The sequence below is a fragment of the Agelaius tricolor genome, unplaced genomic scaffold, assembly GCF_023055355.1.
Source record: "Agelaius tricolor isolate 1412-34295 unplaced genomic scaffold, bAgeTri1.0.p SCAF_10, whole genome shotgun sequence".
Lineage (NCBI taxonomy): Eukaryota > Metazoa > Chordata > Aves > Passeriformes > Icteridae > Agelaius > Agelaius tricolor.
The window spans coordinates 9,843,140-10,130,045 of NW_027269270.1; the positions used below are offsets into that span (position 1 = coordinate 9,843,140).

At 42.8% G+C, this 286,906-nt stretch overlaps 7 protein-coding genes across 27 annotated transcripts; 4 read left to right on the forward strand and 3 right to left on the reverse strand.

Annotated features, from left to right (window-relative positions):
* Nucleotides 1-17,606: 17,606 nt before the first annotated feature.
* WDR12 (WD repeat domain 12) lies at nucleotides 17,607-25,585 on the reverse strand. The gene is made up of 13 exons (XM_071434689.1): nucleotides 25,395-25,585; nucleotides 25,219-25,313; nucleotides 24,110-24,204; nucleotides 23,371-23,477; nucleotides 22,441-22,556; nucleotides 21,942-22,096; nucleotides 21,238-21,283; nucleotides 20,963-21,048; nucleotides 20,656-20,796; nucleotides 20,439-20,544; nucleotides 19,382-19,514; nucleotides 18,795-18,867; nucleotides 17,607-18,069 (listed from the first exon to the last, which is right to left on the reverse strand). Exons 1-13 carry the CDS (start codon nucleotides 25,433-25,435, stop codon nucleotides 17,992-17,994), a joined length of 1,272 nt encoding a protein of 423 aa, XP_071290790.1. The 5' UTR covers nucleotides 25,436-25,585; the 3' UTR covers nucleotides 17,607-17,991.
* A 36-nt stretch (nucleotides 25,586-25,621) lies between these two features.
* CARF (calcium responsive transcription factor) lies at nucleotides 25,622-56,564 on the forward strand. Of its 15 annotated transcripts, none has more exons than XM_071434676.1 (19): nucleotides 25,622-25,817; nucleotides 29,372-29,493; nucleotides 31,015-31,254; nucleotides 32,251-32,371; nucleotides 34,570-34,699; nucleotides 35,078-35,162; nucleotides 39,056-39,245; nucleotides 41,434-41,554; nucleotides 42,437-42,580; nucleotides 43,021-43,254; nucleotides 43,649-43,811; nucleotides 44,793-44,868; nucleotides 46,417-46,547; nucleotides 47,552-47,915; nucleotides 48,392-49,097; nucleotides 52,702-52,833; nucleotides 53,447-53,489; nucleotides 55,382-55,435; nucleotides 56,418-56,564. In XM_071434676.1, the coding sequence occupies exons 3-15, from the start codon at nucleotides 31,072-31,074 to the stop codon at nucleotides 48,508-48,510; spliced, it is 2,061 nt and encodes a 686-aa protein (XP_071290777.1). In that variant the 5' UTR covers nucleotides 25,622-25,817; nucleotides 29,372-29,493; nucleotides 31,015-31,071; the 3' UTR covers nucleotides 48,511-49,097; nucleotides 52,702-52,833; nucleotides 53,447-53,489; nucleotides 55,382-55,435; nucleotides 56,418-56,564. The 15 variants fall into 15 exon arrangements, with proteins under 15 accessions (XP_071290777.1, XP_071290787.1, XP_071290775.1 ...); XM_071434674.1 differs by lacking the exon at nucleotides 25,622-25,817 and adding an exon at nucleotides 25,878-28,512; XM_071434675.1 differs by lacking the exon at nucleotides 25,622-25,817 and adding an exon at nucleotides 25,878-26,234.
* Nucleotides 56,565-71,891: 15,327 nt separating this feature from the next.
* On the forward strand, nucleotides 71,892-194,887 carry PLEKHM3 (pleckstrin homology domain containing M3). Of its 5 annotated transcripts, none has more exons than XM_071434696.1 (9): nucleotides 72,185-72,374; nucleotides 80,777-81,630; nucleotides 88,528-89,463; nucleotides 101,452-101,597; nucleotides 106,252-106,445; nucleotides 117,905-117,968; nucleotides 135,104-135,261; nucleotides 164,470-164,650; nucleotides 193,124-194,887. In XM_071434696.1, exons 2-8 carry the CDS (start codon nucleotides 80,976-80,978, stop codon nucleotides 164,645-164,647), a joined length of 2,331 nt encoding a protein of 776 aa, XP_071290797.1. In that variant the 5' UTR covers nucleotides 72,185-72,374; nucleotides 80,777-80,975; the 3' UTR covers nucleotides 164,648-164,650; nucleotides 193,124-194,887. The 5 variants fall into 5 exon arrangements, 4 of the variants coding, with proteins under 4 accessions (XP_071290796.1, XP_071290797.1, XP_071290793.1 ...); XR_011680352.1 differs by lacking the exon at nucleotides 193,124-194,887 and adding an exon at nucleotides 152,378-152,506 and having other exon boundaries at nucleotides 72,188-72,374; nucleotides 164,470-164,576; XM_071434692.1 differs by lacking the exons at nucleotides 164,470-164,650; nucleotides 193,124-194,887 and adding exons at nucleotides 78,498-78,724; nucleotides 145,153-151,582 and having other exon boundaries at nucleotides 72,192-72,374.
* FZD5 (frizzled class receptor 5) lies at nucleotides 164,697-171,682 on the forward strand. Its single transcript, XM_071434690.1, is given in 2 exon segments — nucleotides 164,697-167,309; nucleotides 167,311-171,682. Coding segments are annotated over 2 exon segments (2,487 nt in total). The 5' UTR covers nucleotides 164,697-166,478; the 3' UTR covers nucleotides 168,967-171,682.
* Nucleotides 174,846-212,275, reverse strand: CCNYL1 (cyclin Y like 1). Its single transcript, XM_071434699.1, has 10 exons — nucleotides 211,882-212,275; nucleotides 199,229-199,303; nucleotides 196,943-196,977; nucleotides 195,231-195,331; nucleotides 190,211-190,246; nucleotides 189,466-189,517; nucleotides 185,879-185,998; nucleotides 183,916-184,082; nucleotides 179,374-179,536; nucleotides 174,846-176,589 (listed from the first exon to the last, which is right to left on the reverse strand). The coding sequence occupies exons 1-10, from the start codon at nucleotides 212,123-212,125 to the stop codon at nucleotides 176,473-176,475; spliced, it is 1,110 nt and encodes a 369-aa protein (XP_071290800.1). The 5' UTR covers nucleotides 212,126-212,275; the 3' UTR covers nucleotides 174,846-176,472.
* Nucleotides 212,276-221,614: 9,339 nt separating this feature from the next.
* On the forward strand, nucleotides 221,615-225,310 carry METTL21A (methyltransferase 21A, HSPA lysine). Of its 2 annotated transcripts, none has more exons than XM_071434701.1 (3): nucleotides 221,615-222,499; nucleotides 223,687-223,798; nucleotides 224,704-224,841. In XM_071434701.1, the coding sequence occupies exons 1-3, from the start codon at nucleotides 222,353-222,355 to the stop codon at nucleotides 224,739-224,741; spliced, it is 297 nt and encodes a 98-aa protein (XP_071290802.1). In that variant the 5' UTR covers nucleotides 221,615-222,352; the 3' UTR covers nucleotides 224,742-224,841. The 2 variants fall into 2 exon arrangements, with proteins under 2 accessions (XP_071290802.1, XP_071290801.1); XM_071434700.1 differs by having other exon boundaries at nucleotides 221,643-222,499; nucleotides 224,831-225,310.
* A 3,962-nt stretch (nucleotides 225,311-229,272) lies between these two features.
* On the reverse strand, nucleotides 229,273-269,349 carry CREB1 (cAMP responsive element binding protein 1). Of its 2 annotated transcripts, XM_071434697.1 has the most exons (8): nucleotides 268,967-269,344; nucleotides 250,180-250,301; nucleotides 246,677-246,823; nucleotides 244,741-244,841; nucleotides 241,812-241,954; nucleotides 240,222-240,404; nucleotides 238,647-238,797; nucleotides 229,273-235,779 (listed from the first exon to the last, which is right to left on the reverse strand). In XM_071434697.1, the coding sequence occupies exons 2-8, from the start codon at nucleotides 250,291-250,293 to the stop codon at nucleotides 235,635-235,637; spliced, it is 984 nt and encodes a 327-aa protein (XP_071290798.1). In that variant the 5' UTR covers nucleotides 250,294-250,301; nucleotides 268,967-269,344; the 3' UTR covers nucleotides 229,273-235,634. The 2 variants fall into 2 exon arrangements, with proteins under 2 accessions (XP_071290798.1, XP_071290799.1); XM_071434698.1 differs by lacking the exon at nucleotides 250,180-250,301 and having other exon boundaries at nucleotides 268,967-269,349.
* Nucleotides 269,350-286,906: the final 17,557 nt, after the last annotated feature.

The following is a 286,906-nucleotide window of genomic DNA, read 5'->3' on the forward strand; positions in this document are numbered from 1 at the left end:
TGTGGCCAATAGCAATTTCACACTGTGGTGACATTGCTTGTAGTAAAGAAAAGATTCAGTAGTAGATTAAAACCTCATTACTGCAAGCAAAGTAGAACACTGTTCATTAATTCCTACACTTATGAACATGGGGATGTAACTGCTGTGATTAAGAAACTTTGCACAGTTTGTTGTGGATGCCTTTTCGAACTACAGATGTGTAGCTGACTGCTGTAAACATTAACTTCACTGTTGATGGAAATGGCTGTTAGGGAGGTTTCTGTTTTCTCCCAGTGAGTGTCCACTGCAAGTAGCAGAACAGTGAGCACTGCCAGAATTAATCTGGCTCTGTGTGTCAGGCAGGCAGCAGGTAAGAGTGTGTTCTCTTTGCCCTTCATCTTTCCAAATCTCTGAAGTTAATTACAAATTAGAACTTGACCTACAACATCTTGTACTGGACAAATTAACAAAGAAGGTACATCCTGGCCTAGCCCAAATCTTTTGTGTGGCTTTTGCAAGATTTTAGTTATTTCTGAAAAATATTTTTTTATGTACAGGATTCATAAAAGCACTGCTCAGCTGCAAGATGTAGTCAGGTGCTGTGTAGAATAGATGAAGAGCTACAGCAGAATTTGGTTTATGATTTGCAGTTTTGCAAAATTGCCTGGATTTGCTGTAGTGAATACAGTTAACATCAGCTGGGACACCACAAACTAGGCTGAGCAGTCAGATAATTATGACTTACTTCTCTCTTGAGATGAAGTTTTTGTTTCTATTTCCTGTTTAAATAGAGCAGTTTGGTCTAGGGTTGTTCTGGGGGATTTTTTTAGACATTCTCAACCTTTTGTGAATTGTAGATATTTAATTCCTCATTAAGAGGTTGTTCTATAGCATGTTCCTGGAGTTTCGATGGAACAATTTCTTTTCCTCACACAGAAAATGATCTTTTTGTCATGATTTTTGATTCAAGTTGTAAGCAACGTCTTCAGCCCATAAAGTTATCTTGAGGTTGCGGGGAGATGTTTGCTAAGTTCCAAAAATTTCTTGCAACAGGACTGCAGGGAGCTGTCCTTGCTCCAAGAGTAGGATGGATGGCAGCATTCTCCTGCAGGTGTGTGACAGCTGCCATCCCAAATCACCCAAATCCATCCGCACAGTAAGGCAAACCCACGGGAAGCAGCAGGTCCCAGAGCTCAGGAGTCAGAGGTTGATTCTGATCTTATGCTGTGACCTCTGGGCAGCATCACAGGCAACCACTTAAGGAGCATCATTTCACAAATGTGTGTTCAGTTACTTTGCTTGTTTAAAGCTGTATTACTTACATATCTGTTCTTTTCTTCCACAGCCCTTCCAGTGGCTCCATATATCTCTTTTTAGAGCCACAACCCCAGTCAAAACAGCTTTTAAACCCCACTGCTGTGCAGTCAGAAATGACAGGATCAGAAAGGCAAGAGCAGCATAAACTAAAAAAAAATCTTCAAACTCTGTCCTGCAGTGAAATTTTCCATGGTCTTGGCCTTACTGGAACCCATAGAGAGTTGATGCTGGTTTTGGTGCTGCAAGAAGTTAATTGCAAGTTAAGGCAATCATGGGCAAATTCATGAAAGGGCTGCATCCTGGCCTAGTCTGCATGGTTGTTTCATGTGTTTCTTTGGCAATATAAAGATTTCAACCGTGCCTTCTTTTTGGCATACTGCATCTGTAGTCTAACAGCAGGAGAAACAATGCAGAATCTGTGCTCAGTCTCACCTTTGTTGCCAAAGAAGGTCCTGTGAAACTGCAGGCAGCAGAACCATTCCAAAGCTTTCAAAGTGCCCAGAGAAGCTGTGGATGCCCCATCCCTGGAAGTCAGATTGGATGGGTCTTTGAGCAGCCTTGTCTCATGAAAAGTGTCCCTGCCCACTGCAGGGGGATTGGAACAAGATGATCTTTAAGGTCCCTTCCAACCAAAGCTGTTACATGATTCTATGAAAAACCAAAGTTCATGGCTTTCTGAGGGTTGGGATATTATACCATCGTCACATCCACTTTTATGTCCCAAATACAGTTCTGCTGTCTCAGGTGTGAGTTGTAAGCATGCGATTTCCTTGAAGATAGAACAATTAAAAAGAATCCTTGGTATGCCCTGGAGTATTTTCCTGGAACTACTATTTGCCTCATAACCCCAGGGATTTTATTTTTAGATGGCCATGGGATAAAAAATAATTAGCTAGATCTAGTTCCCCCCCTTTTTATCCTCTTTGATGCATCACAAATCAAATCTTATGTGCATTGAACAATACCAGCTTAATAGGCTTTCAAACAGCTCCAAAATGTCCCAAACCCAAGGTGTTAGAGACTGATTTTTCTCTTAAAACTCATAGTAGGATCCTTTTAATGCTGTTGTTCTTGGAACTTAAATGTTTACCATCACAGGAGATGATGGTATGTGTCTGTAGCAGGATATTAAACCCTTTTGTAATAGTGAAATGAAATGAGTCTGTTTTAAAGACCACTGTAATAAAATACTGTCAATATCTGCTCACAGGATAACTGTCTAAACATTAAGCAGTTCACTGAATATCCAGTGGCATCTGGATTTGAAAGGAGATCCAGATCTGCAAAATTACTGAACTATGTTAATACAGTTATGATACTATTCTAGACAGCTAGAAGATAAGATAATGTTTGTTGTTAAATACAATAAGACATTTTAAATAATAAAATATTTTAATTGACCTCAGGATATATCTGTAGATAAACAGAAACTAACTGAAGTATGTTCTTGTCTCAACAAACTAGAAGTGCTGGCCTAACTTGAATTGATTGGTCCATGCAATGAAGTGGTAGACTGAGTACTTCACACACTGAATGCAACTCAAAGAATGTTTCAGATCACCTAGATTTGAGATCCTAATCAAGTACAAACTTGGTGTTTCTTACAAAAAGTATTTCATAATCCAATAGGATGCAATCTGCTTGAACGTTTTCTCCATCCTTCAGCCTGAGTTCCATTACTGAGACTGGATGCAGCCAGTGTCAAATACTGCTTGATAGGAATGTTTATGTTACTTTTTTTTCCCCTTCTCTTACTGGAACATTTTCTGGCAGTAGTGGGCTTAAAGCATGCAAAGTAAAGAACAAATTCTCTCCCTGAGCCAAGAGTGTGGTACTGCTGGCCAAGATTGTAGTGTAGTACTTGCACTGGGAAGTGCCAAATGTGGCTGACCTCTCAAAGAGAGAAAAATGAGTTTGTGGGAGCCTAAAAGATCCATAGGACAAGAAGTCATATGTTGATTCATTTTTCTATTGCAAATTCAAATGTTATCACTTTTGCTAAAAACTTTTTGGGAAGTAGTGGATTGGATGTCAACTACAAGATTAAGATGCTGTAGAATATGAGCTATTGGATTCAGTACAAGGCACAGGCTACCCTGTGGTGACTCAGTTATTATAAATTAGTACTTGTTCTAGTACAAATTAGTACTAGAGAATTAGTACTAATTCTAGTACTAATTAAGCTGCTCAAAATTGAGCAGCTTAAGGAAATAATGCTCCAGTAGATATTCTTAACTGCATCAGCTGTTATACCTTTCTGAATTTATTGTAGTGCTGAACACTACATACTTTACATTATAAAACATGTTTTACAAGACCTATGATTATTGTAAGAAGTAGAGATGGTGGTTCTTACTTTTTTGGAGGGCTGAATTACTGATACAGATTTGAGGAACACTAGAACTGTATTTATTGCATACAAGACCATTGCACCTAAATTCTAAAATGAAATATTTTTTTAGTGGATTTACTGAAAAGTCTACAAGAATTCAGTTTAATCTGCTCAGTCCAAGTCTATTTCTGATTCTTATTTTCTTTGTCTGGCAAAAGCAACTTGGCTGAGTATTTTAAAATGTATATTTGGAGAGTCTGCATTCAAACTACGAAATTCTAAATCCAATGCTTAATGTATTTTCACTTTTCTGGCTGATCTCTTCAATGCTCAAAGAATCAGGATTTAGTAAGGCAATCCAGATTCCCAGAATATTAACCAGATATATAGAGAATTGGCTAATTGTCTTCTTTCCATTTTGTAGTTGCCAAAACACAACAGAATTTTACTTCCTTCAGTTTTCTAGTTGTCTTCTCTCTTGCAAAACTTAGCAGTGTGTGAAGTAGGACAGTGGGATGTAATGTCTTTATGTGTAAACTTATCCAGATAACTATCATAACCTACTTTCAAGATGAAAAATTAATTTCTATAAGTAGTGAAGTTTTCATTTGGTTGCTGTAGACTTCAACTGGCATTTCTTAAATGAGTGCATGTTCTCATTTGAAAGTCCAGGGTCTGCAGAAATTTTTTCATGCTTTGGAGTAACTGATTCTTCAGGTGGCATAAAAGTTCGTTGGCCACTATACGAGGGCAGAGCAAAGCTTTTCCTCTCTGTAGATGTGTTGGGACTTCTGAAGCTGTAGCTGGGTTGATTGATCCTAACATGCATGTGGCTAATGTATTAATGAGCCAGCTGTTCCTCTCTTTTTCAGATTATCATGCACGTGTCTCTGACTGGGAAGCATTTGAAAATGTGTACTGCTGTCTTAGGCTGGGTGACTCCTGGTCTTTCAGGCTGAAACACTCCCTCCTCCTTTTCCTCTTGCAGAGCTTTGTGTGGAAAATATTAATGTTGCTGTTACCATGTTTCAGTACAGAATGGTTGGGTTTTTCAAATCATCTCAGCTAGAAGAAAGGAATGATGGTTGATACAGAATCACAGAATAAGCTGAGTTGGAAGGGACCACAAGGATCACTGAGTTCAACTCCTGGCCCTGCACAGCACCATCCCCAAGAGTCACACCCTGTGCCTGAGAGCATTGTCCAAATGCTTCCTGAGCTCTGTCAGGCTTGGTGCTGGCACCACTTGCCTGGGGAGCCCATTCCAGTGCCCAAACACCTTCTGGGTGAAGAATCTTTTTCTAATATCCAATCTAAAACCTCCCCTGACCCAACTTGAGGCCATTCCCTCTGCTCCTGTCTCTGGTCACTACAGTGCCTGCCCCTCCTCTTCCCCTCACAGGAAGTTGTGACTGCAGTGAGGTCTCTCCTCAGCCTCCTCTTGTCCAGCTGAACAGGCCAAACCACTGATGCTTCTGCAGGTACTTCCAGGGGCTGTCTAGATCAGCCCTAGGGTGTATATTTGGGCTGATCTCATGGAAAAGCTGTTCCACCTACCCTCTCTTCTGAAGAAATGTCAAAAAATAGTTTTGAGTAGAGGTGTTATAGGCAATTTTCTTGGTGGTTTTTTTTTTTAACCATTTTCTAGGCTCAAATCTGAGAATCATCAGTCTTGCTTATCTGCACATTTTCTTCATTGAACTTCTGTATTCTGAACTTCTGGAATAACTTCTAAAATAAAAGTAGGCCTGAGATTTTTCAGCTCTTTTTCATTTTTTTCAATACTGCCAGAAGGACTGAAAATTAAAGCCAGGAGGCCAGAAGAAATTCTCAGATATGTAGGCATGGGTGGGTCAGCTCCATCATAATTTGTTAAATAATTATATGAAAGTTAGATGACAAAGTATTTGGAGTAGTATTGTTTAAAGGTTACATCATTCTTGCAAAAATTGGGTGTTGTATTTCAGAAAGTTCCTTTAAAAAGGATAAAGAGTCATTTGACTTTGAGTCTCCATTGTTTGTAATATCCTCTTTCAGCATGAAAATATTTTCCGTTCCCATCAGTTTTGTCTTTTTTTTTTTTTAATTTGGCAAACATGAATATTTTTCCTGAACTGCGAGTAGAATGAAAAATTGTTATTTTTGTTGGCTTGCAGGCATTGCAGCTTCCCCTCCAATAAGACTGGCAGATTTATTTTTAGAGTTCTTGTCCCAGTACATCTTACACAGTTATTTAATGAAAATGGATTAGACAAGCCTAAAGGAATAGGTTTAGTTTGGGCCTTGCTTGCAAGATTTGAGGGTGAGCTGCATGTGACAGAGAATGGGTTCTTTCTGTCTGTGAATATGCAGTAACTTTTACTCCATGGTTACTCAGCTATCTTCTCAGTGCTCTTGGCTGTCTCCATCTCCCTCTAATCCAGCTCCAAAGGGACTACTTCTGACATTCCAAACTGCTGAGCAGCTTTCCGACAGCTGCTATTGAAATCTGAATCAAAACAAAACTGTTTGGTTTGCCTTCTTCCCAAAGGGGGATCAGGTGAAAATGGAGCCAAGTTCTTGTGTGTGCCAACTCTAGCCCAGTGCTGCATCACCAGTGCTGGAGTGGTCAGCTCTGATGTGCTTCAAGGACAGACTGAGAGCTGGGGTTGCACTTAGAGAGGACAAACAAGGAGTTCTAAGGGCTGGAGATGTGAGCCCTGTGTACAGAGGGACTGCTTGGCCCTGTGGGTGAGTGGCCCAAGATAAAGAGCAATCATTTGTGACCCCATTACCATGGTCCTGGACCTCTAAACTCTACCATGCAATCTGCAGGAAAACTATCTTAGGTGTTTCAAGGGTTTAATAATCTAAGTGTTAACTTTCCTCTTCCTGGTAATTCAGTTAGCTGGGTAAAATATTAGACACACTGTAAAATGTGTGTTCAGAACATGAAAAAGAAATAACATGAAAGGCTGCAAGTAGAAGAAGATTAGAAATTAGTCTTTTTTTAGTTGAGGGCTTTTTTTTGAGAATTCTGGGAAGCAGCTATTTCCTTTCTAATGAAACATGTACAGAATGTTTATGATTCTTCTAGAGTGTAGTTTATTTTTTGTGCTTGTTGCTTACTGATATTTCTGGAAATGTCATCTTTCTCCTCTCTACATTCGTCACTGGGGTTGCTTAAGGCAGACTTCTCTAATGGCTAGGAAAAAATCTTTCTTGAGAAAGAAAGAACACAATGACCTCTTGTTCCATCTCTCAAATTTATTGATTCTTCCAGTGCACAATGTGTAATGATGATGTTCTCTCAAGTTTCTGCTTGTAAAAATAGTTTCAATAATGTGTTTAGAAACTGTTACAGAAATTCTGGTTGTACTTCATAACACTGGGACTGTTTGTATTTCCTCAGGAAGATGATGATATGCCAAAATTTTGGTCACACTTAAGAAGATTCCATTTTCTAACTTACAATGCTGTACAGCCATGTACTAATTTCATCTGATTTCTTAATTCCATAAAAATATTTTTATAGCTGGAATTTTAATAAACAATATGGCCAGCAAGATTTAAAAGAGGAAAAAGTGAGGGTGAAGGAGAATAAATGTTCTGCTTTTCTGTATACCTTGGCAAATGACCATGGGGAATGACTTTGGGTGTGCTGAATTCATCAGTTTCCTTTTCTGAAACTTCCTATCTGTAAGAAAGCCTCTCTTAGTATAAGAGAAATTTGCCTGCTAGCAACAGAATGATACAGATGAGAATCCACAGGCTGTTCAAGGCTTTGGACATGAGCTCAATCAGTTCACAGAATTACAGGTGAAGAATTCATTGAACTAGTTTCAAGCTGGCTGCTATTTGCATTTTGTTTAACTGTCTGGTTCTACTGTATGTACATCTCAAACAGTTGGCTTCCTATTTGATTAACTTTTTAGAAAAGCTTCATCCCAAGCTTGAAAAATACAATCCAATCTTATAGCCACTTCTTCATAAGGCTTCAAATATTCTAAAATTGAAAAACTCACTACTGAGAATGCAGTTCTCATGTCCAGGCACTTTTGCAGGTAGTTTTTGGGTTAGAAGGATAATTGGAATATTCAGGGGTGAATGAGCACAGAAACTATTTGCTTGGAAGAAGACAAGGAATTAGGGCTTAACCTTTCCCTGTGTTGCTTCCCAGAAGGCTCTGCAGAATTCTTCCTATTTTATTGTTTTAGTTGAAAAAAAAATTAAATTTTGAAGTTACATTTGCTCTCTTTAATTGAAAAAGATGAGTAAACTGCAAGACTGCAGTTCAGGAGAGGTCATTCCTGCAGGCAGGCAGACAAAGGCATCAGGTCCATACCTACCATGGGAAGATGCACACTCAAATCATGGAGAATTGGCAAGGGCAGGTGAGCAGAAGGGGTCTGGATAGAGCAGATACCTGATAGACTGACAGGAAATGTGACAACAGGTACAGTGTCTGCCTTAAAGCAGGTTCACCTCCCAGCCTGTGCCCCTGCAGCTTTTCAAACTCAGATTTGGTAGCCCTTCCTTCCATCTGCATCTAAACCTGTGGAAAGTGGAACATGCAAAGGCAAAAGAAGATCAGTCTATGACTCTTACTCTAGAGTATACTACCTGCAACTGTTTCTGATTAGAGAATCTGTGCATTTAAAACAACTGAGAATAAATCCCAGTCCTACAGATTTCTATTGTTATGAGGTTTTTTGTGCTTATGTGATGTAATCATGTCTATTGTGCAGACATTGACCAGCTATTGGAGAAAAATGTATAAACACTGGATAGTAATTATAACCTCTTCAATTCCTGAAAGTGAAAACTGAGGACTGAAGGTAATCTCTTATAGTAACCTAGCAGTAGATGTGCTTAGTTCCATTTTCTTTTGCAGAATCTTGACTCTGGGGATTGGGACACACAGGCCATGCAGTGCAAGGTTTGTTACACTAATCACAGTATTTATAGTTCTCAAAGGTCTGTACCAGTTTTTCCACTCAGACCCCTTTGCCCCTGTTCCCGTAGCAACACAATCTTTTTGGTTACCAAGTCCCTGTTACATCTTCCACACTTAACTGTGCACTTTGCATATAATTACACTGTCATCCTGGAGGAGAGTGTTTCAGGCAGAAAAGAAAGAAGTTCCCCTTCTCCCTTTTGTTTGCTCAGAAAAAGCACTTAAAGAGTAACTGGAGGGACAGAAGATGGAGAGGTTTTGGGAAGGCAGTTGTCTAAATGAGTACAAAGTCATTGCAAGGTTTCTTTTATGGTGACTTGTTCATGGTGGTAAGCACATTCTTCAGTTTTAATAACAAATATAGAGAACAACAGGAGGTTATTTTCCAGCTGTGGAGGGGATTTGTTTAGTTTTATTTTGTTTGCTGAGCTCATTTTTGAGATACAATAAATACCTCAGTATGTATTTCAGCTAATGATGACGTGTCTTTTCATCCAGATTGACTTACATTGCAATCTGCCTGAGACATTGATAAGAGCTCTAACTTATTTTCTTCCTCAGATATGGCTATAAAATAAGTAATTGAAAAATAAAATGTGTGGCAATTCCAATTTATTAACAATTTTTATCATGAGAGCTCTGAGGGTGGCAGAACCAGCCCATTGTTCCAAACTGCTGAGGTGCATAAAACAACCTTCAGATTTTGACAGCATTTGCAGTCAGATGTAGGGTACCTGGGAGTGGGGGAAGAGTGAAATAAAAAAAAAAAGTCACTACTGTACATGTCAGACTTCATACAGAACAATGGTGACATGATAGGCATTGGGAAGAAAAAAAATTGTTTAAGGGATATATAGGCATGCTACAAAGGAAGATAAATGTAAATATTTTACCATGTTATTAAACATGGTAGGGTGTGCTGGGTTTCTACTCAAATGTCTCTAACTGAATGCAGGAAATAAGATGTTTCCAGTAATGTTTCCAGGAACTTTATAAGGTAAATTTTCTGTTCTTTTTCTTGCAACTTATGGAAACTTATAAAAAAAATTATAATATCTAAATAGATTTATATGTAAGTTATAGTGTATATCTAAATAATTCCCAAAATAACAAAAATGCAAAAAGTTAAAAATAAATGAGAAAGCACTTGTGTATATGATTTTATGTGTATATTGTTAAGCATTTTAGATAATTTTGATTAACATTTTTGAAATGCTCATTGAAAACAGCAGTTTAAAAGGCTCTGCAGTTGTAATGTAATTCTAAATATTCGTTTCCAACCCATTTCCCATAAATGTTTTTAAAATATCTGTAAAATATTGATTTTACTATCCCAAATTGGTTTTGGTGGTAATTTTTCTTTAAGGCTTAAGAGGTAAAGGTGCAATGGAGGGGGAATTTCTTTTCCACTATCTTTCCACGTTAGTTGTCATTTTACACTGTATGATTTATAAAGAATAGCACATGAGCAATTGCATATTATTATGCTGGAATTTAATTTTTTAATTGGAAAGACACAAAGTCTTTTTTAATTCATAATTACTGATTTTCAGTATAATGTGCTATTGAAGTTTTCAAGCATTATAAAATTATTTCTTCATTACAATTACAGCTTTGGTAATAGTCCCTGCAAAGTATAATTAGATTGAATATTTAACAGAGGACTTTTTATTCTTTTAGTTGTGAAAATGCAGCATAAATGTATTTTTTAATGAAATCCCAAATCTAATCTCTGTGGTCAATCCCAAGCAGTGACTCCCTCAGGAGACCATAAATGTTTTAATGTGCCCTGATGTTATATATTGTATAAATATATATCTAGGGAGAGATAGAGATTGTATATCCCTACTGTTACACATTCAGTACTTATTTAAAAAACAAGAAGGCTAAAAAGAAGGAGAAAAGAAGGAATAATCTGAAACTAGGAGAAGCTTTTTGATGTGTATTGTACCATAAAGTCCCCATCAGTATTCTACTGCTCAGTAGTAGATATCTGTACAGGCCATTTAAATGGAAGAACATTAAAAAAAATAACACTTTTTAGAAGGAAATTGTTGATTTATTATTTTGTGGACATAATCAGTTCAGGTAGAAAATTTGAAATATAGAAGCATTCTTTTATCTCATAGCAATTAAGCTTCTTAGCAACATGAAGAACAGAAACAAGAGTGGAAGTTAGTTACTGATGGGTGCTGAGTGCTACTTGTAGGCAGTTTATGAAGTGCAACCAAGACAAAAGAGAAGAGGGATGATCCAAGCTCCTTGTGCCTTTCACCAAGAGTAAGTCTGAGCACAGGCAGGAGGGAGGATTAGCTCCTGGAGAGGGGTGGTGGCTTCAGCCACAGGTGTGCAGAGGGCTGACTGCGGGCAGTGGTCCCTCCCAGGGCCCTGCTGCCGGTGCAGGGCTGGCGTCAGCAGCCAGGGCTGCCTCAGAGCATCAGCTGTGCTTCCTTGGAACTCAGCCCTGCTCTTCTGTGCTCAGGAGTTCCTCTCAGGATGGGGGTGAACTAACAGCACAGGCACTCAGAGTAAATGTCACTGACAAAAAGGTGTGACAACGGTAAATACAGCCTACTGCCCTGGCCCTGCTGTCACAAGGGACTCAGATATGTGGGTAGGACGAGAAATATGGTGACATGGCATTGGGAGCCCAGGGTGTCTGCTATATTGGAGTGCTAGCCTAAAGGTCTATTTAAAAAGAGGAAGTTTTTACCTTCTTGATCCTGTGAGGAATAAGGAACTAGATACTTGGCTTATAAACCAGGGAGTGCATAGCAAAATAAGAGTAAGTGGCAAGATACTGCTACAGAGGGAAACGAAAAAAGTTTGTTTCTCTCCAACTTTTTGAAAATAGCTCTACAAACTGTTGTATCACAAATTATAAAAAATAAATATAGAAGGATGGCAGGAAATGGCAAAAGCTATACTTGAGCTAGCTAAGCAAAATCATTACCTCCAAATATGTTGGCCAAGATATAAGAGATTACGATTCAGACATCTCAAAAGTGAAAATATTTTTCAGTTGCTGCACTATACTGCAGCAGCCTGAGAAAGTATTAGAAGTAGAGATTTCTTTCATTAAGACAGACTTCTCTGGTATGTGGTATAATATTCTCAACAATGATCTGGTCAGATTTGTCTCATAATCCTCTGTTTACATGTAGCAAGCAATCCCTATGGATACTGCAGAGGTTCAGAGTGGTGTGTGGTGGGATGGTGCCCAGCTTGGGAATTGTTCTCCTGGCAAAAGTCATGGCTGCTTTTTAACAGGACCATTTGGACTTGCACCTTTAAGTTACAGCAGCCTAGAGACTGAAAAGCTGAAATAGGGGAACTGCAGTCTCCTCATCTCCTCATCTTTGGTGAGTTCATGCTGGAGTCTGTGGCACCAGTACTGTACTAAACAGCTGTTGTTTTGATTCCTCTGTTTAAATAGATTGGATTAGAAGGAGAGAAAAGCCATCATCTCCTCCCCCTCACCATTCTGTCCAAAGCTTAGTTACTATGAGGACAAATCTTATTTATTTCCTGTCAGAAAAGCCTTCACTGACATGGAGTATTTGATTTTTTGGAGATTGGTTTGACTCAGTTTTCAGCTACATTAAGATACAAGATCTAATTATTGTAAATTGCACACAGGTAGGCTGCATGTAAGCTTCTCTGAAAATCTGTATTAATGCCATTGATTTGGGTAGGCTTCACTGTATTAACTGACATGCTCTGAATTAGAGCAGGTTAGCTGAAACCAGGATCTGTTCAAATTTGTGCTGTTTAGATCTAGGAAACACTTTGTTTAGCACTGTAGCAGCAGGAGATAAGTACTGTGTTCTGAGAAACAGCAGAGAGTATCCTCTGAAGGTCTCTGTATACTCTTAAACCTAAAGGCAAAACATTATGATTGTTAAATCCATTATTCTTTCATATCCTTATTTTCATGTTGATGTAAGATGGAAACAAGATCCATCTTGTTTTGTGTAACATCAAAAGTAGTCTTGATTTCTACTCTAAGTATTAAAAACCTACTGCCAGCAAATTCTAACAGCTCATCCTATGCTCAGAATCCACCAAAATAACAACCCATCTGAGACCTGAGCGATAAGATCTCTCCAGTGGAACTCAGGGAAATTCTATCAAATTTTGACCTTTTTGGGTTTTTTTAGGATCAAAAAGTTTTTGCAGATTTGCACAATGTTTTCACACTTGGGCTAAAGTTTATGCAACACCTGAGAAGAAAAGAATGGGAGAGAGATGGAAATTTGTGCTCTTTAAATTAGAAAATGAATTAGTGGCTTTTAACAGGGGACATTAGAAAACAAGTTTGTTGTCAATCCCAAGCATCATAGCATGAACAACACCTCCCACTAATGCACAGCCATGCCACACCTTTCAGACTTTGGCTGTGTTTTGAGCAGATGGCTCTGGGTGTCCACATCCACTGCTCAATCAGCTGTGTGCTTAAGGTTTGGAATGACACAAACAAGGAATTTATGTCACCAGGTAGCCTTCAATGCTACAAGTATTTTAAAAAATGAGAGTGTAGCTTATTTGGTGGTGTCACCCTCCTGATCCCCCAACAAGCCCATATGACAAAGATTTGTCAGCCTGGCTGCCAGACTCTGCAGTACCACTTTGGTTACTGAAGCAAACTCAAACGTGCTAAGCTGTTCCACCAAATGTGTGTGCAGGGATGTGTGCACAGGTATGGTGGTGACACCACTGAGAGGGGAAAATAGCTTAAGATTGCCTTCCTCTCTGGTGCTGAACTGCTTCAGAAAACAACAATGTCATTCTAACACTTGATACCATTTTTTGGGTTTTTCAAATGATACAGGCAACTGAGGGTGCCCTATTGAAAGTAACTAGTACTGGTTATTGGCTGGGAGAATGAGCCATTCTCATGTGTTCATATTCCAACTATCAATTCATACTGCCTCTCCTCATGGTCCATAGGTTTATCACTACTTTGGCATCCAGCTCTGCATCAGATGTTACCACATAATCATCTTCATTCTTTGGTGAATAAATCAATTTCCAATATTTCTTCTGTGCTTTGTCAGCTATTTATTTTGACCTGTCTTGGTTTGTGCATGTGTGTATAACAGACTTGAATAGTTTTCAAGAACTGGGATAGAGAGAGAGTTAAAGGAGAGGAATGAATTCACTGAGCATTTCCTGAAGGCTCTTCCAAGGGATTTCAGCTGTCTTTCACATGCAGTTTAGAACAGCTGTGGACTGACTGAAGATCAGTACTTCCCTATTCTAAATTTATAGACCATAGACAGTAGGAAGTGTGATGGGGGAACTTTTGGGTAAGCAATATAGATTGAGATGTTTTGCTAAAACTGGCTTATCATGTTTCTCCATACAGCTTTTTGTGAGTTCTGGTTTGCATTCAGAGGTAATTTCAAGCATTTAAAGAAATTTCTTTGTGTAAATTATACCTTATAGGCTGAAAGTATAAGTAGTAATCACAGAGCATTTATTTCAATGTTTATTTAGTTGCACTGTGTTTTTCTACTGAGATCCCCTGTTGGTCACAGGCTGCTAGCTATCCAATGGAGTAGATTGCACAGACATGGAAAATCAACATTTTGAAGTTTCAAGTATGAATGCTAAAATTGCTACAGAAATTTACATTTTTGTGGTTTGAGTTGTTTCCAGCATTCCCTACAGTACATGTCTTGGTTTGGATTGCTTGATAGACTCATCCAGACTGAGCAGCTGTCTTTCCTAGACCAGACTTAGCCAACTTCTCACTGGCAGCTGAAAAGCCACTTATTTAATGCAATTTACAGGGCAATTTAAATTGGTTTTCATGACAACTAATTTCATCCCAAGTTCTGCCTGTAATTTGAGATCTCTGCCAGTGAGCTTACATCAAACAAAATTGGTGATTCAAACTTGATGGGACTTTTTTTGGCATATAAATTTCAATGTAAGCTACTACAATTTGTTGTTAGCCAATGAAGTATCTATGCAGGTCACTTCATAAATACAGTTTATGGATTAACACCCTGCTTCTCAAATTCAAGCAGGGTGTTCATCCATAAACTGCATTTACCCCTGGACTGGGGTGTGTCAGGGCCAGCTTGGCAGCCCCATTCTGACAGAGAGTAGAAATCTAAAGTGTGTTTACCTAGTTCTCATTAAGTTTTATTCTGATAAAACCTTTTGCCTTCTCCACAGTACGGGAAAAGAGCACATGCTGAAATTTCAGAGAGGTCATGGAACAGATCAGCCTAAATCTGCTGCTTGTTTGGGACTTTTGTTTGTTGTTTGGAGGGGTTGTTTGCTTTTTTAAGAATCATGTTTATCATCACATAATTTTGGAGATAATTTGTACCCTTTGTTAATTCAGTAATGAGAAAACCTTTAAAAATTCTGCAATTCTTCAAGTTCTATCCACATTTAATAAGACTTAAACTAACATAGGAGTGTAACAAAACTGTATTTTCCCTTTAGGGAATTTGTACATGTGCCTATCTCGTGCTTTCTGTTGCAGAAATGTCAGAAAATTCAGAAGATAACCTCACATCTTGGAAGTTTTCATTGGAAGTGTATTCGTGTATCTTTGTGCTTCCTTCCAGTCTCAGTGAAACACTTTTGTTTAAATTGCAGAAGTCACTTTAAGCATATGTGGTTAGATCTGTTTCCTAAGGTATGCATGCTAAAATCTAGAGGAGTATGTTGAGTTTATCCTGGAAATTTATCAGCCTGTACAAAACCAATCAAAACTTCAGTAAGTTTATCTTCACTAAGGACAAACCTCACCCCAGGCTCTGGACTGTAGGTTGAAAGGGACAGGCAGAGCAGTGCTGGCTGGAGATCTGCACTGCTGGCCCAGACTCCTGTGTCTACATTATCCACACACACACATTCAGGTTGTGTGTCACTGGAATATTTACTTTAATGTTTCCTTCCCCCTTCCCTTGTTTTTAATTCAATCTTGCAGTTGAGAGAAGACAGATTAAAAAAACCAAATGCCAACAAGAGAGAAAAAGCAGTGCTCTGCCAGGGCTGGCTGTAGGGAAGGGATGGCAGCCATCCAGAAGCAAAGACAAAATTCTCAAAGCAAGAAGAAAGCTGAAAGAACCAGCTGGGTAAAAGGAAACACATGAAGAGAAAATGCAAATGTGACACTATGCCAGAGACCAAGCAGGTGAAACCTTGCCTTGAGCTAATGCATGGTGGTGTTTGAACTGTGTTTAGAGGCAGCACACGTGTGCTGGTGGACATTTTATGGCAGGTGTCAGTGCAGAATGGAAAGATAGAAATAGAACAATGTGTATTGCACAGCCTCTCAAAAACAAACCAACCCCCACCTCCTATTGATAAAAAACAAACGTAGGTCAATCTTGCAGTAGCTGATTATTGTCTTTATTCCCCTCCCTTGTAGAATCACTTTTATATTTAAGCAAAATTGGCAGTTAGTACATAAAAATTCCTTATGGTTTTGTATTATGCTATTAGGGCACTAGGAATGTGCAGAAATGGTTTTTAGAGGAGGAAAGAATTATTTTTTGTGAGTAGAATCACCATCAGCACCTTGACTCTGGATTACCATGTTTTTGACTCAGTTCTTCTGCAGTTTTAAAATCAACTCATGTTGATCACTGTAATTTCACATGATTATTTTAAATGGAAGGACTGCATGTTCAAAAGGGAACTCTTATTAAAACATTTTATTTAAGATTACAGGTTATTGAAAGAACTGTCTGCCAAATGTAAAATGTCTTGGTTTCAGGATAATTTATGGACAGTGGTAATACAGATATATTCCAAAAATACATTGTACTCACACTGGTATCACTTCATGTTAATATGGTTTACTTAGTTCCTTCTTTGGCTGTTCTTTTGCCACAGTACTTTTCCAGACAAGAGGAGAGTATAACAATGCTCCTGCTTTTCATTCTGGTCTATCAAAACCTGCCTTTTTAGATACATTCTGTGTACTTTTCTACAGGTAACAGTAGATCTGATGGATTCACTGAAACTAAAACAACTGATGCCACAGGGTTTGTTTGAGTCTAAATAATACTAGTCTAAGAGAAGCTGACACTTCAGGTAACATGATCTTTTTTAAAAAGTGTTTTGTAAATCTTTTTGGGAAGGCAAGAAAACCATATTAGGCTTATTTACCTTGCTTTAATGAGTCTTTAGACATAGGCATATAAGTTGTCAGTTGCAGTACTTCACTTGCAGAGCAAAGGGATCAGAGATCCTTCCCCTGTCCTTTGCCATTTTCACCAGTTTTGCTCTTTGTTATTTCTTAAAACTCCTTACTGAGAACTATATATGAAGTATATATATAGTTTATATATAATGAGATATATATATATATATATGTCTATATTATAAACCCGGAAGTCAGAGTTCCCATTCTTCAAAGAAAAAATATTAATTTAAGCATTTAACTTGTTAGTGCTGTACAGGTGTTACACTGATTGAAAGCCAAGGCACTGGTGAGGATATTCAAGTGAGGTCTGCACACAGTTTAACAGTGTGCTGCTTGAACATCACATGTATGTGATCTAACAAAGTGCAGCAAAGCTTTTGCATTTGAATGCTGAACTCAAAGCAAGACCACCAGCAGAGAAATTGAGCATGTTTGAATAGTGCTTATCCTCTACCAACCTAAAAGCTATTGCACCTTTTTGCATCTGTTCTTTGTAAGAACCAAGTCCTTCTACTTCTGCCTTCTCTGTGTGACCCACCATTGTTTCTACACATCCTTAGGTCCAAGACACCACATTAGTGGTACTGCAGCACAAGTACTGTGGTGCAAGGCTGGCATTCTTATAATCTACAACCCTAATTTATGAGCCACTAAAATATGGAATACTTCATCTGCCAATGAATCTGTCAAGTTCCTGTATATCATCATATAAATGTATGCTATTTATACTGCACACATACCAAGTCTTCATCCTAGAAAGAAGCCTGGGTTCTTAATTAAGGACTAAATCATAAGAACTGCCAACAGCCACACTGAGAGGAGAGCTGAAATCTCAGTTTTATCTGAAATGACACATTAAACCAATGAACTGTTGATAAAAGCTTTATTTTTTTTTTTCTAAAGCAGGTAAACTCAAAAAATAATTTAGTCATTGAGTAGTTTTTCTGTAAGTATCAGTGAACAGTTTACTTCTTTTTAAAAGGGCTATACAAATAGTAATTTAAAAGATGTTAATTCAAAGCCATCCAAAAGGGAGGAAATGACCTTTGCTTTGTTTCACATGAATCCCATTTGGGCTTTGCTATTTTTCTGTGACAAATACGGATATAGGTTAGCAATACAAAACCAGGAACAGCTCTCTGAGCAACAAACTCCTCCCTTCTTCAGAAGTTGGTTGTGTAGAGATGCTAATAGAGAGCAGCTGCAAAAAAAAATCTTTGTTTTTAAAAAAAGTCTTCTGGCTGTTGACCTTCATGCCCCAACATCAGAGGCTGTAGCTGGGTATCTGTAGCAATACAGTTTGTTGTCTGCTCCTCCACTCAGCAACAACTGATGAGAGAAGGAAACTGGGAATTAATATCAGAACTATGCAAAATAAGTACATAGAAGTTAAGGACTCAATTTTTCTTTCCTTTATAAAAAGCAGCAGTGAATAATGAACTGTTAATGCATGACTAAATCCCAGAATCAGAGTGCAGAAGCAACTTTGTCTCTTACTCTCCTCTTAAAATTAGAAGTGAAACTTGTGTAGGAAAGCTGCTAAAGCTTTTCCTGACTTTTATAATGAACAGGAGCCACATTGAGAATTTTGAACATTCACAGAATGGGGGTTTTTGGTAATTTTAAATATGTGAGTACCTCTGCAGTAGCAGAACAGCTTGCTCTAGAGGATGATACAGTTTCCCCTTCTACATATACTGACTGCCACACCCCAGCTTTACTTCATGCTCAAGTCCCCATGGCAGGAGGCTACCTTGGAACAAGTGTTCTCTGAGTAAGGTGCAGTGCTGTTCTCATCTCTCCTTGTCTGGAATATCACTACAACGCTCCAGTTAAAGCCACAGAGCTCCTGCTCCCACCCTTCCCCTTTGCAGAGTGTAGGGACATGCTGCAGTGCCTGGGACATCACCACCCAGACATCAAACACAGCACAACTACAGCTGCCTGTTCTCTTGCAACTTTAAGCATAAGGAGGTAACAGCCCCTGAGTGCTCTTAGCTCTCTTCTTAAACATCATGCATATAAATCAAGTAACTTGCTCCTCAGATTCTTACCCCTGCTTCTGCCCAGTCCACACACAAAACCTTGTCTTCATGAGCAGCCAAGTCGTACAGAGGAGCTTTGCAACTGGTGAGAAACAGGTTTGAAGTTATGTGAGCAATTACAGACAACAACTGGTCCCAGGGAGAAATGCTATCCCAATGCTATCAAACAGATGTGATCAAGCAGTTATAAACACTGAGAGAGAGTACAGACATTGACCATCTGGAATGCTTCCTCTGCTTTCCCCAGAGCCAATCACATCAGTATTATTTTCTCCTACATCCCCAAAGAGGAAAGCAACAACATTTTTCATCTGCTTGCGAACAACTTTGAGACTGAAATTCAATCACTTGTTGGGAAGAATTTCTTATAGCTTCCTTCTTGCATGTGTAGATGCTGCTCAACAGCATATGCTTTCCAGCCCTGTGGTAAACTACATGTATTTTTCTTCCTTTTATTATATGGTTGATTTCCAAAACGGTTTTCACAAATGCCACAGGTGTTTCCACTGACTGACTGCTTTTGCTATTTCATGAGGGGTAGCTCACCCTGTAAGCTTATGTGCCTTTGCACAGCAACAAACACAGGTTTATTTTACCTCCTTGTGTCCCAAAGCTTCACAATGTTGTCCAGAGAACCAGAGATCAGCTGGTGCTCGTGGGTAGGTGACCACTTCACAGATGTCACCCAGCCTGTGTGAGAAGTCAGAGACAGGAGAACCAAGGAGCCATCTGAATAGAAAGAGGAAAAAATACAGACATCAGCAGATGCTGAAACCAGCACTTTGAAGATGTATACAAAATCCAGTGCAATTGCAGTTCAAGTTAAGTGAACTCTAAATAAAATGAACAAAAATGTAAGCCACAGAAGTTCTGGGGAAGAAAGCAAACCAAGCCAAACAAAAAAGAAACCAACCTGAAACCACTCAAAATGTATTTTCTTGTCACTAAACTTCCTTTTCAAAGATTTTTTTTTAAGCAAACAAAAAAATTACTTTTATTAACAATACGTAATATGCTGGTGAACTTCGGATTAGCTTTACAGAAGTCAAACAAGTAAATATTATTTACTATTTGTGGCTTTCCCTGTTCATCACCTGAACAGAGCCTACAAAAAGAGATGTGTTCAAGGCCAGTCTGGGTGGGGGTCTGAGCAACCTCCTCTGGTGGAAGGAGCCCCTGCCCAGGGCAGGAGCATTGGAACTATCTATCTAACTATCTTTAAGGCCCCTTCCAACTCAGACCATTCTATGAAATGTGTCTATGAAAATAAATCTGATAGGCTCAGCCATAATATCTGTAATTTCATCTGTTTATGAAATATGGTACCATGTCCAAGTGACTACTGTTTTACTTTAATGGTCATCAGACCAGCCTCAGTCTGAACCTTACCAAAAAAAAATCCATTCTGCAACTGCACAGTTGAACATTCATTAGTAAGTTTAAAAAAAAAAGAATAATTTCTAAATTCTTAGCTAAGACATTAAAACAAGCCTTGCACCAGAATACAGAAAATAGATGTAAGCTTTGTATTTAATAGAAGCCCCCAAAGGGCTGGTTTCAAGCAGAGGGACCAGAAGAGTTTGTGAGATGTCTCTTGACAGGACAAAGTTCTGATCCTGAAGAACATCTTTGAGACCATTGTGTTTAGCTCACCCTTGCTGCGAGGATCCCACAGTCTGATATGTCTGTCAGTGCTCCCTGATGCAAGGCGGCGACACAGGGGTGAGTAGGAGACAGAATTAAACACTTTGTTTCCTGTCTGTCAGGAAAGAAAATAGTAACTAAGACAGGAGCTACTATTTTACACAGCTTTTTCTTTTTCTCTGAGCTGGACTCAGCTGAATCTACAAATAGAGTATAATGATCTCACCAAAGTTGATTTGAGATCTCCAGTCTCAGCATCCCAGAGTTTAATGGTGTGGTCCCACGATGCGCTGCAAATTTCTTCAGCATCTGTCCACAGCACAGAGGAAATGGCTTCTGTGTGGCCAGAGAGGGTTGCCAGGGGAGTCTAGAATTTAATGGGGACAGATTTGAGTAAGTTATCAAACAAATAAAAGAGTCTGATCATCCTGACACATACCAGCAGTTTTAAAGTCACCTTTAGCAAAGAGAAATTATTTGTTGTGGCTATGCTTCTAAAGAAAAATCCTGGACAAACCCAGAGCTCATCTTACCCTTGTTAGTCCAAGCTGTTCTGTTTTCTGCTTTTTCCGTGGTCTGTTAGCTGCTTCTTCCATTTCATCCTCTTCATCTGTAGGTACTGGGACAGAAGACAGGCAGACTTGAGCTACAGATTTTTGAATTCCATCTCCATGTAAGTAATTAAGCAAATCCCCATATTTATGGTGCCTTCAACCACCATGCAGCTGATAACAAGATCTGAAACTGTGTAATTACCCATACCAGTAACTCACATAATGATGTATAACCTTACAAACTTACATCTTACCTGCAGACCAGATCTTCAACATCTTATCCCAGGATCCACTGCAGAACTGTATGAACAGAAACATTTTGTTAAATGTTGATCCAGATAGACCTTGGAAGAGAGACCTGCTTGAAAAATGGGTTATAACACACAAATAACAGTGCTGGGCTCCTAAAATCCCCCCCCTCCCAGATGTCTGGCATACATCAAATTATTCTTTTTACTTCCTTTGTAGGAAAAATATCTACAAAATGCCTATTTCCTTCAGCACCAAAAAGTTTGACTTTAAACTGTCTGATATTGAGTCAAGCTGGGAGCAATGACTCCACCTTTGGTGGGAGTGCTCATAACTGTTGAATTTCTGGGTGAAGGGAAAGAACCTCTTTATCACCTGCTTTTTCCAAGAACTCTGGAATATTTTTTTCCTACAAATATTTAGGTCAAATTTGAAAATACTTTGTTATAGCATACAATTCTCAGGCATTTAAAGTAAAATGCACTTTAAATTTTCACTTGTTTTCTAAACTAAATGATTTTGTGATTCTATGGATTAGCACTGATGTGACACTCTTAATCCTCAATAACCACCACTTATAATAAGACTGGAAAATTATCACTGTGTCATAAAATCATGATGAATACCCATGCAAGGACAAAACCAGGATTTCTGAGGTACAGGCTGCTAAACCACAAAACACAAAGATTTCTTTCCAGAAGTCACTCACTTTGGTTCTTGTGCAATCAACAGCCACGGACTCGACACTGCCAGCGTGTCCCCTGCAGCAGTGAAGGGCTTTCACTTTGTTTTTCTCCACGTTCCACTCCCAGAGCAGGATAGTTTGGTCCATGGAAGCACTGAGTAACAGGCATAATAAACTATCTGAGGAAGAAAAAAGTTACACTCATGCCCAGCTCAGCTTTCCAAAGTTTTTATAAATAATTATTCTGATCCTAGAGGAAATAGCAGATAGACAGAAACTTACATGTGCTTCAGTTTACATCATGTTGCCCTGCATGTACAGTTACTATAACTACACATACACCATATTTGTTAATGGAGACTGCAGGGTGGATACACAACAACCATCTTACAGTGAATTTCTTACACCACTGACAGAGATTGAAATAATTACATTTAGATAATTAAATATTCATAGTTAAGGAATGCTAACATTCCCCCCCAGTAAATCAAACTACTACTATTCCCCTGCTATATATACTGACCTTGCTTCACCCACGCCACGTCCTTCACTACTTCTGTGTGCCCAGCTATTGTGGCGATGGATTTTCCTTCCACAGACCAGATCCGAGCAGTCTGGTCGTAGCAGCCAGTTAATATCCTACAGGTACAGCATTGGAAACATCTTTGTCTTTAAGACCAACAAATGTTTTAATGAAATAAAGCCTCAACCAGAAACTTGGCAAAACTATTAGCGGAGTAACTGGTTTAAAAGAAATAGCTTGAAAGAGGAAAAAATAGCTTTTTGCTACAGAGCAAAGCTTCATTAAAGCCTTGCAACTGGGGAGCCAAGAGTACAGGCTAGAAAGACGAGCACTGAGAGTACTGCATGTTCTGGTTGGTGGGACTTAAGATCCCTTCTATAATTTACATAATTCAAAACTCAATTTGTTAGTTTTAGTATGTTGCCAGGGGTTCTCAAAGCATTTTCAAATCTCTACTTAATATATGAACATTACCTAGTTGATTGGGAAATAAATGTGAAAATACAGTAGAAAAATTATGCCTCTTTGGCTTTTTTTCAGGAAAATCTCTGCAGAAAGGTAGGCAATTCTATTTGTTGCTGATGGGTGTCATGTTGGAAGTCAAGGATTTAAGCAAAAAAGAGTAATGAGGAAAACTTGTTTTCCTTTAAGAAAAAGGATACTAAACAGCATTTGTTCATTTGTATAAGCAATATCTCAAGTTCAGTGTCTCTAGCTGTCTTCTACCTGTGTTAAAGTCACTGTTGTGACAGCATAACAAGTGAACTGCTTACAAAAGCAAGTAGCTGACTGACTTGAAAGGTTAAAAAAATAAAGCAAAGAGGGGAAAAAAACCCACCCAAGGGATTATTAAAGAGAAATTACTCTATTTGATACCAGGGAGGAACATGAATAAGCAAGACAAAACTTAGAACTGGCTTAGTGTGGTACCATTCTTCAGTGGCTTGAACAGAACTGATCCAGTCATCATGGAAGATGCATTCTTCTGGCTGAGGGGCCATGTATTTCTCCACATACTCTATTTCCACCACTTCTTCCTGAGCTCACAGACAAAACAGTTATTTAGCGATGTAGCGTGGTTTTGGTTTTTTTAGTCACTAACAGTAAAATTTAACTGTAGTGTCGCACAAATGTACAAGTTTATTGAGCAAAGGTCGTGGTATCCAAGTTCTTTGCCACATCAGTAAAACAAAAGTATTTAGAAAAAAAGTGTGAATTACATTGCTTTCCATCTTTTTATCAAATTACTATTAATACCAAGCTGGAAGCAAAAGCAAGTGATTTCAGTCGTCTTACATTCCTCTTCTTCTATATTTACTAATACAAAACTGGTGTCTAAAACACTGCAACATTTTCTAGAGGTAATATTAAATATCCCCATTATCTCCCACCATAAGAGACAAAAATGTATTAATGATGAACTGAATAAGAGAAGAATTTCCCCTTTGAACTGTACACAGACAACAGATTGGATAACATTCCTTGCACTGTAGTCTCTAATCACTGCAGTTCATAATGAATTTAAAAATATAGGGAATTCTCCTGGGAAAGAAATGAAACTGAGCAAGGAAATCTACCCAGCCAACAGTGTAATATCTAAATCAGATTGAAGCAAACTGGCTAAACATGTTCTACTGCCCAAGAAGGAGAGACATTGAGTATGACTTACTGTGGAAATGTTTTCCATTTCCATGTGTGTGACCAGTGGCAACCGCAAGAACTGGCCATTGATAAGGAAGTCAAATTCCACATACTTGTGATCCTCTGAAACAAATAGGGAAAATCGGTGTTCAGGTGTCACTATTTATTTGTCACTGTCAAGAATGGCCTAATGTTGTGAATGGTTCAGGAAATGGAGCCAGGAAGAGTTTAAAAAAGACCCAAACATAAACAACCCCCAAAACAAATGACAACAAGAACAAAAACCCCAACCAATTAGTTTCTTCTCCCAGTTTTAAGTGGGCAGCCCATTACTTCCACAGGATTATTTAAGAGGAAGGAAAATTTGCTGTTGGGATTCAAAGAGTTGTTTGCCTCTTATTGTATTTTCTCTGTAGCTCTGTGTAATCAAAACCCAGCGGTGCTTCCTGACTGTTCTTTAGGGATCTTGCCATTCTCATTACCACCAGCCAGAGCCCTGTATTTGTGGCAACAGTAGGAAAATCCTAAGAACTTTTGGTTCGTATTTCTCCCTTTGTAAGGGCCTAAGTGACAAAGGCTCTGCATTTTGGCAGAAGCACTGCACTGTGGACCAGTTTTCTGTTCAGAACTGTTTGCAATGTCACGGGTTGAAAGCAACTTGCAAAAGGTTCAAGAAGCAGGGTATAATACCACTGACCCAGTTTCTTATAGAAAATGGGATTTTTCCAACAACATCGGACATCTGGCTTTCCCAGATCTGCTTTCAAGTCAGTCGGCCCATTTCAGCACCGACAGAATAGCTGAGTTTTCTTAAAGGCTGTTATAAAAACGAAACCTCTGGTTTCATTAGTTCTTGTGCCAGGTTTGGGGCAACACTTCCGTTCCCATCTGCTGCGGCAGCCTGGCCTGTGGCGCCACACAGCATTCCAGCCTTTGGTCCATCTCTCTGGGAATGCCCAGCAGCGCCGGTACCGCAGCGTTTCAGATCAGGTTCCAGGAGCGCCTCACCGCAGGCAGCCAGGCCAAGGCAGCGGGGCAGGACCGGCTGTGGCTGTGACAGCCCGCGCGGCGCCGGGCCCGGCCTGGGGATACGGGGCACGCCGGGCTCCGAGGGGCCGCCCCGGCCGCGGGACCTACCGTGCGCTGCGGCCAGCAGCTTGTTGATGAGGTGGCTGAGGTCGGTGGTCTCGGAGGTCGCGGGCACCGAGAAGGGCACATCCTCCACGGCGAACCTGCGGGCACAGCGCTCCGTTACCGCCTCCGCGTCACTCGCTCCCTAACCCACCCCCGGCCCGGCAGGGGAGGCCGCTCACCTGCGGTTCTCGGTGCGGAACCGCGCCGTGAGCTGCGCCATGGCCGCCGCTGTCGCCGACACCGGCACCGAGCACGTGTCGCGGCGCGCCCCGGCCGAGCCCCCCGCGGGACCGCGCACCGCCCGCGTGCCACGCGCCCGCCGCGCTCCCGAGAGGCCGCGCGCCTTCCCGGCGCCCCCCGCGCGCCCCCGCCCCGCTCCGCGCTGAGGGCGGGCGCGCGTGCGCGGAGCGGAGCGGAGGCGCGCATGGCGGCGGGGCTGCGGGAGCCGAGCCCAGGTGGAGTAACGCGGCTCCGGCATCTCCCCCCGGGCCGCCTCGACGGGGCCCCGGCCGGAGCTTCCCGCCGCCCGCGCCGCGGGGCTGTGGTGCCGAGGGGTGCGACGGGTGCGGGCTGAGGCGCCCTCCGCCCTCCTCAGGGCTGGGGTGCGTTCCGGGGTCCCTTGCAGGTGCGGGAGCGGCTCCTGGGCCGCTCCTGAGGGCGGCCCCCCGGGCTGTGCTCGGGCTGTGCTCGGGCTGTCCTCGGACTGTACCGGGCTGTGTTCGGGCTGTGTCCGGGCTTTGCCGGGCTGTGCTCGGGCTGTCCTCGGACTGTGCCGGGCTGTGCTCGGGCTGTGTCCGGGCTTTGCCGGGCTGTACTCGGGCTGTATCCGGGCTTTACCGGACTGTGCCGGGCTGTGCCCGGGCCGGGCAGTGCCCCCTGTGCCGCCCGGGGTCGCTGGAGTGGTGGTCTCTGCTCGGAGTCACTCGGGTTGTGTTTCTCTGCATGTCAAGCGGCACACCCACAATAAAGTGCCTACTAGAAGTAATAAACCCAACGCGCGGTGGACTTAAAAAGAAGCTGTAAGTGAGTTTGGTGTTCTGGGAGAAGGCTGATTGTGTGAGGACATGCTGTGTGCTTGCGCTGTTTATAAATTTTTTCCCCCTACCTTTTTGACAGTTGTTCGTGGCCTCTGGGGAAGAGCCGGGGTTTCCCTGAGTGGTGACTCGGTGTTAGAGGGGGCGGGTGTTGGGTGTTTGCTGTTTCGTGAGACTCGGAAATCTCGTCTATTTCTTAAGCATACTTCACAGACCTAGCGTTGTTTGTCAGCGAAATTGACACACGGTCATTTTCCAGTTTTGGCGTTGTCTACCAAAAACTGACTTGAGAAATCTTTTATGTGTGAGTCCCTAGATCTTCTCTGTATTCTTAACAGCATCTGCCTCCTCTTCCGTGATAGAGATAATGCTAAATCTCAAACCTGGTACAAGTTGACAAAGCTACTTGTAATTCCTTTACTGGGGAGGACCACTATGTCCTGATTTCCTCCCTGATATGTTTTGCTGTAATTCACGCCCTTGTGAATTTGTGCTACTGTGAATGGTTGTAGAGAAATGCCCTCAGAGGGAGCTTTTTCAGACAGTGAGTTTTGATTGCTGTAAGCTATGCAGTTATCCAAAGTCTTCTTATAATCTTGCAGAAAACTCAAAAGAGATTGATGGTGAAGCATTGAATTGTATGTATCTTCTGTTAAGTATAACCAACACCCTGCATACAGCGCTCATGGTGGTTATCATGTTTGCCTGTGGTAGCAGTTTCTGTGGCTGCTTGCTGTCTTTGTAGAGGTGAACCTGGGACAACAATGGCCACAGATTTCTCTTTACTTGAGAAAAGTGCTTCCCAAATGGAAGCAGGGTGAAGGAAATAGACCTGTGGCATTAAAATACACTACATTAACCCATGTGTTGGAAATGGCCCTGGAATGCTGGACTCGGGAAGCAGCCTATTAAGTGTTGGGGTTGGAATTGTGTTAATGCTGAAGCAGAGGCACAGAGAACTGCCTGTGTGCTTTGAGGATGCAGCTCTTGTTCCCACTGTACACTAACATTAACTTTCCACATTTCTCCTTCAGCCAGCTGTTAAACGTGTGATGCCCTGGTGTTACAGTGGGAATTTTTGTGGCACTCACTTAATGTTTATGAAATGATACTTACATGCTATTTACACATTGCTGACAAAATATCCATAGACTTATACTTATGTATACATAAATATACAGGATTTAACTCTCCTGTTTGGGGAATTGGTCAGCAATATTTTTACAACCATAAGATCTATTAACTGTGCATGTACTTGTACACCTCAGTAGAAGCATATTTCTTTAAGAAAAAAAATGATCAGACAAATCATGGGGCAAAATTGTACCACAGGGATTATTTTAAACCCAAATATAAAATATATGGGCTGCTGGATGAATATCACTGTGTATTTACCTTACTGCTGGATTTTTTCCCCTGAGCTTTGTTATTAACTATTGTTAGCTACAGGATGTTGGGCTGCTGGGGTCATTGGTCTGTCCCCATAGAGCTGTCCTTGTGTTCTGTTGTTGGGTTCCAGCATGCTCAGAGTCCGTGTTATCAGTGTCTGGAACAAACTCAGTTTATCTCAAAGAACTAAATGTGCTGCTTTTGCAAAACTGCTGTCTCTTCTTTACATCTTTGAACTGAGAGGAAATGGTTGAGTGATGATGGAATCTAGCTTTCTGGGGGTTTTTTTTCCATTTGCTGCTAAGATGCTTCAGACATTTTAACTGAAACATCTTATAATTGTTCTCAGATCCAAAGCTCAAAAATATTTGGTAAACATGAGGTAACTTCATTTGGAACTTGGTCTAGAGTGTCATCACTTGAAAATTGAATGGAAAAATAAATCTGCTTTAGATTAAAGTATTAATATATTGAGCATATGAGCTGCTTAACTTCTCAATGTTGTTTGTATCAGCAGGATGCTTTATTCAGCTTCAAAAGCCAAGGAGATGTGGATTTACTTTGCCTTTGTGTCCTTTATACCTTTGCAAAGCAGAATAAATCTGTGCTTTAAGAGTTGTACAGTTCTTTTGAAGTTACTCTCTAGCCTGTTACAGTCTCCTTGCAAAAGCTGTAAACAGTTGAAATACCAGAGCCAAGAAGGTCCATCTTGAGGAATTTGCTTGCGTGGTGTGGTGAAGAAGATACAGCTGGTAGGAGTCATGTGCTAATATAATGCAGCCTGTCTTTAAAATAAAATACTGAAGGGAAAAATCGTGACCACCCTTCCCCCTCCTTCACCCCAAACTACAGGAGTTTTCTTCTGTTCATTTGGGTATGTTGTGTGTGTAGTCTTATATATGTAAACTCTTGTTAGGCAGGGGCCAAGTTAATTGTCATTTTGTCCTGCTGCTTGTGAACGTTTGGGATTGGCTGCTGCTTTGAAGGGTGTGCTGTGTGCATGAGAGCATTGTCCTGTGGATGTGGCAATTCACTGTCCAGTATTATCTGTCTGTTTGAAGGTTTGCAATGGGCAGCTGAGTATCTTGAAGATTCCTTTGGGATAGGAGGTAGATTTCTGAACTGCTGGGAACTCTGTCTTTTTGTCTTTCACCACGTGATTAATGCCAAATTTTGTTTGACATGTCTGGTGGTTTTTTCTGCCCAAAGCATACCACTGTAGACTAACAATAGTAATTTTTTTTCTTTTATATGCTGTCTTATAAGCCTTTAAAACCAATTGATTTACTTCAAGATGTCTGCATGACAGAGTTGCATAATGCAAATTCTGTCTGGTGATTATGGAAGAAGATGACTAATGTATTTATAAAGCACTGCTGGCATGTGCTTAAATATCAAGTGTTCTCTGGATGTGTGTGGTTGTTAGTTCAGTGCTTTTGGACATATTCAGATGAAAATCGTGGGAGGGGGTATGTGTGTTTTGTATCTGTGTATGCAATGACAAATCAAGCAAATTGTCTCATATAAAAGCCTAAGCTCTACTCCTGGAGCAACACACTGGAATTTTTCTGCAGTGAGTAATAATGTGATAAGGAGGCAAGGATTTCTGGAGAACTTGGCTGTTATCTTGCAACAGCATTAGAATTTGTAACACTAAGTTTGTAAAACCTGAAGACAACACCTGCGGCAATCTCCTGGCAGAAGGCTAAAATGAACTTCTATAACCTTTTCAGGTCACCTTGTAATGGAAGAGAGTGGAGCTGACCATGATATTGCTATGGAAGGATCTAATGATTTGTTCATAGGCAGCTGTTATGCTACAGGAGAGTCAGAAACAAATGATCAGATTTTTCAGGTGAGGTTTGAATGCTTTGTCCTTGTAGATGCTTCCTTTACATCCACTCTGATGAGTTTAAAATATGCTATTTCATCAATGCAGGGTTTTTTCTTGCCCTTAGAGTAAGACATCGTGTCTTTTAAGAATGTGCATCCTTCTGTTGGATTTCTGTGCCATTCAGTTTAGAACTGATGAATATCCAGATGTTACCTGTAATGACAACCTTCAGTCATTATGTTCTGCTATGGTGCTGAAGAAATGCATGTTTTATTTTGTTAACTCTTTAAAAAAGAATGCTTTATGACATGCGTTGGAGTAGGAGCGGTTCAGAACAGGTGAAAATGAGGTAGCATTGCTTAGTGACCAAATGTGACAAATAAAGAGTCCAGGGACACAGGAAACCTTTGTATGTATTGAGGGAGAGGAGTCTTTCATGTATTTTTTATTAGATATTGCCAGATCTTCTTATTTGGGGAGATTTCTGTGCATGAATCCTCTTCTGCAGAATGTTTTTCTGACATGAAATGTCATTCAGGTAGTGATTTATTTGTGTGCTTATTGTCTCTGCACAATGGCTTTAACACAACAGGTGCCACTTGTTTGGTGCTGCTTTTCTGGTGTAGTTCACCGTAGACAGTTTCACACAGAAGATTTATACCTGCAGAACTTTTGATGGGGCTATTTAGATCAAATCTGACTTTAGATAAAATTTAGAAACACTTTTCCTCATTCTTTGATTTGTAGTGTATTAATTTTTGTTGCAAAAACATCAGAGTTGTTTGTGCAGTTGCTGCAAGAGATAGAACAAATTGCAGCCCTTCTTGCATTAGCCAAATGACACCTTGACATGTTATTGTCACAAGGACTGCCTATTTTTCCATTATTTTTACATGCTTAATGTCTGCGTTGCCAGAGTTTCCACAAGACAAGTATTTGTGCCTATGCTCTTTAATTTAATGAAAATGGCATGTACTCTAAGACTTTGGTTCTACAAACTTGATGAAGATAACACTCTATTTTTAAAGATTTTGCAACTCTGATTCTTGACCTTATGCTGTACAATTCCTGGCCTTGAATCGGAGGTTGTGTTGCTTATGTTTCTTCTGTGGTAAAGACTTTTAAAAATGTGAGATTTTTTCTTCATAGCTAAATGCATCTATGGAAAGGCCAAGTGGAATAGTATCTGGGATTTCTTCCGAAGTCAAATCAAGTTGGTGAATATTTTACAGTTTTGTTTTTGGTATAAGTCTTCTCAGTTTCTGGGCAGATTTGAGGTGTTTTAAAGTGATACATGGTTTTGGGGAGCAGATTTTGAGCAAAAGGGATTTTCTTTTGTCTTAGTAGAGAGACTTTGTTCTAGGAAGCAGGAATAAGAATAATTTTCAGCATGGAAGTAGAAAACAAAAGTAGAACTGGTAATGTTAGCCTCTTGATCAAGAAGGACAAGAGCTCCTCTGAGTATACACTATAGCACTATAGCACACTGGTTTTAAATGTTCTTTTCTCTTTCTTGTTTTGTTTTTTTTTTTTTCTTCTTAGAAGTTGCTGCTCAAAGTACATTTTACTGTTTTTCCTCTGTGAAAGCAACTAACGTGCATGGATTCCAGGGATCTATTGTTTGGCCAGAGCGACTCTCCCCCAGCCCTGCCCATCACAGTCCCCGTCTCGGGCAGTCCTCCCCAGGCACGGTCCCGCTCTGCCGAGGAATTGCATGGGGCAGAGCAGCCCAGGCAGCCCCTGTGTGAGCTGCAGCCCCTGGGAGGGCCCAGTGCACCCATGGTGAGTGTGTCTGCAGGCAGGCCTGGGGCTGTGTTCACACAGCAGGGAGCTCGCTGAAGAACTCTCTTACTGCTGGTTTGTTGTAGCAACAGCTGATTCAGACTTTATATCTAGCAACAAGGTGGAACTTTTCAGTGCTACAGTTCATGGTCCAGTTGCCCTTCTTCAGGTAGGCAAATCCTGTCTGCAGCCAGTACTAATTTTAAACTGATGTCTTTTGTCAGTATCGAGCCTGGATGCTGCAGTGTGACAAGATCTTGTATTTCTACTGCTGCTGCTTTCTCTATATCCCCTGGATAAATCTCTGGTTTTTGGGGGGAATCAGAACATTAGCAGTAAGCTAAGTCATTATGTTTCACCTTTTCCCTGCCCTCAATTAATTTTCTTAAAATGTTGCTTCATAATTTGTAATACCTATTTTGTAAAAAAGGTAACTCTCTCACCCAGAGTCCTGTGTAATTATGTCCTGTGTAAATATACCATGAGGAGTTGTTCAAGCTTTTCAGAATCCCAGGTGATTTAATTTGTATTGTTTTTTTAAACCCTGGGACTTTTCTTCTCTCTGCTTTTACATGAAATGCTGCCCATAGAGGTCAGTTTCTTAGAAGTAAAGCTCACAGTTTTTATGTTACTATTAGTTCTGCTAGTCCATGAATGGAGTTACAGTGAATCCAACTATGAATGGCTTTCAGGTGTTTGTGTGTAATAAGAGTTGTCACTTTCAAATAAATGTGTAATTCATTGTAGAATCAGGTAAAGTACCCTTTTTGGTTTTGTTTTTTTTTTCTTTAATTAAAGGCCTATTTTAAAAGGCGAAAGTAATTTTAAGAAATTGACGATCAAGAGACAGTTTTCTTATTATGTAAAGTCAAGTAAATATACAGTCCCTAACTCTAAGCAAAATATTTCCTGTTCTGGTAAAAATCAAACCCAGTCATGCTACATGATCACCATACAAACTGGAGCCATTCATCCCTCTGTGTGACTGCCTTACAGATGATTGTTGCCAGCCAGTCAGAAAATGGGCAGGTGCTGCATGTCATTCCTTCTGCCCAGCCAGGAGTGACCCAAGTGATTATTCCTCCAGGTCAGCTTCTGGATGTGACCAGCACACAGGGTGAGTTTAACCTGTGGGACTTGAGGGTTTGTGCTCCTGTGACTAAGCTCATCCTCCATGCTCTTTTTTAAGCACCTCGTTTCCTTTCCTTAGTTATAAGCAAAATGCACCCTGAACCTGCTTTCTGATTGTGAATCTGGTGCCTCCCACACCACATTTTCTGTTGGGCAAAAACATAATGAAAGCTTATGAGAGCTACTATGCTCCCTTTCTGAAGGGTACATTATGGGTAGATTGACATATCAAGCACAGAGTTGTTTCTTGCTTTATTTAGCTTTAATAAGGATATTTGTGCCACCAGCTGTACTGTTGGCTTCAAATTTTCAGTATTTGTTTACTTCATTGCGAGTGAAGTAGTTAATTCCTGTACCGCAGACTGGCCAGAAGAACATTAAATCTTCTGTTCCAGACATCACTGGTGATGATGCATCTTCTGAGAAGCCAGGAATGAATCATTTAGGTAGAAATTCAGTTCCCAGTCAAGGAAAATAAGATGTAACTTTCCATTCATTGGGATGTGTTAGTTGTCACATTTTAAACATGTGCTGAGATACACTGGAAGCCAAATTTTCAGGTTTTCTCTAGAAAATGGACATACTGAAATCTGAAAGCATTGATTATTGATCTGCAATCCTTGCTGGATGGCAAAACACTGTGTACTAAGTTGCTTTCACAGAGTGAGACTGAGAACGAGGTGGTCACATTTTGTTAAACTGTCAAATTTTTTTAAACTGTTTTTTCCTTCTCTCTATAAAGTTCTCAAGATTTGAGCACTGGTTAAGTGTTCCAGTGGAATGATAGCTCAGAATAAGAATAGAGTCCTGGTGCTGGGTGGATAGAAGAAAGATTTGGGATTCAAGTAGTGATCTAGCTCTTTTCACTTAGGGTTGCAATATGTTTTCCTGACCTTGCATTGAAAGACTTGTTCCTCCCCTAATGCTCAACCTTCCCTCTCTCTCCAGCTCTTTCAGGGGTAAAACCAGGTTTGATTACAGCAGTCTTTCTCTACTTTGAAGCTGACTGGGAGCCTTTAGTTACAAAATAATTGCTGCTACTCTTTGTAAGCACTAAGTTGAAATACTAAATAGTAGTTTTGCATTTCCATTTTTCATTCAACATGAGGCTCAGTGTTGTAGTATTTGAATACATGTTCTACAACATGTATTCATGGGGTTTTTTTTGTTTGTTTGTTTGTTTTTCCTAGAGACTGACTGTGTAAAAGACTTTGTAGTGATCTGGTCTTTAAAAGACAGTTGGGAAGACTTGCCAGCAGTTTAGTGTGGAGGTAAAAGAGAAAGGAGAGTGGCCTGTCAGCTCCTGAGTTTCACCTGTCTGCACATGGTGGTAATGCACAGAATGGTGCAGACTTCAGAGTAGCCTGTAGTGTCTTAAGGGCACATCTCTGCAGGAGGAACCAGTGCTTTGAGCCAGAGTGGTGTTAATCCAAGTGCACACTTAGGAATCTTCTTATGGAGCTTTGTGTGGATCCATTTCTGTACTGTGTCAATAGCTTACCACTCTCTCTGGATGAGGGAAAGAAGCTTTCATAACTGAAGGGCAAAAATCCCTTGTCTAAAGAGACCTCATGTGTTTATGTTGAGACCAAAATATTGAACGTCTCCTTTCACAGTTTTCCATTATTATGTTTTTGTTTAACTGTACACACAGGCTTCAATCTAAAAGCAATTTTTGGCTTGTGGATTGCTCCCCATTACCAAGAAAGGCTAAAACATTTGTTCTAAGAGCATGTCAGATTCAATTACAAGAGGCCCGTTTTTCTTGTTTAAGTGTTCTTTTCTAAGTAAAAAGCAGTGTCATTACCTCAGTTTTTCTTGTTTTAAAAGCAACCAGTATGTGACTTGCAGCTGAACAAAATACTTGTGCAATCCTATATGGATTCCTGAAAGCAGAGTAATTTGCAAATTGCTCTGATTATTTGCCTTGTTGTGGAAGGATTCATAAGCAGTAGCACAATTACCAAAGTCCTTAAATATAAGCAGCCTTATCAAGTATATCTTCATATGTGTGCCAGGAGTTTGAGCACTGATTCACAACTACTAAACTACTTTATCATCTATAAAACTTCTTTGCTACATCAAAAGGCTTGCTTTAACAGCACACAAAGTTTGATCATAGCTTGTTTTTCCCCATTCTACATTCAGTTATTAACCAGGAAGCTGCTTTTTTTTTTGGTAAAGATATTGCAGAAGAGAAGTGTGGTGATGGGAACCTGCAGACTGTGGTGGTGGCTTCCATAGCAGACAGTGCAAGCAGTTACATTCTACATCCACAGGCATCTCTCACTGTATCAAAAAAACCAACCACCAGGTAGGTCAGGGGTTAAAGGATGAGCAATCACTCTGATCCACTGTTAGCACTGCCTTTTTTCCTTGCAGTTTGTTTTTGCAATGGTTATCATAAAATTACCATGGAAAAGAGGTTATGAACACACAGTGTACTGAATGTTTGGAGGACTTGAATGTAGAAACCAGCGGGTTTTTAAAATACTTTTATTCACTGTAAATTATTTTAACAATGAAATAGAATATGAAAACCACAGGTTTTTAAGGCATGTTGATACAATATCCATAGTTTGACCATATGCTCTAGGGTTATACATAATACACTGATTTGATCTTACCTGTAGTTTAGACTAAGTTGTTGCTTTTCTGAATGTCTGTATAGACTTCTATTATTTTTTTTCAGGGCAGTGGAAGATTCTTTTCCCATCCCTCTTCAGCCACTGCCACTAAATACGCCTGCATGGGCACGCCGTCTCAGGAACTGTGAGGTGGGCCACAAAGAATTCTGACTTAATGTTTTATCGTCTACCTCTGAGACAGTGTTCCTGTTCCTTGAAAGGAATAATTTATTGTTGTAGAAGTGTTCAAGCTTCTTGCTATATAGCACTGGTACTGCTAGCACAGTTAAACACATAAAATGCTGTGAAATCCCTCTCTATTTGGAGAATTTTAGAATAACTGACTATCAACTGCTCCTGAAGTAAAAGAAGTGCTGCTGAAAACCTGATACCTTGTAGTGCTGGGAAGAGCCGTTGTGTGCCATGTTAGGGTTTGCTGTTGAACAACAGTGCAAACTTTGCTGACTTCTGCAACTGTTCATGTGGTTTGTGTTATCACATGGAAATAAAAATCCATGTGATTGGCCAGTGTCAAGTCTGAGACTTAATGCACCCTAATATCAATATTTCACTAAGGATTCCTATTTTAGATATTAGTGCTGATTTTTATTTCTTGTCACAGCAAGTTAGGCTGCTTGTGCTTGTTTCCTCTTTTGTTAAAAAATACTGTGTCTTTATGTTCTGTGGTGGCTTTTGACTTAAACAGAACTCTTCCTTTTTTGCATATTGTTAAATGTTTGCAGACCTGTCCTGATGATTAGGATGCTATCAGCAGCTAGAATGCATCATAGGTCCCTTAACAGGAAGGGAGGGGAGGTGGGAAGTTTCTTGAGAGATCAGCTACCCCTTCCTCCTGCTGCCAGACTCTTCCTGACAGATGTTTATTTTACTTTCTCTTAATACTTTTTAAAAGGAAAGCTTATACTCCATAGCTGCCTAATCTCTTTAGATATCTGTACAATTTTTTTTCTATTGACTTGGCCACTGATAAATAGAAGTTGCAGTTTGAGGGACCTAGAAATTGAATTTATTTCTGTATCTGCTTAGAAACAATTTCAAAATTAAATATATTCATCTATTCCTTTTGTATTATGTCATTTATTTAATACAGGTGGTACTGTCCACTCTTATGTCCACATAAATGTTAAGAAGTCAGAAAATTCTTAGCATGAATTCTTCCATGGTGGAGATACCATTTTTATAGAATCAGTTGCTTAAATCAGTTGGCCAGTTAGTTCATAAAGTTCACTGTGTTTTTAGCACTATGTGGTAGATTCTTTCCTGTATGTGGCTTATCTGAATTATTTATTATTGGTATCATAGCATCAGAGGACTTAGGATCTGCTTTGTCTCTCTATTACAAGAAACTTCACCTGCCGTGTTTAAAATTCACAGTGACATTTATAGAAAAGTTCTTATTTTTAAAGAAAAGGAAATAGAAATAGTGTCTATTTGAATATGTTCTGAGGACACAAACATCTCCCTCTGCTGTTCAACAGAACTGTTGGCTGTATGCATTAATCCTCCCTGATCCACCAGAGAGTGCTGGGATGTATCGTGCCTTTTTTTGGGCACATACTAGAGACGCTGGGATTTTGAGGTGTCAATTATCTTTCAGATGTCAAAATGTTTTGTTACTAGTAACAGAATTGAAGGATCTTACTGAAATTTGGAGATCCAGTTTGGCGAGATGCTGATAAATATGTCAGCTCACAACTCCACTCTTTGAGTTGTCTGCCAGAATTGAAAGAAGCTTAAAACAGCATTGCAGTCTCTGTGACTCACACAAGGTGAAGCCACTGCATTGCAAAGGCCAGTGGCTCCTTTGGCAGTTGGGATTGTGGCCCAACACAGAGCAGTAAAAGCCTTGAAATGTTCACCTTACACTTGCTGTGTCTGGACTGCAAAGTGCCTCTGGTACCCTGCTGCTGTGAGTTTCCTCAAGGAAAGCTGCAGTCTTGGTTTGTGTACTTTAGGGTTAGCTTTTATGTACTTTGCTGAGGCAAGGCCACGGGAGAAAGATGCAATCACTCAATTTTTTGGCTTGAACCGTGGAGTTAAAGGGCTGAAGAGCATGTGATTACTTCAAGGTAATTACATTGTTGCAGAGTTAATTTAAACAGTTTCTTTTAATAACTTTTATTTAGTTTTCAGTGGTCTGATCAGAATGCATTTCCTGCATGTATCAGCCTACTGAAATAAAATGTAATTTAAAACTGCATTAATTAACTATACAAAATTTAGTTAATTTATTTGTCTGAAGAAGTTAGTCTTGTTTGTCCATTTTTTTGCTATTTGTCAAGCCTGTAGAAAGCAGGGATCTTACGTGCTGTGTGGTTTTCTTCTTGTCCTCCTCCTCCTCTTCCACCAGTTTAGGGAAAATGATCTAACTTGGGCAGAAACCAGAATAGGAGAGAGTACCTTAACTGTTTTTGCTACTTTTCTGGCACAGTGGTTTGTCAGTGTTCTCATCTCTCTAGAATAAAGTCAGTGACCTATTTTTAGTGACAGGTATAAGGTATGGAAAAAAAACCCAGCTGGTTTTGCAGCATTTATTATGTGCAATGGTGCTGTAATCCCTCTTCTGAAAGGCAACATCCCAGACTTCTGGAAAGAAAGAAGTTCTGGTACTTCTCAGGCTGCTTTGCTTCTCCTGAATTTTTCAGATCAAGTTTTGTTCAGAAGTTATTATTGTTTATAACTTCTAGCTAAACAATTGCCACTGTCTCTTGCTCCCACAGCCGTGTGAGTGCAGCCTGTGCAGACGTGGTCAGCTGCTGCAGCAGTGCCTGCAGAGCAGTGACTCTGAGGTGTGAGCAGCTCGTGTGCCAGTGCCTCACACCCAGTGCACACACAATCCTCCGTGTCTGCCCTTGCACCAGCAGCAGCACTGTGCTGGCCCAGTTCATTCACAAGATCTTCATTGGTTCATTGTTGACTTTAGGTCTCGCTAACCACAGACATTCTGTTTTTCTTAGATGAGCATGAGGCAGGTTTTAAGCAGTTGTTGCTAAGGTATCTGTTGATAACCTTGGAGAGACACTGTTGCTCTTTTGCTGTCAGTATTATTTAAACACCTAACTGTTCTGTCAGCGAAGGTGGCAAAACAAATCTATCAGACCTTAGTACTCATTCACCACGTGTTTGTCCCACAGTTACACTTTAAGACTGAGCTGGCAAACTACTCTGGCTGTTACAGTTGCTTGGCCAGCCTGACCCTCAGCTGCATATGAACACAAGCAAGTGTTGCATTCTGAGTTTGGATGAAAAGTTCTTTGTTCCAGTAATTTTGTTGCTTGTTGGCTGTGGCCTTTGCAGACCAGCATCGAACCAACTGCGATAGAACTGAGTAGCTGGAGTAGGAACTACTGAGTAGCTGGATAACTTCTTTGAGTCAAGTTAGGTGCAATTTTTGTGGAGTTGCCCTGACATTAGCAGAGTTAATGAAACAATCATCGGTTTGCACATGGCAAATCTGGTATAGTAAGTTTCTGTGTAATGCTGAGAATCAAGAGTGCCTCGAAGGTTGGGAGGGATGTTGTGTAAGACATTAATTTCAGAGTTAGTGCACTAAGTAGGTGAGACAGTTACTGGTGGAATGGGCAGGTGCAGTTGTGTTGCAGTAGATGCAGAGACAATTATTAGTGATTCAGAGCTCCTCTATGGCAGTCAAGTGAAAGACTTCATCTAATACTAATTTGTCTAGTCAGTGACTGCAACAGAAGTGTGTGTTGGTGGTAAACTGCAGGAGTGAAGTTGTCCTCTGGAAATCAGAGTTGACAGTGACTGTAACCTTTTCAGGGGCTCTTGGTGTTCTCAGGGTCTTGAATGACTGACAAACTCCTGACCTCAGTGGGGATTGCTCTTCTGTTAGATCCCACGATAAATCTCTTTATGAGGATACTACTGTGGGGACAAAAAACATGGAGTGCCAAAAATCTGGGCCTATGTTCTCACCTGCCGGAGTCCCTGAGTGTTTTCACGTGTAGTGTGAGCAGTCAGCTGGGTGAATAATGCTGTCATTTCCCGTCCTTTCCACGCAGAGAATTGGGGACTCGTACCGCGGCTATTGCGTGAGCGAGGCAGAGTTAGAGAGCGTCCTGGCGCTCCACAAGCAGCAGACACAGAGCGTGTGGGGCACGCGCCAGTCTCCGAGCCCCGCCAAACCCGCCACACGCTTGATGTGGAAATCCCAGTATGTCCCATATGATGGGATCCCCTTTGTCAATGCAGGTAACTAACTTTTGTTTTAATAAATACTTGCAAAATTTCAACATCAGCTCCCAGCTGGCCACAAAGAAAAATCTTTATGTTGCTCCCTAGTTCTAATAAGGTCAAGACACAAACATAAAAAAAGGAACAGCTTGCACACTGCTGTGAGAGTCTGAAGGAGCTTGTTTCCTTTTTTATGTTTTGCTGTGATTATTTCCTTTTGTCCTTTAGAGATTAGCTAAGTACCATTTCATTAGGGTTCTTGTGATGAGGTCTTTAGGGAGAGGTCTCATTTGCTGTATTAGGACCTGAAAGTTCTTGTAAGGGTAAGAGCTTGTTCGATTATTCTTGCCTAACTTGAAGATCTTTAGAAGAGTTTGTTGCACAGGAGTCAATAAACTATTTAAATTGCAAACATTAAAGTAATAAATAAATAAATTCGAAACACCAACCAAACAAGCAAGATAAACATCAACAGACCTCAGCAGAGAGACTTTTGGCGTTTGGGGTTCTTTTTGAAATGTTCATGCAGACTTCACAGCTTGATAATTACATATTTAGCTCATGCAGTACATATGTGAAATTGCCAAGAGTGTAATTTGGATATAAACTGAACGGGCTTGACTTGCTACATTGAGAAAATGAGTGAGAGGAATGTAAGTTATGTTTGGGGTTTTTTCTTCTTTTTTTCCCTGAAAGTTACTGAAAAAGGGAAATGTTAGCACCAGTTTTAAAGCTTCAGCCATAAACTGTGAGATTAAAGAAAACTAAGAATAAAATCAAAGCAACTTACCCTTTTTTTTCCCCCAACATGCATATGAGACATCTTTAGTTTCATCTAGATCATTTGGTATCATATGGAAACACATTATGTTGCTTTTATATAATACTTCAGAAGTTTCTGGGTATATCACTTGTGGCATAGGCAGCTCCTTGCCTGCAAACTTGAATACACAAAGTATAAATAAAAGATAACTAAACATGATGTGGAAGAAATTTGGAAGATGCTCCTTTCTTGACCACTTTAATGCTTGCTTGTCAATCCCTTTTTGTTAGAGGTCTGACTGGAAGAAGTCACTTAATTTGAGTTTAGAGCAAAGCAATATTTGTTTGAGCTTGTCTGGTTTTGTATGGGTGTGCTGTGCTGAAACTGTTATTTAGCAGTTAAGATTTCTTAACTGCAAGGCTGAGCTTTTATGGAACAGGAGGGTCTGAAGTGTTGATTTAAGCCAAGAGGCTGGAAATGTCTGCTGATCTTGTCTCATGGTTTGACCCCAGCTGGAAATCACTACAGAGCCACTCACTCATTCCCCCAGTGGGATGGGGAGAGAATTGAAAAGGTAAAATTGAGAAAACTCATGGGCTGAGATAGGAACTGTTTAAAAGGTAAAGGAAAATCCACGCACACAGGCAAAGCAAAATAAGGAATTCATTCACAACTTCCCATCCCCAGGACAGATTTGTAATGGTTACTTGGGAAGACAAACACTCTAACTTTGAATGCTCCCCCTTCCCCCTGCTTCCCTATATGCTGCACATGATGCCATATGACATGGAATATGACTTTGGTCGTTTTGGGTCAGCTGTCCCAGCTGTGTCCTGTCCCAGTTTCTTGTGTCCCTCAGCCTCCTCATTGGTGGGATGGAGTGGGGTGAGAGGCAGAAAAGACCTTGACTCTGTGTAAGCCCTGCTCTGCAGTAACTAAACACCCCTGTGTTATCAGCACTGTTTCCAGCACAAATCCAAAACACAGCTTCACACTGGCTGCTGTGAAGAAAGTTAACTCTATCCCATCCAAAACCATCACACCTTTGATTTCAGCAGGGGATTTTCTCTGTTGTTTTGGGCGTTCTGCTTTTTATGTTTATTACCAGTATTGTGCTCCTTTGGTAGCTTACAAGACTTCTGATCTTGTAAAGTATTGGTGCTCACCAGGGCAAAGTCCAATATTTTGCCCTCACATATGTTAAGGAGTGCTGTGAGGTATAATAAGTTTGAGAAATGGTTTAAAGTGCTCTGTGTTCTTACATGCTGAGAGAGAGGCATTTGCATTGTATTTGCTTACTATACCTGAGGGTTCTGCCTTCTGAAGAATCTGAAGGGCAAGCAGAAATGACTGCTTCAGAACCTTTATCTCTTCTGTAGTTAGTATTTTACTGTAATGAATGAAGTGGTTGCTTGAACAGAGCGCATTACTTTCTGTTTCCAGGAAGCAGAGCCATTGTAATGGAGTGCCAATATGGGCCAAGGAGGAAAGGATTTCAGCCCAAAAAAGCTGGTGAGCAGGAAAGCACCTCTAGCCAGCTGTACAAAGCCACTTGTCCAGCAAGGTAAGAATTATATATAAAGCTGTAAGAGTGACTGAGCATTCTAGGAAAGCATTCTTTCTGTGAGCCATGACAGAGCACTGGTTTGGGATGGTAGCTGATACTCACAGTAGCTCTTTTGCTTTATTTCCTTGATAATTTGAGGTTGATACTCATTTAGAAGTAAGGAGGAAATGCTGTCCTGTCTGACTGAATAAGGCTGAAATTTGATAGGTTCTCTGAATGCAAAGTAGCAGTACATCACTCTATGAAGTACATTATCTACCTGAGCATTCACAAGTTATTGTGGTAATTCTTTTTGCTTCTAAAACTTTGTCATGTTATTTGTTGTTTCTTCTTCAGGCTTTTAATTGCACTGATATCAGTCAATCATCCTAATTTAGCACGTGTCCTGTGTGCTGAAGGAGTTACAGTTCTTCCTGTACACTGGGGATTTTCTCCTTCTTCAACACTAATGGTTTTTTTCCTCACCCTTGAGCATTCTCCTGGGTGCTTGTTCAGTTTTTACTGAGCTAAGAGCGTGCTTGATGATAGTTGCAGCTAGGTCTGTATGTGCTTAATTCTGCATGGCTGGGTGAACTGCAGCCTGTTCACAATTGGTGTTGTGCTTTTACTATAGTGAGGGACGAGGGCTTTTGTTGAGGACTAAAATCACTCTGGCTGAGTGGCTTCCAGACCAGACCAGAAGTGTGTCTGTCTGCATCCATATCTATTAATGTAGCCTTAAGAATTTTGCAGTTCTTTTAGAGGCTCCTCACACCTGACATCACTCTGCTTGAATTTTTTCTATATTAATGCCTGATATGAAGTAAGTGGAATTTTTGCCTTTCCCTTCCCAAGGACAAAGTATACTGATGGAGAATTTTTTTTATTCCTCCTTGGAAGGATCTATATTAAAAAGGTCCAAAAGTTTCCAGAATACAGGGTTCCTACTGACCCTAAAATTGACAAGAAAATCATAAGAATGGAGCAGGAGAAAGCATTCAACATGCTGAAGAAGAACTTGATAGATGCTGGTGGTGTCCTCAGGTGAAACTTCCACTTTTTTCTTTATTTTCACAGATGAAGCAGAAAAGAGCAGTATTTTACTTGATTTTTTTTTTTTTTACTGAGTCACTTGTTAATAGTAAAAAAATCTACAATGTCAGTAAGACTTCTGTGGCAGTGAAGTATTAATTTGGTAAATGTAATTAATTTGGTAAAGCACTAAGCTATGGAACTTCAGCAGGTGTTTTGATATTGCAGGGTATTAGTAGAAATAGTTGTGTTGTTTTAGGGTTGATCTCGTTTGTTTTGCATTGAAAGGTGTGAGAGGGCCCTGAGTTCTGCAAGATGTCATCTTGCTCAGGGGCTGTAAAAACTTGTCACACTGACTAGGTTGTTGGTAGTCCTCAGACTCTTCCCCCCAAGACACTGATTTATTGCCTTTGTTTGAGAATTGTGTGTATAACCTCTCTCCTTCTTGCTAGGTGGTATGTACAGTTACCTACTCAGCAAGCGCACCAATATCATGAGATGGAAACTTCCTGCCTCCCTCCATCACCATCCCATCTTTCTATGTCTTCTCCTGAGGAGGAGGAGGAGGTCATTAGGGATGAGAACAGTACTCTGCCTTCTCGACTTCATCCTCAAGTGGCAGACAAGATCCGAGAACTGGTGTCTCAGGGAGTAGAGCAGGTCTATGCAGTGAGGAAGCAGCTAAGGTACAGAACTGTGTGCAGTGCTCAGTCCATAGTGCTATATCTGCTTTTGTATTTGATTAATTTGCTTTGCAGCTAAAGAGCAATGCTGGTGCATTACTAAATCTAATTTCCAGATGTCATAAGTCTGTTTTTCCCAGCTTTTGATATCTTTTCATATCATTGTAGATAGCCTCCTGTAAGAGCTGCTGTACTCTTTAAAGTTCCTTGAATAAATGGGGGTTTTAAATTCCAAATTCTGTAGCCAATGCACAAAGAACTGTCTCAGTAGATCATCTAGCTTGCTTTTGTCTTGTCATTGCAACAAGGGGAGGGAGAAGGTAGCAGGGTCTCTTAACAGCAGGAAGTAGTGGAATATATATAAGTATGGTAATAAATGTCCTTTAACATATGACAGAAAGTATGTGGAAAGAGAATTGTTCACACCTGATGAAGTGCCGGAAAGACATAACCTGTCCTTCTTCCCCACTGTGAATGACATCAAGAATCACATTCATGAAGTGCAGAAGTCCCTCAGGAATGGAGAGATGGTGTATAATTCAGAAAGTATCCCAGCAACGGTATGTTGGCCTTTGTGTATCTTTTTGATTTTTGGAGTTAAATACTGGAAATCTTCATTTTTACCACTTAGCTGTATTTCATCCAAAATTTTCTGTGACTTTATATTTCCAGCAGCAATATTGTCAGTGGAATTCGTGGCTGAGTAAGACTGGATTAAATGTGAATAAAATCTTCTGACCTTATTCAGTATTTATCTTGTCAGCAGTAGATTGCTGTTAGTTGGTTGACAAACTACACAATATTAGCACTTCTTGATGACTGCGTGAACTGGAAGCCATTGGTGTAGAAAAATTGACATGTGGCATAAAATTTTATTCATGGCTTTGTCACTGTCTATGTTTTGAAGAAGTTACTACTACTTTTCAGTAGCTGAAAAGATGGGGATGAAGTGTGTCTCAGGTGCTGTCTAAATTAGGACTTCATAAACATTTTGAATATGTTAATAGTAATAAATGCACTTTATAGTAAGTGCAGTGAGGTTGGAGTTGAATCTTCTGAATGCTCAGTAACTCTTAAATCTTGTTCCTTAATTTTCTTCCACGTATTGAGTAATAAAGGGTAGACAGTGATCCTAGTTTTCCCAGTTATGAGACTAACTGCTAAGAAATGGCTGATTTAAAATGAGCTTTGACAAACAGTACTGTTAAATCATGCTGTGTCATCAGTCTTTTCCCTCTCCCTACACTGGTGTAGCCCAGGTGAGTGAGTGTGCTTGTTAGCCAAATGGTTTGACTATTCTATATTTTAAATTCTATTAAACTGTTATGAGCAGATAAAGCAGATAATCTTCCTGATACAAAGTGCATGTTTAAAAATCTTCTACAGTATTTTTTTTTGTGAATCAAGAGGTCCTAAAATGCATAATTATAAAGAAATAAGAAAATGTAGTTTTAGACACTATATTCTTATCAGTCCTGTATTGAGCCTGTGTTCTTGTAGACAAGCTTGCACCCTGAGAGCTGAGTTCTTTTTCCTTTCAGCTGCAGTGGACCACAGACAGTGGGAATGTCCTCGCAGAAACAGTGACGGTTGCGTTTGCCTCGGCACCTTCAGATGGTAGGACTGCACGTATAACCTGTGTCTCCAAATGTCTTTTATTAGCTGTGTCACCCAAGTTCATTTTCCTTCCCAGGAGGTTGCTCTTATGTCCTGTCACTCAGGTCAACTTAAGAAGCATTATTTTGCCATAACTTTTTTGGTTTACTTCTTTTTTTTTATTTGACTGCATGTGTGGAAAAATAGGTGTAGTCATGATGGTGTTGGCAGAAGTATTAAAATTATAAATTTGGCTTTTATTTAGCATCTTCAAGCAAACAAAAAATGTAGTGAACTTTTATATTAACTGTATATATATTTGTTTTCATTTCAACATATATATATGTATACATATATGTTTTAATATACGTATTTATTTTAATTTCAACTTGTGCCAAATGGGGACAACTGTACACTTAAGAAATCAGGCAGTAACAGAACTTGTTTGTGCAGAACTCCCTAATTCCATGTGATACAATTTTCTTTGTAGCAAGTAGAGATTTGAACTATTACCTTTTTTCCCAGGGGTGTCACTGTAGAATACAACCTAGGGAGAGAACTGCTATCTCTTCTTGCATGTGAACATTCACGTATGCATATGGGGTCTCTGTATAGTATTCAAAAGAGTCTAAATATTTGAAGTACTTGTGTTCAAGAAGATTTATAGGTTTGTATGTGTCTTCTGGTCAGTTGTGATTGTTAAGAGTCTGCAGATCATTATATATGTTGAAAAATCTACCTCCACTCAGACTGCTGGAAATTTTTCCTGTGATTTTCTGATAGAAAATGTTTTGCAATTGACTATTTTCAATTTTTTTGCATTCACCAGACTAATCTGCATTCCATGGCAAGTTCTTCTGTTACCTCCATAACAGTGGAACTGAGAAATAAGAAGCTAAGCACTGTCTGCCTGTGTCTGCATAAAGCTTAACCAAAATGTTCTGGGTGGCTCAAACAGGAAATGGAATGATCTCATGAGAAGTTTTCTTGCAGAAATTGTTATAAGCGAATCTCAGTTTTTGCAAAGCTTCAGGAAATTAAGTGCATCATTCTTGCATTAAATAGACTTTAGATGATATTGCATAGAAGTTATGCTAATTTCACAAAGATGGGAAGGGAGTGGTGAGACATGGAAAATTTCCTGTGTAGATTTTTATTTTGAAAGAAATCCCTTTCTTTTGATACCTGTGGATTTTTTTTAAGCCCTTACTCAAGTATAGATATTGTCAAATTATTTGCTACTTTGCTAGAAATGTTTCAGCTTTTATGTTATGACTACAAACTCAAAGCACAGTATAGGGTGCAATTACTTTGCTCTCAAGAAGAGATTTATTGGTGCCTCTGGTTTTTGCTCTGTACAGATACATATAAATTTCCTGCAGTATTGTCTTTTTGTCATACCCAGTCTTCTTTCTTTAGCATCCAAGTTCTGCAAAGAGAACAGCATATATATATGTATATATCTGTATTGAGATTGAAGGGAGTTTGTTTGGTTCACAGGGGAGGCTTTTATTAGACAGGAAGAAGAGATTTGTCATAACTGTCCGCTTCCTCACTTTGGCACCACAGGGAGCTCAGGAGTGGAGTCAGTCATCACCAAAGCAGAATCCAGCCAGAGCGGGGAGTCCTTGATACCAGAAACGGCTCAGCTGCTGTCTTCACTCTCCTCACTTCAGCCCAAGATATTTGCACAGCTTCAGGTACAGTCAGGTCATTTACAGAACATCAAATGTGCTGTGCTGGAGGTGCTGGAGGCGAGCTGAGAACAGCACATTCCCTCTCAGTGGATCCCAAACGTAGCTGAGTAACAAGACTTGGAAGTCGCTGTCAGCTCTTCCTCTGGTTGCTCTTGCATGTCACATTTAGCATATAGCTGTGGTGCAAGGGATCCCACTACCATCTTTTGACACTTTGAAGTTAGGGTCTCTTGTGAAGGCAAAACCAAGAGGATAAAAGCAGTGGGTTTCTACCTCAAACCAAGTACCTGTTCATTTTCCACACGGTCCAGTCATCTCATAATGAAAAAGCTGCAAAACTGCAGGGAGATAAGACAGGCTTGTTTATTCCTTTTAAATCCTTCTCCAGCCTCTTAAGAAAATATCTTAAAATCCTGAAACTGCTCCTAGCTCAGAGCTGTAAACTTGAAGGTTGAAAGGCTGGAGAGGGAGGGATAAGAATGTCATGCTAAAAGAGCTTCTTCAAAAGCTCATCTCCCTTCAAAGCTGGCTCTCTTATCTCTCTTCCTTAACTACTTTGAAAATCTGCCTTCCTATTTCCTGAACCCCAATGAAATGTGTGATCTTTTCCCTAGAAATACAGTCTGTAGAAAGATTCCTTTCTGCTTGCTGTTTCTTCTCTTTCTGAGGACAGCCTGACTCCATCTCATATCATTTTATTTAAAGCAGTGTGCTTAGCTTGTAGTACCCACCTCTTGTGGGAATGGGCAGTACTGGGGAATGACCTGAAACTGAACATCAATCCAAAATTAGAACTTTATGGTCAGAAGCAATCTTCTACATGCTGCTGGATTCCATTGTCCAAATTGTTTTCAAGTACATTTTGAGCCTAGAGTTACTGGGATTGAGTGTTGAGAAGAGTTAATGAGTAGGAAGTCGGAAGCCACCTAGACAATACATGCTGTTAAATGCAAACTCCTTCTGCTGTAAATACTGCTAGGTTGATACTTCTGCCTTCTCTTCCACAGGGATTACAGCTGCAGTCAGCATTTACCTCGACAAACGGATCAACAGCCCTGCTAGCTGTAAATAACCATTCCCCTCCCAGCCCTGCAGCCCTCCTGGATTCCCTGGGGGGTGCAATAGGCAGCCATTCTCTAGCACTGGGTCAGGGGCACAGTCTGCAAGGTGCTGGCCTGACACAGGACAGTGCTGCTGTGCCTGCTTTTGGGACTCTGCCTGCCTCTGATCAGAGTCTGCTTGCCATGGGCCAGCTGGTACCAGCTGAAGGGGTGGATGACTCCAGAAGCCTGGAAGGAGGAGTGCAGCAGATTCTCTTGGGAGATGTGCAGACTATCCCAGTACGGATTGTGGACAGCCAGCCAGCACTTAGTAAGTTGTCATTTTCTCAACAATATGTCAATATCAGAATAGAGAAAATACAGTGGATTTTGTTCTGCATGTCTTGAAGAAAGGAGACAAATGTGTTGATAGTGGGGAACTCCAAGGCAGACTTCTTTCAGACAATTCTAACTAGTTTTTTTATTTTTCTGTGGGAAAGGGGAAAGATGTTTTTTGTGAAAGGGATTTTATATCTCCAAACATTTTATTTTTTTTTTTATAAATTGGTTTAAATATTGTTACTTGAGGGGAGCCTTACTGGAGCAAGTTCATGTCATCTTGCAATGCTTTAGAGCAAGGTAGGTGACATAACTGGCTATCAAGCTAAAAAGCAGTAAGCTTCATATATGCCTTAACTATTAGCTTGAGTTCCTGAAATATTTTTCTTTTAAATGCACAGTTATTGGGGCTGAAGCATTGTCAATAGAGTTTGAACTTCAGTGTTTGATTTTTGTTTTGTTTTTAAGCTGAAGAAAATACGGAGGGTGTTGTTACTTGTGAGAGCCAAGTTAAACAAGAACCAAGAGAGAAAGCATTGTCTATGGAAACAGATAAAATCAGAGACTGCCACAGTTCCTCACCATAGTTCTTCACCTTCACCTGTGAAGCCTGGAAGGATTTTCAAATTGGAGAACTCTAAATGTCTTGGAAGGAAAGGCAGGTGCTCTCAAAGTACTGCCATTCTTTTTTAAGTTCTATATGACATTCAGAATAAGCATATTTTAGAGTACTTCTGACAGAAAGCTGCTTTGGTTGGACTGATGGGGCTCACTGCCAACTCCAGGTCATTCCGTTGCCCCGTGGAACACCACCTCTCTCTTCTGTTTCAAGTTTTGAGTAATTTGGATTCTATCCAAATGGCCCATTTTGTTCATTGTTTCTGAAGGTCTTCCACAATTTAATTCCTTAGCTTTAGAATGTGGATCACAATGCTGGGTTCACATTTTCTGTTTGAGACCCTTGACTTTTATTGTACTACAGAGACCATAGAATCTGTCAGCTCCAAGATCACAGAATCCAACAGCAAAGTGGATCAGTATGGCAATGGTTTTGTGACAAAAGGAAGGTCCAGGATGCTAAACTTCAAAGTGATAAAGGACATGGATGCTTAAGAAAATGCAACTTTGACCTGATCATAATGTTAACGGTGTGAAGATCAAGGAGAGGAGAAAGGTGAGGTTTCCAGGTGAATGTAAGGTTGTATGATAAAGAAAAGTGTGTGAATTGTAACAGTGAATGTTTTTGACTTGACACCTTTGAACTTAAGTTCTGGCTTTATAATGAGGTTCATTGATGCATGCAGCCTTCCTTTGCAGTAGTATTGTAATTGCAGTTGGTCATAACAACTAAATGTAGGAGTCTCATGGAAAATGATGGATGCTGCCATTTCAGCTTATCTACCTCTTGCTTTGTGCACTTGAAGCTATCAGCTCAGACAAATGTGATTTAAGCTGCTGTTGTTTGGTATGTAGGGCTTGTGGATACATTCCTAACAAAGAGAAGCCCAAGAAAACAAAGGAAGCAATCAAAGCAATATGTCCAAGTATGCTGTCACCACAACATTCAGAAAATAAACTAATCTTTTTCAAAAGTGACATATTCTAAGACTTATGTGGTCCATACAATTAAAATAATTACCAGGAATCTTTAGGAAATCGAATGTGATAAAAATTAAAGTTTAGTAATATTTGAGGTAAAGCCATAGTAAGTGACAAGCACTGAGCTGTGTAATGTGTGACAGACATTTAGAAAAAAAATCACACCTACAAATAACTTGAAATCAATTTAAAGCTGTAAATGAAGTGAAACTGATAATAACATAGATATCAAGTTAAGCAATTGCATTGTTTGCTTCAGATGTTGAATTCCTAGAGCAACATTCAGAGTAGTTTCTATACAGGAATAGGAGCCTTTCTGTTATTAGTTCCTGCTAAGTAGTTGAGAGCTTGATCATAAAATTGATCATAAAATAGGAGTTTTTTTCTGCATGCTGTGGAAGAATCCAGTGTGAGGACTTCTTTCTTTTTCAGACTTGAAAACAAGCAAACAAATAACCCCAGGGAAATTTATTAGTTCATTTATGTAGAGAAGAAAGTGTTGTGAATATTATATGAATCAAAATATTAACATTTTAAAATTGTTACTTTACCTTACATTCAAGTATTCACAAACATCTTCTAAACAGTGGCAATTTAAAATTATTTTTTCATTTTATTTTGAGTATTTCAAGCTAAAACTTTCAAAAGCCTCACATTGAACTTGAGTTCCAAATGCCTTTATGTGCAAAATCTGTTAAATGCTATATCTTAGCCTTAACATATATTAACATCTCTGAGGTTAACTAACATTATAAACATTATTTGTTTATAGCTAATGTTTCTGGGTTAGGTCCCATTAGAATTTTCCAACAGGATTATGCTCTTATTAAATAAGAGCCAGTATTTTATCATGCAAGTGCATTAAAAAAATCTCCATTTTTTTCAGAGCCTCTAATATTTATTATCTACACTGACTTGTTTTATAGTATGCTTTACTCATTCCTGGCTAGGTAAAATCCCACAAGATTTGCCTGTGGCATTTATTTATTTGGTTGACGTTTTTAATCTTGCCTTATTTGTTTGTTGGTTGTTTTTCTGGTAGGTTGTTTTGGTAATTGTCAAAATATCTCCCAGATGGATGTTGTCTGCTGCAATGTCAGCTCTGGAGGACTCAGTCAGCAGTCCCTTTCTCTTTTCCAGCTCAAAAACTGCATACCAGAATGGGTACCTCCTTCCATGCTGCTGTGTTCAATAATCCCATCATGGCCAGCTTTTCTTTAAGTTTAAACTATTGCATTCCAACCTATATTCTCTTTCCCCTATATTGCTTTTTTTTTTTTTTTGAGAATTTTTCCTCATTGTTGAGAATCCTTCTTTTCTAAAGAATAAATTACAGCTAAAGATTACCAGCAAGAGGTTATTTCAGTTTTAGTTCTCTTCAAAGCAGACAATACATTTGTGATTGGAGCAAAAGCTTAAGGAAAGTCAAGTTATATTTCCATCAGTTCTTGCTTAGTTCCCTCATTAACAGTTCTGGTTTTTGCACAGTTCTTTCCACCATGAGGTACAGTCTCCTCCTGTGCTGCACAGTATTTCTGATGGTATTTCTGGTTCTGACCTAGTGCTCACAGCTGAAGAAAACCATCTTGAATGGCAGGTTCTGAAATTATTTTGTATTCTACCCTGATTTGCATGGTACTCTCAAAACAATAGAAGAAAAAGTTGGAAGAATTTTAAAGAAGCAATAAAGAATTAGTTGTTTTTAAAAGCTGGGGATTAGACTTGCAATTCTGTTATTATTCTGTTTATTGGAAAATTTATTTTAAATTATTCTTGAGTCAATACATTTTTGTCTTCAGTTTTCTTCATTTTCACAGAATTTCAATTCTTTGTCTTCCAGATACATATTTCAGTTTATTACTGTCGCTTATTTTCATTTAATCATTCTTTTTCAAAGTGTGTTTTACACTTGTTTTGTGCGTGTTGCTGAAGGAGGAATATGAACTCACCCCCATGTCCAGTCTCTATATTTGATTTAATGCCTTTGTTCACTGATATCCACCTATATTTTACAGAGAAGACTCTTATGTATCTGAAAAAAATGAGAAGTAAATGCTGCCATGTTCAGTGGTTAAAGTTGTTGAATTAGAGTACTCAAGGCTGATTTTTCAGAGTAATCTATGTAGCTCGATGCAAAGTACTTGGTTATTACTTTGTGTTGGAATTGCAGATGTTTACTTTTTCTTGTGGTTGTTGTGTGCAAGCACTTATTTTGAAAATCTAGAATTCCTGACCTTCAACAGTACTGTAAATGAACAACTGATTCTCCAGTTATCCTTGGTTATCCTATCCACTTATCCTATCCAGTTATTGTTGTTGGTTGTCTGTAAGAGTGATTGGTTGCTTTACAAGAAGAGATGTGCTTCTGTATGTGCATGGAAAGATAGCCTTTTGGTAAAATGTAGAGAAGGTGTAAAAAGGTACACATCTATAGCTCTCATTCAAGACTGGAGGCCTCTTGGATGGAAACCAATACTGGTAATGAGTGCTTTTTGTGGTACAAAATTATTTGTATAGTCCACAAAATTTAGAGCCACAAATGTCTGTGTATATATGTGTATGTATATATTTTTTTATAGTAACTTAATGTATAATATTCCTATTCAAATGTAAACTACTTGTTCTTTTAAAGTACTGGTCTACTTTGTGGCTATGGGGGCTCGTGGGGAGAAATGCAAGAGCTCTTTCAGCGCAGTGGATTTTAAGGATGATGGAGAACAAGTAAGACAGCTTCAGGGAGAAGCTTCAGGTGGAAGGACTTCTTCAGGTGGAAGAAGTTCCTGAAAAGCAAGGATCCTGCTGGGAGGGCTGATAGGGGCTGTGCCTGGGGGGTTTTGGTGTTGAGAGCCCAAGGGCTCGATGCAGTTCCTGAGTCTATCCATATGCCAGTAGTGGATAGTGTGAGTTACTGGTAGGAATTTAAAGGTATGAAGAGAAGGGAAGCCTGCCCTGCCCTTAAAAACAGAAAAGTTGCTTGAGTTTTGGTGAGCACCAGAGGCCGATAAATGACTCCCCATAGCCTGAGGTGCCCATTCTTAGCTTCTGATATGAAGAAGAAACTCCTCTTGAAGCTTCAGCCCAGGGCTGTAGACTCTCTTTCTTTACCTGTTACCAAGGAAAACAAATCTTTTCTTTCCAACTGAATTAACCTGCTGCTTTTCTCATCCCACTGACTGCAGCTCAATATCTGCCCAAATGTCTCCTTCTTCACACTTATTAAGGCTTCCACAGAAACCCCATGCCCTCAGGCCCTCCAATTCTCAGTGTTTCACTGTTGGACTGTGGAAGGAGCTGCTGAGTCCATTGCACAGGTAAACGCTGGTGAGCTTTGCCCCATCAGTTTTTCTCCCTCCTTCCCCACGATCATAAGTACATATGTTCTTTTAAATTGCATTAAGGTTTTTTACTTGCCTGCTTAGGGATTTATCATCATTACTGGGATGAGTATGAAGGAGCCCCATTTCACAGATCATTTACATTCACAGCAACTGAAAAGATTTGATAAAACAAGGAGGAAAGGATGCTTTCTGCCAGCTGTTAGGGCTGGCCTCTTTCATACCACTTGAATTCCTGATTCTGGCTGTGGATAGTAGATGCCTGTTAAGTTGTCTGTCTGTTGGCAAATGTGCAATTTTCTCCCTTAAACCTATTCAAGCAGATAGGTTCTCAGATGTTTAGGTAGGAAGATTCTGTTCCATTAGGGATAGAAAGTGTGATACAGCTGAGGATGGTGGTAGGAAAAGTTACTTCTCTTTATGGGTCTCTGATAAGAAAATCATCTTTGATCTGCCTTGCCTTTCTGAACAAAGCTCTCGTAGGAATAGACTTCAGAGCCTATCCCATTAGTAACAATTATCTTCTCCCCAAAACCTCATTAATGAATGAAGCAAGCCTTGTGTAAAACAGGTGGTGTTAATTTTTTAGGTCAGAAGCTATCCAGCTGGCCTATCCAACAACAGCAGCTAAGGTATGATCCAGGGGGGAAAGGAGGGAAGAGCAAATAACAGGAGTGTGTGTGCATGTGTTTGGTTTTTTTTTTTCCAATATAAGCTCTTACATCTTAGTATCCCATTCCATTTCTGATGCACATGACAAATGAAATGTTTATTTTCTGAAGGGATTTGAAGTCTTTTCTGGAGAGTCTTCAAAGGAGTGATGATAAATAGTACTGCTGTATCATACAAACTATTGGTACATGTTTATCAACTAGGACCCCGTCCTGTTCTTGTACAGAAGGGGTTTTAAAAGCTTGGAAAGCTTTACAAGGAGTGTCCTCATCCTAAGGAGTCTTCCCTGGACAGGAAAATAGGAGCTGTGGGAGTAATTCTCATCAGTAGTCTGTTAGCCTCTGATAGATAGAAGACACCTTGCATGTATATGATAGCCCCTCACACAAGTTACCTTTGGATAATTAGTGGTTTTAAAATACATATGTATACATAAATAGATGTATATACCTCAAAATAAAATGGAGATATGACTATAGATGTTTGCACATAGTTCTTGAATACCATTTTAATTATTTTAATTATTTAATTATAAACCACTTATCTGTGGTAAAATGATGCAGATATTTTAGGGCACACGTAGTCAGATCTTTAACTTAGGTAATTGGAATTCATGTTTTTACTACAACCATCCTTCACTCTCTGCAGCGTGGCTCAGTTGGTCATTTGGCATGTACTGGCTTCTGTTAATGACATTCTGCCTGTTTAAACAAGAGCATGCTGTTCGAAGCAAATTAAATTTCTCACTCTTCCTGATCTTTTTTCTAACAGGGATTGATATGGCTCATCATGAAAATCTGTTTGTAGTATAGTGCTTTCACAAGAGTTGATTTCTGGGTCCTCACTAGGAAGGAACTAGAGGGCAAAAGCTTACATACTATTGGATCTGCCATTTGGACATTTGTCTAATTTGTCTGGATTTCTACAGCAGGACGGTGTCAATACAGCATAAACTGCCACTAAAATACTGTAAACATTTCAACACTCTCCCTTGGTCAAGTGTTGACAGTTCAGTGGCTCCAGGAAGGATCATAGGAATAGATCCTTCTATTCTTGGGGAATAGAAGGCTCTTTGGAGAACAGTTTCTGTCTGTAGATACTATTTAAAACATAATTGGGTGTGGTATTCAAATGGCAGTAGGAGAGCCAGAAACAGAGGTGTGCGTTGGCAGATCAGTAAGAGAGGGAGTTCAGTGCCAGTGTCCTTGTGCCAGACTGACATTCTCTGTGCTAGTCCTGAAAGCAGCCTGGACAAACAGAGACAAACAGTGATTGTCTCTGTGCTGACATAGCTGTTCTTTCTGCTTGCCCACTCGAGAAGTTCTACAAGCCTTCAAGGAACAAGGAGAGCATGAAGGTGTGTAAGATCTTGTGAGAGGACCTGCAGGAATGAAACAGAGGAGATTAAAGTTTGATGATATGACTTCTATGTAATGCACTTTCTTTGATAGGAGGAAGAAGATTATCCAATAGAGAATTAAAGTAAATCTTCCTTTTCAAAATATTAGTATTATTGCTGACTCTCTCTGGTCTGCTCAACAAAATGCCTAGTGTTTTGACAGATTTCAATGTTTTTATGAGTGTGTCCTAAAATGTTAATGAATACTCATTCATACATTGCCATCTTTGCATGTCATACTGAAACTGTAGGCCAGTGGCACCTCCTTGATCTTTTTATTGTCTCTGTGCATTTTATTAAAGTAAATGAAAGCTTGTTTTATAAAGAAACAGCAGAGAGCTTTTATCCAGAGTCCTTCCAGATATATACTTTTTACAGAGTAAGCTTTAACTTAATAATGTTGTATTTTTCCTAAAATAACCAAAGCCTTTTCACTTTTTCTTTTTTATCCAGAACATGAAGCATTCCAAACTACCCCTCAAAACCGCCATGCTCAGAGCCTGAAAGGTTTGGCACTTTTCTTCCTCTGTAGGTGATCTTCCATCTGTGCTGTGCTCAGTGTCTTGCATCTAATATCAGAATCCATAGTTAAGACCTGTCCCATCACATGAGGGCACTTTTTCATTTGCATGATCTACCTGGTCATGTGACAGCATGTCAGTAACACTATCTGCAAACCACCTTTTGTTGATCAACATCCGTCACATCAGTTCTAGATATGACAAATTTTCTTTGTGCATGGAATTTGCATTGGTTTAGTGATACCAGTGGTGTCAAAAATAGTCAAGTCTCATGAACTGAGAGCCTTCTGTTGTGAGTTTGATCTTAATCTGAGCTAGGGACAAATTCTGAGGCTATGCCCCTTTGTTCTGCAGTGCTTGTTGAGCAGAAGAAAAATCTTCCAGCTCCATCTCTTGAAGGATGGCTCATGGAATTCTGCTTTCCAGCTTAAGGGAAGATGAAGTCTCTGTGTATGAAAACTTGGTGGAAAATGCACAGAGAGTTGGGAGTGTCTAGAACAGTCACCCTCAAGTGTCCTTAATTTAGGAATAGGAGCTGGTAGAAGGAATAAACAACTAAAGAATATAATGGTGAACATAGGCATTCTTGCTCTTTACATAGCATTGCCCTTACACAATACTTTTTCTTAAATATGTTCCTTGACAAACACTGGTCAGCAGTGAGAAGAAAACAAATTTCAATTTCTCCCCACAGCCAGCTTACAGTTTAACAGTACTTCTGCAAATTAATCATAAGTTGGGCCTAAAAATCTATCATAGATCTAAGTTCAGTTTTGCTTTATCAGGTCACTGTTAAGTTAAGTTTATGTAACTTTTTTGCATAGCTGTTTCTTTTAAAGCTAAAATTAAATGTGAGAGAGAACTGGAAATTTTGTTTCTAACAGAGAACACTTCAGTTGTCAGAAGTGTGCAGGTGTTTCCCCCTTGTCTTCCACTTTTATCTCTTAGTTCATTTGCTGTTTTCTCAGGATCACTTACCTCTGAGAGTACTCCAGATAACTTTCAAGAGAACAGAAGAGGAAGACAAGTTTGCAAAAAACTGCTTGCAGGAGATAGAAAGCTCTCAAAGTTACAGCTGAAGATTGCAATTTCTTATGGCTGAAATGGCTCACTTTAGATGGTAAAAGTTTTTTTAATATACTGCTTTTTAATTGTTGACTTTTTTACCATTTATGCTCTGAACTCACATCTAATAAAAGCTAGAATGGTAATTGTGTATTTTGCTTTTATCTTCAGTGTGCTGGTTTTCTTCTGAATGCAAACTGGTCTGATAACTCCATGGTTTTGGCTGTTGACAAAGCTGTTATCACACCTGAGGTGTTCTGTACGTGGAAGGAGATGGAGGAAGTGGGAACCTGCTTGATCTGACTTCTACTGAGAACAGATGATCTGTGGAAAGAGAGCTTTACCGGTTTAAAATCAATATCCTCACAATAATTTCTTGGCTGCACAGGTTTTTCATGTCAGGTGCTAGTGCATCTCTAACTTTGCACATAATACAAGCCATAAAATTACCTCTCACTGGCCTAGCCATATTTTTTGTTGTCTCCTACCACTGTACTCATTGCTTTTTGGGAGTGGGAAAATAGTTTTAACATGTTCTGATTTTCTACTTTTCTGCCTTTCTCCTGTTGCCTCTTTCTCATACTCAGAGCAGCACAGAAACAAATTTCTCATTTAAAAAAATTCTCAGTCCTCAGTTTCCCATGTTTTGGGGTTTCCTTTTTGCTTTATTGTGCTGGAGTTTGATTTCTTACATGATTGAAATGTAAGATGCTATTGCATTTTGCTTAAGGAATGGGAAATACTGGGGTGAGCTCCACTGCCCCATTCACTCCAGAGGTCCTCAGAGGAAGCACCTGCCACAGGTTCTGCTCTTGCACCTGCATCTCCACACAGGTCAGCACAAATGCAGAGCTGTGCCGATGACAGCAGTGTCTTGCACTTTGTGCATCAGCACCTTATCAGTACAAAAGTATTGCTGTGAGTCCAGATCAGTCTGTGGGTCTGCCCCACTGTGTCCCACAAATGACTCTTTGGGCACATCTTGAAAGAGAGCACAGGAGATGGCCAGGAAGTTCTTAATGTTCAACTTTGAGTTTGTGCTTCTGTGTTGAGTTCAGGTGCCCTGGTGTGGGTGGCCCTGTGCAGGACACAGCTGGTTCCAGGCAGCTCTGCAATGGACACAGGATGCAGCTGAGCATATCAGTGAAGCTGAGCCACCTCTGGGGAGGGGTCTGCAAGAAAGGGAAAATGCTGCATGACAGAGAGGAGTGAGGAAGAAGGTGAAACAGTCCTCTCAGCACCAAGGTCAGAGAAGAAGGAGAGGGAGGAATTGCTTCAGGTGCCAGAGCAGGTGTGTTCCCTGCAGACCACAGAGGATCACATGCCAGAGCAGGTGCAGATTTTTCTGAAGGAACTGCAGTCCATGGAGAGGAGCCATGCCAGAACAAGTTTCTGCTGAAGGACTGCAGCCTGTGGAGAGGACCGTGATGGAGCAACAGAAAGGAGCTGTTACAGACTGACTGCAATGCCCATATTCCTCTTTGCCTTGTGCTGCCTTGGACGAGGGGAGACAGAGAAGCTGGGGGTTCAAAGTGTGAAGTTGAGTCTGAGGAAAGAGGGCAAAAATGTGCTGGTTTAATTTGCTTTTGTTTCTCAGTGCTTTAATCCATTTTAATTGGCAATAAATTAAATTAGCTTTCCTCATATTGATTCAAATATTGAAATTTACATCTGGATGCAAGTCACGGTGGAAAATCCTGATGTCTGTTTGATAACGGCAAGTCAGTATTGCCTTTAATTTTTTATTTTTAAGAACTCATTTTGTGTGAAAGAAGTAGTGTACCTTGTCTGAATCAGGAATTGCATTTCTGGATGTATTCTGGTTAGGCCTTTCAAGTTCAGCATACTCACTTCACTAGAGTAGATCTCAGGTGGAGAATTAACTCAGGAACATGTCTAATCCCTTACATTTCAGCTGGAAAACAATACCAGACATATTTTTACAGGTTTGAGCATGGGAGAGTCATTCTGAGGAGAGGATGCTGCAGCAGTAGATTCTACTTTATATACTTTGGTAAAGCTGTCCTTACAGATGCTAAGGTTGTGGTATTTTCTCAGTGTTATGTCTAGCAGTGCTTCAGAATGGGGCAAAGTTTGTGGTGAGTGGCATCTTTGGTGAAAGTGCTGTTAACTTTGGGAAAAGAAATAAGCAGAGTTTGGCAATGAGATTTATATTCTTGTACTTTCCAGAGATTATTTTCCTGATTAAGAAGGGAACTTCCTTTAGAGGGTAAGTTTTATATGTAAGTTCTTACACCACCTTTGGAAAATACCTGGCACTGGACACCAAGGGTACCTAGACAGGGTACTAGGTGACATGGCACACTTACTGGTTTATAATGGGGGCACTGGAATATAAAATTGATGGATAGCTTCCTAACATTAGCTAAATTAATATTTTCTTTTCATTTTCTCTCTTCACATTTCACTATAAAGGGAAGAATCTCTGTTAAAGGGAACATGGTAAATTTTTAGTTGTCCATAAAACTGTTTATGAACAGTTGGATGAAAAAGACTTCTTTGATAATGAATTAGATGAGCTTCAGAAAGAATTGTACTTTCACTGTAACTTCAAGTATTTTCTTCCAATTGTATCACTCATTATTGATTATTGTCTTACTGTTTATTTGCTGTATAATTTATTTGTTAAGCTTTTCTGGCCATGTCAGGGCCATAGAAGTAATACATATGGCAATTCTCTTTTCTTTTTAAGTTTTATGAAAGGGAAAGGAATTTTTCATTTTTTATTTAGCCACCAGCTGCTCTGGAAAAGTCCATGATTATCCATGTTTCATAGCTACCAAAAATAGTTTGAGCTGAAGTATTCCATAAACTTGAGATTTTTCCTTAGATCAGGCAAAGTGAATTTAACATGTTAAAAAAAAAAAAAAAAAGACTATGCTGGAACCAAATCTAGCATCTTCAGGAGCTATGACCTAGGGTTCATCAGTTGCAATTGTAAAAAGATTGATGTTTTCATAGTGAAATGTTTTTATTCATCTAGTTTAATGTATGAACAAAAGTTTCTCCATTCCTCTTATTTCAGACTTCTGAACTCCTTTGCAAAATGAGAGATTGCTAGTGAGATTAGCTAATAACTGCAAAAATGGAAAAAAAATCACTGGGGACAGGTGCTAACAAGATGTACCATAAAGTCAGCCAGCATAATTAACATTAGTAAGGTAAGAAGTTTCAGAGATTAACTACAGCCTAATACTTTTGGTGGTACACTGATGTTTATTTTGATCTTGCAAACAAAAATAATGTTTATGAGTCATTGCAGAAAGAACTGGGAAATAAAGCACTTTCTAAAATGCAAGTCTGTGGTGGTTTTGGTTTCTGTTGGCTTTGTCAGGCTTTTATTTGGTGTTCGTTCCTTTGTGTATCCATTGTAGGGTCTGTTTTATCTGATCTCATATGTAGAGTAAGTTAAAATAAGTTAATAGTTAATACTTAGAGCATAAGACACAAGTACTTCATGGCAAGATATGATATTTCATATATTTTCTAACAAATAGTAGAAGTTGCATATTCTTGATAATTATCAGGAGACATTTGAGAGAGACTTCACATGCTGTACTTGCTCTTTTTGTCTGTGTTTCAGAATTGATGAGCTCCCATTTCTTTGAGAGTTGTCAGGAGTTTTTAGCAATGAAATTACTATTTTGAAATGAACTGTAGATTCCTGACTGCAGTTTAAATGGTTTCAAGTAAGGAAACCAGGTTTGTATTTAATTTTGAATGCCCAGAATTTCCATTTTCTTTCCAAAAAGAAGAGACTCTGGAGCCACCTCTGCACGCAGAAAAACACTACTTTTTGGGCATAATGTTACAAAGCTCAACAGGTTTCCAGAAAAGTTTGACTGGCATCATAGCCAAGGATAGCATGGTGTAAGGCAGTGATGCTGCCTGCTCTGAGATGCCTGGAGTACTTTGTGTTCATTATTCAGTGTCTTGCTGCTGACATACCAGTGAGATGATAAAAAGATGAGTCCATGATAAATGTTTTGTTTAAACCCAGAAACAGAGACAACACCTGGCATATTTAAAATTTTTACACAGGTGAGTGTCTTGAGTTTTTTAAAGAGTGAAAAATTGTACTAATATCTTCTGTCAGCCAGTGTCCAGCATTGCTTTGTTCTGCAGACAGGTGGAGAAGGAGGGGTTGCAGTGGGGTGGCCCATGCAATCAGACAGGAGGTCTATGAGGTGGTGCATGTAAGAATGTAACACATCAGCAAAAGTAGCACTGAAGGGAGAGGCAGTGCCAAAGTTCTAAATGTAGATGAGCTCTAAGCAATTACCAGCATCATTAGGCACCACTTCTGGAGTATCAGCACTGGCAGATATGTGGTTATCTCAGCCTGGCCTGACCTGGTTTTCCACATCAGCTGATTGCCCTGCACTTCACCCTTTGAGTCTTTTTCCCCCTGCTCTGGCAGTAGGGGGGTATGGCAGAGGCTGCAGTGTCCCTGCTTAGCACAATGCTCTTCTTCTCCTAAGAAAAGGCACAACACATGTTCTGTGTGTGGGTCACTGGGACTCTCTGGCCACAACATGAGTGCATGAAGTTAAAGCATCTCAGACTGTATGAAGGGAGAAGGAGAGGCTCCTGGACTTCCAGTGCTACTTATTCTGCAACTTGCAACCTTGAATGAAGTCTGTGATCATCCCAGCAAGACTGGACCAGTTTGGATTTAACACAGAGAAAGATCCTTCTTGCATAAGCATCTTCAAAACTGAAGCCTCATAGGGAGTTTAATTAGGTGCTTGATCTTTCTGGAATATTGGTAGCAGTGATAGACATGTGATGTAAATGAAAGACAAAACTTAAATGTCAAAGACAGGACTGTAGGGGGATAGAATATAAGAAAATAACGATAGTGTAGAAAGTAATCTTACCCCTAAGGAGTTGCAGCTGGGCCAATCAGCAAAGATTAGGAACAGGCCTGACTTTAACAGGCCACAGCTGTAAGCAGTGAGAAGAAGAGTGCTATAAAAGAGTGGGGTGGGTGGTTGAGAAGGGAACTGGAGTCAGTTGGCTGCTTTGTGAAGAAGAAAGAGTCAGTGCTCTGAAAGCTGCCCATGAGAAACACCAAGAAGGTATGGAACTTTTGTGATAAGGAGACAACAGTATGGAACTTTTGTGATAAGGAGATGACAGTATGGAACTTTTGTGATAAGGAGATGACAACACAGGACAGCAGACACTGGTGCAGAATCACTGGGAATGTCAGAAATAACTGAAATCCGCGATACCTGCCTGGACTAGAGTTGTGGCTTTCTTCTGAGCATGGGAGAAGGAGCTCTCTAAACTACTGAGCACTGGTATAAAGGTTGGTGTTACTTCTATGTACTAGTTTGGCTTGCAGTTTTCACTAGCAACTGTGTGTAGCAGCAAATCCATTTGACCTTTTCTATCTTGTTAGGAGTTTTGTCTCACTCTGACATTCTTTGCTCTCTCTGTGTTTTGAGAGAATTGCAGTGCCATAGAGAGAGGCTTCCTGTGCCCCAGGCACAACAGAAATACTGTAGTCAGTGGAGCAGAGGTACAGGCTTTAGCATGTTTGTGCTTGTCACCGCCACAACCACTCCCAAATGCAACCAAAGAAGATGTTGGCTACATGGCTTCTTCTTTCCCTGGCTCTGGGAAAGGAAACTTGCCAACACTCCAGAAGATTTAAACCGTAGCCCAAAGATGCCTTTCTCACTCACATGATTTACTCAAGTGACACCATTTAGGTACTCCTGGGGAAGGGGCGCTCTAACACCACTGAAACAATCTTGTTTTGCTCCCAAATGCTATAAATTGGAAGGAAAGACTAGAGAAGCTCTAAATGGCCAACTGGAATATTGTGGTCTGAGGTACTCTAAAGGATAATTTCACCTGCTTATTATTCAGGTTCATTCTGTTTTCTCTTTTTATTTCTTTTCTGGTGACAATGCTCATCTAAACAATGAGCACAGCTTCAAGACCAGAATCATCATCTTTATATATTGGTCTCCTGTGAAAGCTAATAACCAGAGCGGGCTTCCACAATTTCTACCTGTATTTCAGGGATTAGGATGTAAACTAAGATCCTGCCTTTTCCTGTCCTTGGGAGTGTGTTTGCCTCATCATTCTTAGGGTGACAAATTTACCTATGTGCACATAGCTAGCTTAAAGAATTTTGGTTTGGGTGGGGTTTTTTTTTGTTTTGGTTTTGTTTGTTGGTTTTGGGTTTTTGTTGTTGTTTTTTTGTCCAAAAAAGAAGAAAAGAGTCAGATGTCTTTCATCTTACTGATATTTCCTTATATTTGCTCTCTGTTCCTTTAGGATTACAAAGGTACCAACTGTATTAATCCTTTTTGATGCTAGAGGGAGCTCATGGCTTGAGCAGTCAGAATGAATCATGATACCTTGCACAATTCTTGAGGAAACACAGATGGAAAGTAAAGTGCTGTTGATGACTATAATGCACCTTTTTCCATCACTGGCAAAATTAGAAGGGCTGAATGTATCTGCTTAGGAAATTACACATGGCTTTCAGAGACACTTAGATGTTGAAATGCTGTAGCTGCAATTTCTTCTATATCTGAGCACCTCCCAGTTGTGACTGGATTTATCTTCCCAACTTCCTCTGAGGAAATAAGTTCTTTCTGTCTCTCTCTTGTATCCCTATGAATACACAGGACCTGTAACACCAGGAGCACTTATGTTACTGTGTGTATATATATATACACACACAGTAGTAGTCCAAGTAGAATTCTCTAAAGCACCCAAGGAGGAGACTTGAAACCACAGGGTAACATCGTGAAACATACTGACTGGCTCTTTTGCCATCTCCTGGTTGTTCTTCATTAGCGATCTGTCACTGTAACAGTGCAGTTGACAGCACATTAGCAACCAGAATTTGGGGTCTTTAGAGGCTGAAATGCGACCATACTTGAACTGGCCTAGCTTAAATATATTAGCTGATTACCATAATCAGAACAAATTTTAATTTACGTCATCCATTTCATCATTCAGAATTCTTGACATGTGGACGGACCTCCAATCCTAGTGAGCACCACCTCTCATCTGTTTAGTTATATTTCAGCTAATCCTTAATCCTTCAGCAGAAGCTCAGCTGTCACTGTAATGCTCGGTGAGGTTACTTTAAGTGTCAGGGCAACAGCAAAAGGACAATCATACTGCTCCAGTGCCTGAGGCAAAGCAGGCTTGCTTGCAGTGCAGAGCTTTGCGAGCCGGGCTTGGCGTTTGTGCTGGGGCAGCTCTGCCCGGGAGAGGGCAGTGATGCCTGGCCACGGGCTCCGGCAGAGTAGCCGTGGTGGGCAAAATGTAATACATTGGATAGGAAGGTCCGTATAGACAGGTGGATGTTAGATATGACACAAAATAATCACTCAAATGCAAGTCACAGGATTTCAGTGGCATATTACTGCCAGAAACCAGCTGTCCTGCTGGATATAGATCCTGTTATAAAGAAGCCAGAAAAAGGGGGCTCTTGCAAAGGGCTGAAGATGGGAAGGCATTACAGTGGCATTGACTTCATAGATACCTATGCATAAGTACTACAGTTTTGATTTGCAGCTCAGTCTGATTTGTGGAATAGAAGATACTTCAGCCTCTTCAGGGTATACTCAGATACAGGGTGCCTAAGCTTTTCTCCTTGGTGTCTTGTGACACAGTTGTCTAAAGCTTGATTGTTTGGGCTTTACTTTTACAGGATGCAGTAAATACCAAAAGCTGTTACTCTCTTTTAGGTGACACTGTAGAGACTCCTCTGCCCAAGGCAAACTTATGTTCCTTTATCACCTAAGAGGTTAATCTGCATGAACACCAATACATCATTTTTATTTATTTGGATTCCCTGTTAATTCTATCAGCCTTTTCCCCTTCTTTTTATTTGTGCCCTAGCTTTAAAAGTTAAAATGGAAAAGGCTGAGAATATTATAACACACACTGTTGAGGCTGGCCGTATTCTTGGATGTACTTTGAACATGAGTACCATGATGCATAGATGGAGTAAAAAAGGATTTTAGGTCCCAGGATAGTATTTGTATAGCAGTTGTAGCTATGGGAAAATTATACCTGTGGGCCACATTTATGGTCTTGAGAGCTCTGGCCCTTATACCAGAAAGAAAAAGAGCCCTGAGGCTGCTCTAACTTCCATGGAACTGCAGCTCACCTGAAAGGCTAAAACATCAACCAGAGTTCCCTGCTCTGCTATTTGCTAATTAAATTAGCATTAAGATGGAGAGTCACTGTAGAGAAGTACAGAGGCAGACATTGAAGGTCTGGCTGTAACTTCATAGGAGAAAATAAAAGCAACTTGCTAGCAGCAGCAATTACAAGTGGTTAGTTGTTGTAGACTTTTTTTTTTAAGGTAGAGTCAATAGATTATGTTTGTGAAAGCTTTGGCATCTCAGACTTCTTCTAGATGGAAACTGGATCAGGGCTCTCTATCCAAACCTTTTCAGGGAGATTGGGGTGGAACTTATTGCTGTAAAATATCTGTTCACTCATCTTACTGCAGCTTCAATATTTCCTTCCCACAGCATTTGCACCCCAGCAAGGAGCTCACATAGGCTGTATCCACATTGAATGCAAGCAGTGTCTTGTGAGACATCCCTGAACTGGCTGGAGGCTCCACAGGGTTGTGCTGCCATGTGGAGGGACTGGCCCAGGCTCTGGGTGCAGGATGGCTGCTCACAGGGCCCCACAGATAGGTGAGTGAAGTGTTGCACAGAGAGCACTGAGGTGTCAGTGTTCCTCCCAGTCCCGAAGCTGGCAGGATTGGTGCTGGATAGGGGAATCTCTGCACTGAGCTGCCTCCCATGGTACAGATATTCCTCTCTCCTGTCATGTAAAGACCTCACAGGGTGAGTGAGCAATGTCCTGTCACCAGAATAAGGTCAGTGCCTATGATGGGGAAGCTGAGGAAACCATGGACTGGACCAAAACATGCCACAAAAGGCCAAGACAAGGAGAGAGTTGGGCTTGGAGCAAAGGTAGGCAGGGAGAGTTCATAGGCAGGTAGAGAAGAGCAGAAGACATGTCAGGAAATGAAAGTACTGAACATTCAGCTGCATCCCTTAAGGCTGCCTACACCTCCATAAGATGGGGAGGTTAAACATGGTGCAGGGATACAGAAGCCACTCCTAGTCAGGACAGGAGTTCAAGAAAACTAGATTTCTCAGTCCCTATCAGTGTAGAGTTTAAGTGTTCTCAAATATACCCTTGCAGCAGCATTTCCCTTTCTGGACAGGGAGATGGAGATGTGGAGACTAAAACAGCTTGCTTAAACTCACACAGGAAGCCCATGGCATACCAGAGGAATAAAGGAAGAAAGTCATCACCCTAATGTGGCATTCCTGCCTGTAAACCTTTCTAAATGGAGCTGCATGGACAGGCAAAAATGTCACACAGTCACTAGTGTCCCCCCTATTCTAATGGACCCTGATCTACCAGGCTGCTGAGTGGGTGCTTCTCTGTGCCATTCCTGTTACCAGGAGAATGGCCTGCAGGAATGAAAAGGAGGCGCAGGAAGCACCAGTTGAGGGCATTAGAGGGACAGGTTTTTGCTAAACTGGCAGAACGAGACCTATTTAGTAGAGAAAGAAGAGCTCTAAGGATACAAAGACAAAGCAGGGAAGTTGCATTGAACAAAACCAGGATGGCACTTGCAGAGATTAATAGCTGCTTCCTGTCCCATATAATATGTCTTCTCCTTGCAAACATACACAAAAGATTTTCTGGAAATGCATACTTTACTCCTCCTTACTCCAGTCCAGTTTCCCCTGGGTTTCAAGATGAAGGTGCAATTGAATAAATGGCTCAAGCTACCTTAAATAAGATCAAATACAGTTCGAGGCACAATCCAAAAGTGCACAGACTATGAAGGCCTTTTCATTGTTTTAGTAGGATTCAGATCAGATCCCAATTAGATAGTTTATTTAAAGTGTAACAAGATAACAGCAGTAGAGTGAAGTAGAACAACCTGGAGGAATCCACCTGCACTCATTGTCTGTTAGCTTCAAGTGCTAGTAAAGTTCATAATAATAATAAAAATAAATAAACAAAGGGGGAGGGTGGTGAGAGAAGATCTCTATACCAAACTATAGGTGTTAATGAGCGAGTCTAAACAGAACTGGGTTGATGATATCTGATGCAGTCATTCCCTGCTCACTGCAGGAGCTAGGCCTTGAGGAGAATAAGCTGGATAAAGACTTGCAGACAAGATGGTGGCTCTTAGACCGGAGCTTTGCTTCCAAGACCTTACTTGCTGAGTTTCTGTCTCTTTTGTACCTAATGCCTCACCTTCAGCTGTCCTAGTGTGTCTGAAGTTCCAAGAAATAGATCCACCAGTCTCTCATTGCCCATCCTATCTCTGTCACTGGGCGATAGGATACTGTGAGCTCTCCTCCTTTCAGCCTGCTATGCACAAGCTGCTCACTGAGCTTTCTGTCATGAGGGGTCTCAGGACTCCCCCTTCTCATGACAGATCTCTGCTTGACCATCTCTCCCTTGCATGCTGCAATTACTTGTTTTATGGTATCCATATCTTCTAAGTCATAAATCTACTTTTTTTTCCCCACCTTTCTGGCAATTTCCCCTTGCTTTGGATGTCAATGAGATTTCAATTCCTCCTCCTGAGTCACTGCTTTTTATTCAAATATTGTCTTCATTTGCAACAAAGCTGGCAGTATTATCTGCTAGTGCCAAAGAAGGAGGACTTTTAAAGACACTTATAAAGCAAAACCATGCCAGAGGCCAGGTGCTGTGCTACTACTAATCATTACTTTATGCATGTTTAATCATTATTAAGAAGGAGAAAAAAAAATAGAAACTGATTAACATAAAGAAGGAAATTCTGAAAACAAGATGGATTTTCTGTATGAGGAGGATGATCCTGAAGTGTGATTCAAGAGGGTGAAGGAATACCAGTGATCTTGATATGCTGCAGTAGGACTTTAGAGAAAGAACTGTATCGACTTCCTAGCTCTGCCATGGCAAGAATGACCTCAGGTATTATTTAATTTCACTGAGGCTTAGCTCTCTGTGTGTAAAGGGTGATTGTTCTTTCTTTGACTTGCAAGATTGTTCTGAGACGTTTTTATCCCACAGAGATGGTGTTCAGAGGAGCACCTTGGAGAAGTTTCTTTTGTTAGAAGAGATGCAATTACTGGTGAAATGTTGAAAAGGCAAAAATCATGAAAATTTCAAAACTACCAAGCCCTGAGGAAACAAGGGTAAACTCCTTTGTGGAGGCCGTTTCTTCAAACCAGTCAGGTGGTTTAAGTGAGGAGTCTGTCTCCACATATCTTTCTTCCTCTGTTTGTGATAAACCTTTAGCACCAGGATATTTGCCTAAGTGGAGAGGACTGGGTGGGTGCCTGTGCAGAGAATTTTGTTATTCCATACCTCAGCTGAATGAAATAATTTATCATAACAAAAGAGGCTCAGCAGTGAGGTTCCCAAGACTGCTGCCCTGCACATGTACAGGCACAAAGGCACTGCTTTGTCTCTGCAGTCCATGGACTGGTTGTGCAGTACAACCATCTACTTGAAGGTGAGATACAGTAGCACAGTGTCCATTGCTTGGCTTCAGCAAAAGACCTTTCCAAGTGCTGGGGGAACAATTTCCTTTTATTGTTCTTGAGATTCCTCATTGGCTAAAAATGGTTCTCGAAATTCTCAGCCTTGTATCTACACCATCCTGGAACAGGCTGTATCGTTCAATACTCATATCTGTGTGTACCATTTCAGTTCTCTCTTTCAGTGCTGTCTTTTGCAGACACCTCCTGAGACCCCTTGGCCCCATTTCACTGTTTTAGTGACCAGCATACATCTGACCCTGTAATATTGCAAATTGCCTCAAAAACTGGCTGGCCCCTTACAGCTGGTGGTTGAAGATGGGGGCAGTTCAGGAGCCCTCTGAAGAATTTCAGCTGCATGCTCCTGAAAGTGGCTCTGAAGAGTGTCGGGATAGAGGTTCACGCCTGCTTTTGCCTCCATCCATCTCTTCATCACCAGAGAACTGCTCACAGCCACAAGGTAGGAGACATGGGCCCATGCTAAATCCCAGCCTGCCTTCTCTGGCAGGGTGGGAAGGGGAGGCTGCTCCAGTCGTGCCTTCCCAGCAGCATCTCCCAGTCGCAGCTGCTGGATAATGGACAGCAGCCCCAGGTTTTGCTGCGGGAACTTAATCTGCACTGTCGTCCCTCATTACTGCCACTCAGTGCCGTCGTGTCCAGCCATGAAGGGTCACGAGATGACATGAGAGAGGTCGGGCAGGGGGTGTACAAAAGGGTCTGGCAAGCATCGGGAAATATGGAAAGGCTAAAAAGAGAACAGCTACCCAAACGATGCTCCAAGCGGCTCGGTAGGGATGGGGCTGAACGCGGCCGGGTTCACACTAAGTTTTCCCGAAGGTCACTCTGCAATATGGTAACTCCCAGCCCGGCTGTCAGTGCCCATAAAGGCAGCTCTCCTCACAGGGCGGGGGTGGGGAAGGGAAGGAGGTTTGTTTAGAAGCATTAGTGCACCCCTCCCCCGGCCCCATTAGTGGCCCTTATTAAACCAACACAGACAAAGAGCAAAGATGCCCTCGTTAATGGAGAGTCTTCGATAATTACTCTGCTCTGCCGCTTCTTTTGGGGCCTGAATAGCCTTTGAATAATGTTTCTTTTGCTGTGGTTGCAGACAATACCCTCGCAGACTGCTTTAAGCGGTGCCAATCCCATTAGCAGAAGAATAGCAGAGCTTTCTGGTTGTGTGGGTGTGTGTGCTCACGGGAGGACAGCGGGCTCGCAGTGGGAACAGACTACGCTGCCCACTGCCTTGCTCTTCTCTCCTGCCCTCCAGGGCCCAAGGAGGCAAAGCCAGGCAGGTGCTGGGCCAAACTCCCTCTCTGAAACCATCCCCCTGTTTAATCTCCCCGTGCCAGGGGCTTGTGAGAGCCGTGCTGCTACTCACTGCAGGAGCGCAGAGACGGGCATGGCTGCTCACCAGGAGGGAAGCGAAGGGCTGGGAGGCAGAAACCCCGCAGGACTGGGGTGCTTCCAGCCTTTCCTCGTGTTCCCCAGGCACAGCTCTCCTCGCGCCCACACAAAATTCCTAAGGGGATGGAGGCCCAAGAGCCCCCAAAATCAGAATCAGGTAGAGCAGCTGCTTCACTATAGAGAGGAGATGAGACACTCATCCTTCTGCATGCAGTTGATTACAGAGCATGAAAATGGCTGTACCACCCAATTTTGGGAGGGTTAATTTTGTGCTGCACACCCCAAGCAGGAAGCTAATTAGCGTGTTCAATGGGTAGCTATCAGCCAAACTTGGAAGAGTTGGGATAATTCTACCTGAGCCTTTCTCTTTGATCTCCCCTCTGCATGATAAGTGAAAATAGTGTATAGCCGGGCTGGCTGTGGTGTTTAATTTAATCATCTGATGATATTTATTTTCACAAACACGAACTCAAGCAACAATTATCAGAAAGGCTTCATCTTGTGCTGAACGCTCCAGTTAATGGCCTTTCTGTGAGGAAATAGCTTCTATGTAGGGAGTCAGTAATTAAAACGTGTGAAAAAAGGCCACTTTTTCAGAGGCAGTGGAAGACTGGTGGGTCTAATGCTCAGCTGGTATGAGCTGTCAAGTCGGTCAATGGCCACAATAAATGGGCATCGCTCCTTCCACATTATGCCAGCAAAGGATGCACCCAGAGGGTTGTTGAGACTTTCCCAGTTTGAGAAGGAGGTTTGGATTCTTGTGAGCAGGAGCCAAATTTAGGAATGCATGGTGCAATGATCTGGTCTTTGTACGATGATTCTGGAGTATTCCTGGAAGATGTTCAGATTGAAGGAGCAAACTTGGTCCTGCAAACTGTCCCACAAGGAGAGCAGCTGTTTCCAGTATTGCTAAGGAGAGACATTTTTTTTCCCTCTTTCAACACAGTGTTGAAACTAAGGAAAAAATTACATTTGACACATTCCAAGTATCAGGAAGATGAGTTCCTCTATGTCTTTGTCATATGGAAAAACAGTGTACAATTTTTTTACTCATACAGGTAACCACCATATGGCTCCATGCACAGTTCAGTGTTGGGCCATGTGCTGATGGTTGGTGAGCAATGAAGACACAGCTGGAAGTCAAGCTGTGAGGAAGGTTCTGATAGATAGCTACCACTTTGTCTTTAACCAGTATATCTTACTGGAAACAGCTTGTGATTTCATGTTGAGGGACAATTATATGCTTAAAAATGAAAATTGCGAAATCTGAAGCTTGTATTCTGAAAGATATATATAGTAATAACAACAACAAAAATTTTTCAAAGGTTCCCATTTCTTCAGAACTGAGAGTGTTTTTCTGCAGCTTTGAAAGATAGTGTTGATATTTGGGGTTTTTTTCCTCTCTCCATTGGCACACAGACTGCAGGGAGAAAAATATCTACTAGAGAAATCAACTAGAGGGATCAGAAGCAAGAAAGAGAGGTTTTTTACAGTGCACATTGGCTGCTTTTTTCCCCTGACAGCTGTGTCCCCCCTGGGTAATGGACCAGCATGCCCTGTGCACACTCTGGTTGGGTCTGAAAGGAAATGTTTAGTTTGTAACTGGAAGAGAGGGAAAGTTCTGGAACGCTGTCAGATACAGGAGTTCTAGAGAGTCTCTTTCCTTCTGAGGAGCTCAAGAGATAAATGTTTAAGTACCATTTGACAAAAGGCTGGATAGTGATAAATAACATGGCAGGTACAGCTGAATTGGAATAAAAAAAAATCAATCCTTGACTGTTACCCAGTGAAGAAGCCATTCATCTTTGGGAGCAGGACTTGGAATGCATGGTGGTCTAGTAATATGTTATTTTTGGAGGCCAAGATTAAATAATTTTCAGCCAGATAACTGGTATTTTATGTGTAAAAGGCTCTCATTTATCCTTGCTGTCACTGAAGTGAGATAACCCATTCAAGTACTACTTAGTTAATTGTGCCAGTTGGGTTTTGCAGTATACACTAAATGGTTATGTGTGAGGAGATGAAAAACTACTGGTGGAAGCTGACCTAACTCCTGCCTTTTGCTGTGGATTGTGAATCTGCTTGATGGATTCAGTTCAGCACCACTTCAGCACTAACCTGGTCTCTGCTGCTCAGCACAGCACCACTGAGTCCCCAGTGGCACAGCCAGTGAGACACCACCCACTCCTGAGCCCAGACCTGTGCATGGTGCTGGTGAGAGGTGGTCTGTGTACACGGGACATCAAAATTCAGGTGCATCCCTCATCCAGACGTGGCTATTTCTTGCCGTGAGGTTATTTTTACAGACCAGTACTGCCGGGTGGGTTGCCATGCTACCTGAAACAAGCCATTTGTAATTGTCTTGAAAGTCTTTGTTTTCCTTGGGAACAGGTTCTGCTGGAGATCCTTTTGCTGCCCTGCGGCGATATGGATTCGTGCACCAGCTGCTCCTGCAGCCTTCGCGCCTAGGTGAGCGAGCCCGCCCTTGGGACTGCTAAAATCCCGTTAGGATTTTGCGTTTCCCATCTCTCCTGAAGCCAAGTGCAGCTCCCTGAGAACCTCGGCTGCTTTAAACTTGGAAAGGTGGAGCTTTACCCTGGGTGTTTATACAGGAAATCTGTGGTTTTCCTAGTGCTGGGTTTTAAGGGAAGTGAGACTGGTGGGTTGCCGGGGCGGGCGGCCGCGGTCGGCGCTCCGCGGGCGCGGCGCTGGCGGCGGCAGGAACCTTGGTGCGCGGAGCCGTTTCCCGCGGCGGCCGGGACGGCTTTGCGGCAGGACGCGGCGGCGGGAGGGGCGGCCGGGCAGGGCCAGCGCGGGCCCCTCCCGGAGCGCGGGCCCCTCCCGGAGCGCGGGCACGGCGCGGCCCGGCCGCAGGTAAATAAACCCTCCCTTCGGGCCGCGGGCGGGGCGGGGCCCCAGGGGGCTGCGAGGCTCCCCGGCCCCTCCGGGCGGGCGGCCGGGCCGGGCTTCCCGCAGCCTTGGCCGTGCTGCCTGCCCGCCCGAGCGTGCGGGGCTGTGTGCGAGGGCCCGGGCGCGGCCGCGTTCGCATTTCTAGCACAAACCCGGCTGTAGTCATGTGCTCCTCTGGAAGGACGTGTTCCCCTGTGCATAAAAAGGCCCCCTGCTTTCGTTTTCCTCACCCGGCTCACGGTCTCATCAGGAATTGGGGTGCTCCTCGAGTCAGACTCCAGTATGTGTAGGCACAGGGTGCTGACATCCCTCTCTGTTTTAATAGCCCAGAGTGTGACATAATGCCGTGGTCTTACCTTGCAGTAAAATTGCTTCCTTTAAGGAGCAGGCACCCAGACACAGCCAGTGGAGTTACACCTTGTGGGATCAAATAGGCCTGACAGGAGTCTGTGTTATGTGGGAATGAACGTGTGCTAGCTGGAGTAGCAGCAGGAATGCTGGGGTCACTGCAGCCTGGGGTGAGGTGAGGGAAGAAACTCGGGTGTATGTTTGTGTAGGGCATCATGGCTTGCTCCTGATCTGTTCTGCAAATATGCACAAATGATCCTCATCCTGCAAAGTGGTACAGACAAACCTCACTTTCGGCACTGCATACCCTACTGACTACAAAAAGTCACAGTAGGAGTAAGAAAGCATCTGAGTCTTAGTTGGTCCAATGCCCATACACTTTAAGCAACAGTAATTTTCACCTTGCCACTTTTATGTCTTATTCATTCAAAATTAATGAATTCATTTTGGGACTTAAATCAGAAATCTAATGTGAAGCAGAGCACTGTACAGTGGAATGAAAGTTCTTGTCAGTCTGTAGTAGCTAGATACATTGTTCCTGCAGGACCTGATCAGACAGAAGCAGGTTATTGCTAGCGTTTCAGTATCTTCAGATGCCTCGAGGTTTCTACAGGGCTTCTGCCAAGATTTTCTGTAATGAAGATGTAGTTCAGTTTGGAGAAGAGCAAGCACTTATGCTGGGGAGTCACACAGCTCTGTAGTGGTGCCAGTGGTTACAGCCATCCCTCAGGGTTGGCTGCTGTGACAGGGCTGCCAGGACCTGAGCATTTGGGTTGCTGTGGTAGGTTGCCGAACTTCAGCATTATTTGGATCAGTGCTTCTTCTCCTGCCAATTTAGGTGACAAAACACTGTGGTCCTGGCTGTTTGAAAAACAAGAGAAGAGCTTAGACTGAGGTCTGAAAAGAGGCTGTGATTAAGTGCTGTATTTCCCTCAATGACAGCATGCAACTGCTAACAGTTACAGGAAATCCAGGTCTCTCTGTAGAATGGCTTGTCCTGTCCCAGCTGATTCTTTGGGTGCCACAGCTGGAGAGAGGAGTTAGCTCCAGCTGCAGATCAGGGCTACTCAGAAAGCTGTACAGTACAGATTTGCATGTCAGGTGTGTTTCCTTACACCTGTGCTGGGATCTCAGGGAAGAAATGGTCTTTTGTGTCCTTGTGGAAATGGTGTGTTTCTTATCTTCTTTTGGGCCTCTGGGGCAATGCAAGCTGTTATTCACAGCTATGTTTTTTACCTCTGTTCACAGCTCAACAAGGGCAAATTGAAAATGTCTTAATTTCTGAAATTTAAAAAAAAAAAAGTCAAGCATTTAAGGACTGTCTTTCCTCTTCTGCCTAGTCCTAGAAAATGTGGAGTGAGGAGATACCTGTAAAATTTCAGTTTGCATTAAGTAGAAATGTTTGGGTTTTTTTTAAAAAGAAAAGTGTTATTTCACCTGACAAAGTTGCTCCACATCCTATCAGGAGCCAAGCTGCTCCATAGAGGCAGATACAATTAGAAATATTAGACTGAGTCACATTTGTTGTTTCCTGCTTGTCTGTTTCCTCTTGTACTGGAGGAGCTTGTATCACCCCCCTTGGATACCCTGTTCCCTGACAATTTCTGGACTCTGTGCTGAATTCAGGAGGTGACAGGGTGTTTTGTGGTGTCTCTGTGCCTGGCAGAACAGGCAGTGTTCTTGTAGACAGGGACAGTATGTAAAATCCAAGTGACACAACTTTAAACAAAACTGGAATTTGAGCACAGAAATCATTCAGTCCTTTGGGTTGTTATTTGAGGCTACAGGTGTGTTTGGGACCACAGATCCACATCTAGGGCCAAGTCACTGCACTGCTGTGTTCTTTTTGTCCCTGTGGATTTTGCAAGGTCAGGCAGTCACCAGGCAGAGGGTTGGTCTGGGCTTCAGTCTGATGTGACCTAAGAAAGTGCCCACGTGCTGATGGGTTTGGCTGGCTGCAGCCTGGGCTGTGTGTCACCACCAGCTGCTCCCCTGTGGCCAGTCTGCTTGGCTTTTTGTTCCCTCCCTTGTTAAAGTCCTTTATCCTTCATCCCAGTCCAGCTGCTGAGGTTTTTAATAGTTATTCATCCCCAGGAAGTGACACAGCCCTTCATTACTTGGTGGTGCTCCCCAACCAGGAGGGATGTGTGTCAGATGGCTGCAAGGCAAACAGTGAGTGATAAAGATCTTGGGAGAGCTGTCCAGCAGTCAGTTTCAGGAAAAGAAATCCTTCTGGTGGTCTGTCTTCCTCCACTCCTAGGTGCTCCTCAGCCTCTGGCCCCAGTTTGTTCTGGTGCAGGCTGTTGTGCTCTTTGCAGCTTAGTATTTCTTGGGTTTTGATCAGTGTTTCCCAATGACAGTTAAAATTTAAGATAGTGTATACTGTCAGCACTGTTTTTTGTGCATTGCTGTGTGCTCATCACTGGGTGAGCTGTTCTGGAGCTGTGGTGTGTTGGTTCTCCACACGGGGAGGATGCCTGGGGAGCTTCCTTGTTAAAGGATGAGATCAGCAGCTGGGAAAAATCTGTGCTGCACAGAGCCAGACTCATGTGCCCTTGCTAAGGGTCTGCTTCCCTTCACAGAACGTGGCATTCTTCTCACTTCTTTCTTCAGTTCAAGTTTTCACAGTTTTTTTTTGTTTTGTTTTGTTTTCTGTAGAGTAGAAGAGATCACAGCTTCTTTTAGCTTGACTGTAATTAGGCCCCAGGTTAATTGCAGCTGTTCCTGCTGTTTGCCTCTCCCTGTGTCTAGCAGACAGGATGTGGGAGCTCTTCTTCATTGATAAATGTTGGCAGTTAATTTCATCCTTAAGGATAATGAGACTGGCAAACAGGTGGGTTTGCAACATGCAAATGGTTACGTTTACATTCAGGTACCCTCTGCTGACCCTATAGCCAAGCATTCCTGACCAGGGTGTCTTTCTGCAGTTTTTGTGCGTTTTTCCTGAGTATTGCCAGTTACTTTGTGCAGGAATATCAGTCAAAAGATATTTCTGTGAGACGTTTTAAAGTTGGGATATTCTGAAAAATTCAAGTAATGCATTTCTCAGTTTGTCTGTTGGGGAAAGAGGCCTCTAGAGAGAGGCTTTAAAAATGTGATCTAAAGACAATTGCCCAGGTGATGTTGAACCAACCATTGACTGTTATATGGCAACTTTTGAAATTGTGGTTCCCTGTATATGAAAAGTTTCTTGTTTTCTGTTCTTTGTGAAGCACTGTAAATTTCCTCCAGTCATTGAAATGTTGAATCTAACAAGCTTGTCTCACTTGCTCTGTCTCACTTGATGTACATGGCAGTACATCATCTGGGGTTTAGGAATCACTTGGGAAAGGCTTGCCTTGTGCCACAGGAACAAAATACAGCTAGGATCTAAGGGAATGTGATAGTTTGCACAGGGACAGTGTCCCAGCTGATGCTCACTCTCTATAGTTGTCCCTTGTGAAATTCTTCCTTATCAGTTGCCTCTCCAGGATGGGTGTGACAGACAAGCAGGAGTGCAGCCTTCAATTGCTGCTCAGAGAGCTGGCCACTGCACTGCCTGGGGCTCATAACCACTCGGAGGGGCAGTGTCTTGAACCAGGACTCTTGCAGGACTCTTCAGCTCCTTTGCAAGCACTTTGTGCCAGTGATGGGCAGAACTGCGTAGGCAATGCTAAAAGCTGTGTGTGTGACGGTCACCTGTGCATCCTTGTTCTCTATTCTGTCCACTCAGGTCTGCCCACCTGACAAATACAGCTCAGCTTCTTAACTATTAGGTAGCTCCTAAGTCATCAGCTTCATAGCTTCTTTCAGGGATTCTGCACAGCAGAGCCTGGTTTTCAAGGACTATCATTGACCTAAGTGTGCCCTGTTTAGATTCAGGGCAATACTTGTCTGATGTGAGCTACAGAGCAGGTCAGAAATCCTTGAAGTAGCAAAACTTGTAGGTTGTGATTGTTTGAAGTACCACTGGAAGACATTGAGGTCACAGTGTGAGGTTCTCAGACTGACAGGTAGAAAAGCTCAGTAGGTACTTAGCTGTGCCAGCCCCAGTGGATTGCATTCAGAGGCACTGCATCAGCCTCTTCTTCAGATGTGTTCAGACCAGATTTGTCTGAAAAACACATAGCCCATGAACTGGACTGTAGTGGTCCAGGCCTACAGCATAACAGAAATAAAACTCCTTAGGCTGCTTGAATTTGCTCTGCTATCCAATTGTTACTCAGCTGAAAGAATCTCTGTTTTCCTTCTTGGCCTTGGAGTTTCAGCCCACAGTTGTAATGCAGTGTGAGAAAAGCAGAGCTGGTTCCTACAGAAGGTTCCAGTGTGTTGGGAAGGGGATAGGGCAAGCTCCCCAGTGCCTGAGGCACTCCTGCTCTCTTTGCATACTGGTAGCTTGTAGAACTCCTCTTGTGCTCTTGAGATAAAATTCTCAGAAACCCTGATCTTTGCTAGGAATCTGAGCTCAAGAGTCATTAAGGATCAATGAGACTTGAGGGACTTTTAATATTACCTGTCTTTGGCTACCTTTTACTGAGAGCTCCTGTAGTTTATGCATTTCCTTATGAACATCATTGATAGTTCCTTTTTGATTCTCTCTCCAAATACCAGAGGAAAGGGGAAGTCTATTTATCTGTTGTGTATCACTTGTTGTATTAAGCATCTCTGTTATCTGGAAGAGAGGTAGGAAGTTCTCTGAGCACCAAAACCAACAAGATTGCTTATCAAATTGTGTGAAGTCTCCTGTTGTTCCTTTCTGCTTTTCCCCTCTGCTTCACAGCATTTTCAGTGCTTTTTAAATTTTGCCATGCAACGCTTGGGTATTTTCCATAACCCACGAGGATCCAGAAAACGTATCAGGAAGTGAAATGGTCTCTTCCAGTGTATGTTCCTTGGCATTTGTCATTCATGACTTTTCTCTGTGTCAGACTGTGCTGTCACTCAAGTTAAGCCCATGTGGCTTCTCCAAGGGAGGTAATCTTTAGTAAATTGAACTTCAGTGTCTCATGTGCTATGACCAGTAATCCTTGCTGTTTACCTCAGCCATGTGAGTGATGGGGCCACTACAAACTTGTGATAGTAAAGACTTCTCGTGTTGTAAGTGCACATTAATTATGTGACTGCTGCATGTTCATGCTGGGCAGATATACAGAAAATTGTTTTTCAGCTGCTGCAATCTGTGTCCAGCAGTTTTTGCTGAGTACAATGCAGCATGTTCCTTAATCCTTTTTTCACTAAGACCAGTTCCCAGGGGCCTGGATGAACACAAATCCAAACTTACGGCTGTCCATAGCTTCATCAATCTATAATAGTTTGGGCTGATGCTTCGTTCTTTCTCTCATATTCATTGCCTGAGACTGAATGTCTTTGGAAAATTTAAGGTGTTTCAAGAAACAGTACATAAAGCCATACATTTTATAGTAACTTAAAAGGAGCTTAACTTATCCTATTGTTTGCCTTTTTTTACCCTTCCCATGAAGGAAGTGATTTTCACTGCTTCCCTCCTGGAGGAGATTGTGATGAAGCTGTTTACTGCTGTGTCAGAGTTTCCTTTTATTTGGGACCAAATCCATGCAGGCATCTCAATTAAATTTTTGTTGAGTGCTGCTGTCAGAAAGTGCCAATTTTTTGCATTTATGGAGGATATGTAATTGCAGGATCCCAGTGCTAGTGGGAATTACTGGCACAACTCTTTTGGTGGTGTAGGGGGGGGATGAGCCTGCCACCACTGATGTCACCTTTCACATCTTTATTGAGCAGGGCAAACAGACTAGTTGGGAAGGTATGAATGCTGCAGTTTATGGACTATGTGATAGAGGGGTCTGTCATCTTCTCATGACCATGTGATTCAGCATCCTCCTGGCTGTGAGGTCAGTTTGTAGCTTGGCATCACCACACTTGGCTGGCTGGCAGCTCCAGTCTCCCAGGATCCAGAGAAACGTTCAGCTGCTTGAAGCCTCCAGCATTTAAAAATGAACTTGTTAAACGTAAGTGTCAATTTTTAACCCTTGCTTTCCACCTTTCCTAGGGACTTAAAGAACAAACCAACGTTGTTCTGCTGTCACTAGAATGCTGCAGTGGCATGTCACAAGCCCTTGTGGAGTGATTGCCACTCCAGTTGCATGAGGGAGTGCAAGGCTGCATCCTCTGCCAATCCCCCATGAGGCAGCATCTTTGAATGGACCAGGCTGTAGCCTTCACTGCAGGCCTGCGGTTATGTTGATGCTAGTTTTGTTCAAGTGAATGCTTCTTGCAGTTTGCAACTTCAAAATACCATTGTTGCTGTAAAAATATGCTACAGAAAGGTGTAGAATAAGTGGACAGGTTGCACCACCTATGTCCCTTAGGCTGTTCCTTGAGCTCCCAAGCTCTGTGGTACCAGGAAGCAGAACACTGTTCTGGGACTGCTGGCAGGACTGAGCTTCAAGAGTAAACTCAGTGCTGCATTAAGCTGACAATGCAGATGTGCCCAGGATGACTTAATTTCTTACTGCTGTCAACTGGCACAGTTACACAGCTTTGCAAAGAGTCTGCTCCCAGACTGTTCTGATTTGAAATAACTCCAGGTCTGTTTTGTTCAGCACTCTGGTTGTAGTTTTGTCTCTATCTTCGGTGTCTTACTCTGTGTTCACATAATCGAAGCTGTTCCTACCCTGATTGACTATGAGACTAGCAAAGTGAATCCTTGCAAAGAGTTAAGGGGAGAAAGATCTCAGTGTAAAGTCTTGATGTTCCAGAGTTGTGTATGTGATTAGTTATTGCCTTTGAAAATTACTTAGTTGGAGTGTCTTTGTGGACATCATAGTCTGAACTGCAGATTCACTGGGAGGGAGGGTGAGCTGCTGCTTTTGAGCACAGCTGTGTCATGGCTGGCTACAACTGAAGCAGGGGTGGGAGGAAGCCACTGGGGGATTGTGGAGGAGACTGGTTTATGCTACAGAATTGTGCCCCCTCCTTTTGGGATTGGCCACCATCCTCCCTCCGGCTTGCTATAGTAAAGGGTGCTAATTTAAGCAGCTTTCCTAACAGAAGTTAGGCTAAAAGACTGTTCTGGATTTAAAAAAACCCCACCTAAAATATAAGTATTATCTGGTTTTGATGCTGTTTAGTGGATGTTTTTTCCTGCTAAGCATAAATCTTCATGGGTCCTGGTAGCACTTCAGCAGCATTTACAAGCTAATGAGCTGCTAATTATCGGCCCAGCCCAGCTAATTAGTTTTGTTAAGAGTGTAATAGAGGTAGAGCTCTGAGCTAATGCAGCTTTGCTGCTTCTGGGACTTGAGCTGATGTGTTCAAAACTCTGACTTTCAGCTGTTCTGCATGTACAGGCTCTAGGTACTGTGATTTGTCTTAGGAGACTTGAGGGCTGTTCTCCTGCCAGCACAAATGCCCAGTCTCCAGGTCCCAAGAACTCACAGACATTTGCCAGGTTACCCCAATTTAAACATACCTACTGTGCTTTTCCCTTCAGCATTGCAGCACTGTGGATGGAGCTGCAAGACAGCAGCAGACTTGCTTTATTTGGCAAATGTCACAGTTCTGTTCATGCAGATGGGTAGGCAAGGTAGCTGCTGTAAAACTCATGTTGGTCTCCATAAAATTGTGAGTTCAAGCAATCTTGGACAAAAAGGCAAACTATTTGGGGCTGGTTGGCCTATGTTATGACCTTGTACTTTATCAACTTAGAAAGGGAGGGAAAGGGCAAGGCCTAAGAGAAACTCTATGAAGCATTCCTTAGGTGGCTACCTCTCAATGCAGCTTTCTAAAGCTTGGTTAATAAATGGTATTGCTTTGGTTTCCCATCATCTGGTGTCCCATCCTGCTCTCTGCAGCTTTCAGTTCAAAAAGTGATCATGCACAGAGTTCATACAGAGTGAACAACAGAAATACAAAGAGTTTCTTCATACGCAGTGATTTTGGTGCCAATTGAAGGAGAAAGTTAAATGAAGGGGATTATGACTGTGAAAGGGGTGATGTGATTAAACATATTTACCTGGGAATAGACTCTTCCTGATGTGATGTTTTGCTTTTCTTTACAGGTACTCTGCATCCCTATGAGCTGTTTTCATACAGCCATAGCCCACTTGGTCAGTGGGTGTTAGGTCTTCCCTCTGAAGATAAATTGAGTTGGTTACTTCCTACCACTATGGGTTGGAGTTGGTGACTGTGTTTGCCCACCACGTCCAAGTTAATGGTGTGCCAAGGATAGATGTGAAGCAGGTTTTTAGGTCCATATTGATGTGGTATCTTCTTAACGCATCGCGCCGCCTTGAGCCCACAGCAGCACAGGATATGGAGGCTCTTGAAGTGGATGACATTAGCCCTGCCTTGGAAGTGACTGAAGACTTTTTCAATAGTTTTGATACTAAGCTTGAAAAGATTGTGCAGCCCTCTGAGGTGTATGGTGTACAGGAGGTCCCGGAACTGGTTGGGCATGAGGTATTTGATCAGATAACAGAGAGCAGGGAACTGAGGAACGTCGCCTCCTTAGCCAAAAGCAGCCTCATCTGGGATCACTGCAAAAATGGCCTCTTGGAAACCAAAGCTCAGACAGTGTTCCCTGCCAAAGACCAGTGCATGGTGCAGAGGGGAACAGCTGCTGACAACCTTGCTTGGGCAGGGGAAGGGGACGCCACTTTTAATATCTTCAAGATCTGCCAGCGGCGGAGGGATAGGCCTCGCTCAGTGAATGACATCCTGGTGCAGAATGAGGAAGCCTCCATGTTCAAACCAGGTCACAACAGGTCACGCTCTGATATCAGCCATGTGAACTGGAGAGTGGTCTTCACAGGCACCTCCCTGCAGCAGCCACCTGCACCTGGTCAGGACAATAACTGTGCTCTGCTTTCCTACCTGGCACTAACCAATGGAGAGGATATCCAAGGAAACACAGGTTTGTGCTGGTGCTTTGTTTGTGTTTGTATGAGGAGTTTCCTATCTGATTTTAATATTTGTCTTGAAAGAGGAGCTGCATGTTAAAAAACACAAAAAACCTACTCAAAATTCAGCTGTAAGGTAACTCTTAAGAGAAATTAGTATGGCTCTTTTGTCTTTGATGTAACTCTGTGTGCTTGCCTAAGGATAATTTTTTAAACTTATCTTGATTCCTGTTCTTTTTATAGTTTAAATATCTAAAGTTGTTTTACTTTTTGCTTCTGTCCTATTCAGTTTGACTCAGGACAAAATTATTTATTTGCTATGTATTTCTGATCATTTCCTTGAATGATTTCCCAAACTTAAAAAAAGCTTTGAATGTTAAAGCTATTGGGAGAATGGCAAATCCAAACAAAAGCAGTTTTGATAAAGTGAAAGAGCAGCCATTAAAAAGAGGGTGTACAGCGCTTTACTGTAAGGCCCAAGATCTCTGCTCTCTTTCTTTAAATAATGCTGAATTTTCAGTCCATAAGCAAGTAACAGAAGCTAAAGCACTCAATTTGTCAATATTAAGGCGTTCCTGCCAGCGTAGTGTGGGGCACAGGAGGCGTTGTTATCAGATTGAGGCAGGCATCTCCAGTGAGCCATATGAAGCGGTGTTTCAGCAAGTGGTATTCTTCCTTTTCCCAAGCTGCACTGCACTGAAGAGGTGCTCAGGGCTTTGGAAACACTGACCCAGTGTCTCCATCTCCATGATTTATTTTGTAGATGCCAGCAATGGGCCAGGCACTTACAGAAAGGAACAGCAGCTAGTGCCACAAAGATTTTTGTAATCTAAATAAAGGTAGGGCTTAACTAAAAATCAAGGGGTTGTCAAAGGGTGCTTGTATGCACATGGTGGCTTGACTCCAGTTAGGAATAGGTGGCCTGTTTAGGGTTAAAACAAACTTTTTCTGTTGGGTTTTCCAGGTAAGTCAGCTATACTAGAACATGGAAAGCAGGTGCCTAAATGTTTGTGTGTGGGGAGAAGTGTGTGTATAAGTATATATAACATGTAAGTATGTTTAAGTGTATATATAAAGTGTATATATAGGTAAAAACATGTAGGTTATTGTGTTATAGTGTGACATATTTGCTGTAGCCCAAAGAAGGGTGTTCTTGGTTGACAGAGGCAAGTGCACCTGCTGTTACTTTTGTCTAGGGAGATACATTGCTTCTTGTAGAGTGGAGTTCCTGTTCTGTATCTTTCTGTGGAAAGGATGCAGAATAGAAATGCACTCTCAAGTCTGGAGACAGAGCTCTTCGTTTTTGTCAGCTGTATCCTGGGCATCTCCTGGGTCTGATGTGTAACAACCTCATATGCTCACAGAAATTCCATTAAAATGGAGCCATTGAAGGTCTGTACATGTCCCTGAGAGTGTTTTAAGCTTAATCTGTGATTCTGTGATATGAAATTCCCATGGACCCACTTCTCAAGGTAGTCAGTGCTCGCTGTGTGCCCTCCCAGAGCTTTCTCTATGGCATGTTGGAAGGCCAGGGGTACCTTTTTTGAGGAAAGAGAGCTTCTGTGCTCTGAAAATATCCTTTTTTAACGTGTTTCCTTTACCTGTTCTGTTCAGCAGCTGTGCAGGTTTTACAAGGTAGCTGTGCTATTTCTTCCCTCTGTGTTTACAAGAGAGCCTCACCAAGAGTTGCTGCTACTGTGAGCTGACCTGAAAAGAGAAGTGCAAAAGTAAGAAAGTAGGTTTTACAGACATGTGTCTGTGGCTACTAATTATTCTTCAGAAAAGACTGAAGAATGTATTTAGAGATTGGATAAAACCTGCTGCAGTTGTTGAAGGGGTCATAGTGGTTGCATCCTTAGAAGACATCCCTTTTCAGAGTTTTAATCCAAATTAAATGAATGCTGTGAGATACTGAGAGGACCTTCAGCAACTCCTGTCAGTCCTCACTGCTGTAAAGGACTTCCCTCTGGAGCCTGCAGAGGTCTCCCAGTCCTCCAAAGCTGTCCCAGTTACTGCATATGTGAACTCTTCACTGTTTCTTTTTTCCTTACTGTTGTAGTGTACCCATTACTGTGGGCTTCTCTCTTCCTACTTCTTGCTCTTTTATAGAATCATAGAATCATTTAGGTTAGGAAAAACCTTTAAGATTATCTCCTCCAGCTGTTAACCCAGCACTGCTGATTCTACCACTAAACCATAATACAAATGAAATGACACTGAATCCTTTCCATGTGCTGAGAAGAGAAAGAAAAGGACCTGAAAAGAAGCTGTGCCTTTTGGGGCAATATGTTTGGCCTGCTGGTGAAAGAACTCAAGTGCTAGAAATAAACCTATGGGGTACAAGCAGGAAGGAGAGCTAGCAAAGACAGAAGTTGTGAGTAAATTCAAGGCAGGCTCTTGTATTTCTGGGCGTGTGGCCTGGCAGACAAAGAGAGAATACTGCTTCTGTAATATACAGTGAAGCAAGGCTTGGATTTTTAAAACACAGTGTTTTAAACACAGCATGGCTTGATGGCCATGTGGGTGTTATTCAAACACTGCCACTCCTGGCAGTGTGGGTGCTACAGTACTTTTTCCAGGTAGCTGTTTTGTTTGCCTGCTGTGCCTGTGAGCTTGGAGAACTCTAGAGCTGTCACTGTGTTGAGCACCTGCACACTGACAAACTGAAGGATATATATCTGCAGACCCAGGTGGGAAAACAGGTGGGAGGAAAAGACTCTATTTTTAAGTAGGAAGATAGTGAACATTGTGGATCTGAGGCACAGTTTGTCCCTGATCTAGCAAATCCCACCAAGAAGGTGACTAGCCCAACCCAATTTGAGAGCATTTTAGGTCCCAACCATGTTTTGTAAAAATGTTCAGTTTTTAAAAATCCGAGGGGAAAACTACTGGCAAAAACTCTGAAACTTACACTCATCACTTACTAAGCATTAGAGAATTCAGAGAGGAGTGCCCCCTCAAGAGTGCCCCCTCAAACTCCTCACGAACTGGGCATCTCTGCTCCTGCTCTTTTCCAAGTTGCTTGGAATGACTGTTGTCAGAAATGCTTCAGTGGTGGAAAAACGGAGTAGGCTTTCCTGCCATGCCAACTGAGATGCAAGTACAGTTAGTTGTTCTGGAGTGTGCATCTTCTGGACATGCTGATACAACATTTGGTCTCTCTATCCGGGGTACTGGTTGCACCAGCTGCCCCAAGTGTGGCCAGTGGTAGGTGGGTGCTAGGCTGGCCTGGTTTCAGTGCAATGTGCACGGTTCCTATCTGGGATAAGGGGGCATTTCCCAATGGAGAGGAGAGATGCTGAGGAAGATATTACTCTGTCCCAGCTGCTGAGACTCTCTTTGTTTTTCTCTGCCTTCTTCCACCTCTTTCCTTGAAATTATAACTCCAAATAGCTTAGATGTGAGCCATTTACTGTGATTATTTCCTTTTTTTTACTCTTCAATTTACTCTGCCTGTCTCCATAAGGAGGAAAAGAGATGCAGTTTCTGTTTGGAAGGTGGATAGAGAGATGGTACCATTTGCTCTCTGAGTAAAAAGGTATTATCTGGCACAGTGCATGTGGAAGAGATAAAGGAGCAGAGCTGTGAGATGTGTGTGTATGTTCAGCATATGAATTCAACCTGTCTCTGCCAGCATCTATTGCCCTGACCTCAACAATACGAGGCATTTGAATGTTAATCAAGGTGGCTGCTGGTTCTGTCCCAGTTTGAGCAGAGCCATTGGAGCCGATTTCACAGAGCTTGAAGGGAAGGAGTGGGGTGAAGGAGGGAGAGGGGGGTGCCTCTGTGAAAGACAGGGAGAGATAGCCTTTCTCTAACTCAACAAAAGATAAGCAAACCTGTGTGTGGATGGAGGAGGGGTGGCTGGGGGAAGGTTATGAGTTGTCTTATTATGGGAGAAGCTTGAACAGTCATCTGTACTTGATGGAAGCGAGAGATTGCAGTTGGAGCTGCAGAAGCGCTGCCTCCCTGATTGGATTAATAGAAAGGGAAGATGACTCTAGAATGGCTGTCCATTATCTGCACTACAAAGGGATTAGTGTGGGTTTCAGAGAAATTAATGGCTTTTGAGTTAGTGCAGAAATACTAATGAATGTCAGGGCCAGAGATGTACGATGAACAAAATTGGTTCTCTTTCAGTGTGTCCATGTGTGTGCACATCTATCCATTTGGGCTATCAAAGTGTGCTTTTTCTCTACCATTTTGGGTTATAGATTAGGCTTTCAGTTTTCATATTTAGCTGAAATACCCTCGAGTAGTTTATTGATATGCAAGGTATAGTTATACTGACCTTTTTAGACCTAGTGCCAAAATAGCCGTTTTTGAAATAGTTGTTATGGTTTTTGCCATATCTGCAGGAAATCTCTCTAGATGAAGTCCTTTGAGCATGGAGCTAAATGCAGGCTCTGTTCTGAGTATGTGGGTAAATGGGGAAGCTGAGGCTGGGCTGTCAAGGTGAAACCCAAGTGCCTCTTTTTTGTTAGGGTGGCTGCAAGGTAGCATCCTTCCCCTATTTTTAACCCCCATGAGATTTCCATACCAACATTAAGTATATCAAACAATTCATTTTCATGTATGTTCATTAAGTTTAACTGGAGCTTGTCTGCTTAATCCTTATAAATCCTTAAAAGCTGGTCTTTGCTGAAGAACTGGCAAAAGCTTTTACACTGCTGCTATTCTGAGTCTTTGTCTTGCCCATAGAAGAAACTGAGAATTAGCTTGCAGCCAAAGGGAGGAGCATCTTCTTAGAATGAAGGGTACAGCCCAAGGTTGCCCCAGTTGGTATCAGAAGCCCCTGGACAGTAAGTTCCTCAAATACTCATGAGTCCCTGACTCTCCTTGTGCTCTAGGAGGACAGACAGACTCACCCCTTATCGAGCAGTCTGGCCAGCAATCTTGTCCATATTAGCTGGGATGCCCAGTACAGATGGGGATGTAGTTTCTATACAGGCCTGGTTTTGTTTCTAAGCTTCATCCAGTCCAGATGTTTCTGTTCTCTTAGCTCTGTGTTGCAGGCATCCTCAGTATACTCAGAGATGATGTCTAAAGCTTGTTAAGAGTGTGGCCTGTTAACATAAGTGTAACTGGTTAAGCTGAGATGCTGAAAATGTTTTATGCCTCCAGCTATCCCTGTTTCAAAGACTGTAAAGGTTGTCAACCCCAGGCTGGAAATATTGAGTAGACCAGCTCTTGTATTGCTGTGGTCTGTAATGCTGTGTTAAAGTCAATTGATGCTGATTTTGTTGTGACCTAATTTGCTGGGCAGTGGATGAGGAGCTGTTTCCAGGTGGCTACCTTGCTCCTGTGCCAGGAATAGCACAATTAGAGGCAGAAACCTTAACTTGTGTCTGCTAATTCTGTCACTGTTAGTCAGTCAAGACTCAGCACAGGTACCCTTAATGGAAGGGTGAAGTAGAACTCAAATGGGAGTTTATTCCTCAGGCCTGCGTTGTTTTGGGGTGCCAAGTGTTACAGTTGGTATTACAGTGTAGCAGTGAATGCCTCTGAATTTATACCGGGACCAACAAAAATTGCCTAGAGCCACATGCCTAGCCCAAGGTGAAAATATGAATCTTGCCTGTGGTGGCTGAAGTGGTGCAAATCAGATTGGAACAAATTTTGTATGGAAACCTTTTTTTAAAACTCAGAAATGCTTTAGATAATTGATTTTAAATTTGCATCACTTTAGTGCTTGGAGTGATTTGTGCATGGCTGGTGTTCTGTGGATGAAGAAGATTCCCCTTCACTTTGCCTTGGGCTGGGGTTTGTGATCTGCTCCAAAGCACCTGAAGTGCTGAGATGCTCAGATGTGTGTGTTTGAATCCTTCTGGGCAGCCTCTTACTTTTCATTTTTGGTCATATCTGCTACTCCTGAACCTGAGTTTCATAAATCAGCAAAACTCTGGAGTAAACAGAGCTGCACAGAATGTTCTGGTCCCAGGTCATGCTGGACTGTGGTAGGAAACTGCTGTGTTGGGCACAGGTCTGCATTCACTGGGTCAGGGCAGGTGTCAGGTGCTGTAAGTAGGGCTGGCAGCAGGGATGTTCCAGCAGCCCCTCCTCAGGACACAGCTGAGCCCACAGGTGGGGCCTCTTTGGCTGAACACATCCCAGGAAGGGACAGCACTGGCAGCTGTGTCAAGAGCAGCTGAGGGTCAGAGGATGAGAATGTGCTCCAGCCCCTGGGGAGAACGTGGTGGAGCAGGATCTCCCTGCAGGCCAATGTAGGACGCCATGCTGGAGAATGTGGAGATTTCCTGAAGGAACTGTAGCCACAGAGAGCTCATGCAGGGGTACATTTAACCTGAAGGACTGAAGCCCCTGGAGAGGACCATGCAGGAGCAGGGGCAAGGTGTGAGAAGGAAGGAGCAGCAGAGAGGAGCTGACAAGATGCCACTATGCCTTTTGCCTCTGAGCTGCTTAAGATGAGGGAGGCAGAGGTGGTGTGTGTGAAAACATGAAGGAGCAGGAAAGAGAGGGTAAGGGGTTTTTAATTTGAATGTGTTTTTCACTGTCAAAATCTTATTTTAGCTGGCAATAGATTACTTGATAGTATTGTCCACTTTTAGACTAAGTTCTGGGAGACCTGCAGTGTTTTGTTGCTCTCCCATTGTCGTCCTGGATAATTGCTTTCTCAGGAAAATTGCTCTGTTTTTCTGTTGCTCTGCTTCTGTGTTCCTTTTTGTAAGGTGTTTTGATACCTCTGGGTAAAAAAGTGCTGTATTCTTGGTGGCTCAAAAGTAGAGTTAGTACTTGTGTTTAATAATTATAACCTATTACATGAAGATTCTCTCTGTGATCCTATCTTCAGATATGCCATGTATGGGTAGGAGAGATGTAGAAGCCAGAATAATGTAGTACTTTGAGACAATTAAAAAAATAATTGTAATATTCTATTTTTTTTCCTCCAGAACACAAGACAATGTTCTCAAATCTTCTGAAGAAGGGATACTTGGAAGTCAGAAGAGACAATGACAGCTACTGGCAAACCTGTTACGCTGAACTCTCTCAGTACAAACTGTACCTGTATTGCTTGGACAGCAGCGGCAACCAGACTCTTCCCACCGTGTATCCACTCATGCGTTTTCAAAGAGTGGCTGTTACTGGTGGCATGGAAACCAAGGTGGTGGACACTGTCCTGTCAGACAGCTCACAGCTACAGCTGAAGGCAGAGTCCTCCTGGGAGACTTTGGACTGGGGACAGAAACTTTGGGAAGCGGTGCATGCTTCTGGGCCTGCTTTTACAAGACAGCAGGAGAAACTGGAGAATGTGCCAAAGCCTGAAAATAACAGTGACCTTTCTCAAACTAATGGAGTGTTAGAGAAGCCTATGGAACTCTTCCTGTCCATGAATTTGACTGAAAACACTAAAGAGTACCAAAATATTCTGAAATCAGGGACTCTTTACAGACTAACTGTCCAGAATAACTGGAAGGCATTTACTTTTGTCTTGAACAGGTCTTATCTCATGGCATTCCAGCCTGGTAGGCTTGATGAAGATCCCCTGCTGAGCTACAATGTGGATGTTTGCCTGTCAGTGCAGACAGATACTCAGGATGGCTGTGACTCTTGCTTTCAGGTCATTTTTCCCCAGGATGTGCTGCGCCTGCGCGCAGAGACGCGGCAGCGGGCCCAGGAGTGGATGGAGGCGCTGAAAGCAGCAGCCAATGCTACCCGAAGTTTGACTCAGAACCCACAGGTCATGCTCAGGAACAAGCCTGGAGATCGGCCCTTTGGGAATGACCTCAGAAAGAGCAAGAGGCAGTCTGTGACCACCAGCTTCCTGAGCATCCTGACCACACTGTCTCTGGAGAGAGGGCTCACAGTTCAGAGCTTCAAGTGTGCAGGTGAGCGGCCAGGTTGCAGCATCTGCACCTACATCCCCTCTACAGGAAAAGAAAATCACTGGAAAGAGCATGTGTGTACAGCTGTTCCCCGCCTCTCACTGTGGCTGTAGTTAGCCTTTCTCTCTGTCAGCTGTGGAGGAAAGCCTATGGGATATTCAGAGATTCATCTGCTTTTGATCATCAGTGCTGAAACATTAGATCTTGCACATACACCACTATATGGGCCAGGGCTGCCTTGCAGGGTGGCTGAGCTGTTTTCTTGATTCAGGACACTGTAAAGGTGGTGCAGAATCAAAGGGGTCTGAATTTGTTGTCTGACTCTAGTCCTATAGGGAAGATCATGGTTTTATCCAGTTTGGGAAGGAAATGAAAATAGAGAGAACATGTCTGAATGTAGTACATTGTCATTTTACTCTAGTAAGGGCACCTGTTTGGAGCAAATTTGGGCACCTTATGCCTAAACTATGGTCTCTGACTTGCTTTTGTTACACTCACTTAGAAATTGTCAGCTCAAGCAGAAGCAGCTCTTTTGGAGACTTTTTCTCTTGTATTATGGGAGCTGTGATGGCCCTGCCTCCTCTCCATGCTTCTTTGGGGTGTGGCTCTTATGTTGCTCTGGAACATGATGACTCTAGGGAGTATCTGTTTGGGCCCAGGACCTGCTGGCTGCCCTGAATCCCTTTCAGGGGAGACCTGGGCCCTAGAAGTACTGGACTGTCCTCAAAATTGTCTGCGGGTGCAGTTGGTTTGTCCTTCTCTGGTAGCCACCTGCAGGTCATGTTCTGCTCATTCCTCCACAGTGCATGGCATCCACCTGGCAGCTGGAGCATCATGGAGGTTGGCATCATTGCAGTTAATGATTTGGTTGCTTAATCTTCTGACTGAGGTTCAGGAGAGTTACAAGTGAATATTTTCAATTACCTGCTCTAAAATAGGATCAGGTGCTGGGATGGCAACAAAATGCGTGTCTCCAGTGTGAAACAGGTTTTAGTCTTGCTTTATGTAGTATGGGAGCAGATGTTTCTCTGGGAAAGGGTGGATTCCCTCTCCCAAACATGGGGCGATTAATATCCACTCATTCGTGTATTCCCCACAAAAATGAGGTGCTCAGACCAGGGTTGCATGGTGTCTTTTCCTGATGCACCTGAGGCGTTCCCAATACTCTTGTGGTCTCCTTTTAGTCTACCAAATTGAACAAATGTTCTTGTGCAGAGAAGCTCTTCTTGAGTTGTTGTGGGTCTGTGGGAAGCCGGTCACTGGGATTCTGTGTTCCCGAGGATGGGGATTCACTGCACTTTCTGCAGGAGCGACTCCTTTGCCATTCCTGAGACCCTTAGGGCCGTCTGGAGCTTGGAGCTGTTACCATGGTGCAGAGAAAGAAATCATTTTAGTTATAACTGGGAGAAACTGGGGAAGCTTGTTTGGCTCAGAAAAGTTTGTGCAGAGGAGGCACAGGGCAAGCTGAGCGTGTCTCGCTGTTCCTGCTCCCTGCAGGCAGTTGTGCCGTTCAGCATGGGCTGCTGTTTAACCTGAGGGGCCTGCTGTTGGTAATTACGGCTTGCCGGCATTGAGAGCGGTTTTCCCCTGGGCTGCTGGGAGGGGTAAAGCTTGGGGAAAGATGAGGAGGGGGGAGGAAGAAAAGTTTTGCTGTGAATTCTTCAGCCATTTAGTGCAAATTCCTGTAATTACCGTCTTTGTGTCCTGTCCCAATGGCACATAATACAGCAGAAGCCTTTCCTAATTGAGACCTTACAGGAGGTACAAATCCCTCCTTTGTTCAGCCTGACAAATTAGTGCCAGAAAGTGGCAAGGTCCGAGTGGGAATCAAAGGCAGGCAACACAAAGATGGAACTTACGGCTACAGTAATAACCCTCTCTAGTCCTGCGGGGGTGGGAGGGAAGGAAAAGTAATGACCAATGAAAAATGAAGGGTTTTTTTGTTATAAATTCCCTTGACATGACAGCACCTCAGGGCTGCTTTATTTATTTAGGAAAAGCGATTAAATAGTAATACAACAGGGCAGACCATTGTCTCTCGAGCTACCCCCCTTCCTACAGACCCCTGCTGCCTTGGCTAATTGATTGACAATGAACCTCTGATAAAGAAGGTTGCTGGGAGGACCTGATGGGGACAGGCTTTTAAAATTTATTTTCTCTTTGCAGTCTTTGTGGGGTTCCCCTCCGTGGTTTTGGTTTGGTTGTGTTTCTTTTTTTTTTTTTTTTTTTTTTTTTTTTTCCTGTTTGACATGCTCTTGGCATCCCCCTTTCCTTTTCTCCCTCAGTAAAAGCTTTTTAAGGAATTGGTCCCAGACAAACAGCTGATATTCACAAGCAGGTAGGGAGGAATGTGGATGTCTGTGCCTCGCCATTGACAGGTTTATCTTGGAGTCTGGCTAGCACTTTTCAACTTGTGATATAAGCCAGGGCAGTGGTGTCAGATGTAGTCATGGGGCAGGGAGGACAAAGTGTTCATACCCTGGAGTCAGAAGGGCAGTTGGAAAAAAGTTGTCTTTTGCTTGATCAGCAGACACAAAAGCTTTTCTCCACATTTCTAACTTCGTTTGACTGCAGAGGGCAGGGCATTACTTGTAATTTGAAAATAATGAATGAACAGACCACTGATTAGCAGTGGAGAGGCAGGGAGTTTATAAACCCTTTTAATTTTGTGGCCATTGTTTATATTTTTGGCCTAGAGAAAAGCTTCTAGGGAAAGGTAGGCGGTTCTCCTGGAGGTCTGTAAGGAGCAAATATCCCCAGGTGCCCTTCACTATCGTTATTTCTTTGTCACCTTTCTATAGATGGGAAAGACAGATGGCCTTTGCCCTTGCCTCCTGTTTTTGCATAGCTCCTGTTCTTTTGATGGCTCTCTTCTGTTTCACCTTTTGTTTTCTTTCCCCCTGTCCTTTATTAAAACAGACATTTTTTCCAGAGAAGTCAATTATGTCTGCCAGGAGCTCTGTTACTTAGACAGCAAGTCCTAATGGATGTGGGAATTTCTGCCTTCAGGAAAATGTGCTCTGCACGCTTTCATTTGTCTGTGTGGCTTTCCTTGCTCCTCTTCTAGGGTGCCTTCTGTCTTTTCCTCCCTGCTTCTCCATGTCTTCTCGCTTGCCAAAACGATAAGTACTGCTATTAGGGCTTGAATGACTTGGCTGGCTGAGCTCATCGCTAGGTGCAGAGAAGCCAGGGTTAGTAAATGTGCTATTTCCTGAGCTTGCAGCCCTGTCAAATGAAGCAGCAGGTGGAGAGCTGTTGTCTTTCAGGGAATCATTCTGCACCGAGTGCTGTGATCCTGTGTGTAGCTGGGGGACAGCCCAGTGCAGCATGCACGGGTCATGCAACCTCTGCTCTCTCTCAGTCCCTGTTGCAGTAAAAATAAAATTCCTTTTTTCCCACCCTTAGTGAAAAGAAAGTATTTCCAAATAGATTGCAAGCCAGCAAGTGTAATTTAAAAACAAAACAAAATAGTCACGTGCAATGTCAACTTTGTTCAACTTCTCAAAAAGCCTTACAGTTGAAACTTCTCGAATACAGATAGTTGAGAAGCATCCTTGAATTTAGCAAATACTGAGTGAGCCAACACTTATTTTGTAGCATGTCACTGAAATAAAAATGCTAGAGGATAAACCTAGAAAATGCAGCACAAAAATAAAATATCATAAGGTCCTTTGGAAGGTTTTTAGCACTCCTGCCACATTTTAGTTCTGAATAACCATTGTTCTCACCTGTCCAGGGTTTTTAGGCTTTTAGGATTGTGCTTTTTCTAAGTGCTGTATTTGTTTTGTGCTTGGTTTCATTTCAATTGATCTCTTTCTTCCAAGGCTTCAGCAGCTTTTTACCTTCCCTGTATTTGAGACTCTGTAAAATCCCCTAGGAATGTTTTGCACTGTAAAGGTTTTATTGTTTAGGTATCTTCACTTTAGGCTTTAGTCTTCTAGTCTTGTATGTGACTTTCAGGCCCTATTTCTATTCATTTAAAAGTAAAACTTCCACTGCTAGCAGTGGGATTTCTAAACCAGCTGAGCAGAAAAATACATGGTCTAAGTTAGTATTTGGAAAATGTACCATGTTTAAACAAGGTCACTGACTTGTAGGGGGAGGAGTGGGGGGAGTGTTTCCAAACAAGGGCGACTGGAATTTGTGTAGCAGGGAGCACTTTATTTGCAGTGGACCTACATGTTTCAAAACACGAGTTTGCTGGGCCACAGTGCTTTGCTGTATGACAGCTCATTTTGGACAAAGATTGGAAGATATCACATACTTGGGTTGATTAAACCTGTTTATCAGTGATCAGTTATTGTCACAGAGGCCATTTAATCTTCATTGATAAGATGAGTTCCTCAGTGCAGTTCTAGGATAGCATGACTAGAGGAAGTGACAGTGAAAACTGTCAGCTTTGCCTGGTAGAAGTTGGGTCCTTCACCCTCCTGGGATTTGGCTGGCACCTCCACAGAGTGAGGTGGAAAAAGTGATTTTCTTCTTCATGGGATTTGGTTTGGAGTTGGCCTGCTGCTGCCTGGAGTGCAGTTTAGGTAAGTACTTGATCAGTTCAATGCCTGTTCTTCGCCCTCATGTGCACTTTGCAATCAACTGGTGTTTAACTGACTTCTTTGTCTCAGCCCTGCAAGAGGAACTGCTCATACAACTGTTTGGGCTGATTAATCTACATATTCCCCCTGGCAGCCTTGAAGGGTACCTTTCCTGCCTCTGTGGGGATAGGTGGCCCCATTGCTCTAATGTGTCCCTGTCAACAACTCTGCAGGCTTTCAGTACGTGCTAATTTATTGTACTATTGTGAGCTCACTTCTGCTGGGTGTGAACGTGTCTCTACTGTAAGCATAGGCTCTTCTTGGCTGTGCCTTGTTTCTTCCTGGCTTGTGGGTGCTAGGTATGAGTTCCGCTACCCCCAAAGAACTCTTGGTTGTCTGGGGACCTTTTTGGTCCACTTGTTGTATGAAACTAGTCTTGAGGGATCTTCTGGCATAGAGTTCAAAGAAAATAATCCCCAAACCAGGCAATCTAAATGTCCAAGTCTCACCTTTGTTGAGATGGAAAAAAGCTACATCTGGACAAAAGGAAGTATTTTTCAGACCTGAAAACTCCCAACACTTATACATCATCCCCATATTCCCCACAGTTCTTTGTTGGAGAACTCAGAGTTTCTTCATGAATTGTGTACAAGAGAGAGCTTTATTTGTTGGGCTAGCATTTTTTAAATTAGTTAAGCCAGCTTTTGCTACTAAAGACCTTTCCTTCCCAGAAAAGGGACAGGCATCTGCACAACACCTTCTCTGCAGTTGCAGTTTATACCAGGTTCCTGAATTGGTTTGGGCCACGGCTGTTAATTTAGTTTCATAAGAAAGCAAAGATTATGTTCCAATGCTGTTTGCTCAGTTTTACTCTTGCTCCATAAAATTGGGATCTACCTGGCTGTTCTAAGAAAAATTTAACAGAGGAGAAGAGGCAGCAGAGATGTGTGCATCTTGGAGGTGTCACAGAAGCCAGCATTACAGGGAGCCCCTCCTAATGCTGCTGTGGGAAAAAAAATCCTGTGAAGTGCACTCTGCATTGTTTGTCATCAGAACATCCTTGCAGATGTGCAGCCCTGAGGGACAAACACTGAAGGAAAATGGCTGCTTTAGGGTCGGTCCACTGCTGCAAAACTGAGGCATTTGTGTGTGTGTTGGCAAGGCTGTCCCTCTTCTGTCACATGCCAAAGCAGTGTATTATTGCAAAACTATTGCATATGGATCAAATCAGGGGCAACATAAAAAAAATTATAGAACAAACCAAAGGCCACCTGCTAGGAAGGGTTTAGATTATAAGTCTGACCTTCTGCAACATCTATAATCTCTGACATGTACCTATGCTGTGTAAAACTGGATAGTTCATGTGCCCAATGCAGTGCTGTGGTAGTGGTGAGTGACCAAGAAGTAATTCAGCCAAATAGCATTGGTAAAAGTATGTAACCACACTTCCTGCACAGTTGTTCCTTCTGTTAAAAGGAGATACAAAACCAGTTGTGTATTCAAACAGAAACAGAGCTGGTTATTCCTAGGTATGCTAATGCTGTATCAAATAAATGAAACTTGGCAAACCAGGTAGCCTTCAGTGTAAGTCAAGGAGTGAGCAGTGCAGGGGTAAGTGGTCTTCAAACTAACTGCAGAGCAGAAATGAAAACTGGGTTAAGTAGAGACTCATGTTGCTAACCTCTTGCTGACCTGGCTGAGAGTGTTGGCAGCAGTGTTTGTTCTGATCACACAAATGGCTGGCCTGCTCTTTGCCCCGTTCTCTGGTCTGCCTTCTCAGTATGTAGAACCAAGTATGAATGTAATTGACTCTATAAGTGGGAATGCCATTATTATTTATGCTTACATTATCTCCTCACTTCTAGCTGGCAGGCAGGCTTCAAGAGCTGGCCCAGAGAGTGTATTCAGTTCCCATTCCTGACCCAAGAGCTGGTGAATTACTGAATCCTACCAATAAGCCATTTCATGGTAGATCCCATTTCCTTCTGTCAGGGAGCACTTCAGAGTCTCAGCAAAGCACCAGATACTGCAGGGAATAATCCTGTAAGGGTATGGGGAAAAGAATACCAGATTAGTTTGAGGTGTATGGTGTTACTCCTCAGCACTGTTGTCCTGCGAACACAGGGAAAGATTTGAAAATGTGAAATAGGAGAATGCAAACTGTCCATGCGCTAAAAGGGTCACAAACAACAGCTTATGTGTAAAGTATGTCTTCAAAGCTGTTTGTAATTTGCTTAGAGCATATTCTCTGGGAAGAATGTAACTTTGCCACCTCTTAGAATTTGACACAAAAGGTAAAAGAACCTATCTTCTGATGAAACTCAAGTGGGGAAATCCAAGCACATAAAAAACTAGTTTCCAAATGTATAGTTTTGTTGCTTGTCATTTGACACAGCTAGGATTTTAGTTCTCGTTTAGTGATGAAATGTTAGTCTTGACTTATATATGTGAAATGCAAGCTTGCTTTGACTTTTAAGTTTTGGGGTTATATTTGCAGGCTTTACTATTGGTTTTACTGGGAAGGCAGACTTTAGCTGTGTTATGTGCAGCATACCTGTATGCTGTCTTCTACAAAGGACATGTACGATACAGGCATGCAGAATGTTGTTTATGCACCCATATGTGCTATCACCTGACTTGTTTCCAATGTGGGAGTTTTTTCTTGATTGTTCATCTTCACAGAGAAAGTCACAGATCTGTGCATTCAGCATGACTGATGTAAAGGGTTTTGGTCACTTCACCTACCCCTAGGCATCTAAATATTGGATGTCTGCACCAATCCAATCTTTGCTGATTGCAGAAAGTCTGGGTGTCTAGGAAATAATTCCTCTCATATGCTTTGGAGAGCTGCTCTGAAGCTGGGTGCCTGTGAGACATCTCCAGTAGGGTGGGATGGGTCACTGTCTGGAGTCACAGCCCAGAGCCATCAAGCCTGCACTGGTAGGCTGTCAGCTGAGCTGGAATGTGTAAGACAAGAAGACAGGCCTTGTACCTTCAAATGGTGCTAAGGAAGATGGAAGGTCTGTTATTTTAGCATTTAGTCCTGAGCTATAGCTGATAGCCAAGGTTTCGATTGACTTGGAACAGTTGGACCATCCTTTGGATGTGTGAACCTTTCCTTATTTCTGGAGAAGCTGATCTAGTTTATAATTCAAGTGGGATGTGTACAGTGCTGACATGATAGGAGTTTTCTATGTTGTTTAGGTAATTATAACTTGATAGGGTCAAACCAACATGGTTTCAACACCGATTTTTTTTTTTTTTTAACTTTAATCTGTTACAGTTTTATTGTCTTTTTTTAAAGTTCATAAGAAGCTCACAGAAAATGTAAGCAAGGTGAGTAGTATCAGACTTTGCTTGGAGGTTTATAAGTTTTAATTATTTAGTTGAAATAAAATTGCTCTGGAAAGTAATGATGGGGAAAGGACAAAATGTAATGCAAACCTGGGTAGGTATAAGAGAGAACTGAGTTGGATTGTTAGTGTATCTTCCTTGTGAATTTGAGTGTTCCCATGGTGGACTGAATTGGAATAGATGCACAGGAATAAAGGTAAGCAACTGAAGTAATTCTCACCTTATTTCTGTTGGTGCTGAGCTGATAGAGCAATGTTGTATGTCTGATCTAACACTGCAAATTTGTTGCTGTGCTCCTTCTGCTTAGTCTGCTTTATGCCTTTATCAAGCTGAAAGCCTTTTGAAGTCTGTGGATCATTTTCTTTTCTTTGTATTGTATGTTGTTTCTAAATGAATTAGCTTCTAAGCTAATCTGTCACAGATTTAATTATAGCACACAATCACAAGGGACTTGCTTTTTCCTGTTACCAAGCAAGGGACTTTATTGAATAAGGAAAACAGTTGTGTACTTGATTCTGATTTGGTCTTTCACTTTCTCTGTTTCACTGTGGAGCTGCTCCAGTCTTTTCTTGCTAAAAGATTAAAGAGAAAGGTATCTGGATAAAAAGGATAGTTGTGTGTGTCTTCCTTGACCACAAGAGTATGCAGCAACCTGAAAGTGGTAGTTTCCATGCTTCAGAGAAGAGGAATTGTATTCAGAGGTCTTGGATTCCTCCTCCATGCTAGTCTACCACCTTAAGTCAAGGAGAGAGTTTTGTTACAACTTTTTAACCTCACCTTCTGTACTGTTTTCTTCCTGAAGGCTTCGCACTTGGACATGAGCCTCTTGATGTTGATACTCCTGCTCTGCTCACAGACATGTTGAGAGAGATTCATCAGTGCCCAAGAGCACTTTCTTGCTGCTATTTTTTCTAACCCCTATTTTCTTTCCTTGATTCCAAGGCTGTTTTGTTGTATTTTCCATGATGAAAGGTTTGGGATGATTCCTTCCCTCTCTTTGCTAGCAGTATACCTTACAGCTACACTTCTTTCCTCTGTAGCTTGCTCTATAACATTCTTTAGGGAGGGATGATCTCTTTGCATTAGGCTCGGGGTTTGCCAGACCTTTGTACAGATGTCATATAGATAATATTCTGTGTAGCATTAGGAATAGGTGAAAGAGATTTGGTGAAAGTTCTGCTGCTTTTTTCTCCCATCCCCTGCATGGTGCTTTCTCTAGTTATGTAGGCAATTAAATGTTTTCTCTGCAAACATGGTCCCTTCCCAAACCCTAAACTGTCTGTTGAATTGTGTTACCCATCTCGGAGGTGGTCAGCTACATCTGATTGTCCTGCTGGGAGAGCTGCTCAGGAGTTTCAAGCCAGGAATCGGTACTAGCTTTGCTTCTGGTAAACATCATGGCAAGTTGATGTACCTGAATGCCCAGGTGCAAGATTAAGCCAATGGCTATTCCTTCTTCCTCTTCTTTGTCTCTCATTCTTGATCTATTTTTTTCCATCTTAAAAAAAAAAACAAAGCATAAGTGGTCTATGCCACAGAAATATGTTTGTCACACTACACCACTTTGAACTGCATAACATCAAAGAAAATCAGTGCTTTGATAACTTGATTTGAAAGGGTTGTAGAAATAGCCATCATTATGAATCACAACAGAGAGGAATGGAAAATATGGTGATTTTCAAACAGCAGAGCTTGGAAAGTAGGGGAAGATGTAAAGTGGATGCCAGTGCCACATCATCTAACAAACCCCAGCTACACAACTGTTATGTAGCTTTGCAGAGCATATTTTCTTGAGGATATGAAGAGGAATGAAAAATACTAGGTGTAAAGAGGAAAATGTGGGCGCAGGAAAGGGTTGTAACAAGGGAGAAAGCAATGTGTACTGCTTGGGTAGAAATTTCTTCCACTTCCTCCTCTTCATAAAACCACCCTTTCTGAAGATGAAGGGCATCCAAGATTGCTTGCTGAGACTCTCCTCACCCTGAGAGGAGACTTCAGTTCTTAGGGGTTGGATATAGGGAAGAGGAGAGAAGACCCCCAGCGTTTCTGTGCTTTGTCGCTCCTTTCCTGAGAAAACTCTCTCCATGGACTGGAATGAGTTTCTGGCTCTAGGAGGCTGCAAGAAATTAGACCTTAAAGTGATTTTCTCAACTGCAAATGTTTTAATCTAGAATTTTGGCAGTTCAAATTGGACTTTTGCTTATTCTTACCTTCAGTCTAACAGACAGGAGTTAGGGCATTAAGACAAGGTAGCAGCCAGTGGAATGCATGGTGCTAGTTAGATGAAATCAGTATGTCCTGTCCCATCCTCATCCCCAGACTTGTAAGTCTTGGGTAGTGTGGAATGTTTAGAAGGTTTCAGTGACATTGACTTGAGAGACTATTTGCATTCAGACACAGCTTTTATCACTAGAACTCATTAATACTTATGCTCTGGTCTTATCTTATGAAGAGTAAAGGAGAAGATATGAACATAATTATCTCTTTTATCAACTGACCAGTTCATATGTTTACTTCTTCCAAGAGGGCAGGGGAAGAAGGAGATTGAAACAGGACGTGTCTCATACTGATTTACTTGGTAGTGTGTATTGCAGAGAATCAGTGGCCAAATGGCTCTGGAGTGTGAGAGAGGCAGAAATGAGGCAATTGTGTTGGTTAGGTTATTCTAATGATTTTTTTTAGAGCAGGGGGGACATGGTGACATCATTTGATGTGGGAAAGGAGGAGCTCAGTTTATGCCTAGAATAGCTGACCTGCAATCTTTTCTCAAATCAATGTAACTTCTACTGAGAGAAAAGATGCTTTCAGCTGGAGAAGTCACATAATTACACTAAATGAAATTAATTATATTGACAAAAGCAATCGGTCAGTTGACTTCTATTTGAAAAACTCTTGTTTAACCAATGCTTTTGCAGTAAAAGTGATGTAGAAAGATTCTGCTACTCAGTATTTCTAACCAGCTGCAGCAGAAACCATCTGAGCATACAGCATGTGCCAGAGTGGAGCTCTGGTGCTCTGGCTGAAACTGTAAATATCATGTGGGGACACTGGCATTTGAAGGACAAGCAGAAATTCTGTCTGAGCTGTGTCTAGAGGTGTTGTTAACAACCACAGACATCTTGATGTACCTTACCCAAACATTTTTAGCCTCACTTCCTGAGCAGATTGTTTAATGTGACTATGCTGTCTGTCTTCAGCCATCCACTCTAGTATCATATGAACCTTTTGGCTCATTTTAGTCACCATTGAAAGACAGAAGTGTCAAGTACGTTGAGTTTTTGGGTTTTGTGAAAACAGGTGGTCAGATGAAGGAGATGTCTGCATTAGTTCTTTCCAACCAAAGCAGCAGCTTTTGAATACATTGTTTTTCCCCAGGGGCTCCACGCAAGAGGGCATGGAAAGAGGCAAGGGATCTAGCTGTGAAAAAAGTGTCAGGCAGACCTCAGACCTTGTAAGACACAGAGTAATGCAATTGTAAGGAAATAAACCCTGCTGGGAACTGAGCTGTGTCACTACTGCTAGTCAAGAACTACTCATTCTCAGTGTGACTGCTGCTCAGTTATTATTCATGATCTGACTGGTTTGCCTTGGCTGTGCTAATTCTGTGGCTGAATCTTACCTGCCAAGTCAGCATCCCTTCTGGCTGTCAGCAGGAGCTGGCTTGCACCCCTGCAGGCAGGCAGTGCTGGCCCATTCTCTTGTGGGGAAAATGGGAGCTCTCTGGAGCAAGCATACAGTAGAATGTGGCCTGTCTAAGCTTCAGGCCATGGTTTTCAGATGGCCATGGCTTTTGAATGCCCAGTGTCTCACAAGCAAGTCTTCTGCCTTTGTTTCTTGACAAGTGCTAGGTATCTTTTGACTGCTGTTTGAACTCTTTGTCACAGATGCCCAAGTTAGTGTGTGCTTTTTCAGTGCTAGTCCAAGAATACTGATACTTATTTCTCGATTTTTTTTTTTTTTTATGGAGTGAGAAATGTCTCTAGGGTGCAATAAATAAAATATTAAAAGGATCTCAAATGGAGGAATACTTTTCTGACTCCATCTTGAAGGTGTATGTCTGGCTTGGTGTACAAACCCAGACTTTTGATCCTCTTTTTTTCTCTAGGCTGTCAGCGCTCCATAGGTTTGTCCAATGGGAAGGCCAAGGTGTGCAGCTACAGTGGATGGTATTACTGCAGCACCTGCCATGTGGATGACAACTTCCTTATCCCCGCACGGCTGGTTCATAACTGGGACACTTCCAAATACAAGGTAATCTCCCTGCAGGTGGAGTGCTAGCAAGTGAACTGCATTGCTGATGGAAACACAACAGCCTGAAGGCTGCAGGCACTGACTGCTAATACTGTTTCCTTTCTCCCTGTTGACAAAATGAGCCTCACTCTCTCAACAAGACATGTTTTCATCACAGTTTCCTTGGCCAGATCTAAGCCATGCTCCTCCTTCCTGGTGGCATCTTTTTCATCATTGCTTATCTGGCTGTTCAAGGGACAGGTAGCACACAACAGCAGCTCTAATTCTTGCAGTTATTGGAGCCTTGAGGAGTACCTGTTTCATGACCACCAGGTACTAAAGATTGGCACTGCTTACTGAATCCACTAAATTGTGGAAATACCTATAGGAAACTGGCTTACCAAATGCAATGTTTGTGAGGCCCAGTATGTCCTGTCTCTTGGTATGAGCATTTTGAGGACACTAGAAGGACATTGCTGCAGCACTTGATTGAACCAAATAGATGAAAGTAACACAACAAGAAAATTCTGCAGTTATTCACTTGCCACACAAGAGCTTTTCTAAAACTTTTATAATCTGCTATTTGTTGCTGCCTCCGTGGCTGGTTGCTAGATAGGGGCACTGATTACATGCCTCAAAGCATTATACCAGCAAACACAGTAACAGTGTTGTTTTGCCATCTCAGGCAGTATATGCTGAAAGAATAACAAACACATAAGGAATCCAGACCATGCTAGAGCTTCAGACCTAGCAGCCACTGTTAGGAGAGGCTGTTTGATGTTTTGTGTCTGCAAATATTATTATTATTATTATGTGCTATTTGAAAAGGAAAAAAATAACCAGTAAATGCCCTATTAGGGGAAAAGCAGGTCTCTTGAAGAAAATTTGTCATATGGGGAGATTATTAAAAGGTAGCCAGAGCTTGCTATCATGAAAATTATAGTCTTGCTCTGTGAAATGCAAGATTCTTCAAAGTTGCAAAGCTCCAAGGTGTGGAGACAAAAAGCCCTCCTATGCCTAGAAGTTAGGAATATTTAAAAGTTCTTTTTTTGGATGCTTTTACCAAGGACTAAACTTGCTACCACATGTTAGTATAAGCAGACCTGATATGGGGCTAGTGGATGGTAAGGCAAAGGCCTCGTATCAAGCTGTCAGTAATACTGCCAAGAAAATTAGCTGGGTTTTTTTCTAAACCTGCAGCATAAAAACTATGCTCTAACCTGTTTCCTGTGGTAGAGGCATCTGAGGCACCAAAAGAAGCAGGACTTTAAAGCTTAAGCATTCATTGAAAACTTAATCTATTGTCATCTCACTGTAGTAGTGAGAAATTTTGTTTTGCACTTTTTGTAGACAGAACAGGTATGAGATGTCTTGGGAACACAAGCAAATTCTGTGCAGCGGCTTTACCTGTCTTTGTGTGAAAGTGCTCAGAGAGGTGAATTTAAGAAAGGAACACAACCCCTGAGGTAGGGGAAAACAACATCATCCCCAACTATTAGAGCAGGAGCGAAGGCAGGGAGGGAAGGTGAAGATAAGCACACTGCCCTGCCCTTTGTAGGTAGCACAGCACTGCCTGAAAGTGGAACTTCTGCAGAGGGGGACGTGCTCCTGGCTGTACTTCAGGCTGCACACCCCAAAGAGGTCCTGCAGGAAATAAGCACATACCACGTTTGATGGTTAGGACTGAGAGAGGGCTCCAGGATTCAGAAGCTTCTTTGTTTTACACAGTCTGAAATGTCTGTCAGTCCACCAAATTGGAAGCAAAATTGAATGAAGAGTTTGCAAACCTACATTTCTTTCCACTGCCACCTATTCCCCACCTCCTCAGGTGTTTTGGGATCTGTCCTGTTTCTGGTAAAGCAAGCATCAAAAAGTACTGTAGGACATGAGCTTTTACAGTGGAACTGTACATGGTTCTCTTTTTATGTTACATAAGCTCAGCAGCTGTAAAATAAGCTGTGGCATCAATTTAGTTTGGAAATTGAGAGGTTCTTGTCTGGTTTTGGCAAGACAGGTCATGAAAATCAGAAAGAATGAACCTCTCTAGAGCTGTCTCTTCCCAATACCCAGGATCCTGAAAAACAACAATGCACTTAACATCTGGTAGCACATGGGTAGGAAAAGAGAAATATCTTGGCTGCAGTAGAAGCTCTTTGAAAGGACTTGGCAGTTAGACATGTTTCTTCTGTCAAACCAAAGCTGCAGCTCAGTGCCCAGGTTTGCTTTTTTCCCCATGTCTCCTACTGTTTTCATATTTGTATTTTTCATGTGTTTGTGTGAAGGCAAAAGAAAAGAGGCAGTTTTGTGAACACTCTTTCTTCCTTTTGCTTAGGCCAAGTGTTTTCCCTGTTTGCATGCAAAGCCCATTAAATATTGCAGTTTTTTCAGGTGGCTTTCAGCCTGCACAAAACGCCAGACAAACACAGTAGGAAATTAACTCCCTGTGCCAGAAGGTTTCAGGAGAAACTGACTTAAAGTAAATTGAATTTTGAACTGTAAGTTTGCAGTCTTTAGAAAGGAAAGGTCTGGAAATGTTAGCGTCCATCCTTTTATGACATTTAAAGCTGAAAGCCTGTTGCACTTTGCATCTTCTCACTTCTCGCTGATTTAATAGGATTGTTTTACTGCCCAGTAAAACTGGGGGACTGTGAGTATGCTAGGATGTATACTAAAGTATTGAATTACTGTGACTGCCCAACCCTTCCTGTTTCAAGACTGTGTTTCAGCCTCTTGTAACATTGCTATGTTTGGCAATGTGAGTTACTGTTTTACAAGATATGTGTGCCTGTGTCAGCCGTGCAGAGTGGACTGACACCTATCTGTCAGCCAATGATGCTGGGCAGAGCTGCCTTTCCTGCAATCAGCACTCCATGGGTGCATTTTATTGGCAAGAAGAGGGGAAGGTTTGCTTTGCCCTTCTCTCCTTAAATGCTGCATTCAGACCATGCAGCACCACAGTAGTGCTTGGTCACCATAGTGCAGGCATGTGGCAGAGTCACTCTGGGGACCTCAGTTGTGGCATCTCTTTGTTTCTATGCTCCTGATGCTTCAGGAGAGATGCCCAACGTGGGGTTCAGGTGTGCACAGGTGTGAGTGCAGTATTTGGACAGGAACCACCCCCCAGTTCCCAAGACAGCAGGGCAGGTGGGTGAGGAGCCCATCACTTTGACAGAGGCTTAAAGCAAGGAGATAGACAAAGACAGAACTGAGCACCTGATCCTCCTGGTGGGAGGAGCTGGTCACTGTGCCAGGCATTCACACACCTCCTCAGGAATCATGGAATATGTCCTTTAATTTGCTCATTGGTGGAAGAGGACTAATAATTACATAGATAGGGAAGTTGCCAAGGGATTGCTGAGATATTGTAGTCAGATAGTTATTGATTGTAAAAGCAGATTGTTTAACTGCAGTTTTTTAATGCACTGCAATAAGCATAATAAAATATCAGTGTTGCTAGGGTTAAAAAGCTTGATAAGTTTGGAGTTTATAGAATTTTGTTCTACAAAATCTGAGGTGCTTTTGTTGTAACATTAGCTCTGATTCCACTCAGATGTCACAGTTCTTTGTACATGCAGGATATTAAAAAAAAAAGAAATTAGTGGGGTGCTTAATGTAAATAGGTGGGATATTTAATACAGCTTCAGGACCTGGGAAACGTGTGGAGTTATGGTCTGCTATATTTAAAATGGCACATCTTGTTATCTGTGTAGTTGTTGGTGGAAGGCTGGCCTTGGCATATTTCTTAGATTTGTATTAAATGTTGTGAAAAGGTTACATCTGGGGCTTGCTTCCCCTGTCAGTAGCTAGTTACTGGTGCTGGTTTTGGAAGTGGTGCTATTTATAAGGATGTGTATTGTTCTTACCTACAGCCCCAGAAGGGAAATAACTTCCTAAATCTCAAGAGGCTGTAGCATGTGTGCCCTTTCTACTTTTGTTAGCCTAACTCATCCCTCCCTTGTCTCAGTGTAAACATTGACTTAGAGGTCCAGGAGGACTAATTGAATAGTGGAACCAGTAATATTTCTGTAGCAGAGTTTCAGGTGATTTGCAGCTCATTTCATGTAATCCTATCTTCTCTTTTCCAGCTGTGATAAAATGCAGAAATCAGGAATGAGAGGGAATTTGGCCTTTTCACTTAAGGAACAAGAGTCCCTTCATTTATCGAGATTACAGTAGCTTTTTGCAGGTGGAGATAAAACAGGGCACTATCATGAAAAATACATGAAAAACTTTTTGCAGATGGAACTTTGGGAGTAATACCAGTAAGATTCAGTTTTATTTATCTGTATTTTAAAAAGCACAACAACTTGCCTTTTGCCAAAAAGAAAGCAGCGAACAAACAGAAAAATATTACCAGGGAAGAAACTGGTTGTTCAGATTTTACACTTTAAAAAAATCTAGTAAGCTATGTTACTGTGCAGCAAAAGCATATGTGACTGCAGATATCACTGTACTTTGGGTAAGTAGCTATCTCATACATTCAGTTTTGAAGGGCTTGAAGAAGTTTGACTTGGCTATAAGCAGAGAGAGTTGGATCTCTCTCAACTCTGTCTCCATTTTTAATTGGTAACAGACTAAGTTTTTAGATGCATAGAATAGCTGACACATCACAGAGGGGGAAATGTGCTTAAAAAGAGTTTGGAAAAAAGCCTAACTAAACTGCTTTATTTTTTAGGTGTCAAAGCAAGCCAAAGAGTTCCTGGAATATGTTTATGAGGAGCCATTAATTGATATCCAGCAGGAAAATCCCATGTTGTACAATCATGCTGAACCTCTGGCAACTGTTGTCCGCCTGAGACAGCAGCTGAAATCCCTGCGAGCCTACTTGTTTAGCTGCAGGGCAGCAGTGGCTGAGGATCTGCGGAGAAGGTAAGAGCCACAGCCAGCCTGCAGCACAGGGATGCCATGTTCCTTGGCATGTTGTCTCTCCTGCTGCCTGTTTTGTTTTCCCTTGCACTCTGGTTCTGAAGGCATTACCCATTTAGAAAGGTGTTGTGCTATATCTGACTTCCCTGGGAAGCTGGGTTATCCTCTGCCAAAGAAAGTGATGTTTTAGGGTCTGAATATCTGAAGTTGTTCTTGACAGCTATTAGCCCTGGGGCATCACACATTGTGGTGAGCATCTTTTGCTCCTCCTCAGACTTTCTGGCTGTGTGTGAGTATTTTCAGTCAGATCTGCTAACTCATGCCCCCTGCCATGGCATCACAGTGAGGTAATCACTACTGGTATCTTTGAAATCTTTGTCACATTGTGACAAAGCATGAGGGGGGCCAGAGTCTTTCCAGCACCTCTGCTCTCCTCTGTGGTATGACCTTGCCAAAGGCAGAGGTCAGATGCAGTCCCCTAGCACCTGACCCAGCACATGATTTATGCTGGTCTCTTGCTCAGCCACTATCCATGAGATGGCTGCACTGAATGTTTTGTTTATTGGCAAATACATGGTCACAGCAAGCAAAAGGTGTTTCATATTGAGTTTGCTGTGGTGAAAACAGGAGTTTTATAAAAGGTGAACTTCATTTTAGACTTCATCTTAGTCCATTCAGCTGCTACTGCATTTTTCTAACAAGGTAAAAATGAATAATTTTCTTAAAACTGTCAAGCCACTGTTGTGGTCTTAAAAAGGCCACAAGTAGTTCTTGGTGTGGATCTCCAAAAGAAATGTGTCTGCCCGTGCCATACTGTGAAGTGAGTGGCTCCTGGGCACATGCAGCTGACCTGATGGATCTGTAAGCATTTTGTACCCCAGTTTTTAAGACAAGACTTCAAGTAGGAAAGCCACTGCTTTGAAATGGTAAGCTGCCAAAGGGCAAGGAAGAAGATGACATCAGTGACTGTGTTTTGAACACGGTGTTCTAGGGACCTGAATTCTTTGGAAGGGAGAGGAGACTGAACTAGTGTCTTTATCCCAGGTAAGGAGAGCTGGGCTGCTTTTGGATACATAACCTGTGTCATTGCTTTGATGAACTACCTAGAACAAGTAGGAGAAGAATACAGCAACAGGTTTATGGAGAGCATTGCACTGTGGGTTAATATGTGATTGTGTGTTACTACTCAATTCCTGTTATTTGCTAGGGCAGCTTACAGCATTTTAAAAATTAGCATGGTTTTCTTTTACTCCAGAGGATGGTATTTTCTTGCAGAGCTGGTTTTCTATGCCATTCTCTTCAATAAAACTGAAGAGAAAAGAAGATTTTTGAAGGTTGTTCAGAAGAAGTAGAAGAAAGAAAATTATGCTTTCTGATTAGTATTGAAAAAAGTAATTATCTTATTAAAATAGGCAGAAGGAGGCAAGGAATTCAATGGACTTGGGTAAGACAGTAAAAGAAGAGTGTTCAAAGGAGGCCTAGCATAGCAATCAATTAACTAGAGGTAAAAAAAAGGATCAGGGAAAGCCAGGAGAAGGAGTTTCAAACAAGGAAGAAATCTCACGAAATTGTGTTAATGAAAAAATCAGGACAAAAGAGGAATAACCCAAAATCTGCCTCCAAAATGAAGAAATGACAATTGCTAAGGAAATAGAAGAGGGAGTGGACAAAAATGTATCACAGAAATGTGAGCATGCTCTTTTGGAGCAGAGAGGAGAGAGAAGACATCCCTGTGTCAAAATGAAACGACTAGAAGGAGAAACTGGGAAACAAAAATGCTCCTGATACTCCTTTTTCTTATTCTTCACACCATCTCCAGTTAAAGCTGTGTGGTGAAGAGAAGGGCCCCAGCCCAAGAAAGGTTTGGTTTTATACTGGGGAAGCATCTCCAGTTGGATAGGACTTGCTACAAGTGTAAAGGAATGTGCACACCTTAGAGTCTGCCTCCTTCTTGGTTTGTGAAGTCTCCATTGAGGTGAATTTGGTGCTCAGTTGTTTCCTCAGATGTCACCTAAGAGATGTGCAGAGATGAGAAGAAGGAAGTTCTTTTCCCATAAAGATTTATTCCTTGCACAAAATGCTCCCAATGGCTTTGCTGCCTTCATCCAGTATCCCAGTGTGCAGATGTTCACTACCAATGTGATGACTTTATAGAGCACAGCTGGAAAGTAAACAAAGAAAATATGTGATTTTAAATTTTCTTTTGGCTCATTCCAGGGGCAAGTTGCAAGAAAAGGAGGAGTTTAAACATATATGGTGAGACAGCATTCCTAAATTTAGTACTGTTTCCTAATTAAAAGTGAAAGATGGAGAGAGAGAATCCAGTTATCTGTCCTCCTCTAAAAACATTCTTTTTCTGCTTGGTCTTCACCTTAGTATGTGAATGACTATTAATCACAAGAGAGTGAACACAGCATCTTGAAGACCTGTCAGGCCCATATAAACAGACTGAAACAAACTGTTAATATTGCTGTCTACAGAGAACTAAAAACAGACTGATTAATTGTATTGGCACCTTGCTGCCTCTGGGACACTGATAGAGCCTGCCTTATTAGGGAAAGGCAGATCACTCTGAGGCTTCTTTTATTAATACTATTTGCATTATCATCTACTTTAAATCTATACCTTGCTCTTCAGCCCAGATCACAAAATGAAGATGGCAATGAAGTTGGAAACTCTTGGTGTCCTCTGTGAAGACAAAACTGTTTACAATGCTAACAGTCACTCTTTTCTGAAGAATTCCAGATGGCTATAAACCAGGTTAGCTCAGGATCCAGTTAGCCTAAATGTGGAAATGCTGTTTATAATGTTTGGTGTGCCTAGATAGGTACTTTGAGAACTTTGAAACTTGGCATCTAGCAGGGAACTCAGGACTGAAACCACGTTGTGAACCTTGAAGACGCAAGTGACAAAGTAGAAAGAAAGGAAGGAAAAGACAGAAGAAATCCTTAATTATAGTAGCTAGAAGGCTCACAGTAAAAATGGTCTTTGTCAGTTATAGTGATTTATTCTCACCTATTGCTCCACTGGATTCTACACTTTTATATTTGCAGGGGGAAAAAAATAAGGAATATGGACTTGTCTGGGAGGTGAAATAAGGCCCTCCACCAGCATGTATGAGCAGTGTTCCTCTGATATTAGCCAGATGAGATTCCCAGCCTGTTGCTGAGCTCCCTGTTTTACAAGGGATGTTTTTATACCTAGTTATCTGTAACTGTCAGTATTGCAACACATCATTTGACTAAAATGTCTTTACTGAACAAGTTCTTGCTTGTTTTTGTTGTCTTGCTCGTGTGGATGCTGCTCAGGCAGAGGCATACAGGACTGAAACCTAGAGCCAAAACAGAGTTAGTGCAAGTGGAGCTGTGCAGATCCCACCACCACCTGCAGATGGGGAATGAATGGCCCAGACAAACCAAGATGGAGTCATTAAAATGGATGGCTGGGAAGGAAACAGAATCTCTGAGTCCATTAAATAATTAGGGTATTCTATGAAACTGTGCTGAATGATGCAAGTTCTGTTCTGGATTTGCTTTGTTCTTGTCATGATTGAAGATTCTTCAAGTCAAGGAACTGGCAGAATGATTTTTGGGGTAGTGTTCAGATGCCTGCATATCTACTGTAGGGTAGGGTAACCTAGGCCAGTCTTGGGGCTCCATCTGGGGAGCCCTCTGGCCTCTCTGCTCTCTCAGCTGTACATCTAAACTTGCAGTTCAGGTGCTGCTAGCCCAGATACTTTAGACAGATGGTAGTGACACAAGGTAAATGTTTTGCAGCACATTCCCCTATGCATTAGTGCTTGGTGTAGTGCCCTGGTACTGTAAGTAAACTTGAATGGTGGTGAGAAACTATATGGACAAACTTCCCTCTTGTTACTCATCTCAGTCTGATACCATTTGTCTGTCAGCTCCAGAACAGCAATACATCAGTTCTACCCAGCAAAACTCCAGTGCTAGATGCATCACTTAGCAGGCTCTAGTTTGTGTTCCTGTGTAGCAGGAGGAGGTTAAAGGTACACCTCCAGTGCTCCAGATGTGTGCTCTTGGCTGAGCCTGCTGGTCTGTCAGCACAGGGTGGAACAAGCCCAGATTCAGTTATGCTGAACAATAGAGTCTTGTCACTTCCTACACTGAGGCCTTAGACATAACACTTCTGACACAGGAATAGATTACTTTCAAAATATTTGTGTGGTAACTGGAGGACCTGTCTAAACACATCACAGGAATACTGATTGATCTAATGCAATCACTATACCTCCAAATACCTCATGGATGTGAAGCTGGGGCTATGTCATCTTTCAGACCAAGGACAACAGAAGGTCATTAAGTCATCTCCAGACTGTCAAAGGAGACTCCATTTTCTTTGCAATGTTTAGGCCATTTGGGGAGTGGAAAATTCCAAAGCAGGAGAACAAAGATACAGATTCTGAAAGCAGTAAACTGCAAAAAGAAAGTTTGAGCAGGGATGAAACAGAAGGTTTTGGGGCTCTGAGATAATGGCAAGACCAACAGAAGATGAAAATTTGTTGCATGGGTGGTTGGAAAGAGGGTGAGAGAGAAAATCATTCAAAGAGGATATCTACATATCCTTAGAGGAACAATTATTAAGACCAAACAACAAACCAAAGTGAGGAAAGGTGAGAAAATAAATGCAGAGAGGTATGCACAAGGCATTTGTTGTTTATTTAGATCCTGCATGTCTGTAGTCATTGCAGTGGCTGAAATAAAATTGCCTGTTGATGGAGCTGATACAAACAGACTATCTTCAGCTCTTTGCTTCAATTCTTTCTTTTGGAAGATGAAACTGTGCACGCAGGATCTTGCAAATTAGCATCTTAAAAAGTGTTTGGCTAAAACTGAGGGGATGGTGTTAGGTGGAATCTGAGCTTTCATTTCAGCTAGAGGTAACAGCTGAAGCATTGAGATGTGTGCCAGAGCAGCCAGGGTGGAGGCAGTGCTGCTGTCTGTTCATGTCAAGGGAAGGTCAAAAGCACAAGCTAATGCTCTACCATGGTAAGCATCAGCTGAGGAACATGCCAGAACTTTCCATGGTAAGTCTTCCAGAAGACAGGTGGGTCTTTCAGTTCACATTAGTGTTTTATGGTCTAGAGGGCACACCTGTGTAGGGATGTAGAATGTAAGAGAATAGTGCAGAAGGCAGTCTCACCCCTGAGGAGTTGCAGCTGTACTAATTACCAAAGATTAGGAACAGGCCTGCCCTTAACAGGCCACAGCTGTGTCCAATGAGGATGAGTGCTATAAAAGAGTGGGTTAGCTGGTTGAGAAGGGAGCTGGAGTTTTTTTGGTTGTGCTATGAAAAAGGAGTCAGTGCTGCGAGGAGTTGCCCATGAGAAATCCCTGAGAAGGTATTGAACTTTTGCAGTAAGATGACAGCACACACCTGTATCTCCTTGTCAAAGAGAGGAGTGATATTACATCATTTTTACATTGGTAATTTCCATTCACCTTTTGAGACCAGGTTGCTTTCAAAAAAACAATTATTTAAAAACAAGTTCCTGTTAGATGTGGACACCATGTTAAAAATGACTTGTGCCATTTTTATCCCTGTATTTTTATATCAGAACTTCCAGCAGCAAAGTGCAAAGGTTCAAGAGTGCCTGACAAAAGCAGAGACCATTTTCTTATTTTTAATTTCAAATTAATTGGGGGCTCTAAATTATTTTGATTTAAAATGAAACTATGTCTCTAATTCTCTTTTCTGCTTTTAGTAACAGTGCTACTTGATTCATGAGTTAGATCTGTAGTAATTCTTGTCTTTCACGATGTTACCATAACCTTGCTCAAGGAACCACAAAGGAGAGGGAGTTGGTGTACTGCATTTTAGTAGGAAGTTTATAAACTGGTTCAGGATTGCTGGTGGATGGTAAGAGTAACTGTTTTAACATAGGGGTGCTCATGGGGAATTTCATAACAACATAAAATAACACCTTACCTTGACATGCTTGCTAATAAATCTAGCATTTAGTGTGGGCTGAAGATATGTGGGAGTGACTCTTCCCAGAACATAACCAGAAGTGTTCATACCTCATGAATGTGAAATGATTCACAAAAGCTGTTTTGCATAAGGTCATAGAGTTAGAAAAAAAATCTGGTATAATGCCACAAGAACTAAATGAATAAGTAGTATTTTGGTTTGGTTTAAATTCATTCATTTATTTTTACCTTTTGACTTTAAAATCACTAAGTTCCCAAAGCTCTACTTTTCTGAGTAACTTTAGGTGACTGGAAAGTTTGGGTTCTTCTCTCCCAACAAACTTACAGGAGCTAAAATTTCCAAGGAAATACAAAATCAAAAGCCTGAAGAAAGCTATAAGAATTAGCAACACTGGAAAAAATCCTGCCTTTGCCCCTCACTTTTGATGCCATTCTCTACCTTAAATTGACAAGGTCCATATCAAATGAATTGCAAGAGAAAACCTGGCAAGAAATGTTATTTATCTTGCTGGGTTTTCTTGCTAGTTATCCCAAATACACGTAAGATAAATATTATTTATCTTATGTGTATTTGGGATAACTAGCAACTCACTGATACCCCTCTGTACTTCTAGAACCAAATAGTAAGTCTGAAAATTTGGAGCTGCTCTCAGAGAGATCAGACTGCACACAGGTCCTGCCTGCCTGCCCCACACATGGCTGCAGCTGGTGCTGGTGCCTGGCTGCCAGGTCAGGGCCAAAGAGGGCTCTTGCCCCTTGTTCAGGGCCAAAAACCCACAGAAACAGTGCTCATCAGCATGTGCTGGCCTTCAGTTGCTTTACTGTGCAGGTTGGTGCAAAGCTCCAAAGGTGTGAGCTGCAGTGCCAGGGTATGAGCTGTGCTGCAGGAGGAAGCGGACTTGGTACCCTGGTGCTGTGCCAGCTGTGGGTGTAGCAGCTTCCTGCACAGGGCTGGAGGGGAGGCTGAATGCAGTGCTGTGCTGGGTCATCTGCGTCCCCTGTGAGTCACAGCTCAGTCATACACTTCTCAGCCTGGTCAAACCAGACACTCCTGGCTGGCACATGAAACCCTGGTGCCACCTTCCCTCCCTTCCCCCCTCACATCCTAGGTTTTCAGGGGCTTTTTTTTGTATGAAGGAGACTTGGTTGTGCCCACCTGCCACCTAACTTGATTTCTTTTGATTGCACTATAAAAAGAAGAGTTCCCCCTGCTTATCACGTTTGTACTTTGGTTATAGTGTCAGGCATAGGCAGATTAATTGGTTGTAGCTTTAGCAGAGCTGTCAGGGTATTTAACCCATTGAAGAAAAATTACCTAGGCTGGCGATAAACAGGCTTTAAATGTAGAGCAATTACTCAGTGCTAACAAAGCACCATGACTGCACACTTTATCCAAATGCAAAAAGCAAACTCTTATCAGTGGTTCTGTTCGCAGGAGGACACTAAAAGATAACCTTTGTTTGTGGAAATACTTACCTGATAAGATCATCCTAGAAGGAACAGATGAAATTTCTGTCTTGCCTGAAGGTTGTACTTCAGATTACAAAGTATCAAGCAAAAAAAGAATAATAATCAGAAAATGAGAATGCTCATTTCTTTCTTTTAGTTGGATGAAAAGTCCTGGATGATGTGTTTCTTTTCTGCTTGCATTGATTGTGTTTATATCTAGGACATAACAATAAAGCAATTTAGAGACCTTTAACCAATAGGACTTTGGTTTTCATTGTTCACAGTAGCTGGCAAAGCTAGAGGCTGGTTAGCATTGAACTTGGTTTGTTCATTGCAGGTTAAACCCTGACTGGTAACCAGGGTTTACAGCACAGCAGTCCTGTGACTCACCAGTGGTGAAACTGGTCCGGGAGTTTCCAAGCTGGGAAAGCTTAGGAGGTACTTTTAGTGGGACATGCACTTGATGCCATTTGCCTCTCAGGGGTCACAGGTCACATTCTGAAGCTGCAGAGGTTTGAGTTTTTATTGCGATGAGTCTTAACGTCCTGCGTTTGACCTCTGTCTAATTCACTCCAATTTCTTTTCTGTGTTAAGATTTGACTGAAAGGCTACTGTTTATTGAATGCTCTTAATTGACCAATTTAAAAAAAAGAAATCTAGTTGTATCACATCAGTCAAAATATTTACAAAATTGACATATTTTATTTTCCTTTCAAATGACTAATTGGAGATTTCCCATTTGGTGTTTATAAAAGACCTTTATATTAAGGGAAAAGTAATATTCAGGCACATTTTGGTCTTTTTGTATCCAGGCTTTGTATTAATCTAAGCATGCTCAAAGATCCTGATGCAACCTTGTGCAGAAACTAAACACATATTTTCTAGTGAAGTGTTCCTAAGTGACATTATCTTAGCCTGCTCTGGGTCTCTGTGAGATTTTTGGACATGAGTGTGATTTTTGGGTTGATCTGGATGCCTTGTAGTACTTTGTCTGAATGCTAATGCTGTGGTGTGGTGTTTGTGTGAGCCCCATCTCCCCTGCTGTTCTCTACTGACTTTGGTTTCCTTTGAACAATTTCAGTTGTAGGTGACAGAAGGACAGAGATAGCATAGACACTACTTTCCTACTGGCTGCATGGGAGGAGGCCTCTGTGTTGTGAAGCAAGAGGCTCTGAATTAGTCCTGTGTGCCTCCTACTGAAAAGGACTTTATATCAGCCATGACCTCATTAGGCTCAGAGAACCTGTGCAGGCAAGCAAATGGTTGGAAACTGGCCATCAGTCATTTTCTTGCTCACTGGAGGACTTGGTCCGTATGGATTTCCTGCCCCAACTGACTTGCTTGCATTTTATGAGGTTTTTTTGGAAAATGTGTTTGGGTTTGGTATTTTGGTGCCTGTTATACTCTTGTTCCCCACCCACTAGAGGCTGACAAAAACTGGCAATGAACAGATGCATTTTTGGGAGGTGGCTTCACCACTTACATTCAGGTAGCTGTTGAGCTTTGGGTTTTTCTTTCCAAACAGGACTAATAGGAATTTTCTGGAGAAGATCTTAATTGCAAACATGCAGCACAGCAAGACCTGTTTTTGTAGAGTTGCTCAGCTTGCCACAGGTGTGGTGAAAGCACTTCATTTATATGAGTGGGGGTTGAGCTGCCTCCTTCTAGGCAATTTCAGGGTTTCACAGTCATGGGGCTCTGGTTTACACCTTTGGTGGTGTGAGCAAATGTTGAGGGAGTGTTTTGCACCTCTGCATTTACTGGGAATCATGCAGGGACTGGCCTGGTTACTTCATGACTTCTGTAAATGCGGTTGCATTCGTGAGCTTTGGCTGCCTGGCTGTTCCTCTGTGGCCTACCACAGAGAACCTCAATTTTAATTGTTCAAGTCAATAGAAGGACTGCACATCTGGAGCTGCACCAGCCTTACTTACTGAGGGGTTTTTTATGCCTCAGTTCCTGTAGCAATGGAAACAATCATGCCCCTCCCTTAAGTGCTGAGTATATGTGTCTGTATATATAAATATATATGTATGTATATAAATGTTTTGCATAAAACTAGGAGGGTAATGCCTACTTTTTTTTTCCTTGAAGGAGATTTGGAAGGGAGGAGGTGTGTGTTGGATACCATCTCTGCAGAGCTATTGCTGCAAATCAGCATGTTTTAAGGAAGGGGACAGGTATAGGGATTTGTCACCAGGGCCTATGCTGGCTGAGACCTGTCTGACAAAGGAATTTGGTTGATCATGAGTTTGCTTTTCACCTGCACACTTTTTACTAGGGGTTAGAACTTGCAGGAAATAAGGAAATAAAATGCCATCCTTGAAGGCAAGGGAGTGTGATGTTAGTCATCAATACTAGTCATTTACAGTTTTTGCATTATGGGCTATTCATGCTATTTCCTGAACAAGAAATGTTTCATTAGCTAATTGTTTTCCTTAGCAGAGCTGTAGGGGCATCAGCAGATAATACAGTTTCTGGCAAAGCTGTTTAGTGCCTCCCTATATGATAGGGGAGAATGACGGTAAATTTTAATGAAAGAAATTCTATCTGAGCTGAAATAATAGTAATGCTTCAAAATGTTGTTCAGAGTTGACTCCTTATCTTTTCATAGGTCTGCTATGTGCAGATGAGCAATTCCAATCTTGCATGTTGTCTGATGTCTGGATTTTGACTGTTTTGCAGTGGTCTTTGACATTTTACCAAATGTATTCTGAAGGTGTGACGCAGCAGAGCCACTGCAGCACAGTCCCCTGAAAAAGGAGCAGGGACTACAGAACTGAAAGGGAAAAATGGCAATGCCCTAGTGAGATTGTAGCTGAGAATTGGGTGGGTAGAGTGGATATGCTTGGTGAGTGAGAAGGAGCAATGGCACAGTCCTGCTCCAGCAGAGTGCCATAAGATGGGTGGTCTGCAGTTGTCAGTGCCTTGCTTGCAAAACTCTTCTCCTCCTACCCCAATAAATCTTACCTTTTTTTCAAAAGTACAAAAGGAATTATGTATTATTTGTACTGCCTACCTTAGCAGCAGTGAGAGGTCCTAGCCCCTTCAGTACATACAGCTTTGAAAAGTATCAGTATAGGGCTGTTGTTTAAGACAACTAATGGAATATCAGAAACAGAAGTATTTTCATTATTTCTTAGAATCCGTGTTCTGTGGAAAGATTGCATTTGGTAGTCTTATTCTCTTGTTCTGTGGTTTAGCTGGTTATGTCGTTGCAGCTTCTCTGGGCATGCACACAAAGATAGATGTTCTTTTTCTGTTCCTGACATCTTTATAGCAGATACATATGTTTTCATAAACGTTTTTAGTTAATATCCACTTAAGTTCCAATGTCCTTTTTTTCCCTCTGTGATGTTATATTAACCCAGTTTTTCATTTTACTGCCTATCAGTCTAATTAGGGCATCTCTTCTCTGTTCAGTTTTCTGTAATTTAGCTTTACTTATCAGGTCTGTCAGTACATAAGCAATGGCCTTTCCTGAAACCCTGGCAAATGTAAGGTAAACATTGCTTTCTTAAGTAAGTCATTACAAAGTCTATACCAATACATATATTTCTGTATGGAAAGGGGAATTGATATCGGTCAACTCGATTTTGGAAGAACAGTATCTGCATGGCCTTTTTCCCCAATATAATTATTTCAGTTACAAAACCATAAATCACTTGTGAAACTAAGTGTTACAGCTTTGTAGCAGACCAGAATCTTGTCTCAGACCATAAGAAATACTTCTAATGTGTTGTTTGCATTATTTATTTTTATTGCTGCATTAATTCTTTAAAGACTCATCATCTGTGGTCAGAAAGAGCTTTCAGTGGCTGTTAATGTCTCAGTATATGACCTGACAATATGAGAATGACACTGGCACAGAAATTACTCTTACTGTGGGACTATTGTGCCCATGCAGAAAACTGTAAAAACAGGTGGTGCTTAGAGGGTGGTACAATTCTAGTTTCTTTCTCTCTAACATCACTGTCCTGTTGTTATTTGATGGGGAGAGGAAGCTTAGGAGTTTCCCAGTCAAAAAGGTGTGACACATACCCATTTGTCTCTTTTCAGGATCTTTCCCAGAGAGTATCTTCTTCAACAAATCCATCTTTATTCTCTGGCAGATCTTCAGCAGGTGAGTGTCTTTGATTTATTCTACATGTTACACATGGAGCCTGTTCTCACCTTTAGAGCTAATTGTACATTTCCCTTCTAAGGGAATACCTGTACTTCCAAGCTGTGTCTGTGGTTTGTAGTTTAGTATAAAAATGAGTTAACAGTGTCATTGATTAGGGATGAAAGTCTAGAGCATCAATGTTCAAATTGGGATGGAAAGAGACTGTGAAAGAAAACTGTAGTCTGTAAAAGAGAATTTTGCTATGAGAAATTTTTCATCTGCTCAATAAATTCTCATCAGTCTCAGCCCATAGGTGAGAAGCAGTACTTATTTCTTTGCTTGAAAGAGTAGTTTTTTGGGAATTTTGAAGTTGGTGAAGACCCTAATGCAACATGATTATTTACAAATCTGCTGAGCATTGCCATGAGCAGGAGGCAGGGTGGAACCTAACCCCACCCCCCCTTCCCCCCAAACCTCAGCCAGCCTACTACACAGAGCTGAGCCATGCAGTGTTACCATGACAGATGTGACCATGGGAGAGGTCATGTGCCAGCAGAATTTGTCTTTGAGTTGTTATTGATTCAGCTAAGCAAGAACCTTGAAGTACATTTACCTGAAAAGCAGAATTTTATTATGTAACAGATTAGACAAGAAGAATTTGGAAAAAAGAGCTGAAAAAGGGAGACTAGGGAATCTAAGGTGAGTGTGCTGCAATGCTCAGATGCACAATGGAGGAAGCCATGAGGTGAGATGTGCTGGCTGACCTGGGCACCTCTGTGTTCACACTAATGCTGCTGCCAGTGGTGTGTAAAACAGTATTTTAAGCTTCTTTCACCTGTTTCCCTTCTCTAGTGGTGTCTTTTCTGCAGGATAAGAGTAGCATAGTCAGCTCTGGATGTTCAGCTGACACATTAGGTTGAGGTAGTTCAGATGCCCCTCAGAGCTGGAGACTACAGAAAAGCAGGAAACGTGGCTTTTGTTGGCTGGTAAAATCACAGGCTAGAAATTATTCCATATATAAAATAAAAAGGCCGGTTGCCTGAGGTCTGAAACTGCTTCCACATCTTTTCAGCATGTTCTGCTATCTCATCTTTAATAATCAAGCCATGAAAAAGCGAGCTACTTAACTCCAGAGCTGCAGTCTCCCTGGTGGGCCTGTCTATTAGCCCCCAGTGCTTTGTAAGCTGCTTAATCAGTTCCTAACATTGGTAGTAGATATTTTAGAAGCAAGCAGCAGCTTATCAAGCACCCTGGGGGAGAGAAGGAGGGTAGAAGTCATAATTCATGCATTGATTTAGCACTTTCCTGTTACATGTTTCTTTGTGTTTGTGTTTGCAAGACACCTTCTCTTCCCCTGAGGCGCCCAGTCCCAAACTTATCATATTTAGAGGCAATATAATTTGATTATCATTTCTGCTGGGGTGGGTTAAATTACATTTGCCTTTTAATCTAGCTATATTCTTGTTGCGAGCATGGAGAGGGTTTTCCACATTTCAGAGGCTCCAAGTTTGAAATCTGATTGCCTGTTTTTGTCAAAGTGGATCCAGAGTGGAAAAGAGGAGGGCCCAATGAGAGTATGAATCCAATGGTCAGATAAATACTAATACCCTTAACAGCTCCTCACTCCTGAGTGCTTTGCCCCTTATTGCTGCTTTCTCCCAGTTGCTCATCATTTTCCACTGACCTGCAGTTTGGATAGTTTTAATCCTGAAAGTTTTTCCTCCTTTTGATTCCTCTGCTGCCTATTTCCTCATATCCATGGACTGCTTTTGCACTGTTTCCTGCTGTCATGTAGATTGCATGTGTTTGGGGAATTAACTAAAAGGTTTATTAAAGATTAATGGAAAGATAAGGCATGGTGAGTGAATTAGAAAAGCAGAGAGGGGTAATCTGCAGATATAAGCAACCTTTACCCTGGTTAGTCCCAGCTCAATTCTGATTTGCTTCCTAGCCAAGTTCCCTTTAAAGATCCTAGAAAACATGGTTGTTTCCTACCTAGCAGCTGAGTTTCAAAAATGGGGTTTGAGGGTCTGTTCTTAGGTCAAAAAGGTTGAAATGCCTGTTTGCCAGTAGATGAAGCAGTTTATAATACTACTCTAAAATAAAATCCAATATCAATCTCTTGCCAAGCCTAACAGGGCCTAGATATTATGAGTCTAGCAGAGTATATAGTATATAGTTGGGCTGTCTGGTGGTCTGGGGATGGTTCTCACTTGGATCCATTTGGATCAGGCTCTAGTGGGGAAGACTTTGCTGTGAGGTTAAAAGCAGAGTGAAAAAAGAAAATAGGAACAAAGTGGCCTTACTTTTGGAAATTTCCCAAATGCTGGTGAGGCAGTGGTTTTTGCTAGTACTTGTATTGTTAACAAATGCTGGTGGTGCAGGTGTGAGTAACCAAAGAGGCAGCAAGTGACAGACTTTATTTGTATGTACACACAAATGCATACCTGGACTCCAGAAGGTTTTGCTGCAGCCCAAGGCCCCAGGGACTACATTAAAGTTTACAGAAGTCTATCTGTGGCATTCCTGTGGGTAGATGTTTTTAGAATTCTGGTGTCAGCAGACAAGATAACCGATGAGGTGTGTTCAGACTGAATAGGCAGAAACACCAAGTGGGATTTAACAGGCACAAACCCCACAGCTTGCCTGCTCTGCCTCATTGTCTGCACTTGTTTGTCTTTGCAGCCTCGTGTCATCTGCCCTGCATCACCCATAACCCTCTGCATCTCTGTTAGGCAGTTTATCCAGGGTTATTCCAGTCAATTAAAGCTTTCAAGAGGGAGATCTCCACTTGCTAGGAAGCAAGTATTCACTCCTGAATTTGCTGGTGTTAGCAGACATAGTATCCTGGAAAAATGGATTTGTTTTATAGACCGTGATGTGCTGTTACAGTCCAGGATATTTTCATCCTAAACCTGCTGGAGGTGTGAACTCTTCTCTGCTGACATTACTGATAATTCTGTGCATATATAGACAGAGTTCATGCAACAGGAGTTAAAAACTGTCAATTTATATTTTACAGATGTGGTTATGGGGCTGCTTGTATTGAAACTGACAATTTTTACACTGTTAAATATTGGTTTGGACCAAAGTTGACTCAGACAAGAGTCTTGTATTTCTTTTGAAAAGTAATTCTGGCTCCTTACACTACATAATACGTTGATGTGAGCTTTTGAAGTAAAAGACTAGAAGGCACTATTGTAGTGCTTTCCAAATTCAGATGGTTCATCCACAGAGAATTAACTAATGTCTTGCCTTTTTTTTAATGTTAAATAGCAAGACACACAAGTGCACAAAAATTATTGCAGTGATGCACAGGAAGTTCTACCTGAACATGAGGAAGAACTTTACTGTGCAGTGACCATGTATGGGAACCTGTTGCCACGGGTTGTGGAGTTTTCCCTCTCTGCTGGAGATATTCAAGAACTGCCTGCACACAGTTCTGTGCCACATGCTTTTGGATAACCCTGCTTGAGCAGGGAGGTTGGTCCAGATGACCCACTGTGGGCCCTTTTAGCCTTACACATTCTGTCATTCTCTGATGGTCTTTCCTGTTGAAGCTCTCTTAATCATGCCAATTATTTCATCCTGGTTATACCAAGTCTAAAAGATACAGTAAAATGAAAAGGATCCACATAAGGGCAAAAATTACTGGATGCCAAGGATGGAAATTGTGAGCAAGATGGGAGATTTAAAAAGATGATAATTTGAAGACTTGTTTATAAAGGAACACTCAGGGAAAAATAATGAAGTGACAAAATATGGGAATTTAAAATGATGAGTTGAATTACTTTAAATCACTGTGTAAATACTGTTATTCATAATATAAGTGGCTTTCATTTGGTTTATCTCCATTTACTTTGGAAGCAAAGTGACATAAATTGCATTAAGGCCATTTTCATTCTGAATGTGTATGTCCATACAGGGATTTAATGTAGTATAATTTGTCCATTTTAACATAGTAGATAAACTAATCTGTTGAAATTTAGTTAAAACATTATTGACTTCAGATCAACTTTCCTGACTACCTGTAGATGACCCTACAAATAATGTGAAGAACAGTGCAGAGAAAGGATGAACAGGAGAGCCCTGTTCTCACAATAATATGGCACAGATCACACAGTGAGTATGAGAAATGCATAAAAATCCAATGGAATCCTTAATGGAAATGCTTCTCTGCAAAACACAATGAGTATGAGGAGTTTAATGCCACAATAGTGTCACTGAGGCCAGAAATGTATCATCTTTGAGAGGATTAAGTATCCATAATGAGAATATCCACAGTTACAGTACATAAAATAAAGGGATTATAGGATTTCAGACTAGACATACTATACTGAAGGGATTAGGAAGATGTCTCCCCTACTGACAGACAGATCAATGATTTCGTCTTGCTCTGACGTTTGGAACACTGATTACACCCAGCACTGATTACAGCTCCCGGGAGCATTTTGGGCTTGCTGCACTGTTGGTCTCACAGAAGCATTCCTCACTGGGAAATCTTAATCTTTCTGGTTGAGCTTTTCTGCATATAAGGCTCCCTAACTAGAGTGTGGGGAATAAAATGAGCTTCAATGAAACGAAAGTTCTACCTGATTTGAGCCTAATATATTGTTAGAGTAGGATTAGAATGTCTTAGAAGAGCAAAGAAATCATTACATCTCCTTCACTCCTCCAGGCTTTTAACCCACGCTGTACTTTCATTGCACCTCCTAGACAGAAGTGAAGGAGTAGATCAGAGATGCTCTTTCTATTATTTTTATACGTGCAAAGTTTTAGGCTGATTTAGACAAGTTGTTTCATCAGTCCCAACAATAGCAAAGGATGCAAGATGTGGACTTCTTTGCCTTTTACTTGCTGTTTTTTTCAGAAGTAAAACTTCTTTTCTGATAACTCAGTCCTCGTACCATAGCTGGTAAATGCTTAGTATAGATAGGTAACATACAGCCTGATGAATTCCAAGCCCATCAGTGTTGATGTCCCTGCCCAGCAGTTCCTTTTTATTGATGCAGTAAAAGGATGGGATGAAGCATCTGACCCACATAGAGCCTGTGCACGTGGCTGTATTGATTGAAAAAAATGGGGGGTGGCTATTATGCTTTGGGCTTGCTGTAGTTTCAGAAGTATTACTGAATTAGGTACACGACAAACGCCCTCCTGCTCTCGGTGCATGTAGCTGAGCCTGTGAAATCATGAGTGCAAACTGACTTATATCAGTGAGAGAGTCTGTTGCTGTCATTTGTGTCATTCAGGGATTCAATATAAGCTGTATCATCTTAAGCTTCTATTTACCAAAGAGGTTTACCTATGTAGCTGTACCAGCAAATTCTTTTAATTTTAGGCAAGCCCTTTTTCTGCTTAAGGGGCAGGAGGTGGAAAAGCAGAAGGACAATTAGGTTTTGGGCAGGCCTGGCTATGCTGAGATGACTGAAGATTTGTCAGTCACAGTTCTCTGTGGGAACTGACTGTGCTCAACAAGGGCAGCAAAATGCCAGGCACATCATCTGTGCCATAGCAGCCACAGTTCAGAGTTCAGCACTGTTGGGAAAACATTGATTCACAGCTCCAGCCTCCCAAGCAAGGGTTGACATAGTGTGTGTGACAGAGGTGTGAGTCCTGCAGTGTGTTACTACCAGTGTAATAATACCAGAGAGTTGCCTACATGAATTATGTAAGGATGCATTGTAGACCACAATGGCATAATGTCAATAGCTGTCTTTATGAGCTGTGCCTGATTGACAGTGTTCTAAACTAAGTATATTAGCAGAGGAATATGACAATAGTCCTAAGATGGGAAAAACATACAATATCTCTTCATAAGTATTAAAAGATCTAATAGCAAAGCAGCAGTTAAGCAGCTTGTCTACTTTCCTGTGGCTGTGGCTCCTTTATCACTGAATCACAGAATGGGTGAGGTTGGAAACACCACAGTGTGTCATCTGGTCCAACCTCCCTGCTCAGGCAGGGTCATCCTAAAGCACCTGGCACATCACTTATTTTTGTCACTCCCTGGAGGTTGCCAGCACTGAGCTGCCTTTCAGTAGAACAGGAAGCTTCAGGTTAGCTGATATTCCCTGAGTGTGTGTAATTCTCAAAGTGCTGACAGCTCTGGTTACAATCAGTGGTAATGGAAGTGATGGTACTGGCGTTTCCTTTTTACCTCAGCTCAGCTGGGGAAGGGAGTTGCTGTCATTCAGAGTGGCTCTCAGGCAGAGAGCAGGGCAGAGCTAGCCAGGCTAGGGCATGAAGAGCTGGTTGGGAGCATTTTGGCAGGTGGCTGTCGGGAAGACAAGTTCATCTGAATTAGGTGTTGCAGACAAGTCTAGAGATCCAGCAAGATCGTTAGTAGATATTTTTAATAGTAGGACTAGTTCCAGCACTGCATGAAACCAGAATTTTTAACAGGGTTTCTTAAATACTTGTAGTCCTTTTCCTTGTGAACATGTAATCTAGGCCTCTTGGGCCAAGTGTGGCTTTTTAGAATGAAATTCTGTTTAAAATGGCCCAGTAGTGGTGCCAGGGATTCACAGGAGCTTTTGAGTTGAGATCTCCAGAGATACTTTAATTTTTTTCAGCCTGTAGAAGCAGTGGCAGTAATATAAGTCACCCTTTTTCTGCTGCCTTGTGCTAAACAGGTTTCTTCTGTTATTTTCTGCTGTGCAGAATGAAAAGCCCACTACTGGAGATATGGATTAGCAGTGTGAAAGATTGGGCTCTGAACTCATTGCTCTACTTCAGTTAAAATGATGATTTGGGAGAGCCAGCTGGGTGTTCCTTCAGGACTAGCATCCTGAAGAAACAGATTTCCCAAGAAATAAAATAGTGTCTCAGGGCTACCTGCTTGGATGAGAGAAGAACTTGTTTTTTTAGATTTTTCTTTTAAATATACTTTATACTCACAGAGGTTTTTTTCAGAGTAGCCCTAGCCGTTTTCTTGGTATGTTGCTTTCTTGTTCTAAAATCCTTCAGAGATGGATCCTTAAAATGCCCAGATCCAGTCCTATGCAAGGCAGGAAAGTGTCTAATTTTGTGCTATCACTCATGAAATAACATCTTGCTCAGTGGGCATGTAGAGTCAGTTGATATCTCTGCAAGCAATTGCTTGCTTAATCTTAAAAAAAAAAGCGTATATATACTTTCTGCCTGAATGCATAATTGCTTCTGTATTTAGAGTCATGTATGTTTTTAAGCTAAGTAATGTGCTTTCTGTTTTCTACCAGCCAAATTCCTGGTACTCTTTCAACCTTGTTTGATTAAAACAGCCTTTAACCTTTGCTTGACTACCTTTTTCTTAAAACAACCTATAATTCATCCCTGCAACAAGATCAGGAGAGCTCGGGGTGTGACAAAATTGGCATGTAGCTGCCTGGAAACCTTGAGGGAAGGAGAAAGGAGGAAAGAGGATTGAAACACAGTGAGTGTGAGTCTTGTTGCAGAGCTGGTGGGGGAGCTGGCACAGGTGATTTCCTGGCATGTTGTTTATACTGAGACAATTCCATCTCCTCTTCACTTGTGTCAGCTTGCATCCAGAGACCTGCTGAAATTTCTGGCATTTCTTCCTTTCAATGAGAAGAGTGGGGGAGGGCTTGGAGGAACCTTGTCATCCTCTCTGTCTCCTGCTATAAATTGACTTGAACTGTCACCAGTTTGTTTTTCCTCTCCCCCAGCCAATGTAAAACTCCATCTTCACCTCGCCCCCTGCCTATGTATGCTTGTCAGAGATTAGCAGTGTTTGCTCTTGACCTTGTAATTCTTCCTCTTTGCAGTGCCTATTTTAGTAGGGGCTAATTTGTGGAGTATCTCTCTAATAGCAAATTAAACTGAAACATATTTAGGGGTTTGCTCTGGAAGGACTGTGAACAGCAAATGGCTCTGCCATCAGCACAGACTACCTGATGCAAACAAGTCAAAGGCAACTTCTGATTTCTGTTTATTCAAATCTCACTCCTTTAGTTTCCTCTGCTTTAGTTTGATTTATTTGGCAGTTGGTTTTGTGGGGTTCTTTTTGTTCTTTGCAGTGTTTATTGCAGGGTTTCCTTTCAGGTTGCTCTCTGCCCTGTGTGATGAGTTAGTGCAGCACAATGCGCGCTGGTGTCAGCAGTGGGTGAGCAGAGTCCCTGGCTCGCCTGCTCCTGCCCACCCTGCTGTCACCTGTACCACAGGCTGAACAGGCTTTTGGGACAGAGAGGGACTGTGGAGGGTGTAAAGGGAAGAGGAGGGAGAGGGTGGGGTGATATCACTCTTGCTGTTGGGAGCAGCTGGGATTGGGGCCCATAGCATGCTTGTCACAACTGAAGTTACTGCTGTATTCTTTTTTTAATTTATTGTATAGCGGTGCACGGTGACCGATTGTAGTGTGCATGCACACAAATAGTAAGAGATCATTCTTCCCTTAAATCACCTGTAATTTAAATAAACAAGACGGGCAGTCTGAAAGAGGTGACTGGGAGTCAAAATGGAGCAAGGAAAGCCAGCTGATTAGTATATTGCACAAAAGATCTGATATCTGCCTCTCTGCAACTTTTACCTCATGATCATCCTTCCTCCTTCCATTTCCCTTTCCTCTGAACTAAAGATTAATTGTGCATTGAAATTATAACAAGAATTTGTGGTGTTAAGAATCTGGCCAACGGAAGAGAAAAAATCCTCAAGGAAATTAGCAGTCCACAAGCATTGTCTGTTCCCTAGATATAAATGACTGGGAACTTCCCAGCCAGGGAATGTTTTCCCTTTATTTTCTCTGCAACTTGTACTATCCTTAGCTAAGCATATTGTAGTATGCTTGTTTCCAAATCTGTGTTTTTATCACAGAAGTCCTGACCCCACTGAAATCTTTGTGGGGCAGAGCTTGCATTTACCATTTCGGCTTTAATGCCCAATTTTCATGTTTAATGAATGCAGAAAATACTTGCTTGTTATCCAGTAAACAAACAGGAAAAGGCAATCATATTTTTCCTGTACCCTCAGTCCACTTTTGCTTGTCCTGACTTGTGACAAAGATTACCTGTGACAGACAGGAGAATTTGTCAGAAAATGGTTTCTGAACTAGATGTTGCAATGTAAGGATAGGAGGTAGAGTGTAAAGATCCTGACTACAGCAGAAGATCTGAGGTGGGCATTAGGAACAACTTCCAGTTGTTCTGAGCACTGGACTGTTGTGGTATCTCTCTGGTGAGAAGTTTTTAAGCAAGTCAGACAGTCAGTTTTGGTTGTGCTGGAGGGTGAGGAACAAACTGTTCCTGGATGTTTCTAAAGGTGTTTTTTCTAGGCCTGCTTTCTTGTATCATTGGTAGCTCCTTTGAAAGCATATTTCTCATCTGTCCTGGAGGTGAAGAAAGATTACTGAATGTTTAATCCTCCTCCACAAAGCTTCTACTGGTGAAATTTGGAGGGTAGTGAGCATCTAAGTGGTGAGTTGAAGACAGTCTCTTCAGGATATTTTATCTGTCTTTTATTCAGTCCAGGAAGCATGTTCTCTGTGGTGTTTTAAAGTCCAGGCAAAGCTGGAGCTTACCTGTTAGGAAGAGGCATGATTCAGACCAGCTGTTTCTGGAGAGGTAGAAAGAAAACAACCAATGGGGGCAGAAACCTTTTCTGCAGAGGATGGTGGAAAGCTGTGCACAATTGTTAACTGCTCATTCAGGTAGCTTCCTTCTGCCAGACATGCCTGTGACATTATTCCTGTGAATTAAAGTACTTTCCATCTCTTCAATTTATGTAATTGGGGATCATGAATGAGTTTCATGTCCACCACCCCTTCTATTTTCTCAGTGCCTCTTGGCCTTTCATGTCTCTTCTGCATTGCGTCAGTGCCTCCTGGCAAATTCTGTCTACGTCTGTCTCTCAGATAGAGCCAAGTGTGTGTCTGGCCTTGAGAAATAATCATAAATTTTGTTCTGTCAGGAGGAGAGGCCAGGACAATCCAGTTTAGATTTGAACCTGTAGTTCAAGGTGTTTTAGGGATTTCATATCACTTAACCCATACCCTCCAGGCATCACTTGTGTCTGACGTGTGGATCAGATTGGAGGAATAAGAGCAACAGATTGCTCAGTGCTTCAAAAGAAGGTTATGAAGCAAACCTGTCTTTAAAGAGAGTACCTTCTAATAAATGTTGTCTGCAGAGAAATACACCAGTCCCTGCATAAGTAGTTAATGTTACTGCTTCAGTGTTGGCTCATAAAACATCTTTATCGCCTCCATGATGATAATGATTAACAAGCTGATTTACAAGGGTGGGGTCACAAAGCCATTTGGCAAATTTAGCTTGTCTCACAGTGACAGGAATATAGAACCTGAGTTTTACAGTATTTTTACCACTTTACCTGGAATACTTAACCCTGGTGGTCAGGCTCTTAGGCAGAGCAGTAGCAGCAGGTTCTCCTTTATGAGGATAATAACCAGAGTTTCCTCCAGTACTTCTGATACCTGAGGAAATTTTAGGTCTCAATTTGAGGATTCAGGAGTGCTGGGGACGTTTCACAGGTTCCCATCTCAGTGTTTATTCCCTGATCACTTAGCCACAGTGAACTGACAGTGTTTACAGGCACACTGTTACATGATGCCTCTGGTTGACTGCCCCTTGTGCAAGAGCTGGCAGAATATCTACCCAAAGATGTGTGTAGATTTATCTTCCTACTCTTAGATTCTGGATAGCTTCTGTTAAAATATCCTTCATCTGTTGATTCTCCATTATCTTGGATCTTAATAAGGGATTTTTTTGTTTAGACTGTGTCAGATTTTTCTTTTATTATCTTATGGTAGGAATTACTCTGAGTGCCAGATTTAATTTATAAAGTATTTTAATCCAGAAACACTTTATGTGGTTGTAATATACCATGACACTGTTGAGAATCTAGACTTCTTAACCTTTGCAGTTTCTCATGTTGAGCAAAACGGTGTATCTGAAAGCTCAGCAAGCTGTATTCCTTTTACTGTCTGTTCTGACAGTCCTAATGTAGGTGATTAAAGATACTTATGATCTCCATTCTAGGTAAACATCTACTGCACTTTTAGAAGTTGGTAAAAATGCACAGACAGGGTAGGAGTTTTGATGACTTTCACTCAAATTTACAACATAGACTCCTGCAGGGATGGAGATCTTACTCAGTACCTTTTGCTTCTTATCTAGTAATGCTGACAGGAGCCCTCCCCTCAAAACAAACACTCACTGACCTCAGAAATGTTTGAAAACTGTGCTGTTTTTTCTTTCCTGTCCAGAAAGCTCATCATATCTCATAGACTTCAGTGCTGATTTATGTGGCCATGATGCAAAGTTTGGGTATTTCTGTGGCCCTGATCTCCTGGGTGGGTGGAAGGCTATTGCAGGTGTTACTTGAAGTGCTGGTGGATCATTTGTCCTTCTGTTTCTACACATCTCTCCCCTAGTTCCTGCTAAAGTTGTTGGGTTATTACATCTGTGGAAATGACACAGTCTGAGTTAGGAGGGGTCTTCCATGCTTTCCTTGTCTAATCAATATGCAATTGCTTTTCAGTTAGTCCCAGCTAGAGGCTTCTATTAATGTCTTTTGTAAATTGAACAACTCTCAGGAACAAACTCTAGTTCTGTAATAGTTTTTGGTCTTGCTCTGTTTCCCAAACAGAAAGTTATTACAAGTCATGAGTTCAGGTTACCATCTCTGGGTTAAAACTCTGAACAGACTTGAGATGTTCTACCTCTGTTCCCTTGGCCACTTTTCTAGTTTGGTTTTTAATATGAAAGCATATATTGCAACACCACATTCACGACCTTGCTCTCCCATGGGACTGGTTTGTGCAACCCTCCTTCATGCTGGGAAGTAGGTGCTCATACAGGGAGTTTTTGTTGACTGAACAGGGAAGACAAAGTGACTTGACTTCTCTGCTGTGTGTAATGGGAGCTGGGGTTTGTACTGCATAGAGGCACAGCTGGGTGTGGGCAGTGGGGCCTTCAGAGCTGGACTTCTGCCAGCCCTGTGTTCAGCCCAGGGAGCCAGGATGAGGGATGGAGTCAGGACAGAGCTGCAACTCAGCATGTGCCAGAGGTGAGGGGACTGCTGTGCTGTGGGCTCAGAAATGCTTTGTGAAGGTTAGACACAGGGACTCTGATCACAGGCCCCTGGGAAACACCTGCTGCTTCTGAAAGTTGTCTGTGAGCAATAGCCCTTTTCTGCATATGCATTCTGGGCCACTCTGGCTTGGTGGATGCTCTGGTCTATGGCTTTGCAGCTGTTGTTCTCTAGGGACAGCTGACTATCCATTTGTTTGTGAAAACGTCACCTTGATAGAGCAAGGGAACTATGAGTAACTTCCAGTCTTTGAATGAAGGATCAGGAAACCTCTGGGGGCGAGCAGCCCTCTTGACAAATAGTTAAGCTTTGACTGATCACACATTGCCCTCATAATCATGTTAATGTGATGTATTCAAAGGGACTTCAACTTGTAGCACAGCCACTGCTGCCTTTTATCTCCTGTCTTCCTGGTGGATCAGGAAACACATAACCCAGTGCATGTGTCCTGCCTTCCCACTGTCCAGACTCTGGCAGCCTTTGCCAGCGTTGGCTTGTCTGCCAGTGTTTGGCAGTCCCTGCATTTCCCCCTTACCTCACTTATTCTGTGCATTTGTTTCTTCAGAATTATACTGCTCCCCAACTGAACACAAAGATATACCAAGAAGAAAGTTTGATTTACCTTTATTCATAATATTGACTTGTTTGGGAAGCTTCTGTTGCAGAAGTCATCTAAAATAATTGTGCCACCACCCTTTCAGCACATGTTCAGATACTTTTCCCCTTTCGTTTCTCCCATTGCTGCAGACAATTCTCTGCCTTTCCCTCTTGCTTTTCAGTACAGCTTGAACTTTCCCAAGCTGGGTTCAGGAGGCTGGGCAGGGGGCAGGTAGCTGCTCCTGCTGGATTTCCTGGTTTCTCCTCTCCTCCTGGCAGCCCTGGCACCTGCAGCCAAACTCTGGCCAGAGGGATGGTCTGCAGTTTGGGCAGGGAACCTGTATGGGAGGCTCCTCCAAAACACAGCTTGTCCCATTTCAGGTGGAAGATATGTGGCAGTTACTGTAAAAAGCAGTGTTTGCTTTGCTGGTTTAAATTGTAAGTGCTTTGAGGGCAGGGCCTGGCTTTTGTGTATGTACATGTGGGTGTGTATTTTTATACAATTCCTGATGTGACACACACAGGAGCTGTGTGCAAAGACCATGGCTTTCTGTCTTGTGGAAGCTTAGAGAAATGTTTTTCCTGATCCAGAGAGATGAACAGTGATTCTGATCTGAACACTGGGGCTGTTCAGAGAGACAAATTGCTTTGGACTTCTGGACACAACTGTTTTCCCTCTGCTGTCACCAAGTAGTGTACCCCAATGTATTCCAGGTACAGCAGTGATAAGCATGGCCCTGTGTCCACAATGATGTTGGAATGGATTCCTTGGCTAGTAAAGGAAGGAAAAGCTGCATTGTACCCTCTGTCATTTGCTGACTGGGATGCCATCATTAACCACCTCTCACCCATAGTTTTGACCAATTAAACAATTGCTCGCTCTAAAAAGAGTTTGGATTAGAAACAGACCTTGCTCTTTATGTGTGCTGTAAGTAGAAGAGAATCTGAACTCAGAAAAATTTTAATTTAAGCTTGATGCTTTTTTTAAGAGACAGGCATTTTTTTTTAATCCTTTGCCAGGTGTATGCTGAGACATCCCCTATGTTGAAGAGATAAGTCAAGGGTGAAAATTTCAGTTTCTCTTCTTTTGGCATACTCTTAACTTAGTTTTATGCTAAGCTGCCACACCTCTGAAATGTGATGTACTTTTCTGCAGCTTGTAGTGTGTGATTTCACAGTTTCGCTGTTTTGTAAACTTATTTTGTAAACTGAAATGTTCTTAGGAAAGGTTCAGGTCAAAGCTTAGGAGTGACTCCAGCAGTGAGAACAGATGTGTGCTGGATTAGACTGCATGGGGGCTGTGAAGTCTTCATCACTGAAGGCTTTAGGAACAAGTACAGCTGTAAAGAGTGTTGTAAATATTGGTGGCTCGGCCAAGACAGCCTCTTGAGGTCTTTCTTTTCCTCCCATAATTTCCATGATATCTGGATAATGCATGATATTTGACTATCACACTTCTATTCTTTTATCACTTATGTTTCCTTGAAACTCAAAATCAGATTCTAGCAACAACTGGGAGAAGATCCTGGGACTCTTCCATCATGGTTCTGGGATGTCTAAAATGACCAACTCTGGACCTCTGGCAATCACAGGAGAAGTTTTAAAACCCTTGATGACAAGTTCTGTTCTCCTTTTCCCAAGCCATAAAGCACTCACTGTGAAACTGTTACACAAAACAGTGAGTAGACAGCAAGTGGACTTGGGACAGCAAATAGGAATCTTCCTTTCTGCTTGCCTAGCATAAATGGAGATGAGGATTTTATTCTTATTAACTACAAACAGGAATAACAGAAGGCTGCAAGGAAAAATCATCCTGTGCATAGTCTTGAGGTCTCTGATGAAATAAAATAACACAAAATTTACAGATGCTAAAACCAGTGATAACATCGATTTGATGCTGCATTTTGTCTTCCTCCTATAATACAGTAAAATGGCCTGTAATTCACATTGCAAAATTGGCATGCATGGCTCTTTGAAGATATCATCTTCCTTGTATGTCTGCAGTGGCCAGAGTAACAAGCCCACCCACTACAGTGCTGCAACAAGCCATACAAATAAATAAATAAATAAAGAGGGACAAATAACACCATCTCCTCAGGGCAGCTGCCCACCTGATGTGTCTTGCATAGTTGTGAACACTTCAGCACAGGAAAGTCTTTGTTCCTTGTAGTTTTAAATTCACTCCCAGTGCTTAGGAAGGTAATAGATTATCATAATGTGTTTATTACATTATATAAAATGTTACTTCAATTCAGATATTTAACTTCTAAATTGTTGCTGACAATGACATTAGTTCAGACTTGGAGAGTTTGTTTGCACTGTGTCTTCAGCTTGGCATTTTAAGCGGAGCAGTTGTGGCCTGAGGTGACTGCTATAGCATGAAAATTCTCTGGAAAATTTGTATGCATTGTGATTTATTTATTATCTTTGTATGTGCATTTCATCTGTTAGTGCCTAAGTGGGCTTTTGGAGGGTGACTGTAGCCTTGTCACTAGCTGGGTGGCTTCACTGTTTCTTTCTTTCTGTTTATTGAATATTGTCAACTTCTGTGTCTCCCCTCTGTAACTGTGGAGTCTGAAAGCAAAATATTTCTTCCTTCAACATGAAAAACAAACCCTAACCTAGGGGAGCTAAATTACCTTCTGACCATCTGTTGGAAGGTTAGCAGTATGTTCAGCCTTGAACTATGGCTTCATTTTCGTAATTCATGCAGCAGCTTCTCTGCATTGTTTATATTGTGGTTGAAGGGGATCTTCCTATACCAGGATGCAATAGGAACGTCATTTTTCCTCTGACATGAGCAGATGTCCTATCTGCAGCAGTAGCAATAACATTGCTGCTTCCTGTTGTTGCAGGTGTTGTCAGCAGGCTGGAGCTGAAGGCAAGGAAGGGGCACATTTCTGCCCGTGCCATTCACTGCCATCAACACCAGCACTCCCCATGCACCTCCTTTTCCACTTGTACTCGTTAGTAGTGGCTTTCTTGGCTAGTGGGCAGGAAGTTGCCCTGGAAAATAAATTTATTTCCTTACTACCTGGCCTTTGCTTCTCTGTTGTTCTTCTTTGCATTGGTATCTCTGCTTTCTCTAGATTTGGTTACACCTGACCCAAATTACAAGTGGTGTTATCATATTTAGGGAAGGGGTGGCTGAACGGAGTGTGACACTCATTTAAGTGTAAAACTCCCCACTCTTGCGTTCCAGGGCACAGCCCCATGCAACTCTTCAGTCAGCAATTACCGCATTCTTTTTCCTTTATTCCGGGAGGTTGCTATCAAATCCCATAGCACATTTCTATCACTAATCTGGCAAGTTGCCATTCAGACCACAGGAAGCCCAGAAGAGAAGAATATACACTTAGGGCCTTATTCCATCTTCATTCTTCCTTACAGCAGCAGAATTCCTTAAAGTCTCTAGAAGTTTGATCTGAATGGAAAGTATTTTGCCTGAATAGCACCCCTTATTGAGGCATTGTCTCCAAGTCACAAATTTAGATGAGTGTTGTGGTTAGCAGTTTAAGGTTTGGTCATTTTTTCCACACCAACACAAGGAGTGCTAATCACTTCTCATGGTCTAGCAGGATTCTTGATTTGAGAGCTGGACACTAAAGGGAAAAAAATAATAAGTTTCTCTTCAAGACTTTACCTAAGAAGTTATTTGTTTTAGCAAGGAGCAGAACATTATATTTGAATGGTTTTCAGTGGGAAACACTACTAAAGGACTAAGGCCAGGACTCTGTTCACAAAATACATGCAAAAAACTTGTACTTTGAAGGAAAAGAAACAACCAAAACTGTGATATGTGCATAAAAAGTAAGAAGTGAAAATTGTAAGGCAGTATTCATAGCTGTCAGAGATAATGTGGGAGCCTTAAACTTGTTTCCTATTTACTTCTTTGTGCCTTATTATATGAATGCATTTTTGTACTTAAAATCGTAGAGGGGTAGAATATAAGAAAATAAAGATAGTGTAGAGAGTAATCTTGCCCCTAAGGATTTGCAGCTGGGCCAATTATCAAAGATTAGGAACAGGCCTGACTTCAACAGGCCACAGCTGTAAGCAATGAGAAGAAGAGTGCTATAAAAGAGTGGGGTGGCTGGTTGAGAGGGGAACTGGAGTCAGTTGGCTGCTTTGTGAAGAAGAAAGAGTCAGTGCTTGGAGGAGCAGCCCATGAGAAACACTAAGAAGGTATGAAACTTTTGTGATAAGGAGACAACAGTATGGAACCCCTGCAATTAGATGACAACATAAAATTACTACAAATATTTTGTTGTTGCCATGTACAGATTTACAAAGAGATAGTAAATTAGTTTTCATGTTCGGATCATTGCTGCTTCAATGATTACTATTATCACTTGTGTTTTTATAGAGCTCTAATTGTTGGGAAGTAACTTTCCTATTGTTGTAACCAACAGCATGTACCTACATTTCTGTTGTAATAAGTATTGTCTCAGTCTTTCAGGTCATTCTGGTTATTTCTGTGGGGTTCATTCAATATTGTCTTCTCATTCCAGGTTATTGAAGGAAAGCTGGCTCCTTTCTTGGGGAAGGTGATCAAGTTTGCCACCTCTCATGTGTATAGCTGCAGCCTTTGTAGCCAAAAGGGTTTCATCTGTGAGATTTGCAACAATGGAGAAATCCTTTACCCCTTTGAGGACATTTCTACAAGCAGGTACTCCAATGTGGTAATGTCAGTCATACATTTGATTTGAGTGTTGTAGCCTTCAGGATTCTCAGCCTCATGACCTTTTATTTAAATAATTAGGGACTAGATTCTACTAATGCACATTTCTGGGGAGCTACAGTAGATCACTGCTCCAGGGAGGCCACCATGAACAAATGTGGAAGCAAATGAGAAGTGCTACTTCCCAAGGTCCTGTCAGTCCCAGAAGAGCTGTTCAAAAAGGGAAAGGTCCCCAGATCATCACACGGTGTGATTTATCCAAAGCTCTTCTGAGTTTGCAGTGTCCTGAAAAGCCAAATGACTTTTCTGGAGCAATCACAGACATCTTTCTGTTCTCTGGTATCACTGAGCCCATAATTTACAGGGATCATCCATTCTAAAACAATGGCCAACCATTCTGAAGTGTCTTCCCCATGAAATGTTTTGGCTAGTTCTCTGCTCTGCTTATTCCTCTGTGCCTGTGTATGCAAGATTTTTTTTTTAATATATTGCTATTCTCAGATGGCAGCAAAGTAAGTGTATGTGAGTCCTAAACTAAGTGAAAAAACCTTTCTTTCAGATCATGTAGAGTACTGGGTGCCAGGTCAGGGACAGGAGTCACATGGGAAACCTAGAAGCAAAATGCAGGAAAACCAAAGCAGACTTGGCAACACAGCAGAGTTTCTACTCTTTTTCAGTAATGTCTTGGATTTTCAGTAAAGGAGATATACCCTTAACAGAGTATATCTGACATCCACAGATAAGTATTTTTATGGCTGTTTCAATTACAGTCATTGTAGTTTGTTCTCCAAAGTGTTAATTTGAAAGTGGAAAGAATCAAGGACCCACCTTTGGAAACAATCAGGACCAGACAATTAAAAAGGTTTGTTAAGAATCTGGTTCCCTTGCATGCACAAAGATGTTAAATAAATTAAAAGTAACCAAGGACTACTCTAGGATTTTCAGTCTGATCTGAGTTTCAAAAGTTGCTTGCATATTGTTTTTCCAGAGTCTTATTCTAAAAAAAGTATTGGCAAAGCAGTGGATAAAAGCTAAGCCAGGTATGTGATATGTGGTTTATAAACAATTTTTAAGAAAGAATGCATCTAGGGTGCATGGTGAGATAGGCTGAGTTAAAAGACAGACTAAGGTGGCATAAAACATAAGATGTCTGTGGAGACTGCATAATAGGTGATTGAAGATATTCCCAAAAGATTAATGAGACTATGAAGGAACATTTGGGAATACAAGTTCATGTTAAAATTTGATTTGTCTGGGGGATTTTTGGTCACAAAACCATTATTGGGTGTATATTGTTTCCCTGCCCTTCAGCTGAGATCAGACATACCTTGCAATTACACAGTTCAAAACCCCATGGAATCAAATAGAATTTGTCAGCAATTCAAGCCAACAGAAGCTGCTCTAGCTCCTGTGTTTGTGTGAGTTAGAAGCCAGAAAAGACTTGTGTTCATGTTTCACAAATGTGAAGTTATGGTTGATGTCATGCCAAAGACAGCAGTCTTTGTTAATGGTTTTAATTAAAACACAATCAGCATGAAAGGTTCTCCAAGATTTCTCTTTCTTATCTCATCATTCTGCTTATTCCTTTTGTATTCCTTATAACTGAACCTTGTTTTTATGCTCAGCATTTTCTGATTCTTTGCCTAGTTAGTTTTCTCATCTCATCACTCCACATGCACCTTTGTGGAGCTAACCAGATTATTTCAGTTCCATATTTTTGCTCTGGAGCCAAGTTATGCCAACAGGGGAACTTGTACAGCAAAGCTGCTGTGCAGCTCTATCAGCTCCAAAGCACTGAGGGAGAAGGCCAGGTGGAGGGATTTTGTGTTGTTTCTATCTTGAAGATGAGAGAGGTTTCTGAAGTAGGTGTACTGACCACTACAAGACAGGGTAAGGTGAGGAGGCTAGTTAGAAATAGAGGTATGTACAGAGTAACCTGTGGCAAATGGATGGCAAGTCCTAAAAGGTCTGTGAGAAGACTTGCAATTATACCTGAAAATTCTGATGATGTATTCAGAATTTCCTTGTCAATTGTCATACAGACCTCTGAGTAAAACAGCTCAGATTTCTGATTTAGTTGTACTATTCTGAGTCCACAGTGTATAGAGATAATTAACTACAACTCCCTTCTCCATCCTGGTTTTCTGGAATTGCTATCCTACAGCACAGTACTCGTATTTTGTACACAACAGTGGACTGCCAGGCACCCTGGCTGAAGCTGGTGAGTTGAGGAGGAAAGAGGAGCTGCTGAACTCTGAGGACCATATTTTTCTTTTTGCATTTGAATGTTTGTTCACTTTAGAGCTATCAACTCTACCAGCAAACTGGGCTGTTAGGTTAGAAATATTTGAAAGTGGGTGCATGACATCTTTTGCAAACTTCAGCTCTTTGCTGCATGTTTGAAAAGTGAAGCCTGCCTTTGTGTGTGTGTTGTGTGTATGTATGTATGTCTGTGTTGAGCTGGCATTTGGAATTTTGGCTACCTCTCTAACCTTTCTTGCTCTTTGGAGAGAAGAGTGACAGCTGTCTGCCGGCCATTACAATTCCAAGGTGGTTCGCAGTTGGCTGTTAAACTTTCCATCCTCATGGTCTCTTAGGTCAGCTTTGAGGTGAAAAGATTGTTTCTCTCCAAAATATTCTCAGCAGTTTCTGGCATAGTGTTCAGTAGGAATTTATGAAGGATGGGTATTCTTTCGATAGATACAGCTGAGAGAAAAAGAGGGCCCCTCTTGAGGGCTGGAGTTTCTCTTTGGTCTGGTTATTTGCTTGAGAGTCATTTTTGTCAGTCCTTGGGCAAACAGAATGAATACCTGGGTTATGCACTCCTCAGCGTTTGAATACACATATATTACATACCCTTCTCTCACTAATCAGTGTGACACATTCCTTTGTTGGCAAACGGTTCCAAAACAAACACAATCAGTTCACTTAATTAGCGGGTCTGTGGGCTGTGCTTGGCAGGCTCTTTACATCCTGCTCAACAATGCAGAGCAACAGTTTGCTGCCTTGAATGCAAGGGTGGGCTCACAAAGTCATAAGCTTTCAATGATACATCCTTTCTCTGGCTGTTCTTGGGAGGTGGCCATTCTGCACAGATCATAATGAAAGCTGTGATTCAGTAGTTAAACAATTTCTTAAAAATTGTCCCATCCTTTTGATGCCTCTTCCAGTCACTTTGATTCTTCTGTCCCTTATTCCTCTCTTTTCTGTCTTACCATATTTATTTAATACTTCATCAGGGTTCTTTCAAAATTTCACAATTTCACCTTGTTTTTGAAGGCTTTAAATTCATGAGAACTATTTAAATCCTCTTGAATTAATTGCACATTTCATGGACCAAATTTTCAGCTCATGTAAATTCTCTGAGCTCTGCTTTTGCTGGAGTTCTGGCAACTTAAATAAACGGAGCATTGGCCTCCTATTTTATTTATTGGGCTAAATTTGCCCTGGGCTAAAATTTAGTGAGTAAATATATAAAATTATCATATTATATCACTTATTTTATATTTACAGGTGTTGTGCAATGACTTTAAATATTCTTGACTGTAAATTGGCTTGTTAGAGCTATCCTTGCCCATTAGCAAGCAGGCACTTCCCCTCAGGTTGCTCTGATTTTGCTTATTCTTCACTAATATGAGGAAAAGGTTTTGTTTCTTTCTACTAAAATTAAAAAAAGACCCAACAACCAAACAACAGAAGTGAAGTCTGGGTAGCGGCACTGTTGTCTGTAGTAGTTGCTGTATTTGTTTTATAACTTAGAACAATTTTTAACAGTTTTTAAATCTTAAGGAATACTGAGAAAATTACCTTTGGAATGAGAGTAGAATTTATTAAAATATGTTTTCTGTCCCATCAGATAATTAAGCAATCATGGTTATGATTAAGATTATGTTAGCCATTTAATAAAGTTTTGGTCTTGCCTGTCATCATCTTAATGATTACTTTCACAGGCAATTAAATTTGTTGTGTTTTGCTGGTAAAGTTCCTTGCTTGTTAAGAACAATTTAATCCATTCCTTTCCTTTTATGTGCTGACTGTAGATGTATGTGAACCACGGAGAGTTGCTCTTTTGTGTTCATATTCATTTATCAAGGCTAAACTGTTTTCACTTTGTTAAGTTAATTTGTTCTGCAGATCAGTTAAGACATGTAGACCTTTTAAGAGACAAACCAGAAGGCCCAAGTTTAAAATAGACCGTGCCACAGAACAGACTTGACTATATCAACCAGTTTGGATGCCTCCATAATCTTTGGCCACCATCCTGATAAGACCTGTGAATGTACTTTGCACATAGTGACAAGGCTTACTAAAGGCTCTGGGGCTGTGCATGCTGAAGTCTTTGCAAAGTTGCAGCTTTGTATTATGGATGCTGTGTCACTGGACAAAGGCAACTTTGAGCATTTGGGAGAATGGTCAAGATAGATGTTAGGTGGAGAGACTGAAATATTCAGTACACGGTATTTGCAGGAAATACCTTGGCACAGGTCAAAGGCATCACTCAAAGTACATAATTTTCCCTCTTGCTTTGATTGGTTTGTCTTTTGCTAGAAAGCCTTTCCCCAGGCTGGACTCACCTGAGTTGTGCCAGTAGTTTAGTACCTAATTTTGAAAGAGCTTAGCTTATCAGATGCTGATAGCTGGTTCAAAGCACTCTGAAGTGATCTGCTCAGCACTTCTTCGAGGAAATGTAGGCACCTAAGTAGATGTTAAGTTCTCTTGGTAATTTAATTTCTCCTGAATCTGTCAAAATTGATCAAAATCTTCTGGCCCAGATTGTCTTATTTTTTTTTTTTTGTGCAGGGTAGCACAGTAATATTATCTGGAAGATGTAAACAGAAAACAATAAAGTATACCAGCTTTTTCATCAAATATTGTCTTTTACAACTGAAATAGCTTTAGAGGTTGGTTTTACTTGCCTCATGTCACAGTGGCTTTTAACTAGAATGTTCAATCAATGTCATATTAGTGCCAACTTTCTTCCATTTATTTACCATGTGGGCATCCCTCCCTAGGCAGGCTACTTGCATTGGTTCCTAGGCAACTGGAATAATATTGCTGCACGTGTGTGTCAGGCATTGATTGCCTTTGGGGCTTTTTTTGTATTGTAAGTGAACACAGGCTAGTCCTTTTTCCTTTTCTTTGTGTTCTGCTAAAGGCTCAGAGTTTGAAGGGCCCGTCTATGATATTCTCAGCTGAGCAATTCAGAAATGCTTGCAGACAGGCACATGTGCACAGTGTGGGATGGTGATCATGCTGGAATCCCCAGGCAAGGCTTACTTCAGCCAGTAAGTTTGCTCTTTGGGGTTTTTATTAGCCAAGTTACAGGTGGTTTAGTGTTTTGGGTGCTTGGTGAATGTGTAGCATCATCTACAGAAAACATAATGAATGTTCCCATTTAATCCTGCTTTTACTCTGAATGGCAGGAAAGAAGAGTTTAGTTGTGAACAGTTGAGCCCTAAATCAAATCCTTGCTGAAATTTCTTCCAAGGGATTACTCACTTGACCAAAGGTGTGCAAGGTCTGGCATAAAGGAAGTGAGTTTTTTAAATGAAAAAAAGAAAGCTAATATATAAAATTGCAAATAAAGGGTGGTGGGTGAATATGGCACTGCAATGAGGCAGGGGAGCTCTTTGCCCTTCTCAGCTCTGCTAGGAGCCCCTGGCTGACCTTGAGCAAGCCAGTTCACCTCTCACTTCCTGTTGTGAGGTGGGAATGGTGCTGTATCTGTACAGCCAGCCACTGTGCAGGGACTGAAGGTATCCTAATAAACCTTGTTGGTTCCAGCAGCTTCATCCCACCTTTGTACCTGTCACATTGGTAAGTCTGTCAACCAGTAAGGTTCCTACGAGCCAAAAACTTGGCTTTCAGATGACATCCTGGGCTACCTGTTGATCATCCCTGCTTCATTTTGTCTGTTTGAGGTGAAAGGTCTTTGAGGCCTCTTTGTGTTGTACCCCCCACTTCAGGTACCTGATTCTGCTCAGGGGCACTTAATGGTGGTGCAGTACAAAGAATAAACATAAGCATAATCAATTGGTTGTGCAGCATCTAGAATTACTTGAGATATAATCCTGGGAAAAATAGATGGGAAGCATGGAAAGAACATGCCAGAACTTGCAATTTACTAAATTTGCTATGTTTCAAATGCCCAGACCTAATGGGAGATACTAACTTTGGCATTTCCTCAGCATACAAGGCATGATTATATGCTTTTAATGTAGAAAGCCTTTTCTTTTGTAACTAGTGATGATAATAATAAGAGCATTATAATGCCTCTCCTTGGCTGTGGAGAGCTTTGCCCTTTCTCTTACACTTTCCAGTGCAATAGAAATTATTTAGAGGACTGAATTATTCTCTGCATTTTTTTACTCCATACAAGTAAAACATCCTTAAAACATAAAACACGCTCTAAAGTCTCAACAGAAATTGAGTTAGGTCAGGAAAGAGGAAAAAAAAAAAAAAAGAAAACACCAAAATAGAGAGGAAGCTATTTCAGCTGCCTTCTTAGAAGACTGCAAGGCTGTGTGAAAACAACACGCAGTGTTCACTAAGTCTTCAAATGCTGTTTGAAAAATAGCAAGATGCTATTAATGTGCAGTGTCACAATATCATTCATTAAAGAAGGAAACATGAAAGGCCTGAATGGCTATGGGCTCATCAGCTTATTATCAGTGGTGAATAGCATTCTCACAAAGGATGTAGGGACTTCTTGGCCTCTAGACAAAGAGTGAGTCGGGATTCAGAAATAGCACCTGAACTGTGAATTACCTATGACAACAACAAGGGTTAAGGGAAAGATAAGTAGGTGTAGTGAACTATTAAGTGAGCCTTTTATAGGCTACAAAATATATTTTATTTCTCCAGAGAAATAAAATAATTTTAATATACTGAGGCTTGAAAACAACAAAAGACCGTGTGAAATTCACATGTGGAGATAAAATTAGATCTCAGAATTAACTAGGAAGCAATCTGTTTGTAATATTCTAAAAAGGAATATAATGTTGGAGTTTTTGGTATCACTGGAGAATCCTTCACAGTGAGGTAAGAAATGGTCAACCAGTTGGCATTCCAGGGCCAGTTAAGATTGACCGTATTTGATAAGAGGAAAAGCAGAACTGTGTAGGTAGCTTGGGGTAGTATAGCTCCACCACTTTAAAAGGAGTGACTTGCCAGTTGCACCAAGGCAGAGGAAGATCAGTATTGCCCCCCTGCCCTGGTGACTTTGTCAGTGAGGGGGGCACAAGCATGCAGTGAAGGCTGAAATGGGTGTCCTCTCTACTTGTTCCTGTGCAGAGCTAGAGGCAGCTTTGTTCTCCAACTCAGAGCACCCTTTCTCTAGGCTGTTTCTTTGTTCTCATCTGGACTCCTTGGTTGGGCTCAACCTTCACAAGAGAAGGCAGAAAATAGGTCTTCAGAGCAGCAGTCAGGGGGCACCAGAATGGACTCACGATGCCAGCAGTGGGTGCCACTGCAGGGACTATGAGATCAGGGCTGGCTGTTTGCTCTGCCTCTGCCTAGTGCCTGACACTGTGGGGTCCTGGGCACAGCTTCAGCTACTGCACCAGCTCTAATGAATAACAGTTCAGACAGTTTTTCTCTCTGTTTTGATTCTAAGGGATGGGAAAAATGTTTGTTGATCTTTTCCACTGACCTTATTTCTGAAAAATGAATTTGTATTAATTTGAACACCATCAGTCTTTGTTTGCTCTGCTGATGGCCTTTGACTTGAGAGACCAGGTGTGCTGGCTCCTCTCTCATCCTGCTCAATCCACTTCAGCAGTAATTTCTGATAGGTTTTGTCATTTCCATGCATGCTGTAGAGAAATATTGGGCTAGCATAGAAGGTGGTGATGTGAGAGCACAAAATTACACTCCTCATCAATCATTACCCTCTAGCAACTTCTAGGGCACTGTAAACTGCTGACTAACAAGGGAGAATTAGCTTGATAAAATCACCATTAGTGTCAGTTCAGAGTGGTGTAAAGTTTTAAAGACACTGCTGTCTTCTGTCTCTTCTTTGCCCATTAGTGGGTCTGTTTGTGGAGATCTAAACGCTGCAAATCACGTAAGCACACTTAATGGAAGGCAGACCAGTAATCCCAAAGAAATCAGTGAGATGTGAGTCCTAAGCATTGTGTGCATGTGCTTCGCTGGATAAGGGCAATAAACACACTCTCTAAGCACAGAAATTGTAAATATCTCTGCATGAGCCAGTTTCTTGATTCAAAACCAGATTTAGAGTGTAGCTGGACTGAGAAATCCAACAGTCAGGTTTTACTGCAAGAGAGCATGGAAGCCAGTAGATATACTGCTTTATACTTAGCCTTGTTCACCTGCCTTTTCTTACTCATATTTCGCTTTTATCAGTTTATGCTAGTTAGAAATGTGCCTCATTAAATATCTGCACAGCCTTCTTAAAGCTCTGCAGTTATTAAAATTCACACCATGTTTGGAGCCATGCATAAAACTTCAAGTGCAGCCAGATCAGGAACAGTTTTTTTGGAAGTTACAGGTGAGATGCAGCCAATATAGCTAACAGGTTGTGTTAGCTTATGGACTTCTCTCAGCATTGTCAGACCACATGCCTTATGGCTTCTCACTTTTTGGGGGTTTTCTTTCTTCATGTTTTTAATTTTTCTTCACAGTCTTGAAGACAAAAACCTTATTTCTATGAAAATCAGGTTCAAAGCAAACCAACAAAAAACCCCACTAAAGTTATACTAATGGGCACTTGGATTCTTATGTAGTCATTTGACTACAATTTCTGCAAGAAAGGAAAAAAAGTGCAAGGCATTTCAAGATGTCCTGTGGAATGAATCACCAAGGGTGACCAACACCCATTGTTTGTATTTCAGGATTACTTTAAAGTTTCATGTTTTGTTGCTTTTATTATTTGATTATCCAACTGAAATCTAAGACTTTTTACCTCTGACAGTCCACCTTTTACTTTTTCCTTTGGTTACAAAGCTGTAGTGACAACTCATCACTACAGATAAATATTTGCATTGAAAGGCTGACAATGTCCAACTGTTGAGTTGTAGCCCACTCATGATTGCCAGATGTTTCATTGCTCCACATCCATCTGCAACTGGGGCTTGATCTGCTGTGACACTAAGTTCATTGCCTCACAATGCCCCAAAAGTAAACCAGTCATCTTGTTTGAGCAGTTGATTTGGAGTCCTAATGTCACATTTGAGAACAGAATAACACAGCTTTGAATGCCAGAAGCATGGCTCAATGTATTGATCAATTGATCAACATAGATCAGTTGTCTTCATCTAGTCTAGTCTTCAATAGGACACAGGGCAGACAACATCACTTACCTCTGTTTCATTTTTACGTTTGAAATGACAACTTCTGCTGTTGAAGTGGACTGTTCTTTACTCTTTCCAGAACAGCTGACCACTGGAGCTTCAATGAGAGATATGTCACATCATGGCTATTGCAAATCACAGAATCTGTTTCTGCAAATGCTGAACTATACCTTATAGTCACGCCTCATTTGCAAACAAAGCAAGACTTGTCTTTCATAAAACAAAGTTGGTGTCTTTTCAGTGACGTACCTGAATACTAGATACTAAGAAGATAAGTATTAATCCTTCTAAAAACTTGTCTGTGAAGCAGAAGTGCTGGGACAGTTTCTCAGCAACTGCAAAATGAATGCAAGTCAATTTATCTTAGTGTTCCTGAGTCGCTTTACACCAGCAGAGGCGTGGCCATACCAGTGTCTTTTTACAACACCACTCTAGTGAAGCATAATGCTCTTTGAGCTCCCAGAACAGTGTCAAGGAATACCTACTGCCCACAGCCCACGTGAAGCCTGTTGCATGCTCTGGTCCTATGTTTTGTTTCAATTTTGACACTAATTTGTGTTTGCAGGTGTGAAAGCTGTGGTGCTGTCTTCCACTCTGAGTGCAAAGTGAAGGCTGTGCCATGCCCCAGGTGTGTGCGTAAAGAATTGCAGAAGAAGCAGAAATCCTTCTGGAGGCAACTGAATATGGACGAGAACTTCGAAGAGTCTTGCAACATGTTTGAATTGTCATATCAGAACACATGAGGTCCTGAAGGCTGTGGCCAGCCTGAAGAGAATCCCTCTCCCAGCTGCCAGCTCAAGCAAATTCTCTGCTTAGAACAGGCAGAAATTGTTTTCAAAAATATTACCTGACCTCCTTCAGCTGTGAAGTAAGAGCTGCCAAAGTGGCCATAAAGCCTTGTTGGTTTTGAAATACCAATGGCTAAACTCCATTGAAGTCCAGCCTTTGGCTCTCATACAAAATGTGGTTTATGAGAAATGCTTTAGGTCTAGCTAATTAAGTACTCAACTTTCTTTTCCACCTCTGGAGAACACTTTATCTCAAGGCAGAAAATATTCGCTGCCATGACTGCATTATTTTTTATGTTGTTCATTTAGAGTTGATGAATCATTTACTTATTTATGTGTATTATTTATTTATTAGTAGCCTTGGCAGGGGTTCTGGTGAGGTGATTCACAGAACCTAATAGAGCAGGAATTATTTTAAATCCACTGTCTCCTTCTGATATAGACATGTGGTTCCATTTCCTCATGTTTTCAGAGAACTATTTTAAAGGATCTCCCTTAAACCTTATTCGGGGTGCTTGCAAACATAAGACACAGAATAATTCCTTCAGTTATGTTTGTATATTTATAACCACCAGTGAACTACTCCATATTCAGATAACCATGGGACTTGCTACTCTTTTTGTTCAGGCTGGGAATATTAGTTAAGCTCTGTCACTTGAAGTCCTTTGAGATTTGTGCTGGTTACTTTTGATTCATGGGAGACTATGTCCTTGTCTGTAGTAACATGATGTTGGTTCTCCTCCTTCCAGTCTGAAACTTCAGGGCATTTTAAGAGTTCACATTGGTTTTCTGTTTATTTCCTGAAGTTTACTTCAAATGTTTTTCTAATCTGAACCTGTTAAACTGATAGTCAGGAAAGTGTCTTGCCCATTTTAGTTAGCAAATACCTCCAAAATTGTGAAACACTACTTTGCTGTTTTCAAATACAATTTGTGTCCTGCATTCTCTCTGAGCTCTGAGGCATTTATAGTTCCGTAATGATTTCCATGGTGGACAGTGAAGTTCCTCAAGGTGTGATTCTGCTTCACACACCTGGAACACAGGGAAGTATAAAACAGAGTGAATTATTTTGTAAAGGGAAGTAAGTACCTGTTGGATTTAACTGGAGAGCTGTGTGTCCTTACTGGCAGTATGTTTAATTCAGGGCGAGTTCACTTCCAATGAGCAGTTAGATTGTCTTCCCCCCATTTCACATTCCTGACTCTTTTCCACACCCTGCAGTGATATGTGTATTACATACCTATGAAAGCATTCATATATATATATACACACACAAAATCTATATATAGAAAGTAAATATGGTTTCAGGAGAATAATGCCAGTTGCATGTGTTTTTTTCCTCTCCTCTCAGATAGGTTTGTGAAAATATGGAATATTGATTTTTGCTTCCTATATAATCTACAGACTCTATTCAAGGCAGAAAGCAGTTTTGATTGTTGAAGCATCTCACAAATTGCTGAAGTATTTTAAATGAAAGAACAGGGTACATCATGCTTACATTAAAAGGTAAAATGCTACAATGAGTTGCCTTGTACTGGAATATAAGTGGTTACCTTTTCCAGCCTTCAGTAAAAGAAAAAAGTAGCGTTCTCAAATTTGAGTGCAACTACTATATATATGTATACACACACAGAAGCATGTTTATATCTCTATACATTAGACAACCTGTGCCTTTCTTTTGCAGAAATCCTTCTTTCATTGGGATTCTTTAGAAGGAAGTGAGGGTTTTTCCATGTTCTTGGCAAAGTGCTGTAGGGATTCCCATACTTAATAAACCTGGTGAATCATGCACCTTTGTCACTAAAATTAATACTTCCCATACACAATGGTGTCTCTGTCTCAGCTCACTGTTCCTCATGTGAAATGAGTTGCTTTTGGCTATCGCCCTTAAAGGTATAATGTTCCTTGCAAATCCATTCCCATGCAAAGAATTCCCTGTGTGTTCAGAAATGCAAACACTGGGGAAGTATTGTGGAATTAGTCAGGCAAACAGGAACTGCACTGGTACTGGCTGAATAAACAGAACGCTCCCATGTTTTTCAGCTTGTGTCACTACAATTACTGCTGTGGCAAAGCCAGTAGCTCTGAAACTGTCAGCATCTGGCAGGTACTATTTTGAATTATCTGTAGACATAATGTTAGGTCATTAAAGAAAAAATGGTGGTGTTTTACATATCATCATGCTCTGGTATTTATAATACCTCACAGTGCTTGTTCATGTCCAGCTCAGTTTGGAGAAGGCTGCTTGAGTGCACTGTCAAAAACCATGTAGAGTCAGGGAATCAAGGTTCAGACATTGCAAAATATTAGTTACTTTGACAGATGTCCTATCTCCAAAGTACCAGTCATTTGGGTGGTTAGATATTGGAATTGAATGCTGGAATAACAACATAGACAGCATTGGGGTTGCTCTGGGTTTGTACGTGTACTACAGAACAGTTTCTTTGCTAACAGAGATTTAAAGGATAAAAAAAGTATGATGTTGGCAAAACTGCTGAAATTAGTCATGGGTCTGAAACCACTGCCATTACAAATGACACAGAGCAAGAGCACGTTATGATATTCTGTCAGTGCCCAGAGCTTTATGTTAAAGGATACCGTGCAATACAGATCATGCTGTTTGCTTTAAAATGCAGTGTTGTTGTAAACCAGCTAGTTCCTAAAATGAATAGACATTTATTTCTACTTTTTTAAAGTGATACAGCTTCACAGTAGCTCTAGGAGCAGGCTGTAAGGTGAAAGATGATGTCCTCTCAGGGATGCCTAGCTCCTATCCAAAACCAGTTATTCCTTATAAATGGGTAGGATAAAATATTCTGTCATCAATTTTTGTAAGTATAATGAAAGGCTTAATCCTGCCCTCAGTCAATTTTCTTGCAGGAGCCATCTGCAAGCAGGAGCCTCAGCCTGGGGTTGTGCAGGTGGTTTGGGTTTCAGACAGCGCTGTACCCTTGCATGGCTGTACCCTGCTGTACTGCCAGTGCTCTCTGCTGGTCCCCACTGCTCTGTGTGTCCATTCTGCAGCCCACAGCCTGCATGGGGCTCTGCTCTGCAGACTTCTGGATGAGCATCAGCTGGTGAAGTTCCTGGGGGCTTTGCAGATTGCACCACTCTGCCCACATCCTCCCCCCACCCCAGTGAAATTATGCATTAGTACTTCAGACTTGTCCTACCCACACATGAAATAAATTTGAACGATACCATTTCATTGTGAATCAAGAATGAAATATGCTGTTTGTCTTCTTCAAAGAGAAGATGCTTTCATAACTGACTGAGAAGGAATTGATCTGTAATCCAGTTACTGCTTTTGCTTTGTACAGAACTTATCTGTGTAGAAATAGGATGCTTAACTGCAGTGGACCACAGCTTCACTCTCTACAGGTACTTACAGTTGTTAGTCTGATATTATTTTAATCTATGACACTATTGAGATCCTTATTCAAGTCTCTTTTCCTCTTTACCCTAACCATCTACCTTTCCTTTAATAGGAAGATGGGCCTATTTAGGGGATGCAAACTTCAGCTCTTTCTGCATTATCAATCTATAAAAAGAAAAATTTGTATTTCTTGTGTAGGAATCCTCCTATTGCTTTTCTTGTTTTTTGTCTGTCTTACGTGGTGGAAAATGATGGGTTTGTGATGTGACAAAATATCCTGGCGGGCACATACCAATATGAGCTCACTGCTGGATCCATAGGAATTGGTAGGTTTGAGGGAAGGTACTCTTTTGAGAGGAACTTAAGTTTTTTGCAGTACTGCACAGGCTCTGATGGCCCTGTTAGGAGTGAATCGTCAGGCTATCTCTAGAGCGCCTCTTGTCAAAGCTTCTCCTATTATTAGGATAGTATGTGTATTACAATAGATTGATGATAATGTCTTGAAAGATTTTTAAAAAGAGCAGAGGATGTCTGTTTACAATGAAATGGGGAAGCTGCCCTGTTGAATTTTGCTTTTTCCCTGTAGCAACAAAAGCCACTGAGTTTCCTAAGCTTCCCAAAGGTCACTGCCTGGATTGCAGCTGAATGTTGATCTGTATAAAAAAAAATTAATTTAATAATATCATAATCTTCTAATTTTTTTTTCTGCCACTGAGTTGCAAGCCAGTCTCCCCTCTCTCTTCACTGTCTCTGTTCCTCTCCATACTCACAGTACTGAGCCTATAGCCAGGCTTGGAGCTTCATAGGTCATTGTATTGCTTTTGAACCAGTTGAGTCCAGTCATTCTCTCCTTTGTAATTTGCCTTCCAATTTTCCCTTCCCAGTAGGAGTGCCTTACAGTACAGTATATTAGTGTCTCTGTTCCTGTTTTGGATTTCCTGATTGTATCTGCTGTTTTATTAACTTGTAGACTTAAACTGAAATGCTTCTGTGGCTGGGCCTGCTCTTTTGCAGGAGCAGCTGAGTAAATCAGTTTGCTTGTTCTGCCCTTGTGAAGTTAGCTCTACAGGCTTCATATACCAGCTCTGAAGACACCAAGCTGTGTGGGAACTCCTCACTTTTGCTCCTTTTGGTGCCTTAAATTTTGAGAGGTGAATAATTTTTTTTAGAAATGCTCTGCCATGATGAAATGTGTTTGGCATCAGAGCTTAAAACTCTTGCTCGTGACAGTTTCCATCATGCTAGGAATGGTAACCATAAAATTTGTTTACTGTCCATGCTTTGTGAGGGCATTATGAGAGAGGATAGTGTAGAGATGGTATTGGTTCTTATGTGTGTTTTTGAGACTTGTTGGACTGCTTAGCCTGAGATGCAGTTGTGCAAGACCTTCAGAAGCCGTGCATATATAATAATATCAGGTGCAGAGAATTAAAACAGGGCCAGGTCACATGCAGTTTTTCTCCTTCTGGAACCCCTGGCCAATCCACACAATGTGGCCAGAGACTCCCATACCGAGCCCCCTGCTTGCTTGCACAGCTGGGTCCAGTGCTGTGGGAGTGAAGGTGTTTCCTCAAAGCTCAATTTTAATGCAGCCTGGCTCCCTGAAGGCTGACAAGTGGGGGTTTAGTCAGCCTCACCTTAGAGAGAGGGTTAACCCATTGAAATTGTAGCATTATTTGCTAAAGTATCTGGTAGGTGTCAGCCTAGGGCACAAGTCCATACTGTGATTTTCTAAGTCCACATTTGACACCAGTAGCAGGAATCCCCTTAACAGCAGCAGTGCTGCTACTGTATTTTAGCAGTACAGTGAGGAGACAGCCTGGATAATGATGTGCAAAATCCTTCTTTACTTGAAAATCCTGGTGTGGCCATGATGGCTTGAGCTATGTGTTAAAATGCCAATTCCACCCAAATTCCTTAGGGTGACCATTAATCCAAATTGCAAACATGCTACTTGTGGTCAGCATCAGAGATATCTAGGTCTGGAGAGCTATCAGCTGTCTAGGACCAAAGTTTATTAGACTCTGTCTTTGTGCACAGATGTCAGCGGTTCAATTATTTATTTATTCCTGTCTAATCTACATGTTAAACCATTATGGATCCTTGAATACGCAGCATTGTTTTGGTGGAAAAAGGATTTGTTTCAGTTTTGCTTATGCACTTGTCTACCAAGTTGATTTTGCTTAAACTAAACTGTGCTTTCAGTTTTGATTTTTAATTAATACCTGTGATACCAAGTTACCTTACATGAGTCCCTGCTATACTTGAGGTAAGCTAAAGTAAATTCATGAGCAAAATGTGTGTTTCATAAGTATTAAGTGACAAAGGCAGCTTCCAAATCAACTTTAGTTCAGTCAAGGCAGTTGAAAGCCAGGGAAAACCAGGTGTGAGCAGCAGAGCACAGTGGCTGATGTGGTCCCTGGCAGCCTGGGCTTTCCTTCCTGCCAGAGCACCAGCTCACCTGCACCCCTTACAGTGAATTTTAGCATTGCTGGCAGTGCACCCTGAGTTTTTGGAAAACCCTTATGTGTGTGTGTGCTACTGTGTTAACTTATTTGCAACATTGTTATGTGTGTTTCATTGTTTGCATTGTTGGTTTGGTTTTTTTACTTTTGACAAGGATATTTTTTTTATTATCTGCAACTACTGGGCAATAGTCTTAATTTATTATTGATGTGTAATGATGTTATAATTTAAATCTGTTGAGTTGAATTGCTTGTTGACACTTGAGCAGGGTTTGTTTGGGTTTATTTGGGTTCACTTGTGACTGCATCAGAGCACCAGTCCCTCCTGTATAAAGGCAACTCTCAATAAACACTAAAAAAATGTTACTCATCCTTTTTAATTTCCCTTCTGGTGGGTACTGTACCATGGGTAGGGTAAGCTCTGAAAGAGTGATAGTTTTCTTAAAAATGCTTCTCTGCTGGTTAAAGTCTTCTGAAACCTAAGAACATGTGATACATACTGTTCCCAGATCTCAGCCAGGAGGGTCTCTGGAACTACTGTTGATGTCTGCATCAGGCTCTGGGGGTTTGGATTCCCAGTTAAATCTTGTGGTTTTGGAACACCACAAGTTCCTAGATTTTTAATGGTGCTGACCCATTAAAAGCTCCCAGGGGAGCTTACTGTGGCTTTGAGGCACCCTTGGAAACAGAGCTCCTGGGAGGCTTGCAGCAGCAGCTGCTTACTGTGTGGCTGCCACGTGTCCTCTGCCAGAAGGTCAGGGCCTTGAACTCTTAAGTAAGGGAGGCATCTCCCAGGTGGACTGAGAGGACCACTGAGGGGCTGGAAGGACAGGACTTTGCTCATCTTATGAGGGTTCTCACACCTATGGATGTAGGAGCAGGCAAGATTCTTGTTGTTCTTGGTTGTTTCTTCCAGTGCACCAGCTAAGGAGTTTCTGCAGCTCCTTGAATCTGGATTTGATGACTAAAGATTGCAGCACAGAGCTGTGGTGGAGCTCATGGGCCTAAAACCTCTGCCTGAGACTCCCCAGAGCATTCCACAGCCAGCCCTATGCTCTGGCAGCTTTCAAAGAGAAGGATATATCCCCCCCTTCACTAACTTCCTGGCCCTCCTCAGAAAAACCAGAAGTCCATCAGGAATGTCAATCCTCTCTCCTACAGGAACCTTTGGACTTCATCCCTGTGATGAAATCAGCTACAAGCAATGAGTTAATATTTGACCAAGACCACACAAGTTGCACAAGGAAACCATGTGCAAGACCTTCTCTTCCTCCTTATTTGCTTTACAAGGTGAGCAAATTCTGCTATGACATCTCCTTCCCCTTTCACTGCCACCTCCCCTCCTCACTTCACCCTGTAAGAGGTGCTGTGAAAAAGCATCCAGGCAGAGCAGAGACCATGGGCTCTGTGGAGCCCTGGGAAGAGCATGCCAATCCAAGCTCTAGCTCTTATTTTAAAGTCAGGATAATTCATTTTAAAAGAGCTACCCTTCTAGTTCTCAGACCAAAATTAAGAATATTTGGGTTAATATGTGAAGTTGACTGGTTTTCTGAAAGAATGGAGCTAGCAACCTTCTCCTTTCCTTAGGGACTGGCTGTGAGGCTTTACCGTAGCTTTTCAGTGAAAGCATGCTGAGGGCAAATGAAAATATTCTGGGAGTGTGTGTACATAGCTCTGGACTGTCTTGTTAAGAGTTCTTGTTTAACTAAATACTCTCCAAAATAGTGGTCCCATTTAAAGGCCTGAGTATTACCACCATGAGAAGGTGGTGAAAAGCATCTCAGATAATCAAGTGTCACAATTAAAACCAGACAAAGTCTCCAAGGCAAGCAGGAGTAAATTCCATCCATTTTAAGCATAGACAAATATAAAACTTGGCATTGAAGCTGCAAACATGCTTTAAAAAAGTCAGTCCATTGTTTATAGTAAGTGACTTTCAATTTTCTGTAATTTAGTTTCAAGGCATTAGCATTCATTTAGATATTAAAAACAAAGGTGTGAGGCTCATCTGGAAAGCAAGACAAGTTAGATAAGAGCTTGTGTTAAAGCATTGAACTTTTTTACTTGAAAATTCTCAAGTGATTATCATGTAGGTACAATATGATGCATTTAGAAGTAAATAAGGAATTATTATACAAGTTAGGGGCTATTTAAAAATAAGAAAGTACAAATTACTGAATCAGTGTAAGAAAGTAGTAGATATAATCAGCAGGCATGGAGCAGTTCAGTCCAAAGTGGTTTCCTAGCATTTAGGATTATAAATTAATCTCATTTCTGACTGAAACTGCAGGTAAATACCTGAAGTGCAGCAACAAAGTAATGAAACTTTGGAGTGTGCAGTTTTGGCACCACAATACAAGTAAGAGGTTAGGCTATTAGAGAGCATCCAAGAGGAGGGCAGCAAAGATGGTGCAGGGCCTTGAGGGGAAGCCATATGAGGAACAGCTGAGGTTGTTTGGTCTGTTCAGTCTGGAGATGAGGACACTGAGGGGAGACCTCACTGCAGTTACAACTTCCTTGTGAGGGGAAGAGCAGGGGGGAAAGCATTGATCTCTGTGGTGCCAGCAACAGGACCTGGGGAAATGGCCTGAATTTGTGTCAGGGGGGATTTAGGTTGGGTATTAGGGAAAGGGTGGTTGGGCTGGAATGGGCTCCCCAAGGCAGTGGTCACAGCACCAAGCCTGGCAGAGTTCAAGAAGTCTTTCTCTCAGGCACAGGGTGTGGATCTTGGGGATGGTGCTGTGCAGGGCAATGAGTTCAACTCCCTAGTTCTTGTGGGTCCCTTCCAACTTAGCTTATTCTGTGATTCTGTGTCTCTCCCTCAGTTTGTACCTTCCCCTGCAATGATTTCTGAGAGCAGGGGTACAAATGCCCATGAAAGCAAGGCTAGGGTGGAAAACAAATGCCAGCACCATCCTGTCATCAGACATTGTCACACAGTGGCTTGTGACATTGGTGGATACTTTCTTGTGTACATATTGCAAAATGTCCTGTTCTGCCTTGGACTCTGCACTTCTGAAGGACACTTGTTTTGGATTTGACAGACAGCATGTTCAATCCTTTACCTTGGATCCTTTACAGGATCCAAAACCTGCTGGCTCCGATGCAAACAGCACTTTGTCAAAGAACCAGAGCTGGGCTCTCAGTATTTAAAGACAGGAGCTGTGGCAGTGTATAAAATTGACAGGTTCCTTGTGAAATACAAGTGCATCTAGCACAGAGTTAACGCTGGGTGATAACAGGTAAAAGAGGGCAAAAGCATAATAAAATACAGGTCTCTACTGTAGGTATTTACACAGTATCAACATTGTTAGCTGTGCTTAGAGATTTATGTCAAGTGTTAACTGCACTGTCATAAAACAATAAAGTACTTCTGTGAAGGGTTTAGGGCAAAGGGGAGGCAGAGAAGTCTCACTATATGAGGCCCTCCTCCTGCATCTGTGGTAATCCATGGGAATGTTTCCATAGTTGTCAGCAGGAGTTGTGTGGAGGCCTGCTAGGGGAGGGCAAGCTGAAGCACATTTACTATGTTTAGAGCAGGTAACTAATGATTTTGTCTCGGGGAGGATGTTGCCACCACCAAATTCTAGGAGCTATCACAGCTGATAAATCCACCTTGCAGTAAGTGGGGAGATTAGGGTTCTTCCTGACAGCAGGGATGTCCTTTGGTGTTTCATAGCAATGCTGAACCACAAAATCTGAGAGATTACAAAAAGAGAACTACTGTGCTCCATGTGGCCATGGGGTGAAAAGGGCAAGAGTCCAGTGTCCCAGGGTTTCTACACAGCGTACCCTGGACTCTGCACACTTCCAGCTCTAGGCTGTTGCAACTCTGCTACTCACACTGGGCTCACAGTAGGCTTCCCCTCAGCATTTTGGCTGCAGGACCAGACTTCTCATCTGAGTTTAGTGTTTATATGTAGTGGACCAAACTGAAATGCCAGTCCCAATCAGTCAGAGCACCAGGGAGTTTGGATCCAGGCACAGTGCCTGCCTGTCCATGGGTCTGTAGTTCCAGTTTGTCCTCCCTACTTGTTGTGTCTGCCCTTCATGACGTTATGGCAAGATTGCTTCTCCAAGCCATGCTGATACATGGGACTTAGTATAGAAGAGTATTGCTCTTCTACTAGAGATGGTTCCTATGGAGTTGTTCCCTGTTTAGATGCCACTGTATGGGACAGTGTTTTCTTGCTTCTTTCCAGATGCAGGAAGTAATTCTTCTTTATCAAAACATCTAGTAGAAGTGTCCCCCACCACAGCAGTCCCACAGCTGTCCTGTGAGTGATAGGAGAATTACCTGCTTCCTGACCCTGCTGTGGACAGTGCTTCTCAAAGGTCAGTCAGCTTCAAATAAGAGAAACACCTTTGCCCAGAAGATATTTCAGAGCCCTTCATAAACTTGGGTATTGCTGCCAGTCTTGCTTTCTCTGTCAGGAACCACAGTGCTTCACACCTGCTCGTCTTCACTGTTCTCTGAGGGAGCTGATAGGAGCTGTTTGGAAAACAGATGGGTAGGTGTTGAGCACTTCAGCATCTGACCCCATGTCTCTCAACTGTCTGAATTAATTTTGAGCCAATTCAACTGGGTGAGCCTTACATACTTCTTTCTCAAAAGCATTGGCCATGCCATTTCCTGTCTCACATTTTATCTTAAAAGCTAATGAATAGAGCTAAAATCTGTCCCTCACTTGTCAGCCACATCAGCTTTAAAACTCCAGGCCTAACTTCATACTGGGACAGCTTTCAAAATCCATGGGCTCATTCCTGCCATATTTCAGTGTGAGACTGAGTTAGTCCCTCCTGAGTCCTGGGTGGTGTCACAGTGGCAATAAGCAGCTTCAGTCCCATGGCACCTATTGTCCCTTTCATCCCTCCAACCCTCAGCTTTGCTGGTGCTGGAGATGTGGCCCAGATTCATTCCCATACTCCCAACAACACCACAGGCTCCTACTCCACAGGACCAGCACCTACCCCAGCAGAATGCTGTAGGGCACCCTGTCCTGGTGCAAAATACAGATATGTTAAGCTCAGTTTAGAAAGAGGTGAGCAGTCTCCCATGTGTAGCCAGGGCAGAGTGCCCCCCGCAGCAGCATTTTGGCTCTGTGTGTGACCTTTTCCCATGAATATCTCAGTGGTGTCCTCATCACATGAGTTCTCCAGCCTCTGGCATGGTGAGACAGCCTGGGAGATTGTGACGACCCTTTGAGATTGCACATCTCTTGCTCTGCACAGCCACGCGTTACAATTTTTCGCCTTACCCTTCCATGTAGGTATGCGGGGGGGCCCTTGGAGCAAGCTGCCCGGGACGGGCACGGACGTGCCCGCGGGAGAGACGCGGGGCTGAGCGCGTTTCTCGCTCCTCACACTTCTCTTTTTCCCGTGTCCCGCCTCGGTGATTGGAAAGGACCCATGTCCCGTGTTCCACCCACCCCCCCGCGGCCCCCTCTCCTTCCCCGGCCGCACAATTGTCGCCGCCAATTAGTGCATTGTTAGGGCACACAATGGCGCTGTGGCCACTGGAATGGGCCGCTTTTGTGCGTCTCCAGTCGGCTGTAGGGGCAGTCAAGATTCATTTAGGGCCTTACACAACATGGACAGAAAATACTATCAGAAAAGCAAAAGGGGGAAAGAAAAAGGGAGAGGTAGCGAGGAGGGGCGGGGGGGTAGCCCGCTATTCAGGGGTTAGCCCAGCCGCATGAAAGGCCCAAGAAGCAGTGCCACATTGAAGACGCCCCTTGGAACACAAAAAGGAACCGGGGCTTAATAGTAATTAGTGGGCAAACTGCAAAGCGCACCGTGGCTCTCCAGTGAATTGTTCCTGCACTTACTGCCATGGCTGCCCCTTCCCCCTTCCCTCCGCTCTGCCTGGGAGGGGGCAGCGCAGGGGTGGGAACTGGCAGCCCTCCTTTACCCACCGGCTTGGGGAGGCCTCACCAAGCTCTTCTTTGTGGCAGGTAAATTGGATTTCATTCTTTAAAGCTCAGAGCCAGTTCCAGGAGGTACTTTGCAGCCAGGGCAGGGGGATGGTTTCAGAGTCAGCACCGTGGCCGTGTCGAGGACTTTAAACAGCCCCGTCCCCTCCTGCAGCCTGCCAGGACACACCGACACACCTTGAGGCTCGGCTCTTTGCCTGCGGCCTGTCTCTCTTTCCTCAGCAGAGACTTGCAGGCCACCGCTGTTGTTTTACTTCTGTTGTTTCTCCCCTTTGTTCATAAAACAATCACCGGCACGGGTTTTTATGATCTGTTTAGGGAAAGGCCTAATAACACCTCAGTCAGCTTAGTAAAGGTGAGGAATCTGCTCAGGCTGAAGACCAAACCTTGCCCATCCTTTAAAAGTCTGCACAGTGCAGACAGCACTCACCTCCACCTCTCACCTCTCAAGATCTCTCATATCTACGCCAGCTCTCAGTCACACCAAGGCCTTCATCAGTACATACAGAAGTTCCTAAAGAACATTTTGGCCCAGCACACCTTGGGATTGTCTTAGGCAGCTGCATTAGGGTGCAGGTGAATGTATTTAATCCCTACTTCAGTAGAGATCAGGTTGCTGCTGTTATCAGTCTCAGTTCATCTCCTGAACTTCTTGTACTAGGTTTAGTCAGGAGCCTGTGTCCAACACAGTTAGCTGTGTCTTGGTAATATGCCAGATTAAAAGAGCCACAAGGCAAGTTTGACCCTACATAAATAAATGTGGTTAAGTATTGAGGAGAAATTCAGGGCATCTTAGCCCCTATGGGAAGTACACAGAGGCACAAAATAAGGAATCATTCCTTTTATGTTGTCACGGAATCGAAATATAATCTATGGAAGAAATCTGTGGGGTCTGATTGTTGGTTTGTTGGCTCTTCTTAGGATGTATATTTCAGCTATCCTTGAATACAGGGCTGCTGGGACAGGTGCTCATCTCAAGCACAATCACACACAGTCCCACAAATTTAAACTGGGCTCTTGCAGATTAAGCTCAGTGTGGTTAGACCAGACACCAGCTGACCAAATGTAGTAGTCTCAGCTGGAAATGTTTCCAAACTGCAGTGTGTGAGATACACACACACAGTTCTGGACCACCATCTCAGTGCTGGTAGAGATTGAAATGTTTCCAAACTGCAGTGTGTGAGATACACACACACAGTTCTGGACCACCATCTCAGTGCTGGTAGAGATTGAAAATGCCTCCCTGTTTCCTCTGGTAGTTAAAACACTCTCCTATCTCCTAGATAGCCAAGAAAGCCTAGGAAATACAGTTGCTGCTCTAGTACCAGTCTTTTTCCATGATCTGGAAGCCACAGCCACTCTGTGTGTCTATACAAAGTAGGTTTGGTTGTATTAGAACAGTGAAAATAAGATTTACGACTAAGACTTTTTGTCTGTCTGGAATCCCGTCAAGGGTTTCATATGAGGCTGTGGGCAGCACAGCGGGCATCAAGGGCTCAGCTGGTGTTGCTGGGATGGCTCCTGCAGTACAAATACAATCAGGGATCTCACTGTCTCACAGATAGAGCTGGTTACAGGCACTGTCTCACAACACAGAACGTGTCTGTCTCTCACCAGCCACAGTACATCCTCTCTCTGCTAATTAGCAACATCCTTGGCAAAGTCTCAGCTGAAAGGATTACACTGTCTTCTCACCTTGCTCTATCCCTTCCTCCCTGAAAGAGGGATGTTTGCTCCTGTCAGGATGCAGCTGGCTGGCCCAGGTAAGGAATCTGCCTTGTTTCCCTCCAGACTGCTCATCTACCAGAAATGGATTTTGTCTTCAGGAGTGTAAGCCTGGCCCTGACTGAGAGAGGTGCAGCCTTGCCTCCCTGCAGCAGAGAGCAGAGGTTCTCAGTCTCGTGAGCTCTAGTGGAACAGAGAGGGGAACAGCATCTGCAGCAGGAGCCACAATGGTATTTTTCCAGCTCAGCACCGTGAGGTTGATTTCACTGCTCTCTCTGGCCATAGAGACAAACCATAAACCTTTTGTGTCTGCAGAAACAAGGAGAATTACCTTTCCTTTCTCCTGTTTTTTGTGTTCCCTGTCAGCTCAGGCCAAGAGCAGTTTGAACTGCAGGTACAGTCAGCACCTGGCATAGGTGGAAACTTGCACAGGGATTTCTGTGAGTGCACCCAGTAGAATCCTGTCTGCCTTGTGATGGTGTAATGGTTGGGGGTCTGGCACTGAAGGAGACATGGAGAAGAGCTCAGCTTCTGCTTTGTCACAAATAGTGGGACAGTTAATTCACCAGCATATCCAACATGAATTCTTCTGCAGACTTTTCTGAGCTCAAGCTGAAGCAAGCTACTTCAGTGTTTTCATGCAATAAGGAAGATGCTGACCTACATGAGCCCCATCTTTGCAGCAATTGTGCTGCCTTTTGTGTCAGCTTGTTGCTTTTACAAAATCAGTTTGATTGTATCAGTTTGGTAAAAAAAAGCCTTGTAAGAGGACTACAGAACCTTGTCATCAATATTTTTGGCAGCTATGCTAGCACTTGTGGAATATTTTAGAGCACTTTCTTGCATCACCAGGTCATATCCCAAGCTAGATAACATAATTGCATGCTCAGTGTTGCTGTGCATGGCAGTGAGGTGCAGGATTTAGAGAATGGATTCCTTCTTTTGTCCAGCAAATTTCCTGGATTGCTTCAATTCTGTTAACATTAGTCCCTGCCCTTATGGCCACAGAGAGCTGGGAAATCAACCACTCAGCCTTGAGCTGGGAAAAGACCATTTTGGCTCCTGCTGCAGTTTCTGCTCCATTTCCGTTCCACTACAGCACATAAAGGTCACTTGCATGTGTTAATCCTTCACATCTGACTAATACCTGAATGGAAGGTTGCTAGCAACATCCTTTCCCAAATCACCTTGACCTGTGTATTATACTATGCCATGAATGACTTGCAGAAGGAAGTAATCAAAATGTCTATAGTTCTAGCTAGTGCTAATTGCCTTCTCATCTGTTTCTGGCTCTTTTTATTGTGTCCAATAAATGTTGATTATGCAGGGATTTAAATCTGTATTTCAACATAGTTTTATTCACGTGATGTGAATGACATGACTCACTAAATCTTAGTTCTGATATTCCTCTAGCTCTGTGTCAAGCACTTCAAGGATGTCAAAAGCAGACAGGGAAAATCTGAAGTGCCTGATCTTAGCAAGAACACCTAAAAGGTCAGATAGAAGAGATTGTTTCAGGAGGTCTCTGGCTTTGATACTTTCTGGTTCATAGAAACACAAAATGTATGTGAATGTTCTCCTTCTAGGGTAATGTACATAAGTACATATACAGGATAAAGCTTTCAAATGCATAATTTTTGATTGTTTCTGATCTTAAGTGAGCAATATGGCATGTTGTAAAGGAGTCCAGTTTCTGGAAATAATGATCCCTTAAGGTTGCCTCAAGAGAGTCCAGAATCACTGCATCTGGAAGGTCTTGATCACAGCATCTTGAGTTGTTAGTGAAGAAATGCAGTCAAACTGGCTTACATGTTTGAAATCTATTTTAAATAAACTCTGTATTTTCAGGAAAAGACAGACTGAACTTGAACTATTCTGAACACAGACTGAAGTTGCTTTTAACAGCAACAGTTGTTATCATATGTTTTGCACCAATTCATAGAATTTTAAGGCCAGGAGAGACTACCCATGATGGCAGATGCTTGAGCCGAGAGCAGTTTCTTTGTAAAGTGTCAGTTCGGCAGAGACAGAAAAATTCTTGGAAACATTTCTGTTTTCACTGACCAACTTTCTCTGAAAATCAGGCAGGACCTAAGAGACAAATGCTCATCAGGCAGATTCCTGCCTGAAGTCTGCCCAGTTTGCCAGCAAGATCCATCTCTCCAGGATTTCCATGTCCCCAACTCCAGGTCCTTCCCCATCCTTTGCTCCTAAGGCTTTCCTGGGTAGGGGGCTTCTAGGAATTCTCCATGTTTTGAAAGGAAACCTAGCTTTTCTTGATGCTGCAGGATTGCTCAGAAGTATAGGCAGCTTGCCCTGTTTGGAACAAACTGGTGTGTTTTACATTGTTTTTTAATGTTGGAATTTTCCACAAAACAGAACTCATAAGTTATAGCCAACTTCAATGCTGCCTGACTGTTCTCCAGAGGATTGGCCATTACAAACTTGCATCCTAACTCTGAAATACTTGCCACAAATTTTTCAGACAAAAACCTGTCCCTCTTTTTGCTGGAATAAAAAAACTACTTAGCACTTCTGTCTCTGCAGCTGTAACAGATAATATGTCAATTTTGGTGTAAAGCAAGCAGATAGAAACAAGTTCCAAAGGCTGTGATCTGAAGCAGGGCAGGCAAAGCATTTTGCCAAAGAACTGCTTTGAGCAGTTTCACCCTGAAGGCTTCACACAGCAAAGGAGGGGGCAGGAAAAAGGCAGAAAAGGAAAAAACTATTTTTGAGATAGTGCTGATTAAAACACCATTGGTCTGAAGAAGAGTCAAGCAGTAATTAGTCTATATTTTTTTGTTTCATAGAGGCACTTGATGGCTCCCATGGATGAGCTGGGGGTTTGTTTTACTCTGTGGTCAGTCAGAGCTGGTTAAGCCAGAGCTGATCTTTGCTGGGCTGCAAAGCTGGGCTCCTTCAGGCCTGCTGGGGCCTAGCCAGGGGTTTGGCTTCTCACAGCTGCATTGGTCTTCAGAAACCAACACTTGTGTTCTTGCATGCTGGCCCCCAGGAGGTTGCAGGGAAGTGGTGATGGCCCCTACCTCATGTGCATGTAGAGGGTTAGATGTGCTATGATGCAAACCACAGCTTCATGGCTCATATGGTCACTTTCAGATCAGACGGGGCAAAACTTGTTTGGTTCATGGGAAATGCTCTGCTCTCTAAGTTAGGAAAAGGCCTGAGCTGCTCAGACCACTAGAGTGGCAAGCTCTGGCCCCTTGGTTGAGATAAAAATCTCAGATTCCAGGCTTCAAGGCTGCTCATTTTGCAGCTTTGCTGGGAACTCGGTTCACTTACAGCTACAGGCATACAAATATATGTGCCATGCAATAATCCAGCTTGGAAATCCCACTGGAGCAAAGTATTCAACTGAAAAATATTTGGAGTAACTTTTTTGCAATGTATAGAGCAGCAAGAGTTTAAGAAACAATCTCACTGTATTTAAACAGTCATTACTGCTTTCTGGGTAAATAACACATGTTTTTAAAATGGTCTCTATACACAATAGACACTAGCACAATAAATCCTAATTGCTCTGAAGGACCCATTAGGCTGTATCAGGTCAATACATGGCGGAGCTTTTTTTGAAAGTCACTCACCCTGTTGTTACATAAGCTACAAATTGAAAGTCCATAAATAAGTATTTGCCAAATGAAGAGTGAGGGCTTTGCCAGGGCTATACTAATTTATCATGTCAACTTCACTATGGGGACTGTTTTCTTTTGAGAGAAAAAGAAAAGAAAAATAAAAAGCATTATGTGCAGTGTTTCAAAAACTACATATCTGAAAAGTTTCAGATGTTTCAGGCTGCACTATACCCCCCAAGAAAATTAGAAGTAAGGAACTTCACTGCTTCCTCTTTATCTCAGTTTTGTGAGTCACAGCAAGGGGATTTGAAGCCAGCCATGGCTGTGGCATGGCAGAGGCCCATCCTCATCACCACCAACCCTCCTGCAGCTCTGGGCCAGGGCCCTGATCCTGCCTCTGCATGCTGTGGTAGTGGTACCGCAGGACAGGAACTTCAGTATTCCAACTGTGGCTTATGGGAAGGTTCCCAGTGCCTGGGGAGACCAAAGAAAGCTTATTGCATACATTTTATGTGGACTTATACATACAAGTATAGTTAATTAATTAAGTGATGAGTTTGGCAAGATTAGTTTTATGTGCAGCCATCTTCCTGATTTTACTTTGGTCTTACCTGAACTTCTGGTGGCATTTTTCAAACTGCAGCACTTGTATTAGTTAGGTGTTGCTGAAGTTTGTATCACTGTTAGAAATTAAATTTTGGATTAATTCACTCAGAAGTTTTCAAGTTCCATGTAACTTTTTGGATATGGCTACAGTTTGGCATGGTTTTGTTTTCCTGAAATACGCTAAGGTGTGTAATTGCACAGGTGTATATAAAACCAAATTGTATTGATGTAAGCTAGGATTTTTAAGGGAATGGTGAAAAGCATTCAAATGATTTAAATCTGAATTCCTGTCCCCAAGCCACAGCCTCTAATTCATCTGAGCACATGAGAAATGTTCACCCCCGCTGCTGTTGCACTTCAGTAGGATTTGGGTGCCAGGGTCCCTCTGCAAATGCTGGCAGTGATTCTCACTCTGCTCTGCCTGCTTGCAAAGGGCCAAGAGTCTCTCTTGTCTCCCTGCCTGTCAGGTTCCTCCTGCCTGCAGTGCAGCAAGAACCTTGGTCTAATTTAGGAGCCTCCTGCTCCAGGTGCTGTTGTACAAGGTCAGTCTTGGTGCCAGGGTTTTGCAGCACAGGCAGCCTGGAGCTGCAGCTCTTAGGAGGGAAGGCAAACACTTGCCAGGGGTGGAAGCAGAAGCACACCTGCCCTGGTGCAGCATGCAGCCATGTCCTCAGTGTGGGGCAAACACTGATATCCTTTTGTACCAGTACACAGTGGTCTGCTGTCCTGGTGCTGCCTGGGGGCTGCACCCTGATGCCAGAAGTGATGTCTGTTCCTGCACTCCTGACAGGCAGTAAGGCACAGTCTTGTGCTGCTGCAAGCCACCTTATGGTCCCCAGCACCTCCTCACTCAAGCAGTTTGTTATCAGGGGTCACTGCTAATTTGAGCAGGGCCTGAGCCAGCACAGCCTCCAGCTGGGGTGACTGGCAGGCTGCCCACCAGCACCGGGATCACCTGCACTGGGCCCCCACTGCTCCCTTCCTGGGAGCTGGAGACTTGTCAGCAGTGCAGACAAAACCAGCATTTGCTGCTTCAAGCAAGAAGGGTCGAGGGCCAAGGGGTGGTGTGCTGATCCTGTGACAAGAGGGGCAGGAGGTTCCTGCCCTGCTTTGGTGCCGGCAAAGCCAAGAGCGAGATCAGTGCTCTCCGGCTTTGTCCCTGCCCAAAGCCTGGGCTGAAAAGCTCTTTGCAAAAGTCTGCTGAGTCCTCTAACAAGGGCAAGGGCAATAGCCAGTCTTTACAAAGGAAACTCACTTAGTCCTTTTCTAAAGTCTTTTAAAAGTCATGGTATCCTGCACAAAAGCAATTTGTCCAGGTAAACAGTGTACGCTGACAGTCAGCAGTGAAAGAACCAAATACAGAAATATTTATCACCTTTTTACTTTCTGCTTCTACCAGGAACCACTGCATCCCAGCTGAAAATTCGTCAGTGAGTGGAAGGTATGTCTGTGAGGACATGTATTGCCAGTCCCTGCCTGGATCCTCTGGGCTGGAGCCAGGAGCAGGGGTTAGATGTACTCCCAGGCAGACCTGTCTAGCATGGTGGAGCTTCATGGACACTTCTGCACGTGGATAAAAGGTAAAGTGATTTTTAATAATTTAAGAGTTTTTTAACTGCAAGAGCATTTTCATAGGGCCAGGAAACACTTCCTTTTTTGTCTGCAGGGTTTAACACAGTAAATTTTGTGCAGACACACCTTCTGTTTATGTGCTGGATGCAGTGCACTCTCATCCTTTACTGAAGAGATGAGTAACAAACCTATCAACTGCACTTGCACTTACCCCTTTAATCCTGCTCTGGTTGTTCTGCTACATATTCATAAAAAAACAAAAAAGGAAACAGAAGCACAGAGCAAGCCAACAGATGTCTACCTGGCTCTTAATTGGATTTTATGTGTCCCCAGTGTAGCGAATACAGCATTATTTACAGCCAGGCTCTAAGAATTAGATACATCTGGAGGAGTGGCAAAACCTGAACCAGGCTACAAGAGTTGATAGATTAACTGAAATGAAGAGCTGCCCCATTTTCCCCTTCTTATCTTCTCCCTTTCCACTTATGTACCCATTCCCCATTGTGTGTCAAATCAAACTAAGATGTTGCCCAAGAGAATGCTTATAAAAATGAAAAATGCCAACAAAAAAAGACAATTCCTGCTCTTATGGAGCTTCATCAGCATTTTCTAATTGTACAGCAATGGTGATAATAAAAAGGCTGCCCTCTTCTCTCAGCTATAATTTGGATAATCAACTGACAGCCATAATGAAACTGTCTGTGATTGCTTTCTGCTGGGCTGCTAGTTCACAGAAACTCATTGTTGAGGAGAATTAAAAGTTATGACTCCTGCTACAATGATATGCCACTGTCTTCCAAAGGAACATGTAACTTATAATTTTCTTCTGTATAGCTCTATTACAGGGAAAACTTACAGTGTAAAGAGGTATAGGGATGTGAGATTTATTTTTTCCTTTTTTAAAAAAATGTTAACAGTGAAAGCTGACATTGCCAAGTAATATGCATGCCTAGTCTGGGTAGATGTGGATTTCAGAGGTGGTCGTGAGGTCTCTCGCCTTTAAATGACTGATGGCTTTGGTCATCAGCAGTCAGTGCTCTGCCTGTGAGTACATCAGCCACTGGCCTCAGAGCAATAAGCAAGCCAGGTTTTACTTCTGGGAGGAAGGCAGAAGCTAAGTCATGATTTGAGTATTTGCTTTGTGGCTCTGGGTGCAGTTGGGGGTATTTTGGGTGCTGGTGTTCCCCAGCACCAGGCCTTGAATGCAAGGTGTCTGTATCTGTGATGTGCTGTGGGTATGTCTTGACTAGTAGATCCAGGGCTGGATGAAAGTGCTCTGGTCTAAAATGCCCTTCCATCCACATCCACTGAGGTGGAGTGAGTAGCTCCTGTGCAAGGCCTTCTGCCTTGGGCAGAATAAGGCTCTGCCACAGCAGCTGCAATCTGGATCCCCGAATCTGGCTTCTGAAGCAGGTCTGTTCCCCTGTGTGCCCTCAACATGCCGTGGGCTTCAGGGCTTTCAGGGAAGCGCTTGAAAATCGGGCTGGCAATTTCGGTGTTTACGAATGCATGGACTGGAGGATTGGAATTCCTGGCAACTGAGCGTGACCACCTCGGTGGCTCTGGCAGGAGCCCGCGGTCCCAGGGCGCTGGGCAGAGCCCTCTGCCCCGGCACGGTCTCGTCGTCGGTTCGCGCTGCGCTGCAGCGCCTGCCACCCGCCTGGGCGGGAAGAAAAGGGCTGGCGGAGCGGCTGGCGACCGGAATCCGGGGCAGGAATGTGGTAGCGCAGCTGCCTGCACTCGAGCAGGGGCGGCTTTCCTTCCCGCCGAGGCTCAGCGTTCCGGGAGTCAGGAGCGCTGCCCGCCGGGCAGCCTGGGCGCGGGCAGCGCCGGTAGATGCTGCAGCGCCCCTTGTACCCGGCTGATGTGCCATGGCCGGAGCAAGGCAAAGCCGGTCAGGACCCCTTCACGTCTTCCTTTCCCCTACCCAGGGTTTCCCCCGTTCGTCCCAGTCCCGTTACGGCGGGCGAGGCCCCGGCCCCTTCCCGCGAAGAGGCGCTGAAGGGCCCGAGGAGGAAGGGGAAAAGCGGCAGCAGCGCTGCAGGCACCGTCTGCCCTCTGCCTCCGGCCGCTTGGCTCTTCGCGCCGAGCCGGGGAAGCCGGGCCGGGCCGTCGCGGCACTGGGGGGGCGGAGGGTCCCGGGTCCCGGGAGGGGCCCGGCGGGCAAGAGGGGAAGGCGATGCACGAATGCGGAGCAGTCGTGGTTTGGCAGCACCGTCATCTTCTCACTTGGCCTCCTGCCCCCGGGCCGCCGCGGGACTCCGAGCGCCGGCGCACGGGGACCCGGTGGGACGCGTCCAGCAGCGGGGCCGGGGCAGCGCGGCGTTCCGCCCAGCGGGACTCGGTGCCCGGCGCGGGGGCGACCGCGGGGAGCCCCGGCGGGGCGGAGCCAGCGGCGGGGGCGGTCCCGGGGCGGTCTCGGGGCGGGGCGCGGGCGCGGCGCGGAGCGGGGGCGCCCGCCCGCCCCAGAGCGCAGGTGGCGGCGGCGGCGGCGGTCGGGATCCCGCTCTCGCTCCCGGCGGGGCCCCGCTCCCGGCGCGGAGGCGGCAGGTGCCCAGGACATGCGGCGGCGGTAGGACGCGCGGCGGCGATGGGCGGCCGGGGGCTGCCGGTGCCGCTGCTGCTGCTGGGGCTGCCGCTGCTGCTGGGGCTGCCGGCGGCGGGGCGCGCCGCCTCCAAGGCGCTGGTGTGCCAGGAGATCACGGTGCCGATGTGCAAGGGCATCGGCTACAACCTCACCTACATGCCCAACCAGTTCAACCACGACACGCAGGACGAGGCTGGGCTGGAGGTGCACCAGTTCTGGCCGCTGGTGGAGATCCAGTGCTCCCCGGACCTGCGCTTCTTCCTCTGCAGCATGTACACCCCCATCTGCCTGTCCGACTACACGAAGCCGCTGCCCCCCTGTCGCTCCGTCTGCGAGCGGGCCAAGGCCGGCTGCTCGCCCATCATGCAGCAGTACGGCTTTGCCTGGCCCGAGAGGATGAGCTGTGACAGCCTGCCGGTGCTGGGAGACTCCGAGGTGCTTTGCATGGGATACAACCACACGGAAGCCACCACCCTGCCGCCCTTCTTCGGGAAGCCCACGCGCCCTGCCAAGGACATGGCCAAAAACCTGACGCCACTCGATGGGCAGCGCCTCTCAGGGCTGGACTGTGGTCAGACTTGCAAGTGCAAAGCGCCCCTGATCCCCATCTCCAAGGAGTCCCATCCACTGTACAACCGCATCAGGACAGGGAAGGTACTCAACTGTGCCATCCCCTGCTACCAGCCGTACTTTACCCAGGATGAGAAGACCTTCGCTACCTTCTGGATCGGCCTCTGGTCCATCCTCTGCTTCCTCTCCACCTCGACCACCGTGGCCACCTTCCTCATTGACATGGAGCGCTTCAAGTACCCTGAGCGCCCCATCATCTTCCTCTCTGCCTGCTACCTCTTTGTCTCCCTGGGCTACATCGTGCGGCTGGTGGCAGGACACGCCAATGTGGCTTGCAACCCGGAGCACCACCACATCCATTACGAGACCACAGGCCCTGCTCTCTGCACCGTGGTTTTCCTTCTCCTCTACTTCTTTGGCATGGCCAGCTCCATCTGGTGGGTCATCCTGTCCCTCACCTGGTTCCTGGCTGCTGGCATGAAGTGGGGCAACGAGGCCATTGCCAGCTACTCGCAGTACTTCCACCTGGCTGCCTGGCTCATTCCCAGTGCCAAATCCATTGCTGTACTGGCACTGAGCTCTGTTGACGGTGACCCGGTGGCTGGGGTTTGCTATGTGGGCAACCAGAGCCTGGAGAATCTGCGGGGCTTTGTGCTGGCACCACTAGTGGTTTATCTCTTCACCGGCAGCCTCTTCCTGCTGGCTGGCTTCATCTCGCTCTTTCGCATCCGCAGCGTGATCAAGCAGGGCGGCACCAAAACCGACAAGCTGGAGAAGCTGATGATCCGCATCGGCATCTTCACCGTGCTCTACACCGTGCCTGCCACCATCGTCATCGCCTGCTACATCTACGAGCAGCACAACCGGGAGGCCTGGGAGCAGGCACAGAACTGCTCCTGCCCGGGGGACCCTCACCGCCCCAAGCCTGACTATGCTGTCTTCATGCTCAAGTACTTCATGTGCCTTGTGGTGGGGATCACCTCCGGCGTTTGGATCTGGTCTGGCAAGACGCTGGAGTCCTGGAGGCGCTTCAGCACCCGCTGCTGCCGGGCCAGGAAGCCTGCGGGCACCTCGGGGTACGGTGAGGCCAGCCCGGCGCTGGTGGGCAGGACGGTACTGCCCAGCATGGCCTCCTACCACAAGCAGGTCCCGCTGTCCCATGTGTGACCAGAGGGAGCCTCGGTGACCCCAGCCACAGGGAGGAGAGGGTTGTGAAGACCCTGGGCCACAGAAGAGGGGGTGACAGCTGGGCCACCCCTGGCATCTTCAGCCCCACCATGGTGGTGCTGCCTGGGACCGCGGGCACAGAGCAGCTGCAGCCCCAGGCAGGGCAGGAGGAGGTGCTGCCAGTTATGTGGAGGCAGAAGGACAGGGTGGTCTGGAGCCTGGCACTGCCATGTATGCCCCATTTGGGGTCCCACATCCTGGCTGGGGTCCTGGGATGCTGCTGCCTGTGGGCCAATCAGGTGGCAGTAGACCCTCAAGCACTGATTTGTGTCCCACAACGAGACTCTGGGCAGGTCTTGCTGGTGCCAGGGTGAAAGGCAAAGCTGTAGCAGGCAGGGCAGATAGTGGCCCCCAGCCCCAGGTGGCACTGCCACTGGGCTCCTCACTAAAGCCTAGAGAGTGGGTCAGGGAGAGCTGGCAGGGGGTGCTGCTTCCCTGGGTGCCCTGGGCAGAGCAGGAGACTGCTCTCAGAGCCCCCAGGCACACCACATATTGAGGAGGGGATGCCTGGGGGCCCTGGTGTGAGGCAGCCGCTGGTCCTGCTCAGGCAGCAGGATGCTGACCAGGAGGGGAGGAGCTGTGTGGGCCGGGGGCTTCATGGGTGGTGGCAGTGCAGGAGGAAGGGGCCGTGGAGAGGATCTGCCACAGGGACAGGGTCCTAGCTGTCTGCAGGGCAGGCAGGGACCAGGTGATCCCCTGCGGTCCCTTCTGCCCTGGGCAAGCACAGCCGGCTCCCTTCAGTCAGGGCTCAGACCGGGCAGGAGCTGGGCTCAGCTGGGTGGCACTGACTCCCTGCTCTGCGATGGGCAGCCAGCTGCACTGCCCACGGAGCTGCTCAGCCGGGGGCTGCACAAGGGGCCCTGTGGGTGTGAGGCTGCCGGCCCAGCACGGGGTTTGCAAGGAGCTCTGGCCCCGACAGCGGGGCTCTCCCGAGGGCCCTGTGCCCCGGAAGGGTTGGTGCCGCTTGCACCCTCGCCTCTGCAGGGGGATGAGTTCCCCGGTCCCCCTTGTCCTGTGTGGGTTACCTGGGGTGAGGGAGGCAGGCCTGTGTCCTGCCCGCCAGCTGTGGCACCGCAGCTGAGCATGGCACAACCATGCTCCCTAAAAGGGTGGTTGCACCCATGCAGTGAGCAGTGACTGCACGGGGGTGTCCCAGCCAGGTGGCAGGCTGTCTCTCCAGAGCAGCAGCTGGGTTTTCCAGTCAGTCAGCTTCAATACTTGTTGCTGCTTTTCTCAAAGCTCTGTCTCTGCTAGAGTACCAGGTTTGAGAAGGAGCAGTTAATTTAGGAAAACTTAGCTGAGCACTCATACCTCTTTTCCTCCAACTTCCCAAGCCTTTTTCACTTCCCTGGATCAGACAGCAGCTGAACACTGACAGAGCAGCACTGCCTGGCGTTAAGCAGTGGTGACAGCTGGGTTTCAGTTGTTAGAATAATGGTGGGGGGGCCCTGTTGTCAAAGTCCCTAAATGCAGCCAGGGCAAGGGGCTCCAGGTGTGGCGCAGGATGAGGCTGGCTGCCTCTGGCCACTTGTGAAAGCACCTGGGTTTTAATTGTTTTTTCTGCCTGCCCTAAGCAGTGGTGATGTATGAAACTACCCAGCCATTACAGGAGTCCTTTTTGCCCTCCTTCAAGCGTGGCACTGTGACCCAGCTGTTGAAGCACCAGAGAACAACTGCTGGCTTTGCTCCTGCAGGACTGCAAGGATCTGAGGTTGTTCTTAACACCTTTGGACCACTTCAGTCAAAAAGGTTTCCACCTCATTTTAAAACCAAAACCTGGGAAGTGAGGGAATTCTCAAGTGACCCATCACCAGATAAAGGTACTGCATGAGTGTCCCTGGGGAGTCCTGGTTAGAGGAGACAGAGGTGCAAGGATGGAGGGCTCACCAGGGATTGTTCAGATGCACCCATCTGCACTCTTGCAATAGGGCTCACCCCCTCCAGCATGTTGGAGTGCTTTATTGTGGGCAGAATTGCACCAATGTTGTGTTACACACTGTAAATAGTTGAATTATAGCCTAATTTGTACATAAAGAAGCCTTATGTAGTGACCTTTGATACAGGTTAGGGACAGGTGTGTTCTCAGCAGTGGGGCAGGTCAGGCACAGAGACACTGTGGGTAGTCTCGTGCTGTAATCCAGGGCATTAAATGATTTCAACCTCCTCCAGTCCACACCTTGCTGGACTCTCTCTCTATAGTGCCTTTTGTAGATACAGCTAAACATACATCATGCAATACAATGAACAAAACCATGAACAAAACCATGTCAAAGGTGGTATTTTGCTGTTTTTGTTTTTTTCCAAAGTGCAACTGACTGTGTAAAGAAATCCAAGATTAGCTACAAACCGTTGCCTATTGAAAAATGCGAGAGCATTTTCAGCTTTGATGTAATGGTAGGGTAATACAATCAACTCGTGTTTGAGCCTGGCTTCTCAGCAACAAGTGGCAGGAGGGGGGAAGGAGCCATTTCCGTGTGCCCTGTCTGCTGTAGCCAATTTACATGTTGGGTTTTGCCTCTTCCGTTACCCATGCTGTTCAATGTTGCTTAAATAACTGTACTATATTATGTGAAAAGCTGAAGAAATTTTATTCAAAGAGAAGTATCAAGATTAGTTATTTATGAGGAGAAAAAAATAGTGTGTGTTGTTTTCTTTACTTCTGCTTCTGTTAGAGTGTTTATTACCTTAAAAGCTTACCTGTTGGGGGAGGGGGAGGCGTGTGCTGGAGTGCCGAGCCGGGCTCTTATCGCTGGGGATCGTGGGGAACTGGTGAGGCAGCTGCACTGCGTGGCACAGGAATAGCACGTTCCATGTGCAGGAACCCCACGCAGCGCTGCCCCTGGCACGGAGGATGGCACACATCCATGCCCTCAGTGCCAGGCTCTGCCCTGAGCCGGGTTCTGTGCTGGGGCTGTGCCCGTGACCGCGCTGACAGCGCCTTCCCTGACGGGCCAAGGTCACGCCTCGCTGCTAAGAGGGTTAACGATCAACTTTTATTGGCGTTCTGCAATTTGCACAGTACTGTCCCTTGCTCTGTGCTGAGATCAGGCCCTGAAGAGGTGCCCTTTGGTACTCCTAAGGCCAAGCAGATGACAGCTCCTAGCCAAGCAGGATGCTGCACGCCGGCCCCTTTGGGTGGCTGTGCTTCCATCTGCGAGGAGCACTTTGGGGAGGGACAGCAAGGGGTTAAGGCTGGCTCCGTGGTGACTAATGGTGCAGGACTCTACTATCTAGTTAGGTGTGTAGGCACACACCAGGTCCCACCAGATAGGATCTCTTACCTGGAAGCAGCATTCCAGCACCCAGTGATAAACCTGACAGTCCCACAGCCTGACTCACCTGATTCTGCAGGGATCTGCCCCCCATGCTCAAGTACAGGCAAAACACCACACACTATTGGGACTGATCCTATCGTTTGACGGGCAGCAGTTTTGGGGTGTGGAGGGGACATGAACCATTTCAGCATCAGGTTCTTCTCAAGGAGCTGTGGACACTCACTGCCTGCTCCCAGACGTAACTCCAGCACCTTGCTGGCAGCCTTGTTGTCATTCTTGCCTGCAGGAAGCTGCTGTGTCCTCAGCTCCTCGGTAAACAGGAGTTTGGCAGCACTGCCATCCACCGCCTACCTCCAGCCACTGTTTCTGAGCAAGGGAAGGGCCTCTCCTGCAGGCAGTGTGTGAATTACCTGCAGGACTGTGTCCCCGTGAGCACACACGTGATCTCTCACAGCTGGCCTAATGCTTGTGCTCCTGGGCTCTCCAGGTTCCACTTGGTCAACTTAAACCACCCTTAAGTCACTTAAGTCACCGGCTTCCCTGGGGCTGAAGGGTGGAGATGCAGCACAAGTTCAGGCTGGGTGGCATGGGGACCATGTGGCTCTTCAAATAGGTTTTAATATTGATCAGAAGCCAAAGTGGTTATTTCACCTAGAAAATGCCTTGTCTGTGAAGGCAGCCTGAGACTTTCCTCATGCTAAGACAAACAGGCCCATGCTCTGCCATTTAAGTGCTCTTTTGCCAGTCCACTGGGGGGTGGGTGTTAGTAAGAGCACTACAGTCACTTTGGCAGCACCCTGCAACTCACTCTGTGCTGGCAAACAGCTTATTTGGTGCAAGGATATTTTCCCAGGTAATGATGTGGAATACCAATTCTGTGTCATAGTCCTATGGTGCTGTGGGAAATCCCAGGACAGGCTGGGGGCTGCAGCCTGCCCAGTGCTGAGCTGTGAACGGAGCAGCTCACCCTGCCCTGAGCACTCCTGCCAACCTCCTGTGCAAGCTCTTGCCTCAATGGCTCTTCTGTCCAATTCTGCTTGCTCAGGGTATGCTTGACACATCTACTCTTATCCAGGAGCAGTGGTCTTGACATTTATTCCATCCTCAAGTGCCTGTCCTCTTAACTGCCAAACCCAAACTGAAGTAGTTCTCATAAAATTCCCTTGGAAACAAAATACACAGTCCCTGTACACAAAGAGAAGGGTTAGGGTTGTAGCCCACTAACACCTCCATGGCCTCCTGCCCCTGCTAGTCTGGCTGGGCCATAACATAGCTATTGTCTCTGCAAACAGCATTTACTGCCAGATGGGGAGTGCTGCCCTGGAACTGAAAGCAGGCAGAGGTCACCTCAACATAGATTAAATATTATTCAGCTATTGGATTAAGAAAAACAAGGTATATTGATCCCATAGCCAGTTTCTCTTCCCTGGGAACAGAAACTAGTAACAGTCTCTGTAATTTCAGTATTCTGACCATGACTGTAATTTTTCTTTTGCCTCTTTGAGAAAAGTGTTGCCAGCATACAGAGTAGTGCAAATTGGAGGGTATTTCCCTTTTACAGTTCATTGTCCAGCAGAACCACCTCTATGCAATTCCTTCTGAAACATTATTACTGCCCAGCACTTCAAAAGGGAGCTGTATGGTTTACTTTGTATTGTTTAGCTAAGAAATACACTAGTTTTGTTTTCCAGAATCTAACTCTTTTAGGGGTACCAGAATGGGAAACAGAATTGCTACTTTTTTCCTCTTAAGCTGAGCTGGAGTTAGGCCTGCTTAGTATATGCTGAACAAATCAAAATCCCATTGATAATGTGCTTTGGGCTACAGTAAAACTAAAGCGACGTAATATTCAAAGCAAAATTAGGTTCATAGCAGCTGTCTCCTGCAGGATATATTGCAGAAGCAGCCATCAGCTTGAGATGTCATTCACCTGCCATCCAGATCAGCAGGAAGAGTCTCCATCTCTTGGAGGGATAAAGGGAAAAAAGGGAAATGAGTGGCCCCAGTCTCTGCTGAGCAGCTCCCAGTGAGTGGCTGCTTTTGGAGCAGCCCCACAGCAGAGTGCACCAGGCTGATCCCACACAGCTGAAGGCACCTGGCCCTGCTGAGGGAAGCAAAGCTCGTTAGCAATTAGGTCACAAGTCAATCCAGGAGCTGGTCACTTGTAGCTTCCAATTTAGTGCTCCTCAAGGGAGGACTTTAACACCATCAAATCGCCTCCAGAGAGACTGGCCCTACTTAAAGCCCATTGAAGTGCAAAGAAACTGTCAGTGAGTGGTTTTATTTGAGCAGCCCAGTCAAGTTCTAAATCCAAAGAGCATGTGGGAAGATCTGGGCAGCCATGCTGGGCTGCACCCTTCCCAGGAGTCTGCTGCCTGCTGCCACACATTGCCAGCCCATGGGGACCAAATGAAGGTGATAGGCTGATGGGGCAATGGAGAGGCTTTCACAGACACCACTGGGGTTTCTCTTTTTTTTTCCCCCTCCTTTTTTGAGGGGCAGTGGAATCCAACAGCTGTAAAGAACACACCCTTCACCTTTAACTTTAATTAAAATAGAGTTTATTAGCTTTTCTTTTAATACAAACATGAGAAAGAAAAACCACCTGAAGATGTAGTGTTATTTTCAGTATTGAATTGTGATCAATACCTGAAGTGCCAAGTCCCGTGGGTTTGGGAGCCAGGGGCTGGCATATTTGCATACTGCAAAAGGCTGTATGCATCACTTGAACAGCAGAGTGCAGCCACACTGATGATGGCACTCACACAGCCCCACTCCCAAAGGCAGATGGACTTGTTGTTACACTCAGTGTAAGTTTCTGGGCCTTGGCCATAAGAGGAAGTGCACAAAACCCGTGTCATTCAGAGGGAAATCTGCTCCTAGGACACTGCCTAGAACCTATTTGGATCCAAGAAGGGAAGATACTACAAAGACTTGTAACAGGAAGAGTCTACAATAATACTTATCCTGTTTAGAGTTCAGTTTCAGAGCTCGAAAGTAAGCTCTGTTCTAAAGTCTCAGAAAGAGCAAACCCCAAGCCTCTAGAGCAGTTGCACAAGATAAAATTCACTTTGGGAAAAAAAAAAGGTTTATAGAAAGCTTTTTGATAATTCTCAGTTGAACACAATATCTTTCCATCTACCTTGATAGGTAGTCCAGGATTCTCAAACTCATTATTGTCTCATTATGAATGTAACTTCCTCCCAGGAAACTGAAACCCGAGGAGAGCCAGATGGATGCACAATATCAGCTTTAGGAACTCACTGTATATAGCACAAGAGATCTGCAGTAGAACTCAGAGAAGCAGTGCTGCACACACGCCATTCACCACTGGATTGCTACACTGTTTGGGATGGTGATGATGTTTCCAGACCAACTTTTTCATTCAATGCCTCAGAAAAATACACAGATTACATCTCTTCCAGAGCAATATAAGTATTAGAAAATGAGAGAAGCACCATAATTCACAAGAAATGCAGCATGGACCCTATACATTTTAACAATACATAAAACCGTATCTCTGCCCCCAGTCAAAACATTCAAAGTCTTTTGACAATCTTTACTGGAGTGAAGTTGTGGGTGCAGAGGTGGAATTCCTTCCTGCTGGGCAGCTTCTTGGTATGAACACATCACCAATAATAGCAGCTTTTAGTAGCCAAACCAGGGAAAAGCCATCAACACGTGTCTATGCTACTGTTTTCAGCTCCAGAGCGGCTTTATACTTTAAGAGTCCCATGTGTTGTTTTTGTTAACACTGCATTGACCTGAAATACAAATGCAGTGAAGACTCTGGATGACAGGGGAGAGGAGGGAAGAACATTGTAACTATAGTCATGTGGTTAGTGTTTAAATTCTAAAATTTAAAACTACTTATTATTAAAAACCTCAAGAGTTCACAGCTATAGGCCTACATAGTAAGCAAACATCTGTGGGGGAGAGAAGGAGAAAAGTTTGTTTTTGCACCTCTGGATACATCAGAAGGAGGAGAGAGTTGATTTGACAAAGGTCTTGTCTTTTGCACCAAGTGTGTTCCTCAAGCGCTGGGCTCCCTTGGCTGGCTCACTCTCGCCTCCCCTTGCTGAAGCCACCATCCGGGCTGGCTGGCGTGCATGGAGTGGTGATTCCTGCGGCTCCTGGGACGCTGCTCCTGGTGCTGCTCCTCGCTCTCTCCTCACGAGAGGATGGCATTAGAACGGCGGATACCAACCAAGTTATCAGCACTGAAAGATCGTCTCATAGCAGCTTTGGACAAGTCTTTGTATTTGTCTTCACACAGCCGGGAGATTGCCTGCACAGCACACACACAAAATGCAAAACCCGCATTAGGAAGGTCTGAACGTTCCAAGGGAGGTTTTACATGTGCAATTCCAACAGCACAGGTGCTCTGCAGCAGTGACACTTCTGGCTTTTCTCCAGAATGACAACAGATAAGGACTACTCTGGAGGGAGAACAGTAATGGCATCTGTCCCCAGGTAAACACAAGCCATCAGGAAGGTAGACCTAAAGAAGGTGAGTGGTTTCCACGTGCAAGTATCTTCTTTATTTTACTAGTCTCACTATCTAATGAAAAACTTGGATCCAGTTCAGACTTAAGCTTGTGGAAGTTATGTTGAAAATGACCCCAGTAGCTGGGTCTGGTGCACGCAGCAGCACAAAAAATTTATTTCAACAGTGCAGAAACGCACACAGGCATTTCTCTGAGAGAAAAGGTTCAAACTGAAAAGCTTTCTGTGCTCCCTTGGGCATCTTACACTTGGCCACTCAGGACAAGCAAGCCAAGGAAATGTATTTCTATTGGGGTGTCTGTTTTGCCTTTACCTTCTCTACTCCCTCACTCCCAACATTTTCTCTCTTACCAGGATCACCCCCATGATCTGAGATGGGAGGGCAGCCATGGTACTTTACTATAGCAATTAAATATTAGCACATGTAGACAATCCAGTGTTGAATTGCTTTTTCATGAATTTATTGGCTTGCCTTTGCCCTGCTTATCTAGCTGTTCTAGTAACAAGCCTAATTATTTAAATCCTAATAAGACAATTGTCAAAAAAATACTGTGTCTCCTCCCCTGCAAGATCTGTTTCTGATTGGAGCCTTCAGGCATTATCAATGCAAATTAATAAGGATACCTGTAATAAAAAAAACAAACTGAATTTCAGCCCTGAACATTTACTTCCATTAATAATTTACCACCTATCACCAGATGAACTTTCAGAGTCCTGTGATCAGCTACAAGCCTGCACCTTCCCTTTAAGGCAGCACCCATTCAGCACAGCCCAGTGTTCTGCAAGTTCAAAAGGTGAAAAGCACTCTGAGCATGAATAAAGTTCTAAGTGTATTTTAAAATAATTATTTACATTTATTTCTGCCGACCTTCTGGAGGCATGCATTTGGCTCAAGAGTGGCATTCTTTGAGACACTGGCGGCATGAGCTCCTGGTGCAAGACCAGACAGACTCTCCATCCTGCTCTAATGCTAGCACATCAATCACACAGCAACCTGTGTTGACATATTTAGCCCCAGTTGCCCATATGGTGTAAATCAGTTTTCAGTTTCTGGAATTCACTAATTCACTGCTTTATACAGGCTCCTATCAGCTGCTTATATGCTTCTAAACGAAAAGTAGAATAAAAAATTTTAGCAAATAGTCTAAATATTTATCATATTTTAGAATTAAACCCCAAAATGTCCAATATACATGCATTAGTAAGTGCATGATAGCAAATTACAAAGTGGTCTGAAAATTACTCTGGTTTTAAATACCAAGCCCCCAAATACTAAGAAAGAAGAAACAAAACAGGCTCACAATCTGTAAATCATCCACTTATGCCCTGGCACTGAGCAGTTCAGTAAACAATTTCCTGTGGACTATGAACTGCCCTACAACCACATTTACAATTAGTGACAGTGTTAGCTTAAAGTGCAAGTAACAAGGGTGAGACAAAGCAGAAGAGCTGCATTGCTTAACTTTAAATAGAGGAATTCATAGGCATATCATACTTCTCATTCCAAAGGACCAGGAGGGATCCCACTTACTCCTGAAGTTCAGGCATTTATGGGACAAAATAAAATCCCTAGCCCTTGGCAGAATTATTGGGGGTGGACAATGGAACAATATAAGCCAAGAATCTGCAGCACACCCCTCTCTGAAAGGGACTGTGGTATCAGTGTGTACAGGGCCTGTGGTAATGCTTTTGTTGAAAGGTCAACAAAACAACATGCAGAGTCATCAATTAAACCTGGACAGATGAAAGGTTGCATTGATTCAACAGAAATTTCCCTGGGAACCCAGGTAATTTGTATATTTTCAAAAAGTCTTACATATCTCCAGCAACTAGGAAGACTGACTCTGCAGAAGTTAAAGCTTTTTAAAATGAGCCTTCATGCCAGGAAGGCTGCAGGGCCTCCCCACAAGGGCAGCCTTTCCATGGAGCAGAAAGGGACAGTAATCTGCATTTACACTCCTCTGGGCATTCTGAAGGGTTCCCAACAAGGGGCTATTCCAAGAGTTTATCTTAAAGCAACGTTTCTTGGTAAAGGTGGGAAGCCACAATTTATTTCTGCAGCTGCCCCCAGATAAATTGTTTATTAAAGCATGAGAGCAGTAAGAGTGCTCTCTCTAAATCTAAAAGCAGCTGTGCAGTGGGATGCAGTGGGAAACCTTCAGCTGGTAGTATTTAGAAGGGTCCGAGTGTGACTGTCTCTAGGTGCTTGGAATACAGACTGTGACCAGGGAAGGACAGACAATCCATTACATATGACACTAATCCTTTCAGTCTTAAGTAGCCTAGCTGAACTAGGGTTCCCAAAATAACATCCATTTTATTCTGCTATCTGCTAGACTTTTGTAATCTCTTCCAAAACCCTTCCTTTCTCAGAATTCTAGCTTAGCCTATGTATAGTTTTAGAAGTGCTAACTGTATTTATAAAAGGGTTAAATTACCCTGTAATACACTAATCTAAAAGCTTTTTAGTTTTTCTAACTGCCACTTAACATGATTAGCAACAGATGCTCTTACTACTCATACAAGACAGAGGAGTCCCCAGCTCAGCCACTCTCAGACCATTTACCTCCAGCTTCTGTGCTCTCTCTTTACTGAGAGGCTCCAGCAGAAAGCTCAGGTTATTGTCATCTGCTAGGGAGCGAAGATCAAAGTAGTATTTGGCGTAAACACTGGCAGGAACATTGATATTAAACTGCAGTAGCTCCAAGAAGTGTCTTTCCATCTCGTTCCTAGGAGGAATAAGGGACAGGAGACAAAGGAAAAAAAAGATTGTTTTAGCTGGCTGAAAACACTGAAGAGACCTCAAGCTTGTTTTAAACCCAGCAACTTTGAAACAGGTCATGGAGAGCTCTGCATTATTAGTTTCGAGAGACAGGTCATTCCCTGGTGCTCCAAACAAGGTGCAGCTTTTGAGTGCTGGCACCTCAGGCTGGGCTCGGAAGGCAGTGCCCTGTGTGCACCCGCCCGGCGGAGCGGGGAGCTTCATTCTGCCGAGTTCCATTAGTGCAGCTGTACAATTCATGCGCCATTCTCACTCTCATACGGCCCCACGCTATAGTGATCAGATGAAAGGAATGATGTATGCTGTTTATTAGCTCTGAAGAACTTGCAGACATTTTCACCAGGCTGATAACAGGAAGGGGGTTTATTGAAGCAGAGGCGGACTAACAAAAGGAGTAGGCAGATCACCACGGCAACAAATGGATCTATGAAGAGCTGCTGCTATTATCTCACAGAAAAAAGCCTCTTGAAGCAACATGGATTCATCTCCAATAAATAAATAAATAAGCAGCATTAGGTGGGAGAAGGAATTTTCTCCTCAATAGCATTAGGCAGGATAACAAAGTACTATGTCAAAGGGCACTGTCCAGTTTTTACTCTTGTCTGTTTTCCCTGGGCAAAATACTTGGAGGAAAGCGTGGAGAGTGCCATGACATGAAAAAACCTGCTTCAGCTACTGTAATGTGGTCAGCTAAAGCAGAGGTGTTCTACAGAGGAGAAACAATGTTTTACAAATTAACCTAAAAAGAAACTGGTAGTACTCAAACCCAGCAATTCAGTTCAACAACAACTCAACAACAGCCCCTACAGGTAGCAAATCTGTTCCAACAGAATTTAGCAGCCAACTGTGAATACACCAGAGGATGAGCTGCACCAAGTCAGTGCCAAGGCTGTTACTGCTTTTTTGGGAGCTTTTAAAATGGATGCTTTACCTATCAGTGCGGGGGCAAATAAATCAAGGAATCATCTGTGTTGTCCTGCATTGGGTGGTGGGTCTCAGTATAAATAGCAGCTTTGTGTTTCTTTCTAGCATAGCAGACTCAAGGATCATTGAACCTGGTGCCAAAATTAATTTCCTGTTCATATGGTCATAAGCCTATAGAAATGTAAATCAGATAATGTTTTGATGATCAGCTGATCAGAGCTTGATTTACCCTGTGAGTAAATGCTCTTCACTGCCCCATTTGTACTCACTAGGCTAATACATTTTAATTCTGTAAAAAATACAATTCTTCATTGGATTAACAAGTCTATTAACAGTGTTTTAAAACCTGGGAAAGGATAATGCCCATGTTTTGTCTGTGCCTTATTTACAAATATATGTAGCCTAAAGAATGAACAGCATGTGTCCCCTTACAAACAATCATGGCAAGATTAGCAGCTGTACTGTTAATTTTTCAGCAATTATGGATTCGGTCTCATCAAAGCTAGCAAGTTCTGACAAAGGATGACTTCCAAATGTCAACTGAATTTCCTTTGATTTTTTTCCCATTAGAAATAAGTAAAACAAACAAAAAAACTATCTCCCAAAACCCAAAAGAAAAATGCCTTTTATTAAAAAACCCCACCTTTGCCTTGGGCAAATAGAAAAGGGCTTGTTGGGAAAATTAAGATAAACACTTCAGCTATGTTGAGTAGGATGAGGCAAAGGCAAATGACCACGTGTGGCAGTTGCTAGGCCTGGATCTTGTATCCCTTCAGAACCTGGGAGCCCCCAGCTCCTAAAAAACTCCAAAGCTGTTGGGGGCACTGCCAGCACAACTCTGAGCCGTGGAGGCAGAGTTTGGTGGGGAGGAGGTGCAGCCGTGCTGCCTTCACAAGGGCTGCCTGGCTTGTAAGCACACACACACACAGAGATTTGCAAACTGGGTGAACTAAATCAGATGTAAAACCTTCTGCCAGTTCCAGAGTGGTGCAGCCCCTGTGCTTGGCTTGCAGTGATTCAACAAGAGCATCTGTCAGGTTAGTGAGATCCTTCTAGACAGAGAGAGCCAAGAGGAGAGTTCAGAGGAGCTCACAAACAGAACCTGCCACCAGCTCCTGTAGATGGGCTGTTCCTGCACAGGGATGGCCCACCCAGGGAGTGACACCTGGCAGAGTCCTGCCAAGCTGTCTTTAGCTGCAGAGCTGCTGGGATTTTGGGGGGATTTTTTGGCAGCATCACCAGCCATCTCCAACATTAGAATGAAACTGTGATTGAAATCCTTTGCCAATTATTTTCTCTCACTAACACTTGTATTTGGAATACTCATTATCAAATGACTGGTTTAAAATATTGCAACTACTAAAACTCACAATAACTATGTACCAACCATGAATTGAAGGTAGGCTTGTAAACTTAAAACAACTGCCAAATATTTGAAGCAGTTTTCCAAGGTCCCTATGATGGTGATGTTATCCAGCCAAGGAGTGCTGAAGTCTGCCCAGCTGCAGAGTCTGGGATGAACACCCTGTGCCACTGTCAGGAAGGGGGTAGTACAGTGTCTGCCCATACCTAAATTATCTCAAATGAGATGGGATTACAAAAATCCCATCCTCAAATTGGAGGGAGAAAGAAAGCCTAAATTCCATCTATTTTCCTTACCACCATCACTGCTTTGAAAATGCAAGTACTGACAATTTCAAGAGACCCAGCATTGGCAACAGAGGATAAATATCCTGGTTGTTAAAGATATTTTCTCTTCTATCAATTTGATTTGTCCCAAATAGGGCTAAAAGAAGAGACATCAAAAAGAGCAAGATGTACACTCCAGCACTTCTGGCTTTGCTGACCCCACTTCAGCCATCTCAGAGTTATTTGCAGCAATGCTTAAAGTATGTTCCTCAGAGAGATGAGTACTCAGGGCCAGGCTAAGTGGAGATGTACATTGTATAAAATCACTAATTATGCTTTCCTGAAAGCAGAGCTGGCAGTGTCCTGCATTTTGAGACAAAGAACTCCCAGGCAAGGGGTATGTATAAAACAAGTAACAGTGGTTGCTGTTTGAGATGTGAAATACTTTGAATAATAAAAATTGTTTTGGTGCAGAAAACTCCCTCATTTTTAGAAATAGAGCCCCCTACCTAAAAGGGAGAAAACTAGATATTCCTCCTCCTGAAGAGTCCCAAATGAATAATTACTTACTGTATTTGAAACATTAGTTTGGACTGAATCCAGGGAAGAGAGCTTGGGGCAAGAGCACTGCCCCACGACAGAGGCAGCCTCCCAGTGCTGTGTGCAGAGCTCTGCCAGCTCAGTCTGCTCCTGTGCTAGAACTGGCTGTCACTGCACAGGCCTGCACACATGCTCAGGGCACAGCACTGTGATTAAACTCAAACACACACAGCATCTCATGAAAGCAAGGCCAGAAAGCCTGGTGTTTTAAGCTAGACTTGTATAATTTCTACCTGTGACAATAAGAGAAATAGGAGAACAAGCTAGCAAACAGAATTAAAACAAAAATATTGACCTTCACTTTGTGAGAAGGAATTTAACAGAAAACTTAATGGACTAATTACAGTTCACATAAACACAGCTCCAGCCCAAAATATGAGCCAGGAGCCATGAGGATGAATATCTTCCCATACTGCAGAATCTAGCTTAAAGCTGAGTTCAGCAAGAAAAGACAGCAGAGTCAAAATTTCTGAAAAACTGACATGGATGTCTAAGACAAAACTACATCTAAGGAACAGCCTTACAAAAACAAGCAGTAATAAGACTGAGGACTTTGTTTTCAGCACTGTAAAGGCATCTAAGAACCGAGCCAGAGAGGATAAGCTGTAGCAGTAGCTGTGTGTAACACAGGCTACCACAGCTACCCACACAACACCTGCTGGCCAGCAGCAGCACTAGAGCTCAGACCTTGAGATGTTTAGGCCTTAACTGGACACACAAGCACACATCAAAGTCCCGAGTTATGGTTTACCTTGCAATTCTTCAAATTCTAAAACAGAAAAGGCAGGGGACAAATTTAGTTTACTTTTTTTTTTCCCTTCTAAAAAACCTTTTAATAAGACTATAAATTGGGCAGTTTAGTTCCATGGCTCATCGCTGAGATTAAGAAGGCAAAGAAAACTAACTTCGAAGTCACTCACACAAGTCATTAAAATTATTAATAGAGATTTGTCTCAAAGTAGGGCAATTATCCAAAGTTTCTTGAGGTAAAAAAGAGAATGAGGCCAGACACTAAATATACACCTTATATATATATATATCAATCATAGCAACAGAGAGAGATTTCTTCAGCATGATCACGTGCTATTTAAAAAAACATAAATAAAAAAAAATCACATACAAAAAAAACCCCAAAACCCCACCACTGCAGACTACCCAAACCTTGCAACTTACATGTCCTCAACAGTAATGTCCTTCAGTATTTGGCAATAATCCACATTCCACACAGCTTGATCATCCCAGACTTTAGAAGCCAGCAGAATAGCTCCTAGGACTATCCTCTTCCAGTTACTAGGGCATATGTCAATCTCTGCATAGGTTAAAAGCCTTTCCAAATAAACCTATACAAAGAAGAAGGGAAAATAACCAAACAACAAAACCCCACAATTATATGTGTGTAATTAACTCTGGAGCAGAGCTGAGCAGCAGACATGCCTGTCCAATAGGACTATTTATTACTGTTAAGTGTGTCAACGTAAGTATCAGTCATTACTACTTACACTTAAGAATTCAAATTTTCAGGAGCTACAGGTTCCATTTTTTATTTTCCCCCAAGAGCTGGACCACCAGGGCACACAATAGCTAGTGAGGTGAGAGTTTTGAGCAATGAGCACTGCTGCTTTGGGAGACACTGCTCCAGCTCTGTCACACATCACTGGCAGGTAGCAGATCACTCCACACCACATTAACCTTTCATCCTCACTAAGGTTCAGCACTTGTAGCTTAGGCAGTGAGACAAGCCCAAAGATGTGCCTTGGTCTTTTCCTCCCATGAGATCTCAAACCAACTCCAGGATGCTGAATCTCCCCCTTCCTTGAAAATTGATCTATATACTAAGAAATATGCACTTTCAAATCTGAATAGAAATTGTTTTTAATTTTTTATTCCCTCATCTAAATCCAAATTTCTAATGTAGCTTCAGATAAATTAGTGGGTAAGGGAAGTTTCACCTATTAAGGTCTAAGGGAAAGATTGATCTTTGTCACTGAGTTCTCTCCATGCTTTCTTCCCATCCTTGGCTTGTAGCCTTCAAATAGCCTAAAGGTGTTCCTATAATAACAGGGCCATCTAGTGGTAACATTAACTTTAAAAGCTAACTCCATTTTTTGTAAACACTTCACATAGTTTGCCCAGGGTTAGCTGTCATCTTGTTCTGTCAAAATTGCTTGCCTGTCTTTGAGAAAGGAAAAACTTCCAACTACTTTCAGAGTTTCAACAGCTCATAAATATTCGCCTTTTTAAATTACTTATTTCCTTATTAAAGAGAGTCCTTCAAGCTGAGTTTGCTTAATTGCTATACTGTCTTTTGGTGACAATTCTATTTTTTCACACTGTTTTTCAGAAAGAATCCACAATGAAGACTGAAGTTTAGTGTGCAACAAAGTGCAGTTTGAGAGACAGTCTAAAGTAGCAATTATACATGTTGTGGTATTTAAATTTCCTTCCATATACATATATGCACACACACACGAATATATATATATATATATATATAAAAAAATAATTGTAATTGATAAATTTTTTAATCCATCATGCTTTCTGAAATCAAACAACGAACTGTAATGTAATATTGTTCTTAAATTCTAAGCACCTCCATCTCACCTGGGGAAAAAAGTTATCGCCTCTTTGGCTTAATTAAAAAACAAGTTTGGTAGAAAGATGGCACTGATTGAAGGACATAATAATGAGAAAGATCCTCTCCTAGAGTTCCTACAGGATTGACTCTTGGTCCCTTTAGACTGTTGTGGTTAATATGAACTCAAAACTAACACCTTCCCCTGCACACAGCTGAAATAAAAAATGTCTTTGTGAATGATCTAATCACACCCCAGTTTATAGCATCCCACTGTTCTGCTCTTCTCAAGCTTCTTCAGTGAGTTATGTATTATGAAATAAAACAGGGTTTTATTGGGCAAGTAATTAAACATTATATATTTATATACAGGAAAGAGAATTGCCCTTTTATTTAATCACTTCTGTGACTACTTAGAAGTCTATAATGAACTCACTTGTACTGTGCTGTCTTTAGCAGGGTTTCATGAGATACTCTGAACTATTTCACTGCCAGCTCAGCCCAGATCTCTGCAGGAGGAGAGGGGAAGCCCTGCAGAGGCAGGAGCTGCAGCAGTGCCCTTACCAGTGTGACTATTGCACATTCTGCTGTCAGCTGCGCCGCGCTGAAGAGCGTCCGAACAAAGCGGTAGATGTGCTTGTGGTCAGGGTCGTGCTTGTAGTAGTCATCTGGGACCTCCTCCCGCTGAAAGAAAGTTCTTGGAGTTACTGAAAAGCTTTCTTCTTAACACTGACTCCAAAGAACAGCTTGTTTCTCCTCACTGAGGTGTATACACCCATTTCCTGTCACAGATTTATACCCTGAAAGGAGCAGCCTTGCAATATTGCAAACATCCCAAACAAAACACGGGAGCTTTAGCTGGTCTCTCTCTTCTCAAAACTTGTTTGATCTGTAGGGCCAACAGGAAAGAGCATGAACTACCATCATCACTGCTAGGTGCTAGCTATTGTCCTTGGAACATTCTTCAAGACTGAAAGAGATGTAAAAAAAAAATGCTTCTCCCTGCAAGAAAATCACAAGTATATACACACCAGGGAAACAATGGCTCTTCAAAAGGCAAAATTAACACACTTCATGAGATTCCTCTTCCAGCTGAGGAAGCACTGAAGAACACATGGCAACAATTCAGCCACAGGTAGAACTAGAAGGTAATTTACACTGCCTTCATAGGACTCATTCTTGAGAGACTCCAGAACAAAGCTAATGAAAGACTAGATTTAACTCTGACACGGTGCTAAACTGTTTCTAAACACAGGGGGGAAGAAAAGCTCAGAAATAAACAGTCTATATAAAAGCACTCCTAAAGTAAGTGTTTGAGATATGTTCTGATATTTAGCACTTTTTCTGGAGGGATGAAACTTCAAGAGCTCCAACTCTGCACACTGGTTCTGCAAGATTGATACTGAATAGATTTCTGTCTACAGTCCACGTTAGACCTACAGTATGGTCAGGACAGCAGCTGAGAACAGCATAGCTGCTTGACACCAAGCTAGCAGTTGTAAGGTAAGCAAAACAGCGTTTTCCTATGGTTTTGTAGTTTGAAATAGCTGGGGAGCATTGTCAAGTAAAGTGCAGTGAGGTAAGTTAACTTAGTGCTGCCCACACAGCCTTCTAATGCACCACTGGGTAACAGAGGTTACCTCTGCAGGGGGGCCATGCAACATGAGGAACAGCATGAGCAGGAACACTGCTCATTCCTGTGCTACTCGTGGTACAAAAGCACATCTGAAGTACACTTCTGCAGACTGGATGTCCTGAGGTAACCCAAAATGGTATTGTATTCCTCATCCATCTGTGCCCAAAAACAGTCACTGTGTCTTAGGACCCTGCTGTGGGAAGCTGGGGATGGGTGGGTGCTATCCCAGGTGCTTTTAGACTTGGCTCTGGAAGGCAGCTGGGCCCTGCTGCTGTGTGGTCTTGGCTTTGCCAGCTGCTTGGTCTTGCCTTGAACACAGGATTTGCCCATTTTGGGTTCTCTTTTTGGTGTTTTTTTTCCCTGGTCTCAGAGAGACTGCTGTTAGTGGCTTTCTCATCTTGGGAAGGGTATTTCTGGCCTTTTGGGTCTCTCCTTGTTCCCACAGGGTGTGAGATTCAGCAGTTTGGTATTTAGCAGTTATTTACTGTTAGTTTTTGCCTGTTGCTGTTTTGTTTATTAGTAAACTGTTTATTTTGCCTGTTGCTGTTTTTGCCTGTTGCTGTTTTTGTTTATTAGTAAACTGTTTATTTTGCCTGTTGCTGTTTTGTTTATTAGTAAATGGTTATTTTTTCACTTACATCTACTTGCGTTCATTCCTTATTGGTGGAAAGGAATTGGTTGAACCTATACATGAGGGCAACTTATTCCAGTTTACTTTTTAAATTGTCTCAAACCAAGGACACTGGGAGTGAGAAAGGAAGCACCAAGACCAGTATTTGTGACTAAATCCATGATAATGGTACCTGGGTCCCGTAAGGGTCAGCAGAGCCGGGTTTGGACTCCTTGTGACTGCATCTTTAGAAGACAAGGTGTTCAGAGATTGTTTCCTGCTAATTAACCCTCCTGAAGGAACAGCAGCTACCCAGGCAAAACACCATTGCTATAGAAACTAACAAGCCATGTGTGTCTTTCCCTCAGAAGGGTGACAATCAGCCCTAACTCTATTTCTGTCTGTGTGCTGCAGGAAGATAGGAGGGACCTTTAAGTGTTCCCCAGAGGACACAATGATTTTCTTCTCATTTAATAGGAGGGAGGCTATAGGAAAGGATCAAAGGATGTCAGGTTGTTAAATAAAGAAATTGTCTGATGGAGTTCCCCTTACATAAATAATTTTGAATGTGAAACAACAGATTCAGGCATTGAAAATCGTGGAAGATGTTTTACAGTGACTTCTCTGAGCCAGAGAGAAGTTTGATAAGAGGATCCATGTTTACCCCTGAAGGAATTTCCTACCAAGGTCGTTGACACAGAAACCAAGAAAGAGAGAAGGATAAGTAAGAGAAACCTGCAACTCTCTATTCCAAGAAGCTCTTTGTCTCTTCTGACCAATGAGTAAAGTGTAAACTTAGGAGTTTTTAAACAATGTATAGAAAGCAGGCATGCTAGAATAAAAAAGGATTTGAAGCCTTCTGAAAATGGAGTGTTGCTTTGTATTGCGACTGTCTCAACCATGACATAAAATAGTTTTGGTCCACACTTTTTGTTCTGAAGTGCTACAATCCATACAAGAAATCTTGAATGTAGCTCTTGTCCTGAAGTTCTTTTTTTTTTTAAATTTGAATAAAGACTTGTATTTACTTATATTGCACTGTACAATTCCTAGCACAGTTGGTCATATTTAGGGATGAAACTTTTACAAACTTAAAATATTAACTTGTTTATTAAAATCTGTTTATTAAAAATTGAGATACAGGAAGTAGGTTATACTGCATTCACTTAAGTAAGTCCCAGAGCAAATTCAATTTTTAAAGCTGCTGGATCTTTGCTAAATTAATTTGACATGAAAAACAAAGTAAGTGGTTCTGTAGGACAGGCATTAAGCTAGGGGTGCTCAAACTGGATGTTAAAAGCACATACTCCACTCTTGAGCTTCCTTGTACTATGAGGTTTTGCATCTTTAAGAGTATCTAAAAAGGTGTACCAGGACCAGTCACATTAAAATCACATCCTGAATGCTTCTTGCTGTTACTGTAAGCACATTTGCCTTTAAATGTTGCCTTTCCAGTTTTTTAAGGGCCATGCTCACTGTTGCCTACTTTGTGTGATGCTTCATGTATTATATTCTCCTGTCTGCAGTCATTTAAAAGGTTAGGCACATACCTACTAACCATGTCATCCTAAAGAAACAGAAAACACTTCTAATAAAGCAGTTATTAAAGAGGGAGAGAAAAGAGACAGACAAGAAACTTCAGACATGGAATAAAAAAGATTTGGGCACATGATTGTTCTGTTTATAGTCAAAGCATAAAGATCAAACATAGTCTGGTAACATTTAGACTGGGCTCTATTCATGATCTAGCTGATCTCAAAAGTCACCGTTTACACTTTGTATTTATATATAAGACACAATTTTAGATCAATTTGATTGTGGCCTGGTGCTAATACATTTTTATTACTTATATCATGTAAATCAAGATGTTACTGATATACACTCAGAGGACAAAAAATTACTTACTGTGAGAGGGTGAGATTTTTCATCAAAAATATCCAATGATCTGTCAGAATCTCTACAAAATAAAAGTCTCTGGTTTAGCAATAAGACTTAATTGAGAATACTATATAAAAAGGATCAAGGGACATATTTTATAGTTCAGCTTTTCCTAGAATATGGAATGGAGCTACCTTGTATTTTTACAAAGCATTTGAGTCCTTACAATTAAATATTTAAGATGCTAAACAGTGAATAGCTTTCCATGCCCTTGTATTATGCTTACTAAAGTTCTCCTCAAAATGTGAAACTGGGTGAAACTCATTAATAGAATTACTTCAAAAAGTCAGCTCTAATTCAGAAGCCTATACTGGAACTAGCTGTAATGGCAAGAGTGATTTGCACATGGACAGAGTGTTCCTTCACCCATCAAAACTAATCCATACCTCTGTACTCAGGAAAAGCTGAACAAAGTCCAAAGGCTGATTTGTGATGAGGTAAATGAGTTTTCCTCCCTCCCTGTTTTGGAGTTTTATGTGCATTACTGACCCTTCCACAGCTGCTCAAGAGGAGGTACAAAGAGAAAACACGTTCAGCATACAGTGACAGAGTTTTCACCTCCTTTAAGTTTCACCAGCTGTCACTGAAGTGACCAAGACCATATTTGACTCTATGATCTTGAGAGTTTTTTCCTAGTCTTAGTGATTCTATGATTTTATCCCTGGTTCCAAAGGAAAGTCATTCTATCTCAGCAAAGGAAGAGTTCACTCACCTGTTCTTTATATGGTAGAATATTGCTAATGTTACACTGAAAAAAAGAAAAGAAAAAAAGACTTAACAAAGCATTTTCCATGCACACTATTCCACTGCAAAAGCTGTCATTCAGTGGAATGTTACAAATCCATTTTGCAGTGACCTCCTCTCCCATCCCCATGCACTATACATCTCATTTCTGATGTTTAACTGTTTGGACAGAAATTGGCCAAATAAAATCTGCCTGCGAAGCTACTTTTACAGTCATTGTATAGGTATTTGGGCAACAAAGCAAGTGTTAAGTGACATTTTCAACATGTACCTTTATTTCCTGATTAGGTGATATTTAGTGCAAATGTAGACTATTCCCAACTCAAATATAAGTAAGTTCTCCTTGGAGTTACATACACCATTGCAGAGATTCTGCAGATGTTTTAACCCTGTCTAGTTTTCTAACTTAGAAACTGCCTAAAAATAAGAGAATAATAAAGATGGTATTATACCAGCAGAATCCAAGAAGTGGCTAAGAACAGATTTCAGTCTCTGCTAAGTGAGGCAATAGGTTTCATATATTAACACTCATCTACTGTGGAAAATTTCAGATTTTTTACTCGTGGTGGTAACAGGAACATTGTCATCACAGGAACCTATCATGAACAGTTCTGATCTGCTGTCAGCTGTACAAAATGTACACTGGCACTTCAAAATGGTACAAGCATAAATTTTTAGGCTTTTGTTTTGTTTTTCTCTAGAAAAGGAGAAGTGACATGTTGCATACCTTTGTCTGAAACCAAATTTTAAAGTAACAAATCAACTTAGACATTTCCAAACTCTACTACACTATTAAATCTGTAAAGCCTTCTGGGCCTCAATCTACTTGATAAAACTCTCTTCTCAATTCTCAGCTGGTATCATCTAAGTGCAAATAATTGACTTTCTGGCACCCAGAAAAATAGCTCCAGCAGACATTTACACTGCAGAACATAATTATCACCTACCTAAAATAACAAGTACCTGAAGAAAAGGCAGGAAGGCCAGAACTAAACCCTAAGTCAGCAACATGCTGGTTTTCCACAACTAGAGGGCAGACTAATATCACTGGAGAGTTCCAAACACAGCCCTACAACTTCTCCTGCAACTCCACACAAAATCCATGTCAAGTTTTTCCCAGGTCAAGAATTTCTTGATTTGGCTTTCAGTGTGACCTAAACTCCCCATCTCAAAACACTTTCAAACCCACATATGGAAACCCGTGGCACTTGGATGGAACCGGTCAGAAAAATTCTTCGAGAGCAGCGCAAAGCAAACGTTCGAAACGCCTCGGAAACGCCCGAGGCGCTGTGCCCAGCTCTTCAACAGGCTGGCTCCACAGACGTGATCCATTAGCCTGAGGACTATGCTTCAGATGCAGAAGATATGGATACATGAAAAAGAAGTGTCCAGATGCAGTGAAAAGTGCCAAAGCGCCAGGCCTTTGCCCAAGATGCAGAAAAAAGGGAACACTATGCAGATCAATGTTATTCCAAATATGATATAGATGGAAATCTTCTATTGTGAAAAATGCTCCGCACCATGTAAAGATAAAAGTATTAGTAATGATTCAATTACCCAAAAAAAATCCCAGAAGACAGAGCATTTGGGAAATGTCAATCAGATCCTATTTGTGGGGTCATCAGCTGATTCCCCAATGGTTCAGAGTTCTAGGGATTGTTGGTACTGAGTTTGTAACCTTTGTTATTTTTGGTTTTTATAAGTAATACTGATAAATAGTGATTGTTGTTAATATTATATGAATGCTTTAAAAAAGTTGTCTTAACCCCTTCAAACACTTCCTGTTGATAAGTTAATTATACTCAGACTTTTGTGTTAAGAATTATTATTAAGGTATTGTAATATTTGCAGGCAGCTTTTATGTGTTTTACTATGTCTTTGTGTGATCACCTACAAGACACATGTCTCTTCAGGATCCTGCCTTTTTGTTTCTTAACCACTCATGTGTTTGGTTTGGTTTTAACTACTCATATGTTTGGTTTGGTTTTTTTTATCCAGATTGCCAGTTTCATGGTTTTCTTCAGTTACTATTACAGAGGTACTCCAGCAGAGAGTTCAGTTGTAACATTAACTTCTTTTTTATGAGTTTCACTTTTGTACTAGGTAATTTCATTCAGCTGCACTTCCTCCACTCTCAGTGTCCAGATCCGGGCTCACAATCCCGAATGTGACCAAATTCAGATCTCTGAAGAAGAGATTTACTGTGTTTGAAGAATCTCTATCCTGACAGAAACTTTGGAGGGATTCAATTACTGGATGGTTTGATTGGTTTTTAACCCTAAGGGTTCTTATTCATAAATGTTATTTTTAAGAGTCTTGTTTTAAAATGTGTTAAGTGATGCCCACCAATTAGAGTTTGGGCTCTGGCCAAGCTCCAGCTCTACTTGGATGGAGTGATTGACAATCAACCCAGATGTTTTCTGCATCAAAACAATTGGCAATTTGACCATATATGACAGCTGAGCCTATTTTCAGAGGGAGTTTGGAGAAACATGAATCTGGACATGATTTCTCCAGTTTTCTGTTGTTTTAAGGTTTATCAGCTGTCACAGACTCTGAGATGACAGTTCAGTGTTGTAGTGCTTGGTAACTGTATGATTTCACCTGTGTTATTGATTATGTGTATTATCTAATTGATTCCTAATTGCTGTGAGTTTCTTCTTTACCACATGCATTGTTTTGCTCTTAATGTTTTCTCCTGTTCATAACCAAAGAATGTTAGTAATAGCAACTTATTTTGGTATCTTATATTTCTCTGCAATTTTGCAAAACAGAACTGATCAATGTTTTATTTTCACATCAGGACTCATTCTTCACCTCCGGGATTTTGAGAAAATCCTCCAGTCCCTGCAGGGACGTGGATTTGTTTGTGTTTTAACAGGTACAAAGTCCAGGTGGATTTCAGTGAAGAATGTGAAACTCTATCAAGTGCAAGAAAACGCTGGCGACTCCACAAGCAGGGAAGAAGACACACAGATGTGGACTGCACAGACATTCCAACCCTTGTGCTTTGCCCACAGAAGATTGTGGACTTTGGGTTTCTTCATGGGTGTGGGAATCGGTGATGTTGTAGAATTTTTGCTAGATGATAGTTTAAGCAAAATATGGGGTGTGGTCAAATGTGTGTCTGACACATGGTTGACAAGGTTGGCAATGCAGTGTTTATGGCTCAAACAAGAAGGGGAGTTTGGACCAAATTTCTCCCTGAGGCTCTTTATGAACCTCAAGAATTGGAAATTCTTGGCTCAGTGAAGATAGATTTCTATATAGTATTTAGTCTTCCTGGGTCAAAACAAAATAAGGACAAAATAGCAGATGTGACCCCAAATCACATTATATATAGAAATGTGACATCTTGGTGCAGTTTCACAGCAAGGATGATCACACCATCCAACAGGGTTCCATTGCAGTTACCACAAGGAGTCTTTTTCATTTGTGGGACAAAATTTGGCCCGCCAGCCCACCCAATGTCAAAGGTGGTCCATACAGGATTGGGAGACTTTCTTTACTGACACCCAACATGACAATGACAAGGGAACAAAGATGTAGAGGGAAAAGATCCGTCAGTTGATAGACCCCAGTTGTGATGACAATGTTAATATATGGAAAAAAAGCCAGAGATTTACAACAGCTTCTGCCCCAGGCAGCTGCAGGAGCAGCCTTGAAGCAATTGGATCAAACAGGGTGTTAACTGAGTAAGCACTCTCTGCTACCTGTCTCCCACTGAGCAATTTATTAGCTGATGTTCAAGGTGTGAGACAGGTGACTCTGCAAAACAGAGCGGCAATTGATTATCTTTTGTTAGTGCATGGACATGGATGTGAGGAATTTGAAAGAATGTGTTGCATGAATTAGTCTGATCATTCAAAATCTATTCATGAAAGCATACAACAGTTAGAAGATGGAGTGGCCAAACTCAGGGAAGAGAATGGGTCATGGCTGGATGGTGTGTTCAGTTGATTTAATCTTGCACCAGCATGGAGACAATTTTTGAAGAAAGGTGTGTACGTACTGATTGGTGTCACAGTCCTTTTAACATTTGTGCCATGTCTGCTTTAGTGTGTCCGATGGATGATGGATGAGGCTGTCAAAGGAGAGGTTTTGGTTCAAAGAGAAGGGGGAGATGTGGAAACCCAGGGCACTGGGAATATTTCTCTGTCTGCTCTGGGGTGCCCTGACCCCCAGGGGAGCACTGACTTTGACCCTCATCCATGGAGGAAATTTCCTAGACTTCAAGATAGACTAGAATCCACCAAAGTGTGAAATAGATTACAGAAAGTAGTGTAGGTGTATCACTTGGTGAGAAATTTAGGTTTTGGGATTTTTAGTATGTTGTGGATGGAAGCAAGAGCACAGGGTGTTGTCCTGGGTTTCTCCTTCATGCTTCTTCTTCCTTCTTCATGGGTTTGGGTGGCATTTTGTAATTGGGCAGAAAAATCTGCACTGGGGGCTCTCTGGGATCAGTTATTGGGATAAAAGGGAAAATAATCTAGGTGTCAGTTCTTAATTGGATAGTTTAGCCTTAAGAGACCTTGTTACAAGAGATTGTTTGCCATTTTGTGCCTTCTAATGAAAAGCTGCTGATTCACAGTAGTGAGACTGTTTTACTGATAAGAAATAATAAACACCCAAGTCCCAACATGAATTACTGTCTCAGGTGCCTTCAATGCAGACCCAGAGAAACCCACAGCTGGGACCCCCACAGCCACAGTGCTGACACACTTCTGCACTGCCTCCAGTGCCCAATGAGAACAGCTTTGAAACAGGACAGCCCATGAGCTCTGTGACTGAAACAAGAGCTCCCTCCAGCACTCAATTACCCAGAGCTCTACACCCCACCTTCCATGACCAACCTGCAGCAGCAGTGCTGTGCTTCTCTCATTTCAAGGGTGCAGTTGGCTTTGGAACAGACAGGACCCCCAGAAAATCCCAAATAACCCTTACAATGCCACTCTTCCAAGCCCTTGGTGATGAGAAGGGTCCCTTACCACTTTATTGTGCTTCTAAGGTTAGGCTGGCTGACGGTGCTGTCATCTATAAATATTGTTGAGCATGAGCTGTATTTTTTCGTAAGCTGCCCAGGAGAAACCTTGGGGGAAAAAAAGAAAAAACTGAATCCATTCAAGAAGGGGGATTCTGTAAGCTTTTGTTTAGCACACTGAATTCTGCTTTACACCTCAAGTGGTTGCTACTGCAATGTAAGCTACCCTGCAGCCATCTAGTTCCTATGTGTAAGATAAATTTATAAACCATCCCTTGTAATACACAACATGATTTTAGATAATTTACAGCAGAACCAGCTGAGCTAAAGCAGCAAGTCCTGATTTCCAGTTCTCTCCCATTCCATTCGTCTCAGTTTGTGTCCCAGTCTTCCCTCTGTGATGTACTCTATTAGATTTCCCTGTGACTCCATAATCACCTTCTCCCTTCTTTTACACCCTATACCTTTCCAGTTCCTGGCTATCCAGTTTAACATTTGAGGGTTTGTCATGTTACAGTTTCAAAGAAAAGAAACCTTTTCCTGACATGGCTCCCTTCACACGTGTCTTGTTTAGCATCTGGAATCTGGAAGCAGAGTACTGCTATTACCCTTACTTTTACTGTTCTTATTTAGAGCTAGTAATATGCTCCATCATCCATCCTAATCCTGACCATTCTGTACTGTAAGAAATCTTCCAATATAACCCTACCCAGGCTTCCCTGAGCATTTTCAGAGAACGCCTTGCGCTAGAGGTAGGGCATCATAATTGAGGGAGGAATTTCAATCAATTCAAGATTCATTCGTTTTCACTACAGTTTTTTTAAATGTCTTGTCTAAAACTTGAAGGTCTTCAATATGAAAATGCTGACACCCTTCAAAACTCAACAGCTGCCTGGGAATATCTCCCATTCCAGCTGAAGTTTGCCAGCAAACATTACAATCACACTTCACCTTGGTACTGGCAGACCAAAGCTGGAATTATAAAAAGAGAGAGAGAGAAAGAAAAGGGAGAAGAATCACCCCCACTCCTTGCATTATCATGCAAAATAAGAGACTTGAAATACCATTATCTTACTTTATCAGTAGACACTTTTGATATTTTTAAGCTTTGTTACTAACTTCCATTCTTACCTTTACTAGTCAATTATTTTTTTATCCATCTATTAACGACATTGCATCTTTTTTGTTTTGGCTGTTTTTTTGGTAAGTGAAGTTCCAAACCAACTAATATTTGTGGAAGAAGCTCAGAGCATAATTTCAGATTTTAAAACTAATGGAAAATCACTTGTTTATCATACTGATGATATTTGCTCATTATTCTCTTTTCACACTGGATACACTTTTTAAAATAAGTCCTGTAGCAATACTCAATCAGCAAGTCATTCAAGACTTGCCATCTTGGCTGAGAAATTAATGCAGTTTTATTTTTTGTTTTAAAAAATACAGACAGGTTGGCTTATATTTTCTTTTTTACTCTTCTGAAATACTTAAAACTGACCAAAAAAATTTCATTTTTATTCTTTTGAAATCAGCCATTCTATGCTTTGTGATATTGGGCCTGCTTATTGCTTAGAGACAGGCAAAGATAATTCAGTTTTACTCTTCTAAGGAAGATCTGGAACATGTGTAAGATTATATACGTAGAACTACTACAGTTGTTTCCTTGAATTTGTCTTTGGCCCAATATCCTAATATTTACACAGAATCCAGTTTACTTACATGATTTATATGGTTACTCTTCCTTTTCTCTCGCACTAGAAAGAAGGAAAAATAATGTGAACTGAAAGGTTTCTCAATTTACATTCAATAAAGCAATTCTATTAACCTAGTTTTCTAAAGTATGTGAATATTAAGAGTTTCAAATTTTATTTTAGGTGTCTTGAAAAGTAGTTTGAGGAAAAATACCATGTTTTATCAAGCTAGTAAGCTACATACTCCTTCTGTCTACCCACATGTACATTTAGGAACAACTACTTCCCATCATACTAAGGGGAAAAATGTCCGTGCTTTGAACAGATGCTGTGTATCATGAAAACCAGGATGATTTCAGATAGTTCAAACAGCCAATGTCCAACATCCAACAGAAGCAAAACCAGCACACCCTGAGCCTGCCAAAGGCACACAAGGAGGAAGTGAGGTGCCCAGCATGATTTAGGTGTTCTCTCTCCTCCCATGAGCAGAAGGTAAAAGGGTATTTCACTGTACAGAAGATGCACAAGCTGTGCACGTATTTATCATAGAACTGCAACCATGTCATTTGATCATTTTAAACTGGGTTAGTCTTTCAAAAGAAACTGCAAGGTTAAACTTCCAGCTGTGACAGCAGCAATACAACAGAGTGTTAGGGAGAGCTGCACACATGCACAAAGTACACAAATGTGACCTGCAGGGACAGGCACCTCTCCACAGTTCTAACCTCAGATCTTCACCACTTTTTAGCAGGACACATTCCCTTACACTTTCAGAAAAACTGACAATTGGAAAAGAGTAGCCACATTTTTTTAGTCTTTTTTCATAAATCAAAATTCATAATCCTGATAACATCTCACTGAGAGAGAATTTATAGATATTAATTCTGCTTATTCTATGGAAGGTCAACTAAAGTAGAACAAGGGACATTAGAAAATAAGTTATTCTGCCTGACTTCTCCATAAGAATTAATTAATGCAATACAAACTCCAGAGAATAGTTTAATAGTTACTACCTCACCTAGAGGACCCTTTTTCTGCATGAACACAAATCTCCACAACTCAATACATTTCATTGGAAGAAATGCAGATGACATTTAGAAGCAATACTACCCCCAAGAAGGCTGTGCACGTAGCTGGAGCATTTCAGAGCAGGGCTGGAAGGCTGCACAGTGACTGTTCATGAACTCTGTCAGTGTGAGCTGCACCTCCAGCACTGCTCATCTCAGAGGTGTCTGAAATGAGCAGGTCAGGCCCTTTGGCTGCCTGAAGACTGACCTCAGAGGCCCCAAAAAAGAGGTCTTTACATCTCTTTGGTATCATCTCTTCTGGAGGAGCGGGCTAGTGCTTGTTCCCACTGCTCACAGATTATCTGAGCACTGCACAGTTGATACAACTGACAACTCTAGCACTTGCCACAAGACTGAAGCAGGACAGCAACTGACAGACCTGTCAAAATAATTCTTTTCTGTGGCAAAGCTGTGCCAAGTTAAAAGACACATTGCAGCTTTCCATCAACACATCCAACCCCAAGTGCATCACTTTCTTAGCAAAACAGTGCTTCAAACAAGAACCAACCATAAAAGAAACAGAAGCATTTAAAAAAGATTATCTTAAACTTTGTTTTAGTTGCAGCTTCAAAATGTCCTATTGTCAGAATTTGACAAAAGAATTTTTATATGTGCAATATAGAAATGCCTCCGCTTTTTAACAGCCTTTTGGAATGCACAAGCTATAGCAATTGTTTCAAAACTGAGTTATGAGGTAAACACAGGATCTGCAAAGAAATTGAAAATTGAGTTATTACTTAAATACATGATCTGCAAAGAAATTGAGAATCCCAATACATCTATATAATGAAAACTGGGATTGGAGAATATTTATCCTCTGAAACTATTAAAACAGTTTAAAACAACATATTCAAAAACAATTGGTATAGACTAATGGCTTAGGCTTATTATTTATTACAGAAAAATTAATTTTGTTCAATTACAAATTTTTTACTTTAAAACAATTTTTGAAACAGTCCTTGGTCATTAAAAAACCCACCATTGCTTGAAACTTGAATTATACTAATGAAGACAGCCTTGCTCCTTCAGACTAATAAGTACTGCACTCTGATACTTAAGCTTTTAAAGATCAATTGATTTTAAGTGTTAGGTAAAATGGTCTACAAACAAGTTTCTGTGTAAATACATAAATTACTAATCCCTATGCTTTGAAAGAATTGAAGCACTGTTCTTGAGCTGTTACTTTTGGTTACTTTTCCAATTTTTTCCTGTTTTTCGTTAAATTGGAAAAAAACCCCTTAGCTTACCATCTGTTTGTGACTTGCTCAGGAAAATTGTGCTGGCTCTGGGATGATCAGATGGATTAGATTCCAAGGCTAAATCTGAAATAGGAAGGACAAAAAAAAAGGAGATACTTTTAATGAAAGATAACTGCAACAATTCCCACCCATCCTCAAAGTTCTCAAGCACAGTGATGGAAACATGATCAAACCCATGTAGACTGGGCTGTCTCCCTGAAACAGAACTGTACTTTTGCCAAGATGAATAAAAATTTTACATTTTTCCCTCTGAGAAAAAAACCCCAAAAAACTGGAGGGAGATCTCAAAAATCCATTTATCTTCAAAAGTCAATCTGTGCCCCTGCATGTTAGGGTAGCTGGCTGTGGGACATGTGCTCAGTAGTGAGCAGAAAGCTAGAATTTTATCAAGAGAATAATTTTAAAAAATCATACCAAAGCAACAAAAAATTTATCACTGCTGATCTTTCCCTCTGTGGGCTTTCCCTCTATGCTTTATGTACCAAATACAGCAGGAAATAATCTCTGTGGTCTTACAAAAGAACCTAATAAGTAATATTTACAGTGCTGATAAATATCAAAACATGGAGCTTACACTATTCAGTTCTTTTGGATTTTCAATTAAACCATGTAAAGCTAAAAGGGAGTTACTGAAGAACCAAATGACTGCTTTAATCCTTTGCCACAACAGAGCAGTGATGGCTTTAGAAGAGGATATATACTCCCTTAGATTAAGATGGAAGTGATCACTAAAGTTTGTTGATGAAACTGTGACCATCATGATGAAATTCTGAGCTGCCTTAGCTTTGACAGTAGAAAACAGCTGCTCTGAGGAAGTCATGCTACAGACACAGTGACTTATGTGAACACATGAACAGAATAATCTAGGACTGTGATCCTCTAAGTCCTGGGAAGAGCAATTTTGCATCCATTTACAGTTGTCACTCTTATGCCATACCAGCCATACAAGCACACACATTCCTGCATGAGCATTGCACTCTGAAGTGTTCAAGCTGGGACACCAACACAGCTGCCACACCCCTAAAAAGAAAAACCAGCTAAGAATCACCATCAACTTTTAATTAAAAAACCCCATAATCTTTCCTGCACCCAGCCAACAGAACCCTGCCAAACCACAAAGTGCCTGGGTGCTGGTTTTAACTGTGTGAATGTTTGTGCCACAGCCCCCATGCACCAGCAAGGGAATGTAACTGCAGAGGTGCACGGCTCCCCAGACTCCTCATTCCAGATTCCCACTGGCAATGCACAACACTGCTGCCCAGACACTCATGTTTTCCAGGTACTGGGCTTTACCACACTGCTGATCTTAGTCCAGCCCTGCTGCTCTGGAACTGCTCCAGGACGTGCACCACTATAATTTTGGATCTCTACTGTTTAAGTAGCCAACATCTGTTTAGGAACACCAAGACTGTTCAAAAGGGAATCCCCCCTCCTCTCAAAAAGACCAGTCAGCCATGAAAGCAGATCATCTTGTGAAGTTTTAAAACAAGTTAATTTACAAAACTAGTATTTCCATTGTCACCATACTGTGCTCATTCACAGCACAGTGAACAGATACCTGAATTTATTCATGCAGTAAAATGGAAAAAGTCCTGGCTTAGAAGCCCTAGAGTGGAATTTGCTTCACAGCTCATACCTCGAGTACTTCTGATACACAGTTGATTCTATGAAAAAATAAAAAACCCAGCATGCAATAGCATGCCATATTGCCACATTTTAAGTACTACTTGTAGCATCTTAACAAAATAGTATAACTTGTTTAAAACTTGTCCACAAGTCTGACAAGTTTCTAACATTGATTTAACAAAATCACATTTAAAAGACAGTATACAGCTTCTAATGCTAGCACTGCATTAACAAACTCAACACAAACAGTGATTCAGAAGTGGAAGTATTTTGCCAGCCTACCAGTAACTGAAGTATCATCAACAGGCCAATCAAGACTGCAATATGCAGACTTAAAATACAGATTATTATCAGCAAGTTATGATGCAAACAGAGCAAATGACTGAGAACTTACTTATTTACAGTTCAGCAGCAACTTTTAGTATAACTGGGTAAGTCAGGTTAGGAGGTTCTCAGAGGTCTCCAGTTCAACCTCTTCCTGAAAACAGAATCAGCTTTTGGTAGAACATGAGGCTGCTCAAGGTTTTACTGAGCTGAGCCTTGAAAACTTCCAATGAGGGTCCACAGAGCCTAGATCACCTTTGCCATTTGGGGACTAATGCTTACAGGGCTATGAGAATCACTATGGAATGGGAGGGAAGAGCTTGTAGGACTGTACAAGTCTTGGGCCATATTTAGGGAAAGGCAGCAAGGAAAACTGGGGAGAAAAAAGCACAGGAAAACTGAAGGAAAAGGGCATTGAAGTCAGTAACTCCTAACACAGGACTGACTCCATGTTTCTCCTTGGTGAATTTCATAGGGTTGGTGTTGGCCCAGTGTCCAGGTCCCTCTGAATAAGCAGCCTCCAGCACACTGACTGTTGGCTGTCATCTCCAATTTGGGCATCCTCCATCACCTCCTCCAGGTCACTGATAAACATTAAGCAGGACAGATGCTTTTTTTCCCAGGGAAGAGACAATACAGGATAACACCCATCCTCCCTCACCTCATTAAAAAAATACACTACTATCTTGACTTCCCTATGGTTTTGATTTACTTTGAAACCATCTGACTTGTTAATGCTCACTTCTTACACTGCTTCTGCCTCTCCTCATGCTCTGCCAGTCTCTATATCCATGTCCCTCACATGCTAGAAATCAGGTCTAGGACTAAAAGCACAAGAATGAACATAACCAACTTTCATCCCAGACATCTCTGCAATGTCCTCTTGTCATTCCAGGCAAGAAGATCCACAGCACTGCAGCATGCACTGAGTGACACAAAATTGACACAGCCACATGAGTCAACCCCCTGAGCCAAGCAGACCCACACATTTAAGGTGAGGAACAGAACTGAAAGGATCATAGACCTCACTGGCTCCAGTTCCATGCTGGCTCTGCCAGACACTTTCTGCTGGATGAAGCCAGGTGTATCAGCAGCCACAGCACATTGAACCCACAACACAGATTATACAACCAGAGTTAAGGTACTAATAGTCCAAGACACATCACACAGCTCCCAGTATGAAATCCCACCAGAAATGATCAAGACCAACTGTAGCTGGGTTTGTTATTCCAGGATAACATGGCCCCAGCAGACACAGTGTACCTGCTTTGGTCTGGCAAGAGCCTGCAAAGAAAGATGCATTTAACAGACCACTTGCCTGCAGCTTTCCCCTTAGAAGCTGCCAGAGAACTTTAACCATCCTGCCTGTGCCATTTTCCCTGGACAATGCTTTTTTCTAAGCAATGGAAAAAGCAGTCATGTGATTTGCTCGTCCTGAAAACTGCCAATGTTGCTCATGAAATACCAAAAAGCAACAGCAATACAGCTGAAGGAAACGTAAGGCAAGAGGCAGATAAGGGCATGAGCAGAGGTAAAATTTAATGGGAAACAGCAAAAGAAAAGGCAGAGGAAGAGATAAATCTGTCTGCAAACAATTTGACTCACAACCAAGCACAACTCCTAATATTCATCCTGGCAGCACTTATGAGTCCAAAGCCAAGATACCAGCCCTGAAGGTAAGTCTTGAGTAGGAGCTGCATCAGAAGTTGTATGACAGAAAACTCAAGCTTCACAGTAAGCTAACAGAAAAAGAAAGCATGTATAGCACAGGATAAACAGGAATAATAGGAATTAAAACATGCAGAAACAAGAATGAGAGAAAGGAGAGGAACAACAGGATGATATAAAAAGCGAGAAAACAGCTCCAGAACATTTTTGCTCTAGAGGCTATTAACTCAACAGAAATCAAACCACTTTCTATCAGACCCTCACACTTAGTGATAAAGAGGTGAGACGGGAAGATTCCACCAGAAATTAGGTCTGTGAGAGCAGAACAACAATGCTGCTACACAAGGGCCCTTCACCTGTCTGAGAACTGTGTGTTAAAAACAACCTTCCCCCTTATTTCCCTGCATCTCTCAGAGCCATTTACTCATGTGTACTACCAAGCTGGTCAGATCAACCCTGCCTCCAGGTGGAGCAGAGAGAAGCCTGAACGTGCTTCCCTGTGCCACCGTTCCCACTTTGAGGAATCCTTTGCAGCTGGCTTGCACTCCAGACAATCCCAGCCACCTCTGCTGCTGCTGTGCACACACAGTCCCCACAGGGCACATCACTGCAACTGTAAAGGCAATCCTCTGCCCTAGCTCAGGATCTTGCATCCTTTCCATAACACAAAATCCACATGAAGACTTTATCCGTGCCATGTAAGAATGAGTGTAGGTTTTAGGAATTTATTATGCTAGCTACTTATCTATGGTTTACATACCTCCACGGGTGTCTTCTAATTATTAGAAACACATTTTACATTGCAGCCTGCTACATGTATTATCCTGTGAATAAAGCTGACAGTCAAAGATGACACTAAGTAGCAGCCCTTTGACAATTTCACTACTCCAGAACAATAAACTATTGCATTTAACAGTTTTAGCCCCATCCTTTGCTTCGCTAGACAGCAGTAACATTTTATACAGCACAACTTTAAAGCATTAAATAAGACAATAAATTCTTTGCTGTAAATTGTGTTTAGTCACTTGCTCAATGACTTACTAGCTGTGACTAATGCTTGAGTTCCCCCTATATTTCATTACCTTATACTGTAAAGATGCAAGCCACTTAACACTGCCAATAAAGATGTAAAAATTATAACAAATTAGATGAGCAAAACTGCCAATCCATTTCAGAAAGTCTGTTATTCCTAACAATAATTTTATATAAAATTATTTCCCCTTCAAATTACGCTACTCTAATTTTTTTCCCAAAACCTTTTAGGAAAAAGTTACAACTCTGGTTTCTACATTTAACCAGCTTTGTTTATTTGTCCCAGCCACTCCAAATGCACCAGAGAGGCCAGCATGCATAGTCTGCTTTCTATTTGTAACTCTCCCTGCTGAAAGATTGTTAAAAGATTATTTCTAAATATTGTGAATTTACGCAATAGACACAGAAGGACATTTTATAGCTATTTAATAGCTGCCAGGTAATTGTTATGGCACTACTACAGAAGCAGTAATATCATTACCAATACCCAGCACATATCTAAGAACACACTGATGTTCCGGAAGGATGCAGAAATCACTTCAATATACAACAAACTCTTAATTCAGAAGGAATTATTTGCTCTTTTACACCACACTCCAGAGCTGGGATGGAGAAACTGACAGAGTAAACATTTCAAATTTGCTATTAAAATCAGAAGACTTTAGAAAGCAAAAGTGCAGATAAATATTAAACACTGGATGGAGACTACCTAGGGTTTAAGTAATCTGTTAATTTCTGTGGACTAAAAAAGAAATCAATACCATATTAATATGTGTTCTTCCATTTCTCAAAGGGCAGGAGTATGCACACCACTCTGTACAGCCTCCCCAGGGCATCCCAACATGATCCTATTGTATCCTGTTCACAGTCCCTGCTGGAGAAACATGGCTGAGATCTGCTCCACACAACACAACACCCACCCTCCCTTTCTGGGACCAAACAGAGCCAGGAGGCTTCCCCACGTTTCCTGATGTACCTGCCAGGGTTATAAAGCACTTCTTCAGATTTTAGCCAAGGCAGGATATCAGGAGTGCCCCAAAGTCCACAGCAAAAGCAGGACAAGTTAAAACAGTGGTAAACAAGATGCCCCTAAGATTTTATCTTTGAACTAGCAGGAAAACAGTAGCTCACAAGCTAGATTGCAGAAGTAACTCATGTTTTTTTAGGGATGTGTTCCTGTACTGCATTTAATTTAGGACCATTTAAAGGACAACGAGAAAGAATTAGTTCTAGGCTGTCACTTTTTATTCCCCACACCGACCTTCACACATAACACAACTCACTATCACCAGAGGTTAAAGTCAAAGTCCACAGCTCTAATTTTCTAACTGATAAGCCAAAACAAAAAAACCCAAAACCAAACCAAAAAACCAACCCTCCCAAAAAAACCAAAACAACCCAAAACCACCAAACCATACCATACCAAACCAAATTTTGGTATACATTAAAGAGCAACCAAATTTTAGACTCTTAGATCCATGCTGAAAACAGCAGGCACAAGGAAAGCCTTCCCATAACACTCCTCACATGTTCTCTGCCTCACTTCCAAGCCATGGTTCAGAAAGCAGAACAGGTGAGTGCCAGAAATTCCAGTCTCAGGTTGTGTCTGCAGGTGACCAAAGCAAGGCACACTGCAGTGTTTGCTGGTGTCACATGCCACCTGCAGGACTGGCACGTGGTACATTTTTCACCTCTTCCAATTGCTCACATTTGCAAATTTCAAATGAAGCCTGGACCTTACCTGCAGTGTGTTCTGTAAATAACTACCCACATAATAAAACATGTCCAAGAGTTTTACAGAAAAACTTGTTTTAGTCTTTGAAATATACTGGCATTCAGCAGTTTATTATCTGAGCCTGACTGACACATTTCATAACAAGCCAGTGTTAGTTTTCACTAAACTGGGAAAAAACCAACAATGTCTGATTTCTGCAATGATCCAAGACCCTTTCAAGAACTCCAAACAGAAGCAAAGCTGTGCTATGCACACACAGCTCATCAAACATTGTAGAATGCTACCTGGCTGACAGGGGGATTTTTGTGTAAGCTGTCAAGGTAATCCTGATATTCACATCACCTGCAAGGAAGATCTTCAATTTCATTCATCTGGCTTTACTACAGATAAAAATAAATAGCACCAAGTTTTTTTAAGTCAGTACCATCCTCACTCACCTCTTGAAATCAAAACATTCAGAGGTTTCTTCTGAAAACATTATTTTTCTAGTGAGAGAAATAAAAGTGCACCTTCAAACTCTAGATGCAATGAAGAAAAAAACAGATAGGTTTAAAAATCTCAACATAAACTTGCTGGCAAGATCTACAGATGCAAGGTCTGTGTTCTTAATGTTTGGTAGAATTTCCCTCCTGCCTCCCACAGTAACTTCTTCCTTCTCCCTGTATGTGGAAGAAACATGACTAGAAATGTTAATTTAATGTGCAATATGAATCTGGGAGGAGTAGGGTTTTGTGTTTTGTTGGCTGTGCAAGAGTTCATTCCCCTGTTAGTCAGCTTTTTGGTATGACCTCACCACAATGATCACACTTGAGAGAACACATACTTCTAGCCACTGAACTTCTGTTGTTCTACAACATCTACCCTGAAGGTAGGAGGGAAAACAGCAAATCTCCTAAAGAAAGCCAGCAGAGGATAAGGATGCTAGAGGTAAGTGACACAGAATCAGTTAAAAAAAAAAAAAAAAAAGCTCAGATTAAAATGAATTCAATTTCCTTAGTTCTACAAGTCTCATCAAACCCCTCTGATTATGTATTTCAATGCCTGTTATGCTGAAAGCCTGAAGAAACACACCAGAAACACAAATCAGTCTTCCTCCACATGAGCTTCATGTATGTGTGCTCTATACCAACTGTTCTTAAAAACCTAAGGTTTACTTGCCTGCTGCAAAAGTCTCCGAGACTTACTGAAGAGAAAAAAAAGATAGAGGATTCTTTAGTTGCCAGCAGCATCCAAGCATAAAAACAGAAATACAAATATTATGCTGCAGCAACGAATTATTTTATTTCAAATTCCCAATTCTATAGGTAAATTTCATTGCTGCTCCTGGATGATTTCCACTACAGGTACTTCACAGATTGTTTCTAGAGGCCATGGCATCAAGCTTCTTAAGGTAACAACATGGAAGGTGTTTCAGGCTTCTGAAAGATCACAGAAAGTCTGTGATCTTGACAAATATGAAGTATTGGACTACCTGCAACTGCTACAAATACCTCTGTAATTAATGTCTAGTCAGTTTTTGGAAAGGGATACTGACAGTTATGGGGACCAAGAGTGAGTCCAAGTTGGGTGAAAAACTCGGTGACTACAAGGAAAAAAGGAGAGGGAATACTAAGAAAAGGCACCAGAGCATCATTTGGTTTTTAGCCCTGGCTTCATGTTTGTCCAAATAGACAACAGTATTTGTCAACCTATGCAGCTACAGATCTTCAAATAGAGAGGTACAAAAACCAACACAAGATGGTTAAGCCTTACCTGTGATGAAACTGCTGGCATCAAAAAGCTGATTCTTCGCACCAAAATGTTTTAACTTAACTAACACTTTAACTAGGATTAAAAAAAAACCCCAACAACAAACCAACCCCAAACTAAAAAAAAAAAAAAAAAAAATCAGGAAAAAACCTCCACCCACATGCCTGAAATAAGATGAAATTATATAAGAGAAACAAATGAACAGTATTTAGACCTTCTGCAAGGAGATTTACAGACAACCTGGTAGAGACAACCAGATCACAGACAATCAATATATCCAAATATCTGTTCACCTTCAACACGGTTTAATAACTTCAGCATGCAGACAACCTGAAGCTTTCAAGAGTAACTCTAGCACTAGCCAGGTAAACCTCACTTACTACATCCCTCTCCAAAGTCCTCTTCCATTTGCTTTCCCATCTAACCTCTGTGTGATGATCACATCCCACTCAGCTCCTCTCCTGGTCCCATTTTCTGTTCCCTCTCATCCCTGACTGTCTTTTCCCTTGTCATTCTCCATCCCCAGTTATTCAGGTGAGGGTACCAGGTCACTTTGTCCCACCACTTCAGTAGGGCAGCACTCTTCCCCTTGGTTCAAGGCACTCAAGCAAACCTCTGCTCAAACTCAGTGAACAGCAGCACTGCAGAGAGATGACTTCAAATACAAGTGAGAAACATCTGCTAAGCAAGGTCTCATTCTTCTTTTATCCAAGGATCAAAGAATTTATGAAGAAGTAGATCTATGTTTAAACATAGGGATCTAGCAAGAAAGTGTCAGCTGTAAGAAGTTCTTCCCCTAAATAACAAGAAAAAAAATCTCAGGGAAAACAAAAAAAGGAAGCCCAAAATAAAGATTAGCAGACACTCATTTGGGGGGGAAAACCCAAACAACCAAACAAACCCAAACAACCAAACACCAAACCAATCACCACAGCCCACTAAATGGCACACTAAGATCAAAGAGCTACCATTACTAAAACTAGATAGGAAAGCCTTTTTGGTCAATGCAAACTGTGTTGAACTGTTGATTTAAGGAAGACTTAATGCTCAGCTGAAAAGTCAACTAGCTGCTTTACATTCATGGCAGACTTTGATACTTAAGTATCAAAGTAGGCATGAACCTATTTGGAAAAAACTTCTGTTTTCAAAGTTATGTTTATTCCCTGTTTACTTAATCCAACTTGCCTTAGCATATCAAACCACAAATACAGGCTTATTTCTCGTTTGGAGAAAGTGGGCACCAAACAGGTTATGGCTCAGGATCTTGAGAGCCATAAAATACAAGGTCATGCTTTAAATTCTCTTAGCAGAGGATCTGACAAACCTTTCCTGTTTGAATTAACCTTTGTTGAAACACGAGTCTTTCAGTTTTACAGTGTGCTTTACCTCCATTCCACCTAACACTGATTTTTTGTCATACATATATACCACATTGTAATTTGCCCATTTTAAGAAAGTGAGAATTTTCTTGTTTCCTTCTAATCTGATACAGACAATCCAAGCAGTGCTGACTGGAAAGTAGTGCCTGTTAAGGAGAGTGCTGGAGAAGCTACAGAATAATCCTCACTTAAGAGCGCAGACCTGTGAGGAACACATTCCACTTGCTATGGAAGAGCAACACTAAGCTATGAAACAACACAAAAACAAAAAGGCCAAATAAATCTCAATTGGTAACTTCTGCATTCTTGATACAACCAAAACATTCAATTTTAGCAAAACAAGTGCAAAAGTACTTAAGACAGACTTTAGAACAACAAAGAGCATAGAGGTAGAAATGTGAGGAATTAAGCATCTCCATCCCATTCGGATGCTAGCTTCCTGATATATTTAGCTGTTTTCTTAGAAACTTCTAGAACTGAGCAGCATGGAACAAAAATAGCCAAAATGATCTTGACTTTTTTCCTTGCAACTTTCTTCTTTCTCCCTGCCAAAGGATTTAAGAAAAGGGCAGTCAGTAGGTTCTCAGCCTCCCATCATAGACTAGGTTTGCATCTTAGCTAGCCTATGATATTATACAATAATCAATTACAGAAATACATTTTATCCCCCAAATGAAAACAATACTTTCTAGTAGTCAAGAGCACAGAAACATGCAGGCTGTCTGCATGGTTTGGGTATGCCAACAGCTTGTACATCCTAGAATTTAAGACGAATAGGAATGGCTATCTGGTCTATTACAGATTTATTCTTTCATAGGAGGTAGTAAATTAAACACATAGCTGTCTCACTTCTAACTTTTTCATAAAGTCTGGATTATAACACTTGATTTCAGACTTCATAAGTAGTGCTTTACATTTTGAACTTCTTCGATTCTATCCAGGGAGTGCTTTGCAACATTCAAAAATCAACACAAGAAGTTTTACTTTTAAAATTGACAATCCTGAATTTTATTTTAATAAAGGTATCAAACTTTGATACTTTCTGCACCCCTAAAGAGTTGGATCAATCAGAAAACTTAAAATATCATCTATCACTTGCAGCAGATCAACTTCGGAGGGCAATAGTGAACCACATACCACTGTAAAAGTGGTCTTTAAAATCATCTTAAACATATACCACTTATGCAGTTTTAATTCTAAGATTATCTCCTGCCTGAAGACTCAAGTTTCTATAGCCACAAAAGTAAAATTTGTGATGGACAGCTGGTATCTTATTCTTGGACAATACACTCTTATTCAGGCCTGCAAATTAAAAAAAATTAATACATCTCTACTTCAAGGCCAGTCCTGAAACATGGATGAATTCACAATTAAATCTGTTACTTAGCACAGCTGACATGATCACATACTAAAGATTTAAACAAATACAACCCTTATTCCTGAGGAGATTTGTTCAGCTTAGGCATTTTTCCTTGGCTTATTAAATCTTTAGAGAGTTTAGCTCCTCCTCCCCTAATGAGTTGAGAGAGTTCTGTAATAATCTTCCTGCAAAAATAAAGGTTTATTTCTCCTAGGCAGCAAACATAATTTCTACTACTGCACAGCTGTCTCAGAGGAGCTCCAAGGGGCTGACTGTTCCATCTCGTTTCTGGAACAGCTGCACCATATGGTGCTGTGCAGAACCCTGCAAGTTGAATAATTCCATTTCTGAAGGTCTCCTCACACTCTTCTGCAACGAGTCTGATAGCAAATATGTTTTCTTAAGTTCAAGAAGAGCATGGATTACAGTGATTATTCTTATTATATGCACCGTACATTAAAGATGTCAGGCAGACTATCTTTTTCCAAGCGAATCTATTTCGCATAGGCGTGGTTATAATTGCGAAGAGGAACTGCAAGATGTTTGTTAATTAAACTAAGTTTTGAATATCATGAGGTGCTAGACTGCGCCGTGCGGCTGCAGCAGCAGCACCCCGAACCTGTTACAGGTCTGGGGAGCCCGCTCCGGGCAGCAGAGCCCTGCGGCTCTCCTGGGCAGAGAGAACACCCCGAACCTGTTACAGGTCTGGGGAGCCCGCTCCGGGCAGCAGAGCCCTGCGGCTCTCCTGGGCAGAGAGAACACCCCGAACCTGTTACAGGTCTGGGGAGCCCGCTCCGGGCAGCAGAGCCCTGCGGCTCTCCTGGGCAGAGAGAACACCCCGAACCTGTTACAGGTCTGGGGAGCCCGCTCCGGGCAGCAGAGCCCTGCGTCTCTCCTGGGCAGAGAGAACACCCCGAACCTGTTACAGGTCTGGGGAGCCCGCTCCGGGCAGCAGAGCCCTGCGGCTCTCTCGGGCAGGCAGGAGATGCCTACAGAGCGGCTCTGTGAGGTACCAGCGCTCCGGGTGCCACTGCAAGCCATCTGAGCAGCACACACGTACCTTCCCATGAGTCCAAGGAAAGCAAATTGGGAACACCGAGAGCTACGCGACAAGGAGCGCCGGTGTCATGAGTCCACAGTTACAACCCTGCACAGCCAGAGTATAAATTACTCACGTCCAGCCACGGTGATGTCATATGCACACAATCTTTGTAATTCTTAATTCCCTTACTCCCCACACACCCTCTTCCTTCCTCCTGTTCAACAGAGACTGGAAATGCAGCAGCTTTTGAGATCTGCCCGAACACTACAGCCGAGTCACGACTCCATAGTTAGGGAGAAAGGAGCAGCCAGACTTCTCCGCCTCAGCCAGGAGAACCCGGGGGCTCTGCCACGTTCTCCTCTTGTTCCCCGACCCCCTCTGCGGGATCCGGGCAGGGCCGGGCGCTGCCCGGCAGGGGAGGCGCTCCCGGCCCGGGCGGGGACTCGCCGAGCGGCCCCAGGCTTGTCCCGCGGGCGGAGGTCCCGGCCCGCAGCCGGACCCGCCGGGGCTGTGCCGGCGCCGTGACAGCCGCGGGGAACTTTGGCTGGGGCGCGGCGCGGGCCGAGCCCCGCGGGGCCGGCGGGACCGCGCTGCCCCCGCCGCCGGACAAAGGGGCCGCGCCTCGGGCCGCCGGTGCCCCCCGGGTGCCCGCCCGGGCGGAGCGGGGGCACCGAGGGCACAGGGATGCGGTGCCCGGCGCTCCCTGCCCGCCCGCCCGCCGCTCACCATCCGGGAACTCCCGGTCGCTGATGTGCTGGAGGTGGGGGCCGCCACCGCCGCCGGGATCCGAGTCCCCCGACTCGGCCTCCGCCGACCCCGAGCCGCCGCCGCCGCCGCCGCCCGCTGCCGCCGCCTGGTACGCGTCCGCCCAGCGATCGGGCCCCGGCGCTGCCCCGCCGCCGCCGCCGCGAGCCCGGCTGAGCTTGGGGCTGGCGTCCGGGGATACGCAGCAGGTGACGGTGTTGCCCATGGAGCTCGGAGCTCCCCCGCCGGGCCCCGGCTGCGCGGCTCCGGGCTGGGCCGGGGGAGGGGAGGCGGGCGCAGGGCGGGTCGGAGCGCGGGGCGGGCTCAAGGCCTCCGCCCCCGCCCCGGCCGCGCGCGGCCCCGCCCGCCCCCACGGCCGCGCGACCGCCCCGCCGCCTCCTACACGCGGCGAGCACAGGTCTCGCGCGAGCGCCCGCCGGGGGGAGCCCGGGCCCCGCCCCGCCACCGCCCAATCGCCTCCCGCCGCGGCGCCGCGTGACGGCCGCTCCGCCAATGGGCGCGGGGCTCGTCACGCGGCCGCCGCCGCGCCCTCCCCCGGTCCGCGTCTCCGCCCTCTCCTCCCCGCGCCTTCCCCACGCGCACGCGTGCACGCACCGCCGGCCGCGAGGTCTCAGACGCGCCCCCTTGGCCCCGCCCGCTCGGCGCCGCGCGCTCGGCCCCGGCCCCGGGGGGCTCGCGCTGGCCCGCCGTGCACGTGCCGTGGGCACGGCGGGAGCGGCCGTGCGGGAATGCGGGACAGGCGGGGGGACAGACGGGGGACAGCCCGGGGACAGCCCGGGGACAGCCACCCGCAGGAACACGAGCCACAACGCCCGCGCTGCCCCGCCGGCAGCCCCGCCGCAGCCCTGTGAGCTGCAGCAGCCCATGGCCGGCCTCTCCCCTCCAAGGGGCTGAAGGGCTCCCGCAGCGGGGTAGCCGCTCGCCGGGCGCTCGGCTCGCTGCGCGGTACCTGCCGGCCGGGAATGCCACACTGCACGGGGCCGCCGGCATCCCCAGGGAGCACTGAAAGTCCCCAGCAGCTGCGGATTCGCTTACTGAGTTTCAGCTACCTGAGAGCTCCTCAGAGGACTGGAATGTTCAAATACACTCCAGGGAAGATGGATTAGAGGGCGAGATACCCACAGCAGTCAGAGGCCCTGATAAAGGCAAACATGTGTTGTTCTGCACTGAAGCAACCCACTATCGCTACAAAAATTTAACTCTGGCCCCGATAAGAAGAATGGCTCTGCTGAAGACTTAGGAACACACAAAAGTATTACAAAACCCTGCTATCATGCTGGCAGTTATTCCAAAGATAAGCAGGCTCAGGGTTTTACTCCATTCTGTAGGAAAAATCCCCATGTTGGCTCTCCCGTGTGATGACAAACACGGGAGTTTTTGGGCGAACCATGTGTAGTTTCTTTGAAGAGAGGAAGTCAGAGATGCTGTGTTTCCAGAATTTGTACAACTTAATCCCAGGCACAATAAAATGACAAACCAAATGATTTATAGTCTTACATGAGGATTATTCCCTCAGACTGATGAATGATACCTTTTCACTCACCAGCAATTTCTCTAAACTATGTTAGCTAAGCCTGTCTGCATGCTACTGACAGTTTGCAAAGCCTTGTTACTGCAGAGGAATCTGACCTTGCTGTGGATTACACCAGGGCCTTGGGGAAGATTTGCTTTCAGCTCTTCTTGAACCACTTCAGGCCAACTGAAGTCCCTCTGCAGCCTCTGCACTCTGCTTGGAAAGGTGTAGGCCAGCCAGTCCTGCTCCCAGTTCTAGGAAGGGGCAGGGGTTCACCATTGGGTGGAACAGGAGACTGACCTGGGTCCGGGAGAGAAAAAGGGGCTTCATGCAAAATAGCCATTGAGAGATTGGTGTTTTCTTCCCTCTGGCATTGCACCCACTGATTTTTTGTGAGCATGGTGGGGAAAAAGAAGAAGCTAGAGGGTTGCCATGAGTTATTGAAGTAATTGATTCTCAAGCAAGAATAAGAGTTGGCTTGCATCTGCACTATTTAAATATGAAAACTGGCATAATTTCCTCTTGCACGAGAAGAGCAATACCTTCCCTCACTCTTTGCACCTGGCTGACTATTTTCAGAAGCTGGAGAGGCTGAGCAAGCTGCACTCCTGCTGCACTGCTGGGCCCCTTCCAGGGGCTCCACGCCGATGAAGGTGAGCTGCTCCATCCAGAGCAGTGTAGGAGGCACAGGCAAGCCTGCACACCTCAGCAGGACAGCAGCCATGCCCAGGGTCCGTGCCTAAAGCCAGTCTGTCTGCTCCTGCAGCCGTGGGGCTGTGGGGCTGCCTGGCTTCAGCAAAGGGAGCTGCAGCAAGTGCCTCAGGGCATCCCAGCAGCAACCTGGGACCTCTACTAACTCTCAGCTTGGGAGCAGCCTCAAGGAAATCCTTTGCCAAAGCTGTGGTTTTGGGCAGTGGAAAATCCTTGTTCAAGGGTGAGGAAGTGAGCAGGAGTGGCTCACTGGGCAGCTGAGCACCAGGACCCAGCCTTTGGGGCCAGAAGCCAAAACCCCACGTACTTGTGCCGATAGGTGAAAAATGCTGGGAACTCAGAGTGGCTGGAGTGTGTGATGTGCCTCACTGCTATTTGGGTGTGAAGGTTTTGGTTCCTCTGCCTCACAGAGGCTGAAGTTTCCTGTGGGTTTCATACTTGTTCTCAGTGTGTAATTCTACAAAGGGGGAGAGATGAAGGCTGCTCTTCCCCTGCGCTACTGCTGTTGTAGAGTATCAGGACTTATACAAACAAGCAGATGGAGGAAAGAAGTCAGTAGTCTGTTTCCCTGTGAGGACTTATTCATGTAGGTCTTAAGCAAGAGGAAGCTGAATTTAATCCCTGGAAGTCACAGAAACAGCAAACTGTTCCACCTCCTTGTCATTCCAGAAGTTAAGCTTCCGCTTCCACATACCTCAGTACACCAGTAAAGAGTAATTTTCCATATCTGTGCATGTTTTCATTTAGCTGCAGTGATGAGGAATATTAATTTCCTGCTCCATTTTGGCAAAGTAACTCTTAAAGTCTTAATTCAGATCCAACTTACCAGGATAATATGACAAAACCTGTTGCTGTGTGTATTTTCTGCAGAACCAGGTGATCCTGTTAATAGGTGTAGTCTGAGCAACACCCTGCAAATGAAAGACATTATCTTTTACTTAACACTCTATTGACTTACTGCTATAGCAATACACTGAATACCCTCTATCACGACTTATTACTGGTCCTGGTTCTCTTCCTATTTTCTGTCTCATCTTTCTACTGTTCTGCTTGATTTACCCCAGTGAATCATCAGACAGTTTCCATTATTAAAAAAATCAGTTGCTTTGATGTACAATGGGCAGCACATACTTAGATCCACATTTTGCATAAGCAGGCATTTTGGATGGCGGATTGTGACAATAATGAATGCCTGAGCTGAAAATAGCTTACTATGGACTGTTGGGATTCAACCTCTTTTCCTCCTGCTCCAGAAAGAGATGTGTGTGCCATGGGACTCTCAATTACCACCCCTTGTCTCTGAGCAGGGCACCTACTGGGCAGCAACCCTCCTGTGCTTCAATTTTCACAAAAGGGAAAGGAAAGTAACTTTCAAAAATGTGGGAAACGAATCCTAATTTAAGCCCTCTCAGGAAGTTGCTGCAAACTTCAGGAGAGCTCCACACAGCCTTTAAGGAAGGCCAGACAGCACCTTGAAACAAACCCTATATCAGATTGTGATGACAGCCAAAGGAGTAGTGACCTCTGCTACTAATATGCAGAGATCAGAAAGACCTGTGGTTTATTCTGAATATACAAAGGACCAGACTTGCTCCTCATGTTAGTCTAATGAGGTCAGAGGAGGAATACCCTGCCAACTACTCCAAGTGAGGAGCACACCCTGCCAACCACTAAATACAGCTTCTGAGCTATAAACTTAACTATATGTATAATTATTTGCAGGATGCATAATAAATGAAAACTACCAGGCTTGACACGATTTAATATTAGTGCTACCAGCTGTGTTTTGGCTTGTGGGCTTGGAGGGGGAGGTAATTCTGTCTCTTTACTTGGCCCATTTGCTGAGTACATGGAAGCTGCTCTCTGCTTGCACTTCTCAGACAAGTCTTTACATTTCCTGTGATGGTTCCTCGTAGGCAGAGTGGTGCAGGTTTTTATTTAAGTCCCTCTCTGAAATCTCAGCACTTGCATTCACAACCACAGAACCCTGTCCTCCTTTGCCTCATTATGCAAAACCATGCTTCCCTTCATCTGCAAGCAGCAGTATCCTAAGAGGAGATGTCTGAAGCCAAAGTTACCAGCTTCTTTATGAGTAATAACTCTTGAAAAATTCCCAACTCCAAGCATATGTTCTTGTCCACACCAACTGCAGCAAGAAGATGAAAGTCTTCTAAAAGGCTTGAAATGAAATTGCAGAATTTCCTGTAAACCATTCAGCTTCACAGTCACCATCAGTCCCAGAAATGGAGAATGGCTCATTGCACAAACTTGGTTGTGCTTCACAGGGCCAAGAATCTTAAATCCAGTAAACTCTGCTGTTATCTTCACCCTGACTTGGTACTGCACATGCCTTTCCAAGATCATGCACCTCCTTGCCTGTCTGCAGGGTGATTACACCAACTCTGGGATGTGTTTTGTTCAATTTCTCCCTTCTTAGAAAGTGTCACAGCTGGGGGAGGAGAGCTTTCTGATCTTACTTGGATAAGTTGGAGAAGAGCCAGGGCTTTGTCTTTTCCTGGAAATGTAGCTGCAGGAAGAATGAATCACCAGGTTGAACCTGTATAACCAACTGAAAACAAAAGCTCAGACTTCTGTGTCTCACTTGGAAATAATCGGGGGAAAAATAGGCATCCTGTTTTGAAAACCACTACCAGCTGACAGGACAAAAATGTTGCACGTGTGATGTCTTTTGAAGCTGACAAGTAACCTAAGACTACAGCCATTTAAGGGAAAAATCCCTGAGCTAAACAGTAGTTAGGGAAATAGAATATTCCAATGTTTGGGGGAGAAAAGTAACCAAGGTGGATTTTTAGTAGACCTAACGTTTTGCACACTATTAAATCTCCTGTACTACCTTGGCTAGCAGTGAATACAAGCAAACCAGGGCTGGGGAGCTGTGTTTGATAGCATAAGGACAGACTGCAGTGCTGCTGTCATTGATTAAATCCCTCCTTTTGCCTTTGCTGCATTCTAAGATGTCATTACAGGCAATGCAGAAGCTGCTTGGCTGGCATGCGAGCATCTGGATCGCTGCAGGGATACCAACAGCACAGGCATGTGGGAGTAAACCTTTCTTTATCTTAGCTTCTCTCTTCTGCTCCTACCTTTGTTTTGTCTTCAGGTAAAATAAAACCAGCTTGACAGTTACCAAAGACTAAGTTCATGTTAATGGAGGCTTAGTACCTGAGAAGAAAGTTCGAGATGTGCTGGAGCCAAGACGGAGGCCTGCAAAGCTGTACTTTGGGCTGGCAGAACCACCACTTTGATTTATCAAGTATTAGAAATAGCTGTTGCTGCAGGTCAGGGAGACAGATTTCTTCTGTGGAAAATGTTTTTCAGTATTTTAACACAAACTTTAACATGAATAGCTTTTCTCAGAAAAGTCTAACTGTGCTTGTGTAAGTCCTGCAGCAAGCTTATTTAGGGTAACCTTAGTTCTAATTCCAACTCTGACAGTGGTGCTAAGGGCCCTCCCTGTTAGTTTTAAGGTACCTGAAATTGCTTAGACTCAACTCTTCCATCTTCTCTATCATCTGATGGATTTTCTTTATAAGGACTCAAGAAGAGAAACACTGACAATACCATTAGAAATAACATTAAATCCCCCACATCTTTCATATGCTTGGATTCTTCCTTCTTTTTAAAGGGTAACAGCTGCAGTGAGGGAAATGCCTTTGCATCTCTATGAATGTTATAGCTGTTGTCTGCCTGTCCATATAATTGTTCTAAATTGTTTAAAATTAGTTGTTAACTAGTTTTAAATTAATACAGTGCATTGCTTGCACTATAATTTCATCTCAAATTGCGAAACACTGCACCTATAAAGCAGATCATAAATTTCTACATCTAATGTTAAGCCTCTAGATCCATACTCAGACTCCACAAAAGGAAGGTTTTTGTAGCATTTTCCCTGCCCCACTGGGCATGTCTGTTCCACTTCCCCACCACAGCCCTGTGCCCCTGGAGTGCTGCTGGAGCAGCCTTTCCCACGTCTGCTCACGTGTCAGTCTTGATCCATGGTTATGGACTCTCCCCTCCCAAGACCCAGCACTGGCATCTCGTGGCTTGGAAGTTCAGCAGCTGGAGATGTGGGTAAGGCTGTAGGTCTGTGAACATCTGAAAGTGGGGGGAGGTTTCTAGCAAATGAAGTGCAGCTGGAAATCCAGTGGTTAGTTGTGAAGAAGAGCTTACTCAGTTTGCTTTTTGTTCCTTAACTAAAACTTCAGAACAATGTCAGCTTTCAGACCTGCAAGGCCTTTGAGAGCTCACTCACATAATTCTACTAAAAGCTAAGTGATCCTTCTGCAACAAGGCATTTAAATAAATGTGGTGATTATATATGGCAGTTTATCAAGAGGCAAGGTTGAAGGCATAAATGTAGTATTACTGATAGGAACAACTCCCTCTTCAGAGGTTCCAGAAACTTCCTGTGTTTCAGCTCAAGCACTTGTGAAATGATACATCTTCATATTTTTGATCATTACTTCCACTGTTTAATGTAATTCTGTGTGTAAAGGAAACGAAATGCTAGATTGGATTATACATTTATTTCAAGATTTCACTTTTTGTGCAAGGATCTTGCAGAATAGCAAGTTCTAAGGTCTACTGATAACCCACCAGTTTCTGCAGAAACAAAAGTTTTCATTTTTAATTCACCCCATCAGTTTCAAAGATGGTCCAAATCACTTCAAGCTGAGGCTGTCTTGATTCTGCAACTGCAAGCTGTCATCAACCGAATTAATCTCTGCTTTATTCCCTTTGTATTTAACAGCAAGTGATTCACCACCCCATCTATTTTACTGGTGTGGAGAATCTGGAAGATTCTTCTACTGGTGAAGATGAAAATGTAAAACTTGTTAAATCATTTCAGTGCTAGTGATTTGAATGGCTCCTTACAGTGATACATAGGGAGAAAGACTGCTTTCTTTTCTGGGTTTTCCTCCATGCTTTGTGCTAGCTCTTGTTCACTTGGTTGATGAAAGCTCTTAGCAAAACAGATATTTGCCCAAACTTTACTTCCAAGACAATTTTCATATTTCAGTGGAATGACAACCAGAAGTAGCTGCTGTTTATTTCGGGAGGAAAGGATTAAGCCAGAAGTTTCCACACAAATGCAGAACAGAACCATTTGGAATAAGGCGTTGCTGTCACAGGGTTATCAACAACACAGGTTTCTAGATAGAGTTTAAAAAAAATCAGATTGTTTCTATTTATATCTGCCTTTGCCTTGGTAACCAGAGACTGTGTGAGGGATGCAGTATTTTCCCATCATGGATGTCTCCAAAATCCATGCGCAGACATGCAGTGCACCCAGTGTCTGCAGAGCTACCACAAGAACTGGCACATTCATTTCTAAGAGAGGATTTTACATATTAAGCAGCAAAGAGAAGATTGCAGTAAGAGAGTTATATTAGTATAGATTCAAAATAATTTGTACTCATTTCTACCTTACCTACTTTGTTCTTTGATCTTTTAAGTATTTCAAGGACCACTGCGCTTAAACACATTTTCTTAATCACCCCGAGCAGCTTACCCAAATCCGAGGTGGTGGGATTTACTCATAATTGGCTACATTATGCCTGCTTTATCAAGTGGTTGAATGAGGTAAGAATGGACTTGAATCGGTGTTTCTTCATACTTTAAATCATTCTTGCTTACCTTAAAATCAGCTGTTTCCTACTTCACAAGATTACCTGCAGCTTAGGTGTCCTTACAGCCCTCTGCTATGCCCAAAAGCCAAACCAGGCTATGTTCTCACCACTGCACTGCTGTGCTGAGCTTTAGCCCTGCTGGGAGAAAGGCATTCCAGCTCTGGATATCTGTTTTAGGCACAATTCTGCGTTGTTGTGTTCTTCTTATCCTTCTACTGTCAGGAAAGGTAGAAGAAACCAAGTGTGTCTCTCTGCCACTGTAAAACCCACGTACTCTAATTTCTTAGAAAATGGAGGTGGAAAAATGAAGAGAAGGTAAACATAGGCTCAGAATGAATATGGGGAATCAGGGCCCTTACTGAACTTCTAGTGGACTTGCTTCTTTCTTAACAGCTTCACTACCCAGTTATGATCTGGAAAGTAATTTCTCATCTTCTGTTTAAGGCTCATGGAAGTCAGTGCCAGAGCAACTTTGTCAGGGAAGAAGGGGAAATATTTCTGGGAAGCAGGGCAGGATTGGTAGAGAACCTGCTGCAATCCTGAGATATTCAGGGATATCTGACTAATAAAATCACATTATTGGGATAAAAGCACTCACTGCATTGTCATCTTTGGGAACAATACATTTTCACAGGCAGCCTTTTTTTACTCTAGTTGCTATTCAGCTAGACACTTGCTCTTATGAAATACTGCAGGTGAAGAAAACTCATATGGGGACAGAAAGGAGGCAGCTGGGAGCACTGGAGCCCTGCCACACTCCTCCATATTCTGGTTGGAGATCCCAGGGCTGGCATATGGTGCAGGAGGTGGAGGTTGAAGCTTTCTGCCATTTGGGAGTTTCCCTCTATTTGCCTGCTGATGTAGTTTAGGCAGAATGTAGGTGACACAAAAAGTCATTCAGAGTTCTTGTTTCAAATGTAATGACTCTCATTGGTTTTTTTCCCACACTGCCTATATAAATAATTAAAAAAATAATCTAGATAATAGCGCAAGCAATTTCAAACTCTCAAAAGCAGGAATAGTGGCAAGGGACCAGCACTTTAGGACATAAAACCACAGAAAACTGAATCATCACACCTGTTCTGGCATGTTTATAGGAAGAAGTCTGAGTTGCCATAAGACAAGTATGGACTGGTTTGGGGCAAGTGAAATTTTGGGTTCCATTCTCCTACAGGAGCAGAACCCTAAAAACAAGCTTTACTCACTGTTACCCCTGTGCAACCTGTAATGATCCTCCATAGAGGTTTTCACGAATCTTGAGCCACTCTGTTGAAATTGACATTTTTAGATGTAATCACATTTGCCTTTGACTGCCAGATAGATTGCTGGTCCCTGTGGGAAAGAGAGAGGATGTTTCCTGGAGCTGGTTATGGTCCCGACCTTCGAGGGGCCGGCCTTGCCTTATCAGTGGTGTCACCGGGAGCTGTCAGGGCACAGAGCCACTGGAGATGGGGCAGGGAAGATGTGTCCTCTGCTCCTCTCGGGGTTCAGGAGCCACTGGAGATGGGGGAGAGGAGATGTGTCCCCTGCCTGTGCTGCCCCGTGCTCCTCTCGGGGCTCAGGAGGTGGCTGCAGGCACTGTGCCTTTCTGTGGGGCTCCTGCAGCAGTGCCTCCAGGCAGCCAGAGCATGAGAGCTGCCAGGACACTTCCCCGGCCCTCCCATGGCCTTTAGCAGTCTTTGGAGCTAGTTCAAGTAACACAGGAGAGGAGCACTGTGTTGTTTTGCCAAACAAGAGATTAAATGGAGCCAAAGGTGAAGAAACACTGCTGCACAAACAGCGCCGGGGAGCGTTTCTGCCACACGGCCAGCCGAGAGCAGCCCTGGCTCTGCTGCCTTGGTCGGAGCTCGACTGAGATCAGAACTGCTGTGCCTGCGCTGGGTACCCAGCGACTGAGGGGGCGCTTCCAGGCTGGGATGAGCCCTTGCGGAGATTTCGTGCCGGCAATGGAGGACGGGGCTCGCTGCGCTGCACAAATGCCTTTCCCGGGCACTGCCTTCCAACCCCCCGAAGCAAAAGCCCAAGGCTGGAAGCGCAGGGAGGCTGCAGGGACAGCTGACAATGTCCCGCGGCCGTGGGGCCTTTCTCCCCGGACCTTTCCGCGTGGCAGCGGCCGTGAGCAGGCGAGGAGCCCCTGCGGGCCCGGCCTCCCGCAGCAGGCAGCGCGGCGCTGCTCCCCTCGGGCCGCCCCGGGGCCCTCCCCGCGCCGCCGGCCGCGGCACAGCCTCCCCGCCGCCTTGGCCCCCCGCTCCCGCCGCGGCCGGGGGGCAGCATCGCTCCGGGGCCCTTCCAGCCCAGCCCAGCCCAGCCCTGCGTACCCGAGCAGTGACCGCCCTGCCTCGGCGGCTGAGCGCAGCCGCTCCCGCTCGGGCGCTGCGCAGAGGCGGCCCCGGGGCCGCGGCGCGGGCGGAGCAGGCGGGCCGGGCCGGGGGGCCGGGCCTGTCCCCGCGGCGGCCCCGGGGCTCTCCTGCCCGCGGCGCGGAGCTCGGGCAGGGCCTGCCCGGCGGCCGGGGCCGCGCTGAGCCCGGGCTTGGGGCCGCGCCGAGCCGACGGCGGGATGGCCTTGGTGCCCTACGAGGAGGGAGGCGGCTGGACAGCGCGGCAGCTGCACAGCCCTTGGGCCACCTTCCACTTCGCCAGCCGCACCATCCGCCTCCAGCAGGACTGGCGGCGCCTGGGGGTGGCGGCCGTGGTCTGGGACGCGGTAGGTGTTCATGGCAAGCGCAGCCTTTCCGCTCTTCGTGGCTTCCCGTGGCTCTTGCCGAGCTTTCAGATTCACCGTAGAAAATTATTTACCGTAGAATTGTAAAGGGAAGGCTTTTAATTTTTTTTTTTTTTATGTTAGGATAGAACATGTTAAACTGTGCTTTACTTTTCCCTCTTCCCCCATAAGAGATCCTGCAGGAATGCAAGAGAGATGCACCACCCAACCCCTGCATAGCCAGTGCCCAATACAGGAAATATCCCGGATAACTCTCACCTCTTTCTTTACAGTGGCTGGTGATGTTAGCTTGGCACCTTTCAGAGCACAGTATAGATCCCACTGCTTGTAGCCTCAAGCAGGGCTGCTGATAGACTTTATCTTGGGGATAAGAACCGTCCAAAACACAGGGGTTTGTGGTGGATCCAAGGCCACAGCACAGTTGCTCACAGCATCACTGCAGGAATCCAAGGGCTTCCCATCGGGGTGGATTTCAGTCCACACACAGATTGCACTTTTACCTCTAGTTTAAAAGCAGAAGTGTAGCATTTTTAGAAAACTTCCCAAATGAATTGGTGTACCGGGTTGCTGATCTTTCTGGACACCAGCTTTGACAGAACTTGCTGTAGGGGAGATCCTTCTCAAGATCTATATAACATATAACATGCTGTATACAACCAGCTAGAAGTGTCATTAGTTTACTTTCCCTGTGTTCTTTCTGATGGCATACCAGTGTTGTGCAGAAACCTTTTGAAATATCATACAAGCTACTATGAAACCTTATTCTGGACTTTTGCATTACTGGGTTCATTTGCTAGTATTTGACAAGCCCTCAAACTTCCTTTGAGGAAATTTTTTCCAGATACAATAATTGTATCCTTTCCAATACAACTTTTCCTTTCCAAATACAACTCTTTCTACCTCCTGTTATGTTTGGGGATTCATGGAGCATTTACCACATCCAAGCTGTAACCTCTGTGGCTCTTTTTTCCTTTTGCCAGTAGGAGTCTTCCATAAAACTCTATTAAAAAACTTCCATAAAGCATGAAAAGACTCCGGGTGCACCCAGGAGGTGGAGAAGTGCTGAACAAAGTTTGCTGCAGACCTGAAGCACCTGACCCTTCACATAACCTTCTCTCTCAGGTTAAACCAGAAACCCTGTGCCTAATCGCCCTTCTCTCTTGGCTTAGGCTGTTATTCTGTGTGCTTATCTGGAGATGGAAGGCATTGATCTCAGGGATCGGTCTGTGATTGAGCTGGGAGCTGGAACTGGATTGCTGGGAATAGTGGTCACGTTACTAGGTAAGGGCTTTTTTGTTGTCTCTTTTAAAGCATATCACAACTGTAGTACAACTAGCTCTTTTACATGTACATGCCTGGTGTAGAAGTGAGCACCAAAGCTGCACGTGTGAGCTGTGATGGTTCACTGAGTCATCTTCCTTCCTTGTTAGATTCAGAGCCTGCTGGGTATTTGTTGTAGCGATGGTGCCCCTGCAGTTTACTTTGTGGCGGGAGCCTGTTGAGGCTGCCGCCTGTTGCCATGGCAGGCAGCTCAGCAGCATTCAGCTCTGCAGCTATTCTCCCCAGGGACAAGAGCTGTGCTTCCCCTCTTCCCCTTGTCCTCCCATGCAGATAAAGCTACAGGCAGAAACCACTCTCCGAGCTTGCATAAGCCTTTCATTAGCCTGTCTTGCACACAGGGCATGGAGAAATGAAGTGATTTGCTGCTGATCTGTCTGTGGATGAAGCAGGAACTGGGTACTATGTTAAATTTGTGCAATCTTTCCCAGGTTAACTTTGTAATTCAAAGCTCTAGTGGCTGTGAAAGGTGCCTATTGAAATCATAGAAACAAAACAGTTTGACAAAACACAGTCATGCCATGAAAAATCATACAGGCATAACTTTTGTCTGACCTATGAAAGACGCTCTCTAGCTGCCTCTCTCCTACAGAAAAATATGGAATTGGAGCAGGTTAATTGTAACACCCCCTGTAATTTATTCTTTTGTCGCATATAGAAAGGCCAAAAGTAACTCCTTGACTTTCATGCATTAAGAAAAAGCACCAGAAAATATGTTTTTTTCCCTACCCAACTTAATCTTCACGTAGAATACACTTTATATTCTTAAGTGACTGATGAAGGGTAGGATGTCTCTAGACAGGGGGGTTTAGCTTATTTTGTTCTTTTATTTGTTTGTTTTTAATCAGGCAGCTCAGGGGAGCTGTTAATGTTTAACAGGACCTAAGGAGCCTGCTGGAGTTAAGCATTGTATTCCACATGCTGCATTGAGGGATGTGGATTGTGCGTGTGAGCCATGCCCTCCTGTCCCCTTAGGTGCCCAAGTTACCATCACAGACAGAGCAGCTGCACTGGAGCTCCTGGAGTCAAACGTGCAGGCAAACTTACCCCCTGAACTCCGTCCCAGAGCGGTGGTGAAGGAGCTGACGTGGGGAAAAGACCTGGATAACTTCTCTCCAGGAGCATTTGACTTAATCCTGGGTGCAGACATTGTTTACCTGGAAGAAACATTTGCAGAACTGCTGCAGACACTGGAGCACCTGTGCTCGGAGCAGACAGTGATTCTCCTCTCCTGCCGCATCCGCTATGAGCGCGACCTCAAGTTCTTGAGGATGCTGAGAGAGCGTTTCTCTGTGTCTGAGGTCCACTATGATTCCAGCAAGGATGTTCATATCTACAAAGCACAGAGGGGTAGTCGCAAGGATGACTTGTGACTCTCTGCTTTGTTAATAAGCCACTGATGCTGTTCAATTCTCCCCTTTGTTTCTACTCAATACACTTGTTCCTAAGCATGAAGTTGCAGTTGTGTTATTTCACTGGCTTCTTGTTCTGATAGTCTTGTCTGATCGCTGGGTCTGATACAGCAAGGATTGTACTTCTGTTCTGCATATTGAATCTCTGCTTCATATCTGAATAGAGTCATATCCAACATCAAAATTGTTATATCAAAAGGTCTTTTGTCTGAAATCAAACGACATTTAACTTCTGGGGGAAACTTAAAGAGATTACAATTGTTTTTTTTCCCTTTATCGCTTCCTTAACTCTAGAAAAGTAGGAGAGTAGGATGAAATAAAAGTAGGACGAAATAAAAGCTAATGCTCCAGCTCTAAGTGCTTTAACTCTTCAGGACTTCTGCATCTTAGAAGTCGTGGTAAAAGAAACCACTTAAAAGGCAAAAAGAACCAAAGGCAGATGCTATAAAGTTGTTCTTTTGCTGTCACTGCTGCGTTGAGGAGGCACAGTGAAACAAAGACCAAAATCTGGAGGGGCCTTGGGAACAGGGGTTGCCAAGTAAGCCAGCTTAAAAATCAGTGTTATTTTAACCTGATGTGCAAGTGAGTGGGCTACACCTGCAGTACTGAAGCAGTTGTGGTTTCTGAGTTGTCCCTAACAAGTCTGCCTCATACAGATCAAGGCTCCTTGGAGGAGATACATGTGCACATGTGCCGCTGGGAAAGTGCAACAAGGAAACTCAAGCTGTTCTTAAAATATCAAATCAGCCCTTGACTCTCAAAGTATCACTAGGTAATGTTCTACTTTGTGCCTTTGTTTGTGCTCCCTCTGTCTCTGAGGGCTGTTACTTAGGGCAGGAGGGTGCTCTGTAAAGTCTTTGCAGCAGGGGAAGTACTTACTCTTGAATTACTTGGGACCTTGGGGCAGTGTCTAGGTTTCAGAGTGCTTTCAGTGCACAGTGGTAGTTAAGACACTGCTCCAAGTAACAGATTTCATGCCTTGAGCTTGTAAAACACATCTGTGTGTTTATCCCACAAGATCTGGGAATCCATCTCACACCAGCAGCAGACTTCCTTCTCTTTCTAGTGGTGGAAGAATGAAATTGATGAAAACAATGGCTAACAGAAGACAGCTACACCTCTAAACGCAGGAATTGCTTTAGTACCCTTTTTTTTGTGTGTGGATGTGGAACTTTTTTTGCTTTAAACTTAAACTCAAAAAGCCTCAGGTCAGGCTCAGACTTTGAGCACGTGTAGGTATTTGGCACTGGCAACAGCAAACGGCTTAGCAGAACAAAGCAGCTTTGGGCCATGGGCATTTTGGAAGTTTTTGTCACTTTAGCTTCCATCATACTTCCTGGTCGGTGGTCGAGAAGTGCTGTGCTGACTGTAATGTAGAAATGACACATTTGTCATTAAGGTTTGTGTTTCATCCCTGGCACATCTCTTGCATGTTTTCAGCGAAGTTCCTTGCTTGCCTTGGGACCCGTCTGGGAGTTGCTGCTCTGGAACACTTGCTGTAACAGTATCCTCAGAAGCCACATGGTGTCACTAAAACAGTGCTTAGGCAGCTGGCTGGGAATTCGCAGCCTGAAACTGGAGTTGGAGTCAGTTTGGGGGAAGGAAGACAGCACCTTTAATTGAAAACAGATCATGAGATGAGCTCTCATGTGTCAGGTGTAGCTCCTTCTGTCCTCTCAGCGGGGTGAGCAGTGGTTGAAAAGAATTATGAGCTCTCCCCCCTCTCTCTGGCTCTAGTTTTGGAAGTGTGGCTGTAAGTTCTCACCTCTCCTCTTCCTTTTCCTTCCCACTGGTGTATCCTTGTCTCCAGACTCACCAGGGAGTAGCCATTAGGCTCATGTGTGGCTCAGGCTCCCCTTGGGCTGGAGCTGGCAGAAAGCAGTGTACTGGTGCCTGGGCTCATGAGTGCCCAGGGGAACTTTCCTGTGGGAAAAGCCTGGCAGTGCTGGGCCCTTCCAAGAGGCTGGAGCTTGCAGCACTGACAGCCATAGCAGCTTGCACTGTTGCCATAGCAGGAACATGCTAAAAATTCTGCTTAAATAGCACAGAATAAAGCACAGAATAAAGGCTGGTGCAGCAACATGCACACTTCTAAGAAGGGGGTTTTGCCTCAGGCCTTGCTTTGGTGATAGAAACAGTTTTGTACTTTTAAACGAGTACAGTTTAATTCCATCTAATTGTTAAGTTTTCAGTGTCAGATACCCCATTGCTGGTGTTACAGCCCACAGCCATCCTGCCAGAGCAGGGACGTGCCAGTGGAGACTGGGCTTGGCTCCCTTCTCTGTGCTGCTGTTACACAGCAGCTGCATGCACGCCCAAGGGAGTGTGCTTGAAGGCTGCAGTGATGCTACTGCCCATAAATAACTGGGGAAAAGCACGAGATGGCACTGGCAGCTCAGGTGAGTGCCTTGCCCCTGACCTGCAGAGCTCTTGGTGGCCCCTCGCCAGCCCAGCAAGTGGCATCCCTCAAGGGGACACCTTCTCCTCTGACTGCCACTGGGGCACATGTCCTGTTAGACTTAGGAATGCTGCAGGAATACTGCAGTTAGGCCACAGCCATGTGCATGTCAGCTGTGGCTGCATTTAAAGCTACAGTGTTTAGGGGCAGGCATCAGCAGTGAGAATGTAGCTCAGCTGAAAGCCCAGTCCATCCTCCTGGGCAGTGCTGACACCCACGTGCACCAGGCAGGGAGTGCTGCCTTCTGTTGTCCCAGGCTGGCTTCACGAGTGCCGTGTGTTCCCACCCACTTACCTTCAGGGAGAGGTCAGCAGTGAGTCAGGCTGCAAGAGAATCATGCCAGGCATGCAGGACAAGCAGCAGAGTGTAAGGGCTGGTGAGGAGCATAGGGAGCAGCCCTCGGCAGGGACACCTGCAAACTCCCAGCCCACGGGTCCCACCGGAGCTCCTGCTCTACTATGAGATGATGCATGACAACAGCTGTTGCCAGCAGCTGTTTGGCAATTATACCAACACCCTGCCCAAGCACTTTCGGTCACCCTGTTCATCCCAGCACTAGAGAATCCCACTCCTTTGGGTGGTTCCGTTGCACTGATCCTGTTTTGTAACAGGTGATCTGAGCTCATCTGTAGAAGGATGTGTTTGGCATGCATCCCTGAGTAGTGGGGCAATGCACAAAGAGTCTCCTGAGAAATTCACTCGCTCTAGGGAGTGGGTCCAAGCCACAGGGGAGCAACCAAGTAAGACACAACCATGCTGTGACACTGAGAAACCATCCCTGAAACATGTGCAAGAGAACAAGCTTTTCTGAAATGTCATTGCAGCCAAGGTAATGTTTGACTGACATTAAGATACATAGCTGACTACACAGGGATCTGTGTTACCCAGTTCTTTTCAGTGCAAAATTCAAGCCAAAGTGCATTTTTATCTCAGGGACTAACCCTGTTTGGGATTCTCTCACATTACTGTAGATTTTTCTGAGCAAGAATGTGAATGGCATTATAAAAACTAGAAAATCCCAGCTGTAATGAGCTGACCTTACTGCTTCCCCTTGACTTCACTGGAGGTGTGTTTACCTCAGTGCTGAATTTGTTCTCCTGGCTTCCCTCCCAGTGTTTGGAGCCAGCCTAGCAGATTACATAATAGGGCTGTGATCCTTGCAGTGTTTGCTGCCTTCTGTTTCTGTTCTGTTCTCAAGACCAGTAGTACATGGTTTACAGGAATGCCTAAAAGTGAGACATGCAGCATATTTAAACTGTGAAAGGCATAAGCTTTTCAAACATTGTTAAACAACAGAACTGCCACCAGAATGGGTACTGGAAAACAGGTTTAAAAATATCAGGAGGAAGAGAAACTTCGCTTTTCAGGACTTAACCTCTAACTAATCTAATCCAATTAAGATTAAAAACAGCCTTCTCTCTGGGGAGAATATTTATGAATACTTAGGGCAGGGCACAGATTGAGATGATACCATAGACTACCTTTTCCCATATTCTTCTAGCTGCCATTTGCCACTAAATTAAATTAGAGTAAATGGAACACCCTGCTCAAAAAAGAGACTTTGTAGAGTTTTTTAAAGCATGTTTATGTGACTGCACATAAATGTTTGTGTAAAAAGGGAGTTATGACAGTTTATACCACAAAGGTTACAGTAAGAAAAAGCACTTCTTTATGACAATAATTCACAAATTCACAAGAATCACTTTAATATACAAAGCAATTACTACCATTCTGAAACACAAAGCAGCTAATATGTACATAGTGTTAATAAAATGCATTATAACCCAGTACAATTCCTTTTAAACACAGATAAAGCACAAAAAAAAAAAAGAAAAAAAAAAGAAAAAAAAACACAACAGGGATGTTTCTAGATTTTTGGGGAGATGTAAAAAAGCCTTTATTTTCCCCCAGTGATGGATTTTCATTTAGTCTTTTTAACTTCCACAAGTATGTGGGAGTCAAGCTCAAATACCCTGTTCTGTGCTGACATGGTTTGGGTGAAGAATCAGAAATGCAGATGAGGTGAACATACTCTTTCCAGCTTACACTACAAAGGGAGAATAATACCCTCGCTCTGGAAGCTTCCCTGAAAAACATTGCCTCAAAACAATTTCAAATTATAAATCCAGAGTAGAAACAACCAATTTCTGAAGTGAACAACCAATCTGTGGAAAAAGTCTGTGGAGGGGCTGGCTGCCAACTAGCACCTCTTCTTGTCCTGTTCCCATCCCAACAAGTCCATTATAAGCAGCACAGTTATAAATCTCATTTAAACTTGAAGTTGTAGAACGTTTTAAAATTAAGCTTTTAATATAAATAAATGTAATTCAACACACAAAAAATGGAGTGGCACCTGGATAAAAACACAACTTGTGGAGAGCACCCAAACATCCTCAGTTGTTAAGAGTGGCCATTTCCAGATAAGCAACTGGCTCAAGGCCTGCCATCCCCATGCTCTCACTCAGCTATCCCCTAATTTAGAGGAATATGCAGCTGAGGCTGAGTGAACTGCTCGAGTCCTGAGTGCAGTGAATGCTCAGCTTATGGAGTGTGCCAGCCATGGGTCATTCCAGCCTGCCCCTGGCCCTTTCCCTGCCAGCACACAGCTCCCGAGGACAGCTGCCTGCTCCCGCCCCTCCTGCTGAAAGCAGCCCCGAACTCAGCACACAGCAAGTCACAAACCTGCACTGCAGGGCCAGAAAGCAAACAGGTCACTCCCTTCAATTTGTGCTATCCCAACTAGCCCAAGCACATCTCTCTGCAGGCCACAGCTTAAATACATTTTAAAAACACATTCCAAGGCAAAACACTTGAAATGCAAACCCTCTTTACACCACCTGGATCTGGTCCCTTTTCCCCAAAGATTCACACACTTAAGTCTATCTATCCACAGACCTGAACCTGCCACAAGCACACAGAAGGTGGATTTCAGCACCCTCTCTTCACCAGTCTGGCTCCTTCCAGACCAACTGAGCTTCAGGATACATTCAGGCTTTTATAAAATCAGCTAGCAAATTACACAGCTCAGAAAAAATGAGTTCCCAGGCAGACAACAGAGAACCATCAATGTACTGTATGCTTTTTAAAACCTGCTCATAATGACAGACTTCAGGGTTAAATTATGATCATTCCTGCTAAAGAAAGGTGGTTGTGCTGTGCTTTTCTTTTCAAGCAAGGTGACACGTTGTCAATGTACCTTTACTTCCTGGTGTCAAATTACTGGAAAGCCTTTTGATTAATTTTCTTGGAATGCAGTTTGTAAAATCCGCAGACAAATCTCAAATTAAGAAAAGGGGAATAAAGTGGCTGAAAAATAGTTCAGCTTTCCTTCCAAATTAACCTCCCTTTCCCACATGGGATCACTGAACTAGTTCTACTCTAAAAATAATTTCACATCCATCCTCTACATACTGCTCCAGACACCACACGTTTGATTCCTGCCCCTCAGCTCTCCTGCCCTTCAGCAGCAATGCCTGCTGGGCACCAGGTGCTGATCTGCAACTTCAATTAGCCAAGGAGCCAACTGCTGTGGAGGAGTGAATTGTGTGCAGGCAGCAGGATCACAACAATTATGCCAGTAATCTTCTCAGGCAAACCAAATTTACCCTAATTTTTCTTTCTCTGTTTTGTTTGTTGTTTTTTTCTTTAAAAGTGCACATTTTAATTAAACATTTACAAAGAACATAATGTAACAAAAATAAATACATGACCTTTTGGTTGGATCATTGGCAAATGTTACATCACTAACTAGGCTTCAGGGTAAAAAAATTACAATAAAAACAAGGTCTTAGAAAATCAATTAAATCCTCTATGAACTATCATAGATTTGCAACCACTGATATCGAACTTGCTTTGATGGGTGGATTTGTCTTTAAACCACAAAAAGCACTGTCTGCCATAAATGAAAAAACAAAATAAAAAAGCAGGTGCCAGTTTTCACTAACAGATGACTAGTTGCTGCTGCAGTTTACTGGAAGCCCAGATTTAAATAAAGCAACCTGTGGTACAAATTTAGGTCAGAAACTATCAGGGCTGTTTTTCCTTATTAAATCTTTTTTCTTTTTTTTTCCTGAGCCTCTTAATGATTCCAAACACCCCACCAATTTTCTGACCAATGTACAAGTACCAGAGAAGACAGTGATCTCCAATGCAAATGCCAGCTCCAGGCTAGCCAGAACTACAGTGTCTGAGCAGTCCTGATGAGCACAACAGGCTAAAATTGTGCTTTCAAATACAAGCAACGGTGCCGGCAACTACCCAGTGCTGGTGAAATTGCTGCCTAAGGAAGAATGCATCACCACTACCCCAGGAGGAAAACAGAAGTCTTACCAGTGGTTCCTTTAGAAAATAACACCTTAACAACCTTTCCAAATGTTTTGCCTTTGATATATAGCTGCCAAAGAGAAAAAAAGCACAGAAGTGAATTACTCTGGGTGGTGGTGGTGGTTGTAAAACAAACTGTTTACGTAATTTCAAAAATCTTCATCAATAAAAAACAAACTTCACAAAAGCCACGAAAGATGAAATAAAATTCTTGAAAATGGGTAACTGAGAGACAGCACAAAACAAATCAGTAATTAAGAGCTAGAATAACGCAGCCCAGAGCTACTGGGGTGAGGGGAAGCTTTCACACACACACACACGCACATCCACACACACCCAGACACACAGAAAAGTAAAAATTCTTTTTCTGACCTCCATATACTATAATACTCAGCATTCCTGACTTAAAAGCTCTCAGAGCTGTAGATTATATACTGTGTGTATATATATATATGTACATATATTATACATATGTATTTTCCAAGAATATCTAAATTAAAAGAGCACCTTTGACAATATCTTAACTGCCTGATTGGTGCTGTTGTTTTGCAAAATAATGACATTACAAAAATTATATTTCAAACCAATTCTTGTTTATTATGAACGTAACGGATCTAGCCCTTTCTAACCCTCTCTTCAGGTAAAAGAGTCTATCAGTTCTCGAAAACTCACAACCGTGAGATATAAAACTAATCCTACCTCCCCCTTGTCAGCATCATTTCCATCCTACTTCCAAATGGCCTTAGTTTATAGAAGCTTATCACCCCAACCTCACTACTTGGTAAATAACATAGGAACGGATTCCTGTGTCATATTCTTTCCCTTTTTGGGTCAATATGAATAGTAAAGCATGTATGGGTAGCCTAGCCAGCCCTGTACTTGGTCTAATACATTTTTTATTATTGTAATCTATAATTTTCATTAAATAAATTTGTGTCCCATAATCCTCAGTGCAGCATAAATAAAAATAAAGATTCTTGCAGACCCCTATGTACTTTGAATTACATTCCTTTTCTCAGTGGAACTTTATTTGCTAATGAAGTCTAGGCTAAAACCACGACAGGCCACTTGCAAACCACACACAGACAAACGGGTAACACAGTTCTCCTCTCGCTGCCACACAAGTTTGCACAAACTGTGTGTTAGGAGAAGCCCACCTGGGCACTGTTTTAGGCTCCCATGCCCATTCAGCCCCCAGGCAGTGATTACCAGCAAGCTCTGAACAGTGTTCATTACCCACTAGACACAGCTCTCAGAGCAAAACCTCACAGTTTTTGCAAACAGAACAGCCTTAATGTGGGCATATACAGCTTTTTCTGTGTTCCTCAAAGCTGCAGGAACCATTCCATGTAACTGCAAATGAGGCCACCATGAGCTTCATGCTTTACAAGAATGACTCCTGTATTACAACATTTCTACTTCTGTACTCGTTGTGGAAAATGTAACCGTTTTATGTATTTGTATTCGCTGATTTTAAGAATCAGTTTTTATAAAAGCACTGCTGAGAACTTAGGGTCTTTAAATTTGCACTGCTAAACTAATATATTCATCTCCCATTAAATAAAAACAAAAAAATCAACTCTCTATGGCAGATAAAAATAGACTGTTTATAAACACCCACAAAACTTGTGAAAGTGAATTATTTCATATTTCTGATGCTTATGTTTTTTTCTTGAAATACAAGTGTAATTTGAAATTCTTGATAACTCTAGATGTAACAATAATGCTGTAAGTTTAACCCTGCTCCTTTTAAATTAAGTCTCTTGGAAACTGAATGCCCCTCAAATGAGAAATCTTTTAATACTGCTTAGGTGTTTGAGACTCAACTGCCCAGAGTCTTCCAAGTATTTTCCTTATAACGTCACACTGATTGTACAACCTTTTTGAAGCCTGCGTGTGAAATTTATCTTAAAAAGATATAGAGTGAATGGGAAAAAATATTAGCTAATACTCTGCTAGGCAAGCCTCATCCATACATTTCTATACATAAAAGTTTGACCAGAAGCACAAAGTAAACTTACTCCATCAAATGACCCGAGTTAACGCAGTGAGAGACTGGCTTCAGAGGGCCAGTACACAAACCACACATGATTCTTTTGGACACATTCATTTTGACAACTTCTTGATGATCTTTTCTGGTTCTTTTTGAGCATGATTCTTTTAAAGTCCTAATGCTTAGTACAGAATTTTTTTTAAATATGAACTACCTTTTTTAACACCATAAATCTGGGAAAGACCACAGTTCCTCAGTGCACAGAAAAAAACCTGATCTTGCAAACATCTGAGGCAAGCAAGTAATTTTAGTTGCAGGAATAGATTACTCAGTAAATCTGACCCTTTCCATGAAAAAATATCCCAAATAAATTAAGAGTTTAGCTAATCTGGCCAGGTTCAAATAATCAGTATTTTCCCTTTCAAAGCAAGAGTTGGAATATTCGTGTTTGAAGTCCTCTTGAATATTTGAGGTTGTCCTAGTAGTTATACTGAAATTTAATTTATGTATAGAAGGCAGCCTCAAAGTTCAAAAAAGAATTTAGCAAACCAGGCTGATATTCCTACTGAGCACAATAATTTCCATTGCATAAGACAGTGGTAGGGAAATAAAAACAACCTCATTGCTTGAGAGGACTTGGGACACAGACCATACTGTCTTCAGGGAGTAACTTAAGTGGAGTTGGCTATGCTTCAACTGCTTAGTTGTTCTGCATACAAATAGGTAGTGATTTAATGCGTTACCCTTGTTTACTATGTGACTGTTTACAGAACATCACAATTGAATCTTTCTAAAAAATTTTCTTTCCCATCCAAATATAATTTCCCAACCTATATCCTGTGAAGTTGGTGTCTGTTTTCTGTGCATTCAGAACGCTGAACGCACTTGCACACATAAGCTATGAGAATCAACAACTGACCAGTGAAGCTCATTTCAATGCATTTGTTTCTCAAGTATGGAGAAGGTTTTACTAGTCCGGGAGGGCTTAATACAGATTGCAGATCAAAGCCCCTCCTGGGCTAGTCTGAAGAAGGTCTGTTCTCTCCACACCAAGAACATGGCAGTGAGGTGCCCTTGGTCTGGCGTGCTGCTCAGCTGTGTATTGGTACAGCTCAGCAGGAACGTGTCAAACCAGTGTGGCAACCACCGCTTCTTCATTGCACCACGCATGCTCCACCTATGTGGCCCACTGCTCTCTGGACCAAGAGGCTGGGGTGGCTCTGTCTCTAAGGCAATGGAAAGAGCTCAGCACAAATTCTCGACATCTTTACAAAAGGACCCTCCCCACAGTAACTTCCCAAGTGACCACTGCTACTCCTTGAAGAGGATCGGGAGACGAGAGAAGCCTGTTCTTCTTCTTCACGCTGAGACTGATGATGAAATTCATCTTGTAAGGGGAGAAGTGGAGGCAAGTACTTGAACATTCACAGTTTGATGCAAAGCACAGATGAAGTATATTCTGTAGTTGCTTCAGGCAGTTTTGCGCATAGAAAAAAAGAAATGTTTAGAAAATAAAAAGTTTACTTTGTCTTTCTGGGTATAACCAGAACCAGTCTCTATCCCACCTGGACAAGTGAAAATGAGAATCCAGAATTAATCTGATTTGTGGCAGTAAAGGTCCTTAAGTGCTTTCAACTCCTCAATCAGTGTCTTGTTTTGGTTTTCAAGCACAGCCACTCGATTTTCTAGGCATTTCACATACTCCTTTTTCTTCCTGCGACATTCACGTGCTGCCTCTCTGCAAAGCAAAAAAGGCCATTCAAATCCAGAACAATCATTTGCAGACACGGGCTACCTAACTGCTTTCAGGCAAACCTTTACTAGTACTGCCATTTTCAGAACATGGAGGTATTGCTAAGAAATGCAAGTGAGGAAAAAACACTGAGTTCATAGCAACTGCTCCTCACAAATCACACACACTCAAGATCCACGCATCATTTCAACATACAGATCCCAGTAAGACTGCACCAGTAAAATTATTATTATTATTGTGAGCATAGGCTCCTAATCAGGGATAAAATTTTGCTGCAGGATTCATATTGGAGCCTTTAGGCTGAGTAAAATGCTGCTGCAATAATTTGACTGTATTATAATCTTTTATTCTTTTTACAGTCTTTGACCTTTCCCTTTGAGCAGTCCAACAAGATGGATCAACTAGTGTTAAAATGTGCTGTATTTAGAGCAATCATGTATTTGCTCTTGAGCAATGCTTTCATTTTAATAATGATGTCTGCATCACTGCAATGATACTATTAATGACTCAAATAAAAATAAAAAACAAAAAAACATGTCATTCTTTAGTCCCTGTCAGCTATGCCAAAAACAGACCTCAAGACAGTCAAACTTCTAAGTCTTGCTTGTAAAGAGTGAGCTGCCTGTAGGTAACTTGGTAACATACCAAGACCACCAGTGAAAAATACCAGAAGGTATTAATGTGCTGCTGAGCATCCTGAAGCAGGAACAGCAAGGCAGGAACTACCCTGCACAGCAATATAATGGCACCAACATGCAAAGCAAGCACAAGGCTAAATGCCATGGGCAGATGGGAGCCCAGGCAGAGGGCTCTGCTCCTGCAGTGCCCCTTGTCCAAGCAGCACTCTGCAGACACAGGGAAATAAACACTTATTTGCCCTGAACCTTTAGGTGCAAAGCAGAACAGCTCCAAAAAGAAGAGTCTGTGTGCCCCTTCATTGCAAACACTGCACAGACTGGTGAGACAGTCAGTGTTCTGGGAAATGAGAGGACAAATCAGAACCCAGTTCCTCCCCTTATTAGATAATTAGGAGCTGTAAAAACAGAATGCATTCCAGGACCTAACTGATAAGAAGCCTCTAAAAGTAATTTCTGAAATTCAGCTCCACAAATGAGACAGGATGAAGAAAACATAGCCTGTAAGCCCTGAAAGGACTCGGGAATCCATTTGTCACTCCCACAAATACAATTTCACATGCCTGCAGTGCTTCAGTAAACCATGTGTAACATTTAGAATTTAAGTAATTTTGGGCCGTTAGCAAAAGATTAAGTACTAAGGGATCAGGAAGTGCCTCCCAGTGCAAACTACTAGCAAGTCTCCTTGAGTCACAACATTTTCTTTCTGTGATTTTTTTCCCCTTTAGGCCATGTATATTAAGCCACCTCAAGTCTGTGTGTGCTAGTTGTTTATTATGAACAGCCAGAATTTTACTGAATTACAACACAGCTTTAAAGATGTAAAATTTATACAGAAAATTTGCACAATAATATCTATGAATATTTACACTATAATCCTCCAGTAAGCACCACCTTACCATCTGCCTCGCTATCCTTTTTCCCTACTTTGCTATGGAGCTTAGATTTGCAAATATCTATTAAGCAGACGGGCTAAAAGCACCACACGCATCATGATACTGTTGCAAAAGCTGTCAATTTAACTCAAGTGGGGTAATTCCCCATTGTTTTTCTTGGCTTTCACAAACACAAAAGCTTTCTTTTACTGGAATAAGACTGATGACTAAATGAGGGTATTCTGTGATTCTAATGAATTTTTTTTTTCAAATGCAGAGCCTGAAAGAGTGATATCCACTATTCACTGGTACGAGAAAACTATATAAAAAGGGAGATGGGTGACATTCTGTACAAAAACCTTTTAAAAAAGTGACCTCTGCTGTTCAGCATTATTTATTTCATTAAAGCCCCTTGTATAAGCACTGGGTCTGCTCAAGTAAGTTTCCATTATGTTCACAGCACAGCAACCTACAGAGGAGAAATGAACCTGCACAACATCAGTTTTTTCAGACTGACAGATGAAGTTAACAAGGTTTTCAGGGGGCTTCCCCTGCTCAGAAGGGTGGGAAGCACTGGGTTCTCAGTGTCACAGTAGAACACACAGGTTTCAATCTGTGGCCCATGGGTAAGAGTTCAAGCTTGGTGTGATGGGCCAGTTCAGGCCCACCCCTTCCCATTCCCACAGCAACAGACTTCAGGAGCTCAACTTCTCCCTACAGCTCCCTTCCTTTGCTGCTTTCACCCACTCCCATCTCTAAGCTTACACTGGATCCTACAGGATCAAGTCTTTACCTTTCTTTAGCCCCTCTGCTGCCACTACTGGCTCCACAGGACTTCAATCAAAGGGAATAGCTGCTCATTTAGCCTTTGCTTGAGCCTTTCAGCCCCTGGAGGAGAAAACCCAAAGCGGCTAAAAGAACAAGTGAGACAATCAAGAGAGTACTCACGAGGAGCACACGTGGGCCAGCAGCAAGGCCAAGGGAGAGAATCCAGCAAAGTAACCACATGAATGTAGTAACTCAAAAAAAGCATCTTGGTGTTTGTAAGAATATCTTGGTGTTTGCAAGAATATATCTGCAGTCATACAAGTATCTCACCAAGTGCTTTTCTCCTTACGGCAACAACCAAATTCACACACCTCACAGAACAAGTCTGACGCTTCACTCAAGGTTTCACGGTCACAACGCACAGCATTAGTAGATGTGCATTTCTGCTTTGCATTTTTAAATAAAGGCAAATTCTTCATAAAGCATTTCATAGTATGGCTAAGAAAGATCAGCACTCGACACTCTGGGCCAGTGCAGAGCTGCCTGGCAGCGGCAGAGATGTGAAGGTACGTGCCTGTTCTTCATCAGACGCACTTCCCTCTTGCGCGCAGCCTCCTCTGCCGGCTGGGTGGGCAGCGCTGGCGAGGACGCCATGACCACTCCTGGAGCAATGGTGCTGGTCGGCGCCGTGCGGATCTGGTAGGTCTGCACGTCTCCTGAGGCAGCTGCAGGGACACAGGCAACGGGACATCAGTCTAGTGACAGTGCTGTCACACGTGCTGTGGAGAGCACCTGCTCACCTCTCCTACCTGTCCTCTCCCTGACACAGTGACCCAGCCATCTCTCTGTGACCCAGCCATCTCTCTAAGCGTGCAGCCCGGGCCACAGCTCAGCAGGAACAGCCATCATCTGGGTCACCACTGCCACCTCAGGCTCCCTTTATTCATATATGCAAGGTTTTGGGCATTCCTGCTGAAGTCTTCACTTGTGCTTGGTAACTTGATTTGTCTTGCAGTTTAGCTGTGCTTCTTTCTCCCTTATTATATTTTTTTGTACTGCTCTGGTTTTTGGGCAATTCTAGCATTTCTAGAGAAGGACAGGGTCACTATTTCTAGCTATGCTCCAAACATCTGCCTGGGAAAGGAGGAACTGCAAGTGTAAGTATCTAACATAGAAAAAAAGGTGTAAAAATGTAGCATTTACTCCCACAAGAGATGGACAGTGCACTCTATTGCTTCTCTAAAATGAGCAAGGTCCTGGCTTTCTTTTACTTTATTAATTTTAATCTTAGGAGTGTGTTAATTTTGCCTGAGCTCATAAAAAACCACAATACCACCTAAAGAAATCATATGACCTCAAGAACACAAAAACCCAAAGATCAGTGCAACAACAGTACTCCTCTCTGCTACGCATTTTTACTGATGCCTGGTAAACTCTTCACTGGATAACTTTCAAATCAACTACTTAACAGTAATAGAAGCAGGGGTACACTTCTGCTATTTTCAATAAAAATTTTGTAATAAACCAAAGTGTGTATTTTGATAAAATACGTCCCCACAACTTACTCTAAGCAAAAGTAGCTCTGCCAAGTTGAGGGCTAGACCAAATGATCACTTATGCACTCTCCTAAATTGTTCTATGATTCCAAGACTCACTGATTGAGTCACTCACTCAGTGACTACTTACAAAATTCACAGTAGGAAGAAATTATGACTTGCAATTGAAAAAAGGGAAAATTTACTAATAAATTAAAGTGTCCCTTTAGAAAGAATCAAACATCCTTCTCTCCTGTCTTTAATGCTTGCTTGAAACTTCCTATTGTTGCACATATGGGAGAACTCAGAACTCTTAAAGTGGTATTAGTTTTTGCAGAACATATTAAAAAAAATTGTGTGGACAAAATTCAGGAAATACAGCATGGAAAAGCAAAAATAAATATATTAAACCTCAAATATCCACGGTTTTACCAATCTAAAGGGAAAGGCTCCAAAAATATGACAAACAGCTTTGTCCAGAATTTCAGTAATTTGTACCAAATGTGCCAAAGCTGTTAATTCTGTTTCCTGACACATTTGAAGGAGTCAGGCTGGCAACTTATATCTGCACAGAGAAAATGTTACACAGAGTGAGTGGCTGTGAGGTTTCTCACCTTGTACAACAACCTGGTTGCTGGGTACAAGTATCTGCTGTCCGTCTGTGGTCTGTGCATATTGTAAAATGGTGGTGCCAGGTTGGGTTGCAGCTGCATTGGTCATTGTCAACGTCTGGAGACCCTGTACTCCATCTGTGCCGTTGTTAGACAACTGGATTGCTCCTCCTTGGGTGATGGCAACTGCAGACCAAAAAAATCAATCCAGCATTTAAGACACTAATTCACTCATTAACTTACATTATTAAACCTAGGTATGGAAGAATACTGATCTAAGCTAAATCCTTTGAACCCTTACACACCCCGAAATCTGACAAATGGCTTCAATGTACATGAAAGAAATCATCCTTTGAAAGGTAAGTTTTCAAATGTTTGTGAGGGCCAAAACACACAGCTAAAATACAGATTAGTTTCTCTAATAAAACATAATTACATGGAAGAGCTACAATCCACTCCCAGGGAATACTTTTTAATTTGTTAAGATTTTCTTCTTGGTTGGTTTAGGTATTTTTCTCAGTCTTTAGTTTTTCTTCTAATCTGAAATTACTCTCATCTTCTGTGCTTTATGCCCTTCAGTCTCCTCTGCAGCTAGTGCTATCCATCCTGTGTTTCAGTTTCTTCTTCATTTGGCTTTTTTTTCCTTCTGATTGTGTTCCCCCTTCTCTACAACTTCCTCAGACCCTTAACTAGCTGTTTTATCATTCATAAAGGTACAGTTTGGTGCAGGCAGTCTTAACTTTGCTGTTTTTTTTCCTTTCTTTCCCTCAATACTGTCATGCAGGTAAACTGGGCCATCAGCCCTTTTCAGTCACAGAATTCCACTGTGTTCCTATATACAGACACACCAAAACCTCAAGTGTCTGCACATGCAGTTATTGTACAGTTATAACAGGAATCAGAATTAACCACATCCATTTCAATAAAATTAAGCAGGGTACAAAGCAAAGGGGTTAAGGAGTAAACAGAGATACAAAATTTTAAAGAGATTTTAACAGACAGATATAAACAAGTAGCTCTTTCTCCCTTTTTTATGTGTTGTATGTCTCCTACTGTATGGTTAGTGTGAGCCAGCATGTGTCTTATCTTTAAGGCCATATCCTCAATCATTCTTCAAGTCAAAACACTGCATCTATAAAATCTAACACAGAAATATATACTTATGACATATATTAAGGTTGTCAACAACCGTTTTTTTCTAAAAATGTAATTGCAGACCGTAACGCTTTTTTTCTAATGATGAGGTTACAGCTTTGTGAAGAAGTGTTAATGATCTGCCAAGAAAAAAAAAAAAACTTCTGAATTCCCCCATCTAGTTCCTGAAGTGAAGAAGTTTATAATAGCATTAGGGTTAGTTCCTGTTTTGCCTCAGGATGCATGAGCTGCACCAAGTGGCAACCAGTCCCAGAATGTTAATTGAGACTTTCAAACCTTACAATAGAAATGTGTTCAAAAGGCCTGGTTAACAGTCAAAATAAAATTCTTTTTTTCACCTCCTGCCTTGCCCTAGTCCAAACAACAGTTACAGAAATAATAGTTCTTCATCTTCTCATCCCCACTTACTAGCACCACTGAGAAATTCAGACTACATACTGTACTGCCCACTGCTGGTTTGGTAAATGGGAGTTGGCACCGTAACAGTGGCGATGGCAGGTGCTGCTGTTTCCTCTTCAGACTTTTCTTCTTCGATCCTTGGCACTCCTGGGGCGTCTGAGGACAAGTCATTCAAAATTTTTCTGGCAAAGACAGTGTGTGGTAGAGATTTTAATAAAAATTGGGGGAGAAAAATAGTCTATCTGATACACAATGCTGGGGAAAACTGTGAAGTGCAGCAAGCCAGCAAGGAAAATATGAGTGGAGAATGAAAACCACACACTATCTTCAAACTCTTATTGGAGAGGATTGTTCAAAATGCCAAGCACTGATGGGCAGGGGAGCGAGCACAGAACAGCTGTGTTTGTCAAAACCCATGATACAGCTATTACAACCTTTCCTTCTTCTTCAGACCATGTTTCTCTCATCCATTTTTATTTGTTTCTTGCTTTTAGCCATATAAATATTTGGAAAAAAAGTCAGAACCTGTCTCCTCACTTACACTGGAGGAACTGCTCCATTTCAAAGACTATAAACACCTCAGCCAGAGAGCTGAGAATCAAGGGAGTTAGCAGGAATACTTGCAGAGAGCCAGCAGTTCATAATTTAACACCTGCCTGGGAGACAATACCCAGTGTTTGAGAACAGTCTCACAGTTATGTTCACAGGTGCCCTGCCTGAGGAAGTTCATGGGTAAAGGAAAGAACAGATTGTTTCATTATTTCCATGAGCTAATTATCCAAAGTCAAAACTTTTCAAACATCACTGCTACAGGTCCCACTGAACATGACTGGAGACTGACTACAGCAGTCACTGCAATTTGCATCACTGAGATCAAACACTGTCCTTCCTCAGAGGACTGTTAGGCTCCTTTCACTGCTGGCATATTCTATTATGTCACAGCAAAATGCAGTAAATGCCCTTAGGTAAAGGGCAATATTTTTTGTAATTCTCCTCCTATGTTTTCCGGTGGACTGGCAAAGGAACTCAGTGGCAAAGCAAACACAGCTGTAGACCCCAAGTTCCAGACAACACTACTCTCTTAGACGAGCCTCCTAAGGCTGTGTGGGCCAGAACACCTGCATGAAGCTATCTGGGGGGGAGAGCAGCCATTCTGCTCAGCAGCCTGACAAACAGAGCTTTGCTGTTGCTGTTTTGACTTTGTGTGCATGCAAGAAACCCCAGCACTGGGCAACACTGTATGAAGAACCACTTGGACAAATAAAAAATTCCCATCCAGAGAGTTTGCAGTCTAGGTGTTAGATCAGAAACTAGTGAATGAAACAGATGAAAAAAATATGGAGAAAGCTGGGATGATGAACAAAATCCAAGGAGATAAAAAAAAATCACTTTTAACCTCATGTCATTATTACATCGTGGTTAAAACCTACCTTTGCCATCATAAAAACAGATTTAAGGAAAAGGATAAGGTGGCAGCTTTACAAATACAGGAGCTATGAACTGAATACATGATGTACTTGAGTGGCAGAATCACAGAGGAGTTTTTGTGGAAGAGGTACAGCTTTCAATTCTGTGGACATATCTGCCCCTATCTTGTTTTGGGCCAGTTACAGCAGGTTGAGTAATGCCAGCTGGGAAGTCTCTAAAGACAGCAGTGGTCTGGCTCAGCCTTTCTGACCCAACCACCACCAGGCTGGAGTCTGAGCTGCATATACAAGTTTTACAGCTAACAAAAGTTGCTGTGTCACCATGATCTGGTTTGAAGACAGAGGCTGTGTTGTGGCACCAGTGCATGCAAGAGAGTCCATCTCAATGAGAAGTCAGCATGCACAAGCACCCTCTTCTCAGTTTTGCTGCTTGTTTACTTAGCTCTGTTTTCTCACCATATACAGCCACTCTGCCATATATAGTAAAATCAAGCGTATTGCTGCAGAAGCAGACTTAAGGGAATCTGTGGCAGCCTTGGAGTTAACACTGCTCCTCACAAATAAAAATATTTTTCCCGATCTATTATGGCTAGGGATCTTCAGCAATGATTTTCACTATCTTTGGCAGAAGAGCCTTGAAGGCTGCTGGACAAGGCAGACAATCTCCCAAGTGTGCTAAAAAAGTACCATGGTTGAGATATGCTCAGGCCCACAGCCCAGCTTCTACTTCCAAGACTATGCTCATAAAGGAAAAAGGAGCATCTGAATTTTCTAAAGCAGCAGGAACTCACGGGTCATTTAAAGCCTACTGAACCCCAGAGCTGTTCCTTAATGCTATTTAGCGTATTTTAAAAATAAAAGTGGGATTTAGTACAGACACAAAAAGCTGTACAAAGGTTTAATGAATAAAGTAACATGACACACCACGTGAAGGAGAACCTTAGCTGGTTTTGCCAGAGGTATTTGCCATGAAAAAGAGACACTAGATACCTTTCACTATATTCAACTCATATACTGACTTAACTTTAAACACAAACTATTTTGCTCAAGCAGAAATTCTCTCTGAGCTGTGGAACATCACAGCTTCCTTAAGTCTCATGGGAGAAAGGAATAAAGTTTGATTGCTGCTAGCATTTCAGCAATAATGAAAACCAGCAGAGCTGATTTTTTGCAGACTATAGATTACACAGAAGTCCCTTTTTGCAAAGCTTCAGTGTATTTTGTATATTAAGTATTCATTAAAGCTATTTCTAAGGCATCTATCACAATGATAACTCAATTTTCTGAAGTGTGGAAACCAGCATATTCTCAGCTCACTTCTGTATTAATTGAGTGTAACTGTTGTGGTTTCTTCCTTCTCCTGCTTATCTCTTTGCATCCTATTCTACAGATATATTCCATATTCCAATTGCGAGACATGATAGAAGAGAGATTTCAGTTAAATGGTAAATCTAAAAATAATAAAAATACAATCCCACTGTTTGTATCTCCATGTCAACACACCCATCCATCAAGAAATGATTCTGCTTTAAGCTCCATACCTGTAGGAGGGTCGTCTGGACAGGATTTCTCTTCGTTTCTGTGAGTCTGTGACACTGTCTACTGATTCCTGTGAATCTTCACTTTCTGCTATAGTGGAGATCTGTAAATAAGAACAGCATTTAAATATAACAAGGCACTTCCAATGCCTTCATTTTAAGGAAATGTTGATATCCTGAGAAAAACACTACAATGCAAGTGCTCTATCTGGACAACAAACAGAAAGTTACTGCTTAGTAATAGATCCACAAAGAAGGACCACAGTCAGTGATCTACCCATCAGAATGATCTTTACAATTTCAATACTCCAATAAGAAAACCTAAATATTAATACCATACAGTTTTTGCCTTCCATGATGTTTTGTTCTCATCCATTGCAAGGAAACAAAGATTTTTTTTTTTAGTAAAATTTAGGGAGAGAATAAGTAAACGAAATTAAGGTAGCAGAAACGTTTAGAAACAAAGAATATAATAGTGAAAAAACATCAATTTATAAATAATGAGGTAGATATGTTAAAGAGACACTGCCTTTTATGGGGGAAATTGCCAGGAAAATGTCATACATGAAGATATTAAAAAATAATGTAGTGCTGCAATTCTGAGTATCTGTGCTAAAAAGGCAGAATGTTTATGCAGGAAAGCTAAAATAAAATAATATTAAAATAATTTGGATAATTTTAAATTCGAAATGTGCATGACAAAATATATAAAAGCTAATGATGCTTATGTGAGAAAAAGAGCTCACATCCTGACATTTTATGCACTGTAGAGAAGATTCTTAAAGGCTCAAAAATCTTTCTGGCACCCACATCTCACAATTGTCAGATAGAGGCCTGAGTAAGTCCAAGGCTGACTGTGAACTACTGGGCTCTGAATATCAAAACATAATGGATCTGCACTGAACCAGGTGAATTCCAAGAATGGCTTCATTGTCAGTCTCTTATCTTCTACCTCCAGGATAGCAACTTGTGCACTTATCTCAAAATTGCTCACCTCTGATAGATTAAAACTCTAAACTTTTGACTGCAATGGCTGAGGATAGTAGAGCCTGCTACAAACTCAGCACTGAAGCTGAGAAGGAAAAAATAAAGATTATTATCAGAATGGTCTAGTTTTAAATTACGCATACCTTATTCTTAAAAATAATACCCAGTTGAATATCTCCATCAAAAAGTCACAATACCTACTTTTTGAAATGAAAAATTTTTTGAGCTAATTGTTCTAACAGCAAATGAATAATGTACAGTCCTGGTCCTGTGGTGTAGCTGCTGTACACCAAAGAATTTCTGCATTCAGTAACACTGAACTTCAAGTGGATAAAAAGCAAGTTGGAAGTTGTACAGATTTCAGACTACTTGTCTCCTATCTTCAGGCTACCTCACCATATTGCATTACCTGTCTTGCTTCAGAGAAGAGAAAATGCTAAGGCTTTACAAAGCACACAACACTCAACCTGCACGTTTTAAAACCATTTCTAAGTAAGGACTGATAGGTTTATTTTAAGAACCATAACATACAGAGACCTTTTTTGTAAACCAATGCAAATATTTCTTACTGAGTAAAGACTCTCATTCTAGGATACTGGTCTCATTAATTATGAAAATACAATATTAAAAAAGAAATATCATCCTTTTGTTCACTTGAGAATAGTATGAACTCTTACTCAATAAAAATATATGGAAATACAGTATAGAGAAAAAACAGAGTAATACTGTAGGAAAAACCATAAAGCTGCTAAACTCACAAAACAAATTCTAGAGGGAAATGAAACTCAGCAATGTTTGAAAATGAAAAGTGGTTAAGCCAGAAGAGAAAAAAAGTCAGAGTAGCAAATACTGTACAAATTTGCAAAAACACAACCCAGGACACAAATACAGTGCAACGACAGGCCTATTTCAAAGGCCCAATTTACATTTTAGGAATTTCTTCAGTCAGTACCTGAACTGTCTGGACCTGTGGAGACTGAATAACTGATGGCTGGGCAGCCTGAATCACTCCATGCACTTGAACCGTCTGCCCATTGGGCAGCTGAACTAAGGTCACCGTGGGGGCAGAAGATGTTGCATGAGCTGCTGGCATAGATACCTGCAAAGAAGAGACAGTGAGCATAAATTAGGTTATTGCAAAATCTCCTTAGTTCAGTATTTGTTTTGGTGAAAGAACTATGTCTTTTCTAGACCCCAGTCAGATGACCCAAATGTTTCAGTGTAATATAAAACCCCCTGAACTGCCTGAGCCCAACACCTGACCTACTTCACAAAATAATCTAATGCAGAATTTCTGCAGGCTCAAACATAATTTGTAAAATCACTGACAAGAAGAAGAAAAACACAACTGCCTCTATTTTGAGGTAACCTGGTACAAATACATCATTACCTTTCACTTACTTCACTTGGATACTGCTCAGACTCGGGTGTACTCCTACAGACACTGCTGAGTCAGAGGCAGAAACATATGGGAGTGGAGCTATATTTGTTCTCACTCAGGAAAATGCAAAGAATTTGCCAGATGTAAGAACTTAACATTTTTAGGGAATTATACCTTTCACTTTCTACAGATTAAGCCATATGAGTAGCTGGCAAAGTGCATGTAAATGAAGAAAACTGACCATGTGTTCCGACAGAAAAAACCCATAAGTTTGCAGTGGAAATAAGTATTTTGCAGGCAGTCACTGTGATTATTGTGTAACAGGTCAACACAAACTCTACTTTCAAGAGTTATTTCTATGAGGACCAATTGCCCATGTTTTAAACACAACTGTTTCTCCAAGCAGACCTGCAGGCACGGCAGCCATGCCAACAGGGATACACTGATGGGCTCAGCATGGCACATTATGGCTTGGGCTTTGGGGACAGCAGTAGCCACACACTGCTCATGCCACAGGGCAGTCTCACCCTGGCTGGCCACAGGAACTACTCTGGGTAGCTGAGTGCCATGTGCACCAAGGCTGCTCCATGGCCGGGCACACGCCCAGCACATCCAGAACTTCCAGCTGTCTGCTGCCAGGATGCCTGGCTTAGGGGCTGGGGGCTCCTGAAAGGCTGCAGGGTGCAGCACACCCTGCCCCAGTGAGCATCCCTCCCACAACCCCTGGCCTCAGGGGAGGACTGCAGGCAAGCCTGAGCTGCTCTGGCAGATGTCAGCCAGGCCATGGCTTGCTGACTCGCCAGCTCTCTTCTGGTCACCCAAGTCTGGAAAACCTAACAATGCTCCAGGGTTCAAGAGCATTTACAAAAATTCGATCCACATAGCTGCAGTGCAAGAAAGGGCTGCACTGCTGTCCTACCTCATCTCAAAGGGCTGCTATGCACAGGATGCAGAAGGAAATCCTTTGCTGTCCCTGTGAACACATGATTCTCAAAAAGCTGCAATAGCTCATCTCTGAATTTTCATAAACATCCACCACTTACAATGAAATCTTGTTTAACAACAAAATTAAAGGGAATTACATGCAGACCTCTCTCCTCCACAGCTGTCTCTCCCTAATCCACCAATTTGCATTTGCTTGTACCTTCCTTTTTCAGGAAAGCAGATGCAGCATTACATGGTGCTACTTAACTTGCATCTGAGAGAAACTGGGCTGAGATTAACATGAGAGCCCTTTCCTTTGACAAATTATATTCCTTTGCCAAGTGACCTTTCTTAATAATGCACGTCTGACTAAACAGTCCTTGGCAATGACAGCAAAGCTGATCAACTGGAGGCCACTGTGGTTGGATTAAGCCCACAGCAGAGTGTAACTTCCGCACATGTCTCTGACTCATACCTTGTGGAACTGGGACGAGTTTCCTTTTGCCTCTGAAAGCTACCCTGAACTCACTAAAAATCAGCAATTCAGCTAAGTTTGCAAGAGGGGTGACCTTACGAGAGATAATGGAAGAATTAAATTGATATAATTAGTTATTTAGATTTGGCTAGGCCTCTGAGTGCACTCCCTTATGCCAAACACTGCCACTTCACTTATTAAAAATATCATAGTAACATAACACTGATGTGAACAACACAAGGATTATGTTTAGACTGTTTTATCACCTCCACAAACTCTGCACAGGCTGGGGAAAAGACAAGGTGCAGATAATATAGTGAATGACAACATGGTGGTTCATGTGGATTTTAACCATACTTGTATAGTGTTTTCTTACTTGGAAAAAAAAGTCTCATTCAAGCACTGGGGTAATTATGTCCAAGTAAAGTGCATGCTACCCACTACATACTTTTAAGTTCAGCTCCCTGGAGGTTAGAATGTTAACACATAAATGTAAAACGCTCTTGATTCTCTGGACTCAACCTTAAAGCACATCAAGTGAGCAGCAGTTAACTGGTTTTGCAGGAGAAATAAACTACTTCCACTCAGTTCACATTGAAGTGTTATTCACACCACCTACATCCTGTGCCTAAGTTAGACAGTGAGAAAACTGCCCAAAGAGGCAAGCTGGTGCAGGGCAGCTGGTGGCTTGTAAATTCACACTAGAGCTTCACCCAACAAAATCATCCTGTGCATTTAAACAGCTCCAATCCCTACACTACCACTTGAATAGAAATGTACCAACTCCAGAGGGCAGGACTTGTTTGGAAGTCTCTGGACTACCAAAAGGTGCAATGACTTTAAAAAGACACTAATCATTTATAGAAACTAAGCAATTTAACTGTGCCACTTAAAAGACACTCAATTCCATAAACTATGAGATCAAAATCACCTGTTTTGTCTTTGCAGACTACAATTAGTTTTCAAATTAGATGGTTACAGAAGAGAGCCAAACATATTCTGTAGCCATTCATACAATGAGGTTGCTTCTGCCAACCATCAGTGTATTCAAAAATGAAATCCAATGCCAAAATCAGAGATAGAGCTGGGATTGTGTTTCTTGTCGCTCCAAAATAATTTGGAGACAACAAATTATGTACTTCTGTCTCTAACTCTCCAACAATTCTGTCAAACTCTGGAGACAACAGGGTAACACGAGCTGTCAAGTGCCAGATTGTTCCACTTGATTGTAATGCTCATAATATTAATCCCATCTGATAAAATATTTTATTTGCTGCATTATTTATCTACATACTAGGTTTGCTTTCTTCAGAATTAAACTGACTACTACAGACAAGTTTTTAACAGAAAACACAACAGCAAGACAGTAGGTTACACGTATTGAAATGAATACCTTTCAGTGGTATGGTTGTGGTAAAGAATGCTAGAAATATTTTTATTCATTACTGTGTTAACATTATACACAATTTACACACATACAGTTCTCCAGAACTTACACAGCCTACTACTCTACTGTACTGCTTTAAAAATGTGAAGACAAATATGATAAGAACTATACATAACGTGTGTTTCAGAATGTTATCAACAGAATCTTCTCTCAGCCCCGTGAGCAGACATTATCCCTCTTAAAAATATTAACCATAAGTAAAACTATTACACCATATGATTTTTATACCTGGGCTAACGTTGCAATCTGTGGTTGTGCCTGTACTGTCATCTGTTGGGTTTCTGCCTCTGTACCGGCTGCATCTCCACTCTGCTGGTTCTCTGCTCCAGATTCCATGGTCATTTAGTTACCTACAATCACAATATTTGTTGTAAGTCTGGGTTGGTATGCAAGTCCATTACTCTTGGTGAATCTGGCAGTAATCACTGCAGCTGCATTCCCATTACTACATACTGTTTTAATTGGCTTATTAAATGTTGCCAAATTATTAGTATTCAGGCGAATTCTTTTCATGCCAGGTGTTTGCCTCAGGTTGATTTTTCTGCGTGTAATGTTTCTGAAAAACAAGCCCAGTCTCCTCCAACAATGAGAACAGGAAAAAATGCATTTTGCTCATCCTAAAAAACCTGAGCAATTGCACTCTGATGACCTAGTACCTCTGCAATTTGGAATAAAGACCTGCCAGTATGTCAGGAAGGACACTCCCTCAGTGCCAAGGTGACAACATGCCCTGTTACAGCCCTCCCTCTCCCCCCAGCTGCAGATATCCAACAGCAATTGCTCCTGTGCTGGGCACTCAGTTCTCAGTTGTCTTTGCCTCAACTAAATATGCAACATCTCCATGCAAGTTCTTTCCATCCCCACACTGGGTATGGCTCTACATCACAGCAACTTGGCCTCTTCCACCCAGTGAGTTTAAAGCCAGTATAGAAAATGATGGAAGCCATTTCTGCTTGAACCTTACCACAAATGTTTTTATATTTAGAGGTACACATTAGTTTGCCATGACCTAAGTTTTTTACCATATACAGCTCCTAATACACTGATATTTCTAAACACTAACTGAGCAAACCTAGATCACCAGAACATACAACTCTATAAAAAGAGGTTGCATAACTTCCAAACCCATGCACGTAGGCAGAGTGCAATGCCTGTTAAATTCTGCACCAATCTGAGAAAATCACTTTTCAGTTCTTCTATAAGTACTGATATGAAAATACTTGATATTAAAAAGAACTTCAAAATACAAGGAAATTATATAGCAATGCTACTGTATTATACAGAACTCCAAATACCAAATATTAAGAATTAATATTAAGAATGGGTATTACGTCCATAGCCACAACACTTATTCTGTGCACCACCCTGTGCTGCCCAATCTATTCCTGCTTCTGGCTACCCCAGGGCAGCACACATCTCTTCAGAGCTGGTCCAAAACAACCAGTTGAGCATTTCTGCTTTGGGAAGGGGCCAGGAGGCAGAGGATGCTCAGAGCAGAAGAAAGGTGGAAAGAAGCAAAACAGCCCCTCTCCTTCCCTGGCCCCCTGAGGAAAAGATTTAGAAGCATCAATACAGGTGGTGGTACCACGTCCACACTCCAGACATTTCATTTTAAACACAAAGTCAGGGAAGCTTCCATTTCAATGCAAACTATACCTCAATGTTACAGGAAAGAGAATACCCTTTATGCTGCCTAAAATAGCAGAGTCACACTTCAACCCTGAATATGAAATGTCTTACAGTAAGCAATTGATCACCAAGAAAGATAAAACAGCTTTTCACAGTAGTAACTGCAACCTACATTGAAAGAAAGCAAGTTAGTGTATATAAATCAAAATCTGTATATTTATTATTGAAAGTGACCATTCAAATGAGCTTCTGTGTGTGTCAACACTGAAATGTAAAGTATCAAATACTTAGTTCTAACATCAGTAAAGAAGGAAAATAATTAAACCAGATTTTCCTTGAAAATTAACAATAAAAGAAAACATAGAATTTTTTTTAAAAGCAAATTAAACTATTCTAAGCAGTGGAATTTTGTTATGCCTCTCTCTAGCCAAGATTTCTGTACTACAAACCAAGTCTTTCCCATGTTGCATTTCATATTTCAAAAAGCACACAAGAAAACCCATGCACTATTAGTATGTGCAACACATTTATCCAAATAGCTTTTAAAGACTTAATTACATTGGTTTACATGGTTTTCTATCCTCACTTTAACACACAAGTCACATTTTAACATTTAGTTCTCCATGATATATGCCCATTTTTCTTTTGAGTATTCTGTATTTTGACAACTGCAAACCAGACTACCATAGGTCTCTCTTTGATTTTTACCATTTTAATATTCCTCCAAGGTAAGCAAATCAACAACTTTTTCCCAATTCCATGCATGTATCATGGTGACTCCAGCCAAAAGACTACCTCATTGGAACCATTTCAGAAGCAGATCTTTCACATCAGCAACGTCTCCCAGCCAAGTCTCTCCAAAGAACTTTTGAACACAACTTTCCAGCTACAAATCCAAGTATACTGCAAAACTAATAATGCTTTTGTTTGCTGATAAAAATTGTGACTCCAGCATGGAGTGAATTGGGATTAGAAATGGATGAAATGTGCAAGTATCAGGTACTTAGCAATGATCACAGAGGTAAATGTGTTGCCAAATTCCTGCTGACAAATGCAATGTTTTCCTAGGAAGAATTTCCAATCCTCTCATACACCATTCAGCAAAGGTCCTCTGTCTTTACAAGCTTGGCTTCCACACTCGCATCATCTTTTGCATATGTAATCAGCAAAAGGATTAATTGTTTGAGATACTCCCTCTTCTGCAACACCAACATTTCAGAAATCAAATTCTTAACATGAATTGCAAACACCTAAAAGGAACTTCCTCATTTTGTAATATAAGAACCAAGCAGTGCAGGAAGCTGGCTGCAGGATTTACATATTGACACATGCATTGAAATAAGCTTCCAACAACCTGCAGTTTTCTGACAAGTCTCAGTCTCATGTTATTTACAGGTTCTAAGAACTCGGGTTCAATTTGGCTTGTACTTATACATCACGGTATTTACATTCTAACAGTTTCTCAACTACCTTTTACTGTAATTTGGGGAAAAAAAGAGGAATCAGATTTTTGAGCATCAAGGCACCATATTCCAGAGACACTGGCCACTGCATTGTTCCATGTTTGGGTATGATCCAGATTGCCAAGATGTACAGGACCCTGCACACAGAACACAAATACTTACTAAGTTGTGTGTCTGGGCAAGGCCATGACAGCTGAAATTAAGGTTGTCAATTCCTATTCTTGCAATTTACAGTGAAAATATGCTTGGTTTGAAACCTTAACCTCCCAACACATATAAACGAATGCCAATCTGTACACCTCCTTTCTAAGCTTTCAAACCCCTAGTCCAGACAAGCTTTGCTGATGCATATCCCAACATCTTTCTGTTCTTGTGGGTGCCACCTCCTTCTTTTATTCCTCCTGCCCTGTTCACAGTGGCCCACCCTGCTCCATGGCCCTGATTTTCCTGGCAGGCACCACACCAGGACTTCTCAAATGAAGAAAGGGATCTGAAAGTGTTCTAGTGGGGACAAGTTTCCAGGGCATGGACAGCATACGGGAGCCAAGGGAGCACACATCTCATTTTTCCTTGCTTCCAGGCTACTTTCCAACTTGTCAGGAGAGGACACCCACATGCACATACTTTGAGAAAAGATTAGTAACTGCAGTATTGAACCAAGTATTCTAAATGAAACTAACTGAAAATAATAGCTATTAACAACCAGAGTTGGAAAAAACAGGGACTGCTTGCCTAAAACATCCTGGGTATGAACACCACTCCGAACACCAGAAAGCTGAGGAGACTACCTGGTTAGAGATGGTTCAACTCATGACTTTTGTAGTGCACAGCTTTCTTCATTCAAAAGTGGCAGGAGTATTATATTTACTAATGCTTTCTCCTAATAACTTACTTACTAATGATCTCAAACTCTGGAAGCAAAGAGCCAAACAGTGAAAAATTCATCTGAAGATGGGGTTTATTTTAGCTAAATTTTATTTTAGCTAAAATAAAATATTTTTTTATTTTAATCTTTATTTTAGCTAAATCAAGACTGGGAGAAAGGAATTCAGCAGAGGAGAACTAACTGTTCCAGCTGAATTTATACCATGACCGAAGAAGACAGATTCTACTAAAACAGTTGCAGAATGCAACTGAACTACACACACTGCAGAAAAATCCAAATAAACCTGTCTCCTTAGTTGCATAAGGCTGGAAGGGACATTTAGTTAAGGACTGCTGCAGAGAGATCCACTTCAGATTTCTCCTTGATAAGCATTTACAACAAGAAAAGCTAGAGAGTTAGCTTAATAATAAGAAACAACAATAATAAGAAACAGGGTAATCTTGATCTACTGTATTTGTGTAGCTGGACCCTACACATCACCTGAATTACAGTGCAGAGACTGGAAGCCTGTATTACAAATGGGTTCTGTGGAATTTGGGTATTCAGAGAAAGCAAGTATTTAGGGTAATGAAAACCTGTTTTATGAAGAGACTAGATGGATTTTTATTATTTATCCCAGAAAGGTGAAAAATGCTTCAGAATCATCTAGAAAATATATTTAAACTATTAACAGAGTAAGTAAATTAGAAACATGCACTGTCTGATTATAAAACCAGCAAAGCTTTAAGATGCCAAATTTTAAAGTATAAAAATGAAAAATAAAAAAATCTATTAAAATTATGAAAATTGATACTTCATGTACTACATAAATGGAGCAATGATGCTACTGATAAGAAATTTATTAAGACTTAAACATGAGTTAGGCACTTGGGTAAAAAGAGTATTCAAGAATATGTTGAATTAGTACTTTTTTTTCATGCCAAAAAATGCTGAACCAAAAGGAAGATAAAACCCTAATGAGTCAGGATTTAAATTGATTTCTAATCTTTAAAAATTCAAATAAATGCTTTTACGAGTGGGGAAGATTATATCCCATGTAATTTTTGCAGGTTCCAGTAGTCTTTTGAGGTACCTACTGATCTTCACTATCTTGAAGACAGGATGCTGAACAAGGCAGTACAGGTAATGCTAATCCTGTAATCCCAGTTAATTAAAGTGACCATCAATGCTGAGCATTCAGAGCATGAGCTGTTAGTTACCTCCCCTCTCACCTGCCTAGAGTCAGGAAAAAATATAATTGTCTTCCAACAGCTCTCATCTTCTTCACTCTTAAGTATCCTTCCCTTGGGATGTCTGGTCTATTTGCTCTATTTTGCTTCCCTACATCTTTTTCTATCTCCTGTCTAATTTACCCCCATGAATTTCAGCGTGTCTCCTAAAGATCAGGCTCTGCTCCTTGGATTCCCCTTGCTCACACAAGCCATGGAGCTTTCATGCTCTGCAGACAGGCTGCTTTTCATCTCCCAAGGCAGACTGGAGAAAAGAAAGGTGGAGATCCTTTCCCAAACACCATCAAATCCAAGAATCAAACCACACTGTGGCTGTTAGAGCAGATAAAACTTCCCATCCACTTTCATAAGCAAAAGTCCTTAATACCCCAAAGCTTTCTATGTTTTTCAGTGGACAGCTGGCACAGTAAAACACAGCACTTTTCCCTGCAAGCCTTTCTTTTCTCTCTTCATTAGCACTGTGGTGGCAATTCACTGTCAGAAGCTCAAGCTTACACTGAAGCCACTGCCCAGCTGACATTACTGCACCTCCAGGAAACACTGGGAGGCATGTCACACCTGCTGCCCAGCAAGCACAGCTTCACCAAGGGACACGCTGGGAAGAGTCCTCCTCTGACTTCTACATTTATTTTATTCAAGTATACACACAGATTTTGAAGAAAAACAAGTCTCCAGGTTTCCAGAAACAGTGCAGAACAGAGACCCAACAGACTCATGCCCATTCTGAGCCTGACTTGTACCACACCCTCTCATCTGCTCACCCAACACCCTCAGAGGTCACTCTACTGCCACATGAGGCTCCTGATCCAGGGCAATATCCACTCACCCAGCTGCTCCTGGCAGGGAAGGACCAGAGCAGCTGAGGGAAGGGAAATTGAGGCAATGCCTGTTTCTCAAGCCCTGTATTCACAGCAGGTGTGCCAGCACAATTGCTCAGGAAGCAAGCACAGCTCCGGTATACCCAAAGTTCAGGAATTTGACTCATTCTGTATTTAATGCATGTGGCTTTATAAAGCCACAGATCCACCATGAAAGCACTGAGAAGATCATCAAACACCACTCTGGTACACAACTGTTTTCATGGTTCCAGCACAAGCACTGAGAACACTGACCTGCAATCTGCAAACATGTCCACTGTCACCTTGCAGAGCAGCAGCCCTTTTAGCCACAGCTCAACAGCCACTTTATGAACTCCATTCAGCAGCTGCCAGACTGAAAATGTTCAGAGAAAAATAATTTTATTTACAGCTAACACATGGGACTTCAAATAACCAGTAATAAATGCTTAACAGGACAAGATGGGCCCATAATTATCTCTCTTTGTCACTAATGACAAAGTGGGTTGGCACAAGAATTGCAATTTATACCACAGCTTCTTTGTCATCCCAAGCTGGCACTGCCACTGCTCCTGGGTATTTGCTCCATGTCCTCTGCCTTGGGTGAGCAGTCTGTGTGTCACACTGTGAAGATAACCTATGTTTGCTGCTTCATCTGAAATCCACCTTTTAGCAACTCCACAGAATGGGTTCTCCACAAAGCCATTCAATGATCACACCAGCTTCTGGGTCAGGGAAGCCCAGGGGATGGGAAAACCAAGTGGAAGTGCAAATAAAAGAATGGCTGCAACAACCAATGCCACTAAAAATGCCAAAAATGAAGAACAGTCTTCAGATTGTGTTCCACAAATAATCTGCAATAAAGCAATCTGCCAGGCAAACTGAAGAATAAAAAGCTGGAAAAATTCTTCTTGTCACTGAAGTTAAGGTATTTAATCTTGAACATACAAGAAAAATTTAATTTCACTGTAAAAATATCTCACACAAAGCAGAATCATTTCATCATCAGAATGTGATATCTGTTGTTCCACCCTCTGTCTCCATCAATGTGACACTGAGAGCAGTGTCTAAAAACTCTCTGCTGACTGAATACAGCCTGTAACAGCCACTGCAAGAGATGGGAACAAGGTAGTATCTTCATACAGGACACAGAAGAAATGCAACCAGGACCCTTAATTAAAATTAACCAACTTTTCTGGATCATGACTTTTTCAACAAAACTTTAGTTACACTTCTACAGTCAGTGAAAATTTCTCACACCAGATTTAAATATATTAGTGATGAAAGTATTGGAAATTGTTGTGTTGCACACTCAACTTCTGTTTTACTAAAGAAAATGCCATGGCAGATTTTAAAACAAGGACAGAAGACCAAAAATGTAATCTCACAGCTACAGTGGTGAGCCCCCACACCAGCAATCTCCTCTAGATTTTGTTCTCTGTTGGCATAACTCAAGCAAGCTGACATTTCCCAGGCAGATGGTGAATCAGTAGGCACAGGTAAGGTGTATGAGTGAAAGTTGCTTGAACCCTCACCACTACTGTATCCCCCTGATTTGACTCCATACTCCTGGCATTGTTCTAGTATTTAGTATTTCTGCCTTCAAGCTTTTTAAAAGGAAAAAAGGCTCTGACAGCTATTAACTACAATTAGTTCCTTGTACCACAAATTACACTAATAAATACAAAAGCATCCCAGCAGGTACTTGGTACACACAATTTAATTCAAGTTTAACCTATACTGCCTTTTTTTGTTCAAGGTAAATTATAAACAAATAAATAAACCAGCCATCCCTTTTTACTAACCTTATCTAATAGCTGGGATAGGCCTTATGTGAATTCATAAGCAGAGCCCACCCAGTAAAGCAGCCAAGGGGAGACACCAGAGCAAGCATTTCCTAAAGCATTAACAGTGAAAAGCAAACAAATTACTCCACTGTCTTACTCCCTCCCCTTTCCAAAACACCCCCAAAATACTGCCAGACTTCACTTAGACAAAATGTCAAAACAAATCCCAGGAAGGTTACAAAGTCATTAGGTAACATTATTATTGAAAACATAATCCATAAATATGTTCTATTTATAAATGCTCTGTGCTCCTATTGAAGGCACTTAGGGTATTAAAAGACTAACTCATATGCTTTAAGTCTGTGGTCCTCAACATGCAGAACAGAACTGTGGTAACTATTTCTAAACACCTTTATTAGCACAGTAAAAATAACCAAAACCCACCAGAAGAGATCTGCAAAGTTAACTTTAGAGAAGCAAGACATTTTCAAGAATGTTCTGGCCAACATATCCAATCTATTCACAGAGACTTCTGAGAACTCTGCCCATTTTGTCATTCTTAACACATTCATTGCCAATATCATATTTATGCATTTCAGTTACTAACTGACTGCACTTTACTACAGTTTACCATCTGTTCTCTGACATTATTTTTAGGGCATAAAACTCACCTAATTTTCAATCTAGGCAGATTTCTTGCAATCCTTACCAACTGTAGAAGCTTTCTTTTCTCAAAAAATGAAACCATAAGAAATTGCCAAAATACATGCCTCTTTTCTCCCTGGGACTGCTGAAAGTACTGTGGCTCACCTCATCACATGCAGCCGCTGGTTACTTAATAAAATCCATCACAACATTGTATCTGAACAGTATCATTTGTAGGCAGGCATCTTTAGTGCAATATAAAATATAGGCATCAAATGGTTTTTTATCATGCTGTTAGGGAGCTAATGTTCCTACTGAATACACCACAACTCCAGGAACAGGCTCTGCATTGGTACAGGCCCAGCAAATCAATAATCAGCACAACCACTTGTGATGAGCTTTAATTTCTGGCTCTAATCAAATTCTCATTTTACCTTTGACTGAAACAGCTGTGGGTAGGGAAGTGAGGGATCCATGATTCCATGGGATTTGAAGCTGACCTCAGCCCAGATGGGGGCAGCTACCTGAAGACAGCCACTTCTCATATTTGCTCTTCTCACTGCAGAGCTGAACTGTGACAGCACATCAGGCAATGTTAAAAGGATGCCATGATTACATCTGTACCATGACAAGTGAGGGAGTTCTGCTCAGCCCAGGGGGAAGGCTTGCTGGATGGAAACAGCACCCATCTAAGAGCCTGTTAATGCAGCCTGACCCCAGGCAAGGGGAGTGCAGAGATGGGTACAATAAAGTAACACCTTTCTCTAAGGAGGCCCTGTGCCCAGGCTGGAACACCCTGCCCTCAGCACGGGCTGCTGGCCTGGGCTCAGCGCCCACCGGAGCAGCTCCACGAGCCCTCATGAAGAGGCAGGCTGTTCCTGCAGTGAGAGCTCAGAAACAGTTCTCTCCTACCACCCAGATATCTAGATATGCCAAATAAATCATTTACCCTGCTGTACTGGTCAACCAGCAGAACATTCTGAGCCACTTCCTTTCCCCTCAAACACTGACACGTGGAGGCGTTCCAGCAGAAGAGCCAAGGCAGCCCAGTGACAGAAAGGAGAGACAATTCTGCAAGGGTCAGAGACCGTCTCCTTTCCCACTGACAGGGAGAAAAGAGGACTGTCACTACAATAACTAAAGGAATATTCAGAGCAGAAAATGATGCCAAGTTAGCAAGGCTAAGATCCATTTAATAGAAGGTGTATGTGTTCCTTTCTTCCACTGGGTAGAGCTGTCAGAACTTGAGATTTCCACCTGACCTGCCAGAGTCATTCAGATGAATATTACATTTGTTCTCCTCCATATGCACTTCTATGTTTTATGGTCTTTTACTGCCTCACCATTCATTCTGGCAGAGTAAGAACCACCTAAATGCTGCATGACATATTTTGACAACCTTTTGATGTGTTGTAAGGATCTCTGTCCACTTGCCAAGCAACCTTTAAACATTCCAGGTCTGAGGCACCAGCTGGAAGAACTGCTGCAATTCCAAGCCTGGGGCAGCCTGAAACTCCATAGGGAGAGTCTCTAAACATTTTTATCTAATAAAGGGTTATCTCTGAGGTGAGGGAGCTACTGAAACTTGTTCTCAGCCAACAACTACAGAAGTGATGACTGACTGCTCAGCAGAGTCACTCTCCTAAAGTGGAGAACTAAGATGTTGTTAGGACAAGGATATTTAATATATGACTGACTCCTGCACAGGCTGCACTCCATAGATGTGCTAGGGAAATCCACAGGCTCAGTCACTAGGTCTGTGACAAATGCTTATGTGAGCAAAGCTAAAGCTACTTTGAATCTATACAGATGACCCAGCTCTCTTTTGGTGCTCAGAGCAGAGCAGGAACAACTTATAGAAAGATACAAATAAAAACCAGAGCATTCCATAGGCCTACACCCGTGGTTAACCTGAGTGCTCCAAGCTCAAGGGACAAAAATACAACATGTAGTTATCTCAGACCTGTAACAGAAAAAGGAATCACATCCATATAGGTGTTTCCTTAATTCTATTAATTTAAATTACATACCAGGTATGATTTAATGGAATGTGATAGAGCCAGAGAACCACATAAACATATTTATTATGACCCGAAATCTTTCTATTCCAAAGAAATGTTTTCAGAATCTGTTAATTTTACAGTGTGAAAATATTAATAGACACATGTAATTTATCAGAATAGAGTACTGTAAGACTGGACCAAAGGTTCTTAAGAGATTACACTGATTAAAAATCTCTTTAGAGATTACACTGATTAAATATGACACTTTAAAGTAATATGAATGTAAATTTATATTCTGAAACTGAATCTTCTGGGAAGTCCCAAATATTCAGGGGACTTTCCCATGAATAAAGTAAATGTTTCCTTTTCCACCCTATAATGAAGGAGAGCAACTGTCAATATTTAAAGATTTTTTTAATGGTCTTAAATGTTAAATTAGTGACCTGAATTTTATCATCCATTTGCAATAATATAATAATGATAATAACAATAAGCCTGAGGTTTAAATAGCATAGGTCACTTCAGCAAAATACTGTACACTGAAAAGGGTCACATACTGGAATCCCAAAGTGACACATATCACACTCCCTTTCACATCATTCTTCTGTTGCAGAGAACTATCAAATCAGTTGGGGAACTTAGGGCAAGCATGGAGTTTCAGGTATTTATAAGCTGCACACTTAAACTTGACATGAGGATTTTAGGTAGAATTTGTGTCCATTGAGATTTTGTCTGCTGGTGAGAAGGGACAGCTCCATGGTTAATGTTTCTAACCCACTTCTGAATGTCAGTGGCTAAAGCATCAATTCATAAAAAATATCACTTGAGATATTTACGCTGCAAGCTTGACAGACATGAACTATATAAACAAACAGTACTCATTCTGATTGATGCTTGGAACGTATGTGGTATTTCTAGAGTTCAACCCATAGTATAAAACCATGAAATTTTATAACTTGGTAAATATTGCAAAGTCTTGTTTAAAAAAAATCAGAACACTTCTAATGAGTTCAGAAAGAAAACACAACAAAATGGATGTTTCAGACCAATGCTTTAACTGTTTTATTAATAAGTATCTTTAGAATTGGTCATCTGAAAGTAAGACTGAGTTATTCACACAATGCTGATAATTACCAAATATCAAGTCAAGTCTCTGAAAAAAAACCAAAAAACCCTGCAAAGCAATATAATTTGTTTATTATTATTATTATTATTATTATTATTAAATACCTTTGTTTAATTTTTAACAGGCACTTTAGAATGTTTTTTGCTTTAATGCCCTCTAGGAAGTGAAAACCTTTGCATTCTTTCTGAGGTTGGAGTGCTAGAGTAGAGTATGCCCAAGCATGCACAAGAAAAACAGCACTTCCTTACAAACCTTGCCCTTGTCAAATTTCTGAATGCATCCTATTCACAAAATTAACTGCAACATTAAAACCAAAAGATTTACGTCTTAAACAACAGCTTAGACTTGGAAATACTTTTAAATCCTAAAATTGCTCTGGCTTTACTAGTTTTATTGAAAACATTGTTGCTTGAAGGATCATCAGACTATGTTGCTTAATGCACCAAAATTAAATCTATGACCCAGCCTCTCCCTAAAACCAACTGAAATGCAACAGTGATGAAACTCTGTAGTAAAATAATTCTGCCTAACGTTATCAAGCAAGTGGATTCTAGTTTATTTTTCATGTATCTTTAAAATTTGCCTGGGCAGTGCAGAAGAGCCTTTTAAAGGAGAAAGATCACTCACATGTCTCCCAAGCAGATCTACTCTGCAAAAGCATCCTCTCCAAAGAAAGCATAATGTTTTTCAAATACTTTACTGGAGTTTAAGACTTCTATTACCTGTGAGCAACATGACTGTCCCCATAGAACAGGGGTGTGATTTTGCTGGTAATGCTGAAGGTTTGCAATGATCCAGAGTAAGCAATGGGAGCCACTGATGAACCAGAAAGGACAAGAGAAAGGACATGTTTCACACCAATGTGCTGCACACAAAAGAAAATCTCCATTTTGCTTTCTGCAACTACAGTTTTGCAAGCACTTCTGCTGGCAGCACTGCCAGCTCAGGCTCTGGTTTCCTCTAAATTCTTTCTTATTTACACCTTTACACTTGTCTGTGAAGCTGTCTAGTAAATGGGACCAGGCAACCAATTTGCACTACAGACAAGGAAACACAACTAATTCCTAGCCTGGACCAGTTCTCTGATCCAGTTCACAGGCAGTCATACTGTGAACAGAAGCAGGAACAGGGAAGGTGGAGCCAACTCTACCCTGCTGCAGCAAGGCCTGTCAGTGAAAGCAAAGTAAATTAAGTCATGGGTATAAGTGTCACAAGATTGTGGGAAGCCAACAAAGATGCTGAAAAAACCACCTTTATTCTGTAACTTGATTATTGTTGTGATGACTCTTGTTAGGAGTGGGAGGCTGGAAACAGGATGAGTATTTTTTATATAATCAACATTAGCTTCTGAGGATTGGGCAGAGATGTATTTTTCAAACAGCCATGCTGCTGACAAAGCAGGTATTTGCAGTAGGTAACATACTTCTTCCTCTCCCCAGTCCAGGGTAACGTGCACTGGTTACACATCCACATTAACTTTACACTACAACTTCCAGGCCAGTAGTTTCAGCCACCATGAATTGTTTCACAATCTGGAAAACAGGCCAAGGCAGTTATCAGTTTGTAGCAGCAGTGGCACTACAGTGAGCTCTCTGCCAAGTGCCTTGGGCCCACTGACAGGATGTGCACCCAAGGGCTGGACCTGGACCCTTCTGGAGCTTTGCATCTCAACTCAGGCTTCATGAAAGAGATGTTATACATAATTCTCCCCTGCTGAATGGGCTTCTCATAATGAAAAGTACCTAAGAGGTACACTGATCTAACCTCTTGAGAAGACTGAAATCTGCCTCTGATAAGGAACAGTTAATTCAATCACACAGGTATCACCAAGCTTTTAAAACATGGAAACTTTCCTCCTTTGGTTCTTTTTGTTGTTGCTGTTTATTTTTCGGCTTACTGTGTTCTTAGCTTTCCTAGCTGCAAAGACAAACTCATGTGGCTCTGATCACTATGGACAGAGTCCAACTCTTCCTTCTTTTCTCCAAGTCATGGATATGCTGCCATTCCCCAAGATGGGTCTGCTGGCACAGCTCTCTGCTGCTGAAGGTAGAAACTGTGTACCCTTCCTTTCTTCCCCTACCGTCACTGCAAAGCACTGGCGTTTGTGCTACCAGCACAACCAAACCTCAATCACCAACCAATTCGGCTCACTCATGCAGGAGAAAATTATCTACTAAAAAAGCACAGTTCTCTCCTGGGTTAGTGATTTGAACCGGGTTATTAGGTTTTGTATACAATTAACACCACAGACAATGTAAAGGGATGGTCCAACACCACACAGCCAGAAGCAGGAGGGAGAGAGCAAGACTCTGTCTCCTGAGAGCCACATAAAGTTGTATCAGCTCAGACAAAACCACAGCAACAGATTACTTTTGTTGGTTATACCGTGGCATTAGTACACAGTACCCTTTCTCACACCTTCCCTGTCTTTTATCTCCCAGAATTTTCCTATCAGTACAAAGGGAAAAATGGGATGAGTTTCACAAAGAGGGCAGGGGTCCTACACCTACAGTAATGCCCTGGGCTTTTTTTTCAAGAGAAGGAAAGCTTTCTACAATCCAGAAAGGTGTAAATTTACAAAGCCTGCTCATACTGTATGCTGCTTGGAGAAATGGACAGGCACCAGTGGATTTTGAGACCAGGCCAGCTACACACAGCCAGATGCTGTGTCATCAGGAAAAAAAAGGCAAGAAAATAATGCTTCCCATCCATTATTTAATGGGGTGTAAAAGATGATGACAGAGATTTTACAGATGAGAAGAGATTTTAACATTCAAGCCCAAGGAAAGGTGCAAGGGGAAGTAAAATCCAATTGATACTGGAACAGCATAGAGAATGAGAGATTTAGGGTAGCACCTATAAGAAAAGTGCATGTAATACTGGGCCCCAAAATGTCACAGGAGATGGTGGAGTTTCTGCAATAATGATTAAAATATTGCAGAAAAAAGCTGCAGTGAACAGCAACAGGTGAACTTAAAATGTGAAGAATAAAAAAAAAGGAAGTAGAGGAAGTGCACAGAGAACTTGCTAAACACACACACACACAAAAGGTGTTTCAGACAAGTAAATAAGCAGCAGAACAAATCAGCTTAGTACATGACATTGAAGTTTGGGAACAGCTGTTACTCATGTTCATTTGCTCATGGTTAGCACATGTAATAACTTAGCTGAATGATCCAGCTCTGTGGCAAGAACCCCAGCAGGATCTGTGTCATCCAGCTTAGTTATAAACAAAGCGATAATTTAAAAATTGTTACAAAGGCTGCATTTTCTCATTTAGCAGCAGAGCTGATTGAGCTGCCCTTATCTCCCTGCTCATTCCAGCCCCATCCCTTCCCCTGATTATGCTGGTACAGCTCCTGTGCAGCCATGCAGCAATCAGGAGGGGGGATGATCCAGGTGAAAATGAAGCAGGCTCCACACCTCTCAAACAGCTGAACCATTTCCCCAGGCAGTAGCCCAAGGATTTGTGAGAGTGCAATGGAAAAGACATGGAAGATGCTTTGGCTAGTATTATTACCAAAAAATGCTATGAGGAACTATGCTTTCAGTTCATCAGCCAGGAGATAAGCTTCAAGAATTCCCACATTTCTTAGGCTATCTGTTCTTTTGTAAGTTTGGAAATCTATCTGAAAAAGTTTCTGCCTAAAGAGGAAAATACAACCCAGCTTTAGTTCTGCCATGTGCAGGGAAAAGGAGTTTTCATGATAACCTCACTGACTAAACAGGCTATCACTGAACACTTAGAAGATTAGAGATTTTTACAAATCACTTTAACTCTCCCCTCCAAAAAGTGTGAAAGTATCAAGAACAGAGATTTTTACTTCAGTTTCCTGAACCAACATAGGTTCAAAATAGTTCACTGTAAGGCTTCCTGCAACTGTGTCTCAAGTAGCTAGTGTAGTCTGTCAGAGAACAACTGAAATGTAACAAAATCCAGAAAAGCAATTGGCAGGACACTCCTATCTTCAGAACTATTTTTCCATCTTTCACCTAATAGTCTTTTTTTAACAAAATATCAACTCTCATAATACTCTTAGGACAAAAACAGGAATGCTTATTATCTTAGTATAATATCCTGTACCTCTCAGCACTCTACTCAACAATCACTGCAAGTAACTAACAAGTATCAGTGCTGCTTTAAACTTGTGTGTATGTACATGTTAGGTAAACATATACATGCATCCAAACAGGAACAGAATGTTTGGATACATCCTCTAAATTCTTTATCCTCTCACCTTAAAGTGGCTTTTCCAAAACTGTGTTTTCTATTCTTTCCACTTGACACATAATACTATAAATCCAGCACTGCCAGACAAAAACAGCAGCAGAGAATTCTTGGCTGTTTTTGAGTGCTGCTTTTACCTGAAAGGTCAACTTGAGCCTGGCACATTTTCACCTCCTGTGCAGCTGACAAGGCTGTTTCAAAAATATGGAAAGCTGGAAGGTGTTGTATTTGTTCTCACTCACCTTTTTTAATTGCAGTGATCTAAAAGCTTTGAAGAACAAAATAGGTATTAATGCCTCCATTCTGGGAGATGTACATAGATGATTAATGGCAGGCTGCTCAGGTTTTCACAATCACTATGAAATATGAGCTCAGACTGCAGATGAGGCAACACAATTTTTGGTTCAGTAAAAAAAAATAAATCACTGCCTTATCATGAACTTCAGCTGTATGCAGGTAGGTAGCAGAGAGAGCTCAAAGGAAATTGGGTAGGGCTGTTTCTGTAGATGAGGATTGCTGCCACATCCCATAAAACTAACTTTAGTCAGATTAATGGCAGAAAGCTAACACGGCCTTCTCACTGCACAAAAGCCTTGAGAGGTGTGGCATGAGTAACTGATCTCCACTTGCTTCCAGAGATCCAAAAATAGAGGTGAAGTGTGAATATCCCATTTGTTTCAAAACGGTGCCAAGAAAAATTCCCAGTTGGGGCCTTGTCTCCTATCAAACTATGCACCTACAGTGCACTTAGGCAAGAAGAGGCTGCTTCTCACTGCAGCAGAACAGCTACTCTGCAGAGTAACATCTACAGGTGATTTTGTATAGCAAGAGCTGTGCTGGTGCAGGTTTCCAAGAAACAGCCAGATAAATGATTTGACAGTCTAAATGAGATGTTTCTAAATGCTCTGTATCAGCAAACCCCTCTACCCTTTTTAGACCTTTGGGGAGTTTTTTGTGTTGGATTTTTTATTTGTTTGACTGGTTCTTTACCTTTTTTACCCAGAGTAGTAGACACACATATCACCAAACCTATGAGAAAACAAATAAAATAGATGCAGACTGTTCAGTGCAGATCCAAACACCATATTGAGAGCACCAATCTGAATACTGGTGTTCTCTCAATTAAAGCATTAAAAATGATTACACTCTTCTTTGCTACATGCAACAATTTCATTTTGGGTTACATGTAAGTGATGCTTAGCAAATGCACAACCACTTCTCTGTTCCCTTGTCTTCCTGACCTGTGAGGGGACAAAGCTGATGAGGAAATGCAGAGATCTGTGTTTCAAGACATGGATCTGAGAGTGTTCCACTCTATTATGAAACTGAATGAGATTTTTTTCTAAAACTACAAAAAACAACAAGCAAGGATTTTCTGTCCCATTTCTGTATTTACAATGTAGTGCGTATTCCATCAAACCAAGAATGAATGAAATACACCAACAATTGCACTCTCTTTAATCACTATCAACAGCTACATTGCTTACTGAAGTCCTCAGATGTCTATTAATCACTTTAAAGTTTAGAAACCCTCTTCTCATGTTGGTATTACACAGTGAAGTGATGTAGAGCATCTTTGGCCTTCATTTCAAAAGAAGTGGTGGAAGTGAGAGAAAACAGAAATTCACATACAAGGAAGTATACATGTGAAGTACAAATATCCATTTCGAACAAAACCTATTTCAGTGACTTCATATTTTACTGCATAAATCCACATTTGTTGATACAAGGCAGAAAGGAGGCAAGCAGAGTCTCAAAATTCCTGTATTCTAAAATCATGTTTAGTGGTGGTCAGCATGGGACTAAACAGGGATACATGATATTTCTAAGAAGTCTCTGGTCTTTTATTTAAGAAATAGGAAACATGTTTCTAACCCCAGGGAGGGGAAAAAAAAAGACAGGTGTTATTCCAGAAGCAGATTGTGAGCTGGCATTCCAATATTTAAGAGAAAGAAACAAAAATTTTAAAAATGTTTCATGAAAAAAAAAAATCATATGACCATGTAAAACTTTTTATCCCTGTATACATTTAAGAGGTGTAACAACCTTTGCTTAAAAAGTCTGCCAGGTTGTTTTTGCTTAATACTGTAACACAAAAAACTGCAGATATCCAGGATTTGAAAGTAGAACAAAGTAAAAACACAGTCTTCCATTCTAGGCAAAAAAAGAGAGAAAAAGCCCCCCAGCTGCAGCGAGGCAAGGCTGGTGTAAGGTGGAAAAAGGCATTTGAACTGACATTTGCTACTAAAGCTGGGATAGAGATCAAATCCTGTTCGCTGTGCAGCACCCAAGTCTGTGGAAAACTGGCAAAAGCAAATCCCAAACCGAGATTTACCAGCCGCAGCCCGACTCAAGTTCACTTTGGGTTAAAAATACTACCGGGGAGCAGCAGCGCGGCAGGAGGGAACCGTATCCCTGTTACGTGACCTGCGCGCCGGCTCGGGCTGCGCCCGCGGTGCCGCCCGGAGCGCGGTGTTGGGTGACCGGCACCTCTGCCCGGCGCGGCCTCCCGGAGACGGAGTCACAGCGAGCCACCGGACCGAGCGCTGCCCCGGCTTCCGAGCACAGATTTTATTAAAAGCTTCTCGTTACAGAGCCGGGGAGCGCCCCACGCACTCGTGTCCATCACGGCGGGAGTCTGTTTGTTTATCCGTGCGGCGCGCTCGGGGCGCCGGGGAAGCGGAACTCCGGCGGGCGCGGGGGCCGCGGCGGCCCCGCGGGAGGGACCCCGGAGCCCGGCGGGGCCGGGGGCGGCAGCGGGGGAGCGAGAGCCGGAGCGCACACGGCGGGGAGGGGGCGCGGGCGGGACCGCGGCCGCCCCCCGCCGCCGCCGCCGCTCCCCCTCGTCGTCGTCCTCCGCCGCCTCCTCCGGGGGCCGGGGGGCGCGGCGCCCCTTCCCCGCCGCGCTGAGCGCCGCCGCTGGCTGCCGACAGAGCCGCCGCCGCCCGGCCGTGGCGGCCGCCGCCGGGCCGGCTCCCATCCGCCATTATCCTTTGTTCGCGGCGCGGCGGCGGCGGGGATGTTGCAGGGCTCGGCTCCATCTTTAAGGCGGGCGCCCCTCCCGCGGGCGGTGCGCGGCCGGGCCCCCGCGTCCTGCCGCCCGGCGGCTCCCCTGGTCCCCGCCGAGCTCCATTTCCTTCCCTCCCCCCCGCCCCTGTTTGCTGGGCGCCGTCCTCCTCTTACCGGTTACCAGGCTGCTCCGTCACTGCTTTCGTTCGCGCCTGGGATCTCGCCGCAGTTTTATTCTCTCCCCCACGTAACACACCGCGTCAAACTACACCTCCGCCGCGTCACTCACACACACAGGCGCTCCCAGCCCGGCGACAGGCAGGCAGCGGCCGACTGAGGAGCGCCAGCCAGGGAGCAAGCGCCGAGCGCGCCCGGCCCCGCACGGAAACCGCCGAGCGCTCACGGAAAGCGCCGAGCGCCCGCCAGGCGGCGGGAACGGCCGAGCGCGCCGCCGGCCCCCGCGGAAAGAGCCGAGCGGCCGCGGAAACGAACGAAGCGCCCCGGAGGGGGAGGCGGAAAGAGCCGAGCGGGCGGCGGGAAGGCGCGAGCGGCGCTTCCGCCCCGGGGCGGCCCGCGCGGGAAGCACCGAGCGGGGCTGCGGGGGGGGGAGGGGGAGCGCGCGCTCACCCCCCCGCTCCCCCCGCCCCGCCGTGCGCGCGGCCGAGGCGGCCGGAAACTCGCGAGCGCTCACGGAAGCGGCCGAGGGGCGGCGGAGGCCTCAGTTTCAGAGCGGAGTCACCGAATCCATCAGGTTGGAACAGACCTGCGAGATCGTCGAGTCTCGCCTGTGACTGAACACCATTATGCCAACTAGATCATGGCACTGAATGTTTAAGTTCTTAAACACCTCCCGGAACGGTGGCTCCACCACCTCCCTGGGCAGCCCATTCCAATATCTAATCACTCTGTGTGAAAACTACTCCCTGATGTCCAGCCTAAACCTCCCCAGGCTCAGCTTAAGAATGTGTCCCCTTGTCCTGTTGTGGGTTGCTTTGCTGGGAAAGGAACCGACCCTCGTGGCTACACCCTCTGTTGAGGCTGTGCTGAGAGCGAGAAGGTCCCCCCGAGCTGCCTTTTCTCCAGGCTAGACCCCCTTCCCTCGGCCCCTCCTCACAGGAATTGTGCTCCAGCCTCTTCACCAGCTCCACTGCCCTTCTCTGGACACACTCCAGCACCTCAAAGCCTTTCCCGAACAGAAGGGCCCAGAACTGGACACAGCTTTCAAGGAGTGGCCTTATCCGTGCCAAGTACAGGGGGACACTGTCCTGGTCCCGCTGGGCACACAATTCCAGGTACAGGTCAGGATGCCACTGGCCTCCATGGCCACCTGGGGACACTCTGGCTCATACTCAGCAGCTGTCAACCAGTGTCCCGGGTACTTTTCTGCTGAGCTGCTTCCCAGCCACTCTGCCCCAGCGCATAGAGCTGCACGGGTTTGTTGTGACCCAAGTGCAGGACCTGGCACTTAGTCTTGTTGAACCTCATGCCACTTGTCACCACTGTTCCACCCTGCCCAGATTACTCTGCAAAGCCTTCCAGCACTTCAGCGGATCAGCACTCTCACCCAGCTTGGTGTTGTCTGCTAATTTGCTAATGGTAGACTTTAGCCCTCACCCAGATCATCAGTAGGGATATTGAATTGAACTGGCCATATGCTATCCTTGGGGACACCACTGGTGACTGGATCCCAGCTGGATGCAGCACTGTTCACCACCACTCTCTGGGCCTACCCATCCAGCCAGCTGTTAGCCCAGTGAGGAGTGCACCTGTCCCCATCATGGGCTGCCAGCTCTTCCAGGAGTATGCCATGGGAGATGGTATCAAAGGACCAGGCTGATGCCATGGGGGACCTGCTACCCCCAGCTCTGCAGGGCTCTATCCCTCCATGGGCACCCCCTCCCTGTGTGCCCCACTGCTGGGGCCGCTGCCCAGATCCCCTTCCTCAGCCCCCAGTGCCACCCCAAGACCCAACCACCCCCTCCCTTTGCAGGCACCATATGGCAGGTGAGGTGCCATAGCCAAGCCATGCTGCCCCTCAATGCACCTCGGCTTCCTGGTGTCCCTACTGTGCCCTCCCTGTGTGGTCCTTCAGGTTATTCCTCTAAACTTTCCTCTGCTGCCTTGTTTTTACTCCAGCCTATGACTCCCATCCTGCTGCCTGCCCTCTCTGGCCCTGTGGCCAGCCCTTGTAGCCCAAAACCAGGCACAGGGTGACTGCTGCTCCACCATGACACAATATCCCCATGGAAAACCCCAGCCCTGATCCACTGCCCCGACCAGTGCTGGAGGTGGCAGAGGTGTGGCCACCAGGCACCTAAGCTATCAAACCACTACCCAGTTCAGAGTAACTAGGGGCAAGGTGGGGTTTGCACACATGGCACCAGCTCCCTGCATTGCCAGCTCTCCCTCAGGAGGGACAGAAGTTGGCAGCACAGGGCAGAGCACCAGATATGTGTTTGTGCCTTGCCAAAGAGGAGCAGCCATGTGCTGTGGTCCTCAATCTCATCTGCAGCCCCAGTGTGATGTCCGTCACTGGGGGTTTTAAATGCTGGATAGGTGAAATGTTTCTGGGAAAGGTTTCAAAGAGCTGCTGCCACCAGGGAGCAGGGAAAGACCCAGCGGTGCTCCAGCCAGGTGAGTTCCCCTCTTCTGTTCACAAATCCGGCTGAATGCACTCAATCATACACCCTGAAGAATGGACTGCTCCAACTACAACCAACGATAAAAACTGTCTGTACTCAGAAAAGCAGCTTTTCATTTCCCAAGGCCTCAAGATGGCACTACATAACAAGATTTGAAGCTCCAAAGCCGGTTCATTTTTGCAGCTGGCCCAGCACGACACTGCTGCCAGGTGCACTGTATGACATGGCATTGCTGTGCCATTTAGTTCAGCTCGTCTCCAGTTTCATTTTCTCTAAAAGGTTGAACTGATTTTACTTTGCTGAGTTTCGTCTAATTCCCCCCAAAATTACAAGAGATGGTGCAAGGAGCAATAACAGCTGTACTTTGCCTTAGATTTTGTTGATTACAGTTATTCTAAAACAAACCATTGATATTTAAAAACAAAAAAAGGCATCTCAGGTTAAACAGCTAAAACATTGTTTCATTGCCAACGCGTGCTATGGCTTGGGCCACAGGTCATTTTCTGTTTGTGCTGCACTTTTTCCCTCTGCCCTGCCTGCAGACAGGAGCTCCAAGGTTTCAGGGCAGCATTGCCCTGGCTGCCATCAGTTTTTGCTCCAGCTGTTGTAGACCTCTGCTGTGCCTTTGGCTCATACCCATTCCTGTCTGCAGTGTATGGCTGACATAACTTTTGGAAATTATTTTTCCTTTTTAGAGTCTGCTAGGATGTGAAAATCTCCATACACTAAATAGGTCTTTTACAACTCCTTTTGGGAGCAGAATGTTTCTTCCACTTAAAGCTTTTGAGACAAGCAAGAAATCTAAACTCAATGTTCTTGATTTGGTCCATTCATTGGCGGTGAATGGAAATGCTTCTCCCTCCGAATCACCATTAGAGGTGAAAAAGGCTTGTCTTACCATCACATCCTTCTCATTTCACAGGATACTGAGGTAGAGGGCTCTTTTTGAGTGTTTTGACATTTGAACTCTAGCCCCATTGCTCAGTTTAATATTTTAATGTGTGTTTAATAAAGTATCCTCTCTGCATTTTGTTATCATATACAGATGTAAATTAAACTAGATAATTAAAAATATGTTTTAATTAGTCTCAAACATGAACATTTTTACATTTTGCTAGAACTTCTGCATTTCCAGAATTGATTCCAAGATCAAAGTAAAGGATTCAGCCTTTGTGCTCCTTTTATTAATAAAGTCCTTTGTGTGAGAAAATATTTATTATGAGCAGAACAAATATAGCCATCTGAGTGTCTCTTGTTTGACTCATGGATTTCTTTAGCTGTTTTCTCATCCTTCTCTTTGCCCTTTATGTTAATGTTTGTATTTTATCAGCTTTCTTTGCTCACACGAGTGACAAAAATCACGCATTTACCACCCATACATGTTTCCCAGAAACTTAATTTCTTGCCCCTGTGCAGCAAGCCTAAAGAATCACAGCAATCAGAATTTAAGTGAATAAATTCTGGTCCTTGGAAGGCAAATAAAGTGTAATAACCAGATCTCAGCATAAGGCTCCCATCAGAAACCTGGGCAACACTCCCAGCCTGAGTGATGGGAGTGCCACTGGTGTTTCTCCAGACCAGGCAGGGCTGCCTTTATGCAGCTGCACAGCTCCATGCGTGCCCCTGATCCTGCTGCCCCTTTGGGGCCGATGGCACCCTGCTGACTCTGCCAGTCCTGCTCTCACAGCCCCCCTGGCAGCTCCTCAGCACTTTTCTGAGAGTCTGCCAGCCCACTGATGAGTTTGCACAGGGCATCTTGAGCAGTGGCTATGTCTCTGCCAGACAGTGTAGGCTCCCCATATAACAGCTCGAGAGAGCAATTGATGTCAAACTAAAACAAATGCCTCCGATAGGCCAGGTGCCTGAAGGGTGTTAAGATTACACCCAGTGTTGTGTATCTCCATCTCTTGCACCGTCACAGAGGCTTAAACCATGGATGGATGTGAGCTGGATTCATGCTTACTTCATACTGGCTCGGTGGCAGGGCTATGTGATCTCACACACAGCTGCTGTGGAACCTTCTCACAGCTGTTTAGCACATTCCTCATTCCCTTCTGAGCAAAATCGGGGCACTAAGCCAACTTGGAACTTCTTTGGGAGACGGAACAAAAGTCTGAGTTGCAAAACCCCCTATCTCACTGACATTGACACCTTCCTTTCACGGATGCCTCTTGGGGAATGTGTAGAAAATAGGATAGGAACGATGTGCCAATTACCTACGGAGTCCAGCAGGGAGAGGCTGACTTGGAGAGTGAATTGGAACGCTCAGCAGTTTTCTTCTTCATCAGCAAAAGTTTGCTCGACGATGAGTGAAACCCAGCAAGATTAATTACTTTTCTTACAATTAAGCCTCAGAGGCAAATTCATTAGTTTTCAGCTTCCAGGTTGGTTACCCTGGGCAGCAGACTCCTTGCACGCAGCATTACAATTGATGGCCCATGGCCCAGGGTCCACAGAGGCTAAGGAGTGACACGGAGCTCAAGAAAGGCTTGTGCTTGGCTCTCTGGTGTGCCAGAGTCACACTGCACATGATGTCGTCTGGAGCAGTCAGTGCTGCTGCACTGGCAGCATGAAAGACAATAATTACTGTGGAAACACAGAAGCACATCTGGTTTTAGTCTACATACAGCTGTAAAGACAGCAACACACAAGTATTTTTTGGAGGCCACGGGGATCTTTGAGAGTGATTTATAACAAAATAATCTTTTGGTATCAAGCACTCACTGACAACTTCTAGAGGACCACTGTGCTCTGCCAGTGCAGAAACAGAGAGTGTTTTGTACAAATATGACATTAAGCACAAGTAGTGCTGGGGAGGAAAGAAGGCAGAGAAGGCAAGGTGTGCTCTGGGGCTTTGCAGCTGCATACACTAATGGATATTCACCCAAGGAAATGGAGAGTATTTGCAAAAAATGAAATGTGGAGGGTGGCAGATATTACATTAGACAGTAAAGCATCCAGCACGTTTCACTGTACAGAGTATTGCATTGTGATTTCCAGCCTATACAAACTGACCAACTAATTTTAAAGCAGATGTAAGACACCTCTGTGATGGACATGGCCATTCAGAAGCACAAAGCTCTGAACTGGTGCTGACTTTCTGAGGACGATGAAGATAATAAAGAAGTGTTATTCTGAAATCCAATGACAAAGGCATGCCAGTCCTCCATTTTGGCCTCTGCTTCTGAGATAGATGGAGGCTTAACTCCAAACTCTCATACAGAGCAGTCTTCTATCATTTCACAGCCTCTCAGGATGAGCTAGAACTGCTTACTCATCAGGATATGGACAAAACCCTACAGGTTTAGTATCTGCCACAGAGAACAAGATTCACTGGACTCCCTGAGCACTTTATTACAGAACTAGGTCTAAATTCACAGTTAGCTCAGAACAAAGTAACTGATAATAGAAATGGTTTTTCAACATCATACCACTTAAAGTTAACGATCTGCAGCTCAGGCCTGCCCTTACTGCTCTCGGACATTCATCATTACTAATAGTAATAAATCTTCCTAGCCAAATACAGGCTTTACAAGCAGGCAGATTGCATGCTCAATTAGCCCAAGGAAATTGGTCACTTTGCTTAACCTCTGCTGTTTGAAATATGGAGTCCCACTGCTTCACCATCCTGCTGGAGCAGCATCACGTCTCTTCCACTGATGGAGCAGCCGGGGAGGGGAAATCCTCTGCCCTGACTGGGGGATTCAGCTGTTCCCCACCACGTCTCCTTGTGTGGAGCAGAGGACCTGCCCAGCTCTCAGGCTGCTGCAGCAGGGTTTGCCTGCTCTGGCCAGCACAGCCATTACTTAGGGAGCTCTGAGTGCTTTGGTTACATTCTGTGCTAAATAACAGCCCATTTCTGAATTATCAAATATCACCTCTCCCAGAAGCAGAGGCGATCTTTCAAGGGCAGGAGTGTGGGAACAGATAAGCACAAGCAGTTTTTTGACACTTTGACAGTGTGCTGTGTTTTGTAAGGGTAGCCAGAAAAATAAATCTGGCTTTTTGAGCCCACTGCAGAAAGCCCAGCCCAACCCACTGTCTGAACTCCATGCAGACTAGGAAAAAGTCTAGGCTCTCCCTTCAATCCATGAAAAATGCCACCTGAATATTTTCTTCCCATTATAGCTTACTTTTCTCTGTCTTCCTCATTAAGTTGAATTTCCTCTCACTTCGCTTGAGGCTTGTTTAACGATTTCTCATTTTGGTTACTTTGTTCTGAGAATTTAGACCAGATTCTTCACACAATGTCTTCTCATTGCAGAGACATGCTAGCTTATGTAACCCAGGCTTCTGAGGACCCCCTCTCCTTATCCAAAGATAAATGATGATGTGTGTTCTCATTAAAGCCCCTTGTCACCAGGCTGCCTCCTTTGCCTGTATCTCTGTCCCCTCTGACTTAGCAAAGGTGTGACTTAGGCTCAGCACTGCAGGGCCAGCTCAGATGCAGCCTGTTGGCCTCCCTCTTCTGTGCTGCTTTCCCTGCCTTAGGATCGACAGATGCTGGCCCTGCAGAACCACGGTTGTTGTTGTTGTTGTTGTTATCCCATCTTATGGCAAGTCCCTCGTGCGCCAGATGTCAGCAAAACTGCTTTGGGCTGAACCTCTAAAGGTCACATAAGCTTTAAAGAGCATCTTATGTTTTCCTGTGACAGATTGTCACACAGAAGGGAGAACTGCAATGAATTGGTGACCAGAGAGAGGCTTAGACATGCTGTAAATACCTGGTACCTCTCCAAACAATAGTGACTGTTTTCTTGTGTATTTAGCCCTTTTATCACATACTTCATGGCTTGTGGGCTTGAGTATGCTCAAAAACTCTCTGATGCTTCAAGAGCTAGAAAAAGCTATGGTTGGTATAATTAGCATTCAATAAGGTACCAGGCATGGCAAATATAATGTGAATGGGTTACTGACTTGGCACTGCAGTGTACCTGGGACCCTGCATGCCATGAAGCAATTGCTGTCATGTGGCCACATTGGCCCTACACACGAGGGAGAAGGAGTTGAGACTTCTCAGTAACACACCAGTTGGAGATGGGGAGCTTTTCCTTTCAAAGAAAAATGGGATTTCATCTGCTGCACATAGAGGAAAAAGCTGCTGGATGAGACACAGTGGAAGTGAAAGCCAAAATGAGAAACCAAACCAAACACAGTAAATTCTGTCAGGGTGAAAAGGGAAGAGAAGGGGAAAGTAGGGAATAATTCCTGGAAATGCCCTCAGCTTTGGCCCTAAGTGCCTACATTTTAAATCAGAGATGGATGTTGAGACTGGTATATTCTATATCATTCTGATGTTAAATACCCCATTTCTATCTGCACAGCCTGCTGGTTTTGAGCCTGTTCCTACCATATAGAAAATATTACTTAGACTGCACAATTTGAAAAAACTAATTCTTACCCCTCAAGAAGCTAGCAAACACTAATTTGGTGAATAATTGTGGTTCTGGAAGAAAGAGAAGAGCTGGTGTGTAGTGTTTGGTTTCAGTATCACTATCACACAGTCTTTGTTAAACAAAATTCCATGTACATTCAGCACTTCCATTTCTTAGCATGTCCAATTAGTATAAACTCAGGTTGCAGGATTTAGGGAAAGGAGGGAGAGGTTGCTTAAAAAGGAAAAATATAGTGGAAACATTTAAAAAATGGTGCAGGTTGATCTGAAACAAAATGCAGGCAAAAAAGAGGGTGGTGGAAGAAAATGATTACCATTAGCCCTCTTTGGTTTCCATAACAGGCGTGTGCTATCTATTACTAATTTAGCTGACGAGAGAGCCACAATTTCTTTAAAACATGCCAGGACTCCAGTCTGTCTCTCAGCCTGTAATATCCAAACAACAAATTGGGTCCCAGCTGGGGTGTGTTTATCAGCTTAAAAAGAACTGATTTTCTCTTCCACAGTCAGAAGGAAAGCATTGTCTGACAACATGGACCAAGATCAATGCTCTCCCCAAACTCCCTGCAAATGGGCAGTTTGGGCTATTGGATGGTCCAGATACTGATTCTGGCTCTGCAGCTTTAACTCTGCCCTGTTTCTGGCAGCCCATCACCATTGTCCATCCCCATCATCCATCCCACCAGCAGGGTCCATCATCACCTTTCATCCACCTCCCACATCTTCTGCAGAACTAATTACGCTTCCCTTCGACCTCTCTGCCCAGAGGCACTGGCTTAAGTGAAAATGAGTCTAAGCTGCTTTGAATCAGAAACAGGCAAGCAGGAAGTCTTGGTCCAGATAACTGGGTTTAGCCTTTTTGTGTGTGTGTGCTTATTCTTGCCTATTGTCTTTCAGGTTGATTTTTATGGACTGCTAACTATTAAAGCACAGTGATTTGTACAATACTTCCATTAGCCTCGCTATTATGTGTAGGTAAGAATGAGATACTGTATCTAATCACAAGTATTTATTTATCCAATGATATAACATATTTACTTGTGTGGCTATATAACATACAATTTAATTTGTTCTATGAAAATAGTGTGCCTTTCTTACTAGATTTGTGTCAAAGCATCTGAACATAAATTGGAATTCAAATAAAAAATCACATTACTTTAAAGTATTCTTATTTAACTATTGATAAAATAGCTCAGATGGGCACAGTGTAAATGACAGTAAAATTGGCATTTACAACAGCCCTATTAGACAAAAGGGAATTGGGCTGAGAGAAGCAAATCGATTTTTTTCTACTCTGTGCTTGAAGCAAAAACTGTGTAGAGAGGAATATACTAATTTAGAAAATCTTAGTCAGTTAATTGGGGTACAAATGTTTGCTTTCTCCCTCTGCCTGTCCCTCTGGGGGTGATCTCCCTGGGCCATAGGTGAGGGCTGTGCTGGGAAGTGGCCTCTAGCCCCCCCAAGGACCCTGTCTGCCCTGGTGTCCCCTCTTTGAGATGATGACCCTCAGTCCCACTGAAGTGACCCTCACATGCCACTGCTGGGAGCACACTCAGCAGCATTTCCAGCTCTGCCCAGGGCTCCTGGTGCTGCACCTGCCTTGTCTGCTGCTCCCCAGCAGCCCCAGAGAGAGCTGGGGAAACAGCCCTGGGATGTCTTCGTGAAAATCTGCACCAGAAACCAGCACCTGAAAAGCAGCTCCTCGCCTCAATTTATATGCAAAGCATCCTTTTTTTTTTTTTTTTTTTTTGACAGCCCCTGCTCATATCATACAGCTGTAGAAATGCTTGTTTCCTTCCCATTCTGCAGTTCCCCCAAACCCCAAGGGTACAAAGGTTTTGTGTTTCCAAGCCCTCAGCCACAACCAATGGTTGGCTGTGAGGTGCTCCATGGGTGTCCAGCCATGGGCTGTACCTGCTGCCCAGCTGTGGGTGTGGAGCCATGGGATTCACAGCACCAGCCTGGCTGGGGAGCAGCGAGTGGGAGCTGGCTCTGCCTGCAGGAAAAGTGGAGGCTACTGACTGCAGATCCCCTTGGCAAGATATCTATTGATTGCCCCCCTTTCCTCCTCCCTTAACTGGTAAGGTTTGATATAAATGAGTTGCCATGCAGAGCTATATACAAAAGGATATAATACAGTGGGGAAAAGGCAGAGCCAAGCATTTGGCTGAGTTTAGGCTGTTCTGTGCCTTTCCAAGCACGATAAAATTAACAGAATTATCTCTGTGTGTGCTAGTGCTTGTGGAAGGCTAATGGTGTCAAAATGGCAAAAGAAAATGAGAACAGGTTTGGGAAGGCAGCAGTGTTATCTCTAGATGAGAAGATTTGTGGTTTAATTTGAATAGCTTCACCTTGGAAAGATTCTGCTCTGAATGGAGAGTAAGTCATTCTGGGAGAGGAACTTTCCTGCCCATTTCTGTCAGTAAGAAGAGAGTAAGAAGAACAGTGGGAAGGATGCTGCTGTATCTGGATGCAGCACAAGGAGAGCTGATGTTCCTTAGCAGAGAATATTTCCTCACTTTTATTTAGCTCTGGGGCATAGGTGATCTCTAGCCCTGTGCCCATCATACCTGTCCCAATCTGCCAAATACATTTAGCTCTTTTGGGAACATAAGTACACAAGTAAAACCAATTTAAAGAACTAGTTTGTTTTAATTCATGGATGCTTTTAGCAGAGGAGGAACAAATTGGACACTACCTATCCAGGTTTCTTGCCTCAGTTTGGAGTTTCTGCTGAACCTCATCTGGATGAGTCTTGAGTTCTGTAAGCAGTAAGAGCTTTGTAGTTTGCAAAGCTGTAGTCAGGTCAGATATTACTCCTGACGTCTCCCACCACTGATTCCCATGGTGGACATGAGGCCTGCCCTGAGTTACAGCAGTTTTTGTGTTTCTAAGCTCTGAATTTCACCCTCCTCTCATTCTCTGGGCTTGTGTCACTGTCACTTTGGTCATGGCTACATCAACTACATGTCCAAGAAGAAGGTGGGATAAACATCCCAGAGATGCTTTTGTCTTTGAGGCTTGGCCACCCTCATTGTAACTAATTTGAGAGGAATGGGAGGGATCATGAACTGTAGAATGAGAAAACAATGCAACTCTGCACCATTTCAGTGCCAAATTTCCATGAGTTGGCTGACATAAACATCTCAGCAAGGCAGAATGTGGGAGCCATGGGAACCTGAAAATGCAAGAGAAAGCATCAAACTAGAGCACTGACTCCTAGTGAACAGAAACAAGCTGTTTCTGTAAGCACAATGCCAAAGCTCCATCAGAGAGTGCCAACCACAGTCCATGAGGAATACCCTCAGGTTGAACAGCTGCACAGGCCAGATAACCTGGGGCTGGCTTTATTGCAGAGAGCAGTGGGCTGGGTGCCAGTTACTTAAACAAGTTAAAATTTGGGTGATGGTGTCTGCTCTGTTAGGCATGCTCACATGAACTACCCCAGGTCAGACACCTCTGGGGAGGAAGTCTGGTTTTTCCCAGCACTGATTTCTTTGTGCAGGACTCCTGCTTGTTAAGGACATCTCCCTTAGCATGGACTGCTGTGCAGCCATGGGCCCATCAGTGCTCAAGAGCAGTACCTGCCATGCCTACATTTGGAATGATAGCAAGCTGCCAAAAATCCTGATAACACCATTCTTTGATCATTCCTTTTCCCATCATTTCTCGCATGTCATCTCTGTGGGGAGGTATCTCAGGTGATGGAAGGTTTGTAGGAAGAGGTGGTTTTTCTGATCTGAATATCTGGGCATATTTTGGTGAAGTCTTCCTCCTGTGAAGGCCTTGGTGAAGCTGCTGTGCAGGGGTGGCTGCTGAGTGGTCTGTGGGATTCCAGTGGTTCCAAAACTCCTCCATCAGCTTTTGCCACAGCAGAGGGTCTAACAGAGGATATCGCCTTTCCCTGCAGATCTGATCTTGCTTTTGGGATGGAAGACTGGGTTTGTGTGGCAAAGTCTTGGTAGTGGGGAGCTACAAGGGTGGCTTCTCTGAGAAGCTGCCCGAAGCTTCCCTTGTGTCTGATGGAGACAATACCAGTTGGTTCCATGATGGACGTGCCTCTGGCCAAAGCTGAGCCCATCAGCAAAGTCTGGTAGTGCCTCTGGGATTACACATTTAATAGCTACAGAGACACAGGTGTTACTGCTACAGGGAAGAAAAACTGCTGTGGAAAAAGGTTTGGTTAATCATTAGATTTTCCTGTGACTACCTGCAAGTAAAATCAAACTCTTGGGGTCCTGTTTAAGATGGCCTTAATGCAAGAAATATTGGAGTGCCATGCCCAGAAGTATGTAGGATGACATAAGTATCTGGGGTTTGGAACAGCACCATGAGAAGCTATATGTGTACTTTGAGTTACTCTGATAATTCTCTTTGAGTGTGCCACCCTGCTGGGACAACAGCATGATTTTTCTACCCAGCCTGAGACAGCTTCTGGGAGATCAAGATTGTTATTTTTTTTTCTCCTTTTAAATCTTTCTGAGCAAGAACTTATGTGCAGCCTGAGCAAAAAGTCCTGAGGCTGCAAATAGCAGAGAAAGGAGCTATAATGACCATATATGTTTAATGGCAGGTTGTAAATGACTGGTGATGTTTCAGCTGGAGGTCTTCAGCAGTGAAAGACTTGATCTCAGAGTGGTAGCTGCCACCCCTTATCTGCAATGAAACAAATGGAAAGACTTCTGTGTCTTTGCTTGATGCCTTTTTTATGTCCCAGGTTTGGAGATTTCCCTTCTTCCCATGAAGCAGACTGTGCTGACAAAAAGGAGAATGGCTGGCAGCCGTCTTCAGCGTGGGAGTCATGCTGCTAGTGCAGCCTGCATGTTCCCAGACTGCTCTCTGGGGCCTGCATTCTGCTGCCCTGCTCCCATTGCAGTTGGGAAGACAGAGCCAAGCTCCTTCACCCCTTGGTCCTTCCTAATTCCTTGTGTGGACAGTCCTGTCCAAGGGGATAACACTGGCCAGCTGCTTCAACTGAATATGGGTGCTGGTGAAGGCATCTGCTGTAACCTTGGTCAGACCAGGTCATATCTGTTCCCTTTATCTGCCTTCCTATCTTTGACCTTCTCCACCTGGATTTGTGGTCATAAAGAAAACAGTAATTTCTCACTGGGTGGGTTTTTCCCATGCAGTCTGGGGAGTCACACAATTTCTAACCAAGTCAGGAGAAAGATGTAGCTCAGATCACTCTAGATTGTTTAGCTGGTACAGACTCTCATGGAGTTATTTCACCCTTTCTAAAAAATTCCATTTCTATCCAATGCAACAGCAAAAAATTCTGTTTTGAAGAAAAAGCAAAATATTTTGATGCCTTGCTCTGTTGCTGTGAATGCTTTATGAAAGACACACTTCTGGGGATTTCAGATGATTTACCTATGGAGTGTTGATTTTGGGGTGGTGTCCATCCAGTGCAGCCAGCACCCACTCCTGACAGCACCAAGTGCTCTTCCCATGAGCAGCCAGGACAGGGGTCTGTCTGCCTGTGGGAGTTTGGGGGGCTGTGGGTTACCCAGTGTGCTGCCCCGGCACAGCCCTGCTGCAATGCATTATCAGGGCAGAGCTGAAGATGGCAGCAGGAATTTGGTTTCTCTTCCTGTATTTTGTCTCCTTGGGAAGCACGGCGCAGAGCTGCTGCAAATGGGGCTGTGATATGGGTTTAATGACATTGTTCCTGGGGTCACTGCAGAGCACCACGTGGGTTTGCAGTGCACAGCTAGAAAAAGAAGAAAAAAAATTCAAGGCAAATCTGCATGTGCGTGCTGGATGCCTTGCATACCCACAGGGCTGCTGGCCGAGGGGCTGGGGGCAGGTGGCTGGGGAGGGGGCACTGCCAAGGGTCCTGGGGATTGGGGCTTTGCCTTCTCTGCCAAGGGGCAATCACAGCATAAGATCTGCTTATATTCTAGCAGTAGGCAAAGGAGGGATGCCTGGTGCTCTGCCAAGTTTGCAGTCATGAGTGCTTGACTGTCAAGCCAACAAGAGAGAGGCCAAGGAAAACAGCAGGAACTTTATTCTACATCTTAATTTATTGATGTTTCCTTAATCCTCTCACAGACCTCATCTGTTTGAGAAATCAGGTTCATATGTCACCTGTAATGTCTCCTTCCAGACAAATAGCACCGCAGCATCTGCAATTTTCATAAGTGTGTTGCACTTTGAAGACGAAGATACATGGGACACTTCAGCACAGATTGCTTTTAAGTGCTGCAGGATTTGCCTCATCAACATGAAGGTCTATTCACTGTACAGTGCATGCTGGTATTAGTTTCAAGTTGCTCAGATGCATCAAAAGCAGAAGAGCCCATTGCTCCAGGCAGGCACTGTCAGCTGATGCATTGCCCAAATCCTCATTTAGAAGGCAGAAATTGAGAGGAGGCCTCAAAAAAGGAAGGGGGAAAAAAAGAAAAGAAAAAAAGAAAAAAATTAGCAATCCTGTAAACTTTACATAATTTTCTGGGTTTCATTCATTTTACTGTAATTTTACAGATGTCTTCACATTAAGAGCTTATATTGTCAGAGGAGCACTCAGGATAAGTAATGTCACTCAACGAGTCACAAATGGAAGCCATGTCGGCTGGCATAGCAAAATGGATCTATAACTGGCTTTTTGTCCCTCAATTTGACATGATTTAATTCAATTTCTGTGATTTATGGCTGGGAGGAGGATGTTTGCTGTTCCCCCATTCCCTCCATGCACCCAGGCTTGATGCCTTCTCCTCTTCTGAATATCCTGGCTTTTGGAGGTAATGAGTGCCTGAAAGGGCAGTGCATGTGTGTCTGGCCTGAACTGATTTTTAAAGCAGAAACTGGGAAAGAGAATTTTTTTACCTGTCCTCGCTGACATCCCAGGAAAACACGTATCACTCATGCCAGCCCTGAATGTGGAGATTATGGCAAAACTGCATTTGTAAGAAAAATGAATGAGGCGTTTGGGGTGAGTTATGGAGACCTGCAAGAATTTACTGCCACAGCATGGAGCTGCCAGTGACAGCAGTGGCACCCGGAGCCACACCAGGCCACTGCTGCTGGGAGCCTCCTCTGTGTATTTATTTACTCACTGAGCTCTGACACAAAACCTGCCACGTTGGTGAGTTTCCATGGGCTTCAGTGGGATCAAAGCTGTGACATATAACAATAAACCCTCTGTAAAATCATCACAAGATGCTGCTTGGGCAAAGAAAGAGCCGTCACTGATTTAGCAAGAGGTGCTGCATCCCAGTATCAAACACAATTAAATTCAAGATAATCATGGACATATAGCAGAGGGCCAACACATTCACCTTTGTGGACACAGTGTGTTAAGGTCCCTGCAGCCAGCTGAGGCACTCCTGTTCTTGTTGCCAGTGCAGAGGCAACACCTTTGATACACCACATGCATCTGAAAGCTGGGGCTCTTTGCAGCTCACCCCGACTGGAGGCTAGAGCACCAATGTATGAAATCCATTTGCTTTAACATCACCTCTTCCCCTGTGCCCCTGCTGGCCACTGCAATTTCCTGCCCCCTGGAGAGCAGCAGTGAGCCCCCGGCTCCCAGCTACCAGGTCAGCACCAGCTGTGCCACAGCTGCTTGCAGGCTGTGTGTCGGTGTGGTGTGCAGGGCAGGGGCCAACCATGGGCCCTGCACTCACCTGGGCACTGCTGTGTGCCCCACACCCCTACACGTGTGCCCATGGGGGCACACAAGCACTGCTGCTCCAAACTGACCCCAGCTGACAGCACTGGCACGGTAAATCCACGCTGCCAATCTAAAACCTCTCTTCCTGCTCACGCATGCAGGGCTCTCCCTCTCTTGTGCTGTGACAGGTGTGAGGATGAGCTGCTGACAGCTGCAGGTCCCAGCAACGATGATTTTGGCATGCAAGGAGGTCCTGGAGCTGCTGGGGTGGAAGGCACCCCATGAAAGGAGAGGTGATTATGCCTCACCTTGCTCATCCCACAGACACTCATGTCACTAGCTCTGTGAACAGCCCCAGGTAAGCTCTGTCCTGACCTTGCCAGTTAGGATTTTAGGAAGAAAACATGCAAAGCTACTGTTGTGCACCCTGTGCCCAGGCCATCCTCCAGGCCCCCACACTACACACCTGTAATATCTGGGCAAAATTTACTGCTGGCTGTGCAGTAGTAGGACAGACAGACTCCTGCCATGACCCTGGTGGGTCATTCACGGCTTCCTGGTACCCTCTCTCCTTGCTGCATTATGCTTGAGTCATGAATATATGTATTAACTACAGAATAGTCTTAGGCAAACATTTATCTTGCGGAGCAATGGCTGTTGTTAAAGACACTGGGGATGGATGTCTAGGAAAACAAGCCCATTCGAGCATAGCTCTGGAAATGAGGACGTCCTCACAATAATTTTTTCCTTGGGTTAACAGTTTCCAAATAAGCAGGTGAAATGGTCTGAGGTGATTAAAGCAATAGAGAAGATTAGTTTTGTTATATGTAATCACCTTTGCTTCTCTTTTATGTGTGGAGTGATTTTCTCAGCAGGATGCATTATCCATTTTAGGGAATGTTAGTCTTTTTGTTATTCCTTTTTTTTAAAAATGTAAATCAGCTTTTTAATCTTTTTGTGTCAATTTGATGGACTGTAATAGCAAGTCTGTTTGGTAGTAGATTCCCCCCTTCCCCAAGCACTTCTTTGCCTTTAATTGCCTTAATTGTTCTAATTTGAATAAATCTGGGATCACACCTCGGCTTATGGAAATTTCCTGCAGATCTACAGTGTTCTGCATGGAGCCACTCTTTCATATTTCTCTGTCAGTTCTCTTGGGTGGGATGGCAGGGGATGGGGGAAGGTGGAGAACTCAGGTGATGCCTGATCTTGGCAATGAGAGGGTACAAGTGCTCCTCTAGGCTGGGCTACATCTTCATCTCAACCCTGTTTCACTCCTGCTCCTACAGCGAGTGGAGACCTCATCCTGCTCCCTGTCTGCCCCCATCTTCTCAAAGAGATGAAGTTTTGGGTTAAATTAAGCAAACCCCAAAACACACGGGCTTTTTTACTGTTGCAACTTCTTCCAGAGTATACGCAGTGCTGGAGCCCTCGTTTCTGCAAGATTTCCTCTCCTTGTGCCTTGGAGGAAGGCATGGATTTAAAGTGCTTATTTTAAGTGACACAAAGCAGTAGTGGCCTTTTTCAACAGTGTTTAGCTCTGTTGCCTCCAACACTCTCCTCATTTTGGAGTGAGGATGCTCCTAGGGGACGTTCCTGTGCTGCTCACTGCCTCAGGAACCTGTAGACCTTGAGCTGTCGCTCCACTTTGGATCGCAGACAGAAAGAAGGGAAAGGTGTAACCTGGCATCCTTGTACATTTCATTGGTAAGCTGAGATAATTTTACCCTGACAAAAAAAACCCCACATCTCCGTCAATCCCTAGACCTAGGTGAGGTATCCTCACTGAAAGATGCAACAAGGAGATAATGTCTCCATCAGTATGGGATCTGATCACGGTGGCGTGTGAGCTGATACAGCCTGTCAGGTACATGACAGGGTGGAGAAGAGCCTGAGAAATTATTTCTTATAGATCACTTGGAAAACAGTCCCTGGAGCAGCCCAGATGAGAAGGACTCCCTTGGGAGCACTGGGAAATGAGTATTCATCTGTCAGGGATGTCTTCAGGAGGTGGAGATGGCTCTGGGCCTCCTCCTGTGCTCCCTGGCCCAGACATGGGAATGGCGATGGGTCCCTGCGTGTGGAGTGTTGCCTGCACTGGGAAGCTCCAAAATCAGTGAGGAGACAGAGGGGCTTTATTACCAAGGGAATTGTGCCCAGAAGGCACAGGGCAGCACAGAGGAGTCAGTCCCCCTTGCTCAGTCTGTCCCCATGACATCCAGCCCAAAAGCTGCCGGGACTGGGGGCAAGTGCTCTTGGATTCAGCTGCCACAGGGGCACTCGCCAGCTGCGGGGTCACTGCCTGCTTGCATGGAGCAGTTACATGTTATGGGAAGTAAAGAAGGAAAACCTCAGTTATTACTGTGGAGAAAAAAAGGTTACAGTAAAAAAGGAATTAAGGGAAAAGTAACAAGTTGACCATTATTAGGGAGGGAGATGCAAAGAGATAATGGGGGGAACAA

What these genes read in the sequence shown, in the direction of transcription:
- PLEKHM3 (XM_071434695.1), top strand. Translation starts at nt 80,976, where the DNA reads ATGTGGTATCTTCTTAACGCATCGCGCCGCCTTGAGCCCACAGCAGCA. An exon ending in GCTGAGGATCTGCGGAGAAG is followed by an intron (nt 106,446 to 117,904) that starts GTAAGAGCCACA and finishes GTCTCTTTTCAG; the next exon opens with GATCTTTCCCAGAGAGTATC. An exon ending in CTCTGGCAGATCTTCAGCAG is followed by an intron (nt 117,969 to 135,103) that starts GTGAGTGTCTTT and finishes TTCTCATTCCAG; the next exon opens with GTTATTGAAGGAAAGCTGGC.
- CARF (XM_071434676.1), top strand. Translation starts at nt 31,072, where the DNA reads ATGGATTCCAGGGATCTATTGTTTGGCCAGAGCGACTCTCCCCCAGCC. An exon ending in GGATGTGACCAGCACACAGG is followed by an intron (nt 32,372 to 34,569) that starts GTGAGTTTAACC and finishes TTTTTGGTAAAG; the next exon opens with ATATTGCAGAAGAGAAGTGT. An exon ending in GATCCCCTTTGTCAATGCAG is followed by an intron (nt 39,246 to 41,433) that starts GTAACTAACTTT and finishes TTCTGTTTCCAG; the next exon opens with GAAGCAGAGCCATTGTAATG.
- CREB1 (XM_071434697.1), bottom strand. Translation starts at nt 250,293, where the DNA reads ATGACCATGGAATCTGGAGCAGAGAACCAGCAGAGTGGAGATGCAGCC. An exon ending in CACAGGTCCAGACAGTTCAG is followed by an intron (nt 244,842 to 246,676) that starts GTACTGACTGAA and finishes TCTTATTTACAG; the next exon opens with ATCTCCACTATAGCAGAAAG. An exon ending in TCCAGACGACCCTCCTACAG is followed by an intron (nt 241,955 to 244,740) that starts GTATGGAGCTTA and finishes TGTCTTTGCCAG; the next exon opens with AAAAATTTTGAATGACTTGT.
- WDR12 (XM_071434689.1), bottom strand. Translation starts at nt 25,435, where the DNA reads ATGGCGCAGCTCACGGCGCGGTTCCGCACCGAGAACCGCAG. An exon ending in TTCCGCACCGAGAACCGCAG is followed by an intron (nt 25,314 to 25,394) that starts GTGAGCGGCCTC and finishes CTGTGCCCGCAG; the next exon opens with GTTCGCCGTGGAGGATGTGC. An exon ending in TTGATTGCACAAGAACCAAA is followed by an intron (nt 21,284 to 21,941) that starts GTGAGTGACTTC and finishes CTGTTCATACAG; the next exon opens with TTCTGCAGTGGATCCTGGGA.
- CCNYL1 (XM_071434699.1), bottom strand. Translation starts at nt 212,125, where the DNA reads ATGGGCAACACCGTCACCTGCTGCGTATCCCCGGACGCCAGCCCCAAG. An exon ending in CGACCGGGAGTTCCCGGATG is followed by an intron (nt 199,304 to 211,881) that starts GTGAGCGGCGGG and finishes TTCCTATTTCAG; the next exon opens with ATTTAGCCTTGGAATCTAAT. An exon ending in TTCTACCATATAAAGAACAG is followed by an intron (nt 189,518 to 190,210) that starts GTGAGTGAACTC and finishes TTTATTTTGTAG; the next exon opens with AGATTCTGACAGATCATTGG.
- METTL21A (XM_071434700.1), top strand. Translation starts at nt 222,353, where the DNA reads ATGGCCTTGGTGCCCTACGAGGAGGGAGGCGGCTGGACAGCGCGGCAG. An exon ending in CGGCCGTGGTCTGGGACGCG is followed by an intron (nt 222,500 to 223,686) that starts GTAGGTGTTCAT and finishes CTCTTGGCTTAG; the next exon opens with GCTGTTATTCTGTGTGCTTA. An exon ending in AATAGTGGTCACGTTACTAG is followed by an intron (nt 223,799 to 224,830) that starts GTAAGGGCTTTT and finishes CTGTCCCCTTAG; the next exon opens with GTGCCCAAGTTACCATCACA.